The following is a 275,867-nucleotide window of genomic DNA, read 5'->3' as shown; positions in this document are numbered from 1 at the left end:
CAGCACTTATATTTTTGAGTCTCATGGGACTGTAACAAATGCAGAGACAGTTCTTGGTTGGCTACCCCAAGGCATAGCACACAGCAGACTGAAACAAACCCCTAGTCTTTCTGTGAAAGAGGCCTATTTGATTGTCCTGGAGCTTCAGCAAGAGGGACAGACTTCAAGTTTGGACACATCTAGGGGACTACTCAGGCCAGTGGACACCATCTTTGCACTCTTCCTCTGCCTCACTCCAGGTCATTGGCGTCTCCCAGAAAGGTGCTTGACACTCATTTGGTGCCCTGATCTTTGTAACGACTGCTTGGGAGACACTTCTGGGTTGGCCAGCTCTGGTGGCCAGTGGAACAGACTCTTGTGGTCCCATAGCATTGTATATATTCACATATTTTAAAAGCTGCTGCCTGAAGATGTGGCTTCCAATCAGCCTAAATCCAGGTGTTGACTGGGATCCTCCCCTTCAGGACACTGACAAGTCTTGGAACACCCTCAACTACTGGGAGCCACTAAATACAAAATAGGCTGCTTGGACAATCACAAGAGCTAAGGCATGGTTGAATGATAAGGTTCATCTCCGAAACAACGCTGCTCCCTCAAGACTGGGAGAGGTGGCTCTTTCATCTAATGCATAGAAACCAACACAGAGAATCAAAGAAAATGAAGGATATGTGTTTCAAACGAGAAGGACAAGATAAAACCACAAAAAGCCCTTAATGAAATGGAGATAAATAATTTTCTTGACAAAAAGTTCAAAATAGCAGTCATAAAGATGCACACCAAACTTGGGAGAAGAATAGATGAACAATGAGAGAACTTCAACAAAGAAACAGAAAATATAAGAAAGTACCAAATAGGAGTCACAGAGCTAAAGAATACAATAACTGCACTGAAATATATACTAGTGGGATTCAACAGTATACTAGATGAAGCAGAAAAGGATCCATGAGCTCACAAAGAGGACAGCAGAACTCACCTAATCAATCAGCAAAAAGAAAAAAAAGTTTTTAAAAAGTGAAAATAGCTTAACGGACTTATGAAATATCAAGTGGGAGTAACATCAGAAACATGGTGGAGTGAGAGACATCCCCAGTTCTCTCCCCTTGAAACAACAATAAGCTGATCATCTAAAACGCAAAAAACACCCATCCTGCACACAAGCATGTCTGAGTAGGGGATCTGCGAATAAGCACTACCTTGGGTCAGAACCCCAGGAGTTGGGCGGTAGACTGGGAGAAACACAGAAGCTGCCTCTCGCAGCTGCAGCTGCAGGAGGAGGGGGAGGGAAAAAGGTGCAGCAGTTTCCCTGAACAGCCCTGCCTGAGAGAGCCAAGAGCTCCACTCAGCAGCAGTTCCGAGGAATCAGGACAGGAAGCAGATAAGTGGGGACGGCAGAGAAGCAACAGCTGATTATCACTAGCCATGGTTGCAAAACACAAGGCTGAGCTGCAGTCCCCATCCCCCAACCCAGAGGGCCTCTCTCCCCTGTCCTCCAAGACGAACACTGCATAGCCCCAGGAAAATCTCAGCAAATGCTATCAAAACTGCCACTAACACTGACAGGGACTGAGACTGAGGATAGCAAGTGTGGTTGAATATTTATAAGAAAAAAAGGCATTATGAAGACTTTATATAAAGCAGAGATCCAAGAGGCTTAGACGCCACCTACTAGAAACCAAAAGTAAATTGCCTTCTTAGTGACAGGCTAAAGACAGACATTTATATAATAAATCTTCCTGGAAAAAAGGCAGAAGACACTTCTTTTAATGTTCAGGTGGAGAAATAGGCCACTAAACACCATGAACAACCAAGGTGACAAGGCAGCTCTGAAAAAAAGAGAAAAATCTCCAGAAAATAAGTGTAAAGACATAGAAATATGCAACTTAAATGACAGAGAATTCAGGATAGTACTTCTGAAAAAACTCAATGAGATCCGAAACGAATCATATCAACAATTTCAGAAATTGAAAAAACACCTAGACCAGCAGAATGAATTTTTTAGCAAGGAAACTAAAAACTTAAAAAGAACCAAATAGAACTTCTGGAGATGAAGAACACACTGAAAGAGATGAAGAATGAAAAAGCAAGCTTGGGAAATAGAGTCGACCAAATGGAGAAAAGGATAAGTGATATCAAAGACAAAAATAAGTGATATAAAAGACAAAAATCTAGAAATATATCAGAAGAAAAAAGAAAAACTGAAGAATGAAAAATAATGAAAGAGAAATACAAGAACTAGCTGATACCATCAGGAAAGGAAACAAGAATAATGGGCATTCTTGAAGGAGAAGAAAAGCAGCAGGGATTAGAAAGCATTTTCAGACAAATAGTTGACGAGAATTTCCCAAATCTAAAGAATGAACTGGAAGTTGGAATTCAAGAAGTCAACAGAACACCCAATTATCTCAACCCAAAAAGGACTTCTCCAAGACATATTATATTAAAATTATCAAAAATCAATGACAGTATTCTCAGAGCAGCCAGGGAAAAGAAGACGGTGATTTATAAAGAAAAACCCATTAGATTATCGTCGGAATTCTCAGCACAAACCTTACAAGCCATAAAGGAGTGGAATCAAATATTCACACTATTAAATGAAAGGAACTACCAGCCAAGAGTAATGTATCCAGCAAAGCTCTCCTTTAGATCTGAAGGAGAAATAAAGACCTTTCCAGACATACGAAAGTTGAGGGAATTCTCCACTATGAGGCCTGCATTACAGGAAATACTGTAAGGGTTCAGCTCACCTAAAACAAAATGAAAAAATATATACATAACTATGTGTAAGGTGACAAGCAGGCAGACAGAAGCAGAGGAGTGCAACCCTCATTAAGAACAGGGCATTATCACCTGCAAAAGAATGAAACTAGACTGCTGTCTATCACCACACACAAAAATTAAGGACATGAATATAAGACCTGAAACAATAAAATGCATAGAAGAAAACATAGGAACTGAACTCAAGGACCTTGGACTTAAAGAGAATTTTATGAATTTGACCTCAAAGGCAAGGGGAGTAAAACAAAAATAAATGAATGGGACTACATCAAACTCAAAAGCTTCTACTCAGCAAAAGAAATTGTCAACAAGGTAAAGAGACAACCATCTGGGAAAATATATTTGCAAGCAATGCCTCCGGTAAGGGCCTAATATCTCAAATATACAAAGAACTCATACAACTCGATGACAACAACAACAACAAAAAAAATCATCCAATCAAAAAACAGGCAGAGGACCTTAACAGATACTTCTCCCTAGAGGACATACAAATGGCCAACAAATATATGAAAAGATGTTGAACATCGCTCGCTATTAGGGAAATGCAAATCAAAACCACAATGAGATACCATCTCACACCTGTTAGAATGGCTATAATCAACAGGACAAGTAATAACAAATGTTGGAGAGGATGTGGAGAAATAGGAACCCTCATACGCTGCTGGTGGGACTGCAAATTGGTACAGCCACTATGGAAACAGTATGGAGGTTCCTCAAAAAACTAAGAATTGATCTACCGTATGATCCAGCAATCTCTCTACTGGGTATTTACCCCCAAATACTTGAAAACCCATATCTGAAAAGATATTTACATACCTATGTTCATAGCAGCATTATTCACAGTGGCCAGGACATGGAAGCAATCAAAGTGTCCTACAGTAGATGACTGGATTAAGAAGCTGTGGTACAGATATACAATGGAATATTACTCAGTCATAAGAAAAGATGAAATACTGCCATTTGCGACAACATGGATGGACCTCGAGATAATCTTGCTAAGCGAAATAAGCCAGACAGAAAAAGTTGGAAACCACATGATATCACTTATATGTGGGATATAAACCTAAAAGCAACAAACAAACAGTACAAACAAATAGAGACTTATGGACATGGACAATAGACTAGTGGTTACCTAGGGGAGGGCGAGAGGGGATGGGACAGGGGGAAAGTAGACAGGGTAAAGGGGGTCAAATATGTGGTGACAGAAAGAAATCTAACTATGGGAGGTGAACACACAGTGTAAACATATATACCAAGAAGGCAAAAGACCTGTACACTGATGAAAAATTGAAGAAAATACAAATAAACTGCAAGATATTCCATGTTAATAGATTGGAAGAATTAATATTATTAAAATGCCCATACAAACCAGAGCAATCTATAGATTCAGTGCAATTCTTATCAAAATTCTAATGGCATTTTTCACAGAAATACTACAAACAATCCTAAAATTTGTATAAAACCACAAAGACCTCAAGTAGCTAAAGCAATCTTGTGAAAAAACAAAGCTGGAGCCACCACGCTTCCTGATTCCAGACTATATTATGAAGCTATAGTAATCAAAACAGTATAGTGTTGGCATAAAAACAGACAATAGGCCAATGAAACAGAATAGAGTACCCAGAAATAAACCCATGCATATATGGCCAATTAATTTATGACAGAGGAGCCAAGAATATACAATGGGGAAAGATCTTTCAATAGGTGGTACTGGGAAAACTGAACAGCCATATGCAAAACAATGAAATTGGACCACTATCTTACACCACAGACAAAAATTAACTCAAAGTGGATTAAAGACTTGAATGTAAGGCCTGAAACCATAAAACTCCTACAGGAAAACAGGCAGTAAACTCCGTGACATCAGTCTTGGCAATGATATTCTGGATTTTACACCAAAAAAAATAAAAATAAAAATAAGCAACAAAAGCAAAAATAAACAAATAGAACTACATCAAACCAAAAAGCTTCTGCATAGCAAAGGAAACCATCAACAAAATGGAAAGGCAGCCTACTGAATGGGAGAAAACTTTGCATATAGATCTGACTGGGGACTAATATCCAAAATACATAAAAAACTCATACTACTAGCAAAAAAATCTGATTTTAAAATGGGCAAGTGATCTAAAAAATCACTTTTCCAAAGACATACAGATTGCCAACAAGTACATTAAAAGATGTTGAACATCAGTAATTGTCAGGGAAATGCAAATCAAGACCACAATGGGACATCACCTCACACCTGTTAGAACGGTCATTATAAAAAGAAAAGAAATAACAAGTGTTGAAGATGTGGAGAAAAAGGAACTCTTGTGTACTTCTGGGGAAATGTAAATTGATTCAGCCACTATAGAGAAAAGTATGCAGATTACTCAAGAAATTAAAGATAGAACTTTAACCACATGATCCAACAATTCCATTTCCAGGTATTTATCTAAAGAAAATGAAAACACTAACTCAAAAAGATATATGCGCCCCCATTATTTACAATAGCCAAGACATGAAAACAATGGAAGTATCCATCGATAGATGAATGGATAAAGAAAATATGTGTATACAAACACACACAAAGGAATATTATTCAGCCATAAAAAGAAGGAAATCTTACATTTGTGACATGAATGGACCTTGAAGTCATTATGCCAAGTAAAAAAAGTCACACAGAAAAAAGACAAATATGGTATGATCTCGTATGCAAAACCTAAAAAAAAAAATTGAAACTCATAGATACAGAGAACAGATAGGTGATTGCCAGAGGTGGGGAGTGGTGGGGTGAGCAAAATGGGTGAAGTGAGTCAAAAGATACAAACTTCTAGTTATGAAATAAATAAGTCCATAGGGATGTAAAGTACAGTATGGTGCTGATAGTTGATAATACTATATTGTATATTTGATAATTGCTAAAAGAGTAAATCTTAGAAGTTCTCATCACAAGAAAAAGTTTTTTTTTTAACTATGTGTAGTAATGGACATTAACTAAACTTATCGTGGTGATCATTTTGCAATACAGATGACCCTTGAACAACACTGTTTTGAACTGCATGGGTCCACTTATACGCAGATATTTTTCAATAAATATATAATCAGCTCTCTGTATCCCTAGGCTTCACAGTCGCAGTTTCAGCTAACCACAGATTGAAAACTGTATTTGTATGGAAAATAGTGTTTTCAGTCTGTAGTTGGGAATCTGCAAATGCATTGTTCTATGCCATTTTATATTAGGAACCTGAGCCTCTGTAGATTTTGGTATCTACAGGGGGTCCTGGAACCAATTCCCTGCAGATACAAAGGGACAACTGAAGTTTTGGGAGAGTCAAAAGTTATATGTAGATTTCTGATACGTGAAGGTTCAGCACCTCTAACCCCCACATTAGTCAACTGTATATACAAATATCAAATCATGTTTTTTACATCTGAAAGTAATATAATATTACATGTCAATTATATCTCAATATTTATTAAAGTTGGTGGTGAATAGAAACTTCAAATATATTTTGCCAAATTTATTTTGGGTAGTAACTGGGGGTACAAATTTTCCATATATCCACTGAATACATATATTGAATACCTTTGGTGTGTCAGGCATTGGTCTAAGTGCTAGGTGTCTCAAAAAGCATAAAGAACTTCCAGCGTGGTCGGTTGCAGGGGAGAAACACAAATATCTAACGAGATTACAGTAGAAGGTAACAGGTTACCCAGATTTGTCATTTGCTTACCTTGTTCAGCCATTTGAGATTTGAGTTGGGACCAAGTTTCTCCAGAATAGGCTCCTTCAAAATGAAACCTATCTTTTACTTAATCTGAGTAAGAACTTCTAGACATTTCTTTGAAAAAGATTAATATTATTGAGTGATGTATTTTGGAATCTTTCCTATAAAAAAAATGCTTCTTTTTTGAATTGTACATTAACATTTAAAAAAAAATTAACACCCATCCTTTTTCCTCTCTTTTAGTATTATCATCTGCATTATAATGGACTGTGATGTAATAACAAGCAAATTTTCAGATGGTTCTCAAAGGCAAAGGATACTTCTGACTGCATCACTTTTTCACCAGATTGAAAAAAAGCACTGAAAACCAATTACTGAGATAATTGAAAGCTAATGATCTTTACCATCTGTCACTACTCAAGGACTTTGGAACTAAAATGTTCCCCCAGTATAAGAGATTGATTTTCAGTATGCGAGTGGACTGAATCACATAGATTTTTTTCAGCCAGTAACTGTACAGTTATACAAATCATATCTTCCACAGTATGCAATGCTCCGATCATAAAAAGATTATCTTTGGTTGTTGAGCTTCAGGAAGAACTTAAACATATACTGTGTAAACAGTACTTTACATTTCTAAAATCCCAAATGTAGGAAAAATATGCAGACATAGAGAATATATAGGCCAACTCTTAATTATATGAAATATACTTAAAGAGCTTTTAAAACTGTATTTTTGTATAAAATATTTGCCTTTTTACATTTTTTTTTGTTGTTATTTTACCAATATAATACATGGAGCCAAAGAAAACGATAATGGTACTAATAAAAACTCATAGGGTTTCTTGTCAGATTTAATTCTACCTAATGGCAAAAAATTTTATTCAGTTCTGGTTAAAAAAAATAATTAAATATATGTGTGTACATATATATTTTTAATGTATCATTTCCTCAGAGGAGTCAATCACTTGAAATGTCTAGAAACACCCTTGCAGATATTGCCAGTGTAGGTCAAGCTTGAGCATATACATAGCTCAGTCAAGTGGGCTCTACACTAAGCTCAACACCAACCAATACCCCTGCTGTGTTCCTGGCCAGTCCCAGAGGAAGTGGTTATCTCAGGATGTGCATCTCCTTCTTTTTGGTGGATTCAGGGGCGGTGGAGAGGCATCTGTTGGGAAAGGGAGAGGACCCGAATCTGGCTATCTAGAAGGCCCTGTTTTATGGCTGAGGTATGAATATACTGGGTATCAGAACCATACTAGAGCTGACATTGACTGTCATGAAAGTATGGCGTCACATCAGCCAAAGGCAGAAATGCTAGAAAGATGGAAACAGCTATGTGCTACCAGGAAAGTTTGTGTTAAGTCAGGTTCTAAAAAACATAATTCCAAGGCACATGCATGATGAAATACAAGAATAAACTTTTAGCCATTATGCTGAACTCATGCAAAGAACGTTTCCTCTTAGCCCATCTTTCTTCTACTCCTTGATTTGCCATTGGAAAGTCTAACATGAAATGTGCTGCAAATAAGCACTAGATATAACTGAAGCTCAAAAGTAAGATTTCCATCCAACAGATTCCCTCTCCTCCCTTCCTAAGTTCCCCAGGCAGTGCTGCTACCCATCCCAAATACAATGGTAAAAAAATAAAGACAGGGTTTTACTTTCATACCTGCAGCTGTGTGGATTGTGTTTTGCCCTTGGTCACCATTCATGCCATCTCTGCAGTGCTGGAACAACCCTCTCAGCACCTTTATGCCCTGCCATCCTGTCCATGTGGTCAGGCTGGCAGGACTAACCAACATCTGGAACCTGCAACACAAAGCAGGCACTGGACTCTGGTAGCACTTCAGACTCAAGACCTTTTATAGACTAAGCTCAATCCTCTTTTTCATCCTGTTCCTGGTTCTTAAGTGTCAGTTAAGATTCATGTTCAGAAGCAACTTGAAATTAAATGTCTGATGCCATCATCAGAAGAGAATAGTGCTAGCTCTGCAGCTGGGGTGGTGCCTCTCCCAGCCCTAATAATAACTTATCAAGTGCTCATCATTGGTCAAGTACTGTATGAAGGGCCTTAATCAGATGATCTCAGGTCATCCAGCAGCCCTATGATATCGGCCTTAATATGCTCCCCATTTTATCAGTAAGGAGGGGCTCAGGGAGGTGACATGATTTGCCAGGTCACACCATCACCAAAGAGTGCTGCATGATTCAGACTCGAGCTTTTTTTTTTTAAGAATCAGGGTTCTTAATATCACACTGAATAAAATCAGATGAATATCACATAAGATGCCTCATCTACTCCTTCGTATATTTAGCTGTTTACATACCAGGTTTCTATTTACCTACTCACAGCTGATGCTCCTCTGGGAGGAGAGTTTTGGTAAGTATGATGAGGTCTTCAGGCACCTGACTTGCTACATGCTATGAGAAGGTAGAAAATGTTTTTCTTTTTCAATGGCTCTTCAAAGAATGAATACACAACCAAGGTGGGGGGAAAAACTTTTTTTTCCTCTTTGATAATCAATGTTCATCAACTCTCCCCCATCCTTCCAATTTGTAGCAGTCGAAGCTAAAGCTGACAACAAATATTAATAGCTGCTCTCATTTAAAAAAAGTTTAAGCGAAAAGCTATAGAAACCAGTAACAATACCAAGCACGTATATTTTGCCTCAGATTACAAAGTGAGCATATTAACTCATTTATGAATCAAATCACACAATTTTAATAGTTTAAATATATTTAGCACGTTCACATATATTGTTTTCTAATCTTGGTGCAAAACCTATCGTCCCTACTCTAGAAATGAGGGAATGGAGGCTAATAGTGAGACTTGCCTATTGCCCACATTGCTGTCACAGTCTCAAAAATGCAAATCCAATCAGGTTCCTTGTTCTTACATCCACAAATCCAAGTCCATCTTACTCCCTACCCCCAGTTTACAATCTTCCAAAGGATCTGAGTTACCAGCAGGACATACATGCAGGGGCCATTAGGCCCTTGGTGACCAGGTTCCAAGCCACACACCTCCAGCCTTTCCCTGAGCTGCAACCCTACCTGTCCTCACCACTCACCAGAACAGCTTACAAGCCACCTGCACTTTCCTCCATGCTCTTTTTAGCCTCATACTCTACCTGGATTTCCTTCCCTATGTTTTTTACCTGGAAAGTACCTCCTTGCAGACTGAGCTCAAGCACCACTTCTTGTCTGAACCCTTTCCTAATGAACACACCCTGAAGGTAGAGCTGATTCCTCCTTCCAGGCCAAATGCTACGCACAAGTGCTCTGGGTAGTACACAAGAAAACTCTTCACTGCATTAGATGATCTACAGAATAGTTGAGAGGCCTAAAATTTGCTGAATTAAGAAGAGAGAAAGGTCTATGTGGCCAGTCAGATATGAAATCTTGAAAGAACTGAAGAATGAAAAAAAGCAGAAGTATAAAGGAATTCATGTTGATAGTAACTGATTATTATACACACCATACGCTGGATAGATGTATCATATACATATTATTCCACCAAAATGAAAGGTAGATTGAGTGAAAAGGATCAGATGGTAAAACAGATTCATTCTATTTACCAAAATATAGACTTGAGTCCGGAAAAGCTTTAGAAACTTTTCTAAATGGCAGTGGAATGGAGTATCTCTTTTCTCACAGTTATACACAACAGTGTTAAGTACAAACTTTGCAATCTTTTTAAGATGTTTTTACAATAGTTACATTTTCCTGAGAAGAATCCCTCAATGGCATAGCATCCTATCTATGTTATAAATCACAAAGCAGATGTTGAAAAGATTTTGCTCTACCTGTTTATCCTTTTCCTCTCCCATCCTTGTTCAAATAAGTACATAGCATGCCTGGGTTCCACCACATAACCGAAAGTCCAGAGAAAACGAGTTGAAGAAAACCAATGTTAATTCTCCAGAGGCAGAGCCCTTGGTTTTCAAATTTTTCAATGAATCGAGTCTATGAATGAACTATCTCAGTCCAGCCCTGTCTGCCATAGCCAGGATTGTATCCCAGTTTCCAGCTTTCCTCTAAGGATTTATTAGCCCTGAGTTTGTAAAGCAGGGATAACCAGTACAACTTGGGCAGGAGTCAGCTGCCAGGGCAGAGATTCCTGCCAACAGCTCATCCAGACAGGTCATTAAGTGGGCTTAACCAAAGGGTCTCCATTAGTCCTCTTGGCCAAGGATGGAGAATTGTCCCTTGGCCATTATTCCAGCCTTTGGTGCCAGAGTTTGCTGTATTCTTTAATAACCTTTCATTGTGACGGCCCATGAAATCGTGCCTGAAAGCGGCAGGGAATTAAAAGATTCTTAAAATCAATTCCTGCTGGGCCTTGGAGCAAAGGAGCTCAGAGCAGGCCCAATGTAAACAATCACAAAGTGCTGGCTCTGTAGTAGCTATGAGAGCACCTACTGTGGGTTAGAAACTTGACATATACTATCTCCAACCCCTATGTAAAGAAACTAAAGATCAGACAAGTTATGTAATTTTCCCAAGACCTGTGATTTGATTCCATTGCCTCCTAGCTCCCACCTCGCCATGTTGTCTCCTACGCTCCAACAGTGACCTTTTTGAGAGCCCGAGATTTTTGCATTGTATTTTGCTCTGCCCCAAGAAATCAGTCAAGCCACCAAGATTAACTCTGTCTTTCTAACAGAACCAGAGAGATAATGGAAGAATCCCGATTGGCATACTTCAGATAAAAGTACTAGACCAATCCCTTCATTGTCAATGAGCAGAGGCCAAGTCGACTTGGTGTCCACTGCCATGGAGGTCTAAAGAGGTCTAGTTTGTAGAAACCACCCTAGATTCTAGAGTAGCTGGACCTCTCACAGAGTTCTCTGATATAATTAGTCAAAAGAGAGGAGATTGGCTTTGGAGCCAAACAGGCCCAGGTTTGAATCCTGCTCAGTTCTTCTTAGTTGTGAGACATGTTCAAATAAAGTGGTAAAAAACTCTCTCCCTTCATGTCTCTTCTCTTCCCACCAGGCCCTCTGCTCTGGCATTGTTTGTCGTGATATTAGGGAGACTTTGCATTGATAATTAGCTCACTGATAATGCTTCCTTTAAAAAACTGGATGGGAGTGACATGGCAAAAAACTAAAATTGGGATAGCTCTTGTCCCTTAGACTAATAAATAATGAAAAAAAAAATTAATTTGTACCCCTTTGTGTCATCACTTCTATTAGGTATCAGAATAGAGGTTCCTATCAATTTATATTAATTACAGGTTTGGCTGCTGAAATAAAGACCCCAAATAATGGCAGCAAATAAGATGGAGATTTCTTTTCCTTGCACCTACTGTGTGCATAAGCAGCTCTATTGTCTCCTTGCCCTGCCATCCCGAAGCTATCACCCTCATTAGCAAGAAGACTCAGCACCACACTCACAGGCTAGCAAGCAAGCATGAGAGAGAGGTAAAGAAAAAAAATTAATCCCTTTAAGAGCAGAAATTGCATACATCATTTCCATTCACATCTCTTTAGCCAGAACTTAGACAAATAGCCTCACTTAATTGCAAGGGAGGCTGGGAAATAGTCTTTAGCTGGGAAATAAAGTCACATGCCAAACAAATAGTTCTATTATAATAAAGGAGAAACTGGATATGGGTGGGAGGGAGTGCAAATAGTAATTGCACCCAGAGCCACCCACACTAACTCCCCTGCTATACAACATATTTTACACCTTGCTCTCTGGTGGAATCTTTGATGAATTGAAACACCAGGGATGGGTTATATCTCTCTAGCAAAGGCCACATCTCCTATTAGGTGGTCTAGCTCTCTCTTTCTGGTTCCAAGGGCGGAAATTTCCCGTTGCCCCTAGTAATGGCTATCAGCTGTCACTAGCCCCAAGATTCTGCATTATCCCTTATTATTTTCCCTAAATCCTGCTCACATCTTTGTCAATTGCCCTTTTATTTTCTCTTCAATTAGCCAGCATAAGGGTGCCATCTTTTTCTGGCTGGATCCTGCCTGCCTCCGATCTCCACCTCCAGGGCCTTTGCTCGTCCTATCTCTGGCCTCTACCCTGCCACAATGTGTGTCCTCCTCCTCTTCATGTGTCCATACGTGAATCTCCTTTCAAGGCACACCTCTTTTCAAGACACTTCCTCAAAAGTCTCCAGCCCCCAGTGAGCTCTCCCTTCCCTTAATTATCCCAAGATCACATCATCAATACTTTATTTCATACCAATGCACAACAGTCTGTATACTGTGTTCTGGGGAGCCCAGGGACCCTGTGAAGGTGCCACAGTGGTTGGGAAGACAGCAGGGGAACTCCAGATGGCTACATATTTATCTCATATATGAGATTTCACTTGAGGTTCACTGTTTTTCGAAAACTTTGATGCAGTAAACTAGTCTTAAATTTTTATGCATATAACTGTTATCCACCAAAAATGAACAAAATGAATTTAAATATGTACAAAATCAAGAAACTTGTATTCTCCCTTTATTATAGGGGCATTTGAAAGATGGACAGATGGTAGGATGACCATATGGCTAGACGGATGGACAGATGCATGGATAGATGCATGGATGGATGCATAGAAAGGTGGGTGGGTGGATGGGTAGATGGATGGATGGATGGATGGATGGATGGATGGATGGATGGATGGATGGAAGGACGGATGGATGAACAGGCTCCGGCCCATCATAAACGGTCTCTTCACAGGTTCTGCTCTTCATGAACTATAAGAAACCATCTTTTTACTCCTACACAAATCCCACTGGAAGCATCTCTCCTAGAACTTCAACCAAACTCCAAAAGTCCAACTAAAGGGGAACTGAAGGCCAGAAGGGAGGTGGGAGAAGCTGTCTGGACTTAGCCATGCTAGGCAGCTCCAGGTCTGACTTACTGAGACCTGAGAAGAAAGTGACACTAGAAGAAGGGCACAGAAACCTCAAGCTGCGGGAGATGCTGCTCAAATCCACAAAAAGTGAGAAAGGGTCCCCAGTGAACTTGCAAACATGTTTTTAAAAATCTATAATCCTACCCCCCAAAAAAGATTTCCTAGCTCCAACCTTCTATCATGATGTTAATATAGTAAAATGAATAAAATAATCATTTTCTCCTGCTTAATCAGCACATACATGGTTATACGTGCTGTAGCACACACACTACCTTGTTTTTGATAGTAATAATAACTTGTTTCTAAATAACTATTTGCTATGCCTTCATATGATACTGTGTGAAAAGAAGCTGTTTTTTCTCCAAAGGTATAGTTTGGGGCCCATTTTATAAAGTAGTCTGGATTTGAGGTCCTCTAAGATGTCACTTACTTGACGCTTTGTAAAAAGATAATCATCTTATATCAGAACTTCACCTATTTAAACCTTATACCTACAACTTCACTGAGTAAAGTGTACCAAGGAAAAATGACCAGCACCTTCATATAGACCCTGGCTCTTCTCAAAATGGAGGGGGTAGGGAGCCTAGAAAAATTGATAGATGGATGAATGTATATAAAGAAAGGAAGGAAAGGTGAAGGGGAGAAGGGAAGGAGGGAGGGAGGAAGACATAGATAGGTACACAGATACATAGAATGGAAGAGAGAGATTGAAGATCACCTAGAAGAAAGTTTTTTTGTTTTTGTTTTGTTTTGTTTTGTTTTGTTTTGTTTTTTTAACCCAGAGTCCATTTGAAGGAGTTCTTTCCATGGAAAAAGCACTACTCTTAAAGTCCACTGAAGTCCTCCACCTGCCCCTGACATTCACTTTTCAACTCCAGCTATAGTTTAGAAATTATAGAGCCCCAGAAATTACATTTTCCTGTTTTCATTTTCCATCTCAGGCAACAGGATAACATGCTTTGATTGCATTTTCCACAGTCTGTAGTAATAATTGGCACTTTGGTCAACTGGCCCTGGCTTTTAGGGTTGCTGCTTTCTTCCTCCTGTGGGGACAATTTGTCTCTGTAATTCAGCTCACTGACATGCACCTTGGAACAACGGGCATCTAGTGAGACCAGGGCAGGGGGAGCCAGGAATCCAGCATGTTATCCAGATACAGGTTGGTAATGAACCTCCCCAGAAGCAGATCTGCCAGGGGCAGGCTGGTCCCGGCAACCTGAAACCTCCACAGAAAGGCACCTGACACCAGTGAAAAGCAGGCGAGGCTGATCTTCTGTTGGAACATTTGAATGAACTCTGGAGTCTTGGGCTTTCTGCTCCAGTTCTCTTGTTATTTCTGAGATATAATCTCATACTTCATGTTAGAGATTATGTAAAAAAAAAAAAAATACCACTTCTCATAAGAAAATGAATCAATCCTCAAGATTAGCACATGAAGGAAAATGATGTGTCCCCTAAGTCTCACATTCTCTTGGGGCTCCCTCTGATCCTCGCTGTTGTCACGGCGGGTAGGGGAACACTACTCCTTCAACACACCCAGGTATGGCCTAGATCCTTTACTTTCATTCCCTAGGTTAGAAGGTCTTTTGCACAACAAAAGGCAAATAGTCAGAAAGAATCCAATTGCTAGACAACCTAAGCTCACTGTCCATGGAAGATTTCAGGAAAAAGAGGTCTCACCTCAACTCCCTTCCTAGCTTCAGGTTGCCACCAGATACCACTGTTAAAACCTTCCATCCAGGAGCACCTCTTGGCATCCAGCCCCCGAAGTGCCCCTTTCCTACCTATGCAGGTACATGGGTCCACCCTTAGAGGTACCTGTCTCAGGTCACAAACTCAAAGATAGACCTCAGCCTTCAGGCAAGATTCTAGCCTCTCCCTACAAGAGTCTGCACCACAATAACCAAATCTCAATAAAACCACAAGCCATAATACAAGAGACCAAGGAAGGGAGGGAGAGGCAAAGCTTGGTAAAAAAGGCTGGGAAGGTGATACTTCACCTAAAGAAGCATGTCTCCAAAGGTGAATTCAGTTATTATGGGGAGAAATTTGAGGATAGGAAGTGAAAAGGGGCATGACATTTATATATGGATCATGATATTTTCCTTATTTTTATTGATGTTACTTTTTTTAGAGCAGTTTTAGATTTACAGAAAAATTGATCAGAAAGTATACAGCGAGTTCCCACATATCCCCTCTCACTCCCCACCCAACATACTCAATTTCTCATTATTTACATCCTGAATTGATGTGATACCTTTGGTTATAACTGATGAAACAACATGGATACATTATTACTAAGTAAGGCCCATAGTTTACTTTAGGGTTCACTCTTTTGTACACCCTATGGATTTTGACAAATACATCATGACGTGCCCATCATTATCGGATCATACAGAATTGTCTCACTGTCCTAAAAATTCCCTGTGCTCCACCTATAAGTAGACTATGTCTGATGAACAAAATACCAGAATACGAGATCTGACAAAAAGTCTATTGCTAAAATTTGTGACTATACATTGAAAAAAAAAAGCTTAAAAAGATCTCATCCTCCCACCCCACCCCACCCAAAAATCACCCAGGTAAATTGTGAGAGAAGAGGCCCCAAAGCAGTGCTGAGACAGACGCCGCCAGCCTCAAATTTCTCTCCGCCCATTATTTCTCTCCCTAAGCCAGGCAGGCCTCCAAAATCTTACCAGTAGAAACAAAAAAAAGAGTATAGTCAATAATATTGTGATAAATTTGCACAGTGACAAATGATTACTAGAATGGAGTAATCATATTGTAAAGCATAAAAATGTCAAATTTCTATATTGTATACCTGAAAATAATATAACTAATATAACATTGTATACTAACTATACCAAAATAAAAATAAATAAATAAAATTAAAATTAAAAATCCATTACAATAAAAAAATTAAAAAAACAAAACAATAACCTGGGAGATGTTACTGCCTAATTAAATCTCAAACAAGCCATTAGCTTTAAAGAGATACCAAACTGTGATTAAAAGCGACCCCCACTGTCTGATGAAGTTCACAACCATGTTAATTTGACCTCAAAATGTATGAGCATGGAATTGGAATTCTCCAGAGCCAAGTCAATAGTGGAGCTATTATTTTGTCCTCCCTATCTAAGACAAATAACCCTTGGTTTTTCGCACTTTGGCAGGACAAACAAGGAAGTAAAGTGGCTCAAGGACTCTGCAATGGCTTTGCCAAACTTTTCCTAGAGCTGCACTCAGTCTCAGAAGCTTCCATGCAACCCTACTTCTTTCCACAGGAGGTTAGACACACTTTGCAGCCTGATGATTCTCTCAGCCTCACTGGGCTCTCTTTCCATTTTCTGACAGGCTTTTCGCTAATAAATTTCTTGCATGTTTTTTAAAAAAAGAAAAAGAAACAAAAAAAATATTTTCTTATTATGTATTATCATGTGGTGGCTTTCTTTGAAGATCTGCCTTTAGAAATAAAAAGTTGAATATGAAGCTGGTGGAAATAAACAGAACAGACTAGAAGGAAGGACTGTGGCTGGGACCTAGGGGAGGGAAGAGATATTAAATACCTCCTCTTTTTTTGCATTTGAGCTAGGGATTTGGAGTCCTAGTATAATACTTTTCAGAGCTTTGGATTAATTGCTTATATCTGTGTAACACCACACAAATTTCTTAAATAAGCCATCTTCAGGTTACATACTATTGTGTTAATAAATACACAATCCACACACATGTACTCATACACAAAGCCAGGCTGGGTGGGTCCAATGCATATCCACAGTGTCTAAGCTTGCCGGCACACAAATCGCCATTCAGCAATCATTCCACCCTTGTTTTCACTCCCTATGGTATTCCCTGCATTGGCTGGGAAAAATTTCTCCTGCATGTCTCAAGGCTTCAGTTTTTCCCTGTATTAGATCGCAAGGGCTGCCATAACAATGTACCATGCAACGGGTGGCTTAAACAGCAGAAATCAAATTTCTCTCAATTCTGAAGGCTACATGTCTAAGATTGAGGTGTTGGCCAGTATGGCTTCCCTGAAACCCTCTCTCCTCAGCTTGTAGATGGCCATCTTCTTGCTGTGACCTCACAAAATCTTCCCTCTGTGTATCTGTGTCCTGATTTCCTCTTTTTATGAGGATACCAGTCCCACTGAATTAGAGTCCACATAATAACCTCATTTGAACTGAATTACCTCTTTGAAGATCCTATCTTCAAATACAATCACATTCTGAAGTCCTGGAGATTAGGACTTAAACATATAAATTCGGGAATGGGGGGACAATTCAGCCCATAACACTCCCCATGTCTCCTTCACTCTTAGTAAACAACTGTTTCTCTCACTTTATCAAAATATATATTGAGGCCAATCAAAGTGCACTCTTCAAACTTCCTCCAACCCATTTTAATATCTTTCTGTGCCTTCACCTATTCATTTTTTCTCTGTCTAAGAAGAAATCCCTTCTCACTGGGGCTTCAGCCCTTCCACCCCTGTGCCCTCTGATCCCACCCACATCTGTCCCCAGAACCAACTCACTGCACTACTGGGAGGCACCGTCACATTGCCTCTCCAAGAATATGCCACTTCAAGGAACCCTTCTCTTGCATCTTCGGCCTCTCCCCTGCTACTTGTTCTTTCATCTCCCCTCAGTTTATTTCATATCAGAAAAAAATAATAATAATAAAAGAAAAAACATAAAAAAAAGAACTTTGTGCCTCTCCCTTAAGCTGCTACTGAAAGAGATACTTCTTTCTCACTCCCTCACCCCTTGCAGACCTGGCTCCCACTGTCCTATGGAAAAAGTGCTCTCTAAGGTCATCAGTGACCGCTTCAGTTTTTGTAGGGATTAAGTTAGAAAATACAGGTAAGGCCTTTAGAACCCAGAATCTGGCCCATGCAAGTGCTCCTAGCTGTTCTTACTTGTCCACCACCCTGCCCGGATCTTGCTTTTCTCCTGCCACACTGACCATGCCTTGGTGCCTCCACCTGTGGCAAGACTCCCAGGGACAAGGCCACCTCCACTTGCACAAAAAGCCCAAAATCCAGGCCTGAGCATCTCAGGATTCGATGTATGTGCCACATGGCCTTTCCATACGAGCCCGCTGATTGATGAAACAGTTGCTAGGCCAAAACGTAAAAGTGCAGAGCTGTGAATACAGCTTTGCTTTGTTCCCTCAGATCCACTCTCTCCTGACACACGTCTGCAGCGCACATCCCCTCTTCTTTCTAACTTTGATTGTCCCTTTTTTATGGTCTACTGAAGCATCAAGAGGTCCTTATTCACCTACGTTGACTTGTCACTTCTTTCCTCTGCACGCAAAATCTGTTCGGCCCCCTCTGTCCTTCTAGGATCTATTTCTTATTCTTTTTTCAATGCTTTCCCAGGAAAGTATTTTTGGTCTATGTTCATATTCCAGGTGGCTGAGAACTTAATACAATAACTGACCCCTCAGGCAGCCATGGGGAAAAAAAGCAAAGGAACAAAGTGGCATCTGCTTCTAATACCATGTGGTCTGGAGTCCATAGAGGGGCAAAACATCCAGAATTTTGATATCCTTGGCTGGCTTCCCCAGGTGAAATACTTTTTAGCCATACCTGCACCCAATGAAAATGAGCCCTCCTTACAAATTCTGCCTCAAATGCTACATCCTCTGAGAAGACCCTAACCAGAAATAATTTTTTAACTCTCTTATGCTCCTTTCTTCCTCTCTTAAGGCACTGACCTTCCACTTGGTAGTAGAGTTACCTGAGTATTTGTCTACCCCCAATAAGGCAACTGGAGCTGGGACTTTCCCATTTCACATTTCTATTGCCACCTACCACAGTGCCTTATACTAGAAGGCATTCAATGCACAGGAGTCTAATTGAATTGAGGTATGAACATGGGAGGAGGGGGAAGTGGGAAGTTATTAATCAAAGAACATAAAGTTTCAGTTAGGCAAGATGAGTAAGTTCTAGAGATCTGCTGTATAACATTGGGCCGACAATCAACAATGCTGCATCATGCACTTAAATAATGTTAAGATGTGGTGATGGATGTTAACTAAACTTATTGTGGTAATCATTTTGCAGTATATACATATATCACCATTATTTTATACAACTAAAACAAATGCAATGTTATTTTTCAATTATATCTCAATAAAAAAAAATGTCAAGAGGGTAGATTTCATGTTGTGTTCTTCCCACAATACATTTTTTAATAAAAAGTTAAAAGAAACAAAAATGAACAGAATTTTAAAGTGATCTCTAGTTAATCTGAACCTAACCTTTTCATGTTTGTTTCTAGAAGAAATTAAACAAACAGCAAAGGGTTCGCCACAACAGTGGAAGCCAGCCTTCCCCCACCAGCGTCCTCTCCCCGCCAGGCGCATGCCATTCTCTCCCTCCCAGGCCTGTGTCCACTCCTTACATAGGATGACACCATAAAGCCAATTGAAACTGCACAGGTGGCGTGAAGCACATCGATGAGACCCTTGAGAGGACAGATCTCTGTGAAGCTTTCTGCCTTGGAAATTTGGCTGTCACAGGCATTTAGGAGGCAGTTCCAGAAAAAAAGAAAAGGAAAAAGAAAAATATCTGTCCTCCTAGACAAAGGCAGTGGCCAGCCCTCCCAGAGTAAGACAACAGACTCTGCATGCTAGCATACAGCCAGGGAGGGTTTGCAAACTGACACCACTTATTTAGAAAGTTTGCAAAAAGTAAAGTAAAAACAAACAAAAAAAATTCCTTCATGGATGACAATTGTTAGCCTGTCTTCAGAGCGTACAGTAGCCCTTTCATCCATGGCTCTTCTCTTTTGTGGGTACTTTTCACTATGGGAATTGGGGGCACCCTCACTCAATCCCTTTTATTCACTTATTTCAACACCTTCTTTTTCCTATTTTCTTCAAATTGGTACCTTCCTCTACCCAAATATCTTAAGTAATGTCAAGTAATATATCTCCTTGCTGACGTTCTAGTTTTTAGAACTAGATACTGGACACCCAGAATAAAATGCTTTAAGGACGCACTACTCCTCAGGGAGCTCTTCCAATCAGCAATACCACAGTGGTGCACGTGATCTCAGGATGAGGACTTCTGAGCCTCCGTCTTGTGCTAGTGGACAAAGGCTAGCATGGAGCAGAGCACAGCCCTATCAGAGGTACCTGTAGGCCCCTCATTTGAAAACTTTTGTCTTCATTCTTATCTTTCTGGGCCCCGTTGCAGCATTTGAAATTGCTAAAACGCCTTTCCACATCCCAGTTTTGAAGTCAGGCAGACTGGCTGTCAACCTAGCTAGAAGTCTTGAGTCCTCCACTATCTCCAGTGTGGTATTGAGTCAGCTGGTAGACCTCTCAGGGCCTCAGCTTCCTCATAAATGAGGATGCTTGGAGATGCTATCCACAGTTTCTCCTCCTGATTCCTGGAGCCCTTTCCCTTGCCTTTGTCATTTAGACAAAGAAATAGAATCTTGAACTGATCTATAGTAAATCTGATCTTAAGCTTTTCATAATGTTTATTTCGAAGGGGAAAAAAAATGAACAAACAAAATGAAAGCAGTTCTCCATACATACTGTTCTTAGGGGGATGGCAAATATGCTGATATCAAATAAATAATTGCAAACCTGTGAGTTCTGAATTAGACTTTTTAGAGCCTAGGGGAGAAATCATATATTGAAAATAAATCTTTTTTGCTGTAGCATGCATGAGGGATTGAAAGAGAAAAATGTTTGAGAGAAAATCTTAAATTCCTAAGATACTCAGATCCTGGAGCGTTCTGCAGAGTTTATACTGTGAGCTTAATTAATTAATTAATTTATTTATTTATTTATTTATTTTAAAAAACAGGAAAAAATAGGATGATACAAAAACATTTTTCTCTGCTTAAAAAAAAAAAATGAATTCAATGATTGTGGGAAGACGGGCCAGCAAAGCTATAGCCAATGTTTAGGTCCCTAAGAAGTGCCCTACACAATGGCCCCCTCCATGGATCAAAAACCTTGGACAGAAAGAGAGAGAGAAACTCCAGAAACACAGTCTCAGAGGGACAGCCTAACAATGGCTGAAGGAATTTACTAGTCAGGTGAACCTCAGGGCAGCCTCATACAACCATAAGGAAAAGGTTCCTGTGAGTTCCTGAATGAACAGGAAAGTGACTGGGCATGAACCACAGTCCTGAAGGAGCCAGAGTTTAAGATAAGGAGGAGGAGGAGTGTATGATCCTCACAGACATGACAAGAAATCATGAGCACTGTGAGGACTAGAAAAGACAAACTTCTTCTCAGGAGGATGCAGTAAGGACAGAGGCCAGCGTTGACCTCTTCCTCCAGGTCGGTATATAAGTCAACATCCCAGAAACTTAGCTCACCCCCAGGGACAAGGGGTGAAGGAGAGGAGCAGAAGGAAATTTGCATTGAGTTTAAAACTATACTAACTACATTTAAGTCCACCAGATATGACAGTATATATAGTCAGTGAAAAAGGGTTGCTGGCATGACTGTTTATAGCAGCTTTACTCATAATGCCAAAAACTGATAGCAACTAAGATGTCCTTTAGTAAGCGAATGATTAAACAAACTGTGGTATATCCATGGATGGAATATTATTCAGCAACAAAAAGAAATGAGCTATCAAGCCACGATAAGGCATAGAGGAAATTTAAATACATATTGATAAGTAAAAGTCTACATACTATATGATTCTACTTATATGACATTCTGGAGAAGGCAAAATTATAGAGATAGTAAAAAGATCAGTGGTTGCCAGGAAGGAGTGGAGAGAGGAGAGATAGATGAATAGGTGGAACGCAAGATTTGTAGGACAGAGAAACTGAAACTGTAATGATAGATACATGGCATTATAAATTTATCAGAACTCACAGAACCTTACAGCACAAAGAGTGAAACTTAATGTGTGCAAAATTTTAAAAAATCATTGAGGAGGTTGGGGGACCCCAGAAAGGAATATAAACTATAACATGAGAATCTATATTACGAATATATGAAATGACCTCACTGAAGAGGGAAGGGGGAAAGGTGCTGATCTAAGTAGCTTTAGAAATAAGTGGAGTCTGTAAGACTAAAGGCAAAAGGAGCTGGACATAAGCTCGTCACTCTGTGCAGGGGTCCCCAATCCCCAGGCCATGGATGGGTATCAGTCATGGCCTGTTAGGAACTGGGCTGCACAGCAGGAAGTGAGTGGCAGGCCAGTGAGTGAAGCTTCATCTCTATTTGCAGCCGCTCCCCAGCACTAGCATCACCACCTCAGCTCCATCTCAGATCAAACAGACATTAGATTCTCAAAGGAGCACTGGTCCCTGATGCCAGAAAGGTTGGGGACCACTGCTCTAGTGGATAACATGGTTCCCACTGGGGCATGGATTAACAGTTCTGATACTGCTGTATATATATATATCCTGGAACTAAGCAATTAAGTAAGTAGATGGTGGCTGGTGGGAGTCAGGCTTCTCACTCTTGAAGTGAGAATTTATAGGTAAGCAAGGGCAAGAAGCTAGAATAACCCATGTGGTTAGAGTTGGAGATATCAGTAAAAACTCATGTTTAGCTTAATATAGATACAGATGGTTACATGTAGAACTATTCATAGACATGTGTACCCACACAGAGGCTAATATATATGTACATATTTCCATGCTGTCAGCTGAGAGGGCCTAAGAGTAACAACACTCAGTTAGCAACAAGTACACCAAGGACCCAGTATCCGTGTGTCCATATTAGTATGATATAAATAAATGATTGAATAAGTGGGAGAGAAGAGACAAATCTCCCATGAAGAATTCCAAATAACTTATGTAGATCCTCTATCCTCAAGGAGGGGGAAAAAACTCCTTAGGAATGGACTGCACATGGTGACTTCCTTCCAAAGAGGACAGAGTGAAAGGGGGAAGGAAAAAGTAAGTCTGCAGTGGAGAAATCTGGCAAATGCTACCTCAGGTGATCAAGGCCAATATTAATAGGCATAAGTCATTGTGACAGTATGTCTACTTGATGTGATAAAATGAAAATGGCACTTCACCTCTGTGGTCTTTCTCCCAAAAGCCCATAAATCCAGTCTAATCATGTAGAAAACATCAGACACACTCCCGTAGAGGGACATTCTACAAAATATCTGATCAGTACTCCTCAAAACTGTCAGAGTCATCAAAAACAAAGACTGAGAAACTGCCAAAGCCAAGAGGAGCTTATGCAGACCAGACAATTACAGGTAATGTGGTATTATCCTGGATGGGATCCAAGGACAGAAAAAGGACATTAGGTCAAAACTAAGGGAATCGGAGTAAAGTATGGACTTTGGTTAACACTAATGTATCAATATTGATTCACTAACAAATGTACCACACTAATGTAAGATGTTAAAAATAAGGGAAACTAGGTGTAGGCTATACGGGAACCCTCTGTACTATCTTCTCTGCAAGTTTAAAACTATTCTAAAAAGTAAAGTATTAAAAAAATTAAAGTTGCCAAATTAGATACAAAACTACACTGCAGAGCAATAGGGACATAAACTTTGGAGCTATCTCTTCAGCCAGACAGAAATCATCTGCCCCTTTGCTGGACAAAAATCACTGGCAGCTTATCATTTACCTTTATTAACATCTAACTTGAGAAGAGTCGGAGCCATAATCAATATAAGTTGTCAAATTTTTATTCCCTTAGAGGTTCTGATGGCCCTTCGATGGGCTTGTTGGCTTCAATGCAACAGGATGACGTTTGCATAGATATACAGCATTCCTTTTATCTGATTTCCAAGTTTTAGATACTTTTAACAAATATGACTCATGACTTACATTGTTTTCTTCACAGAAATCATCACTACTGGCTAGAGCCATGGTTCTTAACTGGTAGGTCACATATAGGATGGTAGCACTCATGAAAACATCACTAACATGGCACTGAATATTGAGCAAGATACAAATTTCATTTTTGGCACAACTAGAATACTTATGTTAGAGAGATGTTCAAAAGATGAAACACAGAGGTGAGAAAAGCAATACAGAGCTAGCTATGTGCAACTTACTGTAAGAAGGTAAAATGTATATTTTTATCAGGCTAATATCAAGGCAAATTTTATGCTAATTTAAACATGTGAATGAAAGACCAGGGCAGTAAAAGATCTCCTCGAACAACAACGTGGGCCTGAAAAGCTGTTGTGTAAATGAGGCAATAGCCGTGTATGTTTTCATAGACACCACAAGAAAGTGTTAAACCCTAGCAGTGATCACATGATAATTTATTGCTTACTTTTTTAACTGTTTTGGGTATTTATAATTTCTTCAAGTATGCCACCAAAATTCTAGCATACAATGATGGACTAGAGTTGAGAGTCATTGAGAGTCACTGAGCCAGACTATCTATCAAAATGTCAAAACTAAGAGAAAGCAAAAAAAATGGAACAAAACAAGAGTGAAAGACTGACAGATTTCTGACCCTGACTGCAAAGCCGCTGCTTTTGCAATTAGGCACTAGGCAAAAACACTTCCGGGCCCATCCCAGCCCATGATTACATTTCAAAAAGAAAACTCTTAAGTTGGAGAATTTATCCCCCACCAGCTGATCCACAGAGAGAGAAATGAAGGGGTAGAGGGAAAGTCATTTTTCATCTAGCTGAGCCTTAAACCACTGTCAACGCTGTAATTATATTACGCTTGCTGTTTATTTTGGTAATTTATCAGGGTAAGGTACATGGGATAATTTAAAAACTAAATTCATTCGGTCACTTACAAAAACATTCAACTGGCTTATGTATGGAGCAATAAAGTGTGAAAGTCACACGGCATCCAAATTGTAGCCATGTGTGACTTGGCTTTTTTATTTGGGGGAAAGAAAATGGTTAAGCCTTAAGGGATTATATTTCTCTCTGTCGCTCTGACTCTGAGGGAATAATGAGTTCCTGCTGGTGACACAGTGGCTTGGGGAGGCAAGCACGAGGTGGTTTGGTGCATTTCCAAAGTTGTGTGTGAGCCTTCACCACAAGACCCTGGTTCTATGGGAGGGACAGCTAGTGAACATTGCTGAAACGGGCTGGGAGTGCCACGTGTTAACACACAGACTTTCCCCTGAGATCCCTAAGCCCTTCTCAAACATGAATTAACTTGAGCACCTTTACTCAGAGCACAAGCACAGCTCTTCATTCATATATCCATCAAAGATTCATACAGTCAACCACATAGGGCCTCCCTACTATGTTCCAGATCCTGAGCCAGGTACTAAAGATTTTTCTTGAGTTTCTTGGAAAGAAGATCCCAAGATAAAGGCTTCATTGCCCTCCTCCACCACCCATTCTAGATTTCATTCACTCTCGTCTGGTACTCCAGACAGCTGAGGCTGCCTGACCCAGAACCTCAACCCAGAGTCCTTAGCTGCCTTGGCCTCATCAAGCCATAGCTGTTGAAATTGCCCATGCATCATTATCCCTGGCATAAAGGCTCCAAGAGATGCCCAAGTAAACCCTCTGAGTTCCAGCCAACTCCTCCATGCTTTCATTATGTAGATCACCCCTACTCCTCATGGTAATTATGGTGAATTTTGCCCACCAACGTAGTTAATTCTTTTCTTTGCCAGTTCTTCCACTGACATGAGGGACCTAAAATGACCTGGCAGTAGTAACAGCTTCAAGTTCAATGACTGCCTGGTGTTTCCCTGTGGGAACCAGGACCTGTAATATAGCAGAGTCTAAAGTTGCAAGCTTGAGAAGCAGCAATTATGAGAGGATCCACACCAACTTCTACCCCTTGGTTCCTGATCCTATACCTATGTACTTGGGAACATAGCCACCTAGCTACTAATTCAGTGTATATACTGCACACTGGAGGAGAGCATCCTAAGACAACAGGTTTTTGCCCCAAGCCTCACATCCTACCTGAGTCCTCAGGAGTCTTTCCCCTGTCCCATTAAACTAGCTACTTCTGGTTGATCAGCAGTCTGGTAAGACCAGAGTCTCTCATCATCACATGCCCATTGCCACAGGGTTGTACAGGATGACATTTCAATCCATCAGGAATTCTGTGAGTCCGTGGATGGTGGTACTAACAGAAACATGTGTGCAAGGTGTATATCAATGCTGGTAAGGACAAACTGAAGTTAAAATAACTCTGCCACCAAGTGGGTGGTCTGGTATCCTCAAGGCTCATTATTAGTTGTCCACATCCATAAGATGAGACATCTTATCTACCTCACTGTTGAGTGCTACCTCTGAAGTGGGAGTTCTCAGGTGGGCAATAATGTAAGATGCACAGATACACAAACTTTATGCCTACAACAATAGGTTCATCATCACTCCTCTTCCCCAGGTTAACTTACCATGCCTTCCAATCTGCTTCCTTCTGGGCCCTGCCCAAGCAGCCAAGCCATTCACCCTTGTCCCAGAGTTCATATCGATCTGTATCTCAGGCCACTTTATAAAGTGAGCTACCAAGTATGCGGCTTGCATCTCTGCCCACTGGAAGAATTATCCTCACCACTTTCTGTTGAGGCCACCCTGACAGGGACTATAACATGGCAGCAGTCCCTTTCTAGCCAGCGCCAAAATCCCGCGATCTTTCTCTTCCACTGTGCTGATATGGATAGTAGGTGGCTCGTTAACTTCCCTGCTGTGGTTAAGTTCAGGGCAGAGATGTGATATGAGTGAGGCTCTTTGGCATTTAAGACTGTGCTTTTCCTTGGCAGGCCATCCTGCCAAACCAGAGGGTAGTGCTGGGCTGTGGAATGCCCAGTTTCTCCCGTAAGTTCTTTGCCCAGTGGTGGTGGGGGGAGGGTCACTACTATTCTAGCAACCAGCCAGAACATGACACCCTCTACAGAGCAAGTCAGAAAAATATCTGTGTGCCAGACCCCACTCTGCCCACTCTTTTCGGGCTATTATTACCAGTTCAAATGCTATTGCTATAGAAAAATGAAAAACCACAATTTGGTTAGAGCCAATCCTGGCTCACAAATTGTGTTCAAGCCCACTGAGAGATTGGCATTCCTAGGAGAATAGAAAAGTTAAATCTGCAAGAGGTCTGCCTCTTGTTGATTTTTTCAGGGATTTAGAAGTTGCTGGATGCTTCAAAGTATTGAGTGACTAATTTCCCTTCCTTTTTTCTAAAAGCTCACATGGTAAGCATTTATTTCCTGAAAACATGCCAAAAGGGTAATTTTTTCAGAGTTGGAATATTATTTTAAAATGTAAAATGAAATCCTGATAGCAAATATTATCAATGTAGAAGATTGATTCTACATACAGTAACTTAAGTATTGCCTTCTTTTGGTTTCAGCGTTTGGGAGTTAAAAAGACAGAAAGAATTTCCAAATGTTTCTGAAGTGCTTATTTTTCTCTGAGATTCAGGTTTGCTTACTAGATGAGAACGGTCAGTCCAGGACAGCTGGCAACTCCAGGTAAAAATGTGCCTACGATTTGTTTTTAGTTGTGTTATTGTATTTTTCAAGCCAAGGTTGTAGATTGGCAGTAGTACCCTGGAGAAGGGAGAGAACTGGATACCACCCACACCTCCCCTTTAGGGAGGCCTCCAGACAGAGCCTGGAGCAGCGCCACCCTACTACTGACCCAAAGTAGGCCTCCCTGTGTTACCCTGAGTCAGAGAAACACCCTCAGAGCCAATCTTCACTTGAGCCCACTCTGGATAGGCCTATTAGAGGTGCATAGAGATTTGTTACATGGGTATTTGTGTCCTAAAAAGTATCTCTGTCAAATCCATAATTTAGGTTAGAGAATGGTGATAAAACAGTATGGGAAACATGACTTGTTTTTGCCATTTAGTGAAGGTGTAGGCCTTTCATTCCAGATAAGTTCTGATTGAAAGTAAGGTATTCTGTCTCAAGAAGCAGATGTGTAGTTAATCTGAAATTTAAAAAATATTTTTCCAGAAGTAACAATAAACTGTTTTAAAAGAAACTGTTAAGGGCCTTGTGTATTATGAAATTCCTTTGATTAGTAAGTCTCATTATTTATGGACAGCTGGAAGACTAAACTCTCATTGTACAAGTTGCCAATGATCATTTGGGAAAAGAACCAAAGGGTCAGGAAGAGCTCTTTACCACGCTAATGCAAAAAGACACACAAAGCATGACCCAGATATAAAAAGGGGCCAGCATTTTAACAGATGCCATTCATGACTGAGCCAAGAAGGTTGCTGCCTGGGAGCCCTGATAACAAAGAAAATGGAGGAGAGGAGGGGGAAAACACTGCTCAAGGGAAACACAATATTAAGACATGGAGGATCTGAGAGGGCTCTGGTTTCAGCAAAAAAAAAAAAAGTAAAAGGATTCCATTTTTCTAGCTTCTTCCCCCACCCTCTTCTTCCTAAAAATTTGAATCCAACTAGACAACATAATGGATTGCAAAAATCTACCCTTTTGATGTGTTCCATCATGGTTATAGTTAACAGTATATTAATTTGGATAACACTAGCTGCTATAACAAACAACCCCTCAAAAAAGTATATAATGTCTCAAAGACCATAGAAGTTTATCTCTTCCCCATAATTTAGTGGAAAGGAGATATTCCTAGGTGTTCTCTTCCACATAGTGATTCAGAAACCTGCCTCCATCTGTTTTATGGTGTCACTTTCTAGAGCCTTGTCATCTTCTGCATTGAAACACTGCCTCTTAAAAACCCTGGCTCAAAAGTGACATGCAAAATTCTACTCACAAATCACTGGCTAGAACTTAGTTATGGTCTATGCCTACCTATAAGGGTGCAAGAAAGGTAATCTACCTGTGTGCAGGTAAAAAAAAAATGCTATTTTTGTGTATGGCTAGCCATCTGGTTAAGCAGATAAATGCTTTATTCATTTTTGTATGAGTGTCTCCTGATGTGCATTGCAAGGTTCGTGGTAAGTAAACATTAGTGATACAAATGAATGCTTGAATGACTACTGCGATCATAGTAATAATGGTAATCATCGTCATCATCATCATCATCATCATCATCACTTGAGAGCTTATTATGTACATCTTTCCAAGTTATTTACACATAATATCTTATTTAATCCTCAATGTATTGTGTACTTTCATGGATGAGGAAACTGAGGCACAGACACTAAGTAACTGAAAATCAAATAGCTGTTAGTGTCAAAGCTCGATTCTGAATCCAGATTCCTCATTCTTACTCACTATTATTTTTTTTTAAGTTTATTGGGGTAACACTGGTTAATACAATTATATAATTTTAGGGGTATATATTATAATTTGACATCTATATATTCTATTGTGTGATTATCACCCAGAGTCCAGTTTCCTTCAGCTACCATATATTTGATCCCCTTTACCCACTTCACTCTCCCCCAAACTCTCTATATTTGACCCCCTTACCCTGTCTACCTCTTCCCTCTTCCCCCATCCCCTACCCTCTGGTAACCACTAGTCCATTGTCCATGTCCCCCATCTGTCCTATTCATTTGTTGCTTTTAGGTTTATATCCCACATATAAGTGATATCGTGTGATTTTCAACTTTTTCAGTCTGGCTTATTTCGCTTAGCATGATTATTCAGAGTGTAACTTTTAATTACAATTTTTATTCTGCAATCAAGAAACCAGCTTTTAGAATTTTACAACCCAAAGTTTAGCATGACATAGTGTAGTGTATCTCAAATTGGATTCCTGGGTGGGTCTATGGAGTTCACCATGACAATTTTAAAGTTTTGAGTTTCCATTTTAATGATAACCTTTTAAAAAAATACCATGGAGGGTATGAATCTCAGTCTGCAAATTTATGTATGGAAAAAATATTACTTTATCCTCTGTAATTAAACTTAATTTCTAACTCTATATGCCACCAACAGGACAGACAACTTAACCTCAGATCTCCTTGCTCCCTCATCCCACATCTCCGGGGTTCTTTCACAACTCCATGACCTTACACAGGCTTAAACACCAAACCATGGCACCTCTGTGGGAGAAAGGACATCTATCCAAACAAAAAGCCATGGAGATGTGGCCTTCCAATCTCATGCCAGTAACTCCCACTAGCCAAATCCAAGCAGAAGCCAAAAGACATGAGGCCCAGTGATGCAATGCATAATATCAGCCTCTGAGGGCATATATCAAGATTGAGAGAATGAAGGGTGGATTTGGAGATATAAATAGAGGATAAGCAGAACACTGAAGAAGAGTGTAGTCAGAAATGGCTTTCATCTAGAGGCTTAGGGAATCCAAACCAAGAAAGCTTGCAATCGATCTCTGCTTTTCTGACCAATAAGATCTCTCCGATAAGGTCATAAGTCTAGAGCCCAAGTATCTGCTTGAATGGTCTGGGTAGGAAGAAAGGGAAGGGCTGGAGAGACAACATAGGGAGGAATCAATAAATAATTATCTGGAAATACTATCTCAAAAATATAAGCACATTTTTAATCATCTGGATAACCACCTTACAATCTGTTACTGCTACAAGATTTCAGGGCCTACATTTACATTTACAAATGTATTAACTGCAATTATTTCTTTGTTTATTAACTCTTACATTCCATAAACATTTATTGAGCACCTACTATGTGCCAGGCAGTGTTCTAGTCGCCAAGAATGCAACAATGAAAAAGGCACACAAACGAGTGGACATTCCAGTAATATAGTTCTTTTTTAGTTGTCATGGGTTAATGAAAGAGGTACAGAGGTGGCTTTCATAATGAAATAATCATTTGGGCCAGGCCAAGGCTAAATTGTATCATATGTACTGTAAAAAACTAGGATTTAACAGTAGTTCAAAGAGAAAACAATAATGTGAAAATGAAAAAATCACATAGCAGACAGAAATACCAAACTGAAAAGAATCTCCATCATGAGAATTAATATTGTATTTATATTGCAAAGCTCAAATTTATTTCAACAAAACCAAACTAATTGTCTATTATTGTTATTTGAAGTTTTATGTCCATTTAATTTGTATATTTGCTTTTATTTCTATAGTTATATTAATATCAGAAGCATGCTTATGTCATAAGGATAAAACATCTGGTTTCATGCTTGTTCTCTTAAGAAACATTAAAATAATTTTAGTCAACATAAGGGGTCTGCAAAAATGATTTCCTTTTAAAAAAAAGGGGGCGGGTGGTTATTCTTCATTCAAATTTGGGAGACCCTGGGGTAGTGGAATAAAACTTGATGCTTTTCAAATCTCAACTTCCCCATTTACCAGCCCGTTATTCATTTCTGCCTCTATGAAATGGGAATACTAACACATCATATGGCCTATGGAAATTAAATGAGATAATGCATGTGAAAGAGCTGTCTGGCACTTCGCGGATCCTCTGTAAATGATAATTCCCTTTCCTTTCTCGTAACGTTTTCAAGATGATGAAAAGAAAATACTTGAAGTGGGAAACTAATATGGTCATATCTTTAAAGAACTCCTTCCTCTCAAGAAAATAGAACCATAATTTAGCCTGGAAATTTCCAGTCTCATTAACTAGAAAACTGTTCAACATGCAAATAAAAAGAAAAAAAGAGGAAGAAGCCATAGCTAAATAAGAAAGGCAATGCTCATGCTATAAATGTAAGAGTCTAGCTCCCAATTTTTGAGAAATGAAAAGGAATGTTGAAGATATAATCCCTCAAAATTTCTGTTCCCATATAGCATGCTTAAACAGCAATAAGCTACCTTAAGAATTTCAAGAAAGGAGTGTTGCTTCTCTGGATTTATCCATTCTGAGGACCCAAATCGTCCCTATAGCAGTGTGTGTGGGAGTTATTGCTCCTTACTTTGAAGGCCCTTTTGGTCTCTACGTTTGCAAAGACCCAAAATTCATTTCAAGTCTCGCCTTTAATTTGATTTGTTAACCCAGGCGATGGATTTTCTGCTCCCTTGGCCCTGCAACTCCCTCTAACTTGGGAGCTCTGGCTTAAAACTTTAGTTACTGCTTCAATCAGTGCTCTCTCTTAGTGACTTATCCTAGGGTTAAAGGAGATGCACTTATTTCATTCCCTTTGGAAGGAAGAATCACTTCCTTGTTGAGGTTCAAGCTAACAATAGATTTCCACACTGCATAGAGCATAGTTCTTCCAGTGTAGCATCAGCAATTGTCTCCCCAATTTTCTGCTGCATTCCCACACAAACATTCCAAGAAAAATTACTCAGGATTTGACTCTGTAACTCAGCAGGGCAACAACACAGTTGAACAGATCAGGGAGTTGAACATAGCAGTTGATGACTAAGTTAAGTCTTAAACACAAAGAGGATCTGACCAGTTAGAGCAGGGGAGAAAGATATTTTAGAAGAAGCAAAAGTATATGCAAAAGTTATGACATAAAAGGAACTGAGAGTAGCTCAGTATGACTGCAGAGTGCATGGTTGCAACAAGCAAGATGAGAGAAGTGTAATATATAGCTACGACTTTGGAGTCAAATACACTAAAGTTCAAAGCCTAGTTGTGTGACCTTGGTTTTTAAGTTCTGAATCTTGGTTTTCTCATTTGCATATAATATCTCAAAAACCAAAGAATAAATGAAATCATGTATATAAAGTATGAAAGACTGATGACAAAAATGTGTGCTTTGCATATAGTAATTGATTTTAATAAGAATATGTTAATATACAAGGCTGACTGGTTAGGCAGGGCCACATTATGAATAGTTTTAAACGTGGAGCTATTTCAATTTGGTCTTAAAAGCTACTTGGAGCCACTGAAGGATTTTTAGCTGAGAATGGATTGATCAGTTTTCTATTTTCATTAAGGCAGACATTCAAGTACAAAGTAATGTGCTAAGCACTGTGGCGAAGGTGTTTGAATAAAAATGCTATCTTGGACTCCCAGTCTAAGGTTCATTGCCATCAACACTGACAATTTAGTGTAGGTCTGTTGCTGACTTCAAAACAGGAAACTCTTCACTACTTTCCATTTACAAAGTGGGTGGAAGGAAGCTGGAGTTGGGTAAAGAAACGCTGTAGTGGAAAGTTTAACCAGAACCAAGTGGCAGAGCCCTCTTCTAGCCCTGAGGGTAAACTGTTTCATTTTCCTCTAAGAGGTATTAAAAATAATACATGCTAGGGTGAGGGTCACAAAACCTCATGAAATAACTTATTATCCACTTATGTATCACTTATTTTTTAAACTGACATAAATAGCCATTAGAGGAACTCTTTGAAAGAAAAACACCATCAAAGACAAGCCTTCTTCCCTTGCAGCATGGAGCTGCTGTTACTCAGAACTAATAAAGTATTCTAACACAGCACTATACATACCATTTTGTGCAATAACTTACTTAAAATTTGCATTGACTAAAGCAGTTGAAGTTATCAGACTCCAAATCAGATAGGAATACATCCAAATACAGAAAGTTCACTTTTTGTCTTAGTTTTTCCACTATGCTACTTTAGAAGAAATATTTCCATGCAAATGCTGACCTCTTGCGGTAAGAACCAGTTACCTCAAAAAAGGTACCATTCCAATGGATTTTAAGGTAATTGTGTTAGTATACATAGAAAAGAGGCAAAGTATGTTAAAAGGTCACATTTTAATGGAAAAAACCTTAATCCACAAAATGCTTTTTTCTTGACAAACCCCAGAACTTTCTTCCACCAGATTTCTCATTTTTACTATTACATTGCTTTTGAAAATTATAAATCATGATCACTCCAACCACTGAAATTTATTCAAAGGTACTTAAACAAGTACATCTATCTAGTTCCTTAATTTTCACTGTCTTACATACACATCAATTGAAATTTTAAGATTTTATTCACCAATTAATTGACACTAGACATTTCCAATTCTGCAGCATTACCAATGGTACTGAAATAAACATTCTTGTGCACATCTCTCTATATATGTGTGTAAGAAATTCTCTTGTGTTTATAGAGTAGAATTGTTGGATTGAAGAGTATTATATCTTCAACCTTACTAGAATGCCAAATTCTTTTCCCAAATGGTTGCACCAGATTACATTTCCATCAGCTGAGTATAGAAACCCCACCTCCTCGTTAACTTCCATCAGGCTTTCTAACTCATGACAATCTGATAAATGAGAAAACAATATCTCAGTATTGTTTTATGCATTGCCTTGATTACTTGTGAGATGAGGCATCTTTTTGTGTTTCCTCTTCTGCATGAATTTCCTGTTTATGTATTTTGCCATTAACTTGAGTTTTCTGCCATTTTTTATTGATTTGTAAATATACTGATTTTTAATATATTTGACATTAATCACTGTTATGAGTTGCTCTAAGTCCTGTCTTTCCATTTTCATTATCATGTCTTTTGATGAGCTAAAGTTAATTTTAACGTAGCCAAAATTATCAATCTTTTCCTCTGTGTGTTCTGTTTGAGAAGTTCCTCCCTACTCCAAGGTAATTAAGAGATATTCGAAGTAATTTAGTTTGCATTTAATACTATTTAATCCACCTGGAATTTTTGATATGGTATGAGGGATCCATTTTTATTTTTTTCACATGTGGATAACCAATTGTCCCAGGATGATTGATCATACAATCTCCCATTTTCCTATTGACTGTTAGTCATAATGTCTTATAATATGACACAACAGAATATAAAGTTTTACAAATGTGTGGGTTTGTCTGGGGGCTCCTTATTCTCTTTCATTAGTCTATTTATCTTTCCCTTAACCATAATTATAATATCGTAATTGTCATTGTTATAAGTTTATATCTAGTAGGGTAAGTTTACATTTTTTCCAGTTTTATGTAAACGGAAGTTAAAAAGAAAAACTGGGGTAGCAATATTTATATCCATCAAAATAGACTTTAAAACAAAGGCTACAACAGAGACACGGAATACCCAGTAATTCCATTTTCTTTATCCAAAGAAACCCAAAACACTCATTCAAAAAGACATACACATCCCTATGTTCATTGCAGCACTATGTTCATTTGTCCAGCAATGGACAAATGGATAAAGAAGATATGGTACATACATACAACGAAATATTGCTCAGCAACAAGATTGAAGTCTTGCCATCTGCAACAACACAGATGGACCTAGAGTGTATTACGCTAAGGGAAATGTCAAAGACAAATACGTGATTTCACTTATATGTGGAATCTAAAAGACAAAATAAACGAACAAACAGAAACAAACTCATAGGTACAGAGAACATTTTGATAGTTGCCAGATGAGAGGGGAGTTGGGAAAATGAGTGAAAAAGGGGAAAGGATTTAGATGTGCATATTGGTAGTTACAAAACAGTCATGGGAATTTAAAGAACGGCATAGGGAATATAGTCAATCATATTGTAATAACTATTCATGGTTTCAGATGGGTACAAGACTTACCGGGGTGATCACTTCATAAGTTATATAAATGTCTAATCACTATTTTGTGCACCTGAAACTAATATTGTATGTCAACTGTAATTTAAAAATAATTGAAAAATCATTTTTAAAATAACAAGAAGTTTTAAGACTTGCTTTATGCTTGAACTATGGTCTACTCTGGTAAATGATCCTTGTGTACTTGAAAATTCCTTCTCATTTCTTGGGTGCAGTGTTTTATAAATTATCAATTATGTCAAGTTGAATAAGTGTTCAAATATTCGTTTTTTTCTTCATGTTCTATCAGTTACTGAAACATATTAAAGTTTCCAACTATGATTATGAATTTTACCATTTATCTGTTTATTTCTGCCAATTTCTACTTCATGTATTATGAGGTTTTGTTTTTAAGTGTACACACATTTAGGATTGTTGTTTTCTTAATGAGATTATCACTTAATTATTATGAAGTGAGCTTCTTTATCGTAATACTGTGTAGGGGGCTGTTTTTTTACAATATTAACATATTAATTCTGTTTTTCCCATCATTAGTGTTTCACTTTAAGTTTATCTGATCTTATTTTTAAAGTATATTCTTATAAATAACATATGAGTTGTTTTTTAATCTAGACAGACACTGTAAGATTTTTATTTTGGAATAACTTTAGATTCACAGAAAAGTTGCAAAGATACTGAGAGGTCCTGAATACCTCTCCACTCGTTTCCACTAATGTTAATATCTTACATAAGTATGACATCTATCAAAACTAAAAGACCAACATTGGCACATTAATATTACCTAAACTCCAGACCTTAATTGCATGTCACCAGTTTTTCCATTAATGTCCTTTTTCTGTTCCAGAATCCAATCCAGGATTCTATATTTGCACATTCTTAAAATTCTACCTATTTTATTACTATTCCACCATTCAATTTTAATGCAATTAATGATATGAATGGTTTTTAGTCTGTCAGCATGCTATTTGTTTCCTATTTGCCCATCTTTGTTCCTCTTTTCCTGACATCTTTTGGTTAACGAAGTATTTTTGGTACTCCCTTTTATCTAGAGAAGTACCAGTGCTACTGTGTCTTCTTGGCCCTCATTGACAACATCCCCCGGTATACCCCATTAAGCAGCCAGGACCCGCCAACCCCGCCAAAAAAAAAAAAGATATTTTTAAAAGATGTTGCTCTGCTCCCTACACAAAGTTCAACACTTAAGCTTCATGGCTACCTCTCCCCATCAAGGACTGGCTTACTGGGGGTAAAGGGGGTCAGGGGTACCTATGGCAAAGAGGACAAGGCTGGCTGGGGTAGCTCTGGCTAGCTGAGTTCTCAGAGCAAGAAACATCACCTGAGCAAGGAACTGCTGAGGAAGTCACAGATGTGACTTAAATAGTTGTGAAGCTGGAAAAAAAAAATAGCTTTTCTAAAATATCAATAAAAACAAATATCCACTATGCTAAGTAAAAAGCTAAATTATCTTTGTTTTAATAAAAATATCACATAATCACTGTCATATGATGAGGTGATCAAAGAATATGCAGTCAAAAATGTAGTAGAAAAGTATTATAGAGGGATATCAGGCAGTTAATGTTATTCTGAATTTTATGATGTTTGTGAAATCTGTAATGTATTGTCATTTATTTTCTCATTCCAAATAAAAATTCACTTTCATATCTAATTTCGTATTTGTAATTTTGTATTATTATTCTTAAAGATTACCCCTCCCAAACTGTATAAACTTCCGACTAGATACACCCCTGCTTTGATACATGTGTTTTTGTTTTTACCACTGTAATATTTACTTTAACATATACACATATTTGTTTATGTATTTATTTATACATTATGCCCCCTGCCTCTCTCCACCCAAAGAATGAGAGACAGAGAGCAGCAGAGAGCGATGGCAAGGGGGTGGGGAGTGGAGGTTGGCAGGGAGAGGTGGGGAGAGAGAGAAAGAGAGAGATTTTGCCATTTCCTTTGTTTTCTGAACTGTATGTTATATGAACTGTATGTTTTCTTATTTTCTCCAGTGGTCTTGGGAGTGTACGTATTATTTGATTCTATAAATGTAAATAGATTCCTTTATATTTTTAAATCTATATACTTGAATCTATTTTTTAAATTAGCTAAGACACAACTACAGAGTTTATTTTGTTCCCCCTTATATAAGATTAAGAATTTGGCATATTTTCCCCTTATATCGGACCTCTCTCGGCCCTGCCTCACATCCTTCGGATCCACTTTTACTCTAACCACTGTTATGACAGCCAGGTCCACAGAGGTGAAACCGAGAGCACTTCACTTCAGCTATATCATACGCCTTTTTTTGTTTTCTGCCCCAGGGCTTCTCTAATATTGTACTATTACACAGAACCCCCATGGGAGCCCTCATGTATTCACGCATGCACAACTGCAACATCCCATGAGTCAGCCTTTGATGAATGGGGATTAGAAGTCAAAGGATAAATGCTTTCTCTCCTTTCTTTGGACAAGCAATTCTGAGGCACATTATATACAGCTCCTCAAAAGATTCCAGCAAAACTGAGTTCTAGTCAACCCACAGCAGTGACCAATACTATAATGTACTGCAATAGCTTTTCCTCCTGTTTCATTCTCCCTGGTTCCACCACTTCCTTAGATTGCTGTTCAAATAAATTACCTGGACACAATAGTCTTTGACTATTTGGGGGGCTAACTCAGACTAAAACACTCCTCTTCCATCCTTCTCTAAAACTTCCCAAGCTTTATTGACATAATTTGAGGTCTTAAGAGTCATCATCACTCCAGAAAAGAAATTTCACTTACCAGATCGCTTCTGGTCATATAATGATAGGCTGATATTTATGTCTACAGCCACTCAAGGCACCCCCTCACCTTAAAGGAGGCATGCCTGCTACTTTCCTGTGCATCCAGAAAAAGACCTACCACCACTCAGAGGTAAAATCCAACTATAGACTGGCTCATAGGAGGTAACAGAGTTGTGTGCAACAGCTAGAGTACAATCTTCACAAGGGTTCATTTGAAAGTCAATCCACCTCATTCGGAACTTCAAAAGGGGAGCCCAGCCTCCTCTTTTTGCCACTGAGAAATGAAAACAACAAAAAAAATTAAACTAAACAATTATTCACACAATTGTAGATGAAACCTACCTCAGCTCCTACATTAATTGAGACTCTATAATGGCAAATGAAGTCTAACTCCAAATAGCATTAAACTATTGTAAAAGGGATTTAATAGTTCATGTAACTTAGATGAAAATGGAGCTGTCATCTGACATGAAAAAGCCCAGAGCTCAAAATAATTTGCAATTAATCTCTCTATCACTTTCCCACTCTCTTTCTCTCCCCCTACATCTCTCCTCCCCCATCTAACATCTTTCTCTTCCTCTCTTTCCTTTTCCTATAGCCCACCTTTCAGCTCTATTTCTCTTTCTCCAAGTCATAGGGAAGCCCCATTTTCTCTTTCTCCAAGTCATAGGGAAGATGGCAACATTAGCTCAATATTGATCATAGCCCCTGAGGTAACAGATAATTGTACATATCAACCAACTGATATTATCCTATTGGCTGCTCAGCATCAAATATCCTTTCCTGTGGGAGGAAAATCCCAAAATAGGGCTCTGCTGCTTACTACAGAAGCTGAAAGCGAGGAAGGACAGGCATAACTTCTCCTGTTCTCTGAAAGCTAGAGAACAAGCACAAGATCTGAGTGTAACTAATCAGATACTCCCAGCTATGACCTTGAATCTAGAGGGGAAAGTGCAAAGGTTTGAAAGCTGGAGATGATGCAAGATAGCTGCAGCAGCATGGTGTGATGGTGAGCATTCAGTGATATGGTGGCATATGTCCAGAGGCCACAGAATCTAGGAGAAGAGCCAAACCATTAGAAATGGTGTTAGCAGGAACATCTTAAAACTGAAACTATGCCTTGCTTCCACTGAGCCCAAGCTTTATCTACAGCCTTCCATTTGGTTGTATGAGCTTCCTGATATCCTCCCAATAGCTTACTTCTCAAAACACTAACCAAAGCAGGTTTCTATTGTTTATAAAAATAAAATAAAATAAAAAAGAATTCTGACAAGTACAGCAGCCATATTATCCAGCTGCAGAAAAAAATTTCAAAGACTTATTGTTGGCCAGGACTGGTCATATGCCCACAACTGTATTGTCTATTATAAGAATAGGGTGAAAGGGGGTAGGAATGGCAAGTGAGGAATGGGAAATGTGCTGAGCAACCCCTGAAATAGCTATTAGGATGAACAATCTTAACCTTAATTTATAAACATGAACACATAATGAAAAATCACCAGTCATATGAAGGAAATAAGATGTGCCATAGAGTGGAAGCAAGGTGACCAATGAAAGCAAATGACTCTCCTCTGAAACAGTTTATACAAAAAATAGAGAACTTTTAAAAATAAACTTTGTGTTCAGTGAGATTCCAGAAGACTATAGTGTGCAGGAGAAGAAAATAAAAACTCCAGAGAGGTGCAAGGTCATGAAGAATCTGGCCCTGTCCATTTCTCCAACCTCATTTTCCACTGCTCTCCATCTTGTCACTATGGCCTTTTGGTTCTCAAATGTGCTAACCTTTTCCCTAATACAAGCCACTGTACATGCTGTTCCTTCTACCCAGAATGTTCTTTCTTGCCTTCCCTGACAAATCCCACCCTTGCAAATATACAACTTAAATATTACCTCCTCAGACCTGAGATAGGTCTTGCCTGACAACTCTATTTAAATACTGCCTAAGCATTCTCTGCCTCAGTCTCTCATTCCTTTGATTTTGAGTGACCCTGATGCTAAGTTACTTAAGCACTTTTCACCTCAGGTTCTTCTCCTAAAAACTGGGAATAAAGTGTACCTACCTCGTAAGATTGCTGAGATTAAATGAGTTCATACATGTAAAGTGGTTAGAATTCAAGCACACGATAATACTCAACAGATAATAGCTATTATTTTCCTCATAGCATTTACTATGGTAAAATTCTTTTATGTTTTTATTTATTTTTTAATATAAGATCTGCTCTCCCACAAAATAAAAACTCCATGAGGGTAGTAACACTCTGTTTTGCTCACGGAGCTACGTTCATATACAATTATTGAGAATAAACAAATGGAAAAAATATTTCCTGAAAATGAAGGAATAAAATATTGTTATATCAATCCCATAGGACAGTGGGGTGGCCATGAAAATGCTCCACTTGGATCTTTTGCTGTGGGGAGAACAATGGACTGACAGTCTCAGCTACTGCCTTCTGGATCAACTACATTTCACAGAAGCCAGGCTTTCTAGGCTGCATTTAGTTAACCACTGAGCAAGACAGACAGCAGACCCATTCTGGCAAACTGCCAAACTCTTCCAACAAGGAAGTTTAACCTGAGGACTCTCCACTGATGAAAGTCAAACCTCCCTTGGAGCTGCGCTTCACTCAAACTGCCTACCTAAACCTCCCTCCTTCCAGAGGTGTCAGCCTACATAGTGGTCTGCCTGCCTGCTCCTGCTCCCTCCACAACAAACCTCTTGCACATCTAATCCTGTGTTGGTGTCTGCTTCTTGGTAGACTCAAACTAACACAATCAGGATCCCCAGAAGCAAACCCTGATGTGAGAATTTGTGAGCAAATGATTTATTAAGGTGCTCTCAGGAGAAACCAGTAAGGAGAAGAGAGAAACAGGACAGGAAAGGGGAACAAGCCAAGCAATGATACAATTTCAGGCCAAATCTCTGCCTAACCCTATAAGAAAGCTGGGCTTACCAGACAAGAAGTCATTCACTATTCTATTTCAGATCTTAAATTATGCTCATCTATGTGGTCCAACTAAGCTCACCAAAGAGGATTTTAGCATGTATACCTGATAATGATATACACAGTGCTTATAATTTAATAAAATAATAATGCTTCATATATAATGCAATATTGTACCTGTGACGGACAGATTATAAGTAATCAATATAAATGTGTTAAATAAACAAAATAATATAAAATGTTCAAAAATTGCTACCACTCAATAAAAATACAGCACTCAGTTTTCATGTAATTCTTTTTTCCACACACACACACAAAAAAATTTCACAAAGTGCCATCCCTCTTCCATTATTGTTCTGCCCAGTCCCATTCCTTTCCCAATGGAGTCTCATTCTTTTTGCTCAGCTTTGCCTCTCAAGCATCAGTTCCCTGTCAATATAATTCTCTCAATTCATTCAAATTACAGAGAGGAGAGAAAGGGAAAGATGGCTAAGGCCCAGAACCTGAACCAGCAAAAGCTGCAATCCAATATCATAATGGTGTTGACTGGTGAGCATGGAGCAAAGTTTCCTTTTGCCTGAGCTAGAAGATAAAGACTAGAATGAAAGCAGACTAAGCTGCCCCCTTTTCTACTAGATCTCATCACTCCAATGGCAACCTGAATCCAACTAAGATCACACTAAAGAAAAGAAGAGGAATAAAAATGTGAATGCTTAGAACTGATCTAAACCACCTAGCCTAGAACTTCCCGTGGAGGGTATTTCATAACAGAGAGGCAGTTCCTGGTCCATCTTATCTCATTAGCATAAAGGGAAAAACAAGTGGGCAATAAATCTAAGTGAAGAGGTTACATGTTGTTGGATATCTGCCCTTTGTTATTACCTACTTAAAAAAAAAACTCATAATGTGTTACTGATGACAATATGATCCTTATTCTTATGCAACTGAAGGAAATAATTTATGAAACATTAACTAGGCCCATGGGTTAGTAAAGATTCAAGAGTTAAGACCTGAGAAAAATACAGGCTTTGGGATTAAAGCCAGGCTCAAATCTCAAACTAGCTTGCTCTAGTCATGTGACCTAGGACGGATGAGCCTATTTCTTCACTGATATATAACTATGTACAATGTTGGTGTAAGGAGTAGAAATAATATAAGAAAAGTGTCTGGCTCATAGAAAGTGCTCAATAAAATAACATTATTTGCAACATAACACTGTAAAAAGCACAAAATTTGGAATCAAAATCCCTGGGTAGTCTCATTTTGCCAATTATCTCTATCAAGAATGCCGTCTCTTTGAGTTTGCTTCCTCGTGTGTAAAATGGGCATAACAGTTGCATTTACCTACCTCAAAATATCCTTTAGAGGATCAAATGAGGTACTATGTTAAGTGCATTGGGAGTTATAAAGCATTTATTAAAGTGATCTAAATGCTAAAATATTTTTTACAGTAGTGATTTTTAATAGATATCCTTTTTAAAATGCAATACCTACTACTTCCTGACGTTTTTTGAACAGAATCTTATCTTGAGGTCTCAAATCATACTGATATCTGTGATATCTTTGACCTTTTTAAGCTATCTAGGTCAGACTGCTGCTTTTTAAGTTTTTTTTTTTACTACAGTAAAATATACATAAAATTTAGCATTTTACCCTTTTTAAACCATTTTTAAGTGTACATCTCAGGAGTATTAAGTATATTCACATTGGTGTGCAACCATCACTACTATCCATTTCCAGAACTTTTCCATCATCCCAAGCCCAAATCTGTACCCATTAAAGGATAACTTCATTATCCTGTGAAGAGTACTACTTTTTTTCCTATTGTGTCTTTATCTGGTGTTTCTTCACTTAGCAGCAAAATAGTTCATTTCTCTCCAAATATACTGCCAGCTATATAACTTGGTAGAAACTGTAAAAGCCATTTTTAAACCCATAACATTCTTTGGCCTCAGACATTAATACAGTGTGGTTTCAGATTAACTGTTCAGACCTATTTCTGTTCAGAACCCAATGTTAAAGAAAACAGCTATCTTTCACTATACTTTCTCTCTTCCATACCTCTGCTCATACCATTCTCTCCATTGGGAATATCTTTCCTATTCACCCCTTCCCACTCCTACCTATGTCTATTAGCATCCTCCTGGGGCCAGCTCATATTCTATCTTTTCAATGAAGGCTCCTTGACCACCTCATGTGGTAGGGATTTCTCTCTCCTGATCTCTTACAGCAGCTATTACCTAAATTACTTAGGAAATTGTATACATACTGTAAATGTTTGTTCCTTTTATGTCAACCACACTAAGAGCTCTTCAAAATAGGAATTAAGCTTTATTACTTTGTTCATTTGTTCATATATTATTCTTTCAACAAATACCGTCCATTGTGTACAATGTATCCAACAAATGTTTGCTGAATAAACAAACAGAATTCTAAGTCACTGGGCTTTGATGGATGAGTCAATAAACTCCAGTTCTTCTTATGTTTGGATTTTTGCAAAAAATTGTATTTCTTTCTCTGGTCTTAGTTGCGCTCTAGTTAATAATCATCTGTAATATAATAATCCTATTACATCGGTTACCTATTAAATCAGTTAATAAGTTTATTTTGCCAATTTTGAGATTTGTTATACAATCAAACCTGAATGAGTCTGTTGATTCTAAAAAAGACTGCAATGCTCCAGGTAGCCATCATTGTTCACAATTCCCACTCACGGGCAACACTATAAACATATTTTTTTGTTGTTAGCTTCCTGTCTTCTCGTTGGATGTCAACGATGGGAACAAAGTAAAGCGCACCTAACTTTCTTCATTTAGGTACACGTGGAAGAGCTGGCAGGAAGTTCCTTCCGTTTGAGTCAATGCATAATTTCTCTCCCCACAGCATAATTCCAACTAAGAAAGTTACTGCTGCTTGACTTCTCATTTGGTCAAGCCTCTCCAGTAAGAGGAGACATGGAAGGAAATTGCTGAGAAGACATGGTTTTGAAAGGGGTGCCTCTACCCTAGGCGCAGGGCTATCCATTTTCCTATCAGCGCCGAATATTGCATTCCTCCTCGGTCCCTCTCTTTCTGTAGAGATCTATATAGGCCCGCAAGTTAATTGATTCCAAGATATTAATAATAATCATTATATTGCTATGCAAGTCACATTTGCATTATTTCATTCGCGCTTTTCAAGAGCCCTGTGACACAGGCATTATTTCTATTTCACAGAAGAATGAACTGCTGATGAGCTACAGGGCCCATGAACTACAGGGCTGATACGCAAATCCGGGGCTGAGACTATTCTTTTGGGAAGGACTGAGGTCCGGGTGCCCACGGCCACTGTCGACACTTGCCCATCTTGCTTTCCCAGATAACCCACTTGCCTTCGATTCTGGGGCAGCGGTTAGCTTCCCGTGCAGCCCCGTGAGCCGTACCTCGCTCGGCTTCTCCAAACCAGGAAAAGCACCGCGGTAATTGTCCCAGCCTGTTCCCCGCAGTTTACAGGGGCGCAGCTACCCATACGCCGTCGCCACAAAGGTTACCCACGAACCCGGACCAGGTAGTGTGTGGCGAACTAAGGCTTCCAATGCCCACCTGAATTCGGTCACCACAGAAGCTCCCAACTATCAGCCGGCCCTCCCCTTTGCTCACACGCCGCTCTAGCCGCGTACAAAGCGGGTAATCTCGCTGCTCGCGGCTTGACGTCATCGGCCTGCGCCGCAGCGCGGTGGCGGGCACGCGCAGCCGAGAAGATGTCTCCGACGCCGCCGCTCTTCAGTTTACCCGAAGCGCGGACGCGGTTTACCGTGAGTGTAAAGCGGGAGGGAGCGGCCTTGACCCAGCGCTACTCTTTACCCTCCTCTCGATGAAAGTACTGGAATTTTACCTTATGGTAAAGCGAAGACAGAGGTGTATACGCCGCAGCGTTGGCTCCCGGCCCCGTCTGGGGCTGGGAGGTGGGAAAAGCGCATTACCTGCCTTTTCCGCGCGTCCTTTGCTGTCCGTTTCCGCCATCCTGCCGGCTGGAGCCGGATCTCCGCGTTCTGGGCGCCCTGCATGAAGGGCTCATCCGTAGACGATCTCCCGTCTGGTTTAGCAACTCTGCAGCTCGCTTAGGGGGCAGGTGTCTCCAGAACTGGAAGGGAGTGGTTTTAGCCCAGAGAACCGGCTCCTGCTCCACCTCCTAACTGCCCGGTGATTGTTCCGGCTGCCTGTTCACCACACCTTTCACTCTCCATATCTCCTAAGAAATCGATTAAGAAATCCTAAGTGGGAAAAGGCAAACAGATCAGCTTGGGAAGAGTTGCCAGATATCATTTTATTCTTACACATTGGAGAACAGTAGTTTTAGCATCTGAGAACTAAACACCTTACAGAGCGTTTTCATGTTAGCTGTTTTATTATCCTTCGTAGATGACATGTACGAACTAAACACCTTACAGAGCGTTTTCATGTTAGCTGTTTTATTATCCTTCGTAGATGACATGAAACTGAGACACACACACACACACACACACACACACACACACACACACAAAGTTAAGTGATTTACTAAACTTTTTTCTGATTTTAAACCTCAGCATGAAGAATCTTGTTCTAAGTTGTTTGACTGTATTTGTCTTTAGCTTTTGCGCCAATATCTCGAGTCATGATTCAGCTACTAGGATGGTTAACTATGCATACTAAATGTTTAACTAGTTATAGTGGTGCCAGAATGAAAATTCTGTGAAAGAAAATTGATTCTTTGTAGTAAGTAGTTTTTTATGTACGCGGGGTTTTTTGTTTTTTTTCCAATACAGTGTGGGGTTTGTCTTTTATCGGATTATATCTTGTTTATGTTATCAGAATGATTTTCTTTCTCTGCATTTTGCTGTAATCTCTGGTGCTTTGAAATTCTGCTAAGAGTAATTGTTAGGAATATCTAAGATCATGTTAGTCCTGGAAGAGGCCATTTAATTAGAGATTATCGAGTACAGTGTTTCTCCAGCTTCTCTGTGTTGTGGGATCACCCGGGATCTTGTTAAACGTATATTCTCATTCAATAGCCTTACACTGGGGATCTAACAAGTTGCCAGGCAGTGCTGCTGCTGCTGGTAGTAAGGGTCTACAACAACCCCTTTGTTTAACTGGTGAGGAAAAGGTAGCATTAAGGGATTTGCCCAAGATGATAGGGCAGAGTCAGGAATGGACATTTCCATTATAAATCTAACTCCTGTGAGGTAATAAGATGACTTTCCAAGTGTACGTGAATTTTCACAGAATAAATGACTTTGCAATATTTTTGTCTTTCAATTGCGACTACTTTAAGATAACCGGCAGGTGGTATTTACTATGTGTGAGGGACTGTACTGAGCAAGCTACCTAGAGGAGGTAGTACTTGAGATGGGCCCTGAAAAATGGATAGAATTTGCATGAGCAGGTGGGAAGAACAACATGATTGTGTAAATACACTAGAATGAGCTTGATAGAAAATTATGAAAAATGGGTAAACCTTAGTGGAGAGTATGTGTTAGGGGGTAGTGGGAAATAAGATTGAATAGATTACGTGGAATAACCTTATCTAGACCTTGGGAAGAAGCTATGAAACTTTAAAACCAAAGCCTGTAAATAAGGAGCCATTTGGAGACTTTTTTAAAGAAAAAGCAGAATACTCTCATGAATGTAATATTTATAATAGGAGAGAAAACCTGGAATGAGAAAGCTTAGCTAGGAAGCTCTTGGCCAGGTTTAAAGTGATGAGTATGTATCAATAAGTGGCATTTGAATAAGAACTGCTGATAGAATGACTGATAGGTGATTTTTCCCGGTTATAAATATTTTTAAGTAAGAAATACTTATGAGTGATGTTTTTCAATAAATAATAAGCAAAAATTTTCTACTTATTTGCTATTTTTATTTTTCTAGAAGTCTACCAGAGAGGCCCTGAACAGCAAAAATATCAAGCCATTGTTGAATACCTTCAACCAGTTACCTGGCAGGTAAGACATTGATATCCGTGAATATGCTTGCTTGAATCTTTATACTTACCCTGAGCTGTTTGAAAAATGTAGCTGTCTTTTGTTTTTAATAGTGAAAATGAAAAAAAATGTACCCTTGACCAAGCTTTCAGAGGTGTTCTAGAAGAAGAAATTGTAAGTATGTTTTTTTTAATTTATCGTTATTGGCAAATTAATAAGTTCTGTTATTTTTTAAATTGCTTTTATTTGAATGAATATTTAAATATGATTATTTTTCCTAGAATGAGCTTGCTACTTTTCAAAAGCTGACTTGATCATATTATAGGATTTATGTAATAATTAAGGATTTTTGACAGCACAGGTACAAAATCCTTTGAAGAGTTTGGTTTACTAAATGAAGAGAACTCTCTCCAAGTGAATAGTATAAGAAAAGTTCATTTTAAGTCTTCCTGAGCAAGAACTAGAATTTGTAGTTGAGCCCTCTTGCTTTGTTGTATAGACAGGGGCACATCCTATAGTGGCACAAAAGATCAAGTAGGGACATTCAGCATGGGAAATTGGGATTCCATGCTCTCATTTTCTCATGGCATTCTTCTCATCAGCATCTAAAAAAAAATAACTAGAGCTTGTCTAACTTCAGTAGAGAAATTTAATCAAATGTGAAAAATCTGAATTTATTTACCATTAGTGGGGCACCTGAATGAAAGGAAAAGTTTCATCAGTTTATTCTTGTTTAGTAAAGGTTGCGTGCTGAGAAGCTAGAACTTTTTCTCATGGCCCTAATACAGTGTCCCTTTCTTTTGGACAATTCTGCATTAAAACTTATTTTTTCTTCTTCTTCAGACCTAGTCACTTACTTATTGTGAGGAATTAGACAAGTTATTTTATTCTTCTGAGCCTCACTTTTGTTTGCAAGAAGGGAAATAACCATTCTTTCAAAATTGTTCTGTAGAGTGATGGTTAACGAACACTCAATAAATGCTGGTTTTTATGATGTTATTGAACCTAGACACTACCGCCCTTCTATTAAAACCCTCTCGTACATATTGATGCACCAGTACAATTCATTCCCCTGGCCCTGCCTTCGCCCTGTGCCATTGATTGATTTATGGCCTCAGCTCTTTTGTACATGATTAGCTTACGGCCTTAATCATGCTAATATAACCGTTTTACTTGGTATACTTCTACAATTAGTGACTATTACTTGGTATACTTCTACAATTAGTGACTATTACTATTTATTTTTTGTATTTTCATCTTTAAAGCAATTTTATCTTCTGTGAGAAATCATCTTTATCCCATATTTGTGATAATTAATTTAATGTCTGAGGGTATATTTTTATTGTTATCAGATTAGTTGGAACTCTGGCCCCTAAATTAAATTGTTTTCTCCTCTGTTGGTAGATAAATCATTCATCATGTGAAAACGTTTTAGCTATTATTTCTCTTGCTATTGGGGGAGTAACTGAAGGTACGTATGGTTTTGTTTTGCTTTCAAGTAATCTTGAACATGACATCCTTTATTTAAAACATTCTCCCCATAATTCTCCACTGATCTGATTTTGTTCATTTTTCAAATTCTGCCTTTTCCAAGAAGTCCCAATTAAATTAGCTCACATTTATTTCTCATTCCTAGTATGCAGCGCACATTTTAGCACTTTCTTTGTTTTCAAGTTGTTTTGTTCATCCTGTAAATATTTATTGAGCATCTACTATGTGCCTGGTACAAAGCTAGGACTTGACGATTCAGTGGTAAATAAAACATTTTCTGCTCATAAGGAGTTTAGTGGCTAATGGGGGAAACAGACTTGTAACTGTTTCACTGTGGTTTAATTACTGTGGTTGAAGTGACTGTAAACTTCAGAGTCTAAAGGAATCAGGAAGGTCTTAGGAAGCTGCAGTGAGCTGAGATATGAGGGATGATGAATTTGTCAAGCAGAAATAGACGGGAATAGCTACGTATAGGCCACCTTTAGCATGGGTAAAGAACTACGTGGAGCAGAGGAGTAAAAGGATGATGAAAATGGTGAGGAAAGAAGCAGGAGGGATAGGTTAGTGTCATTTGTAAAGGGCTTTGAATGCCATATTAAAGAGGAGCTATGGAAATAGAATTGGATTAAGGGAGACTGCTGGCAGGAAAACTAGGTAGGGGACTATTAAAATGGAACAGTGGCAGTGGGAGATAGTTCCAAGAGATTTTTAAAAAGACATAAGTACACAATGCCTACTTAACACATAGTAGAAGCTCATTAAATATTTGCAGAAAGAAGCAATGAAAATGTTCATTATAACTCTTCTTTAACCAATTTGGTTAAAATACTCATTTGATTAATTCAGATAATTTATGCAAAAGGTGCCTTTTAATCTGTAAAGCATTATTCACATATTATTTTGATACTTATTCCTACAAAAACTAGAACATAAAAGATAAAAGTGGTCTTCCAGTGTAGCAGCAAGCTATTTTGTGAACTTAAGCATAATTCAGAAATTCTGACTTCTCATGTTAAACTTTTATATAAGATGTTTATTCTTTCATTCATTAAGCATACTTAAATGAGTTGTGCAATGGACTGTTCCTTGCCAAACAGTATGCAGTGTCTGCTTACTTCATTGATTACCTTGATATGTTACTCCTATACACTGGTAATGTTTTTAACACTTGAAGTTGTACAAAGTCAATGTTTAGAACTTTATTTGAAAAAGGTGAGGGCTTATGAACTTAGTTAAATTGTAAGTAAACACTTTAATTTGATGGGGAAAATTCCTTCTTGAGAGAGATTATAGTATTGTTTATGTGACACGTTTTCAAATCGTCCATAACTATATTTTATTAAATTCAACTTAGCAGATATTTATTGAGCTTCTATTCAGTGTCAGACACTTTACTGGTTAAAATATACAAAAAATGCCTGCCCTTAGAAAGCTGATAGTTTACATAACAAAGAAACAGGATATGATAAGTGCTATAATATATGTACAGTGTGCTTCAGAAGCATAGAAGCGGTGGCCTGCTCAAAGATATCAGGAGGTTTTTAGATGCACTGTGTGCTCTGTGCTTTAAAAGATTAAGTTAGGAACTTACCACGTGATAGGAGGAGGACTATTTAGGCAGAAAAAGCATCGTGAACAACCATGCAAATAGGAACATTGCAAGGTATTTAGTAACTTGGTATTTAGGAGAGAGTATATGTGGCTGAGGTTAAGGTGAAGCAAAGAGGATCATGTAGAGGTTGAGACACAGATTGTGAAAGTTGTGGGGGATCATGCTATAAACCAGCTCATTAGAATCACCAGTGAATCTCTATTTTTAAATGAAATCGCCAGGCTTTAGCTTAGTTTTAATCAGAATCTTTGAGAGTAGAATATAGATAATTTTCTTAAGTTCTGTAATTATCAAATGTGAGTTAGCTTAGGCCAGACTGTAGTGCAACTAATGGCAGGGAGTATGTCCTTCAAATCTCTTAGATGTCCAGGGCGTATAGTATCACAGAATCTGAGTCTTAAGGGACTTTAGAGGTCACCTGGTTCAGTCTCATCTCTGGCCTATCGTACCTTCCCTCTGTAACGTCCCTAGCAAGTGGTCATCCAGCCTATACACCCATTAATGGAGCTCACTATCTGATTTCTGTTAGATAGTTTTGATTATCAGATTGCCCTTGTATTGAGTTAAAATCTGCTGCCTTTTGCCACCCACTGGTTCTAGGCATTATCCCTCACATCACATTCCAGATATGATCTTAACAGTGCAGAGTAGAGCTGGCAACATTACTACCTTTTTTTGAATATACTGTATTAATGCAGTGTTTTGGGCTTACAATGCCCCCTAGATTTTTTTTTTTAACGTACCATGCCTAACTTTACTTAAACTAGTCTTAGTATCACCTTAAAGTAGAAGGAAGAACAAGCAGAGAGATAAAAGTATTTTTAACTAGTCTAAATGTCTTTTTCTTAAAATCTTTAATTTATTGCTTTATATTAATAACATTGAATTTAGGAATAAACAGCTTTTTATTATTCTTTCCCCTGAAACAGTACTGTTATTTTAAATGTTTAATAATAGTTGAAATCAGTATCAAACCTTTTCGTTATATTTTCAGAGATCATCTTTTCAAGTCACAGACACAATTCAGCAACACTAGAGAACATTTGGAAAAGAGAAAAAAGGAAACAATACTAGTCATAATTCCTCTACTTTAAAAAACTACCATTTATTTTAGTATATGGTTTTAGTTTCTCTAGTCTTTTAAAAAAAATTTATTGTTGTTACTAATATACATACAGTTTTGAATCCTGCCTCTTTCACTTAACTTTATATAATAAACATTTTCCAAGTTATTATAGTCATAATCATCGTTTTTAATTGGCTGCATTATATTCTTTTGAATAGCTTAGTGGTGAAGAAAACAGACTGTGGAGCCAGACTACCTGGGTTCGTATCCCAGCTCTGCCACTTACTGGCTCTATGATCATGGACGTTATTTAACTTCTCTGTGTCTCAGTTTTCCCATTCTTTAAACTGAAGATAGTATTATCTACCTCATAGGGTTATAAGGATTAAATGTATTAGCATATGTAAAACACTTAGGGTGCCTGACATATAGTAAATGCTCTAGAAGTGTTATCAAAAGTGATTATCATTATCATTATTACTGAGTGCGCATACCAAAACTTAAAAGTATGTCCTGTTTGGGGACTTTTAGGTTGCTACCATTTCTTGTCTTTTAAAGTCTTGTTAGGATTGACGAAGTGTACCTTTACAGTATTCTTCAGAATGATTTTGCATGGGCAATTTTACTGAACAGTATTTTAAACTTTTAAATTGGCTTGTGTTTCACCTGAAGGTATTTGTACTGCATCTACACCTTTTGTATTGTTGGGAGATGTTTTGGATTGTCTTCCTTTGGATCAGTGTGACACAATATTCACTTTTGTGGAAAAAAATGTTGCTACTTGGAAATCAGTAAGTTCTTCAGTTTCTTTTTCTACTAACATTATCTTTTTATTGATCTAAAATTGCAAGGGTAGGTTTTTGGCTTAAATTTCTGATATTGCTAATTGCCAAAACATTTGTTCTTGTGAACGAGTTACATATTCTGCTGTGGGCGGCAGGGCGGCGGGGGTTGGCAGTGGTAAGTAAGAATCATGTATGGAGAAAAAGTTGAAGTACAAATTTTGACTTAGTAACATTTTACTTGAAAATGCACACTTTCACATGTTTAAAACAGTGTAGTATCATGTTTTGTTATTTTACATATCAGAAAACTTTTATATTATTAAAAATATTATTTGCTTGAAAAAAGCGAAAGTGGCCTAGTAGACTCCCAGTGCATGTTACTATTCTTTAATATTTTACTTCCTGTGACTTATTATTGAAGGATGTACAACAACTTCTGAACTATAGTAATAATTTCTGTCTTAATTTCAGAATACATTCTATTCTGCTGGGAAAAATTATTTACTACGTATGTGCAATGGTAAGTAATTCATTGGTAAATGATTTTTTTTTTTTAAATATAAATATGGCCAGAAAAACAAGTGGTCGAATTAAATACAAGTAATAAAATTTTCTAAATAGATTTGTATCTTCATTTTTAAATAATAGTCTGATTTATTAAAACTGATCATTCACTTTAAACTGTTCCTGTTCTGGATGGAAACTTATCAAAAACCAGAAACAATTGGTAAAGCTTATCTTGCTTTTGCTAAACTTGTTTTATTCCTAATTTTGTAGGGGTTTTTCGTGGCATTAGTTTCTACCTCCATTTTAAGAACTACTGCTTTAGGAAGATACTCTTGGCAAACTGGTTAAGAAACTTGGGTATGGTTGTGATAAACAGAAAGATCTCCCTTCTGTGTAACCTTCATTTCCATATTATTAGATCTCCTTAGAAGATTATCCAAATCCCAGAATACAGTCTTCTGTGGACGAATTCAACTCTTTTTGGCCAGGCTTTTTCCTTTATCTGAGAAATCAGGTAAGCTTTTATACATTAAACAAATGCTTTACAGGAAAATCTTTTCCAGTTTTTAATGGCTTTGAATCTGTCATGATGACAACAAGAAAATGGTTATGAAGTTGAAAGATAGCATAGAAAATTGTCACTTTATTTTGTTTTACTAGTAAACAGTGATACTGGTCCTAGTGTATAACACAGGTAACCCTTAAATAAAGTTATGGTTCTTTCTTTAAGTTCAAAGCTTATTAATAATAATGTGCAGTTGAATCACACTAAAATATGTAGATTTGAACCATCATGTTTTTATTTCATTTCATAATGTATGCCTATTTTTCTGCTTCCATTTTCTCCCTCAGTCACTACTGTTTAGTCACATTTACTTCCCTTTATTTCTTTTACCATTTTTTAATTGTGAAATAATAACCCTCATATAGAAAAGTGCTTAAAATAAATGTATAGAATAATTATGAAGCAAACACTTGTGTAACCACTGTCCAGATCCAGAAATGTAACATTGCCAGTTCTCCAGGTCCCTCCACAATCTGTTCTAAATGCCAGGTTTTAATATCTCTTTGCCTCAGTCTTCTCTTCTTTAATATAAGGCTAATATACCACCTACTTCATATGTTGTAAAGGTTAAATGAATTAAAATATGTAAAGAGCTTACAACAGCCTACATGTGGGAAAGTCCTACAGTACATGTTAGCAGTGGTTTTTATGTGCTTTCTTTTTGTCATGCTAGATCTATTGTTTTTTTTTCTTATTTAATGTGGTCAGGATTAACCTAGTTTAACTAATATATTTACTACTTCTATTTCTGACCTAACTGTAATCATTTTTTCCTTTAGACTTTTCTTTAATGCAGATCTGTGTTTTGTCTGAAAATCTCTCCTTATTCTTGAGTGGTTTCAGTAGATATAAGATCCTAGGTTGGCACTAAATACAGGATTTCATTTTGTGGAAGATAATCATTACTTGGCTTTCTATCTTGCATTATTCTATAGACAAGTCAAATGTCAGTCTAACTCCTTTGAAAATAATCTAGATTTTTTTTCTCTATTTGCTCTTAAGATTTTTTTTCTTTCTTTCTTTTCTTTTTTTTTTCAGTTTTACTACGATGTACTCAGCCTGGATTTCTTTTTCTTTATCATGCTTTAGATTTGTGGATATCTTGAATCTGTGGATTGGGGTCCTTAATCCAGTTTGTAAAAGTTTTAGCCATTATCTCTTGAAATATTATATGCCTCTTTTTCTGGAACTCCAAGAAACATCCTTGTATCTTCTTACTTTGCTTCTTACACTTCCTATATTTTTCCTCTGTTTATCACATTCTGAATAATTTCTTCAGAACTGTTTCCCAATTCACTACTTCTCTCTTCAGCTATGAATAATCTGTTGCTAATCAAGTTCTTGATTTCAGTTGATGTATTTTTCATTTCTAGAAGGTCTTTTTAAAATCTGCTGTCACTTTTTAATTTCTTATTCTCTGCTCAAACTTATATTTTAGTTTTTATCCAGCATTGTTATTTTTACTTTTACTTTCTGTTTCTGATTATTTCAGTACTTTAGTCTTTGTGTATCTGTCTCTAGTGTCTCTTTCTACTGCTTCTCACTCAAGTTGTCTTATCTCTGTGTGTGTTGTTAGTGTTGGCTGTTATATTTAAGAAGATATTTAAAGAAATAATTTTGAGGTTTAGAATAGATATTTTTTTCCAGATAGAATTTTCATTACTTCTGCCACACACTTTTAGAAGGGGGCTACTACTCTTTAATCCAGCCCAGCTCAAGGCCTATGATTTCTTAGATCATCAAGAACACTTAGCACTGAACTGTGGTTTGGTTCATCCCTACCTGAGGATGTAGTCCTACAAGTTCTCAGCCTTTAAGATGATTGGGATAGAATTTATTAGATTCCCCACCTTCCTTGGGCCCAGAGATTTACTTTTATATCCTAGCTTCAGGAAGCTACTAACTTAGTTTTGCAACTGATTCTTCTTGTTTGGCAGATGTCCTCAAGACAAAAGTGGCTTTGAGTGCTAAATGATACATTGCTTATCTTCCTTTCCTTTTGGATTTTTGCCTGATATTCCTGACTATCTTGTCAACTTTGTTTTAAAGAAAACCATTTTTTTTAATTGCCCAGAACAGTGCTATGAATAAGGTTTTTGATCTGTAAATACTTATAGAATTAATGTAATTTATCCAAGTTTTTAGTTGTCTTTAGTGGGAAGGTTAATCTGAATTAATTGGCCTTCCATTACTGGAAACTTGCCCTTTTTTATTACTTTTTTTTAACAGCTTTATTGAGATGTGACTTCACATACCATACAATTCACCATTTAAAGTGTACAATTCATTGTTTTATAGTCTATTCATAGGGTTATGCCCATCACTACGGTCTAATTATAGAATATTTTCCTTCTAAAAGGAACCTGTATCCATTAACTGCCAGTCCCACTTACCTTCATACTTACCTTTCCCAAGCCCTAAGCAACCATTAATCTACTTATTAGTCTCTAGATTTTCCTATTCTGGACATTTGAAAAATGGAATAATACAATATGTGATCTTTGTGACTGGCTTTTTAAACAGCATAATATTTTCAAGGTTCATCTGCATTGTAGCATACATCACTCACTAATCCATTTCTTCTTATGGCCAAATAATATGCCCTGTATAGCTATACCACCTTTTGTTTATCCATTCATCAGTTGTTAGACATTTTGATGGTTTCCAATTTTTGGCTATTATGAATATTGCCCCTGTGAACATTTGTATACAGATTTTTGTATGGACGTATGTTTTCATTTCTCTTGGGCAAATACCTAGAGTGGAATTGCTGGGTCATATTTATATTCTTGAGGAACTACCAAACTGTTTTACCAAAGAGATTGTGCCATTTTACAATTCTTTCATCAATACACATGCGTTTCAGTTTCTCTGCATCTTTACTAACACTGTTGTCTGTCTTTTTTTTATATCCAATCTAGTGGATATAAAGTGGTATCTCACTGTGGTTTTGATTTTTATTTCCTAATGATTAAAGATGTTAAGCATAGGCTTCATGTGCTTACTGGTTATTTGTATGTCTTCCTTAAAAAATGTCAGTTCATATTTTTTGCTGGTTTTTAAAATTGGGTTGTCTTTTTGTCAATTAGTTATATGAGTTCTTTTAATATCTTAGATACTAGACTCATATCGAATATATAATTTGCAGATATTTTCTCACATTCTGTGGATTACCTTTTCATTTTGTCAGTAGTATCATTTGTTGCACAAAAGTTTTACATTTTGATGAAGCTTTATATCTATTTTTTTCTTTTGTTGCTTTTGCTCGTGGAGTCGTATCTAAGAAACCATTGCCTTACCCAGAGGTCCCCAATCTTTTTGGCACCAGGGACCAGTGCTCCCATGAGAATGTAATGCCTGATGATCTCAGGTGGAGCTGAGGCAGTGAAGCTAACGCTGGGGAGTGGCTTCAAATACAGACGAAGCTTCGCTCACCCACCGCTCACCTCCTGCTCTGCAACCCAGTTCCTAACAGGCCACAGACCAGTACAGTCTGCGGCCTGGGAGTTGGAGACCCATAGCCTAACTCAAGGTCATGAAGATTTACTCCTGTGTTTTCTTCCAAGAGTTTTAGCTCTTACAGTTAGGTCTGTGATCTGTTTTGAGTTAATTTTTGTATATGTGTGAGGTAGAGGTCCAGTTCCATTCTTTTATATACGGATACCCAGTCATCCCAACACCATTTGTAGAAAAAACTATTCTTTCCCCATCGAATTGGCAGCTCACCTTCTCTATGCCTTCAGAATATCAAGATCAATTGAACTTTGGGAAGTGTTCCCTCTATAATCCTTTTGTTCATTGCTGTCCCATTACTGACTTGCTGTCATTCAATACCATTTTAAATTTCACTTCTTCAGAGAGGCTCTTTTTGAGCATCTAATCTTAACCTGACACAGCAGTCACACATTATTACCACCCGATTATAAATCTCTTCTTAGCATTTAACACCATCTATCATTTTCAGTTTATGTCCTTCACCTCTATATTCTCTGTTCCTAAACAGTGCCAGACACCTAGTCACCATTTAAATGTGTGGTGAATGAAGGCTCTATCTCTTTGTGAAATGAAGTGTGCCCCTCACAAGTGATTTCTTTTGCTGGAATTTACAGAAGACGTAAGAACAGTGTTTCATTTCTCAGAAATTCTTTTGTCCTTTCTGGTTATCTCCAGCTTCCACTCTCTTCAATTTTTTAAAAACATTTTAAATAACTTTTTTAATGTACGACATCTCTAAATTGACAAGACATCAGCCACCTTTTTTCCTTTAATTAACTAGTTGAAAGACTGACAGCATATTGCTAACGGTAGCTTTAAACTATATCTTTTAATATACTATACTTTTAAATTGATTTTTTAAGTTACAACAGTAACACAATCTTATTTCAGAAAATTGGAAAGTGAAGTAAAAAACTTCATTATTCATAATCAATCTTTCTACCCTAGGTTGGCATTTTGGAATATTTTCTTTTTCTTTTTTACTTTTTTACTTTTTCTTTTTCTTTTCTTTTTTTTTAACATGTGTAGATACTTGAGATTCACTAGGATATATCCCAAGACCTTCAAAACGCCATTTTAGCATGTAATTTACCATTAAACGTACTGAAGTATGACTGAAATTTTTAAACTTAATGAGAGTTATAGCATGTGCTATATTGAGTAATAAATAGAGAATAGACGGGTTTTTTTTTTAAGTAGTCAGTGCTGAATGGTTAGCCAGGTTTGTTTACTAACTTCTTGATCTAGCATACTAGCCTTTCCTAAAAAACCTTTTGTTTTGAAGTAACTTTAGACTTGAAGACGAGTTGCAAAGATAGTATAGAGAATACCTAAATAATCTTCACCTAATGTTAACCTCTTACATAACCATGGTACTGTTATTCATACCAAGAAATCAACATTGGTACAGCACTGTTAACTACAGAGTTTATTTGGATTTTACCAATTTTATCACTATTTTTTTTCTATTTAAGGATCTAATCCAGGATCCCATATTGCATTTAGTTGTCATGTTACTTTAGTCTCCCCAGTCAGTCAGAGTTCTTGAGTCTTTGCTTTTTTTTTTCATGACCTTGATACTTTTGAAGAGCATTGGCCAGGTAGTTTATAGAATGTTCTTCGATTTAGATTTGTCTGATGATTTTTCATAATTGGATTAAAGTTATGGATTTTGGGGAAGAAGACAGAAATGATCTGTTTTTCTTAGTGCATCATTTCAACGTGATATTGATTCGTTTTATTACTGGTGATGTTATCCTTGATCACCGTATTTCTCTGCTGCAAAGTACTGTTTTTCCCTTTGTAATTAAATATTTGGAGGGAGATACTTTGAGGCTATGCAAATACTCTTTTTCTTCTTAGACCTTTGCCCACTGATTTCAGTAGTACATGTTCATCAGTGGGTCTTGCCTACAGTGATTGTTATTAGATTGTCCTCGTGTTGATTTTCTGTTTCTTTCATTCCTTTTACATTATTAATTGATATTCTTCTATAAGAAAGAGTGTTCTCTTTATTTACTTATTAATTTGATTATTTATTTCAGTATGAACTCATGGATATTTATTTTATCTTCTGGGTTATAATCCCATAGTATCATTTACTTTGTTACTCAAGTTCTTCTAGTTTTGCCCATTGGAAATTCTTTTAGGTTTTCCTGATACAAGAAGACAGTCAGGTTCATCTTGTATTTTTCCTGCCCGGACCTGGAATCACCTATTTCTCCAAGGAGCCTGATTTCTTTTATTTAAGAATGATATTTAGAAGCCAGAATCTGCTAATATGCTAATTGCTTCTAGAGTATCACTGCTTCTGGGCCCTCTCAGTGGACAGTACTAGGAAAGATTTGTATGTATACAACTTGGGTATACATATACATATGTATTTATTTCTGTATATCTGAAAGGGGTTCTTGGACACAATTCCAACATGGTGGGGGTGGGGGCGTGAGGATGGCTTCCCCATACCAACAAGCAATTGAATTCAACTCAATTCTGATACTCTCTGTGTACCCAGAGAGAGCATCAGATCCCACAGGTAAAGATCTCAGCCCACAAGACTATCTTACACTTCAAAGCCAGTCAGTCACAAGCCCAGGTTTTTACCTATTTCTGACCAACTGGCTATGAATCAGAGTTTCCCACACACCCCTCCTTTTGGGTTCAGTTAATTTCCTAGAATAGCTCACAGAATTTAGGAAACCCTGTTTACTTACTAGATTACTGATTTATTATAGAAGGTATTAAAGGGTACAAATCAATGGCCAGATGAAAAGGACAAAGGAGCTTCTGTCTCATGATGGCACATGGAAGCCTTCTGTTTCCCCAACTTGGAAGCTCTTTGATAAAGATAGCAATGACCTGTCCCTTTGGGTTTTTATGGAGGCTTCATTACATAATAATGATTGACTAAGTCATTAGCCATTGGCGATTGATTCAATGTCAAGCCCATCTCCCCTCCCCAGAAATCAAGGGATAGGACTGAAAGTTCTAATATTCTAACCACCTGGTTGCCTATACTGTCAAACACCCCCTTCTCCTTAGGTCGGGTCCAAAAATCACCCCTTTAATGTAATAAGAGATACTATTTTTGCCTTCATCACTTAGGGGGTTGGGAGCTGTGAGCCAGGAACTGTGGATGAAGCCCAAATATATCTGAGAAATATATTTCAGTCAGCTGAATGACAAAATATATATATTTCTTATAAATTGCAATATCACTTTCTGTTTTTAAATAACCAATAGCAAAAACCATGAGATTATACTAATACTTCTGAGTTTATCTTGCACCAGTATACCTGCTTATTTAGTTTCTTTCTCTGACAGTGAGAAACCTAGCTCTTATAACTACAATGTTTTTATCATAAATATTGTTATACACTCTCACTTTTTGATTAATAGTTTTTATCTGATTCAGCAAAATTATAAATTACTACATATTACATCATATATAAAATTGTCCTTAAATATTCATGAATAACAAGGATCAACTATATTTGTTATAATGTATGTAGAATTCTGTGTACTCTAAAGGCACCTTTAAGAAATGAATCTTAGGAAGGAATTGAAAATCAAAGTGTCATTATTTCTGACTTGATCTTTTCCTTAACTATGGGTTTATTTTGTACGTTTTGGTTGTATGAGAAAGTTATATTCTTAAACAAGTTTAGGCATTTGGTGGATTTGCTTTGAAATCTTTTTTTTTTTAAATAGGTCTTAACTTGCAGAGTCAGTTTAATCTGGAAAATGTCACTGTTTTCAATACCAATGAGCAGGAAAGCACCTTGGGTCAGAAGGTGAGGCTGATAAGAACTCTAACAGAACATGTTTATAAGTTTGTTATTGAGATAACTGATATGAATGGGTCTTCTAAGTCATCAAAAATTTTTAAGCCTTTATTTCCAATTTATAGAAATAATATGTATTTTGTGATAAAAATGCAAACAAAATAGAAATATTTAAAATACAAAGTACAGCTACCCCATAATCCAAGGCTCTAAAGATAACTACTCTTAACATTCTCTGTCTGTCGTTACAGGGCTTTTTGTGTATACGTGGTTTTATTCTGAAAACGAGATCTTATAGTATATACTATTCTGAAATTCACTTTCTTTTAGGATAAAATGATTGCATTTTTGCATCAGTATGTTTAGGTCTGTTTCAGGTTTATTGCTCATGATAAATCTTTGGATATATTATAATCCCCTGTCAGTGGGCATTTAGATAATCTCTAATAGTGAAAAATTAATAACATTATAGTGAATATTATTACGTATATCATTGCTATATTGTGCAGATGTCTCCTTAGGACAAATTTTGCTATGTCAAAATATATGCATATATCCAATTTTGATAGCTATTGCCTAGTAACTTCTCAAAAAGGTTGTACCCATTACTACAACCATTGGCACATAGAGAATGCCTGCCCCTTTTACCACAGGCTCACACTAACCCTGGGGATTATCCATTTTTAAAAGTCTTTGCTTAATTGATATGTACTTGAAAATTAAGTCATCTTTGCTTTAACTTTCATTGGTTATTAAGGAAGCTGAGGACTTTAGTGTATGTTTATTAGAATTTATTTTTCTTCTGTGCTAATTTGAAGCAATGAGGAAGAGAATTGCCTGCTCCTGCCATTTGCCCAATTTACTATTGTAATGTCTTTTTCTTACTGATATATAGAAACTCATTATATAGAATATTATTAATTCATTGCCTACCATATGTTGATATATTTTTTTCAGTTTATACTTTTTCTTGTTACTTATTTAAAATTTAAATTTGGATATGATATTAACATTTGTTGGACTTTTGTTTTATTGTTTCTGGTTTTATGTCATGCTTAAGGCTTTTTCTCCACAAGATTATATCACCTCCTTTGTTTGCTTCTGGTGCATTTATGATTTTTATTTTTTCTTTTAACTTTTTAACCCAGCAGAAATATTGAGTTTGGAATAAATTTAGTTATTTTTTCCGAACAGTAAGCTAATTATCGCAGAACCATTTGTTAAATAATCTGTTATTTGCCCACTGATTTTTAAAAGGACATCTGCTATAATCGACTTTCTTTTTAAAGATTATTTATGCTATAATCAGAAAGTCCAGAGTTGGCAAAGTTCTGGACATTCAGCACCTACTCTCCATGTAGGAGCAAGTTATAAAATTTCTAAATTATTAATTAGATATAATTAATATCTCACTGTAGATTAATCAGACTATGCAATTTATTCCTTAAAGTGTAATCATTAGCAGTTTGGAAATAATGTTGACTTTGCTTAAGATTTTTCAAAATCTTGTCCTTAACCCTTATGTATCTTTTAAGTACTTCTTGGACTATTAAACGTGAACTTATTTTAAATTTTTCAATATAGAGCTGGACATTCAGCGTATCCTAATGTGTTCCAAGATAACAAGTGTTCTATGTGGGGGTCGGGGTGGGTTTCCATGGTCAAATTAAAGTTAGGAATAAAAACTAATTAAATTCACTTTAAGAGTTATTTACTATAGTTCTTAAAGTCCTTAATATGCTAATGATCTTTCTCAGTTCTCTAAAAGGTCATTGTATATATTTCAATAATATATTTTGCCATAGACCCTTTATTCCAGAAATAATCTACTGACTATGTTTGGAGAAATACATTTAAAACTTTTGACTTTGTCTTCATGACTATTTTATAGCATTGTCATACTGCTGTTGAGTCTCCCCATCATATAGAATTTTGATTGCCTTAAAGATTAACTATAGGTCCAAATGGTTACTGTGATTAGATTTCTCTGCTAAAGCTTGTCTAGCAGTGTGTGAGTGATATTATTGCAGCATTTACCTTCTGCCTGACAATTGTTTCACAACAGGCTGTACATTTTTTTTAAATTTAGCACACTGAAGACAGAGAAGAAGGGATGGATGTAGAAGAAGGTGAGATGGGAGATGATGAAGCTCCAACAACTTGGTGAGTTTTAGGAAGTTCAGAGTTTCTTGATGTACAAAGATACTACCGTAATGACTTACTGAGTCATAGAGTGAGAATGTAGACAAAGAGAAAGGGAAACATGTTTATGGATTTCTTTTATTTAAAATTTTCATGTATATTACTTAAAATTATAAATCCTAAATTACTAATGGGTTGTATCAGTTGGTTTCTAAATTGCTTGCGGACAATTCATTGTTTACACAGCCTATTTTATATATATTCATAATATTTGAAAGGCCAACCATAAGCAACCTAGGCACTCCTTCCCTTCTCTCTTCCATTTAGCTTTGTGAACTCAATGCCTGTTGGTACTGAGCTGACTATTTAATAAAGTAGGAGAGATAAGAAACTTCTCTCTTCTCCCCTCCTATCCCCTATCACTGTTTCTTATCCTCTATAACCCTGTACTTTCTTTCCTAATAATTTCTTTCTAATGCTAGTTAGAAGCAATGAGGAAGAAAAAAGTGAAAGTATGAAGGAACACTTTTGTTAGCATTCTTCCAGGTGTCTGAGGTGACAAAATTATCATCATCAGTTGCAATTGAAGGAATTCCAGAAGATCAAGAGGTTTGTATATCTGCATAGGGAGACATATTCCTGCCATCCCAGATTTCTAATTCAAACACATATCCTCAAAGAAACTTTGACAGTACTGTGGCTCCAGACTTAATTCTAATATTTCCTAGTCATATAACCTTGAGCAAACTATTTAACCTTCCTGCAACTGAGTTTCAGAGTCTTTAAAATATAGTAATGCCACCTACCTGCTTCAGTTAGTGAGAGGATTAAATAAGATGCTAATCAGAAGTGGTCTATTAAGGAACTTGATAGTTATCCTTATTAAGACTGCAGTTGTTAATACTATATAGCATGATAAATGTAAAGCACTGAGAACAGTGTCCAGTAGCTATTACCTGTAGTTTTTTTGTTTTTAGACACCTATTTGTATGCATTATGGTTAGAGTAAGCTTTCAGAGTCTGGCCTGGGTAACATAAGGGCATTGGGCCAAGGTATTAGTCTCCAACATAACAGATCACCTGAGATGTAAACAAAGCCCTAAAGACAAACTCTGACCAAGGCAGTTTATTCTAGTTAGACTGCCTAAGCCTGTGTAGACAATTCAGCTCCATTGATTATGTTCATCAACTAGTCTCTGCTGCAGGAAAATCACTTGAACAGGACTCAGTACTCAGCTACCTCTCAGTCTGTCACAATTGCTATTTTTGAATGGAAGAAGAAATTGTATGAGCAATTACTTTGTGACCAGCTATATCACCAGAGTACCTTAGGCACTGCAGTTAATAAAGAACACATTATTCATTTATCTATAATGCGAAGTCCATTTCAAATTTGGCTGAAATACACCAATAAAAATTTTCGTATTAAAAAAACTTCATTGTGTAAAATTCTATAAAATTATCAGTTTAACATTTAAAAAATACAGTAGTCCCTGCTTATCCATGGGGAATATGTTCTACTACCCCCAGTGGATGCCGGAAACTGCAGATAGTACCGAACCCTACATATACTGTTTTTACCTACACATACATAACTATGATAAAATTTAATTTATAAATTAGTACAGTAAAGTTAACAATAATAATGAAATAGAACAGTTATTACTGTACAGTAATAAAAGTTATGTAAACCTGACTCCTGTCTTTCAAAATACCTTACTGTACTATTCTCACCTTTGTGATGATGTGAAATTATACTACTCATACATGATGAGATGAAGCAAGGTGATTAACATAGGCATTGTGACGTAGCATTAGGCTACTATTAACCTTCTGACGATAAGGATTACTTGAACACAAGCACTGCTGTTCCCCAACAGTCAATCTGATAACCAAGACGACTACTACGTGACTAATGAGCGGGTAGCGGATACAGTGTAGATGCACTAGATAAGGGACGGTTCACATCCTGGGCACGTCAGCACTCAATGGCGTGAGATTTCATCACACTACTCAGAACATTTTTTAACTTATGAATTGTTTCTGGAATTTTCTATTTAATATTTTCAGTCCATTGTTGATTGCAGATAACTGAAACCCTGGAAAGCAAAACCACTTTTTCAGTCCATTGTTGATTGCAGATAACTGAAACCCTGGAAAGCAAAACCAATAAGCGGAGACTACATATGTTTTTTTATAGAGGATCTTGGTTAAAATGGTTACAGAACATTCTATTTTAGATAATAACTCTCTAATTTGTTATTGTTTGCATATATAATCAGTAGTTATGTTTGCTTTGTGTGGATAAATATAAAATCCAAAAGTATCTGTGAAATGATCACGGTGGAAGGCAAATTGCAGTGGTTGAAACATGAAAGGAAGGTAAAGAAGTGGTGAACATTGAATGCAGACAACTCTTTTGAGAAGTTTGGCCATGAAGGGAAAGAGAGAAATAGAACCATCAAGGGGGAGGATTTTTTAAAAATATATTAGTCCTCAACTATAAAAGTTTCCTAGCAGTAATGTATTTATTCTGTGAGGCACCTCAGACACATACCAGGCCAACTAAAGATAAAAAGAGAAAGATCAGAAGCTGTTACAGGTAGAAAATGATAATTAGCAACTTAGAATAGATTGTTGTTCGTATCAAACATTAAATTAGATGTGAGCTTCCTGACAATGGAGACAAAAAAGGACATACAATGGTTACGTAATTCTCATTCTTTGATTAGAGGTAACTTTCCAGTTTTCTTAAAAGAAACTTTGCTGGTACTTGAAGAGATATTCTTATATGTGATAACTAATTATGTGTGTGTGTGTGTGTGATGTTTGTGTATGCATATAAATGTATACGTATATATACATTCTCTAAAAGCAGTTTTGTTTCAAAAACATACTTTTATTAAGTGTATGGAACTATACAAATATTGGTTATTGTATTATTTCATGAGTATAAATAATTTATATGTGGCTATTTCTTTTTCCATTTTACTTTGGCATTTTGGGAAATGTTGTTTCTGCAGCTTTTTTTTCTTTAATTTGATACAGAGAAAACTCAGACCTATAATTTATTATCGTAGATCACTGAAGTTGCTTTAATTATAGAAATAGGTTAATGTTTAGATAATTGTTTTCCTGTTTTCAGGGTTGTTTGTTACTAGGGAAGAGTTTAGAAAGAGCGAAAGTTAACATGCTCATTGCTGGTTCTTAAAACTTGTGTTGGGAGCTAGATTTTTGTCAGTTAAAAGTTTCCATTCTTCATTACTGAATGCTTGAGATACTAGCAGTTACTCTAGCAAAGTTAACATTCTTTTTATCAAAATAAGCCAAGCTTGCTAAATTATTTACTTGACTTTACATATAATCTAAAGCCATTTTAATCTGGGTGAGTACATAAGCATAGTTTCAAACGTCTTTTGTAAAATAAAATGTGCGAACTTTGGAACTGCTATTTTCTTGCAGACCTAGGGCTTTTTCAGTTATATCTAAGTTCACAGCTTTGTTCCAGGCAGTTATCAGAAGTGTGAATGTAAGATAAGTGATATTTTACTATGTGTTTAGATGTGTGTATGTTTTTCTTGAGTCGATATGCCATTTGATATAAATTTAAATAAAATTATTCTTTCAGTGGATTTTTCATGATAATGACTTGTAGTCTGTCCTCTGAACCATATGAATTAAATTCCTGTGGCGAGATTGTTTATCAAATGTGCCTCCATATGTTTTACTAAAACTCTTTTCCCTTTGTTCTTAGATTAGTGATATATATTTTCAGACTTCTTGTAGAAGACTGAATTTTACACTAGAAAATCATTTTATACTTTTTTACTCTACCTTTTTAATTTTATATACAATGAAACAAAGAGATTTTTCAGTCTTTTAAATATTAGTTCTCCCTCCAAAAAAAAACAAAAATCAAAATATGTAGTAAAAATTATACTCCCTTTATTTTACTATATTCTTTTAAAAGCATTATAGTACTGTCCCTGATAATCCCTCATCATCAAAAAAGTAATTTTCAGCATGTCCATCCCAAAGATTAAGAGAAATTAACTTACTTCCTATTATTGGCAGGACTCTTAAGATAATGGTACTGCGTAGATCACTAAATCTATCTCCTGTTTCTCATATAAAATTAGTCTTACTTGGAATATCTGTATGGGTATGAAGCTAACTTTAAACTATAGGTTTGGCTTATTAAGGTTTATTTAGAAAGAACAAATATTAAGACAAAATTAATTTTATAGTGGTGATGTTGAAAATTGTGGATATTTGAGGATATGAAATATTCAATATCTCAAGCATTTTTGACATGTAGGTAGTACTAAAAGACTTCATTGGCTGTTTTGAATGATGTAGAAGAACAATCTCATGGATTAAAAAAGTCAAATGTTTTAACATTAAAAATTAAAACATTTTTTATTGATTACTTGTAAATATGAAACTTAAAAGAATTTATATTGATGCTAGATTTGTAACATAGCCAAATCAGAAGTTGAATTAGTAATACTATAATAAAGGCACTAAAGAAAGGGCTTATTTTTGTAATACTAAGTTGATATATACCTAATATGTTTGTCCCATACTAGGACTTCTTAACTTAGTGTGTCGCTTAGAATATAATGCCTATTGCTTTTAACATTGATTTGAATTAACATTATTTAAACAACATAGAAGTTGATTTCTTTCTCATCTAAAAGTCTGGAGACAGGCAATTCAGGGAAATTGTCTAGGGACCCATGTTCCTTTTAATTTTTTGTTCCACCATCTTTGGTGTTTTTTCTTTTTCCTGTAGTCCAGGATGGCTCATCATCACATCTACATTCTAGCCAGCAGAAAGGGAAACAGGAAAATGGTAAACTGTGGCCCAAATAGGTCACATGTGACTTCCATTCTCAACAGGCCAGAATTTAATCACATGACCATGCTAGCTCAAGAAGGGTTGGGAAACATAGTCTTTAATTCTGAATAATCATGTATCCAGCCAAAATTTAGGGTTTCCATCACTATAGATAAACAGGGATAGGGTCTATTTATTAATTTCCCCTTCATTATTTATTAAAGTTTATATAAATATTTATGGATATGTACTTTCGTAGGGTAAAAGGCCATAGCTTTCATCAACTTCTTAAAAGGGTTTGTGACCCAAGAAAAGTTAAAAAGCACTTAGATATTTCTAGAATAACTTAAATGATTTATTTAATATACCATTTCTTTTACTAGCTCCATTCCAATAGATTACAACCTGTATCGAAAATTCTGGTCACTTCAGGATTATTTCAGGAACCCTGTGCAATGCTATGAGAAGATTTCATGGAAAACTTTTCTCAAGGTAAATTGCCAATCTCAGACTACCAAAAGCCCGATATTTTAGAGCTAATGGCAGAGCCAAAATTTGAATCTTGTCCAGTATTCTTTTCACCATCTAATTCTACCTCTTATGTTTTTATTCCTATTTCATAATGTACAGAAGCTAAATTGTAAGTTAATATTTAAACAACTGATATTTTGAAGTACTTTATAAATGACAAGGTTTTAAAAGTTAACATAATGGTTTTTTTTTTGACATAATGAGTATTTTCAGTGTGAATTGATGAATTTTTATGGAATACATTCTATCTTTACTTTGCACAAAATTATTTTAGCTTTCCTGTTAGAACAGGAGTCTGCAAACTATGGCAATGGACCAGATCCAATAAACTTACTGTTTTTGTAAACAAAGTTGTATTGGCACACAATCACACCCATTCATTTACATATTATCTGTGGTTGTTTCTGTGCTAAAATAGCAGACTTGAATACTTAGACTGAGACCCTATGAACTATATAACCTAAAACACTTTCTGTCCCTTTACAGAAAAAAGTTTGCTAAGCCCTTTTTTATAAGACTTCTCTATATTTCTTTTTCGTGGCTAAAGATCAGTTATCCTTTCTTGTTGTAATCAAAATTGAGGTTAATAGATAGCTCTTAAAAGTAGGATAGTGTATGTTTTGTGTTATTTTTAACAGTTTTTATTTTATATGCAATATCTTTTTTTGGACACCATCCAAATCCAGATTAAGTGGTGAGTGAGAAATCATCTGGAATTGTCCCTCGACTGGATAAGATTTGACATCATTTTATTTGGTCATAGTCTTTAGCACAAGAAATGTTTAACCATTTCCAGAGCTGTCTAAACATCTATTTTCACTTGTAAATTTCTGTATAGTCACAAAGATCTCTTTTCTCTGTTTGCCCCTTACACAGACTGCATAAGAAATCATATTTCTTTGGGAGTAGAGAGTTTATTCCTATTTCTACGATACCACAAAATCTCATACAAAATAGTCGTGCCCTCATTTTGCTATCATAAATTTCTTGTTTAATGTGCCTTGCAATATGCATATATTGTTAACTGGGAATAAATTTGAGGCATTTGGATACGGAAAAGCACTAAACAAATTATTGGGCAACAATGCCAAATAAAACTAATTGATATTTTTGCTTCACAGTATTCTGAAGAAGTTCTAGCTGTTTTTAAGAGTTATAAATTAGATGATACTCAGGCCTCAAGGAAAAAGATGGAGGAATTGAAAACAGGAGGGGAGCATGTATATTTTGCAAAATTTCTAACAAGTGAAAAGGTATAAATCTTTCTTTTTCATGAATCATAATAAAAAATGGTCTTTTTTTTTGTTTAATTGATATACTTTATAAGTTAAGTCTAAAAGAAATGTTTCTTACTTTACTTTTGGTTAAAGCTGATAAATGTTAGTTTGAGGGTCCTATTTCTTCCTTGCACAAAAAAGACTGATTTGATTTTAAAGGTGAAAGAGGTTGTTCTGCATTAAGTCTGTCTTATTTTAAAGTAAATAAAGTTTAATTACTTTCAAGTATATATGTTTTGAACCTCAAGTTAGTATATAATTTGAATTTATAAAAATATTTTGTAGTTAGTTTGCCATTTAGGTACAAATAAGGGTTTTAGTAATTCCCTATCAGTTTTATTTATACAGTTAAATAAGTAAACTTTTCTAATAGAATGCCAAGAGATTTTGTAAGTTTGATCAACATGGCACATTGAGTTTATGTTTCAATTCACTCCCTTTGCTCCAAACACATAGCCATGACAGGCAAAATATAAAAAGAAAAACCAAAAAGACAAAGCTGGGTTTCCAGAAACAAGATAATGCCACAGGACCAGAAATGCCGAATAGCAAAACTGAAGCCTCAGGCCTGCTGAACTCTTATCTTAAGCAGGTGGTGGCACCTAGGAGTTTAACTACAAGCGACAGAGACCCAGATGTGTTTTGTGTAGGGCCAGGGCCAGAGGCAGATTCACTGCTTGAAGCCAGAGACTGGCGTAGAACTTTACCCACTTTTGAAAAGAAGCTAAGAAAAATATTACCAATCTTCTGCCAAGGGCTATGGTTTCATAGGAAGTTGTGGTTCTAGGAATAACAAAGACACATCTTTGTGTCCATCTGCTTGTTCTGTGACCAGTTACATGATATCCCTAATATACTCAACTCATGAAACAGCTGCTCCAAAAAAGTCATCATAAAACTTTTTCCACACTTGGTCCAGGGGCCCTGGTGGAAGCAAATGCAGAATTTCTAGATAGGAAAGATTATACACAGAGAGAAAGGAGGGGAAGTAAATATCCCAAAACAAAAGCCCCTCATTCAAAACTCTGATAAATTAGAATTCCATAATCCCTAAAGAAATCCAGTGCTATGATCATCAGTAAGATCAACTGTTGGGATATACATGTATTTATTCCAGATACACACCCTGACCAAGACTTTAAAATATATATGTTTTGGATAATCAGATAATTGATAATAGAACATCCATTGCAAATAAGAAATTGTGAAACTGAAACATTTCTGTAGAAATGAAATAGGAGAGTTGAATATGACAACTAATTGGGAGTCTCAGAAATTAAAAATATGGTCATTGGTTTACCAAAGCACAGCATACAGAATTAAACTATAGATTGGACATGATATGAATGGATGATAGTGATGAGATATTCACCCAGAACATAGCACTGACAGATTTCTTTGGTTAATGTGAAAGAGCAGTTAAGAGCCATGGAGGATAGATTGAGAAATTCCAGCATATATCTAATAGGATTGCCAAAGAATGAAATGGAATGGTGGAGAAAAACTCTTTTGAAAAGGATTGAAGGAAGTACCAAGTTCTGAGATTAAAAATGTGCTACAGCTACCAAGCAGGATAAAGAAATATAAATCCATACTTTGATTGCATCATGCTGTAACTGCAAGGATAAAGGGAAAACCTTAAAAGCCACCAAAGGGGGAAAAAGACATATACTGAGAAGGAACCATTCTTTGATTGTTAGCAGACTTCTAACAGATATCAGCAATAGATTCCAAAAGCCAGTAGGGGAGTATTTAACTGCTGAGGAAAAAAATAACTATCTAGAATTTCATACATAGCTAAATGCACTCAAGTCTATGGATGAAATAACATTTTCATTCAAAGACCAAGGAAACATAACACTCTAAGACCCTCATTTTGAAAAACTACTAAAAGACCTCTGTTTACTTTGTGAAAAGGCCATCTCACTTAAACATATGCCAGTCCAATGGTTCTTCTCAACTTTTCTTCTGGCTGTAGATTTGATAAAAAAAAAAACAAACAAATGCTTGGATTTTTCAGAGATACGGGTACCTTATTCCTTGCCGGTGAAAACTGGCTAAAGTAAAATCTAAAGCTGTATGATTATTTGGAGCATAATTCCTTAGCCTATCATTTCAGTGGTGAGGAGGTTTAGAAAAGCACTCTTGTCATTATAAGGTTAGGTCTTTCATCATTCTAACAGAGCATATAACCCCAGGAATGTTATTGCCTAGCATTGTGCTTTGCTTACATGAATGTGGTTAAACTTTTCCTTAGGAGAGTCAGGAGATGAGGCAAAGATGATACAACTTTTGTAGTTAGAGACAAGCCAATCAGATGGCAGCTACAGGTAGGCACAGGTCCTACAAATAAAATAGATGTTTTTCTAAGGTATCATACCTTCTTTCTTAAAGATGAAAGTTTCCCCTAGAAATGAAGTGGCATTGTAATTTTCAAGGGCCACTTTTTTGTGTTGCATAGGCTATGATTGCAAACACTAATTTCTAATACATTTCTCTTTTTAGATAGCAAGATAATCCAGGAATGTCAGATGCTAAACATAGTACTGAGATATCTCTGGTATTTTTTAGTCAAAGAAGTTATTAAATAATTAATGTTAAAATTGGTACATTATCAGAAATTATTAGGTAAACTAGAGATTATACAAGAGCACTTTTATTCCAAAGGGGGAAAAAATACCATTCTAAACCAGCTCAGATAAGGCAAGAAGTCTCCTTCACCAAAAGCTCAAGAGTAAAACATAGATTTACATTTGCAAAAGTGTTCTCAGCTTCTCATGTACTAAGTAGTCATTGGTGTATTTGTCTTCCAGGTAGCAGCAGTTTCCTTTTAAAGAGCTTTGCATATTAGAATATTACTCTTCCTAGTTCACTTACCATGCATAGCTGAGCTTTGTAATTCCATTAGTTTGCATTACGAATGAAGAAAAATAGACCTAAGAAGCCTAAAACATATGTGGAAAAGAACACAAGAACAGTTTCAATAATATATTAGATAACAAATGTTGAACAAGTGAAAATGTTAGGATTTGATATGTAACTGTATAGTGGGATATGTATGTTCTATTAACTATACCTTTTGAACATTTAAAAAATTTCATGATTTGAAAATTGGGTAATTTATCTCAGCTGATAATGTTATTGATGAAAAATCAGTAAGATTTTAATTAATGATGATGCTTTGTTTCCTAGCACAGGTTTTTCAAGTATTTTGGGTTAAAGTGATAGAAATGGAAGATTTCACACTTCAATTAATTTTACCAGTAATATTGTTTACATGTGCAATTTATTGACAGAAGGCATAAGGGTAACTGAAAAGAATAGCATAAGCCTTTTTAGGTTTAGAATAATATCAGGAAGGCTCAGACCTGACCAAAGATGTGCAATAAAAGCTAAGGATAATAAAAGCCCCTTTATTCAAGAAACAAAGATGACAAGTATTTGACCCATTGATGTAAATGATGTAATTTTTAAAATAACCAAAGAAAAGTAAAACTAGAGGATGTATATTACAGAAGAAACACAATTAAGTATGTCGGTTTTAGTCTCAGTTCTGTCACTAAATAGCTGTATAATCTTGCAGAGGTCACTTTATCTTCTCAGGGTGTAGTTAAGATCTTAAGGATAATGTGAAGCAGTTACCTTGAATGATCACACTACCTTCTCACCTCTGAGTCTTGTCAACTCCTGTTTTCAATCCATTGTTTCTATCGAGAAAAATTATCTTCCAAAGTAAATGTATGTGGTAAAGGGGATTTAAAGCCCCAAAAAGATGAAGAGTTACTAACAGCGCCCAGTCACCTTAGTTCATCTCTTCAGGCCAGTAGTTCCTGTCTTCACTCCAGACTGAACTACTTATGGTCTTCTAACAGACTACTTATGGTCTTCTAACAGGCTAGTCTCTTACTTGGCTCAGTCATTGTACCCCCTGTTTCTTTCTTCCCACATACTCTCCAAGTTTAGGTTTGCTCCTATAGTTTATAGTTAGTTGCTGCTTTTTTCCAGGAAGTCTTCCTAGAGTTTCTTAGGCAAATAGATGGTAGAACCTTTCACTGAATTAGCCAGCACTGAAGAACAGGCTTTGTGGGGAAAATTGGTGGATTTTATTTTGGACATGAAATCTGATTAAACATTCAAATAGAGATATGTAGTTGCTTCTTGAGTGTACAAATCTGGAGATTAGAAATGAGAGCCAAATGGAAAGTACAGATTTGGATGTTATCACCTTGTACCTGGTAATCAAAGAAAGAGTGTAGACTGGAAAGAGAAGAAAACATAAAACTGAATCCTGTAGAAAACCAGCATTTAAAGGAAAAGAGGAGTGAGGAAGAAGATTGAAGAATAGGTGGTGAGTGGAGAAAAACTAAAAAAGTATGGCCTCATGGAAGCCAGATATATTAAGTTGGATGGGAACTATGAAAAGGGTGTTCATTGAATTTGACGACAATAAGTCATTGTTGATCTTGACAAAACTACTTTCAGTGGGTTGGTGAGCCAGAAAGCAGGTTGAAGGGTGAATTAGAAACAGTGAATGTATCCAATTCTTTCACAATCTTTTCTGTTTTAGGGAGGATAAGGTAGGGCTATAAGATCTCCTTGAGAGAAGTTATTTAATGCTAATTGAAAGGAGCTTGGATGGAAAGGGTTGAAGATACAGGCACCAAGCCGTTAATTAATGGAACTCAATTAACTTCGGAAGATTGGGATGTCCAGATGGAAGGGTTACCTTTAGCAATGAAGATGTGACAGAAAATGAGGAAAACAAGTATGTGAGTGGAACTGAAACTTCTAGTTTAATGAGTTTTTCTCCTTATTGAAGGTGGAGGTTGTTATCTATTGAGCAAGAGAGAAGTAGTAAGTAGTATTTTTGGTAAATGGAAAAGTTTTGAAATAGTTACTGTAGAGAATAGGAGAGAGAATAATAGTCTTGGGGAATAAAGAAAGATTGCTGATTAGAGGTGAGAGTTTTAAGTTGGAGACAGTAATGTAGCAGTAGTACCATCTGCATAGCTGTGTGATTAGTATTTTCTTTCAAGCAGCTCCACTTGCAGCATAGATTGGAAGCCTTAGTATTGGTATAGAGAAGGGGAATAACAGTTGGTTTGATCTGAGGTTGCCATTTTGCCCAGTAGATGTGACAAGTGTGAATCAAGAGTTTCGAAGAAGTTGGTAAGAAAATGAAGAGAAACAAGGAAGTCTAGACCAGGGGTCAGCCAATTACAGCCCATAGGCCTACATAATATCCATAATATGCCTCTTGGCTCACATAGCCTAAAATATTTACTCTGGTCCACTAATAAAAAGTTTGCTGTTTGCTGATCCCTTATCTAGACTAAAATAGGATTATGGTAAAAACATGTAAGACTAGTATGCGGAAAATGGAGGGTTCAAGGTATATAGGTCTCAATAAGGTCCAAGTATTAGGTAAATTGGGACAACTGAATGAGAGACTTGGCAAAATAGGAAGTAGTAGTGAGAGGATTGTAAATTAAATATTTCAGAGCTGAGGCAGCTGTGATAAGCAGATCCAGCTTGTGGCCATGGTAGTGGGGGACCAAATTAGAGGGACTATGTCTGTCAGTGGAGTTGGGGTCAGGAACTGAGAGCCCTGGTGGAAAGTAAACTCAGGAGTTAGAGGAAAGAAGACTGGGACCATGGGATGGGATAGTTAATAATCAAATATTCAGTCTCTAAAGGTGAGGAAAACCTGACTGGAAGACCAGTCATATGTTTAAAAAGAAAAAAAAGCCATGAGGTTTGCTTAAACAAGAGCCAGCTGCGTGAAAGAAGTGGCTAGTGAATGTTAGGCTGCATTAGTAGGTAGAAGCATAGCATGTGGAACATGGCCAAAGGAACTTGGAACCTTGAACTGGAAACCAATTCCTAGGACTTTAAGTTACCTTAGTGGTTATTCATTTAGAGGAAGCCAGCTTCCCGCTGTTTCTTTAGGTCCGGAAGGCAAAAACAGCATAAATTGGTAGATATAGACTTCAGCTTTCCTTCAGCACTCTGTGGACATAATAGACTGATTGCCTTCATCACTGGAGGTCATCCTTAATGGGAAGACCAGCTAGGTGGCAGGCTGAAGAACTTCCTCATAATCTGTGTCCTTTCTAATGTCTGATAATACAATTATGATAGTTTTCTCTAAAATATAAAAAAAGTCTTCTGAGACTTTCCAGAAAAGAAAGAAAGAAAGAAAGAAAGAAAGAAAGAAAGAAAGAAAGAAAGAAAGAAAGAAAGAAAAGAAAGAAGAGAGAGAGAAAGAAAAAGAAAGAAAGAAAGTGTTTTAAAAGTCCATTTAATTCACAGATGACTCTTTACCTCTAATTTCTTCTCAGTTATTACTGATTCTCAACTGTACTACAGGAACTTTGGAGGGCTACATAAATGAGCAACACTCTTGTGTGTATCCATTTGGACCTTTCCTTTAGACATTATTTCTTTGTATGTTGGAAAGTAGCCTTTTACTTTTTTATATTTCTGCCTTCAGAACCATAGATATAACATTGCTATCCACTGACACATATCTCATGAAATAAAATGGTTAAGAAATCTAAATAAAGCTTTTGCTGCTCTCTCGAGGCTTGTACAGTAATGCCTTGCATACAGTATGCTCTTAGCAAATGTTTTTTGAATTGAAATCTTCCATTTCTGTAATAGCATAACCTGTACCTTTAGGCAGAACTTGAATTTAATGTGTTGTTTTGTTTGTGTGTTTGTTTTTTGAGTAGTTGATGGATTTACAATTGAGCGACAGTAACTTTCGTCGACACATCTTATTGCAGTACCTCATTTTATTCCAATATCTCAAGGGACAGGTCAAATTCAAAAGGTAAGTGAAATGAGTATTAAACAATTTATAAATCGCAAAGAGAAGGACTTGTTATTGATGTATTTTTCTTTTGTATTGTACTCATTCTTTGTATAAGGGTCACATCCCTGAAACATTTATTTTGCAGCAACATTAGATAAGTTGGGGCTTTCGTTAGACAAGTAGACGTTAGTATATTTGTTTTAGAGAAAAGGCGTTGACTGTGTCCATTTTCCATATGATTCTTTCCTGCTAAGCACAGAGGCTTCCTGGGAGTTTGCAGTTGTATTGGTAGATGGAGGTCTTTGCTCCAGACTTCCATTATCCTCATCTTACCTCGCTCATACTTTCTCTAAACCTGATTTGCAAACTAAGCCAATAATACTTCTTTCACGAGATATAAAGTAATCTGAAATAATAAAAGTAAATTTTGGAAGCACAGAGGAGTTCCAGTTTTTTTGAGGTTTCAGAACAACACCTAATCAGGACCTTTACTCTCTGTCTGCATACCTCCACCTGTAGCACAGATCATTTCTTCTTGTCCTGTTTGTAATTGAAATAGAGTTCACTGTTACTTAGTGGTATTTTTGTTAAGTTTGGAAAGCATTATTGTGTAACAAACATGACTTTACTACCTGCGGGTTTCAAATCCCACTTTGATCACTCACTAGCTGCAGTTCAGCTCTTTCAGAATTGTAGTTTTAAGATATCACATAGCGAGCACTCAAAAATGTTATTTCTTAGTGCTCTGTTGTAGAGGTTCGGTATAGCATAGTAGAAAGATCAAGGACTTTGGAGCCAGACCTGTGTTTGAATTCAGGCTTAATAGCCTCGGGAAAATCATTGAACCTCTATGGTTTCTGTTTAACATAAGAATTAAGTGAATAATGCATGTAAAGTACTCAGATTTTGGTACATCATAGCCTGTTAATATTTATTGGTTGGCTATAAAGCACCTAGTACATAGTGAGAGCTGAATTAATAGCAGCTATTAATAATTCGAGTCTGCCTTCAGCTTCTCTAGGGTTTTTATTCATTATATTTTGAATGGATTTTAAAGGAGTGTAGCATGCCTTGTCTAAATTTGGATCATGTTCTACTACTGTTGGCACAAGTTTTCATCATATATTAAACTTATTTTAGGAAACACTCATTGTTCTGTTCATAGTTAACCGGATTAATCGAATGTTTTATTATCCTTTGTATACTTTCATGTCTTCAATTCTTACCATCTTGAAGATGAAGTGTAAGAAGACTTTCTTAAAATCCTTTCATTTATGATTGTTCTTGTCTTTGTAATTTTTGACACTGTTTACAGTATGGTTAACTTACCTGTTATATGTCTTGTGTTTTTTCATGACAGTATATAAACCTTAAAATTGAAAATACATTGGTGTTAACTCAAGCATGCTTTTATTGCTTTGTTCCCTAGTTCAAACTATGTTTTAACTGATGAGCAATCACTCTGGATTGAAGATACTACAAAATCAGTTTATCAAGTAAGTTCAACACGCAACAAACTCATGATTGAACAAAATGGAAATTTAGAATTTTCTTTGTTTCAGCCCCAAATAGGAAAATAAGGATAAAGTTAAGCTCAGGTACAAGACCACAAACACATCTTGGTTCTCTGCCTACAAACCACTCCTATGATGCAGAAAGTTGTTGAAAGCTTAGTATATTCTTTCTAATCACAGCTACTATCTGAAAACCCACCCGATGGAGAAAGATTTTCAAAGATGGTAGAGGTATGTGTTTTATATTTACATAGTCTTCTTAGCACCAAATAGAATCTATGCAAAAATAATTTCTTTGTTTTTCCCAGCATATATTAAACACTGAAGAAAACTGGAACTCATGGAAAAATGAAGGCTGCCCAAGTTTTGTGAAAGAAAGGTAAATATATACTCGAACAATATGAGAAAGGCATTTCAAAATATAATTTGCCATGATTATATTATGTGCAGATATATGTATTTCACGTAAAAAAATGTAAGTTGAGCTCTATAAGAGTACAACCACTTTGACGTACTTCTATTTGAAATCTTTACCTCAAATTTCTTGTGATTAAGTTCCCAGAATAAATTGGTCTAGTACTAATTATTGAAAAAAATGTTGTATACCCATTTCTTGTATGTACTCTAATGTGGCATTTTTGTCTTTTATCTAATGAGTGTTCTATAATAATATGAAGCTTTCAATTTTTTTGGAAGAAAACAAAATTTACATTAAAGACTCTTCCATTTCTGCTGTCCATTTATAATTCCAGTATGCTTTGTTCACCACAGGGCATCAGATACCAAGCCAACAAGAGTAGTACGGAAGAGAACAGCACCAGAGGACTTCCTAGGAAAAGGACCCAACAAAAAGATTCTGATGGGAAAGTAGGTTAACCTGTCTCCGTATGTGGGATGTTATGATTTTTATATTTTGAAGATGTTACTATAAGAACTCTCCAGTTTTTGTGTTTTTCCAGTTATTGTGCTTGATACGTACATAGATGACTAAAGCAAAACACCCCCTGTCAATCTATAGGGTTCCTTATGTGGGTTTATGCAACTAGACAAAATTCCATTTTTGTCTCCTCCTTCCAAAACCCATGGCTCTAGGCTATGCCATTCTTTTCACATCACATCACAATTGCTGTTAGATTGATCAGCTGATTTTTAGTTTTCACAAGATACCATAATCCTTGGTTTTTTGTTAGCTTCTACTTAACTATTCATTGCTTTATACCAGGGGTCCCTAAGCTCCGGGCCCACAGACCAATATCAGTCTGTGGTCTTTTAGGAGTTGGGCCACACAGCAGGAGGTGAGCAGCGGGCAGGCAGGCAAACAAGTGAGAAAAGGTTCATATGTATTTGCAGCTGCTCCCCAGCACTAGCATCACCACCTCAGCTCCACCTCAGATCAATCAGACATTAGATTCTCGTAGAAGCACCAGTCCCTGGTACCAGAAAGTTTGGAAACTGCTGCTTTGAACTATGCTCGTTCTTAGAAAAATATGATTATTGATTATCATTCAGTATGTGCTCACATAAAAAAATTGCTAAATACCAAAATTTAATGAAGAAAATTAAAACTCCACTATTTGTTTTAACCCATTTCCCATTTGCCCCAAGAATACTTGCCAGCAGCGCTTGCAGCTGCATTTACCCCAGGGTAACACGCAGATTACATTCCTAACTTTACCCCCAAAGTTTGCCACTAAATATCTCACTTTTGCATTATTACTTTCACATCACTCTGGTATATCAAGTCTTTGGAAACAAATGACATTCTATTTATAGCATTCTGTTTTTAGTAGTGGTATTTCTATTTACAAATTATAGTAATTCTCAATCCCTGAAAACGTCAAATCCTAGAAAACATAGCATTCCTACATGTGATATTAACACTGGCAGTGGGCTACACTTTTTTTTCCTAAACGGGAAAAGGGTGTTTTTTTTTTTATAGTTTTAATGCATACGAAGATGTTGTCCATTAAAAATGTATTTGTTTATGTGCATATTTTGTAGTGAGGAGTTAACAAGGCTTTGGAATCTCTGCCCTGATAATATGGAAGCCTGTAAATCAGAAACAAGGCAAGTTTCAAATGTTTCATATGAAGTATTGCTTTTCTCAAAAGTTATAGAGTAGAATGGAGCCTTTTTTCAGCTATCAAGAGAGCTCAAAAGAAACATAATAGTTTATTGTGGTTGCCTTTGGCACAGCAGAATATGACTTTAACCACAAAACACCTATATGTGCTAATACAATAATTTTAGAAATCACAAGAAAGTAAAGTTTCACAAAAGAAGAGGGAACTAAAAACCAAGGTATGAACTAATGTAATTGCTTCTAGCTGGGGAGAAATACAAATGATTCCTACTTTTGGGAACCAAGAAACTTGTTTTAACAACCATAAAAGGACAGAGGTGAGACATTAGGCCTGCATGAATTTGTAACTGAGTTTCCCCTTGACAACGTACTACATAACGTGTGAAAGAAGAGCAGAGTGGGAGACGGAGGGACTTGCCCACTGGCACAGGAAACAAGGAAGCTTGTTCATATCTACCTGGGGTGTGGGTGAAAAGGAAAATGTATTCCCTGAGAAACTATAACCATAATCCTGCTGTCATGCAGCCTTACAGTTTAAATCTCTGCTACCAGCAGTGTAAAGGAACCTTTTAGGGAGTAAATTTAAAAGTCTCAGGCTGATGATATAAAGCTTTCCAGAGGTCACATCTTCAACCTAAGCCACACAAGGATCCTACGATAAAAATATGAAGATAAGTTCATCATCCAGACTTAACAGAACATTCAAGATGATAATCTACCATGAATAAGAATCAGAACAAGCAACAAAAGTTAGCCACTTTGAATATTAAAACCATCAGAATAAAGGCTTAAAATAAGTATATTTAAGATAAAGACATAAAAGAAGGAATTGAAAGTAAAAGAAGGGAACATGACATTCTCAAAAAGAACCAAGGAAATTTGAAAAAAAAAAAAAATACTTATAGCAATAAGAAATATAGTCATTGAAATTATAAAACTTAATAGGCAGGTTAAATAGCAGACTAGCCATGGGTGAAATAAGAATGATATAAAAATTACCCAGAAAGCAAGTATCAAAGGATCAAGAGTTAGAAAATATGTAAGTGTAAAAGTCAGAAACCACAGGATGATGAAGTCCAACAAACATATAATAGAAGGAGGAAATAGAGAATGGGAAACAGACAATAATTAAGGACATAATGACATAATTTTTCAGAACTAAGAGTAGGCATAAATTCTTAGGTTCAGGAAGTACAGGTTTTAAGTAGGATAAACATAATCCTAGTCTCTACACATTATAATAAAGTCACCAGAGAGAAAAACCAGACCACCTGCAAAAGGGCAAAATTAGACTGATAACAGACTTCAAGAACAAAAGGAACCAGGAGTAATAGCTTCAAAGTGTTGAGGGAAAGTATGAACACCAAATTCTATAATAAAGAGTAGATGTCAGTCAAAAGTGTGAAATAGTTACTTTCAAACTAAAACTGCTAGAATCTGTCATCAGCAGTCCTTTAAAAAGCTGTCAGAAATTAAACCCAGAAATAATATGTAAGTTGCGAGAAGGATTGCTATGCAAAGACATTGGTAAATATGACTAAATCTCATCAAGAATTCCTTGTGTAAAACAGTAATATTACTAATTGGGGGTTGTTTAAAAAAGTAAAACTAACATACTTGATAAAAGTGACATAATACAAGGAGTGATCAGAATTAAAGAATGTTACAGATGAAGATAGAGATAATGAATAACTAGACTTTAAGCATGCTTGCTAAGTATGTAAAAGCAATAGAATATATAACTTTCAATGAGTTGAGGAAAAGTAAATATAGAAAAGTAAAGCAATCAAATAAAAGATAAATCACAGTTTTAGAAGGATACAGCAGAATTCCATTAATAAAAAGTTTGAAAGATTCAAAACTATTTAAAATTTTTTAGAGTACATGAATGATAAATACCAAATTCTGAAGAGTAGCTACTGCTGGGGAGGAAAGAGATGAGGGAGGAGTACACTAAACTCCTTAAAAATCAACTATATTTGTAGTGTTTGTAAGTCTGAAGCAGTTATGGCAAAAGCCTGGGATGTTCATTATATTAGTCCTGATTATTCACACTATATAGTCATTTTAAAAACTAGCAACAATTCCAAACATTTATGAATGATAGTCTGATGTGAGCCTTTTTTTGTCTAGCGTTAACAGGTAGAAGAAAAGAGTGGTGGTAAACTCATCAGAAGTCTTACAGGTCTATAAAGTTCATCAGTTAGAGAGTATTATTGTAATGGAAGGTGTAAGAGTTGATGCTTGATTTTTCTTTAGAGAGCCCGTTTTTCTCCTTTTAGTCAAAGATATCTTCTGATCAGATCTTAGATCTTATTTATCAAAATTTTATTTCTAAAAACAAATTCAAGAAGATGCAATTAAAACCAATCATGCTACCATGGTAACAATCTAAAATAAGTTCAAAGTTAAACTCTTGAAATATCAGTGTGTCTGGTTGTCCGTTTTGGTTTAATTCTGGTTTATAGAAAAAATATCTATGAACGTGGACATGTAACTTTCCTGCTTGCTGGTGAAATTTAAATGCTAGTAAACCCGACTGCCCTCCGTGTGTGACCAGTAGCATCGCGAACATTACACCGCAGTGCGTTACATCACACTGTATATAGTAGATAATGTGGTGCAGTACCACACTGCCCCCTTTATATTCCCCTTTGAGAAGTTGAGTCATTTATTTACCTCTAAAAATCTGAGTTCCTAGGTTGCCTAACTGTAACTCAGGTGTTGGTAACATTATAATCTTTGCCAACATTTTATATTTATTATTAAGAACTCACGTGATCCTCACTAGTTATTTTTTAACACCCAGAGAATACATGCCAACTTTGGAGGAATTCTTTGAAGAAGCCATTGAACAAGCAGACCCTGAAAACATGGTTGAAAATGAATATAAGTAAGTAATGTTTCTCATGAGCTAATTTTTTCCAGTATTTTTTCCTTAAGAATTGTATGTATACTTGAATAATTAGTAAGGGGAGACAGTTGACAGTGTAGTACTTTTCCTCTTAGGTGAGTTTATGTACCAAGTTCACATTACACATCCTGATTTCAATGACCGTTGCTATTGACTAACAAGCACGACTTAAAATCATGCATGTCTCAAAAAATAAGAAAACCTCCCCCTTGAGCCTACATCTCCCTCCAACTATCACCTCTGTTCCCCTTCAAATCACAGTACAGGAATGCCGTTTCATTGTGCTTTGCTTTATTGCGCTTTCATAAATGTCACGTTTTTGCAAGTTGAAGGCAAAACCCTCCACCAGCAAACAGAATTACAGCTCACTTTATTGCAGCACTTTTTTTTTGACCTCTTAGCATTATTCCCCAGTTGATCTCTCCCTTCTTAGCTAACATTTTCCTCTCGACATCCGATGAACTACACTCTTCCTGCTTTTCCTTTTGTCTCATTGCTTCTCAGTCACCATTGCTGGCTCCCCAGCCCTCTACCTAATGCTCAAATTTTAGAGTAACTTCAGGACTCAGTCTCCACTGTTGCTTCTTCCTCTGAATCTTCTAGGTGATGCCACACAGCCCATGGTTTCGAATAGGCGTGATGGTGCGATTTAAGGGCAAGGGCCCTCTTCCTCTTGTCAGACTGCCTAGGTCCCAGTGCCAGAACTCTCTGCCACTTACTGGCTAGACTACTGGGGCTAATTTGACCCCGCTCTGCTGTTTCTTCATCTATTAAATAGGAATGGTACTCATGTCACAGCATTATCCTGAGGATTAAATAAGATTCACTTGAAGCATGCATGTCGTGTAGTTAGCATTCAGTGAAGAGTGCTGTGACCACTGAGTTAGAATTACTGTGACCTCTTATCTAGGGACTCTGGTCAATTTTCTATGCATCCGCCAGTGATCTTTAAATTCACAAGATCTCCTGTGTAAAATCTTCCAGTAACTATTAAGATGAAATCCAACCTTCCTGGGGTCTAAAAGACCTCCTTAATCTGGTTCACACTGGCTCTTCCAACCATGTCTCCTCTTTGCTTTTCTCTCCACTATAACCCTGTTTCTGTTCAAGTCAAAAGGTCTTCCATTTCAGGACCTTTGCACTTGCTGATATTCCTTTTGCTTAAAACTTCCCTTGTGGTATGCCCATGGCTTGCCCTCTCGCTTCACCTCTCATCTCAAATACTGGGAGTTTTCCTTGACCAAAAGCTCCTCCCCTTTCTCTCTGTAATACACTCCTATTGTATTTTTCATAGCACATATCACCATCTGAAATTCTCATTTCTCATGTTTTTCTCATCTTTATCACTGAAATTGTCTTATACTTTATCGATAATGATACTTGGCAACGGATTCCTGTGTCAGGCACTTCCTAAGCTCTTACCTTATACCTCTAATGTAGAAACTGTTCTTGTCTCCATTTTACAGTTGAGGAGTTAAGGCAAAGGGTAAATAATTTACTGAAGTTCTCATTCTCAGCTAGTTAAATGGCAGAGCCAGGAAAATCACTCTGGCTTCAGGTGTTCAAGGGTGCACCTACAATCTCCACAACTCCTGAGTGCCCAGCCCAACAAGTATTTGAATGAACGAATGATTTATTAGGTAAGACTAGTTAGATTTTTCTTTAAAGTTAAGTTCTCTTAAGATTGGTTTAGGAACTTAGATGGTATAGATCTCTGGAGAATGAGAAGTTTGTATGTATAATTGACAGGGAATTTTGAAAATGCTTAAAAGATTCAAATTAAACAGAAATGTGTCAGAAAGGCTCATAACTGTGTATGCAAATCCTTGTAGCATGGTGTTAGTTTGTAAGGGCCCTCACAGTCTAGGGATAGTTTTGTAGGTGTCATCACGTCTCAGAGGTAGTGAGGCTCATGTATGAGAGATGACTAAACCAGGCTGCTACTCTAACGACTTGGGGGATAGGGGAACTACTGACTTGTAGACTCATAAATAGAAAAAAATTGTGCTCTGGATTCTTCTGCAGCTTGCCTGTTAAAGGAACATTATGTTTAGAATTTTCCTGAGGTTTCCATTTCTTACTGAGTACCACCTATTATTGCTTTGCTTTATTAGAGAGAACAGTTCATGGATTCTGTTCTTGGCATTCTTACTGTGTTGGCTATTAGATGTTTCCCATTTAATTTTGGACTCATTTTTATTCCTAAAGGTTGGTACGGAGCAAATTAAAGTTTAGATATTACATAAATAGAAAAAAAAATCCAAATATTGATTAAATTAACATGATCAAAACTGTTGAATTTACAAAATATTCTGGAACTCAACACTTGTACATGACATTGCCAATATGGTTAAATGCACTGAACCTAGCGAACCTATTACGAATTTTTTTTCTAAATAACTAGGTAGATTTCTGTCTTGCACATACAGCATCTAACCAGTACTGGACACATAGTAATTGACTCTTAAGTAAAATGTGTATAAATCTTTAAAATGTGCTCACCACATATGAACCTGCCTCTTTAGGCTCTTGGTTTCTATTATTTATAAGTAAACTGCATACTGAAAGGTTCTTTAGGAATACAATCAGAATGAAAATAATGGTGCCTTCAGCTACTTACCTTAGAGTACAGAATTTCACATGAATTAAAGTAACTAGAAGGGAATATAGGAATAAACTATAACTTAAAAGTCTCATGTCTCTTCTTATAGAGCTGTGAATAATTCAAATTATGGTTGGAGAGCCCTGAGACTATTAGCACGGAGAAGCCCTCACTTCTTCCAGCCAACCAACCAGCAATTTAAAAGTTTGCCAGAATATCTTGAAAACATGGTAATAAAGCTAGCCAAGGAATTACCAGTAAGTACAATAGATCAATTTTTTCATATCCTTTAGTTGATGGTATTTTCATTAAAACTGCTATTGCTATTTGAGCAAAAAGCTGAATTTAAGCATTTATCATGTGAAAAAAAAAGCCACATACTCCATTTTAGAATGATGACAAAAATGCATGAGTATGCATTTTATAGGAAATAGATAAACTGATAAGTTTTTATACAGCATGTTAATTTAATGTAAGTCTGCAATACTTTGGGTAAACTGTTATGGTTTTTCCTGTTTGTCATTCGATGCATTATATTGTCTTTTATTGAAGACAGGGTAGCAGTAAGCAACTTGCCCTATCTACTCTTCCAATACAATTTTCTCATTGTATTACTCTAATATGGTACTGTGTGCATAAAACCTAATTACTCAAAAAGTTTTCAGGACATAGTTGTTTCCCCATAGTCTTTTCTTCACCATTGTTACTACTAGGCATTTGAAGGTCATTTTACCATGCTTTTTACTGACTCCCTTCTTCCCTGATCAGGAGACAAGGGGAGTCTTTCCAACTTTCAGGTCATTTCCGTCCACTCCTCCAGGTTAACACTGTCCCACTTTTGTGACACTTAACCTGACATTCACATTTAATACTCTCGGGTAAATTTCTGGGTCCTGTACTTGGACTGTCACAACCACTCTTATCTAAACAAAATGTACCCCAGTTATCTTTAGAAGTTGGCATTCTTTTAAATATTCTTCTTACTCGTTTTAGCCTCCTTCTGAAGAAATAAAAACAGGTGAGGATGAAGATGAGGAAGATAATGATGCTTTACTGAAGGAAAATGAAAGTAAGAATTGAATTTTCTTGGCTATTTTACAAAATTGGAAAAGATTGGGGTTCTTTGTTGAGAGGTACGTTGATCTACTTCTCAACTTTTACCATGTAGCTCAGCTGTTTCTGTAGTGAGGAATTTAAAACATTGCTTGATAATAATTTAAAATATTACATTTTATTTGGAAGTGACAGGAAAGAAGGTATTTACATTTGAAGGTGACTCATACCTCTGTTAATTCTTGAGGGGTTCAGAAAGGGGCAACTGATTTCAGGGGAAACTTTGATAATTATAATAGAGGCAACACCTTTAGCTTTATTGATTTCCTAATGATCATGACTGTTAACAGTATTCAACCCATGGGAAATATAAAAAGGAATTATTTTACTTCAAAATAATGCCTCAGTGGCATCATCCCAGTTGTATGCTTTGAATTGTGCATGTCCTTATACTTTGTACATAATTTACATTTCCTGTGTTTTCTAGGTCCTGATGTTCGGCGAGACAAACCTGTAACAGGGGAACAAATAGAGGTATTTGCCAACAAACTAGGCGAACAATGGAAGATTCTGGCTCCCTACTTGGAAATGAAAGACTCAGAAATTAGACAGATCGAGTGCGACAGCGAAGACATGAAGATGAGAGCTAAGCAGCTACTAGTCGCCTGGCAAGATCAAGAGGGAGTACATGCAACACCTGAGAACCTGATTAATGCACTCAATAAGTCTGGATTAAGTGACCTTGCAGAAAGTCTAACTAATGACAATGAGACAAATAGTTAGCTTTTTTTTTTTATTAAAACTGTGATAAGATTTTGTTACCAAGCAGCATTTGATAAGAGGTCCACTGGTTTTGGTAAACAATAAACATTTTTATAACAGTTGTACAGTTGGCTGGTGCTCCAAGAACAACAACACATATTGGCTCTTGATAACTGACCTAAGAGTTTGGGAGAAAGGAGGGAATGGGTTTAAATGATCAAAATAAAGTGACCTCAAGGTCACATAATATATTTTTGTTAAATGGATAATGAAGTCAATACGTGATATTCAGGGACATGGTGTTTCTATAAAATACACTATGCCCAATTAGTTTCCTGCATGCTGTTAGTAGTTACAAAATTTAACTTACTATTCTGAAAATCCCACAATATGACTTTCTGAAACTAAGTGCTCTAGTCAGGCTTATGTTTTAAAGCACAAAATCAGCAAACAATGGTCCTTTCACCACCTGGTTTTATTAAGTAAAACTTCACTGGCACACAGCCATGCTGATTTAAGTACTGTCTATGGCTTCTTTCATGCTACAACAGCCAAGTAATTGCAGCAAAGATCTTATGGCCTGCAAAGCTTAAAATATTTACTATCTGGCCCACTAAAGAAAATGTTTGCCAACCCCCAACTTTAAAAGAAATGGGGGTAAAGTCTAAAACCTAGTTCTTTTAACCTTAAAAAAATCATTTAGCCTCTCAAGTCGTTAAAATAGGGATGCATACTTCAGGGATTGTTGTGAAGTGCAAATGAGATGTATATGAAAGCACCCTATAAACAGCAAATCACTACGTAGTAACAGCTGGAGATAGTACCATGTACTTTTCCAGTTTCCACATAAGCATTACCCTTTAGAGGTCTAAGTTTAGGTTATCGTTTTGAATCCCAAAGCACAGCTACTAAATGCCTATTACACTATAAATGTTCTGGCTTGGCCTTAACTTCACTAGCCACTTGAAGCACAGCTCTAATATGGAAAGGGCTTCAGTGCTAGCGGCACAGCATATAAGGCAAGCTCAGGAGACAAGACATTTTCTTGCCTACTCTCAAAGACCTTATGTACAAGGCTGAATTCTATAACAGCCTTATTTAAAATAACACTGATAGAAGTCCAATTTCTTATACTTAAAAAATCTTTGGAATAATGCTTTTTTTTGGATCAAATAAAATGAAATCAAGTTTTTAATGGTGACAAAGAATTACAATTTTAAAATTTTAGTTCCACACAAGTCTTACCTACTTTGTTCTAAACCCACCTGACCTGATGTAGCATCCTGCAATTCAGAAAATCTAAATTTTGATTGCTAAATTTATGTCCTCTAAATTGTTCAGACCAAATAAAACAATAAACTGCAAAGTTACAAGCATCACACCAATATAAAAGAAACATTATAATTCTTAGTTTCATCCTCCAGGGTCTATTCTGCACCCTCCCCCAAAGCAAATGGACTACTGATTGCCAATAAAGTTTCACTGAAGAAGCTATTTACAAATAAGTTTCCCTGAAATGCTTATTTCATATCCTCTAGTGTTCTCAGATTATACACAATTTTCAAACTCAAGAGGAAAATGGCCATTATTCTCTAAGAATCTGAGTTACCAGTGCTGTGCTCTGCAGAGCAGTAAAACAGCATAAACAAAGATGAGATTTCATGATAACCTCCAAAACTTTATTATAAATATTTAACTCAAAATCAGAGACGAATTATGTAATACTTTATATTTTCTCTAGCAATCAAGTTCCTGAAATGAACTGACTAATTATGATGTACTAAAGAAACCTACCATATTGAAATACCTCATACTCGGTATTTCTACTATCACTTTAAAAATCACTGATACTGAATTCTGAGGGACATTAAGATTTGACAAAAGAGTGAAAAACACCAACCGAGCACTGAGCTAAGGAACAGATCTAACTTGATAATATCATTGTGTTCAGCATCCAAAGAACTCCATTACTTTTACTACTTTGTTTTTTAAATAGAATATAAATGTTAGCACACAGAAGATAACATGTTTAAATGGATGCTTAACTAACCATCTGCAGAAACTATAAGATTAAACATATCTGAACTTCAGCCAAGCTCTAACACTCAATAGACAAAAGACTTGAGGTCAAAACTATTAATCCCTCTTTTTTTTATTATTAAATATCCTCATTTTCTAAAAATAAGCAACCAGAGCTTGTCAACATTTTTTAAGGCTGATTACTACAAAACCATGACAAAGTTAAATGTACAAACCATAGTACATCAGAGACACAATAATAAATGTAAAATCAAATGTACTATTGATCACTATTTATTTTAAAGTCATGAAAAGCCAGCAACGATCAGGCTGGACAAATACTTGATTGTACCCATGTTTCCATGGGATGTGGACAGCAGCACTGAGAACACAATGAGAGCAACACTTACTTCCTTTCCATCTTCCTGGCAAAATTTGTTAGATAAGGCAAAGGATGGACAGCTAGTGAATCACTTGTGGTTTGACCATGCAAGAACAACAACAAATAACAGTAATAGGTGTGCAATAAACATCTCATCGCTGAATATTGGGCAGAAAATGGCAAGGAAGAAAATTATCACAGAAGGTAATAGTTGAAAAGCATTTCAACTCAATTTTTAAAAATTAATGTAAGAAATAAGCTCTTTAAAAATGTCTTCCTGCTACCTTTTTACAGGGCAGCACAGTCCAAAGGCAATTTTTCTCTTCTGTAATTTTTTAGGTTGATACATAGAGTGGTCTGCTTCTGCCCTCTTTTGTTCCACATGAAGAGAAACAAAAAGCCACTTATGTATCTTCCTCTAAAGCTCTGGATTATAGAAATGATCAACAAATAACATTTATTTCACACCTAAGCATAAATAGCTAAAATGGAGATTACTGTTCACTTTCCTCTTCCATTATTTCAACTCTGCGAGGCCCATAGAGTAAAACATAAGCTATATGCCAGTCTCCACCGCCAGAAAGCCGCAAGATATCCTCTGGTGTCACAATGCTGACCTTATCATCATCGAATTTAATCCATTCATCTAAAGAACGAGAGAGGAAAATGAAGTTAATATACATGATTTTTTTCAGAGCTCCATTTCAAACAAATACTAAGTAATTTTATGCAAAGCAGCATTCCATCTGCCACATCAATAGTTCTCAAAGTGTGGTCCAGGGACCACTAAGGTTCAAGACCATTTCAGAAGTTCCATGAAGGTTACAACTAATTTCGTAACACCATTAAAGCATAAACTGCCTTTTCCCTTCATTCTCTCAAGTGTGCTCTAGAATTTTCCAGAGACTACACGATGTGTGATAAAGCAACAGACAGAATGCAAACATTTAGGAGCATCTAGCTGTCTCCTATTGAGCCAAACAAAAAAGACTTATAAAAATGTGAATCAATACCATTTCTTGCTAAATTTTTTTTAAAATACTTCTATTTTGAAAATGTTATTTATGTTAATATGTAATGGGTTTATTACTGTTGGTTTTAAATGAATTAACTTCTCAGTTTTAATTTCTATTATAGCAAATAAGATATAATTCTCATAAACAAAAGCTCTTTGGAAAGGTCCTCAATAATTAACGTATAGTGGTTCCGAGACCAAAACATTTGAGAACGACTGTGCTATAAAATGTATGCTAAGACAAACTTTTAAAAGGGTAAGTAACAATTGAAAAAAAATAACAGAATCTTTACCTTGTTTCCTTTTCACCCATGATACATAATGACCTGACGAGCTAGATCGTCCCTGATGTGTTAGCACTGCTTGCAAATCATAGTATCCACAATTATTGGAGCCAATGTCTAATGAAAGATATAAATACAGTAATAATAGACAATGAATAATAACATGTACTTTCACAAGCTAGGTAATAAGCAAGAATAACTCTAAAGTTTAGCCTAGAGAAGTATTATTATTAGAATCCAGTAAGAAACTACTGTTCAAAGTTAAGGCTTCATGAAAGATGTTTTAAGAAGTATGATATCATTCATGAAAAAGTGACTTTTACTGTATGTCATATTAATGTAAATTATACTTCAAGATACATAACTTTAAAAAAAAATGATATCTTTAAAAACAGATATGTGGCAAGACAGTAATTTTACCTTAAAAGAAATCGCACACACTACACCTCAATTGAAATGAAGATTTCACTTACCATCAGCAAAAGAAAAGGGCTCATACTGAACTTCTTTCTGGGGACTACTCTTTTTGTCAGTCTAAAAAAGAAAAATACTTAATTCTAAATCATGATATTGGAAATAAAATTTGCAATCTCAAAGAATACAAGTTTCCCCACTATCTGAAAGTAGAGCATTCCTATGAAAACATCATAAGCCAAATTGGCATAAAGCAAAGAGTATCCCCTTTTTGAAAATTCATGTTAACAGTATTGCGATTTTATGAAAAGAGAAAGACCTACATTAGTATGATAATTACTTTTCACGTAAAAGCAAAAATCCTCTTCAGATTTCTTTCAGTTAGCAAAAACAGGTACGTGTTTCATAAAAGCAAGGTGGCATACGTGGGCTTTCGAAAAGCAGGGGATACCTATATTCATTTCCACAAATGTTTACTGTCTACAATGCAAAGCACCAAGGCAAAAGACAAAATATGGTCTGCCTTACAAATTACTAAAATGATATAGCTATAGAGAACATAAAACTGTAAACCCAAAAGGCCCACACTTTAACAGTACGCAATCTTGTATGTATAGTCACTGACCCTCTGACTATAGTACCAACATTAAACCACTAAAGCTAGAGCATACCAGTGAATATAATAGTATGGATAAACAGTGTTCTAGGGGTAGAATAGGAAAATCCAATTCTATAATTTTACCAAAATACTACCAAAACACACAAGTGAAAACAACAACAACAAAAAAGAGCTGCCTCAAAAAAAGAGAAGCTGAATTACTGCAACTAATATTAAATCTGTTAAGCCATGGCCACCTACCACTTCAGCCCAAATAAACTGAAATATTTAATTCAGCAAACATTTACATATATTAAAAGAGGCATGATTTACTACTTTAGATAAGGCTCTTTAGTGGAAACTCCTCGCATCAACCCATTTCAGTGTGCAATATAAAAAAATTAAACAACTTATCTAGGTATATCGGCAAAGTTCTTGAAAACTACAATGGTAACAAAGACATGCAAGCAGTTTAATGATAGCTAAAGTGACAAGTCAAAGGATCCCACAACAAAAAATGACAATTAGGTCAACCATTCCCTTTCATATACAATTGGCCCTTGAACAATGCAGGTTTGAACTGTGTGAGTCCACTTACCAGTTTTTTTCAACTGACCCACAAAGTTCAAACCCATGTTACTCAGTCAACTTGTGGTTGGGAATCCATGTATGTAGAGGACCAACATATAACATTTGGATTTTTGACTGCATGGACAGTCAGCACCCCAAAACCCAAAACCCAAAATCCCTGCACTGTTCGAGTCAACTGTATATAATGTAATAGCTATAGCAACCACCAAAAAAAGCTATACAAGGAAATATATTCAAATACAGTATAGATGAATCAAACTAGAATTCTAGAAAATGTTCAAGTAACCTACAAGAAGGCAAAAATGAGAAACAAAACAAAAAATACAATAGATTTAAACACTAACATATCAATAATTACATTAAATGTAAATGATCTAAATATACCAGTAAAAAGACAGAAGTTAACAGAGTGGATTAAAGAACATGACAAAACTATACACTGTCTATAAGAAACTCTCTTCGAATATAACAGTATGAGAAATTAAAAATAAAAGGATGAAAATATATCATGGAAACATTAACAAAAAGAAAGCAGCAGTGGCAAATTAATATCAGATAAAGTAGACTTCAGAGCAAAGAAATTTACCAAGAACAGGAATACTGAATAAAAGGGTCAGTCCGCCATGAAGACAAAGCAATCCTAAATGTGTATGCATCAAATAAAAGAGCTACAAAACATGCAAAGCAAAAGCTGACAGAACTAAACAGAAACATACAGGTACACAATTTTAGTTGAAGACTTCACTCCTCTTCAACAAAGAACTAGACAGAAAAACAGCAAGATTATAGAATAATGCAACATCATCATTAATCAACTGGATCTAATCAATATCTATAGAACATTCGACAACAGAACACACATTCTTTTCAAGTGCCCATGAAACATACACCGAGATAGATCACATCCTGAGCCATAAAGCAAACCTCAACAAATTTAAAGGAATATAACATAAGTATATTTTTTCACCACAATGGAATCAAACTAGAATCAGTAACAGAAAAAATAGAAAAACTTCCAAACATTTGGAAACTAAACAAGATACTTCTAAATAATACAAGGTCAGAGAAGCCTCAAGGGAAATTTTTTTTAAAAATACAAGGAACAGAATCAAAACGAAAACACAGTATAACAAAATTTATAGGATGGTGAAAGTACTGAGAAATTTACAGCCCTATATGCAAACACATAAAATTGATAAGCTAGATGAAATGGATCCATGAAAAAACTACCAAAATAAACCCAATGAACTACACATTTGAATAGCTCGTAAGTATAAAGTTGAATTTGTAATTTAAAAACTCCTGAAAAATAAATCTCCATGCCCTGATTGTTTCCCCAGACAATTCTATCAAGTCTGAAGAAAATTAACACCAATTCTACATAATCTCTTTCAAAAGAGAAAAGACGAAAAAAAAAAGAAACACCTAACAAACCAGTTCAGGAAAGTAAAAGATACAAGATCAATACAAAAATCAACTGCAACAAATTATCCAAAACTGAAATTAAGAAACGTCTTTTACAAAAAAAACAAAAAAGAATAAGATACTCAAGAATAAATTTAACCAAAGTACAAGACTTGTACACTGAAAACTATAAAACACTGTTGAAAAATTAAAGACCTAAATAAATAAAAAGACCTAACGAGTTCATGGATTTCAAGACTTAATACTATTAAAATGGCAATACTCCCCAAATTGACCTATAGATTGAATGCAATCCCTATCAAAATTCCAATTGTTTTTGAAAAAATGACAAATTGATCCTAAAATAAATACAGAAATACAAGGGACTCAGAAGAGCTGAAAAAAGAACAAAGTCGGAAGGCTCACACTTTGCTACTCTTCTGACTACTAAACGACACTAATCAAGACTGTGGTACTGGCTAAGGATAAATATTGATCAATGGAATAAAAATAGAGTCCAGAAATATAAGTCTATGATCAACTAACTGTCTACAAGAGTACCAAGACCATTCAACAGGCAAAGAATAGTGCTAGGACAACTAGATATTCGTATGTAATAGAATGAATTTAGACCTGTACACCTCATTCCATATACAAGCGTTAACTCAGAATGGATCAAAGACCTGAATGGAAGAAATAAAACTATAAAATTTGTAGGAAAAAACGTAGGCATAAATCTTCACAGGCTTTGACTAGGCAATGGTTTCTTAAGATAGGACACCAAAGGCAATCAAAAAGGGGAAAAACGGCCAAATTACATCAAAATTAAAAACTTTCCCTCTGAAAAATACCCTGTTAAGAAGATGAAAAGACAAAGTTACAGGCTGGGATAAACTATCTGGCAACCATACATCTGACAAAGGACTAGTATCTAGAATATTAAAGAACTCTCAAAATTCAAGATCAGAAAAAGAGCACAATCAGAAAATGGGCAGAAGACATGAAGAGACATTTCACCAAAGAGGATACACAAATGACAAATATACACATGTGTTCAACATCATTAGCCATTAGGGAAATGCGAATTAAAACCACAATGAGGCATCACTGCAAACCTATCCAAATGGCTAAAATAATCGTTAGTCACATTCTGAGGATGAGAACCTAAAATGGTACTGCCACTATGGAAAACATCTGACAGTTCTTTAAAAAGCTAACTATACAACTACCATGCAATCTGGCAATTTACATGCCTGCATATTTATTCCAGAGAAATAAATATTTATGTTTACACTAAAACTGGTATGTGAATGATAACAGCAGCTTTATAAGACAAAACTGAAAACTATCCGTCCTTTAATGGGTGAATGGTTAAACAAACTGTGGTATATCCACGTGGAATACTATTCAACAATAAAAACAGAAGGAACTACTGCTATATGAAACAACCTGAATTAATCTCCAGAGAATTATGCTGGGGAGAAAAGTCAATCCCAAAAGGTTACATAATATATGATTCCATTTATATAACTTTCTTGAAATGAAAAAATTATAGAAATGGAGAATAGTGATTGCTAGGAATTAAGGAGAAGATAGGGGCAAAAAGAAAGTGGGTTTGGCTACAAAGGGGCAATATGAGCGATCTTTGTAGTGACGGAAATATACTATATCTAGATTGCATCAATGTCAGTATCCTGGTTTTGATACTGTATTATAGTTCTGCAAGATGTTACCACTAGAGAAAACTAGGTAAAAGGTACTAGGAATATCTTTCTATTATTTCTTATAACTGCATGTGAATTGAAAATTATCTCAAAATAGTTTAATTTTTAAAAAATTGCTTTATCTCTCATACACACACATGAACAGTAATCTGCAGAACTTAATTTTAAAACTCGATAGATTATATTACATGGAAAATCCTTCTAGTTACCAAGAAATATCTTTTTTCATTTTGAAGAAAAAATTCAACATATAATTCAACTGTACTTTATCTTAAGCTAAAATAATACAATTTGTTAAACATAGTTGCTACAGTTGTAATTTGGCAGTTATAAGTATACCAGCAGCACTTATTAAAAGATACAACTCGGTTGTCACAGTGAGCACAAATAAATCAATATTCTCTACCACCAATTCCACCTAAAAATGGAGAAAACTCCATGGCTTACAAAGAAAAAAATATAATATGCAGAAAATAGTAGGCAAGATTTTTACATGAAGTGCTTTGAGGAGATAAATACAAAAGGAAAATAAGCTGGAAATTACAGAAGAAAAGAAAATACAAATACGAAGCTATTCTACTATAAAGGACCCATTTATCATAACCAGAGTTCTTTTTTTAACACTAAAATACACCTAAAACTTCAAAGCTTTGCACCAGTATATGTGGGATTTGTATATGTGCTAAATAAATTACAGGTCCATCTATTTTTACTAATAAATTACCAATAGAAAGCAATTGTTAAAAACCGATTAGATATTAAAATTTTAAGATTAGAAAATCAGTAATTAAGAACCTACTGTCTTTGTCTGCTGATTCACTTTTTTATCTTCAAGATCCTTGAATTTTGATCGAAAAGACACCATTTTCTCCTGAAGTTCTGGTGTACATAGTTCATACACATCCAACATAAGAGGAAATTTAACATCCTATATACAAACCAAAAAGAAAAATAAACGTGTTAACAGGTTTATAAAGGCAGTTATTTAAAACATCCATCCCACATTATTCAAATAAAGTTGAAAATAAAATCTGTAAAAATCACTTGGAAATTTATACAGTTGAAAACATCATAGTGTTTACTTTTAATCTAACTAATCCTAACTTTAAGGTAAAAAAAGGGTTTTTTTTTTAACTTTTTTCCATTAAACATTTTAACCCATGAAACTAACCACAGAGGAGTTACCAAAATTTATACAACAAAAGAAGCATTTCAGAAACAGTAGACCAGTTGTTGTTAAAATAATGGATACCTAAAACCAGTAGTAAAGTTAATTCAGAAATGGGATCGCTTATGATTCTTTTAAATTTTAAATACAATTTTACATAAAAATAAGTGATATAATTTAATAACTAATATTAATATATAAAGTTAACACTAGTAGATACTTCAACTACAGTTAACCTCATTTAACACTAATTATATTTGAAAATGTATTATGAATTTCAGCTTAAAAAGCTAGAATGATATATGCCTCCCCCAAGGATCACAGACTCTGGCTATGGATTGGAGCTACAGTACAATAAAAACAGCTATATCACAAGGCTAACACACCGAGAGATTACAATTTAAGTACTCTTTGGACACCAGAAAATTAACACTGTCTCCTTTCACCAAAAGAAGGGAACCACCTAGAAACCACTGCATTGTGTTATACGGCACCCTAGCCCACCCCTATCTCCAAACCTACTAGAGATCAGCATCTGGAGTTGAGGATCTGTCTAGGGCAGTGTTTCCCGGGGAATGGAAGGCATCCATCAAAACTATCTGCAAATCTTTTACGAAGTGTAAAACCTCAGGCCCCATTTAAATCAGATGCTGGGAGCTGGGGAGAAGCTAGGCATGTGTATGATTTAAAATAAAAAGGACAACATATAATTCCAATACACACCTTCGTTAAGAACCACTTTTATAACATTAATAACTTCCCTATTTTCAACATATCAAAGAAAGTTTATCCCTAAAGGAATAAAGAAACCTACTCTAAATTAAGGATTGCCTTCAAAGAATAATGTTTTATTACACTGAAGAGTTCATTACTAACCTTAAGAACTTTAGCATTCACAGATTCCTTCTCTTTATAAAAAAATCGAACCATCTGAATAGTCAAGTAAGCAGGTAGCCGACTGATCTTGGACTACAGAGAGAAAATGGAAGAAAGAAATTCTATTACATGCAAATACCAAGTTCTTAATTCCTTGGTTTGGTAAAAACAAAGATGGCGCAACATTAACTAACTTGAAAACTTAACAAAATGGAATTCAATTTCAAAAGGAAAGCACAACTTACCGATTTGATGTACAAGGCATTTCTCTGCAATGTTGGAGACTGTTTGGTGATTTCTTCCTGAAGTCGCTAAAAAAACAGAAGACCAAATATCATTTAAAAAAATTTATTTTCTGCAATATAAATATGAATCACGCCTTTTAAAAATTAACACTACTTAATAGATAATGTACAGTATATCAGTGGAGTTATATCAGTGAGAAATAATTTGAATGAAACAATGTTAGGTATTGAAATATTGTTCAGTCCTTAAAAATAAGCCATCAAAATTTTGTTTGAAGTTTTTAAATTATGACCCAAATGTTACTCAGATTCTGAGTTTATACTGCAGTTTATATAACATAAGAAAACCTTTTATGGCATTTCTCTACTTATGTTTTATTAGAATATTCATAGAGGAAAACTAAGAAAATGTAGGAAATCCTTGTTCTTTATTCTTTATGTATAAAAGACTTTCAGAACCAATCAAGTGTTAAATTTCAGAAAAGTCATAACAAAGAAAACCTGTTAATCTAACGCATGTGGGAAAGCCTTTGGCCATTTTACACATCTTAATGATCATGTCGGCCTTTCTCCTTCTTACAGTCTGTGTGACATTGGGCAAGACAGTTATCCCCTCGGGGCATCATCTGTAAATGGTGATAATAATACCTGTATTATAATGCTGTTGTTAGAATTACATGAATTAGTACATGCAGAAAACTTGGGAAACTATTTAGCATATATTCTATGTTCAATAAAGATTAGCTACTATTGCTAGTATCAAAAAAATTAGCACTACTGTGTTCTGCTTTGAGAACACATACAAGAAATCAGAATTAAAACAATTTACTGTTAATGGTTACTCTAAGCCTGTTACGCTTGTGTGAAATTTTTTTTTAATTTGATTTTTTAAAATTACTAATCACATTACAAAAGGAATCACTGTGGAGCTTTTAACACTTAATGAAGCTAATTCAGCAGCAAAGAGGTAAAGAAACGTGAAGCCAAACTACTTAATAATAATCAGAACAAATGTTGATAAAGTATGTAAAAAATTTACCAGGACAATAAATAAAAAATCTCATGAATACGTGTTTTTCAAGAAAGCATACCTGGTGCAATGTTATTCATCAGGTAAGCTATACCTATGTACTATCACCAATCCACAATTATCTAGAAGTTGCAAGTATAGTTTTCCTGAAATTTTATAAAATTATGACAAAAAGATCATCCTGGAGAGTCCCTGCCAAACATTCCATTCCACACTCTCCAATTAACACTTATACTTCATGTTTTGATTTGGTACATGATTCTTGGTGGTTAGCTAGTATTTGTAATGCTTTTAAAATGAACTTCTCTCAAAAGCCATTATGCCTTACCACAACTCTCCTTGCAGTGTCACAGAGGAAAGAATATCACTATTTATTTTTCTGCTTAGTATATCTACATTTACTAACCCTTCCCCTAACCATCTTATCCCAAACTGTAGATGCAAGATCCCTGACAACAAATTATCTTGTTTATCAATGTAATCCCTGCCCCAATTCACTGCCTACCCTTCAAGAGATGTGCATATTAAATGAACAAATTAACAATTATCAAATTAACAAATTAGCCAACAAAACCATTATATTTTACCAATCTGCTCATTAAAGTGCATTCTTTAGTATGGCATGGGAAAAAACAGTACTAACTGAATATGAGAGAAGTTCTGAATCTGGCTCTGCCACAAATCAAGTCAATTTAAACTCTAGGATCTCAACTGCAATACTAGGACAATGGCTAGAATGACCACATATGGCCTGACTGGCACAATACAATCCCAGTTTATATCTTATAATTACTAATGTACCCTCATTATAATACCCTGAGAGGCATTCCATAAGCCTCTGGACACATTTCAGTCAACCAATCAATATACAACCTTGTTTCATGTGTTTCTGTATAATGACACTTCACTTAACATACAGTGTTGATTTAACATGGAACTCACACACAACTACAATAAAACTCATCCCTGAATAAAGCTTATCTAAGAAATTTTATTTTCCCCGCAAGGTATATCAGAGCCCTCTTCTGTTTAAAACACTAGGCAGCACTTCAGCACTATGACTAAAGGCCATTTTAAACAGCAAAATAATCAACAAGCAAAAAAAATGCAAAAAATGTAGCACTAGAATGACTGCAAAAAGACACTTGTTTATAGTATGAGCTGAGGCACCACCTTTCTGGACCTCAGGTGGGACAGTGTGTGCCAGGAGACTCAAATTTTTTGCCACTCTGGGCATGTCTTTAAATGACCATGAAAACACCACGAATACTGATGCTGGGGTTACAAATAAATTTTAGCAAGTGCAAATATGGAATCTGCAAATAATGAAGATCAACTCTAATTGTTCTTACCAATTTAAGTCCTGTAAAAAGATACTTGACTTCTTGATTGATAAAACAGCTAAGCTGAAGTTGATTTTCCTTCCCTTTAGTGACTTCTTCTTCTTCAGATTCTGTACATTTCATGCTTTGCAAAATAAGGAATATGCTAACAGGCACTCAATTTATTACATCATCTTGAATAAGTTGTCCTAATGCTAAAAGAATTAGTAGCTTCATGCAATAGTATTTAAAACATGTTGGTCTCCTAATATTTATTTCAACATACTTAAAAATGCTTATTCACTTAACAATACTTAGCAATGAAATGGATGTAAAAGAATAAACTCTAAGTTGTTATTTATACAGCCTTAAAATGGTGTTAATAACCCATAGATACATAAACAGGAATCTTTTCTAAATTTCTACTGATCACCTAGAAAATAGTACTCCCCTAAATCCTGGTTTGATGAACTGGTTCAATCTCATGAATAGAACTGATATATTGAATTTCATACAATTTAAAATTAATTCTCTATGAGGCAAATTAATGAGGTAGACTCTCCTAAAGATGTTCACAGGAAAAAATAATGAATACCCTTAAAGTGTACATTTACCTAAACTTCACGATCACTCCAATGGGTACGTTTTTCCAAATTTCTAATTTCCATGATATTTTTTTAGACATAAAAACTTCTGAAGAATTTTTCTTCATACCCCAATATACAACCATACCCTTCATACTCCAATCAGTCAAGGCTCTTTATACCAATACATTTGTAATAAGTTATGAGTTTATATAAATCTTGGCTCATAAGGATACGTAGTTTCAAACTCAACCCCGAAGAACTGATCAATTAAACTTTTCTTTTTAGAAGGCGTCACTGCTGATGCAGATGAAGAATCTGTCTGCAAAAATTAAAACAAAAACTCAAATTTTACTTTACATAGATAATAATGTATATTTCTTCCAAACAATCCAGTTTAGCAATACATATTTAAGCTTTCTAAAATGTAATCCCTTTCTGTATAATTCTTCTACTGTTCAAAAATCATTACCAAAAGACTATAAATGTTCAATAACATCATTTGAGTTTAATAAAAATACATTGAATCCAAGTGTGAAATGCAAGCTTTCAAATCAGAACTATGGATTAAGCATCTAAAGTATTTAAGTATATGTCCATCTACTAAGATGAATTAATTTCAAGCTTTTGGGGTGGTGTGAATCAAGGTAAAATGAAAATCTATAATCACAAATATATTTCAGTTACCTCTTTAACAGCATCATCCTCGATGGCTTCCAATTTCTGTTGCAAAACTCGCATCATTTGTATCCAACATTCATTAGCATCCTATTAATTTTAAAATGACATGGTAAGTACTCCTGGCTGTGACTGTTTGGTTTATAGAATCCTTCCAAAATAATTCATTTCCTGAGGAAAGGGGAAGGGTTTCCCCTGCCCCCCTTTAAAATATTAAGCCAAATTAGATATCTTCCAAACAATAAAAAATTTCAAAATAATTTATTCAAGAGATGTTTACTGAGCTTCTAATTATGCTAAACATTTACTGTTCTGGACACTAGGAATACATAGCAGTAAACAAAACAGAAAAAGTCCTAATGGAGAACACAGATAAATGAAATATAAATTCAAGAGAAGGATTATAAAGAAAAAAAGGCAATCTGGGAGTGGAAAGTGATTAGGGGAAGGAAAGTGTGTTATCTCAATAGGAAAGCCTCTCTGATGCCTTGACATCAGAGCCATGAGACCTGAACGAGGTGAAGAGAAAAGCCACACATTTATCTGAGAGCTAAAGGAATAAGAGCAAAGGCCCTATAGAAAAAGGATACATGGAAAGTTTAAAAAATAGCAAGGAAGCCAGTGTATCTGGAGATAAGTGAGCAAGCAGGAGAGTGGCATATGATGAGTTCACAGATAGCCAGAGACTAGATTATTTAGGATTATTCAGGAGATTATTTAAGGATAGAAAATTACTAGGAAGCACTGAACAAGGGATCGACAGAATCTTATTTACATTTTAAAAAGGACTCTGGGGGCTGTATATAGAATCTGCAGAGGGACAAGAGCAGAAGCAAGATGGTCAGGCAAGAGGTAATAGTGGTATGAATGAGAATGGACTGATATTTATTATTGCGAAATATACTCCAGTAAGTGTGGTAAGTTTAGGAAACCTAAGTTTTACATTTACAAAATGAAAACCATGAACTTTGCCCTGATTACCTGTTGAAGATATTGTCCTTGTTCACCCTTCTCTGCAAACTGTGGAAAAGCCATGTGCAAAAACTGCAGTAGAATAATAGGTGGAATACTAGAAGAAGTTTTATCCATGGACTCAAACAAATCTCTAAGGGCTTAAAAACAAAACAAACTACTTCAGTAAAATAGTGCCATATTTAATACATGCTACTGTAAATTAAATCTCAATTAATATAAACAAAAAACTACTTATAACAATTTTTAAGTATATCGATTCCTTTTGCAATTGTTGAATTCCTAATAAGAAACAGATTTGTTTTTAAATCTTGAAGAACTCACCAGAAGATTTTACAACGCAATCTCTAGCTATAAACAACTTCTGAGCCCTGACCCTCTCTTTCCTTCCCAGCCTTTGTCTTCCCAAACAAATCAGTGTATATTCATCAAAACTGAGAACACAAAACCTCTGTCTAGGGGTCAAATGGCGTGTTACTGTTCTGCCACCATGCCATTCTGAAGCCATCAGGTCACCACTCTCAGCTCACCTCCTTTAAGCTCATACTTGGTTCCCATCTAATGAACTCCTAAATATTGAAATCTGGTTCCTGATTCTACTTGAACAGCCAAGAACCAAAAGTAATTTGCCTTCTTCAAAATCTTTCCTCTGCTTTTCCTCTCTCAATATCATAATCCATAGTCATGGACTCAGCCCTGCTCTTGGGAGTTCAGAATACTTTTCCTCTGCTGACTGTCTAGTTATCACACCTTGCCCTTACTGCATAAACAGCAAAACTCTAATTTAGTTTATCTTGACTTGTTTTGTTAACTAAGATGTAAAATGTTATCTATCATTTTTCTACAAAATTAAACCCAGCAAATACTCCAAGATCTCAGCAAAGCAAGTACTAAAATAAAACCTATATTAAAAAAATAATAAAATAAAATATTGGAGGAAGGGCTGAACTTTAAGCACTACCACCAAGATAATTATTTTTAAATGAAAAAAAAATAAGCCTAAACTGTAATAACACTTTATAAAGTACATGCTACCCAAAAGGAAAAGATGATTTAAGATTTAATATATACCACGAACAAAGGATCTCGAAGTATTTCATTAGTTTGAAAAAAGGTCAAAAACACACTACACATTAAAAGAGACCCATGAGACATAACAACTAAATGCAATGTGATCCTAAACTGACCCTGATGCAAAAAAGAAAAACAACTTTACAATGAGCAACATTGGCAAAATTTATATAAAATCTGTATTTTAGAGTAGTATGTCAGTGTTAAACTCCCACATTTTGAAAAATGATAACTGTCCTGTGGTTACAAATGTCCTCCCTCTTAAGAAATACTGAAGAATTCTGCAGTAAAAAGACATGTCTGCAACTTACTCTCAAGTGGTTCATAAAAAAAGAACACGCATTATAGAGGATGAACCAAAATATAGATGTGACCCAAAATTAGTAATTGCTGAATTCTTGTAACTTTTCTGTAAATTTAAATTTAGTTCACAATAAAAAAGTTTAAAAAGTCAAGAACAGTATGTTTCATCCCCTCAATACTACAAGCCTTCTATGACACTGAAGTCGTTAAAATTCTCAGTTACTACAGATGTAGGTGATCACATTTCCTCATTAAAAACTTCAACAAAAAAGTTTACTCTTAGGAAAAAAGGTTACAGGAAAATCTACCTCTGAATGACACAAAGAAACCTACTATTTACAATATCAAAAATTAATGGTCAACCACAATGAGATACTTCACATCCCTAGAATGGCTATAATCAAAGACAAATAATACCAAGTGTTAGCAAGAATATGGAGAAATTGGAACCCTCATATTTGCTGGGAAGAATGTAGAAGTATGCAGGTGCTTTTGGAAAACAGGCTGGCAGTTCCTCAAAAAGTTAAATATAGTTACCACATAACCCAGCAATTCCACTCCTAGATATTTACCCAAGAGAAATGGCGACATATGTCCATGCAAAGCCTTATATACAAACATTTAGCTAAATTTATAATAATTAAAAAGTGGAAACCACCCAAATGTCTTTCAATGTTGAAAGGATAAACAAAATATTACATCCATACAATGGAGTCTTATTCAGCTATAAATGGAATGAAGTACTAATACATGCTATAATGCAGATGAACCTTGAAAACATTCTAAGTGAAAGAAGCCAGTCAAAAGAGACCACATATTGTATAATTCCATTTACATCAAAAATCCAGAATGGGCAAATCTATAGAGGCTACAGGGAAAATGGGATGACTGCTAAATGTTAAGAGTTTCTTTTCTGAGTGTTGAAAATGCTCTAAAATTGATTGTGGTGATGGTTGTACAACTCTGAATATACTAAAAAACAATGGACTGTCCACTTTAAACAGGTGAACTGTATGGTGTGTGAATTAAATCTCGAAAAAAGCTGTTACCAAAAAAAAAAAACCCCCCAACTATAAAAACCTATCAACTTAGCCCAATGATTTAAGAGAGTGCACATTTGTAAAACTGTCCCAAAATGAGGTAAGGGATACATGGTCTCATGTAATGAAGAAATAAGTTATTTCTCTCCTTTAAGAATTCCTACTTCTCCTCATTCTTCATACACTACTTCCTTACACTAAGACTCTCTTTTGTAAGGGTCATATCAACTATAACGAAACCTACCTCTGGATATCCCCAAGAATATACTTTACAAATAGATCCTAAAGCCAAAATTATAATTTAATCCAAAACATCCAAACACTTTTTCAAAATGATAGACATCACTAGTTTATAATTTGGGTAATAAAATATGTCCCAAGTTGTTTAAGTATTCCAATTTTAATGAGATAATATTTTACAAAACACATTTTGTAAACTGAAAAGTACTAAACAAACTGTGAGTGAAAATAACATTTATTAAATACTATACTCCTTCTCAAAAAGTAGTAAGCATATTTAAGATACCGACCTGCAGTAATATACTGCGCTGAAGCCATTTCCCCTGAAGCTCTCAAGGCACCGGCATACCTAGGGACAGTAAGGCAGAATTAAATAGGATCCAAGTCATTCTGAAACTCAGATGAGAAGAAATCAGTTAAAAGGACTTAATTATGACACTCTCAACTGCAAGTTTCTCAAAGGTGTTCCCACCTTTCTATTTTCTTACATTCTGGTCTTGTTCCTGTAAGCATCATATGGGCAAAAAAGGAGTGCTTAGAAAAAAGGGAATTTAAATGAATGAAACCTACTTTAAATTCCTTCCCTTTGTCTAACTCATCTATACCAAACATTTTCTGAAAATAATGTAAAACACAAAAGTACACATTATTACAAAGAAAACAAAATATAAATATATAAAGAATACTTACAACTGAATTAAAAAAAAGACAAACCATTTAAAACATAGGCAAAGGATTTGATCAGACATTTCTCCAAAGATATACAAATGCCCAATAAATACATGAAAAAATGCTCAATATCACTAGTTATTAGGTAAATGCAAATGAGAACAATGAGATACCATTTCACCCTCAAGATGGCTGTAATCAAAGACATATAATAATAAAATCTGCATAGATATGGAGAAATTGAAACTCACATTGCTGGTGAGAATGTAAAAATGGTGTAAAATGTAAAACCACTTTGGAAAAGTTTGACAGTTCCTCAAAATGTTGTTTAACAGAGTTATATATCCAAGCAATCCACTCATAAGAGAAATGAAAACTCATTTGCACAACTTACGCTTGAATGTTCAGCATTATTTGTAATAGCTAAAAAATGGAAACAATCCAAATAACCATCAGATGATGAATGGATAAACAAAATGTGGTATAGCCATATAATGGAATTTTATTCAGCCATTAAAGGAATAAAGTACTGATACATGGCATAACATGAATGAATCTACAAAGTAATATGCTGAGTAAAAAAAGCCAGTCACCAGAAAAACCACATTATTATATGACTCCATTTATATGAAATGTCCAGAACAGGCAAAGCTATAAGACAAACAGTAGATTAATAGTTGCCTAGAGCTGCAGGCAGGAAGAGTGACTGCTAATGAGTAGAGATTTCTCTTGGGGGGGCAATATTCTAAAATTAGATTTGGTGATGGTTCCACAATCTTGTGAATATAATAAAGAACATTTAATTGAACACGTTAAAAGAATGAATTGTACGATAAACGAACTATAGCTCAAAAAGCTGCTAAAAACATATGTATACAAAACAACACTGCTCAACCAAATGTGAAATTCCCTTATCCAAAGAAGACTTTTATCTCATTTGTCTTACCTTTTAAGGGCATCTTTGAGTTCAGGCACAGAACGAATACACTGAACTGTAGCATTCATGTAACAAGTGTTACCGAGGTTTGTCAATCCACATGGTAATTCCATCTAAGAAGGAAAAGAATTAAATCGTTTTTACAAAAGACGTAGCATATATAAATCACTAAAGTTTACCCATTGAAACGAGTATAATTTATCAACTCATACCAATTTTTATTCCACCTTCACCCTAAAGTAACGTCTTTTATTTCTCCAACAAAAATTTTTACTTGCTTCTTACTGTCAATCATTGTTTTAATTCCTTTCTTGCCCCCTTTCTGATACAGTCAGTCTTGTCCCTTTCGCAGGCTTATCATTAGAACACGGCAACAAAATATACACAGGAAGACTTCAAAAAAATGAATGGTACTATATAAATACTGGGTGGTAAAAATAACATTTAGAAACCAACGCTGCATTTAAATTAAGGATAAACAGTATGTATTTTCAACATGAAAGGTTTTAAAAATATAAATATCCCAGCATTTAAACTAGTTAACTACTTTGAGCCTATTTTACCATAAAAATAATAAACATTTAAATGTGCTGACTATCTAAGACATACTACAGCTATTAATTGACTTTATAATGAATTATCCAATCTGAGGACTCCTTAAGCCAATCTCAAACTGCCTAAAACATACATCTTGATGCCTAAAACATAAACTATTAAATCTTCAAAAACATTCAGATGCTACTTTCTGAAAGACACCTTAGTAACTGTACTTCTGAAAAATAGTGATCAAATATATAAAATGCAGTGTGTCTTACAGCAGATGCTAACTGCTCTTCTGTCATATCTTCTACGAAGACAGTTTTAGCTGAGGGTTCCTCAGGAAGAGCATCTGCTGATCCCATCATTAGTAGAGTCATTCCCTGTTTAAAAAAATTTAATTTCATGAAAATGCTCAAAAGTTGACCATTTTAATGTGTGATGAAAGAAGTCAGACATAGAAAACACATATTGCATGCTTCTATTTTCCAGAAAAGGTAAACCCATAGAGACACAAAATAGATTAGCAGTTGCTAGGGCTAAAGGTGTGAAGGAGTGACTTTAAACTGACATGTTTCTTTCAGGGTAATAGAAATGTTCCAAAATTAGATTGTGGTGAAGGTTTTGCAACTCCGTAACTATATTAAAAATCATTGAATTGTTTTTTAAAAAAAGTATTAAAATGGCTACTTCAGGCCAGAAGTAACCTGCTTATCTGCAAAGTGGCTGGAGTAACTTTTTAAAGTGGTGGCAGGTCTATATCTTCATTGTGGTAATTACATGACTATACAAAAAATTAACCTAATTCGTCAAACTATAAACTAAAAAAGGTAAATTTTAAATTACATAAATTACACAGCAATAAAGCTAAGGGGAAAAAACAAATATTGCCATAATATAAAGTTGAGAATGTTTACAATATTGGAGAGGAGGGGATTCTTCAAATGATCATTAACATTTAGTGGCATAATTTATTCCCATAATAAACTAGCACTGATAAGAATCTTTCTGTGAATGTCTAGTATGTAACTAACAATGATTTACATTTGAATAGAAATATTTTGAGAATACTGAAATCTTCATTATTAGAAAACATGAAACTGGACAAAAATAAGTTCAAAATATCCAATTTTATAATTCTATTCAACACTAACCTAAGGGAATATTTATATTCAATACATAGGTAACATTCCATACAACAGAAGAATAAGGAAGATACTGTCACCCTAAATCTCATAATCCTGAAATGTGAACATTTTACTCAATGTCTTAACTGGAAGACATAAACACATGAAACAAACAAAAAAGGCAGGGAGGTTTAAAAAAAAAAAAAAAACCTAGAGTAGAGGTTTTAAAAAAAAGAGAAGATAAAAATATCTAGATGAGGATTAAAATTAGGAAATTAATAAGGTTAACGAATTCATATCTTAGAGAACCTATGTTGCAATCCAGTAACCTTCATTCTATCTCCTGTTATTTTTACATAAACTTTCTATAAGATAATGGCAAAGCCAAGCCATCACTAAAGAATCTTTTTCCAAAGACAATTGTCTCAGGAAAACTGAATATTTCAAAAAATATACTAGCAATAATCACTTAGAAAATATAAAAGAAAGAATACCAATAAATATCTGTGAGTAAACATAATAAAATAGGTAATGAGAAAATTATAAAGTTTTACTAAGGAATATTAAAAAAACACCTAAATAAATTGAAGGACGTAACAGGTTTCTTAACTGAAAAAATTACTGTAAAGATGTGATTCCAAATTATTATGTAAATTTAATAAAGTTCCTTTTTAAAACTTTACAAAATGATTCATTCATGTAATAAATTCATACCCATGAAAATAGCTAAGAAATTTCTGAAAAAGAATAAAGATCAAAACAATGCCATTTATAATTAAGAAAATAGATTTTACAATGAAGAATGTTGAGGTAAAGCAGATAATTTAGAAAAAAAATACTATAAGTTCTCCACCTCATGGCATGTCATACCCAAAATGAATTACAAATTGAAGATTCACATGTAAAAATATGAAACAACTACAAAACATGTAAGCGAATCAAAAAATGCTTGCCATGTTAGAATGTTTTCTTAAACTGACATAAAAGATCAAAGGATTGATGTCACTAACTATATAAATCTTTAAAACTTCCATAAAACATTACCATAAGGGACAAACTAGAAAATAGAATTACACTATATAAGCACCTAAAAAACATCAATAAGGCAAATACACAATAGAAAAATGGGGGAAAAAAATGGGCAAAAGAGATAACTAGAAAACAAAAAAAGTTTTTTAAAATTAAGCAAGCTTCTACTTTCAGAAACTAGAACATGTATACATTAAAACCAAAGTAAAAGGAGGAAATTAAAGCAGAGAGGAAATCAATAAAATAATAAATGAACAAGCAAAACTTATTCTTTGGGGGGGTAAAAATCGATGAAATTAACGAACCTCAGAAATCGCAATTTGCTAACAGGAGGGAAAAAAAGAGCAAGAGAAAACACCACTACAGATTCTAGAATTAAAGAGTATGTTATGCCATCAAATGAACTATCTAAATGGACCAAGTCTTTAAAAGATGCAAATTACCAAAACTGATGCAAAAGCAAATATAATATCTGAATGGTCCTACATTTACTAAAGACGCTAAATTCTTAATTAAAAGTCTTCCTCCACAAAGAAAGCTCCAAGCCTAGGGGGCTTCACTGGAGAATTATACAAAACATTTAAAGGAAAAAAAAAACAACAACACAAACTCTTTCAGAAAAGAGGGATGGTGAGGATGCTTTCTAACACACTTTACAAGGCTAGCGTTACAGTGATAGCAAAATCAGACAAAGACAATTCAAGAAAACTACAAACCAGCATCTCTCATGAAAAGAGACATAAATATCCTTAACAAAATACTACCAAATGGAATCTGGCAATATAAAAAAAGGAAGATGCATAACGACAAAGTAGGGTTCACTCCAAGAATATAAAGTTGGTTTACTATTCAAAAAAGTCACTGTAGTTCACACTGATGAAAGGATTAAAAACAAATGATCATTTCAATAGATAAACCTCCAGCTAAGACTGGAGACTTTCCTAAGATCAAAAAAATGCAATGTTTACTATCAACCACTTCACTCAAAATTGTACTAAAAATCCTAACCAGTGCAATATAGCAAGGAAAAAAGAGAAAGAAAAAGCATAGAAGTTGAAAAATAAAAAATAAAACCATTCTTAAATGTAGAAGACATAATTGTATACCTATATTATACTACGACATTAATAAGTAAAATCAGCAAAGGCACAGGCAACAAGGTCAATATATGATAATTCTACTTTCATATGCCAGTAAAGTAAGGCAATAAAAAGAAATAGAAGCCATAAAGGTTAGAAAAGAATTAAAACCGCCTCTATTTGCAGATAACATACTTATAAACATAGAAAACCAAATGGAATCTGGAAAAAAGAAAAAAAAAAAAAACTACTGCAACTATTAAGTGAATTTAGTAAGGTCACAAAATGAAAATAAACTATTTTTATAATCTGGCCATAAACACTGGAAAACAATTTTTTTAATATTTTCAACAGCCAAGAAACATTAAATTCCACAAACCTAACAATAACCATACAAGATCTCTAAACAGAACTGAAAAACTATAAAACTATAAAAAACTCTGCTAAGAAACTATAAAGAACTAAATAAATGGAGAGGTACACCATATCTAAGGATTTTAATATTCAATAGTGTTAAGATGTTCATTCTCCCCAAACTGAACTAGAGTCAAAGCAATCTCAAAAAAATTTCCAGGAGTGTACTTATTGAAACTGAAAGACTTATTCTAAAATGATATGGAAATGCAGAAGACCTAAAATAGCCTTGAAGAAGAAAAAGTTGGAGAACTCTACACTATCTTATGTCAAGACTTATTATAAAGCTTTAGTAATCATGACCATGTAGTACTAGTATAAGTTTAAACAAATATATCAATGAAACGAAAATCCAAAAATACACCTATAATCAATTTTCAAGAAAGACTGCAACACAAGTCAATGGGAAAAGGAAAGTATTTTCAACAGATGGTGTTGGAACAACTGGATATACATATGAAAGAAAAGCACCTGGAATATATTTTGGTGTATTAGGAAACTGCATTATAATAAGTGTTCTTAGGATAATACTTACATTTTTTATTTTGATGTTTCCCCAATCATCATCCTGTTTTAAAGACAAATAAAGAAAAACATTTTAACCACCCTGTATAATCCATGAATAATCTAATAACTAATCTTAAGCTACTTCAAAATAACTTTGTCATATTTAAAATTATAATCAAAGTATTTAAAAAACAAAAAGCACACGCAGTCCTATAGACAGTAAATCTAACAATTGTTTAACACATAAAATGACAATCTAAAAGACAGTAAACTTGGCAGCACCAAAAATACTATAAAAAACGATTGATAACAACAGACTGATGCTAATTTTTTGCATGCTTATTGCTTGTTTGGAACCAGCAGAGTTAATAACTAGCTTATGTGACAAGAATGAAGAGTAACTTATGAAATAAGGTCTACATAATTAGGATAATTACATAATTTATCACCCAAATTTATCATTCCAAATCAGGAATCTTAAGAAAGTATTATTAAAAAGTATACCAGGAGAGTAAACAGTACTACCTGAAGCAAACTAACCCTTAATAATACTTGCCCTGTCCACAAATGTTTCTCAAGTACTAAATTTCACATCTATGAAGCAATTAATAAGTAGTTTTACTTCAATATGTTCAATTAAATCAAGATTTTTTTTAATGCCATGATTGGTCCACAGATATTTTGGCCTACTGAAGCTAAGCCCCTCCTTTCACCGAATAAAGTCAATTCCATATTACTCCTTTCTTTTTGCTGAAGGTACTAGGCACTCAATATGCTTCCTTTTGGTGGTGCCACTAATTATCTCTCTGGACACCCTGTTTCAAAGTAGAACTTCATAAAGACTCTTCTCAGTATAAGGGCTATTACTACTAACAATAAGTAATGATAACTATATACATCCCCTCAGAGACTTACTTATCCGAGGTCACAATAACTGGGAAATGAACCCAGATCTGCTTGACAAGTAAATCACATGCTCTTCTGCTGTCTTACTGTATGTTACCTAAATCTCTCTGCTGCTCAGTTTTCTGATTTATAAAATATATAAAATACATTTATTTTCATCATTTTTACATACAGTTGAGAATTAAATATTTTCATCATTTTTACATACAGTTGAGAATTAAAGAAAAAAAAGAAAAGCCTGGCACAAAATATGTATTCAATAAGTGGTAGCCATTAGTAGTAATTTCATTTAATTAGTATTTTTCTATAATTCTCCACAGTACACTATCAACATAGGCATACTTCGTTTTGTGCTTTGCTTTATTGAGTTTTGCACGTTTAACGTTATTTTTATAAGACGTTCCACCAGCAAAAAGATGACTCGCTAAAGTATCAGATAATGGTTAGCAATTTTTGGCAATAAGGAATTTTTTAATTAAGGTACGTACATTGTTTCTTAGACATACTGGTATTGCACTTTCTATAGTATATTATAAACATAACTTCTATATACACTGGAAAAACAAAATACCTATGTGACTTGCTTCATTGCGATATTTGCTTTAGATCTGCTTTATTGAGGTGGTGTGGAACAGAATCTGCCATATCTTTGAGGTATGCCCATACACAGCTCAGCACAAGTTCACTAATGAACAAAAGATCATACAACAACTTGGAGGGAAAACAATGTTTCTTCACCAACATCTGTTGTACTGCCTAGCTGACCAGGCGTAGCCAGCCCTTTAGCATTTCACATCTAACTCTTCAAGAAAGTAGTTTTTAAAAAGTAGACATATAATATTGCAAACAAGAATAAATATAATACCTTCACATCTTTTTTGTGGCCCTTCATCAATGATGCTGGTAAAGCTTGGACTCTTAACTGTAGTCAAAGGGGTCATCCCAAGGGAACTAAAGGAAAAATTAAGTTCCCTGTCTTTTTAAACAAAAAAAAATTTTTTTCTCCCATCTACAGATAGGTGTTAGATAGTGATTACTCTTAAGAGAGATGGGCTCTTTTTTAATGCGTAGATTGCAAGAAAAGCCAAAGGAAAAAATTAACAGTTTTCCAGTATTCCAGAACCGGGCTTTGGTAAAGATGTTGAAATACTTTGAATTTCAACATTCAAATGCATGTACAAAAATACATTTTGTAGATCTTGTTTGAAAAAAACATATCTACCATATTGTTCCATATTTTTAACAAAAATAAAATTTTCCACCCCATAAGGAATTACTAAGAAAATACAAATAGAATTTTATAGCCTAAACGAAATACTTTTAACATACTCATAGGAAAAAAATTCAAACAACACAAATAAAGAGAAGTACCCCACTCCCTTGACCACCAGAGGTAGTCACTGATAACAGTGCATTTTATTATTATTATTTTTGAGACGGTGCATTTTAAAATAAAAAATTTAATGATGGTTTTATAAAGGTGTTTGAAATAGCTACATACTCCTCCTTACACTAACATGAATAAAACATTTTAATTTCATAACTATGTACTTTCACCAAATAAAAAATACCTCAAATGCTACATTTTCTGGTGTTAATTATTTTCACTAATTACATAATAACAGTATAATGAAAATACGGACTAAGTTTTACCTTCAGTGTTCCTCCTTTGACCATAACTTTCTGTCTGGCCGGCTGCACTCCAGTCAATGCAAAAAGCTGAGCCTTGAACACCATTGGAGGTTCATCAGTATTCAATTCTACACCTTCAAATTTCTCTTTTCCCCACTTCACAGTAACTGCAAACAAAATCATAATTTTTCTTTTCATTTACAAAAGAACAAGACTTATTCAGAAGATCCTTAGGGGACCTATCAGGCTAGTTCTTGAAAGCCAAACCATGCCATTCATCTTTTAATGTTCATAATGCCTACACCTAATCAGGAGTACTTGAATACAGTAGGTCCTGTATAAAATTTAACTGGATTTAATCCAAATTCTCATTTGATAAGTAAGGAAACTGACATTTAAGAGAAGTTGGTTGATTTAATAATGTCGAAGAACTAGTTAGTAAATATTTAAGTCTTCTTAATCCAACTCTAATAACCTGCAAAATATCATGACACTGAAATATTTCCCAGAATAAGGTTCATAGACTTCAAAGTTGTTTACTTAAGTAATCATTAAAATCAATACATACTGCTGGAATAAAAAGGAGAAAGTTTTTAGACAGGTAATTTGAGAGGAAAAAATTATTGAGAGACTAAAGCATATTTAAAACAGGTTAAGGAATACAGATTCTGGATTATAAGATTTGAAAGGTGTGGTTCCTGCACAAGAGGTGATCAAATACCAGGAAGAATCCAAAGATATAACTAAATCAGTAAAAAATATAGAAATCCTACTTCACAGACATTCAAATAGCTATTACAAAAAGAAAGAAAAAAAAAGTTAAATGTTGGCGAGGATGTGGTGAAATTGGAACTCTTGTGTATTGCTAATGGGAACCTAAAATGGTTCAGCCGCTGTAGAAAAAAGTATGGCAGATCTTCCAAAAATTAAACAGAATTACCACATGATCCAGCAACTCTACTTCTAAGTATACACCCAAAAGCATGGAAAGCAAGGACTCAAACTGGTAATTGTATACCTATGTTCATAACAGCATTATTCATAATAGCCTAAAGATGGGAGCAACCCAAGTGTCAACAGATGAATGAGTAAACAAAAAGTGGCACATATACAATGGATATTATTCACCCTTAAAAAGTAATGAAATACTTACACATGCTACAACATGGATGCACCTTGGAGACATACTAAGCAAAATGAGCCAGATACAAAAGGACAAATTTGTATGATCCCACTTCTAAGAGGTACCTAGAGTAGTCAAATTCATGGAGGCAGAAAGTAGAATGGTGGTTGCCAGGAGGCTGGGGGGAAGTGGAAATGGGGAGTTACTGTTCTATGGGAACAGAGTTTCAGTTTAGAAACATGAAAAAGTTTGGGAGGTGGATGGTGATAATGGCTGCACGACAATGTAAATGTACTGAATGTCAAAACTGTACACTTAAAAATGATTAAAGCAGTACATTTTGTTACATATACTTTACCACAATAAAAAATTTCGATGAGCCAATAAAAAATTTTCAATCAACCTCATAGCTAATTTTTGAAATAGAAAATAATAAACTCAAGAATATAGTTTCCACTAAAAATTTTATACCTACTCAAAATGAGAATTTTACTACTAATAGTTGTCTGGTTTCCAACTAGTAAAATGTGAATATAAAAACTTGACACCAAATCCCAATTCTTTCATTAGTTCAATTAATATGTTCACTATTCATTCAATGATAAGCCCAGTAACAAGCATTAGGGAGACTATAACTCAATAGTCTAATAAGGGAGAAACAGGGAGCAAAAAAGCTTAAAATGACAATACAATATAAATATTATAAATGCTACAGGAGCACAGAAGAATGCTTCACAAGTAAGGAAAGATTCCCTGGAGGAAGTGATATCTTTGCATTATCACTATTAACTCTGAGTTGAGTCTCTATGAAAAATTAGATGTTAGCCAGAGTAAGAAAGAGTAAAAGCATTCCTGGAAAAGACAAGGAAAATACTGAAAAACATAAAGTAGCATGGGCTGTTCTGAGATATAAATAATTCCAAGTGAAGAGGAAGCAGGGGAAACTGGAAGCTGGTCAAGGACCAAGTAAAGGAAGATAACATAACTCATACTAAAAAATACAGACTTTATGTTATAGGAAATGTGCAATCTCAGAAAGATTTTCATAAAGGCCACTTTGGTCTGGTTTGAACATTAGATCATTCTAGCAGCAGCAGAGAAAATGGATTTTAAGGGGGCACAACTGTAATCATCGAGATAAGCTAGAAACATATAACAGTATAAGCAAAAGATGAGATAAGACTAAACCAAAACAGTATTATAAATCATGAAGAGTAACCTATCTAAAATGTATTTAGCTGCATCATCATGAGCAAGTTTTCTTGCTTAAACTTTCTGCTTACCCATAAAGGAGAATTATACCAGTATCACAGGATTATTCTGAAGATTAAAACAAAGCAACATGTATAAAAACACTAGCTTTGTGTCAAGCACACAGGTGTTCATTAAATTTTATGGCACTTACCTTAACCATGTAAGAATCCGCATAATTAATTTTCTACTAAAACTTATGAAACAGTACTTTAAATGTTCTTGTTTTAATATAGGGCTTTTTGCAGAACCTGAAAATACAGATTCTCAATGCAGAAACATCAAAGGAAGAAACCTTAGGAATCTACTTCAATTCCCTCATTTTAGAACTGAGGAAAAGATGTGATTAAATACTTAAGATAGAACACAATTTTTAAGATAGAAAATTTGGTGACTTTAGACATTTTTTGAAGGGAATAAAGAGAGGGGTTGGTTTTGCTGTGAGTCTGTGAATATTAGCATCCACTGTGCTTTATCGCCATTATTTAATGCCCCCTCAATTCTATATTGCGTAAGTGGAACATTTCAAGTACCAGTCTACTGTTAATTACTGTGTAATTAGTCTACTGTTAATAATTATAGAAAAAAGATGAGCAATCACTATTAAAGCATTCAATTCCAGAACATTAAGAACCCACCTGGTGGATAAGCATTACTCGTTTCCTATCATTCATTCTCTGAAAATGGTGAATCTTCAATAAAAGAATTATGATAAAGATGGCCCACAAATCACATCTACGGCCAACTGGTGCCACCACATACATTTTAGGTGCCATTTTGAATCAGGCTAAGAAACAGCAAGTTTCGTTAACTAAAAATGTGATCCCTGGCCAATATCTTGGGCTGTCACCATGCAAAAAAACTCTGTCGAACGCCAGTCAAAAGGAAATATTCATCTGTCTCTCAAAGCTAACACTGCTTCGGACACAGGAACACAATACAATGTTTGATGAAATGAAAACGAAGCAAAAAAATAAGTTCACTATCTGCCTTGGGATAAAACAGTAATTGGTACAAAAGAGGGGTTGAGCCAAAGGCAGCAAGGGGTAAGCAAAGGGAAGCTATAGAGGGAAACCCCATGAATGAAGAAGGCTAATCTTACATCCCAGGTCCTTCCATCCCTCCCTTACTTCATTCAGACTTCCTCGTGCTGCTCTATTTCCTTCCACAGCTACCACTGATGAACCCGAGGAAATCCCAATACACCGCCAGCCTGGTCCCCGATGCCCTAGCACACACCCTCACTTTCCCCAGCATACTAGGGCAGCAACAGAAACTGTTCTGCAGAGTCACCACTCCCAGAGGCCGACGCTCGCTGCTTCCCCATCTGCAGTCTCGCTCCCACAGCACCCACGCGGAGGCCCAGGAGAGGCCGCGCTCGCTCGCGTTGCAAGGCTCGGAACTGGCCGGAAGGAAGGGGCCAGGGTCGACTCCAATCCGCAGTCGCCCAAGCCTCCCGGTCCCCTCCCCCGCCCCATGCACCGACGGGCTCCCACCCCACAGGCCAGGCCTACTCCGAGGCCTAGCGCTGGGCAGCATCGCGGCACACGAGGAGGGAGCTCACCGGAGTAGAGCGGCATGGCGAGGAGAGAGGGGAGAAGGTGGCGCAGGAAGGCTGGGCCTGGCAAGGGCGGCGAAGGGAAAGGGACGCGAAGAAGCTGTGGCAACAGCCGAGGCGGAGGCGCGGTGGTGGCGGCAGCTCGGGTGCGACAAGAACCTCATTCAAACCGGCCACTAGCGATGACGCAGCAACACGCAGTTCGCCCGCGGGACCACTGGGGGACTGCAGGGAGGAGGAGCGGCTAGGCGGAGCCTGGAGGATGGAGAGGGAGGTGGGAGGGAAGCCGGGAGAAGCGGGGGCGCGCGAGACGGCGGCCGCGGCGCGTGGGCGCGCGGCCCCTGCGGCGCTACAGGCGCGCGCCTGCGCACTGCACGGGGCCGCCCCGCGCCCACCGGCCACGTGGGCCAGGCCCCACCCGCCCCCCGCTTGGCCTCAGGTGGAGTGGGAACCAGGTGTTCCTGCTGTTGACTTTTAAAAAATGTGTTCGACCCGTTTTTCGAAACGATGGTCAGTACAAGCCGAGGATCTTTTCTTGTAGTCAATAAAGAACTGAGAGAGGCCCTCGATCCGGTCTACTAATTAATGAAAATGGTTAGCCCTCCATTTCAGGATGTTTATAATAAAAATAAATGTGACCAAGTTTGTTTTCAGGACACCCCTCCCCACTTTAGTGCAACGAACTTATAGCCTCATTGCAGGTCCTGGGGATCTGAATTTAAGATACATGGGATGTGATACAGTGCAGGTAACTGGAAGGAAGCATAAAAGAAATTTTACATAGTTGGCCTTCCTCAATGTCAGCAGAGTTGTAAATGGTAGCAACCTTGCACCTAAATCTGTTGCTAAGCCCTGGTCTGCATGTGTCTAATGGGTAAAATCATCTGCTTAAGGTTGATGTCTTTAAATAACTAATATATTGGTGATATCTTAACCTTCATGTTTATAAATAAAGTATAAAAATGTGCGTATCCAACTTTAAAGTCTCCATTTAATGTTTTTTCATACATACTAAAGTCTACTCCTACAATTACTCTTTTCTGTCAAGTAGCATTACATTGTAGCTCTTTGCTCCTCTTATTCAACGAGAATATATTATGTGCAAGATACTCAATACAGAAGTTGTGGATACAGAAATGAATCAAACAAAAGTCCTGCCTTCATAAGAAGGAGAATCTACTAAGAATATTGAAATATGCGCACATTAACTACTTGGCTCTCTGAATTAGTCAGAGCTCTTGGCTGTAAACAGAAAGCAGAGAAGGAATTAATAGAATACACGGTAAGCTAACCGAATAGGAAAACCAGCAAACCAGGCATAGATAATGGAGAGGGGCCAATGCTTGTGGGTTACAGGGAACTGTGGGCAAGTCTTGCCACAGGAACAATCAGGCCATCTGCCACCATCTCCATGAGTAATTTCTACCTCACTCCCCCAAGATTTCATGTCTTGACCAAGAATGTATAATTGGCCAGTGATGAGGAAAAGAATGTTTGGCTCTGCTTCCCACTCAAACAAATTGGGGTAAGAGGCATGGGCTGCGCAAAATTGAAGAGCTATGTATTTGTTCCCATTGCTGCTATTAACAAGTTACCACAAATTCATCGTCTTACAATTCCGGCAGACCTAAGTCCAAGAATGGTCTTAACCTTAAGGCATTGGCAAGACTGCACTTTTTCTGGAGGCTATAGAGAGAATTTATTTCTTACCTTTTCCAAATCTCGAAGGCTTCCCACATTTCTTGTCGCATGGCCCCATTCCAGGAGTGACACTACTCCAACCTCTGCTTCCATCCTGACAGCTTCTGCTCTGACTCTGATTCTCTGCCTCTCTCTTGTGATTACATTGACCCTACCTGGATAATCCAGGATAATCATTTTACCTTAAAATCCTTATCTTGATCATATCTGCAAAGGCCCTTTGCACAGAAGGTAACATATTCACAGGTTCAAGATATTAGGACATGGACATCTTTGAGGAAACATTATTCTTTCACAGGTATCAAAAACATAAAAACAAACCAGCAAATATTCACTCTACTTTCTTATATTACCTATAATTTTAATATTCTTCTGTATTTTTCCCTCTACTAATTATAAATTCTTAGGGGGAAAAAGCCCAGCCTTGAATAATTTGGGGATATATATTCCCAAATTATTTTATCTAATATCCAAATTATTTATGTATGTATAAATACATATAACATTTTATGTGTAATATATTCTCAAATTATGTATTATGGATATATGTGTATGTATGTATATAAATAACCTGGAACAGTACCTATAAAATGTGTTCAATAACAAATAGATGCATAACCTAGTTTTGGATCAACAAATTATATTAGGGCAAATGCTATGCTGCTATAATAAAGTGGCCTCAAAATTCAATTGCTAACAGATTATGGAGGAATGGGGGAGAGCAATGGCTTTGCTTCATGAGTTCATTTAAAGGCCAACATTCCATCCCTAAAAATTATCCCCTAAAGCAGTGCTTCTCAAGTTTAATGTGAATATGAATCACTTGGGACCTTGTTAAAAATGCACATTCTGAATCAGTAGATTTGGGATGACATCTAAGATACTAAACAGCTTTCAGGAAATCACTCTTGAGTAACAAGACATTAAGGGACTTGGTTGAAGATGAGTTGCTGGAATACCTGGGTTTCAGCCCACAGAAAGAAGAAATAGAAGGGTGAAAATTATAGGGCAGCAATTTCCTTCTAAGCAAGAGAAATAAGAAGGATGTGCATGAATCACTTTCGTTCACATTTCATTGGTGAAGATAGTACCAGCCTCGCTGGATAGAAGTCTGAGAAATGTGGTCTCTAATGGAGAACAGGTATCCAAGCTTAAACTCTACTGTTATGCAAGAGGGAGACAATGGTTTTTGGTGGAAAACCAGATGTTTCTGCCAACCGAATGTTGGATTTTTTTGCAAGTAATATTGAAACTTATAAAGTTTTCCTAAAATATCAAGTGACAAAATTTCTGGTTATTTAGTTTTCTCGCCTGTAAAAGGAAAATTATAATATCTGTCCCTGGATACTCTGAATATTCTAAGATTTAAATAGCCAATTGAGTGTGTATATATCAGGAATAATGACCAAATAGAGCTGATCTAGAACAGAACAAATACCAGGTGTACTCATTTGTTTATAAATCTACTAGGCTAAGTTCAATTCCAGAAGTTTTTACTAATGAACACAGAAGTTTTTACTAATGAGGACTTGTAACCCTCACCCTCAAAACGTTTCTTTTAGAAACAAAAACCTCCACAACTGGACACAAATAAAGTGTTTTGGCCTAATATTTCCCTACCTATACTACCATCTGCTTCAATTAAAATCAATAATGCTCGAACATACTGTGCATCCTCGCCTTCCATTTTTGCCCCTCACTTCTACCTTAGAATCAATTTCTCCCCATTTATTCACATCTCACCGCCATTATACATTTTTAAACCTTACAAACTACAAAGTTTTCTTTACGCAATTGCTTTTTTCCATCATTCATTTAATAATATTGTCTTTGTTGCATATGTATATAGCAGATACAGTTTCTATTTCCATCTAGACTGTGAAAACTTCTTTGCACCTCCTTCGAAATATTTGATGGTTAATTCTATTAGAGAATTCAGGATCATATCGTAGTTGGAAGCACTTCAATAATTTTAATTAGGTCACTTTCTGTGTATTAGCTGCCTCATGTCTGGACAACAACAACATCTATTTTGTTCATTTCTGTATCCTCTAGGCCTGCACAGACCCAGCACGAAGTAGGCATTCTATATATTAGCTGAATAATGGATTGTTCATGATAGGAATTCAAAGAAAAAGAAATTGAAGCAAGTGGGAGGCAGTTGGGAGCAGGAGGGTTCTAGAGGGACAGAAAAAGCAAAACCTCATAGTAATCAAATTCATTAATTCAACAATTATTGATTGATTGTCTGTTCATGGACACTGCACTGCAGGAGCTCATAGTCTATCAGAAAATGTAGAAAAATTATTAAAATAAGTAATAATGATGTACTTGAATGATAGGAAGACAACTAGCTAGAATAGAGCAGAGGTCATATGTGCAGGCTGTGGCAACAGATAATGTAGGGTGAGTAATATGGGACATGATTACAGAGAGCCTGAGTATCAGGATAAAAAGTTTTGTCTTACTTAAGTGAGATATTTTATCTTCTTAAAGTCACTAGTCATCACAAACAAGAAAAGTAATATTGAAATTTCCATGTGCTACAATTTTCTAGTTGATCTCTCATTCCAAAGCAAAGATCTAACCCAAGTCAAGAATTCTTTTATAGAGATCCCTGGCAAAGAGGCCACTTTAAACTTCTCTACTTTTAAAATTAGTAAGGTAATACATGCACAACACTTAAAATTCAAACAGTAACAGGAAAATATTTAAGGAAAAATTAAAGTCTACATCTCCCTATCCCCAATACCACTTCTCATAGACAACTAATTTCCCTTTGTGGTTTTAGGGCTCCTAGTGTTCACCTCCATAATTCTAAATAATATTCTTATAAACTTATTTGTTAATTTATCAAATTTACACAATATCTATTGAGCCTCTATTGTAAAATATGAGGATGTAGCTTATTATAAGATACCTATCTCCCCTTCCCCTCCTTCCTCCTCCTAATTTTTAAAATGGTAAGTTTTAGCGATTTAACTGGTTACTATAAAATTTTTAATACACTTAAACCTATAGTTAAACATTTCTTGTTCCATGAGGCATTAGACTGTTTCTTGAGTGCAGCCACATAAGATAAGGAAAGTAGAACTTTTAGTTTTCCCTTCCTCTTGTTATCTCCTCTTTCACATTCCAATATCTTTCAGCTATACCAACACTCTTATATAGTGAAAAATTATCAACAATAGAAACTAAGAATATTACAACATCAACAAGAAATGGATAAATTAGGGTAGCCCCAGAAGGCTAAGGAATATGAATGACATAACGGCAATGACGGTCTGCTCAAGACAATGCTGCTCAGATGAATGAATTTTCATCATATTATTAATATTGACTATATTAATAATCCCTTTATTGTCTACTAAACTATATCATCTCCACTATCACTATATAGATGATGAACTCTTTTAAGTACTATATAACTTTAATATATTTTTTCAGTAAGTTTCTGAGAATGGTGAACTCCCTTATTCTATATTTGGCTGCATATATCTTTATTGTAATACTGTTCTTGATGATCACTTAGCTGAGTTGGGTTTAGTAAATTAAGAGTAATTTTCTCTTAGCACTTTCAAGATATTCTTTCATTGTCTTCTATCTTCTGGTATTGCTGACAAGGCTTTATTATTTAGTTTTGATTGTTGTTACTCTGTAGGTAATGTTTTTTTCTCTCTGGTAACTTAAAATTTTCTCTTGCTCTTAATATTATGCCATTTCCTTGTGATATGTCTGAGTGTGCATTTCTTTTCATTTATCCTTCCCAGTAAACTTTTTTACTACAGACTTACATTTTTCAATATTGCCTAATCTCTCTTTTGGACTTACAGTTGGGTTTTTGTTGAACATTCTCTATCCTTCATTTCTTTTATCTTGTCTTTCATATTTTTTAAATCCCTTTATCTCTCTGCGGTAAATTATGTTTGAATTCTCAATACTATCTTCTGAATCATTTACTCTCTCTTCATTTATGTGCAGTCTACAGTTTTTCCCATCTATTCTTTCACATTTTAATGATTTTTATTTTGCATTTCCAAGATTGCTTACTGGTTCTTTTTCATAACTTTTCTATCTTGACTTGTATAATATTTGTCTATTTTGTTTATACAATTTATTGGTCTTTAAAAGAAAATATCATTCCTTTATTCATACTAATTTTTTGTCATTACTATTTTTAACTTATTATTTTGAAGTAATTTCAAATTTACTGTAAATTTGCAAGCATAATACAAACAACTCCTGTTTACTCTTCACTCAGATTCACCAATTGTAAACATTTTGCCACATGGATTTATTATCTATTTATCTATCTATTATCTATCTATCTATCTATCTACCTATCTTTCTAAATTCACTCTCATGATTTTATCTGAATCATTTGAAAGAAAGTTGCAGATATGATGTCCCTTTAGCCCTAAATACTTTAGTGTGTATTCCCTAAGAACAAGGACATTCACTTAAATAACCATAGCACAATTATCAAAGTCAGGATATTCAAAGTAATACAATAATACTATTACCTAATCTATAGACCTTATTCAAACTGTGCAAAATGTCCTTTATAGCAATGTTTTTTTCTAGTCTGAGATCTAATTCCAGATAATTCATTGCAGTTAGTTATGCTCTTTAATCTTCTTTAATCTCAAACAATTCCTCAGACTTTACATAAAAGTAAATTCACCTAGAATAAAATCGTATCAGTTATGTAGAGGCTAGTAAAGTGAAAGTCTGTATTACGTGTCCAGATTTAATAAAAATTCAAATTTTGTCTAATTGCCTCATTTGCCTTTTTCCCTCTTTCTTTCTTTGCTTAAGAGCCTTGTTAATAATCTCTAAAAATATATGGATTATTTTCTCATGTAACCACAATGTCATTATCACACCTAACAAAATAATAATAAAATAATAATGTTGCAGAAAAGATCCAAAATTAGACCAGCGAGAAACCAAGCAGTACTCGGAGAGTTGGAGAACTCAGGTTTATTATGCCAGTGGTCCCAGAGGAGATAGGGCTCTGAAGATCTGGGCCTGGAGCTCAGTTGCAACATTCCTTATATAGACCCTTTTTTGGCATGGGCTGATTGGTTAATTTGTCCCTAGCCGGTTACAAAGAGGCGGGAGTTGCTATGGTTGCAGATAGTTACATTGCATTACAAAGGGTGGGAGTTGCTATGGGTTACCGGCAGTTATGAAGTATTATAAAGCGTAAGAGTTGCTAGGGGGTACAAACAGTTACATTAGTTGCTTAGATCAAACAAAAGGGAAGGTGGGTCTTTAGTCAATTTTGAATACAGCCCATGCAGCAATCATATTTACAGAAGCAGAACAGAGAGCTGATTAGCCTTTTGAATGAAAATTCCTCTTCGATCCCCCCCTTTTGATGCCCTATAAGAATTTAAATGTTTAAATTTAAACCTCTTGATCTCCCTGGGAAAGAGGCTGGTAATTCCACAGCATAAGGATCTTTGCTGCAGTCTTTCTCTATACTAAAGCCCCCAAAGGTAGAGAACCATCCTCCAAAGAGGTTATTAGGGTGCCACCCTATCCAATTCTGGATGGGTACATGAGCTATTTTTCTAATATTAGTAGCTATATCAGTTACAGCCTGGCCATTGTCATCTATTTGGAGACAGCAATTGGATCGGTTAAACTTTCTGCATACTCCCCATTCTTCCTCTAGCAAGTAATCTAAAGCTAAACGGTTTTGATATATTGCTGCATGCATCTGAGACTGTTGTGTGGCCAGGAGTTCTAGGGCTGAGGCTGTCTGGTTAATAATGATCTCTAGCATGGCTTGTAACCTGAAAATTCGATTAAATATGTATATGGGAGTTTGGTAACCCCAGCTTCCATCTTGGGCCCAAGTTGCGGAGCCATAGTATTGGATGATATGGTGGGGTGACCATTCATCCTCTCCCCACGTTTGCTATCTCCCTACTTCAAATGACCTCTTAGTCCTGGCTTTAAAGTCTTGATATAAGGGAACACCTAGCTCATTTCCTCCTTTGTCCAGCAGGAGGAAGAAGCCAGGTTAAATGGTCCCAATGTTGCAACTTCCCTTCCAGTTTTCTGGGAGCTGGGTATAAACTCTCTTCCCACAAATCCAAAAGAGCCTATCTGGCGCTTTCCAACTTCTGGGACTAGTGGAGTTGAGGATTTCCCAGAATGTGCCTATAGCTAGGATGGCATGGAAGGGGTTAGAGACCGTGCCTTCCTTTATAGTACAGTTTGTAACAAATGAGCTTTGGTCAAAAGAGTGGCATGAGGAGGCTCCTCCTTCACTTGAAGCCCATTGTTCTTTTTCCTTAGTATATTTTGGGGATAGAGGCAATTTTGGTGGCAAGAGAAACTTGGAGGTTGGCTTAGGACCCGTTGCGGCACTTGGTTGGTGGGCAGCCTCCTTAGCTGCTTAGTTTGCTAGTCAGTTTCCCCTACTGACAGAGTCATTTCTTCTCTGGTGGCCTTTGCAGTGAATGACTGACACTTTAAAAGGCTTCCAAACTGCCTCTAATAGCTGGAGGATTTCTTCTTTGTTCTTGATTTCTTTTCCTCCCGCCATCAGTAATCCCCTCTCTTTATAAATGGCCCCATGCATGTGCAAGGTAGCAAAGGTGTACCTTGAGTTAGTATAAATATTAGCCCATTTCCCTTCAGCCTGTTGCAGCACCTGGATGAGTATCCATAACTCAGCCCGCTGTGCCAACCAGCCCTGTGGCAGAGCCTCAGCTCTGACTACCTCATCGGTAGCTGTTATTGCGTAGCCGGCTTTGCGCTGTCCTTTATGGATGAAGCTGCTCCCATCAGTGAACAATACCAGTTCTGGGTCCTGAAGAGGAACATGTCAGATCTGGCCTGCTTGAGTAAACTTCATCTATGACCTCCTTACAATCTTGGTCGGAAGGCCCCTCCTCAGTGGGCAGAAACGTAGCAGAGTACTATGTACGTACAGTTTCGAGGCAGGCTCGTGGATTTTTGCAAAGCAGTCCCTGATAATAAGTTATTCTGGCATTGGTCAGCCACTTATGTCCTTGATTATTCATTAATGCAGTTACAGCATGGGGGAGACCTTTACATTTATATTTTGTCCCAGCGTAAGCTTGTCCACTTCTCTGATCAGAATTACCATGGCAGCTAAGGCCCGGAGACACAGTGGCCATCCCGCAGCCATCGGATCTAGCTGTTTGGACAAATATGCAATTGGGCGTTGCCACGGCCTGACTGTTTGTGTGAGGACTCCCAGTGCAGTGTGATTCTTCTCATGTACGAAGAAGTTAAAGTCCCGTGTCACATCCGGTAGTCCTAATGCTGGGGCGCTGGTTAAGAGTCTATTTCTCTGAAAGCTTTTTCTTGTTTGGAGCCCCATTCCAGGAGGTCTTTACTAGACCCAGCTGTGGCCTTATACAGTGGCTTGGCAATCTCAGAGAAACCTGGTATCCAGATCCATCAGAATCCAGCAGCCCTTCGGAATTCATGGACCCCTTGCTTGGTGTTTGGCTGAGGTATTGAGCAGATGGCCAGTTTCTTTTCATGTCCAAGTGCCCAACGTCCTTCTGAGATGATGAACCCAAGGTATCTGACCTCCTGTTTGCAAATTCGAGCCTTCTTCCATGACACCTTGTATCCCGTGGTAGAGAGTAGGGCCCATAAGGCTCTAGTACCTTTCCAACAGTCTCCGTGGGTGGGGTGGGGGGGCTGGCCAACAGCAGGTCATCTATGTACTGGAGTAGAGTATAGTTTAAAGTCTTTCCAATGAAGGCAGCCAGATCTGCAGCCAGTGTTTTGCCAAACAGCGTGAGTGAGTTCTTGAAGCCCTGTGGCAGTTGAGTCCAGGTCAGTTGCATTTTTCTCCTGGTGTGTGGGTCTTCCTACTCAAAGGCGAACAAAGGCTGGCTGGCCGGTGATAACCGGAGAATGAAGAAAGCATCTTTGAGGTCAAGGCAGGTGAACCAGCTTGCGTGGGCAGGTAAGAGACTCAGGAGGGTATATGGGTTCAGGACCAATGGATGGACGGTGACCACTATATTGTTGACGGCGCGGAGGTCCTGGACGAGGCAGTAATCATTCCCTCCAGGCTTCTTGATCAGTAAAAGCTGAGTGTTCCAAGGTGACTGACACTCAACTAGAATCCCAGTATCACACAAACGCTGGATGTGATCTTGAATTCCTAGATGTGCTTCTCACGGCACTGGATATTGCCTTTGGGTGACAGGGGAGGCTTCTGGTCTCAAGTCTACCACAATGAGTGTGTAATTTGCGGCTGGACCTGGGGCCCCCTTTTCTGCCCAGACAGCAGAGAACTCTTCTAGCAAACTGGTTGGATTTATTTGTTTTCCTTCCGGAGAATAAAGACGCCATTCATCTTCCCTGGACACAGTCACAACCATCATTAGAGCAGGTTGGCTCCCTAGCACGAGACTGGTGATCTGTGCTCCAAGCTTTGTTAATAAGTCTCTACCCAAAAGGGAGATTGGGCACTCTGGTAGGTACAGGAACTCATGAGTCACTAGGTGGCCCCCTAACCGACGTGAGTGGGCTTTGCAGAACAAGCGGGTGACTCGGATCCCCATGGCCCGGATGACAGTTGCTGGAGAGCCACAATGTGGACACCACAGAGTGTTCAGCCCCAGTGTCCACCATAAAAGTCATTGATTGGCCCCCACTTCTATTGCGACCGTAGGCTCCTGGGGGCCTAGGATCAGGGAGCCCAGTCGTTCCTAGTCTGATTGTTCTTCGGCTCAGCTGATAAGCTCTTAGTTGACTGGCTCAGGCTGGTACTTTCCTTTATGAGGTCGATTGACCTTCTTTGGCTGTTCAGGCATTTTTCTACGATGAGGGCACTCGTTTCTCCAACAGCCGCTCTCTTTCCAGTAGGTACATTGGTCATAGCGACGTGGGGGGTCTCCTTTTGATTTCTCTCTTCTGTAGGGGAGCAGCAGTCTGTTGTACTGGACCCGGGTTCCCTAATGCAGCTGCCAGCAGGGACACCTTCTGTTTCATCTGTTTGTCAGCTACTTTTTGGGCCTCCTGGTTGCTGTTTACAAACACCTTGTTTGCGATCTCCAATAGCTGGGTGGCCTTCATCCCAGCAAAGCCCTCTAATTTTTGAAGCTTGCGGCGGATGTCAGTGAAGGACTGAGCCACAAATTCTGCATTGACTATGCACTGGTTCTCTCGTGCTTTGGGGTCAGAAGGGGTATACACCTGGAACGCCTTGCACAGTCTCTCATAGAACCCTGTGGGCGACTCATCCGGCTTCTGGAGTACCTCTGCCATATTTGACATGTTTGTAGGTTCCTATCCCCAGCTTTCACCCCCTGCAGTGTGACCTGCCGGTACCTGTCGAGAGACTCTCTTCCATGTGGGACATTGAAGTCCCAGTTGGACCTGGCATCTGGCACAGCCCCTGAGGCCCAGGCTGCGGGGTCTAGTGCACTGTCCGGTGCTTGTCCTTGGAGCCATCCCCATGCTTCTGACAGAATTCGGCGTCATTCTTTGGTGTTGAAGAGAGTCAGGAGGAGATGGTGACAGTCATCCCAGATAGGCTGATGAGTTTGGAAGATGGACTTGAGCAGATCAATCATCGCCTGGGGTTTCTCCGAACAGGATGGGGTGTGCTGCTTCCAGTTGAGGAGGTCGGTTGTGCTGAATGGCTGATAGTAGAGGACAGGGCAGCTCGGCTGGAGTGTGCCATCCTCTCCAATCTCAAAGGGACCTCGCACCTCTCGGAGGGGCATCTGAAGGGCCGTAGACTGCTGAGCTGGTTGCGGGATGAGCGAAGGCACTGTGGACTCGGGCTTGGTGGTTGCTTGGGCTATAGGGACAGCGAAGACACCAATGGTGGACGGCTGTCCGGTAATTGCGGGTAGAGTGGCTGTGCAGGGACTGGCAGAGCTGCTGGGATGTACGGCGGTGGGAAGATAGGTTCTTCCTTGGGGTCCCCTTGGTGGATGATTTTTGCTGGCTCTTCCTTGTCCTTTCCCCGAGTCCGCCACAAGTACCTTACTCTGTCCCTGCATATTTGCACAGAACTAGACCCAAGGGGGCACTATCGTAGTGATTTGTAACCATGAGTCTATGTATGGAAACTGGTCTGGATGTCCAGGGGTTCCTGTCACTACCCAGTACACACACAGCTCTCACAGTGGGGAGGTCTAGGGTCCATTACGAGGGCCGTCCTACCCCGAAGACGGGCCATTCAAGCTCACAAAGAGTACGAAGCTTTCCCTGGGTCAGCTTGACCCCATAATCCTCTGAGAAACCTTTCTTAAAATTTTTCAACATACAATTTAAGACAGTTGGCTTAGAAACCTCCCCCCCATATTTGCCTTAGGGAGCTTCCTAATGAAGGGGGAAGTAGACCTTAAAATTTCAAGAAAATAATTTGACAGAGGGCCCCTATACAGAGTTTCTGTAGGGTGAGTTTAACTCCATAATTTCCTGAATGACCCTTTTCTTGAAGTTCTTGACCATCATGGCCAGGGGAATAGGCTTTCCTTGTGTACTCCCATGCCTCCCATGACAGACATCACGCCACATGGAGGGTTGGGGAATAGGGTCGGAGAAACTTCAGAGGGGACGTCACTCACTTCGCCCATCTCTGTCCACACCCCTTACAGGGATATTTCAGGCGCCTCTTAGCATCAATGGGTCAGTATAAACCCCCGACCCAGATCACTGGAGTAGACCCCTCATGGAGATCCAGTGACACCACCTTAAACCATCTGAGGTTCGCCACAGAACCACGGATTGGGGCTCAACTCTCGCTCCATGGCAAGGCCACGTCTCAATCATTCAGCACTCACTCTCTTGCATGCAACCTCCCACCATTCCTTAACCTGTCCTGTGGAGAGTAAGCAGCCACTCCTCTTAACCTGTGGAGGACACTTGGTTACTCCGTTTGCCCAGTGTTAACCAAACACATTCCATCCTGTGACGGTGACACAAAGACAAACAAGGGTGGGTGCCCCCTCCAAAGAGGAGACTATTCAGATGCTCATCTGGCCGTGTCCTGAAGGAGCTTAGGTGACGCTTAGCCATAGCGAATTCAGCTTTGTGACTTACTATCGGATACTACTCCAATGCCGCCCTGGACAGTATGCCGTATACCACAGAACCGCAGAATGAGCCCAAATGAACTCCATAGCCTTTAGGAGACCTTAAGGGTGCCCAGCTGTGGAGCCATAAACTCGTACCTGACTGATCAAACCAGCCAAGCCACTCATTCATTCACTCATTCAAACATCAGGTTAAAACATTGCCTCCCCACTTTTGAAAGGCCCTAACCTGACATTTACCCTACTGGGGAGACCCTGATGTCTCCTCTCCGCTTTTGGAGACCCTGATGTCTTCCCCACTGGGAAGACCTTGGCCAATGTCTTCTAATTGAAGACTAGGAGGTGATCAAGCTCCTCTTCTGTCTGGAGACGGGACCTGACTAGGGGCTGATCCCAGGACCTTACCTTATCCTGTGGCTATTCCTGGTGAGTTGGTCCATCCCTCCTATGAGTCCGGTTGGGGGCTCAGCCACCCGGGGAATCAGGGTGCCGGTCTGAAAGAGATCCCAGAATACTCATCAGGTGGCGCGCCTCCTCATTCGTCTCAGAGCCTCTCTGTCCTGGCCTAGCCAAGCCACCGGTCCAGTGGCTCAAAGGGCCAGCATGGTTGGAATCTCGCTGGGGCCTCCGGAGATGTTGCAGAAAAGATCCAAAATTAGACTGGAGAAAAACTAAGCAGCACTTGGAGAGTTGGAGAATTTAGGTTTATTACTCCTGCGGTCCCAGAGGAGCTAGCGTTCATAACATCTGGGCCCAGAGCTCAGTTGCAACATTCCTTATATAGATTCTTTTTTGGCATGAGCTGATTGCTTAATTTGTCCTCAGACCTGTTACAAAGCGGTGGGAGTTGCTATGGTTGCAGGTAGTTACATTGCATTACAAAGGGCTGGAATTGCTATGGCTTACTAGCAGTTACAAAGTGTTACAAAGTATAGGAGTTGCTAGGGGGTACAAACAGTTACATTTGTTGCTTAGATCAAACAAAAGGGAAGGTGAGTCTTTAGTCAATTTTGAGTACAGCCCATGCAGCAAGCATATTTATAGAAGCAGAACAGAGAGCTGATCAGCCTTTTGAATGAAAATTCCTCTTCAGAATCACCTAATATGGGGACCATAATCAAACTTTCATAATTATCTTTAAAATATTTTTCATTGATGTTGTTTTTTTTTCCTAGAATCAAGATCCAGATGAGATCCATATATTATATTGGGTTATTATGCCTAAGTCTTTTAAAATAAAGCAGCTCCCTCTTTCCCCTCCCTCTCTTCACTTTCATGACATTGCGTTTTAGAAAATCCAGGTAACTTGTTCCATACTATAAAATGTCCTATATTCTGGAGTTGTTGGTTTGCTTCTTTACAGCACCATTTAAATTGTTTTCCTCTATTCCCCATATTTCTTTTAAGAGAAATTAGTTCATGCAATTATGGAGGCTGAGAAGTTCCAATATTTGCATTTAGCAAATTGGAGATCTAGAAAGGTGATGGCTTAATTTTCAGTCCCAAAGTTGGCAGTCTTGTGAACCAAGAAGAGCCCATATTTCTCTCTGAGTCTAAAGGCCAGAAAAGACCAATGTCCCAGCTCATCTAATCAGGCAAGAGGAATTCTCTCTTACTCAGCCTTTTTGTTCTATGCAGTCTTTCAATTGATTACATGAAGCCCACCCACATCAGAGAGGGCAACCTACTTTACTCTGTCTACTGATTCAAATGTTGATCTCTTCATCACAGAATAATGTTTGGCCAAATATCTGGGTATCCTGTGACCCAGTCAACCTGACACATAAAATTAATCATCACAGTTGGTATACCAAAAATCATGACATTGCTTAATTAGAGTAGTCACCTTGACTAGCAGTCAAAACAGAACACAATAGCAGAAGGGAAGTTCCTCCCACCTCATCCCCCCAAATTGGAATGCTGAACAGGAAAAAAAATGGATGTTAGAAGACAAAACCATAAACAACCCCTATAGTGAGTCTTTGGTCTTGCTATCAAAAGAGACTAAAAAGACCTCAAAGCTTCACCAATACTATGTACAAAAGCGTGTAAAACCAGTCAAAAACATGTTACATTCAAGGATATTGATATTAGGCAAATATAATGGTATCATTCATTACTGTAAAATAGACAAGACATCCTTCAATCATTTTCCCACCTCAATCCCAGCTCCTGCTCCTTCATTACTTACCTTTAATTATGTAAACAAAATTTAAGTATCATATTCCTGGTGCTAAAGTAATAAGCAAACTATTTTGATAAGGTTTAATTGAATAATAATTATTTAATTATCCTTTTAAATTATTTAAAACTGGTGTCCATGTATATTTACTTATATTAACATCTTTAAGTTTTAGGCTATACGGATCATCTTGATTTTTAAATGTTAAAAGGTATCTACTAAATTTCCAAAATTGACACTTTCACAGCTCTTACATTGAAGTGGAGGCCATTTACTTAGTTCTGGAATTCAGGCGACTGTGGAAGAAACATTTCATTATCCTAGTACAGAAATGTCTGTGCTTCTAGACTAGTTTGAAATGAAAGGCTAAGATTGTTACCAACCTCTAAGGCGTCAGTATCCTCAAGGTGCAAGATGTAAGCTACTTTTATTTCATTCATTTTTTTCTGTTTTAAATTCCAGCACACATCCCTAATTCATTTTATGATTGAGTGGTGCATCTAAAGGTATAAATTTTTATCTTATTCCCTTTAACAAATCTACAATGAGATAAATGGTTTGCATATCATGTAATTTGGAGCAAGATTTTTGAAATTCTGAGCAGAAATTTAAAAGAGAGAACTGAGCGGCAATAACAGAAATATTAATTTAAAATCTGCTCATGTGCTCTCAAATTATTTCTTAGTGTGACAGGATGCTCTGTCAAAAAGTAATAGTGATGTTCTTTTTTTCCTATTAGCAATTCACCTGGGAACCACAGCAACAAAACTAGAAATTTCTCTCCTCCTAGAAACCTGCACACATTTTAACAAAGACTGGTGGTGAGCAGTGTCTTTGAAAGGGAAACAGGAGAAAAATATGTAGATACTTCCCAAAGAAAAGCAGACTTTAAATCACATATATTTTCATTAGCAATTTACTTTTGATCCTCACATTCATATTTCTTTGATTTCACAGAAAATTTCATCATATTTATGCTAAAATTTCTTATAGTAATTATTCCCATATATTATTTTACACCGTCCACCTATCTATCAAATCAACTTTATGGGTTTTACTTAGACAATTTTTTAAAATATAAAATTTGCCAAAATTTTCTGGTTTTCCCCATACAGAACCAGAGCAACTAGTAGCTATGAGAAACATTTGTTGCTTTTGCCTCTTGCTTTTTTGGGAAAGAGCAGCCTGATTTTTCCTTTGCAAACCAATCCTTCCTCTTCTCTCAGTGCAGGTGGTTTGTGTGGGTCCGATCTCACATGACCCTGGTGTAACCAATCAGAACATTGCTTCCCTCTGCTTGTAGTGATGGTTTTAAGGAGAGAAATGTGACTCAAGCAATGAGAGAATTTCCCCGCGTTTCTGGAATGTTAAGGCTTTTGGCTGGGATTGCTACACTTCAAGAATGTAACCTTAATGCTTCACTGACTTGAGAAGGTGGTGTGAGAAGGCCAACCCAGAGGAGAAAACAGACACAAGTATCCTGACATCATCTGAACCCTGAATTCATGCTTAAAGCCAACTTTTCCTCTAAATTTTTTAATTACACGAGTCAATAAATTTCCTATTTTTTAGCCAGGTCTGGTTGGGTTATCTAATTGCAACCAAAGGATTTCTTATAAAAGCATAGGTTGTAAAAATGATATTTTAACATGAGTTCCACCTTTACATTTTTTCCCACACATATTTAAATGTTTTCTGTAATCACGTTTTATATAGTAAATAATAACACACACTCTAATTTATTGAAAAGCACATTATTTTAATAACTCAATTTTAGAAACAAAGCTATATGTAATAGAAGAAGCATTCAATTGTGAGTTGGGAGACCTGGGTTACATCCTGTTTTGTGTCTAATTGCAATTAGAACATGGAGATGTTGCAATTTCCTCCCGGAGTATTGATACAATAGGTAGCTTGAGTTGGATTATCTCTAAGGTCACTTCCAATATTAAAATTCTGTGACTCTAAGAAATATAGATAGATTGGAGGGTAAAAAATAGAAAAGATTACACTAAATAGGAGAAAATAGAGAAAAAATCAAATTCAGTAAAACTTGGATATTTGGGATGCTCATATATAAAAACTTTGATTTGTGGGCCAAAGAAAAAGAAAATAGTTGTGGTAGGTTACATTTTTGTTTTCCAATATTTCCTGTCCCTCCCTATCAGAGTATTATATATTCTCAGTTTTTGATGGCACGCTCAGCCTTATGACTTGCTTTGGCTGTGAAGTGTGAATGGAAGTGACACGTGTTACGTCTTAGCAGAAGCACCGAGTTAACTCCTGTTCTCATCCATGTTCTCTTTTCCTTTGCCATGATGGTCAGCGATATTCCAGACAAAGGCTGTGCCATCAGCCAAGGTCCCAGAGTGAGTAGGATGTGAAGCAAAGCCATAGCCGACCCACAGTGGACATGTAGTTTGAGGGAGAAATAAACCTTTGTTTTCATAAGCCACTGAGATTTAGGGGATTGTTTGATACCACAGCATAATCAGCCTCTCTTGACTCATACTGTAATAGTGACTAAGCAAAACTATAGTAAGGTGGTTATGCAGACACTGAAGATTTAAACCACATTCATAGTGGCTTGATTTGTTCTATGTATATAACACACTGTCAAGGTAATAATAATGAAATAATGACTAAGATTGAGGCTAGCACTATATTAATGCAAAAAAAAAAATCCATAAAATAATTGCTTTTTCTCCAAATTTTTTTAAAACTGTTTGATTAGGTGTCAGCTATATTACTTAATAGTAGAAAAACATGACATAATAAAAGAGCCACATCTAGGAAAGTTCAGTAACAGGAAACTACTTCAAGACTGAAGAGATTTTATGTGAAAAGAAGTTATAGTTGAAAGAAGAAGTAATAATTTTTAAAAGTGAGGCTGATACTTAGGTGGAAGCTGTGAAATCCTGAGATTTAAAAAATAAGTGGTTATATAAATTCCACCAGAAATTGGAAAAGAGGTTAAAAATACTCTTTAGACAGAAGTGACACCCGAAGCAATTATAATAAATTTTGTTTGTAATTGTGTGTGAAATCTAACTGTAATTATACTTTAGATTCTAAAAGAACATATTGAGACATGTAATTAATATACCTGAGATTAATAAAGATAGAGATAACTATTTCAAGGGACATTAAAAAAATGAATTACTGATTACGGGCAATTTTATGTGTCATACTCTGAAGTAGGAACTAGACAATACTGAAAAAAAGACTGAGTGAGCTTACAAAGAAAGATGCTTTGAAGACAATAATGGAGACTATCCTATAATCAAGGCGTTTTTGCACAATTAGCGTCTGGCAATCTTGAAAATAATCTCCTTGAAAATGTATTACATGAGTATTGAAATACAATTAATAGTTGGCTAGGAGTTCTAAATTAGAGTCCTAAAAGCAGTAATAATGCAGATAAGCCACTCTAAATGTAAAGATCTTCAAAAAGTAATGTCTTATGCATTACTTCCACATTCCAAATCTCATGTAAATTTCTCTTTTGGGCAACTCTAGTCCAGTATCATACAGCTTACGAAAAAAATAGTTCCAGTATACCATCTGACCGTACTAAGCCACAGGGAATCTGTTATAATTTTATTATATTATAGTTATATTTCCACATCTGTACATATAAACCTATTTTAGTTTTTATCATGGTTACTGAGAATTTTATAATTCAGTTGTTAATAAATTATTTAAGATATTTTGGTTTTTAATTTTTTATTACTAGAAAGGTAATAAATAAATTTTTCCATGACACTCAAAATACAAGAAAAGTAACATTTGTTTTTCTATATACAATAGCATCTATGTATATATTCCCCTAGTCTCCTGTTTTCCAAAGTAGGTAAGACATTTATCATCAGAAGGGAGACCATAGGTCCCAGTTTATGCTGGTTGTCTTGGTATAACTAACTCCCTTTCTCTTTCAAAAATATCCCAGCTTGGGCAATATATATAATAACTCTAATATCAGTCATTATTTAGGGTTTTTTCCCTATCTCCTCTGGAATCCAGGAACTTATCTTCATTCAGGAAAATGAGAAGAATATGGAATTTAATCCATAGTGGTTGCCACTAATACTGCTAATCCTTCTGTTAGCCGGTTTGGATGGATGAAACCATCCTTAGAGTCTGCACTCTTAATGGCCAGTTCTCCTAGGTGCTCATGCATGCACCCTCATACAATCCTCATACAAGATCCGCATGGGGTTCCGGACCCTCTATAGTTTCCTTCTCACCCTCCCCACCTTCCTTCCCAATCTTGGATCTGTTTAGACCAATCCCAGTCTCCCTTAGACCAACTTTTTTTGCTTTCCTCTTTAGAACCATTCACATGAATTCTCCTTTAGGGACACAGATCACTCAAAATAAAACCTGGGTTGGAGTTATGTTCAGGGGGGTCCTGAAACATGAATATGATGATGAGAGGACACTAATGTTTTGGTAATGCATCCTTAGACTGTAATAAATTTCCCTACGCATATATATCTTGGTGAATATGTGTGAGCATTTTCACGGGATCAATTCATAGAGGTGAAATTCCTTATCAAAAAACGTATATATTTTAAACCACTTTCTTAAAGTATGGTTAACATAGAAAATTTGTATGTATTTAATATGTTCAACTTGATGAGTGTGGAGATAAGTATACACACCTGAAACCATCACCACAATCAGTGCCATGTCATAAATATACCTATCATCTTGAAAAGAATCTCCCTGCCCACTTTATTGTATATGTCATAAGAATATTTAATATAAGATTCACTGCCATAGCAAATTTTTGAACATGTAAGAGTATTATTAACCATAAGCCCTATGCTGTACAGTAGATCTCTAGGACTTATTTATCTTGAATAAGTGAAACTTTGTACCCTTTGACCAATACTTCCCCATTTTCTCCTCTCCCCAGGTCCTGGTAATCACCATTCTACTCTCTGCTTCCATGAGTTTGACTATTTTAGATCCCTCATATAAGTGGGATGATATAGTATTTGTTCTTCAGTGTCTGACTTATATCACCTTTTTTCCTTATTTAGCTTATTTTTCTGTATGATTTCTTCCTTCTTCCCTTCCTCCCTTCCACTCTCCTTCTCTCCCTTTGTTCCTTTTCTTGTTTTTAACTGCTGATTGGCAGACTTTTTAGAATTTTAAACTTTTGTCTCCTGTATTTTTCAAATATTTTCCCCAATGTCATTTATAGTTTAATTTTGTTTTTGGAGTCTTTTATCATATTTTACATTGCTCAAATGTAGAAATTTTACAACTTTATGTATCAAGTCTGTTAAATGTTACCTTTATGGCAGCGTTGAAAATTCAGATAATTTTAAACACCAGACAATTAACACAAATAAGTGGTCCAGGTAAGGACTGGGTGAACTTACTGGAAATCATGTTTTAATTGAAATATTCCTATTTTAAAAATTAGTAAGTAAACAAAGTTTAAAAACTTAGCATGAGTCTAACAAAACAATTTTGAAGGCTGAACATTACTAAGTTGTCTTGTCCTTATAATTTTTCAGTTATTTTGAATATTTTGGGGAAGTAATCATATAATTAGCAAATAATGACAGATTTACTTCTTCCTTTCAATATTTATAATATTTATTTTTCTTGTTGAATTTGTTAGGATCTTCAGAATAATGTTGTACAGTAGGAATCCTAGTCTTATTTCTGAGTCTGATGGCTCCTTGTTATGCTTTTTTCTAGGTCAATTTATTAGTTTCATAAAGATGAGTTATTATGTAAATAATTTATAAAAATTATGTAATTAAAATAATTGTTGATATGATAGTATGCTATTTTAACTTTCTGAGCATTTGTGGTACAAGTGCAGATTAATTTAATGGACTAATTTATGAAACAAGTCAGCTAATGAGAAATACAATCTCAATAAGTACATAATTATAAAAATGTTCCAATTTTTCTGATATCAGATGCACTTTATTGAAAGCCTGGTTGGAATGGATATGCCATTAAAATATAAAAGATTTTAATGTATAGTTTGTGTTTGACAATGCTATTTTTACATAAATATATTCTTAAAAAATAAAAAATAGTGAAGCTGACAAAACCAATTACAATGGATGTCTAAGCTTTACATAAACAAAATGTTTAAATTTTGGAGACAATTGTTATTATAGAAAGTTTTAATGCTATTTCTTGTAATGAAGTAAATACTTAGATTACAAATACCATAAATAGCAATGATAATGAAATAAACAAGTTACAGAATATTACACATGAAAAGTATAAAGCCATTTATATAAATGAGAAAGCCATATACAACTTTATATGAACATATGAGTATATGCATAATCAGTAAAGGGCTAGAATATGAATGAGAATAACGTATCAAATTAATGAAAGTTATTTTTTTGGGCAGGAAGGGAAGAGAATAGAAATGATATGGAGGTACAAAGAGAGCTTTTATTAAGTTTTTAATATTTTATTTTTGTAAAAGCAATTTGAGGCAAATATAAAAACAACACTTGCTAATTCTGTGGTAGGCATAAAATATATTTTGAATTTTTATTTTTTTCAGAATTAAAAAATATCATTGTAATGAATAAAATAAATGAGCCTTTAGATAGCAGTGTTTAATGAAGTACAGTTATATGGACAATTAGAATAACAATGTAGTATAATGGGCAGGCCTAGGAATCCTCAAATAGCAGTATAGATGTAAGCTGTAGTTGACAGAATAAAGTATATCTGATGGAAAAAGCAAATATTAGCTTCTTAGTATGAAATTGAACAATGTCTAGAGATGAATTTTAACAAATAGTTTCTTTTAAATGACATATCATAAAGGAGAAATGATCTCTAGGGCTTGTAAGGCTCATAATTCATTTACTATTTCCTTCATGAAGTATATTCAATAAACTAGAGGTTTTCAATTCAGTAAAAAAAAGACACCTGGTATTGTATTTGTGTTACTTTGCATTTGATGAAACGTTCTTTTATATCTTGGCCTACTAGAAAGTTTAGAAAACTAATAGGCATTTTTTTTTCATAATGTGACAGTGAAATCAAAGTCTTCCTTCCAAAATAATAGGCTACAATATGTGAAATATACTTAAGTCTGATAAGGGCAGAATCAGGATTTAACTCATTACTGATTTCCCCCAGAGGTTAACTTTCATATCCTAGATGGAAAATTGAGATTTCTAGCTGTGTGCCCGAGAATAGATGGTCAAAACTTTTAATTTGTTTCCTCATTTATAAATTAGGGATGGTAATACCTACTTCATAAAGTTGTAGTGAGAATTAAATAAGACACTTTTTTTATAAAGCTCAAAGTCATGTTTTGACTTTGAAACATTTCTTTGATGTTTTCAAGATCTTAAGGTATCTCATGGTAATAATGATTGCAGTAGAGGAAAAACAGTTGAATTTTCTTTTCTTTTGGTAGTTATACATTTGACCTCTTTGTCCCTAATCTCGAATGGTCTTTCTTGTGGTTAACTGACATATTTTGAATGAGAATGGGTTCTGAGTAAAATTAGCAAATGTGTTGCACATATAACAGGACTTACACAGAATCAATGACACCTTCACTGGGTGTAATGAGCAGCAGATCTAAGAAGTATCCATTCAGCCAAAGGAGAAGATCTAAAATATTTCCTTTCACTCAGTTGAACTGATATTACATTTTTGCTATATTCGTAAATTGTAGACTCTCTCAAACAATTAGTCTAAGTAAATGTTAGATCCACACTGATAGTGATGCAGGCAAATGAACCATTGTACTCAATTTAATGGCCAAATTATCCTATATAGTACCTTTTGTAAACCTACAAGGCACCATATGTATAGGATTAAACAACATATAAATATTCAAGAATTTTGAATTATACGATCTATTTCTAAACATTTTCATTTTTTTTCCCCCTTACATCTCCAATATCTCAATACTTTATGGGAAACAAGATAGCTCAGGAAAAATGTCATATTTTAGTTCTCATATGACAATTCATTAACATTTGACAAAACAGAGGAGATAATTCATCTCTTTGTACTTCAGGCTTTCTTTGTATGAAGTAGATTTAATATTAGTCTTTCCTCATCCTCATAAAAATCCAAGTTACATACTTTAAAGATAATCCATTAGCACACACTAAACTGTTAACATGGTTATTAAGGAATTGGTGGGGTGGTAGAGGAGGTTAAGAAGGGCAGACTTCGCTTATCATATGCACTTTGCAATTATTTAATTTATTGCGATGAGCACGGATTTTGCTCAAAAAAGAAAAACAGTAAAAGCATAAAAGAGTTGGGATAAAATATACCTAAAGCACTGAGTCCAGTTTTATGCACACGTATTATTCAACTAGTAACTGATTTGTGCAGTAAAAAGTATAAAGAATTGTGATTAACATTTACGAGTGTGGATTAAAAAGTCTAATAATCCTCAGAATAAGACCACTTTAGTAATTTTGTGTGAAAAGGCTCTACTTTAAAGAATTACTTACACTTAATTAGGTCTTCTTTAATTTTTCTGAATGTTTTATAATTTTCTTAGTGGATGTCTTAAACATCTTTTAGTGGATTTTGTTTGCTTTATTGTAAATGGTATAATTAAAAAATTTCACTTTCCAATTGTTACTGATATACAGAACAGTATCTTGTTTCTGTATATTGATTTTGTATTCAGTGGCCTTTGAAAATTCACTTAATTCCAACACTTTATTCTTTTAGACTTACGTACACAATTATGACATTTGCAAATGTCAGTTTTATTTCTGTGCAGTGGCTTATTGTACTCAGACTGTAAAACAAAATTGTAAAGATGTTAATACTCCCCAAGTTTATCTACAGGTTGAATGCAATCCTAATTAAAATCCTAGGTTTTTTTTTCTTTTTTTTGGTGAAAATTAATATGTTTTGAAAATGTATGTAGGAATGCAAAAAGCCAGGAATAGCCAAGTCAATCTGGAAGAACTATAAAGTTGGAGGACTTACACTACAGATATAAAATCCTATTATAAAGCTACAGTAATTAAAACAGTGTGATATTTGCAAGAATAAAGTAGATTGGTTACTTGATTTATAATTCAGGAAGCATAGTTTTTAGATAAATCCTGCAGGGCCAATTAGATACTTCTATGGAGAAAAAAAGCCCTTGACTCCTCTTCGCACATACGGATAAATTTTATATGTAAAACTAAATGTGAAGGTTAAAACAATAAATCTTCATGAAACCAACATAGAATTATCTTCAAGAAACGAACACAGGAGAATATTCCTGATGAATAGGCAGATTTCTTAAACAGAACACAAAAGTATTAACTATAAAGGAAAATATCAATTCTACTTAACTAAAATTAACAATTTTTGTTCATTAAATGATACCATAGAGTAAAAAAAGTTTAGTAGACATAAAATATGACATTCACAATTGACTAATTTTAAAATATTGTCTTTAATTATTCTTCCTAATAGCTGCTAGTACAGGCACACTTCATTATACTGTGCTTCGCAAATATTCTGATTTTCACAAATTAAAGGTGTGTGACAACCCAGAGTTGAGCAAGTCTATAGGCACCATTTTTCCAATAGCATTTGTTCACTTGTGTCTGTGTGTCACGTTTTGGTAATTCTCACAATATTTCAAACTTTTTCATTATTATTATATTTGTATGGTGATCTGTGCCAGTGACCTTTGATGTTACTATTATGATGGTTTCAGGGTGCCACAAATCGCACCCATAAAAGATGGCGAACTTAATCGAAAAATGTGTTAACTACTCCACCAACTGGTTGTCTTGTTAACTACTCCACCAACTTGGTTGTCTTCCTGTCCTTGGGCCTATTCCCTGAGACACAAAAACATTGAAATTAGGCCAATCGGGAACCTTACAATGGCCTCTAAGTGTTCAAGTGAAAGAGAGTTGCACATCTCTTACTTTAAATCAAAAGCTAGAAATGGTTAAGTTTAATGAGAAAGACATATTGAAAGCTGAGACAGGCCAAAAGGTAGGTCTCTTGCACCAGTTAGCCAAGTTGTGAATGCAAAGGAAAAGTTCTTGAAGGAAAAGAAAAGTGCTACTCCAGAGTACACACAAATGATAAGTGGAACAGCCTCATTGCTGATATAAAATTTTAGCAGTCTGGATAGATCAAACCAGCCACAACATTCTCTTAAGCCAATGTCTAATTCAGAGCAAAGGCCCAGCTCTTTTCAATTCCCTGAAGGCGGAGAGAGGTGAGGAAGCTACGAAGAAAAGTTGAAAGCTAGGAGAGTTATTTCATGCTGTTTAAGGAAAGAAGTCTTCAGAATATAAAAGTGCAAGGTGAAGCAGCAAGTGCTGATGTAGAAGCTCCAAGTTATCCAGAAAACATGGCTAAGATGGTGGCTAATCAGATTTCAATGTAGACAAAACAGCTTTATATTGGAAGAAGATGCCATCTAGGACTTTCCTAGAGAAATGTCAACGCCAGGCTTCCACGTTTCAAAAAAGAGGCTGACTCTCTTGTTAGGGGCTAGTACAGCTGGTGAAGTCAATGCTCATTTACCATTCCAAAAATCCTAGGGCCCTTAAGAATTATACTAAATCTGTCTGTGCTCTCTAAATGGAACAAAGCCTGGATGATGGCACATCTGTTTAGAGCACAGTTTACTGAATATTTTAAGCTCACCTTTGAGAATGATTGTTCAGAAAGATTCATTTCAAAATATCACTACTCATTGACAATTCACCTGCTCACACAAGAGCTCTGATGGAGATATACGAGATTAGTGTTTTCATGCCTGCTAACACAACATCAATTCTGCAGCCCATGGAACAAGGAGTAATTTTAACTTTCAAGTCTTATGATTTAAGAAATACATTTTGAAAGTCTGTAAGGTTATAGTTGCCAGATAGTGATCCCTCCCATGGATCTGGGCAAAATAGAATGAAAATCTAAAAATGATTCACCATTCTAGATGCCATTAAGAACATCTGTGATTCATGGGAAGAAGTCAAATATCAACATTAACAGGATTTTCAAAGTTGATTCCAACCCCGATGAATGACTTTGAGGGGGTCAAGTCTTCAGTGGAAGAAGTAATTGATGATGTAATGGAAATAGCAGGAGAAACAGCATTAGAAGTGGAGCCTAAAGATGTGACTGAATTGCTGTAATCTCATGCTAAAACTTGGAGTTGCTTTTTATGGATGAGCAAAGAAAGTGGTTTCTTGTGATGGCATCTCCTTCTGGTAAAGATGCTGAGAAGATTGTTTAAATGACAACAAAGGCTTTAGAATATGAAACTTAGTTGATAAAGTAGCTTCTGAGTTTGAGAGGAGTGATCCCAATTTGAAAGAAGTTCTACTGTGAGTAAAATGCTATCAAATAGTACAAGATATAGAAAAATCATTAGTCAAAGGAAGTCAATTGACTTATTTTAAGAAATTGCCACAGGCCCCAACCTTCAGCAACCACCATGATTGGTCAGCAGCCATCAACACTGAGGAAAGACTCTCTACCAGCAAAATAATTATGACTTGTTAAAGGCTCTGGTGATGGTTAACATTTTTTAGCAATAACATTTTTAAATTAAAGTATGTACAGTTTTAGACATAACACTACTGTACACTTAATCGACTACAGTATAGTATAAACATAACTTTTACATGCTCTGAGAAACCAAAAAAATTAATGATTTGCTTTATTGTGGTGGTCTGGAACTAAACCCACAACACCAAGGTAAGCCTGCTGTTGTGTCTTCTTTCTGAAAGAATTGTGGAAGTGTTAGAAAGTGAAAAATAAAAACTGGAAACTCAAACTAGCAACCCAGTAAAAACCAACAAACTGATCTATGTGATTATTAAATTTGTTATTATAAAATTTCTAGTGATATGAAAAGAAAATGAGAACATATTTTATCAAGTAGAATTTGATGGTCATGTTTAAATCCTTTCACTTTTTTTTTTTACTTTAAATGAAGAGTGGACAAGTTATTTTGTTTTAAGCTGAAGCCCCAATTAATGACAACCGATTCACAGTTGTTTTGAGTCTGTGAATATGACAGTGGCTGTTTTCTTTCTAGACCAGAGTCCCTGGTCTCAGCTCAAGCTTGCAGGTGTGGTGGGTGGGCAGGCTTGATGTTGAATCATGCTGAATCACCATTTCACATTCTTAGTTTTCCTGTAGTAAAGTGAATAGAAAGCTAAGAGCTACAATTTTCAGACTTCCTTGCAGCTAGAGCTCTGGACGTGATTTAGTTTCAGCCATAGAAGGCAGAAATGATGAAGACTATACTAATGCTTGCAAGCAGAATCATGAAAGTGATTTTTCTGAGGCAGTGATAAGAGATTTCAGTGTCCACACACAAGGTTTACAGATGGCAAGAATGGTAAAGTAGGGGTCCCCAATCCCTGGGCCATGGACTGGTACTAGTCTGTGGCCTGTTAAGAATTGTCCCGCATGGCAGGTGAGCAGCAATTAAGCAAGCGAAGCTTCATCTGTATTTGCAGCCGTTTCCCAGTGCTAGCATCTCTGCCTCAGCTCCACTTCAGATCATCAGGCATTAGATTCTCATAGGAGCACTGGTCTCTGGTGCCAAAAAGGTTGTGGACTGTTGGTACAAAGCATCTAACTTGCTGTAAACTATAGTGGGTATGGAAAAATATTGTAGAGAACCAGCAGTCATGTGGCTCCCTTAAGTGATCCTCACACCATATTGGTATACTTTGAGATTGAGTGGTTTCCTGAACTTAGAAGAGAAGCAGCTCCTTGGTTGACCTGGCTCTGCAGTGTGGCATCTGGAATCATATCTCAAAGATCTGTCAGTTCTCAACCATTCTATGCTCAGGTTAATATTTTGCTTAAGAAATAGTCCTTTTTTGCTTAAACTAACAAGAATTAACTGTTCCCTGCAGTTTATTAGACCTTAATACATTAATACATTAGGTAATGGTGACGATTCTGAGAAGAGGTTAAGGACATTGCCAAGAAGAGTGAAGAGTTTGAGATTTTATTCTACTTGCAAGCTACAGGTTAGCCTGTTGCAGTTTTGGATCCTGGAAAAAGACAAGACTCCTGGATCAGACCTAAATGACTTTACACTAACAGTATATATAGCAAGCAGCATGAGCTTTGTGTTCTTGTCAGTTCCCCTTGCGCCCCAAGTCCCACTGGGGCAATGGAGAGTGGCCCAGGTGGACACCTGAGCATACAGTGGGTCTGCATCATAACTGATGAACCTCAAAGTTTAGGGTACCTGAATCTTTTAAGAGTTCAAGTAAACCTACCCAACTTTTGCCCTGGCCGAGAGTATTATCTTCATTATACTGGACAGTAGATACACCTTCCTTCCTCTCAAGGGAGACACAGAATCTCCAAAGGCTGTTCACTATACAAATCTCCTTGGAAAAGAGTCTGGAAGAAAGGCTGTCAGAGCCTCTGCTCACAAAGCCTGAGAAAAATTGTTTCCCAATAGACATCAGTCAACTTTTCAACAGTATCCATTCTTCTTTTAAAGTCCAAACCAGGTTTTATCTTTTAAAAATTCACTTTAATCTAATCATGGAATTTAACAAACATTTGTACAGAATCAGAAACTAATTTATAGCACGGTTTCTATTCATTTCAGCCATGAGAAAACACCATAGCAGTCATAATTAAACATATCCATCCATAAATTACTTTTATTTCTCATTAAATGAGCACAAAGTCATTAGCATATTAGTAACAGATATGTTTATTATTACATATCCATCAGTGCGGCTTTCAATACCACTTGAAACATGCATATCATCCTAGAGACGAATCAGTTTTCCAGTGCTTTTTATTTGATACACATTACTGCAAAGCCATTATAAATTACTGAGGAGGTATTTGGTTAAAAAAATAAACAATAAATCATATTGCCTATATGAATCAACTCTTGTTATTAGACAAGAGTTTAACAGTATTTATCTGGTAATTCCTATGTTAACTGGAAAACATCACAGATGTATTGCCATAATTTTCTTTTATATTGGTATAATCTTTTACATGTTTTGCAGTTTTATAAAGTCATTCATTATTTTAGCAGACAGTTTGATGCAAAGACTGTATTCAATTTATGGAAGTCCAATAAACTTCTAAATATTTAAAATTAAACCAATTATCAATGAAAAACCCACTGACACACATAATTTTTTGAAAATATGTTTTTTTGAAACTTCTATATTTAATCATGGCAGTAAAATAATTCTCTCAAATTAAGGCACTAAAAGCTCAATGCAATGTCCATTGAAGTGTTCTAAGAATAATTTACATTTCAAACAGTGCATACATTTCTTATATGTTTGTTAACTTAATGTCTTTATCACTTAAAACCACAGAGAAATACATTATACAATTACAGAAATGATGTACCCCACAAAATGCTTTCAAACTTGGTTCTTTTGTACAGTTAGTTCCTAATGTCTCTAGTAGTAAATAACTCAATATGGCTTGGCAAAAATGCATAGATTAAATGAAAAATTTTTTTTTTTTGCCTTCTCCCATTCCCCAATCTACAAACTTGCTGAAACACATACAGTATTTTGTAAAGCATAATGTAAGAATTTATTCTCCATCAAGTCCACCACGGGCAATCAAACAGTAAGGCTTTTAAATTCTACAGTGAGGGCACTGAAGTCAAGTGATGTCATTGCTTTCTTAAAATAGTTTTGTATAGTCTTGCAAGAGCATAAAAACTGAAGTCATTAAAAAAAATTCAGTTGTCTCATTTTGAGATATCTTCTTTACTCCTTCCATGAGCTGATCTTGATAGTGATGGCCATTCCACTTCAAAGTGAAAGTCCCTTCCTCTCACTCACATGAGGAAACTGTGTTCTATCATGATTGACAGGCATTTTCTTAGAAATTCAAAAAGGCAGCACCTTTTTAAAAAATACATATCTAGCTAAGCTTTCCCCCAATTGTACTTGCATTACACAGTAATAATTAATCTAATCTACCTGTAGGCAAACCCGCAATAAAAAAACAAAAAACAAAAAACAAAAAAACAAAAAAAATCCCTTGGTGTGCTTTTGTGCCAAAGCAAAGACAGAATAACAGCAATCTTAACCCTGAAGCCTGTGATATCGTGTCAAAGGAACAGCCTGTCTCCTCTGCATGGTTAAAGAAGCCTGCTTTATCAGGTAGCATCCCACACGATTCCACAAGGTGCTAGGTCACATGGTTAACTGTTGAAGGGGAAAAAAAAGAAACTATAATTTAAGAAATGCACTCAGGTGGCGGGAAAGGTAAATTACATTACCTTTTTATCTAATAATTAACACAAAAGAAATAAGAAAATGGAAAAATACATTTATTATTATCTCCTTTTATCTTCACTCTACTTCGACTATATATTTTTTTACAGAGCTATAATAATCCAATTTTAAATAATTTTAGATACAGCCTTTATCCTATATAGGAAGGTATTGATATAAGATTCTACAGAAAAAAGTCATAAGTTAGGCAATAATACAGTGGGGTAGTATGGCTGCTGAAGAATACAGAAAGAAAAATGGGTATGAGTCTTCCAAGAATTAGACTTCGTTATTGACAAGAAATGGGATGAATTAAAGTTTTAAGCGTGCTTGAAGACTTGGGTGACATTAGCAGAGACGCAAATAAGTAATAGGTCTTAGCTTCTAGATTCACTGATTACACTCTAGGGAAAGTTGTTTTTTGGCACAGGAGAAAACACACAGATGAAAATGCGTTCTAATCCTGACTATGCCACTAATTAGCTGTGTGATCTTGTGCAAGTTGTTTAATTCCTTTGAGCCTCGTTTATTCATGTCAAAATGAGAACTTAATGAGATATCATAACCTCTCTTTTAGAAAGGGTTTAATTATGTCCTATAATTGTTTTTTTTTATAGCATATAAATATTTTTGAAAAAATTACATCAACATCAGTTAACCCCTTCCAAAAAAGAATACTTAACTGGGAAGTTTATTTGTAATACCATAGTCACTGATAACACCAAATAATTTTGATTAAAAAAAGAACTATGCCAACATAATTAAAAATAAAAGATGAACAAAGTTTTATATCAATTATTTACATTTAAAAACAGGTAAACTGCATTTTTTTTTAAACATTAAGAGCTAAATATGTGCCATGTATATCAACCAATGACAAAATATGACATGGACCTAAATAAATATATTTATAAATATTAAATTTTAACAGGAATCAGTTAAACTAATTTGTAAAGTCATTTCAAGTCATACATAAATGCTTAGTTACAAATGATGCCCTCTACAGGGAAAGAAATAATCAAATTTCACATTTTAATAGGTGTTATTTAATCACTTGCACATTGTTAAAAAGGTTAACATTTCAATACTTACCTAGTTTTTCCAGATGTATTTTTGACCACTTTCCGGAAAGACTGATTTGCAGTGGATCTTGTAGAAAGTGTTCGAGGGGATGCACGAACAAAACCAGATGGTGGATTTTTAGGTATCTTCTTTACTAAATGAGTTACCCATTTTTTTTGTTCATCCTGAGAACATGCTAACAACAGCATATCTCTTGCTGATGTTACATCATAACTTACTATATTAAGAAAAAAAGTACAATTAAAGTCATACATCTAAAATACATCTAAAAAAGATCTATTAAATGCATATTTTTATAAGTTCTTAAAATTTTAAAAGATTTACTATGCTTAATTAAGCTTAGACTTTATCCCTTCTAAATTTAACTAAGGCTGAAAATTTAAAAAGAAAACATTAGTCGTAAACTAATAAGAAAAATAAAGTACTACAAAAAATGTAGAAGTGAAACAAAGAACTATATTTTTAGAACACAGATTTCTTACCTTAAAATAGCTATAGCCTTTATTATTTCCCTCAAGCTACCTTTGCTAAACTAGAAGACATTTTGTCTACGATACAGCATGCTGGTTGAGGCAGTGAAAAACAGATAAAAGGAAAACAAGCTAGAGGTAAAAACTTAAGGGAGAATATAGTGGAACTTATCTATAGCTCTTCTCTCCAACTTAGAATACTTTCTCAGTGGTACATTTTTTATTTTATTTTTTTTTACAAGGGGGTGATTCTCTTTAAAAGCATTACTGCCATTTGTGACAACATGGATGGACCTCGAGATAATCATGCTAAGCGAAATAAGCCAGACAGAAAAAGTTGAAAATCACATGATATCACTTATATGTGGGATATAAACCTAAAAGCAACAAATGCACAGGACAAACAAACAGAGACTCATGGACATGGACTATAGACTAGCAGTTACCAGAGGGTAGGGGAGAGGGGCAGGAGGAGTCAAATATGTCATGATGAAAAAAAGTCTAACTATGGGTGGTGAACAGTGTAAATATATATTTGCTTTACTGTTAAAAAAAAAAAGGATTATGTTCGAAGCTAAAGCCGTAAATATAAAATGATAGCTGTATGTTGTTCTACCAATGTCAAATGTTATTTCCTCTAACCTCTTTTCAGCTCAGTATAGAAAATGCTACACTTGAAAAAGTTATTGTTATTTAATTCTCTAATTTGTTGTAAGTTGTAAAATTTTCATATCTTACCTTTACATGGGGAAATTAAGTCCTCTTTCTTATCTAAGTGATCTCTGTGGCACTTAACATGGCATCTTCGACATTCTAAGGCAGGAGGTGGCTTAAAAACATGCCAGAGAGGTTTGGCACAGGCCTCACAGTTGGCGGGAAAGTGGTAGAGTGTAGGAATGAACTCATGGCCTTTGTGATTTTGAAAATTCGTTTTTTCAGCTTGTTGTACTGGTTCCATCTCTACATCTTTTCTACTTTCACCTTCATTTGCATATAGTATCTACATTTAGGAATAGTAAAGAAGAAGATAATAAAGATTTGTATCTGCACATACAAATTTCGAATGTATAAAAGCATTGGTGTATATATATTTATTTCACAAAATATACTTAGTACTTCGGTAAAAGAGCTTCTGAAATTATAATTTTAGATTTTTACCTGGAATATTTTAGGAATTTCTTCAGTTTCAGCTCTGTATACATCTCCTTGGGTTACAGGTCGAACATGAAACAATTTACTAAAATGAAAATATGATATAGGCTATCATAAAAACTCATTTACAGTAAAAGACAAACAGACATTTCTTTGAAGATAAATTGGTCATTAGAGAAATGTAAATTAAAATCATAGTAAGTATCACTATACACCCATTAGAAAATAAAAAATAAAAATACTAATAAATCAAATGCAGGTGAGGATGAAGAGAAACTAGATCACCTATACAACTGTAGTAAAAATGTAAAATTGCAGAGCCACTCTGGAAAACTAAACATACGCTTACCAAATAACCCAGCAATTATATTCCTAGGTCTTTACTTCAGAGAAATAAAAATTTATATCTATGTGAAAACCTGTACATGAATATTCACAGAAGCTTCATTTATAATAGCCCCAAACTGGAAACAACTCAAATGAATGGTTAAACAAACTGTGATACATCCACACCATGGAATACTACTCGACAATGAAAAGAAACAAACTACATCTTGGATGGAAATCAGAGAAATTACACTGAGTGAAAAAAGTCAATCCCAAAGTTTACACAGTATTTGATTCTATTTATATAATATCCTTGCAAAGAAAAAATTATAGAGATGGAGAACAGATTAGTGGTTGACAAGAATTAGGGAGAGGTAGAGAAAAGGTGCTTCCTGCAGTTATAAAAAAGAGAGCCCTGTGATGGGACTGTTCTATATTCTGACTTTAGTGACAATCATATGAATCTATTAATGTGATAAGGGCATACAGCTTGAAAAGAAAGAATAAAGCTATTATTATTTAGAGATTACATGATTGTATACCTAGAAAATCCCTGTGTAATCCACACACAAAAAAAACCTATAAAACTGGTAAGTGAAGAAACAAGATTACAGGATTAAAGGTCAATATATAAAAACGGATATAGCCTTGGAACAACCAGATATTCACATGGAAAGAAAAAACTAACTTCCGAAGCTACCTTTTACCAAACACGAAAGTAAATTTGAGATCAATCATAATTTAATTATAAAACCTAAAATAAAAAGGTTCCTAAAAGAAAAGAGAACACTTTTAACAATATTTGGGTAGGCAAAAGTTTCTTAGACTACAAAAGGCAGCAGTTCTTTTTAAAAAATTGATAAACCAGTCTGTTAAAAGATCTCATAAAGAAAATGAATAGGCAAGCCACAGATTGGGAAATATTTGCACTACATATTTCTGACATCAGATTTGTATCCAGAATATATACAAAACTTTTACAAATCAGTCTTAAAAAGGTAAGCAATCCAACTAAAAAATGGGCGAGACTTGGAGACACTTAAGAGAAGATATACAAGTGGCCAATAAACACATGAAAAGATTCTTGGCATCATTAGTCCTGAGGAAAATACAAACTAAAACAATGAGATAGCAAGCATTTCATATCCAGTAGAAAAGCAAAAATCAGAAACTCATAACACCAAATGTTGGTGAGGATGTGGAACAACTGAAACTCATATTACTGGTGAGTATAATATAGTATAACCATTTTGAAAACTATTTAGTAGATTTTTTAAAGATTAAACACAGATTTACTCTATGACCCAGGATTCCACTCCTAGATATTTAGCTATGAGAAATAAAAACTTAAGTCAACAAAAGGAATGTTCATAGTGTTATTTTTAATAGCCCCAAACTGAAAACAGCTTAAATGTTTAACAGAAGTACAGAGGAACAAACTGAAATATATTTATTCAATGGAATATTACTCAGCAAAAAAACAAAACAACAAAAACAAAAAACACGGACAACTGATACACATAGCAAAACACGATGTTAAGTCAAAGCAGCCAGGCACACTGTGTAATTCCTTTACATAAAGTTCTACATTAGGCAAAACTAATCTCAGTGACAGAAATCAGATTTTCTTTTTATGAGAAAGGGCAAAAGTGAGCTTTCTAGGGTGATGGGAAAAATTTTGTTTTATCTTGTCTTGGGTAGTGATTACATGGGTGTTTAGAATTGTCAAAAGTCACTGAACAGAACACTTAAGATGTATTCATTTTATTGTATGAAAATTGTAATACCTCGATAAAAAGGTAAAATAACAACAATCTATCAATCTAAGTATTTAACTTAGTTGAAAGATGATGTCTCTCATATTAGTGTTTATGTATTATTATACTTAAGTGATCACTTAAATTTTCACAAATGCTTTTTAAAAATTTAAAAAAATATATCAGAACTCTCTGGCACTTGCTCAATTCTTTTTACATTCTAACCATAACTGGCTCTACAATTAATTTTGAAGCAATGGCAATACTTCATTTTAAGTTTGTATTTCTCTTGAATAGCATCCACTACACTTCACTTTGAATTTATATTTTGTTACATACGTTTTATCTTTTCTACTACTAGTCAGTAAGCTCCTTAAATACGAAACTGTCTTAATTATCTTTATACAATCTACAGCACCTATGATCATACAGGCAGCAGTGCTTCAGAAATGGTATTTATCAGGGTGATCACTTCGTAAGTTATATAAATGTCTAAACACTATGTTGTATACCTGAAACTAATATAATATTGTATGTGAACTATAATTGAAAAATAAAAAATATTAATATAATAAAGAAATGGTTTTAGAATGACTACAAAGGAAAAAAACCTGACCTATTAAAAAAAAGAGACATTTATATTTCTTTTTTTAAAATGACCACATAATCAAATACATATGAGATGATCTCTGAACTTAAAACCAATAAATACTTGTAATAAAAAATTTGTCTTTAGAATTCATGAATCGAGTATGGAAAAATTTTCCTCTCACACTTTGCTAAAGTAAGATTTAATATAGTTATTTAAATTTAAGAGAAAGAGAAAAGTAGATAACATTGTTTAAATAAAATATAAACTGAATTGAGTCTAAAAATAATTATTATAAGTTAACACTCAACTGACTTAAAATTCAATCAAAGGCAACTTACTCTATGTCCAATACCATAGATGGATTGGATTGCTCCTTATCTTGTTCATCGTTATAAAATAAAATTTTTTTGCTGCTTACCACAACATACTGAAATGAGAAAAAAAGGGGGAAGAGGTGTAAGAGCAATAGTAACTTGATTTAAAGTATAAGCATATTTGCCATTTATATCTAGATTATACTGCATTAATCTAAAATTGATACTAATAGAACAGTTAATACAAGTTCTAAGCTTTAAAAGTAAATATATAACAAAATATCAACTAAAAAAAGAGAGACATAGGGTACCTGTTTCTTCCAGCCATATCGTTTGATATTTCCTCTATTTGGTATTGAAAGCCAACCTTCAATTCTTGACTCTAGGAGAAAAATAACATATAGTATTCAGTCTTAAATTGTAACAAAAGAAAAAGCTATTACAAGTTGTCTGAAGCATGCAGCCAGCGACAGGCATTTGGAACACAGCTAAATGAATAAGTGCCATAATTTGTTCTTCCATGCTTTGAATCACACAAATCAACTTTAATGGCCATACAAATTTTGCAGAAAAAAAATCCAAGCCACTTTCCCATAAAATTAACATTTAGTATTCAATTATAAAAGTATGAAGTAACAATAATATCCTTAAGAGTCAGGCAAGACTGGAATGGACTGCAGCTAAAATGGAATATGGTACAGAAGACTTTAAATATCATTTAACATTCATATAAAAAATACTTAGCAAAAAAAAAATTATGCAGCAAGTGGAACAAATCAGAGCCATGATTTACACAAGAGCAAGCAGAAGAACAGAAGTGTCCTATTACTCACAGAAGAATAGAAGATAAATAAATAAGGAATGCAGGCAGAATCAACTAGATATAAAGAATAAGAGACAAGCATTTTATTTGTTTTCTCAGTACAATATTCTGATAAACTTTTTGGTAAAACATCCATAACAATTTCAATAAAACTGTCCCAATTTACTTGGTGGGATATTTAATTCTAGCGTTAAGTCCAATTACAATTCTTATCAAACTAAAGAGGTATAAAGCTTTTTAACTTTGTGGTACCAGAATTTAATAAACAGTAAAAGAACACAGAATTCAGCTGGTCAGCTGTTAATATTTTAGCCAGTTTGTACACATCAGAAATTCCTTGATTAATTTGATAAAGGCATTTTATAGTAATTATTACTACTGTTTAATATAATTAATATTTATTGAAAATATTCAAGGGAAAAGATGATTCCATTAGAAATTGGTTATTTTATATCAGGTTAGAGAACATTTATATCTATTTTATATTTGAAACACAAAAGAATAGAAGAGTAACCAACTTTTCTATTGTACAATGCTATAACATGACAGATGATTAGAATATATATTGCCCTTCTCCACATAACTTAAAAGCTGTAAAGCAGCTCAGTCTTACAGTAAAAGTAACAACAATGGATAACATTTACTGAATATTTATTATCTGCTAAGTGCTTTACAAGTAATATCTCACATATAAACTATATATAATCCCATGAATATAGGACATTATATTCTTAAGAATATAAGGTAGGATAGGTTCTTCTATCATCCTCCATTCACAAATGAAGAGACTGAGGCTTAGCAAGGGACCCTGATTTGCCTAAGGGTACTCTATCAGTAAGTGTCAAAGCCCAGGCAGTCTAATTTCTGAGTTCATGTTTCTAGAGCACAATGCTGTTCTGTCCTTTAACAAGCTTTGCAGTTAACTGAATCAGGAGTCATGTTCTTCTCGTTCCAACTTCTATGTACTTAATGTCCTTTACTTTTATTCTCTTTAATCTAAATTGCAGTTGTTAAAGTGAAAGAAATAATGAGAAACTTCAGCTCAAAATGATCACCCTTTTCTAGCTTTTTACTTAGTTGCTGTTATTTAGTTTATCAATAATTATTTTCTTTCCTTAGGTAGTTCCTTGGTAAGTTTTGAGAGTGTAGGGACCATATCCTAACATTTTTTGATACATACCACAGCATCTGACATGCAGAGAAGGTACCTGGATAAATATTTGTTGATTATTTTGCAATTTTGCTTTTTTTTGGAATCAGCCGATTAAAATCATCCTTTGTAAATAATGGTTATAATTTAAGAGCCAAAGGGCAATTTTATATTAAATTAAAATTCACAAATATTCGCTTACAAAAGCAAAGAAGTTATTGCCAGGAAAATCCCTGTAGCATGCCAAAAATTGCATCTCCTACTCCTAAGTCTTTTTAATACCAGTTTATTCCTCACTGAAAATAAAAGATGTGAAAGCCATTGAAATCTTGACATTTATACAAAATTGCATATGGCAAAATACCCCTTCCCTCTGTGTTATTTCTCTATGAGAATAAATGCCAAAAATATTTATGCTTTCTGGTTTTAAATTTGGATTCATCTGCCAGTGTTATCTTTAATATATTTTCAATGAATTCTTGTATGTTGTGACTTCATCTCTCATGTCAGTATTCCTGCGGAAATTTTATATATCGAAGGCATTTTATGAATCAAATAAGCCCAATTTTATATTTGCTATAATTTAAATTAAGAAATTTGCAACTCAAAAAAAGGTGTTGAGGATATACGCTTTTTGCCAATTTAAAACAATGTTATAGGAGAGAACTTTCATTTTTCCTTCTTGGTAAATTCTCTTCAGAGAAACAGCTGAACTAAGCTCAGCTATAACAAATAAAAAATACATACTAGCTTCTCTGTTCGCTTCACCTTGTCTTAGATGTGTTAACTTACCAGTCACACACACACACACACACACACACACACACACACACACACACACACACCTCCTTTAAAATCATGACCACTTGTGACCTAAGTGGCAATCTAAAAGTATAATGCAATAAATTCCTCCTTTTACATCACAAACACAGAAATCAGTTTCCCCAGATAAGTATAAGAAATGTTAAGGACTTCTAAGTTTAGATTATCATCAATAATATACTATAGAAGTACAAAAACAACTTGGCTCCATGCTTTCTAAATTTGTGGAGCAATTTTAAATTACAAAAGAATTAGATGTGTATTACTGTAATATTAGCACTTGACTCTTTTACCCAAATAAGAGACAAGCTATACATAAATCAATATTTGATACAGCTAATTTAAACAAAGCTAACCTTGGAAGACTACCAAAGTATACCTGGATAAACTACATATTGCTTAAGAAACAGAGCTAGAGAACCCAGTCCAAAATATTTTAATTATATTCAGAAGTGATAGAAAAAAAGAAAATAAAATCAATCAATCCTTAAGAATTACTTCTAAATCACTGATTAGATTTGGGCAAAGTCAGAAACATTTACATACTCAAATACTTGGAAACACATCAAGAAATCTATTTAAAGGTTTAAATTGTAAACCCTGAGATCAGGCTGGATGGAAAGAGAATGATGTAGATAATCTATAAGAGATAATGAACATTAAAGAACTGATGATACCAAGTATTTTTCCTAATGCTTCATTCACTTTTACATTCTTAGGTCACTAGTTACAAAAGAAGGAAAGAGAGAGAACAAGGAAGGCGAAACAGTTACATTATACATTAATCTTTTTGTCTGTTAAGACAATAGGTAAACCTTAACCTTAAGGGTAATCTTTGTATTTACACAGTGTAATAGGCCATAATCTGCCACAAAATCAAAAGGAAAATTAAAGACACAAAAGAATTAAAAGAATGAAAGTGATTTTAAGAACTTCAAATAGTTTTAAGTCAGAGAAGGAGGTACATTTTTTCTAAGCTTTTCAGGGTGGGAAACTTAGAGAAGAGATTTATCTAGTTAATGACAAGATACCCACCGAGCTCTAGATCTATAAGATAATTAAATGAGAATCGTTATATTAAATGACAAAATCTAAGAGAAATAATGAAAGTCATATTATCAGTTCATCTACCCAACCACTTAAAAAAGCCCACCTCACTGAACTAAAAATATGATCCAGATTTCAAAAGGCCTTTAACTGTTTAGTAAATACGTTCTATTTAAAGTCCTCCCCTTTTTAGTCTGTAGTTTAAATTCATTTACAAATTTTCTAAAATTAATTTTTTAAATTAACTCTAAAAGTAAAATTAATCATTAGTCATTGCCTCTGAAAAATCTTTCAGACACCTGAATGGTATGTAATGCTCTCATATTAAGAATAAATTAAAAAAAAATAATTCTTTAATAATTCTTTCTAGATATGACTGAAAACTTTAAACTTTATTTTCAGGGGATCATTTTTAAGCATCTAGTAAAATGGTGGGTTTAATACAGATTTTCGATTTACTAGCAAAATATCTGACACACAGAGAAGTAAAGTAACATTGATAAAGTTATTTATTAATTTCTACCTCCAATATGAAAATCAATCTACAACACTGTAGAGATCTTTATAAGTTTTAAGACTGAGAACATAGTAATAGAGAGATACCTTAACTGGTTTCCTTTTATAGCAATGGAAAATGGCTACCAGTACTTTTTATTTTTTCCCTCACTTGGTTTGGACTTTGAAAACTTTAAAAACAAAATCTCTGAACATACATAGCTATTTTAAGTAACATACTCAGAATAGAGCCAGTAGAAACATTAAAAAATCTCTTTGCTGACTCAGAGCTGGATTTATTAGATCAGGATTCTGATATCTAAGTGGATTCCTAACCTAAGCCTGCTAATCAAACTATCTGAAGATCCTTTGGGTTTAGCCTTCTTAAATATGCCAGGATGGATGATAAAACTCATCACTTTCTTCCTTTTAGAAGTCCCCCAAATTAATCTTTTAATTCAAATCTTCTAAAGAGCATTCACCAAAAACAGATTAGTCTCTGAAATGTTTACCTAATATAAGGAAAACCAAGGCACACATAATAATACACGATAAGAATTCCTTTACTAAACAACTGTAGAAATACCTTAGGGTAAATGAGGACGGAGTTTAAACTATAATTTCAGTTCAACAATTGAAAAAAAGTAGCCAAACACCCCTAAAAGGCATACTCTTACTGATGAATAAGTCTAACTTTAGAAAGATGTTCAAACAACAGTTGAATCTAGAGATTCCTATTAAATCCAAAGTGATCCTCTGATAAGAATATACACCTATAAGTTTTTCAAGAGGCAGGAAGTTTTTAGGGAGGCAAAAATGAGAAAAGAAATTCCTTGACTACTGGAATAGAAATATTCATTCCCTGCTTTATCCTTCCCTGATGACTTTGAGCTTGCAAAGCCACAAAAGAATGAGGGCAGTGGTTATATGGTATACAAATTAGGGTTGAATTCACTTCCCACTTTGAGTCCCACTTTCTTGGCTGAGAACAATTACATAAAATTTTTCTAAGTAGTCTATCAAATTTCTTATGTCAAGTAATATCTGTTAAAATAAAATCCTTATAATATCAAACACATTGATTCATAAATATTTTTATTCATGCATTATTCAGGAAATATAATTAAAATATATTTTCAAGTTTATGACCATGTAAATAAAAAGCTTCTAAAACCTTGGACTAAGAATGTGCATTAGTCAAAGGTATATATACATATATATGTATACATATGCTCTTAAAATTTGTAATGCAGGTTTTAATACATATATAACCTACTCGTTTGTAAAATTGAACCTGTGATATGTGTATTGCTCATCTCTATTAAAGACATAAATGTACTGTTTGCACTACAATTAACCCAAGAATGAAGCAGTGTTTATTTTTTAACTGATTCTCCACCGGAGAAAAGAATATATAGAAAAGAAGTCTGAAATTCTAGCTACTCATTTTTGTCTTTACTTGATTCTCCATCCCATCTGCATCTCCCACCCTTTTAATCTATTTCTTCAAAGTTAAAACTTAAAGCCTGATTAAAGTTTATGACTACTACCTTAGGTAGGTTTCTATGAAGAGCTGTTGTGGTTTTGATCACCAAGTCCAGTTTTTAGTTTTAGCACAAAAATATATAAAACACTGAAGAGCTGCTATTCATGAAACATGTAGAATTTCTTTTAAATAGTGAGAAGTGTTGCAGCAGCTTCAAATTTCATTATGGAATTAGGCTGCTCAAAACAAATTCAGAACCTTCTTCAGGTTTCTATTCAGGTAGAGCCTCTAAGATATGTTTTAATAGCCTAAGATTACTATGACTGCTTTTATTTTACAAAATGGACTAAGTATACAAACATCATAAGACTTTGGCTATCAGAAACATAAACAACTTCTTAAGAATCCATGGACAAAATGTTAAGAAGTAAAATACCAAAAGAAAGAAACATACATTAATTTCTATGATATTTAAGCAAACTTGAATGAAGAGAAATATTCCTACCTGGAAGGTTTCCATCAGTTTCATCAGCACTAGGAAAACTAGCGACACTTGTAGAATCCGAAAGGTCCAAAAGTTTAGCACGCAATTGCTCAATATCACTCTCTTTGCTAGCCAACTGCATCTGAAGCTCATTCCTATGTGTACATTCTTCTACCAATTGCTATTTTTGAAAAAAAAAAAACATAATGTAAGGAGTCAAGATCAAATTTCCAACATTAAGAAATTAAGAATTAGTGTTAACTGTAAATAAGTTATCTAAAATAGTGAAAACTAAAAATTTACTGAAAACTTCGTGTATGTTTACTACCACAGAAATGCAAGTTCTCTTCCTTAGGAGTACACTGCTTGGATATGCTCCTTTTCTCCAAATTTAAATGTTTTTGTTTGTTTGTTTTAATTACAGGGCACCAAAAAACAAAAAAAATAAACACTTGTTAAAACGATAGAAAATGTGTTTTCTGGTTCCAAATGAAATAGTTTAAAAGGTATGGAAAGCTCAGTCTGGTAAAATCATACTTGGATCTAAGTCTGTCTAAGATTAGAGAACATGTTCTCAATTTTGTGCTATTAACAACCAAGAAGTATCAAAAAATTAAGTTTGACATTTTGATTTCAGAAAAGTGAGTCCCAATTAGAGAAAAAAAATAAGCTCCAATATACCAAAAGCTCTATCCCAACTATAGTCACTATAATACCAGCTATATTTCAATTTCAGTATGAAAACAAAGAGGCAAAAATCTCTTGGTTATTCTTCTCAAAATAGCATCTTTAATCAAGCAGATGCTAATGGGTAAAAATTACTCAAGTTATAATGGTTAATAGGCAACAAAGAATCTTTCTAGATTTTTAAGATCATGGTTCATATTGGAGTAATGATCATATTATAGAGAGTATAAACCAAAACATGCACTTTTATATTTAAAAATCTAATCTAATCTAGATCAATACATAATAGGTATATATAGTATTAACAACTTAAGAAAATAACTCTACATGTGCATAAACACACAAACCTTACCGCTTGCATGTCATTCAGTTCCTTTTGATGTTTCACTACCATCTGGTTGAATTTCTCTCTTTCTTGGTTGAGTTCCAGTTGTAGCTTTCGATTTTCCTTTTCCTTCTTTCTCAAATCCTGTGTATTAGCTTTCTTTCTATCAATTTTAAAATCTTTTCGATTCATTATTTCTGCCAACTTGTTAACGGCCTATTCAAACATTAAATTATTGTTAATAAGACCTAGTGTAGCCATCCATTTTAAATCTCCATTAAAAATGTTTTTCCCCCCCTTCAAAATCAGGAAGTAGGGCTTTTTTGTGTGTATAAAATTAAGAGAATCTAATGAAGGTTGGAACATAACTGGCAACACAAGTAACAACCACTATTGACTTATCTCATTGTTCAAATGTAAAAACCAGACAAGCTTGCAAAAGCATTTATCATTCAAGAAGTATTCAGCATTTATTATGTTACATGTAGGTACTCTGATAGGCACTAGATATAAAGACTGTAAATACAGATATACACCCAAAGGCATTCTAGTTTGGTGGAGGAGCCAAACAAGGAAGCATTATGGTACTGAGTGCTAAGTAAGAAAAAAAGGCATACAAGGGTGTGATAGGAGCAGGACCTGAGACCTGGAGAAGTAAAGGCTTCCTGAATATGTGTCCACACATGTTTCTTAAAAGACAAATAGGAGCTGCATAAGCAAAAAAATGATGTGAAGGAGGGGAGACATTACAATCAGAGGAAACAGTATTCAAGCAAAAAGTCCCAAGATAATTTTTCACCTTTAGACAAGTGGGAAAGTAAGGGAACAGGAAATCTGACTAGGTCACACTGAGGTCCTTTTGAAAGTGAAAGGAAATGTAAATGTAGTTGAGGCTAACACCTTTTGCCAGAAGGAAAAAATATATTCAAAATGAGATAGCACTGCTAAAAGCATGTAAAATTAGCTACAGAAACTGTAAAACATGAGTCATGGTATATTTGTTCCATAGTGATGTTTAAAAATCAATTGTCCATTAAGACAGAAAAAAAGCCCTAACCACTATCATTTCCATGTAGATTAGTTCCCATCTAGGATGAGGTGCCCTTAAATAATTTTTTTCAATGCAATAAAAGCATAGTTCATTGAAGTCATAAATGCATATTTGTTTTTTTCTAATTGTAAATCTAACATACTTATTACAAGAAAAATCAAATACAGAGATATAAAAAAAGTGGAAAACCCTTATAATATCACCCCTTGAAGACTACTTCTGCTAAAGCCTTCAGTTTTCTTTCAATTTGCTGGGTGCATATAATAAGCAGATTACATATATATTTAAATTTAAAAATGGAATCATGCTGTACATTATGCTGCAACATACTTTTTTTGTTTAATACTATTTCATGTATCATGGAAATACTATTTTCCCATGTCATTACATGTTAATCTACTTCATTTATTTTTAATGGCTCCTTTGTATTCTACTGTATGGATGTATCGTGATTCATCAATAATACATTAATGAGTGGTTGGGTTATTTTTATTTTTTCACTGTTAAAAAATAAGGTTATAGTAATTATATATATTTGTATATATTTCTTTTGAGTAGTTAGGATAAATTCCTAAATGTGCAGTTACAGGGTCAAAGAATATGCATATTAAAATGCTTTATTTGGTTAAATTGTTCTTATAGTTTACTCACTCAAAAAGCATGACTAAACTTTCCCCATGTTCTTGCCAAAGCTGAGTATTATACCTCATTTAAATCTGCCCATTTAGCTGTGAAAAGATACCTCATTATTGTTTTAATTTCTATTTATTATTGTAGTTGAGCTTTTTAAAAATCTTTACTATTTTTTCCTTGAATGTCCCTTTTTTCTATTGAACTTCTTCTGATTTGCAGATGTTCTTTATATTTATCCACATTTGCTGTAAAGACTTCCTAATTTGTTTTCTTTCAACTTATGTTGCTTTGAGCTCCACAGACCTAAATTTTTATGTAATAAATGTCAATTTTTTTCTTCATGGTCTGTTTTGGTATAAAGGTAAGTAAAACCTTCTTTGAAAGATTTTCAACAGGTATTAAATGCATTTTGAAAAGGTTACTCTAGTTGCAACATGAAGGATTACTGGCAGGGAGAGTGGATTAATGTTAAGGAATCTAGTATAATCATTTAATAAAAAGTAGAAGATATTTATTTTACCATAAAACTCAACTGAGGTAAACAATAGTTTATGAAGAATTTAAACTACTGGATAACTTAGTAAAATGACAAGATATCAAGTTTTAGTGTAAAAATATTTGATCTAGTTGCATCATTAAATACAAAGCAAAATGATACATCCACTCCTATAGTTTCTTTCTTATTCTCGATTTATCTTTCTTGGCTTCAGTCAAGTGTTTTCTCTTCATTAAGTTTTCCTACTGTCAATTATAGGTTTTTTATATAATCTAAAACACATTCTAATCAGTCAAGTAACTAGACAAGCTAGTTTTCTTGACTCAATTGAAATCCTATTTCTTGAATATCTTCTATATTTAATGAAGACTACTACATTACTTGTTTCAATGAAAAGCTTGAATCTTCTAACTTCCGTTTTAAGAAAAAGTACATGAAGAGCAAATATTAATCTGACTATACGATATTCAAATATAAATATATGGAAAAGGCTGAGCACATGTATACCTGTATTTTAAGAGTTCGTTCTGTATTGATATTCTTTTCAAAGGCAGCCTTAAGATTATTGATCTCCTCCTCCTTCTTCAATTTATATTCTGTCAACAAATTACATAAAATATTATTGTATGACATTTCTGCATTCTAATGAGCAATGTCCTAATTCAAATTAGTTTACACTACAAAGTAACTTTCAGTAACTTTATCAAGATGATTTTTTCAGCTTTACTGAGGTATATTTAATAAGACTGTAAGATATTTAAAGCATTAACATAATGATTTGATATCTATACATTATGTAAGGACTCTCTTCTCGCCCATCGAGTTAACACACCCATCACCTCATATATTCACCTTACTTATTTAGTTTTGGTGGGGGGGTGAGAATATTTAAGTTATACAAAGATAATTCTTAAGGCTGCAAAAATTATTTAACATATGAAAACAAATATTTACAAAACGAATGCACAACATAAATAGCTAACAATTTACTCTGAACTGTTTAACATTATGATAAAAAAAACCTACATACCTTCCTCTGCCTTCCTCATTTTATCAGTTAGTTCTTCATTTTCTTTTCTTAATAATTCAATATCTTTGGTTAGCATGCTGTTTGTTTCTTCGAGCTAAACAAAGCACAAAAAAGTTTAAGCTATAGTCTCTTTGCTAGTTTCACATTTAAAGCAACAACCTTTAAAAAAAAATGCTCTGCTTCTTCCATAGATGAGGACAGGTCTGACACTGCCTAACTGTAAAAATGCCTGGTTTCTGATTTAAAATATGTGGCTATAATTAAATTAAAATATTTAAAAAACAATTGTTAGCTTCCAGAAATTGTATCAGTGTGTATGTGCGTGCATGTGCACACATACACACATATACATACATATATGTATACATATATACATGGAAGAAAAATGTAGAGAAGTAGACTAGAGACTATAAATGAAGAATCTGAGGCTTGAAGAGTTAAAGCAAACTGCCAAGACTGTGTAACTTCTTTAGGGACAAAGTTGGTTATTTGAACTAAGGCCTCCTTACACCAGAGCACTTGATGGTGGCTTCAAAAGAAAAGAAATCTAACTCCCTTTTCTAGCCCCATAATCTATTCAGATTATAGTACAAATTTCAGGAATAGGTAATTGTTTGTAGTACTGGCTTTTATATAATGGATTTGTAGATATCCACAAAGACTTTCTTATCCCAAAATAGTTTCTCTGAAGCTTACAGAATTCTGGCCATAAAATCAGTTGCAATGTATTAAGATAAAACAACAAATAAATTTAAACTAAACATTTCTTCTTATAAACTATATTAAGATTTACAGTCAGAAGGAGAAAAAAACCCAATATACTGACTAAAACTTCAATACTTAATCATTGTTTTTAGATTATATAAACTATTTTATACATGAGTACAGATTAACCACTGCATATCAGTAAATATGCATGTATATGCACTGATCCTAAACTTTAAGATGTAACCTATTCTGATTTAAATTAATTTTAGCCACATAACTTACCTGACTATCACACTTACCCGACTAACAGTGTGATCTTTATCTGTAATCTCTTGTCTATTTCTGGAAGCAGCTTTCTTGCTTTCTTGGGTCAATTCGAAGTACTGTTCTTCCAGAAGCCCTCGAGCCAACTGCTCAGACTCAGCTTTTGTTTCTGCTAGATCCAACTGAGTAGCAAGAGTTTCTCTGCAATGAGTTTATTACAGAAATGGATATAAATAAATTCAGTTAATTTTTCCAACTTAATCATATGCTTTAAAACACAATTATATTTAAATGATAAAAATAATTTTTTCTACTGCTTAACATAAAATTTGAATCCATTACCAACTTTCTATAAATATAAGCTCTCACTCTGAAAAACTATAAAAGAACTCTTTAATCTTTGTTCTGCTGTTGTGTTTAAGAAAGGTAATAAAGTAATGACAAGCAGTCTATTTTTGAAAAAGAATTTGTTACGGATTTGGAATGGAAAGTAGCAGGGCACAGGGGAAAAGTCATTGACTTGTAAATCAGGAGGCCAGACCTGAACCCTTATCCCTGTTCTATCACTAACTAATTGGGTAGGTACATTGGGCAAGTTCCTTATACTTTCTGGAGCTCAAATCAAATCTATAAAATGAGAGGTTTAAACTACATTATTTTTGAGGTCCCTTCCAATTCTGAAATTCAATGAGGTTACAAAGACTTATAAATAGATTTGCAAACCACTATAAACTATTCCAGGAATGCTCCTTGGGAATTTGTACTTTAAGGCTTTTCAGAATTGACATTCAGACCATGACCAGGTCACTCCAGTTTGCCTGCTTTTCTCCTCTCTTCGAGCTATCCTGGTCATGATTGTACCCCCTGTATATATTATATTAGGCTCAGTTAATGTCTGCCAAATGAATATCTTCCACCTATTTTCTACTACAGGAGTGATACAAATAGAATTTTCTGTCTTGGGCCTAAAAAGAGAGACATATAATAACTACCAAAAAAAATATATTCATTCATTTGTCCAATAAATATTTATTTGAATGCTATCATGTGCCAAACACTGTTCTAGGAATTAAGGCATGCAGCAGTAACAAAGTACCTGACCTCAGGAGGCATACATTAGTGGGGTGACACAGACAGTTTTAAAATAATGAAGTAATATGCAGTATGCCACAGAGAATAATAGAAGAAACTTATTAGCATGAACAATATACAGTATGCCATACAGAACAATAAGAAAAGAAAGAAGGAAGAATGTGGTCACTATACAGAATGTGGTCACTATTTTATATATGGTGAATCAAGGAGGCCTCTCTGCTAAGATGATATTTGAGAAGACATACGAAGGAAGTAAGGGAGTGATCATGTAGGTATCTGGGAATACATTGTTTAGGCAGAGGCATATCTAATAACGAATGCCCTAATGCTGATCTAAAGGAAGCTAATGTGAGCAGAGTGAGAGATAGGGAAAAGGTGTGAGAGACATAGTAAGATTGGGGGGAGGGCACAGAAGAAGAGACACTGCAACACTTTCTAAAACAATATGGGGACTTCGGCTTTTACTCTTTTGTATTCTGTTTTGAAAATTCTGGCTGCTGTATTAAGATCAGACAGTAGGGGGACAATGGAAGAAGCAGGGATACTGGATAGGAAAGTACTGAAATAATCAAGTTTGGAAATGATGACAGTTTCGGTCAGACTGGTAAATGGTAGAATTGGTGAGAACTAATCAGAGTTTGGATATATTTTTTAGTTATAGTTAGGATTGATAGATTGCATGCAGAATATACATATAAAAAAAAAGAGTCTAGGATGACTCCAAGTTTTTGACTTAAATAACTGGGAAAAAGAGAATTGCTAATACTAAAATGAGAAAGACAGGGTGAGAAAATTACAAATTTTTTCTGGACACATTACATATGAGATGCTTTTTTAAACATTCAAGTGGAGATGTCAAATAGTTAGCTGGATATACAAGTCTGAAATTCAGGGGAGAATATACTTGTACACTGATGCTATTTAAAGCTGTGAGGCTGAATGAGAACAAGTAGGAAGTGATCCCTTGGGCCCTCCAAACTTTAAAGGTCTCAGAGATGGGAAGGGACAAAGGAGCAAAGGAGGCTGAGAAAGAGTAGCCAGTTCAATAAGAGGAAAATATTGTGTGATGTCACAAAAGCCAAGTGAAGAAATTTTGTCAAGAGAGTAATCAACTACATCAGCTGCTGCTGTGAACTAAGATAAGGACAGAAAACTGACTATTGTCTTTAACTTTAGGAAATCACCAGTGACTTTGAGAAGGCTTATTTTAGTAGAGGATGAGTACAAATGTCTGAATGGAGTGAGCTCAAGAGAAAATGGGAGAAGGGAAATGGTATCTCACTTTTTAGGAAGTTTGCTACAAAAGGAAACAGAAAAATGGGACAGTACTGGAAGTGGATAGATATGTAGTTAAAAGAGGGTTATTTTTTAAGGAGATATTTACCTGTATGTTTATATAACAATAGGAATGACTATAGAAAAAAATTGATGTAGGAGAGATGAAAGAACTACTGGCATCATAGCCTTAAGTAGGCAACAAGGGATCAAAGGGCTGCCTTTAGATAAAGGCAGGAGTTACAGGTACAGATACAGACAAATTAGTAGCTATGGTGGTGGGAGAGAGTATATATTCTCTGATATCCAGGAAGCAAGGCCAGTTGCTGAGTGTGAGGATGGGGAGAGGCTGCTGGAGATTTGAGGAAGAGAGGAGAAAATATGAAATCGTTGTCTTAGAAGACCATAGGAGTTAGTGCATTAGGTAAAGATAGGAAATATTTCCACTGATAAGTCAATGAATACTAGGGGTTAGTTCTCTGCTATCATACAGGCTTCAGATGGATAACATGTTCTCATCTGGGGTTACTGCTTTCCATTAGATTCAGAATAAAATATTTGGGTCGTATTTTAAAATGCCAGAAAACCTACTTATCCCAAATTACATTTCTATCCCTGGCTATACAATTGTGCAAGACAAAGCAAAGAATGAGATGGTTCAGGATAAAATTATCTGTAACTATTTTCATCCAGATTTCCCTAACTCTACACTGTAAAAGACCTATCTTCAGTGATGTTTAAGGCCAATCTCGCGCCTTTCCCACTCCCCTATCTCCTTAAAGAAATCAATTTTTCAATAATTACAGATTCTTCTATAGAAGATTATAAGCAGGGGCTTTGTTCATATTCACTGCTGTATTTCAGTGCCCATAAAAGTCTCTGGCCCATACAAAGTGCTCAGAAATTTTGTCTGAATCAAAGAACACATGTGCAACTTTTCCCACTCTGATTTTCTTCTGGTGTCCCATTTAAATATGTCCAAATTTCTACTCTCTTTAAAAAGAAATAGCTCTCTTTTTCATTATCCTCTAGCTACTGCTGTATCTTCTTGCCTTAACAACCAAGTTTCTTGAATTTTTAACAAATATTTACTGAGCATTTACAATGTTCCAGGTACAATTCTAGGTGTTAGACATACAGCAACGAAGTAGTTAAGAACAAAACATTTGAAAATGCCGTCCTTTATTGAGCTTAAGTTTTGGCAGAAAGAAAAACAGTAAGTAAGCAAATTCTATAATATATTAGGAGGAGTATTTGTTACAGAGGAAAATAAAACAGGGAAGAAAGTATTGAACTGCGCAGCAATGTAGTAGGGTGGCATGGGGGATATTTACAATCTTAAAAAGGGTGTTCAGGGAAGACTTCTCTGAGATGACATTTAGACCTAGACCTGAAAAGGGTGAAGGAGAAAGTCATGTGGATATTCGAAGGAAACTGTTCCAGGCAGAGGGAAGAACAAGTCCAAAGGCCCTGAACAGGAGAGTAACTGGTTTGATAAATAATAGTAAGGAGGTCAATGTGGCCGTTGTCTATACTGTCTCTACATCTACTCTTCCTATTCATGTCTCAATCCACTTTAATCTAGTATCTATTCTCATCACTATTGAGGAATTGTTCTTAACAAGGTAACTAACAACCTTAAATGTAATAGACAACTTTTTCCCTTGACCTGTCCGAGTATTTCACACGTTAAATCCCTTTTTCTTTTTAAAAATATTTCATTCCTCTAGTGTTTGTGATAGTCTAACTGGTTTTCTCCTTGAATTATTGGTGACTTATTACTTTCCCTACCTTTGCCCATTCCTTAAGAGTATAGAAGCTAGTTGTCTGTGTTTGGCTTTTATGTCTTCTAATCCTATTAGGGGTTACGACTTATTGGATTGGGTGGCAGGGGGGCCAAATAAATGTCCCCATACCACCCTCCAGACACACACAAAATATATCTGGGCTAAACATTTTACATAAAAATTGAGATTCTTTGTTTCTCTTAAAAAACCAGAAGATCTTGAAATACTGGGTCAACATTACCATGGGGTAGCAATTAGTTAGAACTGAGGACATGAACTATTCCGTTTGTTATAATTGTTACCACTCACACAATGAATGCACCCATACTTAGATCCAACTGACTTCAACTCAGCTACATATATGGTATCGTAGGCTCATGAGTTTATAAACTCTGATATATGCCATCATCTTAACAAATCTCATCTATCTTAATGGTTTCAGTATGCAATCATTGTCGAATTAGCTTCAAATTATCTTTTCTCTGAGTTCTGAAGCAATAACCCAAATGCCTAGTATCCATTTCTTTTTGAACATCCCACAGGCACCTCAAACTCAACTGGTCTGAAATGGAAGTAATATTGTCTCCCTTCATTTCACAAATTTGGCATTCCCTAACTCAGAAACTAGCACTACCATCAATCCATCTGCTCTGGTCAGAAACTTGAGAGTCGATCTGAAATATTCCCAAACCAAAACCCCTAAGCCCCAAATGTAGAAGTCCAACTGCTTCTATTTCCTATTTTTTTCCCATGCACTTGTCTCTCCTTTTACTGCCAACTTCCAGTATAATTTTACATCTAATTATCCTAATGGATGTATAATTGGACTCCCTGTATCCACTCAGCTTTGCTTCACTCCAATCCATTCTCCATCCTAATGAGTGGAGCTTTCTGAAACATCACTTTGTCAGTCCCTAGCTTAGAATTTTCATTCACTCAATATTTATTGAATACATAATCTATAAGGCTCTGATCTAGGTGATCGTGAATACACAATAGAAAACACCAAAAATAAAACTCCACTCTTCAATATTTGATAATTCTAAACTCAACATGACACACAAGGTCCTTTGTAATCTGACTCAAGTTTACTCTCTAGCATTACCTGTCATCAACTATCTCCCTAACTAAATCATTTGCTGTTCTCCAAATCACAGACTGCTTTTGCTTATATTTCCCCCTTTCTCATATCCCATTCCCTGGAGAATTCTTCTTTTTCTTAGTTGTCACCTGGGAAATGTTTTCTGAATCTCACATGGTAAGCTGAGGTATATTGCTTCAATATGTTCCAATAGCACTTTGTAACAGCCGTCTACCTTAATTTTATTTGCCTCTGACCTAGATTCTGAAAACCTTAAAAGTTAAGAAACTTAACTTACTACTAATAATTATATCACTAGTATGAAGTAGTTTTTAGCACTATAGTAATGATCAATACATTTCTCTTAACTAGATCAAACAAGGGCAAACATATCAATCCTCTGAAACGATACAGGATGTAGTGCATTGGGTGCCTCTGTCACAGTGAATGCACACAACCTGGGATTGCATCTTACATCACGGATACCATATAAATGATAGGCCACAGACTAGGCTTAACAATAGTCTATCACTGTCATAGAGACTAACCAGGAAATGTATTTTTGTGCCTAATTTAGAGGCCACCTAATGTATTAAGCATCTAAGCACTGAGTGTCTATAGTTGCTAACAACACAAACAGGCTTCCGGACACCAACCGGACATTACAAAGTGATATATGAGGCAATCTTCTCTCTCCTAAAAATTAGATTTTAATCTGATTAAGCCTCCAGATTAGGGATGTCCAATTAACCTTTCTATAATAATGGAATGTTCTACACCTGTGCTGCCCAATATGGTAGACACTAACCACATGTGACTATCAAGCACCTGAAATGTGGCTAAGTATATCTAGTGAACTAAAGTTTTAATTTTATTTAAATGGATTAAATTTTAAATTTAAATGGCTACATGTGACTAGTGGCTACCATATTGGACAGTGCAGCTCTAGATTTAATCGCTGACTGCAGAAAACACAGGAGAATGAAAACGTTAACTACGGAAACAATAAAATCACAACCAAGGAAAATTATAAAAGACAAATGATTCAGTTCTTCCAACAAATGAGGATTGGGATAGTGATAACTCTTATGTTGGGGAGGGAAGAAGGTATAATCAGGAGAGGGTATATGGTAAAATTTTGAGGTGGAGAATAAAGTTCTATCTCTTTTATGGGTGATAGTTATAATGATATTTGTCATATGATTCATAAAACTGTACATGTTTTGTTATTTTATGTATTTGCTTTAATAACAAAAGTTAAAAATTTTAAATTTCTTTCCAAGGTGGTTATATGGAATGAGACTATACCAATGTCAGAAACTAGTTCCAGTGTCTTGTTCTGACACTATCTAACTATAAAAAGTTGTTACACTTAAGTAGCTTTATAAAGTCATCTCCTTCTAAGGCCGTAAGCACGCATGCAATGGAAATTAACCTGCATAATAATACTAAGAGGAAGATCTTAAATACCTTTACCTAAGATAATGACTTGTGAACACAGCATGAACTATTTATATACAAATAGATGTCTGAAAACAGTTTAGTGAATCTCTGTATAACTGCTATAGTGTTAACACATTAAATTATTTCTTCACCATAAAGGTAAACTTTAGCTTAAATCTAGTTTAATGTGTTCTGAATTAACCCAATTAAGTTTGCTGTACCACTGCCATCAAAATAACAACATATCTACTTTCTATCTTTAAACTTTAAGAATGCTTTGTTGTAGTACCGATCCTTGTTCTAAAATAAAATGAACATACTTCTCATTTTGTAGTTCCTGTATTTTCTTTAAATTTTCTCTGTTTTTTTCTTCAATTTCTTCCTTAAGTTCCTTTACCTGGGTTTTATAAAGTGTCTGCAAAACAATTGATAAGAAGAAATGTGTTTATGGTGGGTTAGTAGACAGTTCGGTAGTTTCTTATAAAGTTAACCAACTAACATATGATCCAATAACTCCACTCCCACGTATTTACCAAAGAAAAATGTAAATATCTATCCACACAAAATCTTAAACATGAATTTTTATTGCAGCTCTATTCATCATAGCTTCAAACTGGAAATGACCCAGATATCCATCAACAGATAAAAATTTTAAATTGTGGTGTATCCACACTACTCAGCAATACAAAGGAATGAAATGATGATACATACAACATAATAAAGCTAAAAAATATTATGCTGAGTAAAAGAAACCAGGCACTAAAGAGTATATTCTGCAGGATTCCATGTATATGAAATTCTAGAACAGGTGAATAATAGTGACAGAAAGCAAATCAGTGGTTGCCTGCAGATAGAGGAGGGTAGAGAAGACTGACTGCAAAGGGCCACAGGGAGTTTTTTATGGTGAAGGAAATGTTTTCTATGTTGATTGTGGTAGTGGTCATAGTGTACACACTTTTCAAAACTTATCAACCTTCACGCTTAAAACGGCACAATTAATTATATAGAAATTATACCTCAAAAGTATGTCAAAAACTGTGTTGATCTGGGAAAAATACCAAAAAGAAATTTAGCATGCACTACTTATTTAAAAGTTAGATCAATTCTTGCAATGAATAATGTTAGAGAAATCACTTCTCTTTTGGAAGGGTGGGATGGTTGACAGAGGTAGAAGAAACAGCCACAAAGATTTATCAAGTGTTCTGCTAACATATGAATAATATATATTTATTACAGAGCAATGATTCTTACAAGATTTACTAAGCTTCTGTCAACTTCATTGATAAATATTTAACAGGTGTTAGACCTACATTGTGTTAGGTGCTGGGGTTAGAGTAAACTTCTGGTTCTGAAATTTATTTTTTTTAATTAACTATCTTTTTTTGCTATAAAAGATAAGAATTTTAAAGACCAGTAAATAGTTGTGGAGAACTATTTTTATACTGTACACTTAATTATCTTTCTAAGAAATAGCACTTCTCTATGAGAAAAATACATACATTTCTATGGGAATGCAAATAAAAGAAGAGTGATGGCTTGCTCTAGTTTAAATGTTTACAATTTCTAAACTGAAATATTCCATTCTGCCTTTAGGAATCAGATTCTCGTCTCTTTTCTGACTTCAAATACTGAAATACACACACGCACACACACACACACACACACACACACACACACACGTAATCAGTGAAGATATAAGAAAAATAACCTGATTTAAAAGCTAAGATTAAAGAAAATATGAAATTTGGTTCATAATAACTTACCAAATTTAACAATATTTAACCAAAGCCTCACAAGCAATGGAATAAATCAGAACTAAGACACAGGGTCAGGTTTTGTATTGCTTTTGTAGAAGCAAAATGAAGAATCCATAGGAACCACCCCAAGTCATTGATGCCCATCCCGAAGTCTGAAGGTACTAGATAATTACTTTGTGGAAGCTTATGGATAAGACAGTGTGTGTGACATTATAGGACACTGTTAGAAGTGAAGGAGTACTACATACTTTGAACAAATAAGGTTGATCTACACTCAGGGAAGGGTTTTCAATAATATTGAACTTTTTTAAAATTTAAAAACATATTCCAGTAATGGTCTAATAAGCCAAGAAAGAAATAGATCAAAAAATAGAAAGTTGCCCTGTTTATTAGGAGATAAGAAAAGTAGAGCATGGAACTCTAAATCATGTGAAAATTCTATAGAGCTTTAAAGGTGTTCAGATTTTTTACTAGGGAAACCAATGCTTCCAATATTGTTCACACTTGATTTCTAGGGCATGTTCACCAGTGCAACCTGAACTCTATGCATTTAATTGCACTAAATAAGGTTTATAAGAAGGATGACTGCCAGTGTAGTAGTAATGGAGCGGCTAGAGAAATGTTAAGTTTAAACAGCAGAAAACAAGCTCGGCAAGCAAGAGAAACAAAAAATCCAGAGGCTTCAATAAAGTCTCAAAGCCTTAGCTATAAATGCTCATCAACAGCAGTAATGAATAACTTGGTCTACAACAAATAAGAATGATTTTTACAAGAAAAGTAAAACAGATGCATAAAATGTACATACAGCTAAAACAAGAAAAAGCCCTTGAATTAGTTATATCTATACCTATAGGTAGTTATATCTATGAATGTATGTATGTAGGCTATTATAATGTGCATTGGATGTGGTTCCATAGTGAAGCGGTTAGCACGTCTGCTTTACATGCAGAAGGGTCCTGGGTTCGCGCCCCAGTGGAGCCACGGTCCATGGTCTACAGCCATGCCACCTTGAAAAAGCCCAATGTCTATCTCAGAAGCTAAATAGGGTCAGGCCTGGTTAGTACGTGGATAGGAGACTACCTAGGAAGACCAGGTGCTGTAGGCATAAATAATAATAATAATAATAATAATAATAATAATAATAAAAAAATGTGCATATGTGAACCACATATGGTAATACTGACACTCTAAACGACCCGAGCTTGATACCAGGCAGACAGAACCCTTTTATTGTCTCATACGTAGCTCTGGGTTGATGGCAATTCTGGAAATATTTGCACGAAAATGGCCATTTCTTTACAATGTACCACACTACGAACTCAGATTCAGAAATAAAATGTAGAAATGTAGATATAAAAAGGAGAAAACCACTTCATAGTTATTTGAAAAGAATCGGAGTTTACATTAAAAATCTAAATACCTTGTTTTAAGTCAGGTTTTGAAACAGTCTATATGTTAAAAATAATTCTCACCGAGAAATATTGCTCAGCTTCAAGCTGATCTTGCAGTTCTCGCATCTGTCCTTCATTTCCTCTATATTGTCTTCAGAAAAAAAGAGAAAGTAGTAAACAAATGCTCCTATTTATAGTAGACTTTATATTATTCTTTGTTTCTTAAAGTTATAAAAATAAAAAACATTTACTACAGTGACCTTTTAAAAGAATCATACTTCATTATATGGTAACACTTTACTAAATATATTTGGCTAGGCCATACTGTCTGGTTCCATTTTGCTCCTTATAAAGTACCATGCAAAGCAGACGGAACCCTTTTCTACTGAAGGTCACTTTCAGGAGAATATTAATTGTGGATTAATCCAAATTGCAAAAATGAAAATGAATAATTTGGTAAATTTCTGTAGAGAAAGCATTCTTAGGGATACATTTTAAATGTCTTATATAGTAAGTAAACCATTAAAAACAGAGGACATGAAAATATTTAATACATAATAAGAATAATTCAGTACTACATATTATAGCCAATTAAGCAAAAGAGGTGTGTGGAAATGAATTATCAAGTAAAGAATAAGAAGGGAGGCAAGAACGATAACTGACAAAGGAGGAGGAACACAGACAACTACATGTATATAATACACACATGTATATAATAAGAACAACTCACATAGAGAAGAAGACACAAAAAGACAAACACAATAAAACGTACAAACACAGATTTTCAAAGATGAACAATTCCATATGCAGTTGCTAGGTTTTCATATTAGATATTAATAGCTTTGTATTTTCAGCATCTAAGGCATATGGTCAATGGACACAATAAATGTTCACTGAATACTGAGTTAGAGTTATTTTTTAGAGACAAAAACTATAAAACATATTACTGGGTGAAAATAGTGGCTCTAAAAGGGAAAAAGAATTTCATCAGTATAAAGCCAACAAAACCAAAACTGACAATTTTATCCAAGAATTACTGTATTGTAAAAAAAACTGACAAATGAAGCTATTATAACAAATTTGGAGGAAATAAAAACACATGACTTGGCATAAGATATACCCATCTTTGAAATTAAATTTTGAAGCATGTCCTTATACAAATTCTGAAAGCAATACTGACACCTTGCTTTGTCTCCATTTCATGTAAGTGGGCACTATGAGATGAATCAAAAGAACAAAACAAAACAAATAAACAAATTTAGGGTCATCATGTTTAATTCTAGTCTCTAACATAAACAAACCTTGAACATATCCTGTAAGGTACTGAATCCCTAATTTAAAAAAAAAAAAAAAAAAGGGGGGGGTTATCCTTCATTTCTGTAATTCTGCAGAGAAAAAAGATGACCTTTCTGGATATGAAAATCACATGAAGAAAATTGTGTTTTTTTCCCACCATAAACAGACTTACTGTAAAGTAGCCTTGAAAATCTAATCTTTTTCTTTCTTTAAATACCTGTATTTTTTTTAGTAAGCCTGTCCTTCCAAAGCTTGAATTCTCTTGTAAACTTTCATTGCAAGTAAATTCTTTTATTTCTAAATGCTTTTTGCTAACTCTACCTTTCACAAACTCTAAGTACATAAATCTACACACATATAAAATATCAAACACATAAGCAAGACTGAACACAAAAAGAAATCAAGAATGTTATTTCTGAGACTTACTTTGTAAGCTGAGCTAACTCAAATTCTAATAATCTCTTTGCTTCCAATAATGTATTTATTTCCTGTTTCATCTGCTTTTCTAGACCTTTTAAATTGTCTGCCTCAAATGCTTGAGTCTTCAATTCGTTTTGTAACAACAGTCGCTTATTTGATTCCTGCTCCAACTGCAGCGTGAGATTCTTAACCTATGAACGAGAAAAATAATTGGGATTTTAAATCTCTTTAAATTTATTAGATATTATTTGAAAAAAGACTAATCAAATCTCAATTCTAATGCCTTATACCAACAGAGAATATCAGTATTCTAAAAAGTCTCCATTGTTCTGTGTATTATTGCAGAATTTATTATTAAGTCAAAGTAATTCCCAAATTTCAGATATGAGCTCTTAGGGGGAAAATATCTGGTTTCTTTCTACTCCAACCTATATGGAAATTTAAAAGTAGAAGGTTAGTATAAAATGGAGAATATTAACTATGGATTTATTTAGATATGTTAGCTTTGGGGAAGACATTCCTAAGGGGTTTTTCAATTTACCTGTTCATTCGTAAGCGTTTGTGCTCTATCTGGTCTACAACCTTCCAGAGTTTAGTGACACCTTCCTTAAATCCCAGATATGACTAGTCATAATACTCCAATAGCACTCAGTACTTCCTCTTTTAAGAATGTTATGCTCATAATCACTATTTTAATATTTGTTTTTCCCCCTGGACTATAAGATACACAAAAGTCAAGACCATACCTATATTATTCAGTACCCCAACTACTAGTACAGAAACAGGCAGATAACAAGATGGTCAAAAATTATATTTTTTAAATGACTATTATCTTTCAAATTTTCAACACAAATTATTTCTACATGCTGGCTCTAATAGGTATCTCTCTCTTCTAGGCCATTTTATATACCACTATCAGATTAATTTCCCTAAGAGTGTTTTCACCTATAGCTCTCATTTTAAGTTTAAAATATTATTAATACCTTGGTCCCCAAGTTTCTCCCATTATTAATCAACAAGTCTCTTTTTCATTGGTCAGATCAAGTCCCTTTTGTCCCTTACTCACCTATCTTCTTAAGCACTCAGTAATCACTCTTTTATTGTTATCTTCAGTGATAATGGTCCCTCCACTAACTTTTGACTCTCAAACTATTAACTTTTAAGGTCTTCCTTAACCTTTAAAATAATGGTAACACTTCATTCCTCCTTTGTGAAGTCTTTCCTAATTATTCCAGTCTTCTCTTTCTCCCTTCTCTAATTTACGTATGTGGACTAATTATTTTAATCTTGTAAGTAATTTCTAAAACATATGATAACACAAGGATATAACATCATTTTGTCTTTTATTACTTTGTAAATTTGTATCCTGTGCTTTCTATCAATCCAAGCCAGTCAAAACTCTGCAATTTAAATCTTTTCTGAAATCTAACAGTAATGCTCTTCTTTGGGATTACAGGATATTTTACAATAAAGACAGGGTTTTTTTTGTTTGTTTTTTAAAAAAGCAGATGGTCAATTTCTCCGGGAAAGGAGCTATGACATTGCTACACAGTTGTCCTGTCACAGTGCAAAATGGTATAGATCCTATGATGTTGAGTGTCCAATAACTATTTGAAGATGAAAATTCTAGGAGTTAGGGATATAGTGGTGACCATATTGTAATGAACACAGATACACATAGGTTATTTTCTTCCGTGTTTAAATTATAATGACTTTTAGTCATAATATGATTGTTTCTCTTTCATAAGATGAACAAAATCAGTACTGTCTATTTTTCTTACTTCATCCTCCATCCTTTCTTTATTTTCAGTCAAATGCTCGAGCTTCTGCTGAGATTGTTTCAGATCAACATCTAGCATGGAACACTGTTTCTCAATCTGAACAACCCTATTTTCAGCCTTCTCTCGAGCTTCTCTCTCTTCCTTGAGCTTTTTTTCCATCTCTGTAAAAAAAAAAAAAAAAAAAAAAAAAGATTATGAACACACATTTAAAGAACAAGACTACTTTAATACTTTTCACTTTCATGGGCTGTGTAACACAAATTGGTGCCAAAAATCCCTCTTTAAGCTTCTAATATCATACTTTCTCAGATTTCCTGTTGCTCCTTTGGCTGCTCTTTCTTTTGTTGGCTCCCTTTGTTCGTTTCTCCTCTTCTACTTGACTTCTGAATGTCAGACTGCATAAAGGCTCCATTATGATTCTTCTTCTCTTCTGCTCTATTCTACCCTTATTCTTCCCTTTGCTGATTTCATCAGGTTCTGCATATGGCTGGCTCCATGTGTAAATTCCTGAATTGAAACTTCTCCCCATGAGCTTCAGACTTACATACCAATTCTATTTGATACTCCACCTAGATATCAAATATGCTTTTCAAAGTTAACATATCTAAAAGAGACATCTTTATTTCCTTCCCATACCAAATCACTCCTACCTCAGTCATCTCGATGTCAAAATATATTAACATCAATCCAGCTGTTAAAATTAAAGGCCTGAATCTTTCTTTCCATTCAATTTATCATCAACTCTTGTCCTTTGTAACTCCACTTCTTTTCAGCTCTACTCCATTGATACTTACAGAATATAGATTTTTAGGTGATCTCCCTTTTTAAATTCTTATCTCCCTCAAAAGCATTCACCATACAGCATCATGAGTGGTCTTTTAAAGACATAAATTATACATATCAGCACAACTTAAAACACTACAATGGTTTCCTATCATTCTTAGAATCACAATATTGAACTTATACTCAGTTCTGCCTAGAACATACTTACTCCCACTGTTTCTGGTGTCTGATTCATTTTGACTTTCAGTTCTTATCTCAAGTATTATTAGCTCTAGGTAGTACTACTTAGAACCTATCATGCTGTGTGTTTAGAAGTACTTTGTAAACAATGAGAAGCCACAAAGGGATTTTAAGAAAAACTAGCACAATAAGATTTGAATTTTAAAAAGATCATTCTGACCTAAGTGAGAAAAACAGATTGATGAATAGAACAACTCTTGGCAGAGTAAAAATTAAGAATCTATTGTAATAGATCAAACAAAGTAATGATGTCATCACAAACTAAAAGGGAATAGGAAAGGAGGACTAGGTTGTATAAATCATTTGGAAGTAGAAATCCTGAAAGATTCCCAAATTTGTGGCTTGGGCTCCTGGATACTGAAATCCACAACTCTCCTTAATCATAATAATATCTCTCATTTATTGAAAGCTTTCTATGTACAGGCACTTTACATACACTTTTATCATCTAATTTTTCTTTCATTAGTCATAGAATGGCTAAGAGGCAAAATAGTTTTGTCTGATTCCAAGCCTGGGCTCATAAAAACTATATAACCCTTTACTAGGATAGTAAGAATATGGGGTAAGAACAAGTTTGACAGATAATAAGTTTCCTGTTGAACAAACTGAATTTAAAGTGCCAAGCAACACTTTCAGATTGTAGTAGGTTAAGAAGTGAGTAGAAAGTCAAGAAAAGGAAGATTCCTCTTTTCAGAACTTGGGCTATAAAGGGATGAATAAAACAGTGGCAATTAGGAAAGATCACAGGTTGCTGCAACGGTTTGTCTTTTTTTAAGATGGGAGAGATTTGAACATGTTTACAACAATAAAGGATTCAGTAGAGGAGAAAGGTTAAGGATAAAGAAGAGCAAAAGAGATATAGTAGTCCCCCCAATCCACAGGGATACATTCCAAGACCCCTAGTGGATGCCTGAAACCACAGATAGTATTAAATCTTATATGCTATGTTTTTTCCTATATACACATACCACCTATAATAAAGTTTAATTTATAAATAAGGCACAGTAAGAAATTAAAAATAACTAATAATAAACTAGAACAATTATAACAATACACTGTAATAAATCATGTGAATGTGATTTCTCTCTCAAAATATCTTATTGTACTATACTTGCCCTTCTTGTGATGATGTAAAATGATAAAATGCCTATGTGATGAAATAAAGTGAGGTGAATGATGTAGGCATTGTGAAATAGTGCTAGGCTTTTGATGGGAGTGTCTATAGAATGGACGTGCTGGACAAAGGATGGTTCATGAGCTGGTGGAAAGATGGACGTCATGAGATTTCATCACACCACTCAAAACAGTATGTGATTTAAAATTATTTCTGGAATTTTATATTTAATATTTTTGGACCTCAGATGACCATGGGTAACTGAAACCACGGAAAGTGAAACCACAGATAAAGGGGGACTACTGTAATAAGATGAGTAAGAGACTGGATCTGAGTACAGCTAGAACATACCAGCCAGGACAGTAAGAGGATAGAGGGAAGATGTTGAAGATGGGTAAAGAATTAGAATAGACTGATTAAGTAAGAGAACTAGATTCTGAGGAGTTTATAACTATGCTTTCAGGATTGCTTTTTGAAACAGGAGAAAAGTTCACCTAAAAGTGTAGTAATAACAAAATGGCATAGGAAGTTCGAAAAAAAGAGAAATAAAAGTTTGGGGGAAGGAACTAGTGAGTTATATATAAAAAATTGAGAGCTCAACTGTGGTTGGAGATAATGCATTGGGCACACCATTTGAAGACCCATATGAAGTGAAGAAAGTGGCTGGCTGGTCTAGGGTGTGTTTAGAGGCCTAATATGGTAGAAATACAAAGGAATAAGAAAATTGAGGGTACAAAGCAAGAAAGCAGATGAGTTGACAGACAATAAGTTCCAGAATGGACTGGGATGAAAATAAAAAACTGAAAAACTGGGAGGGGAGAGGGGTAATGATTTCACTAATTTTTACAAGGAGTAGAGAGTAGCAGAGTGAAAGAACTAGGAGGTGAAATTGTGATTTTAAAAAAAGGAAGGTATCAAAAAAAAGAGGGAAGATATCCTCTTCTCAGATCATTATTTATAATTTTTAAGAATTTATACTACCATAAAGTGAAATTTTAATAAATCAAAAAATTGTGTAGGCATTATTTAAAAATTTATCATGTAGAAAATATTAAAACTGACACTTACCGTACATTGCAACAGACTTTGCCTCTTCAATAGATTGATGTTTGTCAGTTAAACGAGCTTTGGTTACTTTATGTTCATTTACCTCTTGTTCTAACCTTTGTTGTAATGATTTAAGCTTGTAGTTTAAATCTATCTCTAAATTATTCTTTTCCTGAAAAACGAGAATGAGAGTCATGTAATACAGTTCAAAAGACACATAATTAAATCTTATTTAATATCCCACAAGAAATAATATATGAATTAACTGGCTTGAAATGTGACACAACATTCCTTAAATATTTATATTCAGGATATGTTTATTTTTTATACTTATCTATTTCACATTATCTTCTTTCTAAAATCTTCTTCTTTTTAAAATCACAATAAGCACATGTAATTAAAAGCAAAATATCACCTTTTCTTTACCCCCCTTATCCCCACCCTTTCCCATCTGAATCATCAGCCACTGTTGATGGCAGGGCAAGGTTGCAGTGGTGGTTATGTTCAGGAGGGTTTACTGCTAGGATCAGAAATAGGACAATCCTTCTATTCATTAAAAAAAAATTTGCTACCACTTTTTTTAAACAAATTATCTCTACATTTTTAAACAAATTATCTCTATCTACATTTGCATCTATACCTAGATTTCTGTTGCTTTGATAAAAGAAAAAGTCAAATTGATTTCCATTTCTGTTTGGGTGCTTCTTCTAATCTTCCTTTTTTCATCTTATTTCTACATTTACAGTGGGCTTAAATATCAAAAAACTATTCTGATTGTTACAAAACAGGTACACAAAGGACAGATAACTGGTGGATTTTCTCACTATCTGAGGATCTAGTAAACCAGTAACATTTCAGGGAGACATCAAAAAGTGAGACCTAGATCTGCATATTATTTAATCTTTTTTTTAAGCAAGGTAGGGACAGAGGATAGCCAATGACATTTTTGATTGTTAAGAAAATTCTACATGTAAAAGCCAATCACTTTGCACATTTTCTATTTTGCTAACCCTTACCAACAAGATGGAAAAAACATGCATGTCTATATTCTAACTGTGTTTTTCTTCTTCATAAGGCTAGTAAGGTTCAGCACCTTCGTCTTACCCATGTACAAAAATAATGGTGAATGAAATCCATATGAAAAGGTATTTCCAAACCAAAAAAATTTGTGATCAAATAATATTCAACAGCTAATACCCTTCAAGGGTAAAAACAAAAATAACAATAAAAATCCCTAAGACATATACCCCTGCCCCCCACATTCAACTATACAACTATAAAAGCTTTAGAAATATAAATATATAAACATTAGGAGTGAATGCTATTTTATAAAACCACCTTATAATATCTGATAACTAGCAAATACTATCTCATAATTGATAATGTTAAATCACTTACCTTTTCTGAATGATTAAGCATGTCTTGAGCCTCTTTTCTTTCTCCTTCTACTCTTTCAATATTATGTTTGAGATGCTTCACCTCCTCTTGTAAAGAGGTAATTCGAGCTATCAAGTAAGGAAAAACATTCAAGTCACATAGTCATTTAAGCAAGTGTTTTTGTACAGCATGACCACTAAGATAAAAAAGTTTTAAATGTCCTGATCAGATAGAATTATTTTCTTGGTAGTATATACAATCACTACAATATATATATAGCAATACAAATGTTAATGTTAACTGGAAATCATCTTCATTTCACAAATGGTCCAAGAGATGGAGTCTGAGCTTGGTTCAGAAATCATTAGATCTGAGTCTTTACTCAGTGTTCTTTTCTACCATGTTAAGAGTAAGACCCTTTAGTTAATTAAGGCAAGTATTTAAGTTTGGCTTTTTATGTGCCAGACATTCTAAAAGTATTTAATTACTTTTAACCTAATGGAGCCAAACTTCATTTTTATAGAAAACTACATTTTTAAGAATCCAAGTGCTCTAACAAAGCTTAGTTTTAACCTACCTGAGGCTCACACCATGCAATAGTAGCAATTCATATTTAGTAACTATCATTAAAACATGCTTTACACCTTAAAGGTTTTTAATGCATAAGTATTTAACAAACACAAATTTAATACATGTAGAATTTAACATAAATGAATATAACTATATGGTCTAGTTCAAAAGTTAAGAATCGATTTTCTTTTTTATGATTCATACAGGCCCAGGATTTGGTAGGGAAATGGATAAAGCATCCAGATAGACCAAAAAAATTTTGTACTTCTTAAAGTTCAGTGTTTAACTTGCTATACTTGCCAAAGTCTTCACTCTATCTGCTTTCCATGTTTTAGTCTTTCCGAAGTAATTCTTTAATTAAATGAATATTAAACATTTGGCATCTGATAATGATTGTTTGTTAGACAGCAATGAAACAATTTTATATACACGCACACACGCACGCATGCACGACAATGGCATTATATTCATGAAGGAGAAACATCCGCCAGTTTCTTTTACATGATTGAGCAAAAATACAAAGTGTGTGTTTGTATGCAGAGAGATAAAGTAAATGTGGCAAGATGTTTAAATGTTAAAGTGCTACTGAAAAATGCTTTTCCTGTACTTATAATAGGTTTTAAAAATCTGTGCAAAGATAGTAAATTCTGAATTTTTCATGTAGAAGTTTACATATAACTTCTAACAAAGTAATGAAAATGAATTGAATCCATTACAGGTTCTTAATAATCATATGCAACACATGTTAAATAAAATAGTTTATTTTCTTCATTTATTCTATTTTAAAAAACATGTAAGGAAGAAACTAACTTGTCTGTGCAATACATGAAAGCATGGAAGCTTCATATACAAAAAGAAATATATAGTATATAGTGGAAGGAAAAAACACAAAATATCAGGTATCATAAACTAAATGGAATAAAACTTCTAGAAGAGGGAACAATATCTTCATTATCTAATCAAGGAATTTAACCGGCTACACTAAATATAGCACTAACCATAGAAGAAAAATAAATTGGACTATATTAAAAATAAGAAAAGTTAACACCACTTGTTCATCAGCAAACAACATTAGAGTGGCAAGGGAAACCACAGAGTGGGAGAAGACAATGATACATATATTTGACAAAGGACAAATATCTAGAAGTCATACAAACCAATAAGAAAAAGTCAAACAATCCAATAAAAATATGGGCAAAAGACTGGCACATCATAAATTGCCAGTAAACATGGCAAATTCCTCAATCTTAGACACCAGGGAAATACAAATTAACCTATAAGGAAATACCATCACATACCACCAGATTGGTTAAAACATCATGACTGACAAAACTCAGCTGGGATGAGTACTGTCCTTAATAAGAATGTGGAGCAACTGGAATTCTCATATGCTGCTGATGAATGTAAACTAGTACAGCTACTTTGAAATATGTAGAAGTACTCATTAAAGCCAAATATATATATACTCTCTGGCTCTGCTGTTATGAGGTATATACCAACAGGTAGCATGTAAATGATTACCAAAAAAAAAAAAAAAAAAAAAAGTATAAGAAAGTTCATGACAGTACTATTCATAATAGCCACCAAATGGAAATAGAACATCCATTTGCCACAGAAAGATTGGAAAGGAGAAGTAGAGGTATAAATGAAACAAGATTGGTGGCTAGATGAAGATTATTGTATCTAGATGACTAAAATTTTCCAAAATGAAAAGTTAAATAAGAAACCAAATGAACAACAGGACTTTAAGAAAACACTTTTAAAAATGGTAATTAAAAATATTTATCTTTTTGCATTTCAATCTGAAGAATCAAAGATAAATTTACTAGATGAAGAGCTTATCATTTCAGTTAAAATTTTCATTCCATGACATCTTAATCTTTGTCAATTCATTCTGTTTAAGCCTCTAAAGCCTGGACTTTTGAAAGCTAACTTTCAGTCTATAACAGCAGCCTTATCTATTCACTCGTCCAGGTGCTGGAGATCTTCAGGCCCATATCCTATTTCTCTACAAATATGAAGCTAAATTTTTTTTTTTCATTTTTAAAGAGTTGTAATAAGTAAAACAAGAATTATGTAACAGATCATATGTGGCCCACAAAGCCTAAAATATTTACTATCCAATTATATTTGGGAAGTCATTGCCCATACATATGAAGAAGCTTCTGCTCACTAGCGTACATGAAGGATATTCAACTAGGAAATAATCCTGACTCTGCCAGAAGCCCAGTGTCCTAAACTATGAGAAATTTATATCTGAGGGACCTGAAATTTCTTAAGGACTATAAAAGATCAATGTAAAAATAGTGTGTTGTATGTTTTTAACCACAGTGCATCTTTATATGTACAGTAAGGCTCATATAAATGATGTGCATTTTTTAATGTGTATGAGGTTTGATTCACATTTATATTAAAAATTAAATGTTAAAGGAAGCACTGAAAAAAGATAAATCTCAACAATAAATGATGCCATGAATTTTCCTTAACATCACTGATAATTAAAAAACAGATTCAATTAAAACCACTGTTGATGAATACATGGATGACAGTTTCTTTAACGCATGCACTTCAAAGCTCGGTTATATCTGGAAGATCATAGACTTAAACAACTTTAGAACTGGAAGGATTTATAGGAGGTCACCTACTCTACTCTCCTTGCTTTATAGATAAACAAGGCAGATGAACTGACTTTCACAGAGTTAATAAGCTGTATATAAAAAGGTCTAGAAAAGCAACTTAAGTATGAGGCTTTTCTAATACATATAATGAGGTTATTTTTTTGATTATAGTTAGATCTATTTTAAGCCTAGTGCCTGAGAAATAGAATTGCACAATGTTCCTCAGCTAAGAACCAACGAGAGATCTTAATTTCCGTTTCCACAGTCACAAAAACTGACCCTGACCTCTCTCCACAGAATTATAGCTAATCATCAAGCCTCATGAGACCCCAAACTATGTTCCCATCCTGTGAGTAAGGTTAAAATGGACTACCCCACCCCCATTTTTCCCTGAAAGATCTGGCAACTTCCATGCATATCTGTTTGATTAGGTAGTATAGATGCTGTTGCTAATAAGACTACAAAATAGAATATATGAGAAGTGGGTAAAACCAGGCATTTTTTTGAAAAAAAACAAAAAACGAAAAACAAAACTGAATTTTACTACCATTATACAAATTGTTCCTTTATTCATTATTAGTTATACTCAATCTTTTCTCTTTTAGACACACAAAGACTGCCGATATCTCTAGTCCTAATCTTCTCAGCACCCAATTCTTTATTTGTAATGAGATTCTATTTCTACAATTGATTTTCTATTTCTACCAACAATGAATGAGGAATTCCCAGGTTTTAATAGTAATAATCCTCTCTGCCCAGATTAGTCCCATTTTGAGTATGACTTTTGTGAACTAGGCATGTTTTAAAATTGAGTTTTCAGTAATCTGGCTGTAAAATTGGAAATATCCACATTACCTACCTCACAGGGGTGCCTGTGAGATTGAAATTACAATGTGATACAACTGTAGGCATTATATTGAAAGAGGAAAATGGCTAACCATTTCAGTTTTTTACCAAGGTCATTTTCTTTATGAGAGCAATATAAAAAATATATTATCTTACACTTAAAAATGTTAAAGATAGGAAGTTTTATGCTTTTAACCACAATTAAAAATAAAAAAAAAAAATTAAAAAATTACCTTCTATTGAAAAACAAAATGTGTTATATACATACATTGGAATATTATTCAGCCTTAAAAAGGAAGGAAATTCTAATACAAGCTACAACATGGATGAATCTTGAAGACGTTGTGCTAAGTGATATAAGACCTACACAAAAGCACAAATATTGTCTGATTCCACTTTTATGAGATAGCCAAATTCATAAACACATAAAGTAGAACAGCAGTTACCAGAAGCTGGGAGCTACCACATAAGGGGTATAAAGTTTTCGTGATGAAAAAAAAGTTCTAGAGGTGAATAGTAGGGATGGTCATACAACAATGTGAAAGTAGTTTATACCACTGAATTGTACACTTAAAAATGGCTAAAATGGTAAATTTATGTTATGTATATTTTACCACAGTAAGAAAAAATATTACCTTGAAGGTCTCCAATCATCTCAGAATCATGACCTCTGTCTCTTCGTTCAGCTTCTAACACAGCTTGCAGCTGGTAATATTCTTTGTCCGTTTGTGACTTGGAATTCTCTAAAATTCTATTTCTCTCCTGTAATTCTCTGTTCAGGGACTCGAGCTGACTAATTGACTTGCTCATCTCTGTGTGACTCTTCCTTAATCTTACAGCTGTGTCTGATTCTGTCCTAAGTAAGTCATTGGCTTCTTCTAGCTATTTAAAAAAGAGAGCAAGAAAATAGGTTTTTCACTAAATATACAATCAAACTTATTGATAATTAAAAAAAAAAAACCACATTCAAAAAACTTACCTGCTTTTGTAATTGTGCCAGCTTCTCATTAGCAAGCTGTGAATTCTGACTTACTTTCTTTAAGTCTTCCAACTGATCCTTTAATGTAGCAACTAGAAAAGAAATAAATAAAATGTAGAAAGTACAAAGTTTTCATGGAGAAAACATATAAATCTATTTAAAAAAATAAAATTTAGTCTTAGGCCAAAATAGTCAGCTACAGTAGGTCCACTCCCAAAGTGAAATTTCATCTTGGAAGTACTTATTTGTTTCTATGATTGTATTTCAAATTATTTATTCCTAAGGCCAATCTATTAGTGAAATATTATAAAGCTAGTTTTAATATTTATTTTTGAATAGTAAAAATCTTTGAACAGTTCAGTATTCTTAAAGTGGTTCAAAATTCAAAAGGTACCAAAAGGATATGGTGCAGAATGAGTCTTCCTGCCTCCACACATCATCTCCCAGTCCAATTTTTCTCCTCAGTCACAACTACTACTAATTTCTTTTATACCCTTCCTAATATAGTCTATGTACCCATATCTTAACACATAAAAACATACATATAATACATATATGTTTTCACATGCATATCTGTATATGTATACACAAATTAAGCTATATAGACAAGCACCCTTGTTTTAAATAACCTGTACTATTTTCCACTTAAAGATACAGCTTAGAGATTCTTTCATATCATGTACTAGGAGATACTTTTTATAAGATGCATAGTACTCTACCATATAGGTATACCAAAATTTATTATATCACTGATTACATTTATACTGTTTGTAATTTTTGACATTTAAAAAAATGCTACAATGAATACCCTTGTTTTTATATCAGTGTGCTTGTGCACAAGTTATCTATGTAATTCTTAGAAGTGAAATCACTGGATCGAAGGGTGTAGAAAGCTATTTTAAATGTATTTATAACACTAACATTAAAACACATGAAATTCTAGGTTAGTAGTTCTCTAATGCGGCTGCCTGTTAGAAGTGCCTAGAGGGCTTATTAAAAATACCGATGCTCAGGCCATATGTCTAGATCAGTTAGCATCTCTGGAGTTTAAGCATCAGTATTCTTCAAAGCTTTCCAAGAGATTTCAATATGCAAGTAAGGGTGAAAATCACTACTCTAGCTCATGAGATGTCTTAGCATTATGGCTTCAAAAATATTTCATAGGCACTAAATTTAAGATAACCTCATGACAAAGACATCAAAGATAGTGTTAGACAGAAATTCCAGCACTTTTCAAAAGAAGTAACAATTTACCTTCATTTTCTACATTTCTTCTCTTCTCATTTTCCTGTTCTGCTTTTCTTTGGTACTCATTAATTCTATGTTGTAGCAACATTTTCTCTTTCTCAATCTGAGACACTGTAGATTCTAGATTTCTTCTTTGATTCCCCTGAAATTATAATGACAAGGTGCCACTGCAATTAATACTTATTTGACAGAATACACTTCTTAAAAAAACACACAACACACAAAGACTTAAGATAGATTTCTTTGTTTCAAAATCAGATACTACCCCCTAATGACAACTTTCTAATAACAGAACCAGCTTGCCTTATAAGACAGTGAGAATTCCCTATTTGAACTAGGTATGTAAAATTTTCAGAGATATTTGAATCCATAAATATAAAAAACAACTCATCAGATTGAAAGTCACTTTACTAGTTTAAGAAGATCATAACAGATTATGCTATCAAAATGTTTATTTACAATACTATATTTAAGATATGAAATATGAAAGGATTAGACAATTGCATATTTGATAATTCAATGGTGCAAAGCTCAAATGGTACCAAATGCTACAATGTGTGCATTAAGTTCATTAGTCCCTGTGTGTCTCCCTTTATCCTCTCCCTGCCTCAGTAACATTTTATCTTTGCTAAGACGTTCTATGTATCTACCTACTAATGCATATTAAAATTATGAAGGAAATATATATTTTAGAAAATAAAACTGTAGGAAAGAGGAGGGTTAAAAAAGAAACTTCTATAACTTAAAATTTTATTTTCTGTTTCTGAGTTACCACTATCAGCATACTCTGCTTTTGATGCTTCATTTTTATCTTTAAGACTCCACACTGGTCATCCTGAAGTGCATGTTTTTTCTGAACTTTCCTATCTTTAAGCAAAAACTGTCTTTTAGGTAAGATGCTGCCAGAGAGATTTTGTACAGTTTGACAGAGATCACATAAAGTCTTTCCAATTCCGAGGTTTTATCATTTTTTTTTTCACTTTTTTATTTTGAAATAATTATAAATTTGGAAGAGTTGCAAAGATAGTATACAGAGGTCTCATGTATCCTTCCACTCATTTTCCTCTAATAATTACATTATGTGTAACAATAGTACAATAACAAAATCAGGAAAATGACACTGGTAATAAAGTACGTATGTAGTTCTACGTCATTTTATCTCTTATGTAGATTCATGTAACTACCACCACAATCAAGATACAGAACTGTTCTATGAGCACAATGATCTCCTTCCAACCACTAATTATAAACACACTTATTTCTGTTCTCCCACCACCATATTATTCCTGGCAACCAATAATGGGCCCTCCGTCTGTATAATTTTGTCACTTTGAGACTATCATATTAATGGAATCATATAGTATGGACTTTTTGAGATTGGCTTTTTACATTCAACATAATGCCCTTGAGATTTATCCAAGTAGTGGTGTTTATCAATAGTTCATTCTTTTTGTTGCTGAGTAAGTAGTCCATGATACATATATATCAAACTTTGTTTATCCACTGACCTACTGTAGGGAATTTTGGTTGTTTCTAGTTTTTAGCTATTACAAATAAAGCTACTATGAACAGTAGTGTACAGGTTTTTGTGAGGACATGAGTTTTCGTTTTTCTGGGATAAATGCCCAAAAATACAATTGCTGGGTCGCATGGTAGTTGCATGTTAGTATTTCAGGAAACTGCCAAGCTATATTCCAGAGCAATTGTACCATTTCACATTCCCATCTGCAATGTATAAGTGATCTAGTTTCTCCACATCCTTGTCAGTTTTGGTATTGACACTGTTTTTAATTTTACTTGTTCTAATAGTTATATAGTGTTATCTCATGGTGGTTCCAATCCACATTTCTCTAATGACTAATAATGTTAAGCATCTTTTCATGTGCTTGTAATCCACTTTGATGAAATATATGTTTCATCTCCTCTGCCAATTTTCAAACTTGATTATTTACTGTAGAGCTTTAGTTTTAAATATTCTAGACAGAGTCCTTTGTGAGATTTGTAGTTTGCAAATACTTTTTTCCAGGCGATAGCTTGTCATTTCATCCTCTTATCAGGGTCTTTCACAGAGCAAATGTTGTAAATTTTGGTGAAGTCCAATTTATTGAATTTTTTCCTTATATGGATCATTTTTTGTGGTGTCATATCTAAGAATTCTTCATTAAACTTTAAGTCCCAAGGATTTCTCCTATTTTTTTCTTTAAAATTTAATATTTTTTGTTCACATTTGAAAATATGATCTGTTTTGAGTTAATTTTTACGTAAGACGTGAGACTTAAGTTGAGGTTCATATCTTGGCCTATTGAATAGCTAATTGCTACAGCACTACTTGTTAACTGTCGTTATTAGATTTTGGTACCTGGGTAATTTTAGCATCAGAAAATTCATTGGGGAGTGTTCTCGCCTCTTATATTTTCTGGAAGAGATAGTATAGAATTGGTGTTAACTCTTAAAACACTTAGTAGAATTCTCTAATAAAACCATCTGATTCTGGAGTTTACTTTTTTGGGGAGCTTTTAAATTATGAATTCATTTTAATAGTTATATAGGGCATTCAAATAATCTATTTCACATTTTGAGTTGTGATACTTTATATTTTTGTAGAAATTAGTCTGTTCAAATTTCACACTTACATGTTTTGAATTCTTTATAGTATTCCCTTATGATCTTTTTGATATCTATAGAGTCTGTAGTAATACGCCTTATTATTCCTGATACAGAAAATTTGTGTCCTCTTTTTGTCAACCGTGCTACAGGTTTGTCAATTTTGTTGATCTTTCCAAATAGCTAGCTTTTGTTTTCATTGATTTTCTCTATTTTGTTTTCAGTTCCATTATCTCTGGTCTTATCTTTATTTTTCCTTCCTTTGGGTTTATTTTGCTCTTCTTTTTCTAGGTTCTTGAAATATGAGCTTAAGTGATTAAGACTTTTAATCTCTTCTAATACAAGAATTGAATGTACAAATTTCACTTAGAGCACTAGGGAAGCTGCATCCCACAAATTTGAAGGTTTTATTTTCACTTCCATTGCTCAAATATTTTTTAACAGATGACCAGCCATAACTTTTTAACTTAACTTTAACATATTATTTCATTTGCTTCAAGATTTCCTCTTTGACCTATGGATTACTTAGAACTGTGTTGTTTAGTTTCCATGTGTTTTCGCATTTGCCTCGTATCATTCTGCTATTCATTCTAATTTGATTACCTTCTGGTCAGAGAACACATTTTGTGTGATTTCAATACTTTTAATTTTATAGACATTTGCTCAGGATGTGATCTATCTTGATATGTATTCCTTGAATGTTGAAAAGAACGGGTATTTTGCTCTTGTTGGGTGGAGGGTTCTACAAATGTTGAATAGATCCTGTTGGTTGATGGTGCTGAATTCTCCTACATTTGCAGATTCTCTTGTGTATGAAGTGGTACTGAAGTTTCCAATAATAATTGTGAATTTGTCTATTTCTCCTTTCAGTTTTATTAGCTTTTGCTTCACATATTTTGTAGCTCTGTTGTTTGGTGAATACAAATTTCTTAGTGGACTGACCGTTTTATCATCATGTAATATAACCTCTCTGCCTCTAATAATTTTGTCTGCAGTCTACCTTAACTGATACTAATATTGCCATTGCTGCTTTCATTTTGCTAATGTTTGCATGATATATTTTTCCATTCTCTTACTTTCAATTTGCTTATATATTGTTACATTTGAAGAGAATTCTGGTAGATAGCATATAGTTAGAGTCATTTAAAAAAATCTACCCTGACATCTGTAATTGCTGCTACATTTAATTTACATTTAATGTAATAACTGGTATGTTAGAATTAAGTCTCCCATTTTTGTTTTTTGTTTGATCTTTTTTTCTCTTTCATGTCTTTCTGTGGGTTATTTAAACATTTTTTGGAAGTCATGATTTATCTACAGTGTTTTTCAGTGTATCAATTTTTATAACTTTTTAGTGGCTGCTCTAGGTATTAATTACATTTATATATACAGTACATAGTTAATCACAATATACTGCTGGCAACTTACCAGTTCAAGGTAAGTGTAAAACCTTTACCTCCCCTTATGTCTCTTTATCTTCTTATTCATAATTATCTTAACTATTTCATATATAGAGAACCTCATTAAATCTCAAGAAGGGAAATGTATTTACCCATATTTTTAGTCTCTGTTGTTCTTTCTTCTTTCCTGATATGTCAAGATCCTATCTTTTACCAATTCCTTTCTATTTAGAAAATTTCCTTTAGCAATTCTTTTTGGGAAGGTGTGCTGATGATAAATTCTCTTAAGTTCTCCTTCATCTGAGAATGCCAAGATTTTCATTTGGGCACACAGAATTCTGGCTTGACAGTTCCTTTTTTCAGCCCTTGAAAAACGCTGTGCCACTTCCTACTGTCTTCCATGGTTTCTGGTAAGAAATCTGCTGTCATATGTGTTATTCTTCCCTTCTAGATAAGTGTCTTTTGCTGTAAGATTTCTTCTTTGTCATTAGTTTTCACAAGTCTGACTATTGTATGTCCTGGTGTGGATATCTTTGGGTTAATTCTTTTTGTACTTTGCTCAGCTTCTTGTAGGTCTTTTTTTGTGTAGGTCCACGGCTTGTCAAATTGGTAGAATTTTCAGCCATTTCTTCCTGTCCCCACTTTTCTCCTCTCTTTCAACAATTCCAATGACAGAAGTGTTAGAACTTTAATTGCTATGGTCCCACAAGTCCCTGAGGCTCTGACACTTTTTTTCACTGTTTTTCAGACTGTGTAATTTCTATTGTTCTATCTTCAAGTTCTCTAATTCCTTCCTCTGTATCCTTCGCTCTGCTGTTGAGCCTATCCATTGACATTTTCATGTAGCTATTGTAATTTTTGATTCGTTCTACTTTATATCATCTACGTCCCTGTGAAGACTATTTCTTTGCTGATGCTTTCTAATTTAAAAATTTCATTTGTTTCAAGCATGTTTGTAGTTGCTCACCAAAACGTATTTGTGATGATTCTTTTACATTTATGTCAGATGTCAATGTTGGCATCTGTTTATTGCCTGTTTATTGTTTCAATGGAAACCTAGGCATTTTTGGTATTATGTTATGATACTGTGGGTCTTATTTAAGTCTTCTGTTTTAGCAGGTCTCTTCTGTTACTGTTCTGGTGGGATTATGCAGGTGCTGCCTCATTTCTGCCAGAAGGAGGTAGAAATCTAGGTTTCCACCTGATCTTTATTGACACAGAGCTTGAGAGTGTGTGGATCCTCATTACTGCTGGGTGCAAAGGAAAGTTCTGGTACCCCTCTAGTCCCCTGCTGATGAAATAATGGCTGGGAGGAGGTAGGGTTCTTTGTTAATACTGCCTACATGACTTCTACAGACATTGCTGTGAGGAGGTACGCTTGTTATTTCAGAGCTGAAGGTTCAAACTCTGTACCAAGCCTTTTCTGACACCAGCCCAGCAGGGAGAAGGAGGAGTGCCTTGTTGCTGCTGAGTGCAAGTGAAAACCTAGATTCCCCACATGGCTGCCAATGACATTGTCTGGAGAGGTGGAGAAAGGCTTGTCACTGCCCAGTAGAAATGATAAAGTCTTTCCACTGGACCTTCTCTGACACCACTGCGTCAGAGGATTGGAAGTCCAGGCCTTTGCTGGTGGGGGTGGGGTTACATTTTTTTATGTTGTGTTTGGCTGACTAGAGCAGTGATTGTGTAAAAGTTTTCTGACTTGTTAGCTTGCCCTTCTCCTGCTCTGTTGGCTAGAGAGATTGACTTTCTTGTCTGTGCTTGTTGGTGTTTCCAGATTGTTGGCTTCTCCAGCAACCAGTCTGGGATATATGCTGCAAAAAGAAAACCCATAGTATTCATTTCTGTGTTGTTTCTTGAGACCCAAGTACTCTAGCTGGTCGGCCTTCTCTTTACCATTCAGAATCTTTTTATATTTGTTTCATATGTCTACAGTTTTTAGCTGTTCTTTGTAAGACGAATAAGGGAAAGTACTTTTACTCCATCTTTCCAGAGCAGGACTATATTTGCACTTTCATTTTTCAAGGTTTTGATCAATTGTGATCCAAAAATATTAGATAGAAAATTTCAGAAATAAACAATTCATAAGTTTTCAATTGCACAGCATTCTAGACAGTGTGATGAAATCTCACGTTGTCTGCTCCATCCTACTCAGGATGTGAATCACCCCTTTGTCCGGCAGATCCACGCTATACATGCTCCCCACTTGTTACTCAGTATCCATCTTGATTATCAGACCTACTGTCACGGTAGTATCACAGTGGTATCATTGTGTCCAAATAATCCTATTTTACTTAATAATGGTCCAAAGTGCAAGAGTAGTGATGCTGGCAATTTGGATATGCCAAAGGAAGCTGTAAAGTGCTTCCTTTAAGTGAAAAGATATGTAGATAAAGGAAAAAACATAGTATACATAGAGTTCAATACTATCTGTGGTTTCAGGCATCCATTGGGAGTCTTGGAACGCATTCCCTGCAGGTAAAAAGGGACTACTGTATTCTAATATTATAATTAGGATCTCTCTTTCTACTCTGAATTTGGAAAGCTGAACAACTTGAACCTAGCACACGTGAACTTTCTGTCTTAGAAGTGAATTAAAAAGTAGAGGATATGCAAAATTATTTCTTAAGTACTTAGTCAAATAAATAGTGCTAAGTGCACAATGACCAATGGCAAGTTGGTAAAATATTACCTGAATCTTCTCAGATAACTACATGTATATCCAAAGCTACAAATGAGGGATTAAAAAAATACCACTGACAGATATTAACTATTCCTTAAGAGAAGAGAAAATTATGACAGCATAAAAACCATCAAAAAGATTAAATCTAAAAAGGACCAAGGAAGCAATCAATGAGAGGAAGACTAGAGAGAGTATATTTCTTTTCAGGGACTCTTCATAGAGTCAGTAGAAAGACACTTAGAAGTCAACCAAAAGGAATGAAAATGTATTACATATTTGCAAACAAACATTTGTATAATGAAATGTTTATGCTGTGTTTTCCTGATAAAAATTTCTTGCTAGGCGACCATGGTAAACATGAATAATTTAAAAATCAATATATTTCCCATTTGGTCACATGAAATTATGTTAATGTCAGTCTTTTTTAAGTATTCTTTCCTCTCTCTTATTTGTCTCTTTCTACTATAGTTGCAGATTCGATTTCTGATCTCTTGATTCTCTTGCTCCTTTTTCACCTTTCAATCATGAAGAACCATTGAAATGAAATTTTTGTACTAAAATTTCATCATGGTTTTAGAATAAAACTATATAAAAGAAACTAAAGTATAATCTAACCTGTATAACTTGAATCTGTAGCTCCAATGTAGCTTTCATCATAATTCTTTGTATTTCCACATATAAAGTTCAAATGTAATTTTCTCAGAAAGCAAAACAATACAAAAGAAAAGGAAAATAAAAAAGCCCCACTTCTGATTAGACAACAAAAAGTACCTCTTCGGGACTAATAGACATGGACTATAGACTAGTGGTTACCAGAGAAAGGGGAGAGGTAGACGGGGTAACAGGGGTCAAATATGTGGTGACAAAAAGAAATCTAACTATGAGAGGTAAACACACAGTGTACATATATATATGCCTTACTGTTAAGGTGAATAGCTGAAACTTATTGGATTTCGTTAACCAATGTCATCATAAAAAAAATAATTTTTAAAAAATCAGCAAATTAAAAAAAAGTACCTCTTCGTCCAATTCTTTCATTATCTTGTCTAGTTTTATGTTTGAAGTTCTGTAAAAACAAAAGCAATATAGATTAGAAATATGTTTATTTTTTATTGACCAGGATGGAATCCCCTATTTCTTACTTTTCCATTTAACTAAGATTTCTTCTTTTGTGCTATGGATCTCTTTCTCAGTCTGGTGAAGCCTATGGCCTTTTTTCAGAACATTTGTAGAAGCATAAAATAAATACATAGGATTAAAAGAAGCCAAAATTATATTGAAATGTAGTCATAAACTTAAAAAAAAAAAGTATGATTCAGTATTATGTGTGCTTCTTTGTTAATACAGTAAATCACAAGATCTTATGGCAGTAATTTCATAGTAGTGGTGAGCATAAATGATATTTAGGGACAACTAACAACTATGAGAAAATACTTGTAATTTCTATTATAAAAAATTCACAGCTACCACAAATAATTGGATTATAGCCTATGTTCATAATTAAAGGAAATGCTGAATTTCACTTTAAGTTAGAGAAAATATTAATTTTTTCCTCATCCAAGTTTAAAGACCTCAAATTCCATCCATGGACCCTTTGAGGGAGAGATCTATGGATTCCAGGTTAAGGATTTCTGAATACAATATACAGTACTTGCTACTAAGCAAAAATTAGCCATTTAACCTTTAATACAAAATTAAGTAAATGAAGAGAAAGGTGGCACATATAAATCAATAAATACATTCACTTGCAACTTGGGTAAAAATAAACAAAGTCCTCCAAGATCTAGACTCTACTGACCTTCCCAGACTCTTTTTAGGCTTCCCCCAAGTCACCCCACATTTTCATATGATTTTTGGCCATTTTAGCCATTCTTACTTTTTCCTCAAATTGATCCTCACTACCACCACTACCACCAGTTTATCATTTGCCTTCTAATTTCGACTGTAATATTTTTGGGATGTAGGAACTTCTCAACATTTATACAATAATATCTATCCATTTTCTCTCCTTATTTCCATATTTTATACTCAGAAATTCCTTCCAAATCCTGGCATCAATTAATTATTTGCTTATATTCAAGTGCTTTTATAAAAAATGTCTATATTATACACTTAACTATTTAATCTATCAGAAATGGTATGCAGTGAGAATCACAAAATTGCCAGTTTTTCCTATTCTGTTTGTTGTATACTTAATCTCCAGTATTACCTCCGTATTTCATTTATTCAAGACTATCCACTAAAAATATAATTATAAAAAGTTATTGTTTGTAATTAATAAGTAACTCACCATTATGCTAGGTTATTTAAAATAATCTTTCTATATTTTCATAAATATACAGACTTACTATATTTGGATTATAGGAAAAAGTTCTGATTTACTGCTCTAAAGAATCACAGAGGAAATTAGAATGTCTGCATCAAAAGTTTAGTGAATTTTAATCTTCAACATTTACATTTTAGAAAGCATCTTATTTAATGTAAATTAATTTGCTCTTTTAGCCAGCTAATTAAAATGAGAAAGAAAAGCAATAAATCAGGTACTAAGTGAATCGATTCTATAGTTTTTTAATAAAGAGTATGAGGAGCAAATGTACTTTAAATATTCTGAGGAAAGTATATCTAAAATTAATGCTGACATAAATATTACTGTAATTCTAGCTAAGATATTCTTCATTGACAGTATATCAGCGGCAACCTTTATACCCTCACCTTACTTATGTCTACTTATTAGTGTTTACAGAGTGAAAGCTTTAAAATAAGCTTTGCTATACACTTTTAACGTAAAAAACATATAAAGTATTCTCACCTGCACTTCTGTTCCATTTCATCTTTTAATTGCATTTCATTATGCAGCTGTTCTTCCAGCTTATAAATTGTTTTTTGCAAACTTTCCTGCTTTAATTGAAAACAAAACAAAACTCATTCTACTAAGAATACTCATAGAGAATTTAAAAATAGCAAGGTTATGTTACCATTTTACATCTGTTTAGGAGAGAATTATTTGGTTCGATCTTCCCCTATTTCTATCTGAAATTTTTATTTTTAATTTAACAAGAATTTTTTCCAACACCTACACATATATCAGGCACTGTGGTAGGCATCAGTAATACAAATTAAAAAGATTTGGTCCCTGTTCTCATGAAGCTAATAATTAAACAGTGGGGCATAGAGGAATGAGAGGGTGAAAAGAACCTACAATAACCCAAAGACATATACACAAATATTGTAATAAAATGTCATAAGTGATAATAAAATTACATACAAGATGTTATGGAGGAGAGAAGAGGCCAATCTAATTCTTCCAAGATTGTGTATAATGTTTGAGATGAGACCTACAAGATGAGAAATATTTACCAAAGAAGGTCGTAGAAGGAAGGCATTTTAGCCTTCCAAAAATAGAGAGGCAGAAGAAAATATATTAGGAAATGGAAAGAAATTAAGTATAGGCAGAGCATATAACAGGGAGAATGAGTCACACAAAATCTAAAAAGGTGAATGGGGTTATGATCCTTGAATATAAGAATAGGAGTTGAGAGCTTTGACACATAAGCATTTTAAAAAGGGAAATGACATAATACTGGCATTTTAGAAACATCAATTCAGTAATAAGGTGAATAGAGAGTAGAGAAATTCTCAACAAAGCAACCAGGTAACAGCTACTGAGATAGTTCGGGCAAAAGAGTATATAGGTCTGATAATAGGCAGAGGTGGTAGGAATGAAGAGGAGGAAACACACAGTGTGAAATATGTGGTGACAAAAAGAAACCTTGAGAAACATTTCATAATTCAAGGGGGAGGGAGGGAGGAAGAAAAGGGGATGAGGGGACAGAGAAGTGATACTGCAAAAAGGACTGAAAATAAATCCAAAGAGACAGGAAGAAAAAAAGAAAGAATGGGAACATGAAAGAGTTACAAAACCTTGAGGTTCCAAGGAGGGAATAGTCAGTGTCAAATGCAGCGAGAAAGAAAATATGGAAAGAAAATTATTCATCGTATTTGGAAACTGCAAAGTTGTTCATTAGCATCTTGGCTAGAAGGCTTTGAAGGAAGAGTTGAAAATTAAATTAGTTGACTTTTGTACTCAGTTCTAGGTTAACAGAGATAGTAGGCATGTTGATGCTTTCTACTTCCCGTGATCTTACCAAAGCCAAAGATAAAAATTAGCGAGCAGCCACTGAAAAAAACTTACGGCAATCACCACTGAACAAGTTCAGCCCCCAAAACATGATTCCATTGAATATTTTTTGATGTCCTAACGTATCACTAATCCTACAGTAAGAGCTGGGTTACAGAAACTCCTTACTGTCACCTTCCCTAGGTTAAAGGTGTTTAAATTTTAAAGATTTCTGAGCCCTTGTTAGCTATACGGCTTGGCAAATAGCTCTACTGGGATGAGAACTTAGGAGAGAAAGATGGCTAAAATAGCTAACAGGTACTAAAATAGTTCATTTACTTTTTTCTCACTTTCCCTTCCCATCAAATGTTCTCTTACATTCAAGGGTAAATATATCAAGGAGAAAAAGAAGAATTACATAAGCTTCTAAAAATCACTGCTACCTACTCCCTTCCTCAGTTAAACTTATGTAGGCTACAGAACACAAAGAATTTAAAAAAAATGCTCTAAGGATGGCCAAGTATTTACTTCTGATATTTATAAGGAAAGTCTGGTTAAATCAAAAGGATCTTCTCAAATGTAAGCAAGTAAGACTTGAACCTCTGTCTCATGAACATGAGTGATTTTAATAAGAGAAAGGACTCAAGTCTCTAATATTTACTTTCATTAATTTTCAGTGGACAAATAATGCAGTTATTATCCATTTGCCCTTTTTCCCTTCTAGCCTTGAAGATCCACTCTCTGCTCTTCTTTACCTAAAAATCTACAGACTATCTTACCTGAATTCCATTGCCCTATAATTCCAAGGCTGTTTTCAGCTTACGAATACTAGCAGGAAATCAGAAGGTGAGAGAAACAAAACACTATTCACTCTCCCCACACTCTTGTTGCATTACAGTGTTCTATGTTCTATGCCCCTCCTTTTATGATTCTAGACTTCCTTCGATAAGATTTGTCTCTTTGTCTTTTCAGACTAGAGGCAGTGGCTTCCCATTGTTGTTAATCTGTGGGTGCTTTAGCACCCATTATTTATTGCTTCCCTTGACCCTGATCATACCACTGCTAATAGTCCCTTCATTAAACTCTCTTCATTTAATGAATAAATGAAATACGGCATAAAAATACAACAGAATATATTTAGCCTTAAAAAGGAATAAAATTCTGATACATGCTACAACATGGATGAACCTTAAGGACATTATGCTAACTGAAATAAACCAATCAGAAAAAGTCAAATGCTGTATGATTCCACTTATACAAGGTACCTATAACAGTGAAATTCATAGAGAAAAAGCAGAATAATGGTTACTAGGCGCTGGGTAGAGGGAGCAATGGGGAATTTAATGAGTACAAAGTTTTAGTCTGGAATGAAGAAAAGGTTCTGGAGACAGATAGTGGTGATGGTTGCACAACAACATGAAGGTGCATAATGCCACCGAACTGTACACTTAAAAAATGATTAAAGTCATAAATGTTGTTATTTAATCACACACAAAACTCTCTTCATTTAAATCTTTTGAAAGTGCCATCTGTTTTCATGTTAAGACCCTGATTGATACATTGATTTATCATAAATTCCTAATTTCAAGGATCAGAAAAACTACCACTGCCTATCTGTATAGTAATTTATAGTTTACTAAATGCCTCTACATATACTATCCCATTTGATATGTAGGCAAAAAATCAACTGGAGAGAATATGGTAGGTGAAAAGTGCTATACAAATTTAAGTTCACTAACTACGTATTCAGAAGCAATACATGCTTATTTAATATCATGCACAGAAAATATATTATCCACAAGACAACTTTTAAAAAACAGTAAGAAAATGCTTACCAAGCTTTTATCCGCATTGGAGCTAGTTCTGTTATCATTAGGATTTGCTGAAGACAAGTATCTGGGGAGAAAATAGATTTTAAGAGTAAACAAAACAATAACAACCAATAACAAATACTACGTTTATTTTTTGTTCAGTATTGTAGTTGCTCTGCTTTTTAAAAACAGTACAGGTAAAGAGATACTACTGCTGCTGCCACTGCCTCTGCTAACTTCCTCCACTATGCTCCAGCTACTGCTATTAATACTTCTACTATCACCATTGCTACAGTCACTGCCTTGGTTAACCAAGAGAGCTCTCTCAAAAAGATACCAAATAGCTACAGTATACTTTATAGCTATTATGGGACGGATGTTAATGTACTAGATATTAATTAATAGAGGATAATCAAGTGTCCTTTAACTATCATTAAACACATATAACAATGCTCTATAAGTAACAGGAAAATATGTCACTTCTATGTTTCCTTGGAAAATTATTCAGATCAACTAGATAATCAAAAAATCAGGAGATGACAAGGTGCTACGTAGCAGATTTGTAGAAAAGAAGTTCCATGTAATAAATGACAAATCTAGATGAAGTACAATTTAATTCCACTATTAAGTAGCTCAGAAATTCAGTGTGAGATTCTGCATTATGTAAATAAAAGTATATAGTAATGCCAGAAGAATCTAAATTAGATCACACCACTTGATCTCTAAGATATCTTTGCAGCACTGGAAATGTAAGAAGAATACTACCTGTACACATTCATTCATTCTTCTACTTCTTGTTTTATTTTTTCTTTCAAAGTTCTTTTGCATATTATATTATTGCTTTTATATAGAATCTGTTCATTTAGGAAACTTTATGACAAAGATGTTAGATTATTAGGAATTTAGCTAAAAGTTTAAGACTGTTTTTAAAATTTTTAATTCAGCTATACTTTGGCAATAAAGAACTCTGCCCTTGATAATTGAAAGTATGTTTGGATTTCAGAAGTAAGAATTTCAGAAGTTTCCTATTTTATGCCAGTAATTCAAAATTATACTTACATATTACAGTAAGGCTAATTAATATTTTGCTCATTTTTTCTTTATTAAGCACAACCATACTTTCAATCATTTACATAATAAGCAATTACTAAACAACACTATATTACTCAATAAGACAGTGGTAATTAAGAACAGAGTACAATTTCTACTTTTAAGAAACTGAGTAGTTTGGGATATACAACATATGCATACGAAGAAAATCCAGACAACATAATCAAGTGCATGACAACGTAGTACAAATAATATATATGTTTATCTAATTCAAAATTACCTTTATATAGATAAACCTAAATAAAATAATTGACTCAACATCTTGAGTGTTTCAGAAACCAAGACAGAATAATTGATAAAAATACACAAAAAAGAGGATGCTTCAGCAAAAACCACTTTGAGGCTTCTCTGTATATGTATTTTAATATAAAATAGCTGCAGTATTATACTCATGAAGTGTTAGGGTGGAAATTATTAAAACATTGGACTTTTCTAAGGGTCAAAACTCAAGCGCTACCTACTTGGTTGGTGATGCAACAAAAAGTATTCAGTACTGTCTTAGATTTCGGTTACTGGAAAATTTTTCATAAGCCAGGACTAAACTGCCTTCTTGTTTTCTAAAGTTGACCTGAATCAGCTCTTATATAAAACTTTTGACTCAAATGGTAATGGTATAGCACTTTGTTCATATTTCTATAGTGTAGCACTCACCAACCTATACTGATTTATTTATTACAATTTATCTATTTCCTCACTAGGATATGAGCATCTCAAAAGAAGGTACTATATCTTATTTACCCTCTCCCTGTACCTTGTTGCTTAGTATATGCCTGACAAAGAGTAAGTTGTTAAACATGTCTGTTGAATGAATAAATGCTCAGCAAAGGGAAATAATGTTAAATGTTTAACTTATATGTCAAGTCCAACTGAAAAGACTAAAGCTAACATTAGCTCATACTAATAAGTTAAAATTAATTCAGTGCTTACTTATTCCATGCAAAGCATTGTTCTAAGTGCTTTACTGTGTTTTGATTTACTTAATTCTTATAACAACCCTATGAGACAAATATTATTATCATCCCTATTTTTGAGGAAACGGAGGTATAAAAGGTTTAAAGTTATTTGCCTAAGGTCACAAGGTCTTGCATGCTATAAGACATGGTGAATTCATTTAGTGGTTTTTGGAAGCAATCAATCTTTGAAGAACTAAAACTTACAGGCCTTTGGTAACATCAATATAGTGATGAAAATGCTAGAAAATTATGTTTCAAAATGTATTCTAAAACCAGAATCCTTTGGATAAGAAAATTAACCAAAATATCAGTATTAATAGAATCTTTTAACCCATTAATTTTTATAACTTAAGATATTTAGCCTATCATTCAACAAACAATTTCTGAAAAGCAATATCCTGAAAGAACTTAAATATAAAGTGCTAGCAATATCAATGGTATATTAAGATATACCATTAAATCTAATTTAAATGTTCTTAAAATGACAACAAAATTAGTATCTATTCTTAAAAATCAATGTTTAGCATACTTACCTACGATTGCTGTAATATGTAAATCCTACAAAAGGTAGTTGATTGCCAACAAAAGCTTTAGGTATGGGGAATGTTTCCTCATCTCCTTTATCTTCTTCCAAGTCATCAAAGTTACTTGTATCAATGTCACTACTTAAATCAGGTACAACTGGTGCTACAGCTAAAAATAATATTAGAAGTTCACTTTAAATTTAATATATAAATGAAGTGAAGCAAAGATTCTATACCACTACTAATGGTTTCTTACATACAAATAACTTACAAACCACAAATTACAAATGCAATGAATTCTACTATATTAATCTTTATTAGGATTATTAATCAGTTGATACTGATCTTGTATAATTCTATGAAATAATTAAAGTCACCTACAATTATCATCTATACCTCAAGTTTAATCTGAAAATTACAAGTCAAGTATTACTAAGGTTTTAGAATATACTATAGTATAAAATATGCAAAAATAGGATTACAGAAAAGACTTTTCAATAACTATAGCATAACAAACTGTACACAAAATTGATTAGGTTCCAAAACAATATTTTGTTTGTTAATATACTTTATAGCAAACTAGAAATCAACATTACTTCAGAGTAGTCCTGAATGTAATAGATAATTTGGTAAAGAATATTTTTACTTATCTAAAATCTAGATGATCAGTATCCCTCCAACATAATATCTCTATAAGATTAAGTCACAAAGAATAAGGTATTTTGAAATATATTTTCAGACTAGCTACCTTCCCTGAATCAAGTGATTAAGGAATAATTTAGTGAGGTACTTATGAAAAGTCTGTTAAAAAAAAAAAGGAGGGATACGAAACATGGACGTAGAATCAAGAGTTATCAATAGGGGAGCAAAGCTCATACATACTTAATAATATAAAACCATACATGGTTTAAATCTTCACAATACAAAAGAAAATACCAAAAGCAACTAATACTACTACTATCTTCTTTAGAACTTGCTATAGAGACTACATCTAAAAATAAATCTTAGGAAAAATGTCTTTTAGTTCAAAGATACAAAAGTATGATAAATATCACAGAAATATCATTGAAATATTAAATAATTATTTTAGATATAATCATCTCATGTTTCTTTAGAGAAAAAGATGAAGATGAGCAAAGAAAACAAAAAATAACTGATCTAGTTTCATGGTCCTAATCTTTTATATAAAGGAATCATTATTCTACTGAATCATCTAGGTATTTCAGGTAAGAACTACCTATTGTGCATCTTAGATACAGTGAACTATTTGATGAATTTGTGAATGAAACAACACATTTAACCCAAAGAAGCTGTAGTACTAATTAATAATAAATGAGAAAAGGCCTTTTCCACTATTCTCTTACCTTAATGGTCAAAAGAACTGCCTGACAATTCTGGCACCTTAATAATAATAACTGTATAATTTGTAAAATAAGAAAAAAAGGTGTCTTTCCTAATAATAAAGTACATAAGCCAATTATGTTCTTGGCATAAATCTTACTTTAAAACACTGGGTCTCAATTTTAAAACAATTTTGCCCACTGGGGGACATTTGGTAATGCGTGGGTACATTTTTGGTTGTCATGCTGAGGGAGACGTGCTACTGGCACCTAGTGGGTAGAGACAAGGGACAGTATCCTTACACCATAAACAAAAATAAATTCAAAAGATTGGAAAGCAATGACTCCAACATATATTTGTATACCAATGTTTAGAGAAACATTATTCACAATAGCTAAAAGGTACGAGCATTCCAAGTATCAACAAATGAATGAATAAAAAAATGGAATATATACACATGATGAAATATTATTGAGCCTTAAAATGGAATGAAATTCTGATAAATGCTCTAACGTGGATGAACCTTGAAGATGAACTAAGTGAAATAAGTCAATATCAAAAAAAAAAAAAAAAAAGATAAATATTGTATGGTTCCGCTTATTTGAGGTACCCAGACTAGTCAAATTCATAGAGACAGAAAGTAGCTACTGGGAGCTAGAGTTAGAGAAAAATGGAGAGTATTGTTTAATGTGTAGAGATTAAGCATGGGATGATAAAAAAAAAGTTCTGGAGATGATGGTCGTGATGGTTGCACGACAACGTGAAGGTGGTTAGTGCCACTGAGCTTTACACTAAAAAAAATAGTTAAAATGGAAAAAATTGTTATACATACTTTACCATGATAAATAGAGATAATTTTTCTTAAAGTTTTTTTTTTTTAAAGAGCCCAATATAATGGTGAGAAGGTCTAAACTCCTAAGCCCCTGAAACTTATTAGACTCTAAATTCTTTATCCATGAAGCCTACACTGATACTCTCTCTCTCCTATGAGAATGTAACTCTAAACAGAGGACACTAGACTCAATCTACAGAACCTAAAATAGTATATGTGTGCTTACAAACAATGAATTTTGTTTATTTTAAACTAAATTGAAAACTTACCTCATGAGCTGACAGTTACCACTGTTAACATCTCGTGTATTTAACACCAGCTATAGGTGGATTAAGTACCAGCAATATCTCAAAATGAGGTCATGAATGGCAAAGTGTTTTGCAAGTTACTACATATTATATTCAACATAGTATTATTAAAAATGTATTATTATACTATGGCCATGCCACCCTGAACACGCCCAATCTCATCTGATCTTGAAAGCTAAGCAGAGTCAGGCCTGGTTAGTACTTGGATAGGAGACCACCTAGGAAGACCAGGTGGTGGAGGCTTTAAAAAATATAAATTATTATACATAATAAATGTTAATATTTTCTTTTCCCAAAAATTTAACTACCATCTAGTACTGATTCCCTACATTTCTAGTCTGTATAATACTGAATAGTGAAAATCTTTAAGTGGGACATGGTATTCCAGAAGATTAAAAGGTTTTGGAGTCCAAAAGACTTAGATTTGGAATCCTGACATTTTCATTTGCTAACAGTGTCACCTGTAGCAAGTTACTCAGGTCTTTTTATTTCTTTTGTCTTCTATTTTTAATCTCGCTCCTGTCATTAAATTCTATCTCAAGTGAGTGATAAAAGTAATTTTACAATCTTAATACTTTATGCCTCTAAATTAAGACTGAATAAGATTGGGAAGCTCATGGAAATTCTACCAAAAATCAAGCTATTTTGTACCCTGCTCCCACACCACCAAGGAAGAGATGGTAAAGATTAATTGCCATTGGAATTGGTAGATATGTAAGTGGTAAAACTACCAAAAAAACCTATTATTTGCAAAAGGCAAGCAATTCTGCCAAAGAAAATTGGAGAGTCAAAAAAAAATTTAAAAAGAATTGGAACTATTATATAATTTTTAAAAACTTAGAAGGTCAGAGAGGTCAGGTCAGAATAAAAGTATTCTTAGTATTTCGGGGGTGGGAAGTGAAGAATGGGGAGGAAGAGGAAAAGAGAAGAGAATACGTTCTACGGACTTTAAATTTTTCTTTCTTTTTTACAATAATTATAAAATAGGAGCTATGAGGATTAGGAAAAGCTATCAAAATGTTTATTAGTATATTAAATCTAAGTATACTATAGCAAAACCATAGATGACAATATAGATCTTTAAATGCTATAGAAATGATAATACTAACAAAACTACTTATTATAGAAATTCTTTAAATATAAAGTTCTTTTCATTTAAATCAATGAAGTAATTCATTTTACATGTTTTTTTCCATAACTATAAACACTTATATTAAGGTGGTATAACAAAATCATAAAATGCCATCGATTTGGACTCTCCAATTCCACCAGACTATGAGCCCCACAGAGTTAAGAATATTTGTTGGCTTGATTATTGCTGTTTTGCTAGTGCCTGAAATAGAATAGGACTCTGCATATAGTAGGTTTTCAGTATTTGTTGACTAGGTTATCTCCCCTCCTACTAATCAATATCAGTTTTTTAATACACAAAAGGAAATATGTTCTCCCTACTTTTTAGAGTTATTTATTATGTGGTTATTCTATAGTTATTGATGTATTGATTCACTTTTAAATATAATTTAAAGTAATATAAAAGATACTTTGTATTTCTCCAGTCCCTTTTCAATTTTCTTCAGATTTATAAACATTTGTATGTTTTCAGCCTTCTCAAACTTTACTTAAAGCACAACTTGAATAAAAACACAAAGTTTTTCAATGCAACTATTCATCACCTTTCTACTCATCCTTCTGTCTCGCACCAGGTTCTCAAGCACCATGAAGACAACAATCATGTCACATGGGGTGGAGGAAGTTCCTTATTTCCCAGTGTATAACTGTTAATAAATTCCCCCAATGTCAAGCTGCTCCTGTTGCTTCCCAGATAGGAAATCATTTAATGTCATTCTTTGTAGCAGTGTAATTTCTTAATTTCCACAAGAATTTATTTCCCCTTTCCCCGTCTTAGTCAATTTTATAGCTTAGTTCAATGTACATACAGTACTCAAAGGCAATATAACTATTTCTTTTAAAATACTTAATAACTAGGATACTTCACTAATTTTGGCATAGCTACATCATCTATTTCTTCAAAATTAACAAGATTTTTCTCCCCTGAAAGAACTATCCCTCACAGTCTCAACTAGATAGGCAGTCCTTAAGACAAGTATCTAATTTATAACTGTTTCTACAACCACACAGCTGAGTACATTTCCATTATTACTGTTCATTGCTATTGCTACAGCAGGAAGTGAGGGGCTGGTATACATTATCCTTTCTCTGATAATGAAAAGGAAAAAAAATTCCTAAGAATCAACTGGGGAAAGATAAATTCTTGGCCTCCCAAATCCACAAAGATAATGGGATATTTGGTGCTATTATAACTTTGACTGAGCTACGTTGAACAAGGTTTTCTTGAAATCATATAATTTTAACTTTTTTTTGAAATAGAGAAATGTTCTAAACTGACTTAAAATGAACTTTTTGCAACTACATATTTTTATTTCCGAATTGCAAGCTGCAAGTCTGACGGAATCAAGTATACCATAATTTCCTGTATCTTCATACAAATTAATATTCTCCTAATGTTTATTAATAAAACTTTATATTTCATTTTAGATTTTAGTAAAAATAAGAAAATAACTTGTATTTTCACAAGAAATATATTTTAATTTCAATATTTATTGACTTTTACTTATTGACTCTTCCACACTGAGACACTAACGTATAAAACAAAGAACAATTTAACTTAAAAGCAAATATCAAATTACGACTCCTGAGCCCAACTCCATTACACGCACATAATTGGTATCTTGAGTGGGTTGTAAAAGAAGTAGCAGTACAATTTTCCCAATATTATCAAATATTATCTCTTTAACTAGGTTAAGACAATACCTATATTGCATCTATATACTTTAGATTTTCATCAGATATACACATATATTAGCAAGGCAATTTCAACAGACTATTTACCAAAACTACTTTCAACTATTCACTGTAAATGCAAGAATAACTTACTGTCTCGAAGTGTTTCCCAAGCCCACAGATCATTTTTGAAGAAGAGATGTCGTTTGATTTCTTCTACACCATTTCGCCCTAATCTCACCTCCCTGAACAGAGAGAGAAAAAGAAAAGTTATTAATCATTTAAGATATTATTATAACCTGTCCAGGTTTATTTGTAGGCTTAATGCTAAATCTGTGCAGGATGATTAATGTTCTAAGTCGCCCTAACATTACGTTGATTGCCAGTATAATTTTCAGCTTAAATAAAAGATGAAGACTGAGAATACAAAAAAAATATTTTTAAGAATATACACAAAACAGATTTGTTGATACTCCATGACTTTCAGTTGACAATTAAAATCCAGATGAACCATTCACCTTGCTTCATTAGCATAATGAGTAAAACAGTGAATTTTATTGATACCTTTTTTAAAATAGTGGTAGCTACACTTTTTTTGCCATCAATACCAGAAGCTAACAAAAACTCCGAAAGGCATTTTAAATTAAAAATTTCCTTTTTATATGTAATCTATTAAATATTTCTGACCAATTAAATTTGAGAGCTTTAATGGGACAAGTTACTAATTCCTGGTCTTCACAGTGAACATAGAGATAGTGTGTAAAAACGTGCCTTCAGCGAATTTCAAAAGAACTCAGCAACTTCTGTTCTCCCGTAGAGTGCTTATGAACAACAAGAATACCCTGAATTCCAATTTTTTTTCATTACTTAAAAGATAAATTGCATTAAATATATCATACTTTTTAAAGAAGCTTTTACTGACTCTCCAAGATTGGACTGGGGAATCTCTCCATGACTCCACGGCACAGACGACTTAACTCAGAGTACCTCTTTCTCTGTATGATAAGTACCTCATATGCTTAACTATTTACCCTAAAGGACTATGAGATAGTAGAGAACAGAGCTGTGTATCTTGTTCATTTCTATATCCCTAACACTTTACACACAGCACATATATTAAAATGTAAAAATTTGAAAAACTATATATTTCAGGTTCTAAGGGACATACTGAAGGAGGATAAATCCATTTTAATTAAAGTAAATCTGAAACTAAAACATATTTAAAAGTTCTAGGCCTCCTTACTATTTAAATTAACGACATACAACTATAATGTTAAATGTAATTTTAGTAAGTCATTTGGTTCATGTTTAAATTTAAAAATTAAACCACAAGGGTATGCATAACAAGCTATTTTTGTTTCTGAAACACATACATGCATATACATTTATAAAAATGCTTCTTAAATCTAGAAGACATCATACCAATGACTACCTCTAAAAGTAGGAAATTTTTACAGTTTTGCATCATTTACTTAATTTCAATAAGCATATACTATAAATAATTAAATCCTTTCCCCAGATCTATTGAGGTATAATTGACAACATTTTAAGATAGTTAAAGCACACAACATGATGATCTAATATATGTACACACTGTGAAAGAATTCTCCCATTGAATTAATTAACATAGCCATCACCTGTCATATTTACCTTTTTTGGGGGAGGGGGGAGCAGAACATTTAAGTTCTACTCTGCAAATTTCAATTATACAATACAGTGTTATTTTAAAATGGCATTGACTGGAAATGCATCATTTTTCCATCACCAGAAAAAAAATGTTCTCAATTAAATTAATACACACCACTGATTATAAGATGCATTCTATTTTTAGAAATCTTAACATGTTTTAAAAAATCTCAGACTCAATAAAATATACCATCATTTTCACACTTAACAAATTAAAAAGTTAACAATGAAATAAAAAGAATCATGTGGTCTAGCCTTCAGAAGAGAATATATTATATCCCAATTTCCTGGGTAAGGCAAGTGAGTTGACATCCAGAAAAGTTATCCAGAAAATCATAAAATTATATTAGGTCTCACTGTCATGAACGATTTTTGAATGGTAACATTTTTATTCCAATAGTTCAAACACAGTAAACTTTAAAAATGAGAATTTTCTTAGAAAAAATAAGAGTAAACTCATGTTAAGATTATTTACCTGTCAGTAAGGAAGGCACAAATAAGATTTTTGGCTTCTTTTGATATGTCATTATCATCAGGGAAGGTAAGTGAATTCTTATGGTTCATAATCTTACTATAAGTTCCAACCAGAGAATCAGCATAAAAAGGTGTATCACCTGAAAAATTGATAGGGAAGACAAAAGCAAAATAAGATAAATTTAAAAAATCAGTTTCAAAGGCAGAGTTCAAGGTTACGTGTTTAAAGATTACTAAATATACATAAACTTAAATCATAGTTGGGATGAACAACTATTTTAGAGGTACACAAATCCTCCTTTACTCACCTACAAGCATTTCATATAAAAATACCCCAACTGACCACCAGTCACATTCTCGTCCATAATAACCATCACCACCTTGAGATTTTAATACTTCAGGGGAAATATAATCAGGTGTTCCAACTGCTGTATCACATCGTACCATACCTTCCTACAAAGAGTGGCAGGTCAAATTTTGATTAGGATATAAAGTCTCAATTATTTAAAATAACTTTCTTAATATAATCTGTAGAACTCTAAATCTTTGGGCTATAAAATGTCAAAATGAAATGCAAACTTGACAAAAATAAATAGCTTAATCATAGATACATATTATATACACAGTATAATCATAATATGTGTATGTATACATCAGTGATTTTTATTTTGTAATTATACTCACTAGAAAGACACACTGCCAACATTTACTATTCCCCCAGTTGTGCCAATATAATGATCTCATCTTAAACATAGAAAGTATATAAACCAATGAAAATATATTGAGGGGCTAAGAGGATGAGTCATTTGATAACATCGATACATAAATGATTTAATTATTTTTACTAAAATAGATTTTCAATTTAACAATGTTTGAAACTGTGAAGAAAATATACAAGAACTGACTGTAAAAATATAAAATAGGGAAGCATGTGTATGGAAAAAAGAACATCATAGTGTTAAGCACATTGAATAACCTATCTAATATGCATTTTAACTATCTCTAAATCTCCCACCCAAAAAAGAAAGAAACCCCAAAACTGTACATACCTGTTACTTATTTTAGCTAGTATTAATGCAATAGAATTATAATTAAATGTTCACATAAAAGTTCTCATGTAGAGTTTCTTCTAACCAATAATTTTCCTTTTAAAATAATAAATACAACTTCCTGGCTATTGTTCTGTGATTAAATCTCAAAGAACATAAACTGTTTCAACTGAAAATAAAGCAACTGTAATTATTACTTCAGCTATTTATGTAAGTTACTTATTATATAAATAGTGAGAATGGGTATCTTTTAAGATTGACTCCCAAAATAAATCTTAAGATCTTTTACATGTTAATAGAAGGCTAAGTTAAACACTACAAAATACATACGTTACTGAAATCCGATATTATGAAAGACTAATTTTAACACTGGCATTAATATTTAGTAACTAATTCCATTTCTAGTTACCAGTAGTGTGTATTACAAAGTTATTATAAAGGATTTAGTAAATTAATTATTTTCTAACAAACATCCATTTCGAATTAGTAAAAACTAAATTAAAATCCAATTATTTAACCTTATTCATCTTCATACAAGTACCAAAATCTGCTAACTTCAAATGTCCAGATTTATCCAGCAGCATGTTATCTGGCTTCACATCTCTAAGGGGAGAAAGAAAACAGTTGAGCACTTCTGAAACAGATCGGGCACTGAAAAAAATTATATGAAGCAATTATTTTAGGCCATGTATCCTCACTCAATGTAGATAAGGCTACTTTTGATTTGTATGTGCTCTCTATCCACATCTATAAATTGAACTTCAGAACTATATGTAATGCCTCAGGAGAAGACATATAAATTCCCTTTTCTTTTAAGTACAGTTGGATTCTTCCAGGGAGAAAATCAAATCATTTGAGAGAGAATAACCATAAAAACATAATAGATTATAAAAAGTAACTGAAACACACTTTTAAATATAAGTACATAAACAACCCCAGGACAGGGTCTAAGTTACTTTTGTTTTTGTATCCCTGGAACTTAACACAACAACTGCACATTAGATTCAAGTGCTGTCTACAGAGCAAATGAAATTATTCTAATGAATAAATATGATCTATTCGCTAATCGAAAGCAAATTAATTCGTATTTTAAAAAATAAAAAGTATTTAACACTCTGGCACATACCTCAGAAAACCAGCTTACAATTTTTAGTTTTCAGAACACCATATAAAAGCTATATAACTAGATTAAGAGATACTAAAAAATTCATTTACATAAATATTAAGCTGAAATGTTAAAACTACAAATTTCAAAGTTTTAAATTCTGAAATACCACTCATCTCATATTGAAGAGAATAGGTGGATTTAGAGGGGGTAATGCTAACTGAATAAAGTTTAAGTACTTTTCAGCTTCTCTTCAACAGATGAGAAAATTTAAAGCATTTTTATCTTTACCTATGAATAAAACCCATTGAATGGATTGCATCCAATGCAAGAACTACTTCTGCAGTATAGAATCGTGCCCATTTTTCAGGCACATCATAGTTGCTCATTAAGTTTACAAGATCTCCACCAGGCATGTATTCCATCACCATGTAGAGGTAACGATCATCTTGGAATGCATAAAAAAGCTATACAAATACAAAAAAAGAATTAAGATGAAGCAAAATTATTTAAAAATTGGCAAAAATATTTATACAAAATTTAATTAAAATAATCAAATTGCAATAGTTGTAGCACTTTAAAAAAAAAAAAGAAACACTACAAAGACCCTTGCATAGGCAAAGGAATTATTAACTGGTTATTTCTGGGGAGTCATATGGAGACCTTTTTCTCTACATATTTCTATACTAATTGAATCTATACTGAGAATTAAAAAGTATAATATTTCAATAAAGAATATACAAGTCTTCCAAGCAAAGAAATATTTTAGTTCTAATTTAACTTGTGCTTTAGGGTTTATTGTTAAATTTATACCAACACCACAATTCTTAAGAAGTCTGAGAAATTGGGCTACAGTCTCAGCTGTCCCTTATTAGCTGTGTGCCTGGGCAATTTACTTAACCTCTCTGAGTCTCTGTCACTATAATCTCTTCTAGAAGAATGTAACAGACTATATCTTGTTTGACTTTTATACCTTCTGCTCTGTCAGCATCTGGATGCCTGGCAATTAGCAAGTGTTTAATAAATATCTAACGAATAAAAGCATAAATTAATCTCTAAAATTGGGGGTGTATCTATTAGGGACTAACTGCCTTTCAGAGTTGTTAAAAAATTAGCAAATATGGAAAGCACTTAGTACAACAGATGCTCAATAAATGATAGCAGACAATAGGAGTAGGAACAGTAACAACCAATAAAGAAGCAGGAAGAGGGCAGTAGCTAGACTCAAAGCAGGAAGATAAAGTCCATTGACATGAAATTGGCAAGAACACCTGGCATAATGTATTTATTACATGAGCAGGGCTGATGTTAAAAGGAGAGTGAATTTATAAAAGAATATTTTAAGTAACAAGATTAGAATCCAACTAAAATTAATAAAATTAGCCCTAGAGAAATTCTACCTAATTTACCCAACCATTTATATCTTAAAATCTTCCTTTTTTGTTTCATTTTTAATACTGTTTAATGATTTTACTTACAGATTTAGTTATTTTAATTAAAAAAATATTTGGGGGAAGGATAAGAAACTAAATGGCGTCTCATGGCTGTACCAAATTAAACTATACAACTGGGCACCATAATTAAAGAAACTGTTGATTTTGGTGCCAGTTTACCCTATTTATAAAAAATATATCAAGGAAAACAAAGCTTCAAATATATAAGTTGTAAATTAACCTTAAAAGAATCAGTTATATCAAATGTTTTTTAATTCTCTAAGGAACAAGGGGCATTTTCTATATCAGTGGTTCTCAACCAGACATGATAATTGTCTCTCTCCCATTCCCAACTGAAGGAGACATTCAACAATGTCTCGGCACATTTTTGGTTGTTCCAACTGTAGTATGGGGTGAGGAGGGCTGCTACTGACATCACCTGGATAGAAGCCAGGGATGCTGATAAAATACTGTAATGCACAGGATACCCCCAAACAACAAGGGATTACTTGGACCAAAATGTCAATAATACTGACCCCAAGAAACCCTGCTCTACACAGCTGATAAAAACTGGGCAAACATTTCAAGTATAAAAAGTCTCATGTTGTAAATCTTAAACATATTTTATATTCTTTTTCCCCAAATCACTAGTATGCTTAGTTAGTACATGCTTCATTATATACTGTAAGTAAATAAATCACAAAATACACGTTAGGAATTTAGAAATGATCTAGCTCATTTTTTTTAAACCTGAAGACTTTACTTCCTCCATATGAAATCTTATATAAGGATTCTATAAGACAGATTAAAAACATGGAGCTGTTCTAGCTGAGGCAGAAACAGAAAACCTAAAATGATAACCTACTCAAATTCCTGTTTGTACTTATGACTTCACCTGAGGTATCTCCACAGTTGAAAATAACTAATCCAAGTCAACATTCCCATTTTTGAGCAAGGAAATCAAGGCCCAGAGATGTAAATAACCTGGCCACAGCTTTACAGATAGGCCTGTGGCAGTAAAGACTAGGGCTTGCAACTATTGACTTCTAGTACTTTTTTCTTTCCACTGAAAAGTCTAAAGCTAATACAACATTTAGATGCCTAGCTTAACTCACTCTTCCCTTCATTTTCCCCTTCCTTCCTCTCTACAAAATAAGAGAGACAAATAGATGAATAGACAGTTACATAAGAAAATCTCATATTTGGGAAAAAACTTAAATTTCAATATTAAAGGTATCTACTTATAGAAATATATAACTTACCCCAAATCAAAGCAGATTGTTTGAATTTGTTCATATTTAAATTCTACAGAAACATAATTATTTTGCTTTGGCCTTACTTTCCTCCTAGAGATGATGCAATAAAACTAAATTTTATGACTTTAAAAACAATGGTGTATTAGACAATTCTATATTTGTCACTAAATTATGACTGTTCTTAATAAACTAAGTTTCTCAGATATGTTTATTTACAAACTAGTATAGTAATAATGAAACAGTAGCAAAATCATACCTGAACAACCCAAGGACTGTTAGCAAAAGCCATGATGTCTCTTTCTTCCCAGAAAAAAGCAGAATCGGATCTCTTAATCATTTCAAATTTGCTGAGAAGTTTCATAGCATATACCTTCCTGGTGGATTTATGCCTTACCTTTAAAATTGAAAATGGAAAATAATGACCTTGTGCTAACATTTAAATTTAAAGCTCAGAGTTTCTAAGAACAATTTACTAAATGATTTTAACAACTTGTTAAATAATTTAAAATTATTGTTGTAGCTATTCTTATTTTTTCTCTTCTGCTGAATTAACTCTAGAGAATGTCAAGGCTTTGATTACCAGAAGCAAGTAATGTTAGAAAAAATGTTTTGTTCCATTTATTACCACACACCCCCCCTCCTTCACCCTATGTATGCTGCTTCCTATTTATAAAACTTACTATTCCATAGCATTTTAGATAGTCTAATACTAGGAGTAAAGATTTCTCTTCTGATGCTGGAAACCTTTGGGTGGCCATGAATGCCTGGGGAAAATATTTCACACTTCTGAACTTGACTCTAGGCTTTCATATCCTTAGGCAAGAATGTCTACAGCAATTTAAAGAAACAATTTTATAAAAATGAGATTTTCCCGAATAACATATGTTAAACATACAAGTGGAATTTTTAATTTAAAAAAGTTATTGTTTTTTAATCTCATTAAAATAACCTACCAATTGAACTTCTCCAAATGCACCTCTACCAATCACCTTCACCACTTCATAATCTTCAGCTTTCATTCGTAAATCTCTAATTTTATTTATTGTGTCTTTATCTGTATGAAAAGAAAAGTTTATCATTTTAAATCACTGAAGCATTATAACGAACACTGCTTATTTTACATTCAGGTTCTTGAAAAATACAACGAAAACAAAAAAGTTTATTAAGAATTACTTTATAGTAAATTGTAAAGTTATAAAGAAATGTTCAATGTACTAAGAATTGTTTTAAATAAATTCTGGAATGACTTCACTCTAGTTATTAAAATGTTTTCATTGAAATCTGCCTTAAGAAAATGTTTTAGAAAAAAATATACTATAAACACACATTGAAGATAATTAGTTAATTAGTTCCTGGTATTTTAAACACACATCACATTTGAATTGAGAGATCGCGAGTAAATATTTTAAATCAATGAAATAAAAATTTCTTTTTATCAAGTCAGTTTTGATGGTCTTTTAAAAAAGATATAACAAATTTAAGACATTAAAGGCAAACATGGTAAAGAATCATATACTATTACATCTCTCTATTGAAACTTAGATTTTAACTTAAAACAGTGGGAATCATGGCAATTATTTATATAAACCTGTCACGCTATGGAACCACGATAATTTACAAATCCCAACTGGATAGATATTCTAATTCCTAATTTGGTCATAGATTAAAATAGGGCTATTTTAATCCACATGGGTCAACACTGGCATGAGATTACATGGAAAAGCTTCACATTTCAGAGTTGTACAAAATACAGAACAGCTATTAAAATTAGTTCTAGCCTTTAATGAAAGCTGTAGACAATATTCTTGTCTTTCTTTTTAAACATACATATAAACCCAAGTGTTTGCGTATATTAAAACCAATAAACATATGAAACAGAGAGCAAATTTTCATATAGGAATAACATAAACATAAGTACATTTAATTTTAGGTTACGTATCTATCTACTACAAGATGCACCAGAAATAGATGACAATCAATTAATTTACTGCCCAAATATTTGTGTCTATAATACAGGCTCTATAATAATCACTGTAGATACACAAAGATAACTTTAAAACACAATTCTTGCTCTTAAAGAGTTCAAACTCTAGCAAATAAAACAGAAAAAAATGAAAACAAACAAACAAAAAAAATAAGGAGCATAAGCACAAAGTTTGTGGAAAACTAAGAAAGACACCTAACCCAAGCTTGCCTGGGAGGGAGGTGGCCAGAAAATGCTTTCTGAAGATGATAACACTTGAAATGAGTCTAAAATGAAGAATAGCAGCCAGATAGGAAGAAGAGAATACTACAGGTGATGGGCAACATAAGCAAAAGGCACAGAGGAACTACATACAAGGATTTCTGTGTTGCTGGAGTATTAAGTTTGTGGTAAGGATTTGGAGGAGGCTGGAGAGCCCTAAACTGGTTAAGGAGCTTGAACTTTACCTGTAGGGCTGTAGTTATAGAATTATTAATTATCAAAAATATTTCACGATAAGGCTTAAAGCTATTGAATATGTAAAACGGATAAAAGAAAGGCCTGAACCAGGATAATATGTATTACATAATAGCCTGTGGGATTGAGAAAGGATCCTTGGCTCTGATAATATAAAGTTTAGAGCCATAAATACGCTATAACGTCTGTAGCTTGATCTCAGAAAATGTATCTGTTGCAAATTTGTGTGGGAATGGAGAACTTGCTTCCTTATTAAATTCGACAGCACAGGAAGTGTAGAAAAAAGCTTGACATTACTTGTGATTCAAACAATACTAGTTGTCAAAATGGTTTTATTACATTTAAGTTTTGCATAAAAGTGCTATTTTGCTTTTAATTTTAAGTTGAATTCATTAAAAAACATTAAGTCTGAAGCAAAAACTTATTCTCAAAGTCAATCAGTGTTCAATGATAATTCAATGACAACTGAGAGTAGTTCCTTTCATTCAGAAAAAACTTCATCTTGGCTCTTGTCTTAGCCCATACTGCCATACCAAATATCATAGACTGGGTAGCTTAAACAATAGACATTCATTTTCTTGCAGTTAAAAAGGTTCAAAGTCCAAGATCAGGGGGCCACCACAACTGGTTTCTGATGAGGCCTCTCTTCTTGGCTTGTTGACAGCCAGTGTCTTTGTGTGCACTTACATGGCTTCTTCCTTTTGTGTGTGCACAAGTAAGGACACCAACCCTATCTTATCAGAGCCTCACCCTTATGACCTCATTTAACCTTAATTGCCTCCTTACTGGCCCTATCTTCAAATATAGTCATATTAAGGGTCAGGGTTTTAACATATGAATTTTTGAGAGAGAGGGCCACAATTTAGTCCACAGTAGTCTTTAACACACACACACACACACACACACACACACACAAACACACACGAGTAAAAGCCATCAACTTTGCTGTATGCTAAGATAACTTGGGATGTTCAGCCTCAATTTCTGACCAAAATTTACAGGCTTGATGATGGTTAAATCCATACGAGTGAATGATGTCTACTATTGACACTGTGGTTCAACTGCACATGATAGATTCAAATATTTTCCACAAAGTAACCTGCTGATGTATAATACAATGAATAACTATAGGTTTTAAACACCTTGTTTTCACGAGCTTTGTTAGTTTGTCCAACTAAGCCTTTTCCTGCACCTTAACTAATGCCACTGGTAACACACCTTAGCATACTCCACTTCAAGCTGTACTTAGTGTTTTCTCAAGTTCTTTAAAGATATTCTTGCCTGTACTTGTTCCATGCAGACTATACATTGAGAATAATTCTTTAGTCACTTCAAACTTGGTACTGACTCTTCAACAATAAACAAGTGTTAAGGAAAACCAGTCAAAATTGTTTGTTTTGTTTTTTAATTGACTATTGATGCTGCTTCCAATGGCCTCAATTCTTTAAGCAACTGTTCTTGCCAAAAAGCTAATAGTCTTAAGCAAGTTTTTTTTCTCTGTATACATCTGTTTTGCTGCTGTAAGCACTCACCAGTGAACAGCTTTACCTTTGCTAACAATCAACCCGTAAACTTATTTAAGTTGCAGCCTCATTTTCCTTTTATATTTTTGTGAAGAAAATTCTGCTGTAATGAAATATTCCATTTTAAATATTCTATTTTTTCTGACTGTTGCTTTCTGTGAGTAGGAATATTATAGTGAGTGCTTACTCTGGTAAGGTCAATGTACAGTATATTGTATTCTTGTAGCATTGCTATAGTGTCACTATATAATAAACACATCTAACTTTACAAAATGGTCCATACTCCACTGTGCCTTAAAATGACATATAAAGTTCACTTTCTTTTTTGATTTGACACAACAAGTATGCATTGGCAATAAAACAATAAAGAAAATGTTGTGGTATGGTGATACACATGGAACACCATCAAGTTCTAACTGTACCACTGTGCTTTATGGTGTGCTGAATAGCAGTATGAAGCAAAGACACCACCATACATGATTTCTGTCACAACTACTTAACTCAGCCATTGCAGCATAAAAGTAGTTAGTCAATAAATTAAAGAATGAGCATAGCTATATCCCAAAATAAAACTTTATTTGTGGACAATGAAATCTGAATTTCACATGTCATGAATTAGTCTTCTTTTTGACTTTTTATCAATCATTTAAAAATATAAAAAACATTCTTCGTTCATAAACCATACAAAAACAAGTGGTAGGGCATATCTGGCCTGGGAGCTGTAGTTTGCCAACCCCTGCTTTCATGGAAACCCTGCTCCTCTAAGGCACCATTTCTACTGCAGCTCAAGTGGTACCCTTTATCATAACATATGCCTTATACCACTGGTCCTGAAAGTAGGATAGGTAAAATCCATTGCCATTTCTATACTCCCACCCTAAATCTTCAAGTTTTGGTTTTCATTTTATTTGAAGTAGTTAACAAGCTCCTTAACACTACTTCTCACTGTTGCTGTACATACGGACTCTTAGGTCATCATATCTCATTGCTAGATAATTTAAATTCCTGGTTTATTGATCTTCTCTTCAATATTCTTTTTAACTTAAGAATTTTAATATATTCATGATGATACTTCTAATAACCAGCCCTCTCAATACCTTTAACTTCTCTCCTTCAGTGATCTTGTCCCCCACATTACCTTAGCCACTCATTTCCACGGTCACATACTAGACATTGTCATTATCGGTAATTATAATCCTTCCATAATTTTGATTTCAAATCTTATACTCTCTAAGCATTCCCTTAGCTTCCCGGCTTACTCTTTTCAATAACTCAACTCCAAAAATCCCCAACCCCATCAAGACCTCCAATCTACTGATCTTATCCAATTTTTACTGTGTAATTCACTGCACTGATACCTTCTCTCTTTCTTACCTACCCAGCTTAAATTTCAATCACTGTAATCACTTGCTTGCATGCATTGTTAGTGCCCTGGTTCTCAGACTGTACTTAGTTTGGCAAAACTATAATCCTACTTAAATCCAACTCTCCAACTAACTCTATGTCAGCATCCAAGCAGTTGAATATACATGGATAAATACATAAAATCACGTTGACTGATCCCACTTTAAATTCATAATCACAAACATAAAGATGGCCCTTAATTTGGCTTGGGACTCATTTACTGCCCTAATCTATTCATTCTCTCACTCTGCTAGACTTTTCTTCTCTCTTCTAAAACCTCCCACAGTTCTCCTAGTGATCCTCATTTATAGCTAATGACCTTGTTGGCTACTACTCTGAAACAAATAAAATAATCAGCAGAAAACTGCCACAGAATTATTATAATATATACAGATATTTTCCAATTAGCAGCATTACATTCATATATTTGGTCTCTTCACCTTTTAATGTAGGAGAATACCACTATCTTACACCATCCCCTCCACCAATGACATCATCCTATTTCACTGGGTCAAGGATATTGCTCTAGCAATTCTCCCCTTTCCGTATCACCAAGCTTTCCCCTTCCTAACTGTATCCTAGCACGCTATTTTCATTCCGACTTAAACATCTTGATCCCATTTACCTCACAAGCTACAGCCTATTACTCAACTCCACTGCAACAAAATCCCTCAGAAAGATGTCTACATTATTGTCGTTTTCCACACGCCCTTCCCCAAATCTTTCCTATATTTGCTCTTAAATCCACTCTGGGTGGGCCTTGGCCATTGTCTTTCAACCAAAACTGCTTGTCAAAGTCACAAATGACCACCATGTTGCTAAATTCAATGACCAATTCTCAGTCCTAGGGGTCTATCAGCAGCTTTTGACACAGTTCGATCACTCTCTCCAAGTATACTTTCTTTACTGGACTTCCAGGATACCACATTTTCCAAAAACACTAAAAGTGTTTTTCAACCTCAATGGTTATTTCCCAGTAGCCTTTGCTTATTCCTTCTCTTCTTCCAGATTTCTTAACATTGAAGCATCTCAAGGCTCAGTCTTTCAAAGTGCTTTCTTCTATACCTACACTCACTGCTTTAGAGGGCTTTAAAAACCATCTACACATCAGTAACTCTCAAATACTTATCTTTAGCACAGATGTCTCAAACTTCAAATTTATATATTCAAGTACTTACAAAATATATCTACTTCAGTAACAGGCACCTCAAATTTAATGCGTGTGAAATTGAAGAGACGTTCTCACTCAAAACCTCTGTCTATGATCTCCATATTTCAGCTGCTGGCTCAATTTTGCTTGAAGCAAAAACATAGGGATTATTTTATTTTTTTCTTATACTTCACATCCTATCTTTCAGGGAAATATCCTGGCTCTACCTTTGAAATATATATGGAACCTGTAGAAGGTGAGAAGTTTCTCACCTTCTACACTACACCATGCTGGACTAAGTCATCATCATCTCTTCCTTGGATTATTGCTATCACTTCTTAACTGATTTCTCTGTGTCTATCCTTGCCTCTCCATAGTCTGTTCTTAACCCAGGGTGATATTTTTAAAACATAAGTTAGATCTTGTCACATCTCTGCTCAACTCTCTAATGTCTTGCCATCTCATTCAGAGTAAAAGTAAAATATTTTACAATGGCCTACAAGACTGTACATGACCTAGCCTCCCAATTTCCTTGCTTCTCTGACATCATCCTACTATTCTCTCCCTTGCTTAAACTGTCTTCAGCCTCAGTGGCTTCCTTGATGCTCCTCAAACACGTCAAGTACACTCCTCTCTTAAGGCCTCTGCACTAGCTATTCCTCTGTATGCCATTCTCTTCCCTCAAATACCTGCTAACTCTCTCAATTACTTCAATTCTTTTCTCAAGTGTCATCTTTTAGTGCATCCTACCCTCATCGCCCTACCTAAAACTGCAAAACTCTGAGAACTTCCCAATTTTCTTAGTGTTCCTTTTTTCCCGTAATAAACATTAACCTCTTTGTTAGTCATAAAGATTGTTTCATGCAAAATAAAACCTGCAAAATTATAAATCTGGGAAATCCTCATTAATTCTAAGACCAAAAAACAGGATTGTTTGACCATCAAACTCTTTGGCCAATTTCTGACTGTCAACTATTGAACCAGGTGATGCTGGCAGAAAGCTAAGATTCAGAGAAGTGAGATATTATTGCACAGCACAGTAAGCAAGGAATGAAATGGGAAAACTGAGTCACAAATAGATACCATGAGTTTTTACAGGCCGCTAATAAGCTAACTGGTCTCTAAATAATCGCAAGTTAGAAAAAGATGCTGTGCAGAAAAGATGAAAATTTATAGTTTTGGAGTTACCAAAAATTAAAAAAAGATTTCAATCACATACAGACTCATCAATCTAACTTCCCAGAAAGCAAACAGATGGTTATTCTTGTCTTTTTTTTTAAAATCACACTTTACACCCACTAAATTCTGCTTCTAGAAATTTATCCTAAAGAAATTAGATATGACATAGAATCAAGATTTCTACAATAAAATGCTTTTCAACTTATAAAAATTAAGCAATTTCATATACACGTAATAAAATATTAGGCAACATTTAAAATTTTGTTGAATAATTGCATAGAATGACATCCAGCAGGCAATGCTGAGCAAACAGAAGAGACTACATGTGGTTTACAAACTCAATTTTTTAAAAATAAAAAATATATATTGGTATGTAGATAGAAAAAAGGCCAGAAAAAAATATACCAAAATAATAACTGCAGTCAAATATTTCTGAGTGTGGTAGGATTATTTTATTCCTCACATTTTCTATATGTTTCAAGTTTTGCATAATTATTCTGTTGCTTTCTAATGAGAAAAAGATATATCTTGCCTAGCCTAAGATCCTATATTGTAAAATACACCATCATTTCAGATATCACTATAGCCTTTAAGACATATCCCAATTTTCTAAAAAAGTTTAAAATGTCAGAATAGATAAAATAGGGTAATAAAAGCTATGCACAATATACCTTTTGAACAAAATACTGCTAAACCTTCCTTAAAGAAACCTATAGAGTAGTCAAAGCAGCCCTAACAAGCTCTACAATTATCTAAAATTTATCTGGAAAACTTACAATGTGGTATTCCACTTCATAAAAATCTGACTATTTTATTTATTTGAGTGTTTTAATGTAAAAATTATTTTACGCCCAAACCGTCAAATAAAATTCAAGGTCCAGGAAGATATGTCTTGTTCTGCCAGTGTGTGCACACATGCGCGCAAGCACGCACACACACACAGTTTGAGAAACAGATTAGCCCAAAAAAATAAATAAATAAATAAAAATCTGAACTTCTCAACATAACATAAATCTTGTTATGTTAGATCTTATTACTGTCTGATTTCTCCTGTCTTTTATCTAGATATTCTCCCCCAAACAATGCTCTAGCAAAGCCCAGTTAGTTGCAATTGCCTATATGGCCATACTGCTTCATATCTCCATGCCTTTGCAGATGTTGATCACCAGCCTAAAATGACTTCCCCACTTTCTTTGACCAAGTTACTATCAAACAAGATCTAATCCTGTATCTCTTCCACAGCCATTCCTGATCCTCTCAAGCAGATGGGATTAATCCCTCCTCTGGGACATCACTATTTCCCTATTATTTCATCTATCGATCTGGACAGGAATTGTTTATATGTTTCTTCTACTATACTGTAATTCCCATTTCCTTAATGATAAAGACCACACTTCATTCACAGATATGTCTCTGATATATGTATATGCTCGATGATACCTATTAAAACATTAAAAACATGTAATGATATTATTTACAAATGGAGATAATTACATGCAGCTCTTATCCATTCAGGAACAAATAAGCAATCATACATTTACTCCAAAATAATAAAAATATATATTTAAAAATCTTAGGTTTCTCAAAATGCTAAACATAGCATTTCCATATGACCCAGCAATTCTACTTCTAGGTATCTACCTAAGAGAAATAAAAATGTATGTCCACACAAAGCCTTGTATAAAAATGTGCATAGCAGCATTATTCATAATAGCCAAAAAACAGAAACAATACAAACGTCTGTCGACTGATGAATGGTAAACAAAATGTTGGTATACCCACGCAATAGAATACTTTGCAATTAAAAAGAATGAAATATGTGCTACAATATGGATGAGCCTTGAACACATCATGCATGCTAAGTACAAAAAGCCAGTCACAAAAGACCACTTATTGTATGATTACATCTATAGGAAATGTCCATACTGGCAAATCTGTACAGACAAAATAAATTAGTCATTGCCTAGGGCTGAGAAGCTTGAGGAGAAATGAGGAATGACTGCTAATGGGTACGGGTCTTCTTTCTGAGGTGATGAGATGTTCTAAAAGTGACTGTGGTAATGGCTGCACAACTAAACACACGTAAAACAATGAGCTGTATACTTTAAATAAGTGAATTTTATAGTATGTCAAATAAAACTCAATAAAGCTATTTAAAAAAATCAATCTTGGGTTTGGCAATGAATTTTACATACAATATCAAAAGCACAATCCACAATGGAAATAACTGATAAATTAGACTTTATCAAAATAAAAAACTTTTGCTCTGTGAAAGACAATGTGCAGTGTTTTCAGTCTAGAGGTGGAGTTTATTGATCTCCATTCCCTTGAGTGTGGGCTAGACTAGGGACCAGATTCCAAAGAATACGGTAAGGAATGAAAAAGAGTAACATACTGGGAGAAAAGCCTGGCAGACCATTAATAAATCATGGTAATATCAAATAGCCCAGATAGAATGTGATGAGAAGCGTACTTCATCTCTATGGTACTCATTCCCAAAACCCATAACCCCTGTCTAATTATTAGAAAACATCAGACAAAACCAAATTAAGGGATGTTCTATAAAATATCTGATCAGTAATGTTCAAAACTGTCAAGATCGTAAAAAAACGAGGAAAGACTAAAAAACTCTAATAGATCGGAGGTGACTAAGGAGAAATGACAACTAAATACAATGTGGTATTCTAGACTGCATTCTGTAACCAAAAAAAAAGGGGAAGATTAATGGAAAAAATGATATCTGAGTAAAGTATGTAGTTAGTTACTAGTAATATAAAAATTTAAATTTCTTAGTCTTGTCAATGTACCATGGTTATGTAAGACATTAACATTAGGGAAAGCTGGGTGAAGGGCATACGATAATCTCTACTATTTCTGTAACTTTTCTGTACATGTAGAAATAACTTTGCAGTATTTCAGAAGGACTCCTAGAGTATCTCAAAAGATTTGAAACTGCATGAGCAGCATGGTAAGTGAGGAAAACTTCTAGGATATATTGTATGCATAAAAAATGGTTGTAAAGTGAATGAACAGTCAGGGCTATGGGAAACCCGAGACGGCTTGTTGGTTCTTCCCTAATCCCTGGCTCCTCATTTTTTGGTTTTTGCATTCCTCCATGTATCACAGTGCATTTAAGCTGGATTTAGATAAATGAACTTATGAGCTGACATTATTAACACATCTTATATTCCTGTCAAGATCTGACAGTCACTTTAAGAAAATGCCAAGCTGCTAACTGCTTCCTCTCACAGGGAGCTCCCAGAAGACAGAGAATTTAAAGATCACTGACTGCTACCTACAGATTTTTTGTTTTGTTTTGTTTTGGGAAAGGACATAAAATAAAAGGCATTCTCCAATCTTGTTGGAAGGGCCTTACCAGGCACCTAACTGCGAATGGACATCTACCTTTATCTGTGACACTCAACAATGGACATTAGAGATTCTTCTAGAATGAGAAGCTGCTGGCATCAGACGTAGACAGTTATCCCATGACACTGACAAGGCCTGTTTATCTATGGATTGGTTATCAAACTCAGAATCCAGTTTGTTTGACTGTCTTTACCTGTCTGCTAATGGTATTAATCATAATAATAGTTATACTTGTAAAAGAAAAATCTATCTGATTGAGTGATAGTTTATTTTTAATAACTTTAAACAACATTTTCTAACATCCTTGGTCATACTGAATAATATATTCAATTTTATGGCTCCAATTTAAAATTTAAAATATCTTGTTGTGGTATAAAACTGCATTTTGACAATATATATAAAAATGTAAACTGGATACAACTCTTGACTCAGCATTTCCTGGAATTCACTCCAAACTAAGGAAAAAAGCAAGTATATCAAATTGTATGTATAAGAATGTTCAGCACAGCCTTATTTATAATAGTGAAAAACTAGAAGGAACCTAAATATCCACTATTATAAAAACACCTTTTAAAATTATGATGTATATTCATTCAATGGGATATATGTATTTTTTAAAATGTGTTATCTATACATACTTATTGATGTACAAAGATATTTTGTGAATTGCTTTTCACTGAAAGCACTGGTTAGCTGACAGATTCTACTGATTTATATTTAGATTGTTCTAACTTTTTGCTCTGACAACATATATTTGCTATGACAAACATTCCTGTATATTTGCAGAGCTGTTTTTGCAGGATATATTTCTTTAAGTATTTATAGGATACATTATGCTCATGAATATTATTAGTTTTAAAATGTACTAACTGCTCTCTAAAATGACTGCACTAATTTTCACTCTCAATACTAAACTATCCTAAATATTCTTTTTTATCTTTCTCATTAGATTGAGGTGGAGATGGGGATGGAATCTTTTTCTTTTTTCAACCCATATTTCTTGAAATATTAATGCATTTGTTTGACTGGCACCTGCTCACTGGTCATTGGTGTTTTTTCTCCATTAAACTATACATTGTTACTTTGTCTGTTTTTTATTGTCATTGATTGGAAGAATCTCTTCATATATTAGGAATATAATTCTATCAAGTATGTTGTAATCTTTTCCAGTTTGTCAGTGTTCTTTACATTTTTCTTTATACACAGTTTTGATACACCAAAGTTTGTCAATATTTCCTTTACAGTTTCTAGCCCTGGTATCCTCTTTGGAAAAAAAAAGGCATTCCTTACTTGAAGACTATAAACATAACACCTATAATTTCATCTAGGACTTTATATCTTTACATTTGTATATATTGTGGAGACTCAATTTAATTTTTCTCCTCCCATCAATATCCAAGTGTCTCAATACAAATTACTGAATAATCTATCTTTCTCCAATGACTTAAGTGCTATATTAAGCTTATGCTAAATATTCATTTAATAAAAAAGTATGCTTCTAGACTCTCCCTGATGATCTATCAGTCTTATGTCCTTCAATAAAGTACTCTTTTTCTTATACTTCAGTATCGTTTGAAAAAATAATCCCAAAATATGACTACAATTCTGCCCCTGCCCCCTCAAATGGAAATACATTCACTATTGAAGTGCTAGAGTTACCAAACTATGCAAGTCATTTATATACTTAATAAGCAAAAAAATCAAACATACTAAAACCTTACATTTTAATGCCTCTGACTGGATATGTCCCATATTAACACATTCTTACATGTACCTTAATATTTAGTTGTGAAGGAAGTTTTTAATGCCACTACCAAATGGTAATATTACATTTTTTTAATCTGTTGAGAAGCTTGAAAATGGAATTTTATACTAATCGCAATATATGATCAACATAATCTATTTATACTTTCCTTCTCTCAAGAAACTTAACCCTTTCAAATGTAAAAGTAAACAGTGTATGAAAGACAATATATAAATTTTGCTGTTTTCTGAATTTTTGCTCCTTAAAATCCCTCAAACTGTAGACTTATAACTACATCTAAATTTATATTCAAAGTAGATAAAACCGTGTTTAATTTTCATACAGATAATGTGGTACTCATCTTCAAAATTACAGTAATGACTTTATAAATGTAATGAGACATCTTGAGAAGAAACTAGCCGCAAACATTAAAATGAAGACTCTTTTACAAGTCATAAAAACTTTTGCTGTTTTGTTTAAATATTTTTATACATTAACTTAAAATGAGAAAAGTTTCCCCTTTTCTACTGAGTAATATGTACCTTTTGTGCAATTCCACGAGGAGCTAAGGCAAACATATTGAAATTGTTTTTACTTCCTTGGATGAACAACAGATTCACTGACATCAGCAGAACATTTTAAACTGAAAATAATTTACTCCTCCATTGTATTAATAAAAAATAATTGTTATTGATTTTAACTACCAGCTAATGAATAGCTAATTTAAAAATAACACTAACATTCAACTATCGTAATAATAATTTAATAAGCAGAAAAGTATCATGATTTCACAAATTTAAACATTATGAAAAAGTATTTTATGTTTTGAAGCATGCCAGAATAATGATATATTAACACCTTGAGATGGGAGAAAAGAGGAATAAATTTTCTAATGATAATTACTACCTGTTTACATATAAATTAATATCTAATTAAATGTGTGTAATCCATGAAATCTTATTTTTGGAAGGAAGATAAGAAAGTAATCAGAGAAGAAGTTAAATTTCATTTTATGGAACATCGAAATATTATATGGCTGGTTACCAAACATAATTACTTAGAAAAATTCACAAAAAAATGTAGTTACAACCCTTTTACAATGATACATGCAATATGCCCTTTAATATGGTAACTAACCACTTTAATTAGTTTAATTGTGATGATGGGTACAGAGATATCTGTTATATTATCATCAATACATTTGAACTATGTGGCAATCAAAAGTAATTTTAAAAACCAATGATGTGTCTGAACTCTGCCAAGAAAAGAATACTTTATAGATCATCTCTAACAAGTCAGCATTTAACCTCAAATACAATTAACGAATATTTAATGAGTACTTAATATTCAGTCAGGTTTGGGAATAAAAATACAAATGTCCTGCTCAAATGACGCTTACAATCTAATGATGAGGGAAGGAGAAGAATGGGTACCAATCAAATAACCATATCAAAAAACACATAATCTAACTGTGATAAGTGCACAAGATGCCATGAAAGTACACACCCAGCAGCAGTAAATCTGACTGAGTTCAAGGGGTTGGATGGGGTTGGAGGAAATTCTGTAAAGAAAACAACATCTAAAAAGTCTTATGGAGAAGGTATCAAGGTACTTTCCAGGAAATAAATGTAAGCTATGTGACTGAGGTATAAGGAAACAAAAAGGAGAGTAGTATAGATAATAACGTAATTTGAAAGGTCATACAGCACCAGATTAAGAAAATCCTTTGAAAGGCCGGGAGTGAGATCTGACTTAATGAAATCTGCAATTAAAAAAGAATCTCTGGCCTAAATGTGGATAACTAACTGCACATGGGCAAAAGTAGATGCACTGAGACTAGACAGAAGATTTACTGTGATCATTCAAGTGGAGATGACGACTCTTGAACAAGAGTAAGTGCAGCAGTAAAGTTCAAACCTGCCTGAAGACTGTCACTGATCAGAAATCTACATTTATCAGTCTTTTTTTATTTTCTTATCTTTAATTTTCTAGCAGTTCCACTATTCTCTAAAGTTTTTCTAAAGATCCTCAATCACATCAGCATGTTAATTCAATATTCTAGAGTGTAATTTCCCTAGATCTGGGGGTGTAAACTAATTTAAAGTGCTCAAATTTCTTCTTTCCCTGAACTTCAATTCCTTTACCTACATTTTTTAAACTCTTGAGAATAATGAAAACAAAAACAAAACACAATGTAATCCTTTTTTATGCAATCCATTAACCCAAAGGCTCAACCTACCATTTCAGTCTCTTCTTTTGCCATCTGTTCTCCTTACTCCTGCTGGCTCACCAAAAACCAAGTTCTGTTTATACCAAACTTATCGTTCCTCAAAGATATCATACTTTCAAATAACTATAACTTAATGAATGCTGTTCCCCCTCTGCCTAAATTGTTCTTCCTCAGTTGAGAAATCTAGCCTATCCTCTAAGACTTTATTCAAATGTTACTTTCCAAAGCCTTTCTTTACTCCCTCACATCTATGCATCATTACCTTCTCTACAAACTTCCACTACTATAAAGGTATATACTATTTGTTTCTGTAGTTCCCTCCACGAGATGGTAAGTGCTATAGTTTTTAAGAAAAACAGTATTATATTCCTTATGTCTTTGGTGACTGGACATTCAAAAAATCATTTAAGAATAAGTGGTTCCATGTAGTGAATTTATCATTTTCTCATATCTTAAACCCATAACTCTAAAATGAGAAGGCTTAGAGGAAAGAAATTACTTTTGTTGCCTTAACTTTTCACAAGTCTTGGCTCATCACGGGCTTTAGGCCTAACACAACCGTTATAGATTTATGCTACTCTTTTGCATTTATCCCTGGATATGTACTCATACTTAACATGTTCATTCATACCCTTTCCCCTGAGCTAAGAACTCCCTGTGGAATAACCCTGGTTTCTTTGAGTGCAATCTTCTTATATTTACTCTTTTTGAAATACCATCCTTCACTTGGAATCACTATTTTTAAGATTTATCTTTTCAGTAAATTTGATTAAATTTCCTAGGCTTGGAGCACATGCCTGATTGTGCCCAGTATTTCTTTCCTTCAGTAACATAGAGTCTTAGGCAATGGTTCCCAATTGAGGGCATTTTTGACCCCCAGGGTACATTTGGCTAAGTCTTGAGACATTTTTGATTGTCACAACTGGGGGTAAGCTAGAGAGTATGTTACTGGCATCTAGAAGGTAGAGGCCAGGGATGCTGCTAAACATCCTATAGTTCAAAGAACAGCCCCTTCAACAGTTATCTGACCCAAAATGTCAACAGTGCCACTGATCTAAAGTGAATTGAATGCTTTCTCTCAAAGTCTGTCGCCTCCCAAATGCTAACCAATTCAGCCTTTTTGATCAAAAACTCAGAAGAGCAATTACTTTCATTACTTGCTGAATAATTACATTATTGGCAAAGCATATAAAGATTTTATCAATTGTTCTACATGCTTTTATAAGTAGATAGCTGCTACACTACCACTACCATAGCTATTATGCCACTTTTGTAATCTATATTAATATAGCTATATATAGTATGCTACCATAAAATATGATTTCTGGGTTTATCTTTTTTAGACAAACAAATGCTCTCTAGCACATTTTTACTCTCAGGTTCATGGATTTTCTTCATACAGTGCTCTTCCCTCCTCCATTACCTTCTATTAGACTATGGTAAATTTAGTTTAATGAACATTTATTTCTGTAAATACTAATAATAAATACTAATTTATTTGAAATTATTTTTTTAATACAATCAAACAAAACAGAAAGAGACTCACAGATACAGAGAACAATCTGATGATTGCCAGATGGGAGGGGGTTTGCAGGGCTGGGTTAAAAAGGTGAAGGAATTAAGGAGTACAAATTGGTAGTTACAAAATAGTCATGGCAATGTGAAGAACAGCATAGGGAATACAGTCAATAATACTGTAATAACTATGTATAGGTGGGTACTAATCTGGGGGATCATGTCATAAATTATAAAAATGTCTAACTGCTATGCTGTACGCCTAAAGCTAATATAAAATAATACTGAACATCAACTCTAATTGAAAAATAAAATAAAAAGTAATAAAAATAAACAAAATCCAATTATGAAGTTACATATCTTTGTAACCCACTGCCACTCTTAGAATAATTTCAGCTCTTAGAGGGAAAAGAATTGAGGCTGTGTTAAAATAAAAATTGCCTATGCAATGGGAATACACTGTTATTTCTATCTTGTTTTAGAAAGGGTACATGTTTATACAGAGTAAAATGTGTTGACGTTTTCTTTCTTTAGTAATCATATCGTTTTATTTATATAAAAGCAAAGAGGTAAAATAATTACACATTAAGTTTATGGCCCACAATCCTTTTCATTCTACCATCCTAGCTATGAAAAGGAATCATTATTTTTTAATGATTTATAAAGTTCATCCTAGGTTCTTCATAACAAAGCACTACTTATATTTCAAACAAGGCTATATAAATCACAGACAATAAACTGACTTAGTGTATAAAATTACACTTAGCATATCTCTACTTGTCTTATTAATGACTGACCTAAGATATATTTTTTCTTTACTTCTTAAAAAAATACTTTGCACATTAGGAGAAGCAAGAAGGAAAGAAAAGGATAAAGGAAGTACAACTATCAAACAAATTATTGTGTTAAATTATTTCCCTCTCTACACCAAACAAAAAATGTTGTCTATACTCCAGGCAAACCAGACATTGTACTTCAAAATTTGATTGGCACAGTTTATTGTGGAAACTCCCATGCTTAATATAGTCTTACTTTACATAATGGTCACCATTACCATTTAGGTTTCTTAAGTGCTTTAGGAGATGTATCCTGTGATAGCATGTATGAGGATCTGTTCCTGTCTGAATATAATTTGCATGAATTATAATTTTCATGAAACATTAAAAAAGACTTCTACTAACATAATTATGAATCTTTTACTCCAAAGTCTCAGTGACATTCAAAATGGTTCAAACATATAATCATAATCACTGTTCCCAAATTCTCCATCCCTCCCAATGACTCCCACCCAACATGTTTCTTCAAAAATGTGAGTAACTCCTATCAAGATAGCTTCATTTTATCTCTAACCCCTATCTAAAATTCACCTTAAAATTTTTATCAGTTATGTGAGGCTGATAAACATTTCCTTTGTAGTTCTCACTGTTTAGGTATCATACAGCAGAGTCCAGAAAAGCAAATCTTTATATTTAACTAAATATTCAGTCAAATGGTCAGAGACTGACTCTCTTTTCCCTTTCAGTCGCCAACCCAAAGAGATAAAAAAAAAAATAGCTTGTAAGATACTTAGGCCTGAAGTTTAAAATATTTCAAGCTGCTATAATTTAAAGCTGCTATATACTTTAGTGAGACAGTACATACTAAAGAGAAAGATTTTATCCTATATTCCAGGTGTAGTCTTAGATCACTACATCTGATACCTGTCGGCAAAAAGCAATTCAAAACAAAACATTTACCTTTAATAAAATAATTCTGATGTACTCACTAATGAAAGCTATATCTTCATAAATTAATCTCAGCAATATGTAAAATTCTATCCAACGAAAATCTATTACTCTGAAATAGTTCATAAAAGCAACTTCAGTAGTTGAAGGAAATGTTATATCACATAAAGAGAAACATACAGTATGTACTCTTTTTGTCTGGCTTTTTTTCACTTACCACAATGCTTTTGAGATTTATCAATGTTGTTGTACATATCAGTTACTCCTTTTCACTGTTGTGTATTCCATTACGTTTATCCATTTTGTTTATCTATTTACAAGCTGATGGACATTTGGGTTGCTTCCAGTTTTAGCAATTATACATAAAATGCCTTAAACATTCTCATACAGGTCTCTGTGTGGACACATACTTTCACTTTTCTTAGCTAAATACATAGGAGCAGGATTCCTGAGTCATGGTAAATGCATGCATAACTTCATAAGAAATATGCAAACTGTTTTCCAAAATCCCTCACTATTTTACAAACCAACCAGAAATGTGTCAGAGTTCAGCTGCTCCACATGTTCACATATATGTACTTCATTTTGTCAATTTTTAAATTTTTAGTTACTCTAATAATGTGTACTGGTATCTCATAGTGGCCACAATTTGCAACTTCCTAATAACCATGTTGAGCAGCTTTTCATGTGCTCACTTGCCACTTGTGTACCTTCTTTGGAGAAATGTCTATTCAAATCCTTTCCCCATTTTTAAATTGAGTTGTTTCTGTATTGTTGAGTTACATGTCTTTATATATTCCAGACACTAATCTTTTATCAGGTGTATTATATGCTAATATTTTCTCCTATTCTGTGGGTTGTCTTTTCACTTTCTTGATAGCGTCCTTTGAAGCACAAAAGTTTTTCATTTTGATGATGTCCAATTTATCTTTCTTTTGCTAATTGTACTTTAGGTATTATTTTGAAGAAACAACTGCTTAACCAAGGTCATAAAGATTTATGCCTGTTTTCTTCTAAGAGTTTTAAAGTTTTAGATCTTACTTGCTGAATTAATTTTGTATGTGGTGTGAGGAGTCTAACTTCATTTTTTTGCATGTGGATATCCAATTGTCTGAGTACTATTTGTTAAAAAGACTATTCTTTCCCTTTCATATGTTTTGTAACTATTTTCTCCCAGCCTATGGCTCACCTTTTCATTTTTCTTAGCAATGTCTCCTAAAGAGAAAAGGTTTTGAATTTTGATGAATTCTAACCGTTTTTTTTTCCAAAACAATGGTCTGTGCTATTTGTGTCCCACCTAAGAAACTCTTGCCTACCCAAAGTCACAATTGTTTTCTATGTTTTCTTTTAGCGGTATTGGTTTTAGCTCTTACATTTAAGTTTATGATCCATTTTGAGTTAAGTTTTTGTATATGGTGTGAAGTAAGGCTGAATATTCAATTACTTTGTTACTTTTGTTGAAAATCAATTGGCTGTATACTGGTCTATTTCTGGACTCTCTATTCTGTTCCATTTATCTATGAGTTTAGTTTTTCATTAATATTATACTGTCTTGATCTTGAAATCCAGTAATGTTAGTCCTCTAACTTTGTTCTTTCTTTCCAAAATTATTTGGCTATCCCAAATCCTTCAAATTTCCACATGAATTTAGAATTGCTGGTCATCTTATAAAAAAAAAGCGCCCACTTAGGTTTTGAGGACTCCTAACATTTTAATATTGAATTGTCCAACTGATGAACACTGAATATCCTTCTTTTTTTAGGTCTTCTTGAATTTATCTCAGTGATAGTATATAGTTTTCAGTATAAAACTTACACATATTTTGTCAAATTTATTCCTAAATTTGTCATGTTTTTGCTTCTATTATAAATGGTGCTATATTTGTTATAATGTCAATTTCGAATTGCTCCTTGCTAATTTATAGAAATATAATTTTTTTTTGTATATTAACCTTCTAACCTGCAACTATGTTAGTTCTTGAACTATTTTTGCAGAAAATCTTGCAAGATTTCTATATAAAAATTTCTGCAATATTTTGCAGAAAATCTTGAGGATTTTCTATATAAAAAAACATGGCATATAAATAAATAAAATTTCACTTCTTCCTTTTTAATCTATATGATTTTTCTTTATCTAATTGCACTAAAACTTTCAGGACAATGTTGTATGAAAGTGATGAGATGATTGCCTTTTCCCAATCTTAAAGGAAAAGCATTTAGTCACACACAATTAAATACAATCTGAACTGCAGGTTGTTTCATAGATTCTCTTAATCAGGGTAAGGGAGTTTCCCTCAATTCCTCGTTTGCAGAGGTATTTTTAAATCAAGAATGAATACTGTATTTTATCAAATGCTTTTTCTGCATCTACTGAGATAATTTATAGATTTTCTTTTCTAATTAGTATGTTGATAATGTAAATTATGCTAATTGACTTTTGACTCTTAAACTAACTTTGCAATCCTGGTATAAACTCTCCTTGGTCACAGTTTTTACCTTATGCTAGACATAATTTGTTAAAATTTTGTTATATTATTTTCTGTACTTTTCTCCAATTTATAAACTAAACTAAACTACACAGGTTTATCAGCTAAAATACTTCATCTTTATATTTTCATTTTATTTTAGTAATTTCTATTGTGGCTACTGATGTTTCTATTTATAAAATGTAATATAAAGACATACTTAATATTATGAAAACAGCAACACTGCATAGCAAAAGGAGTAACAGATTAAGAAAGCATGTGTTCCAATTCTTGCTACCCTAACTTTACAAGATTACATACTCCTCTTTGTACTAATGAGACTTATCCTTTGCCTCCCATCAAATAACTAGTGATGTTTCTCCATCTTTTTAGTTCTTTCGCTATACTGTTAAGTAGAGAGGTAAGCAAATGTAAACGATAATAAAATTTTGGGCAATTTCAGTAAGATGAGAGAAATTAAGAAAATTTTATACTTAAAAAGTTCCTAATTCAGATCTGGCATCCTATTTCAAAATTAAATTAAGGCTGAATAAATATTTTATGAAAAATGGAAAATTATAAAAACATAAAATTGGTAAGTGAAAACATTCGAATATTCAGAAAAATAAAACTTTTCTAACAAAACATATGTAACCAAAATTGAAAGACAACACTAAAACCAACACAACCTAAATATCAATATTAGGTTTAGGAACTGAAATAAAGAAATGGAATGGGTTTATTATCTAAACTTTATTATCAAGTCTTTAAGATTAAAAGTTTAAAACTGTTTTAATAAGTTCTTTAATCAAATTTTTAAATGATAATATTTAATATCAAAATCCAAAACAGAATTTTTAGAAAAGAATGTCTGTAAAACTTAAATATAAGCCAGCTTTCCTTAAGAAATTAGGACTTTTTATATGTAATCTATTCTTTCCCACAGATATTAAAATATAGCTAATTCACTTATAAAAGAAAAAGACAAATATAACATTATTGAAATTCAATGTGAATATATGTAAATGCTTGTTTTAACATATTTATTTTAACCATTTACTTTTCATTCCCTTTTCTGCAAAATGTTTTATAGATTCTCCTGATAGACATCTAAACTGGCTAATAAAGTTTCTGTCACTTCCTACTCATTTTATGTAGGAATTATTGATGAAATAACCAAAAAGTAGACAGAAAGATAAAAAGGGCTTGACTTGTCTATGTCAAAATTTCATTACATACAGTCTGTCATTAACCTCCACAAAAATTACTTACATCTGCTTAAAAAGTTGTCAATATTTTTGTTTTTTCTTAAGGCAGGAAAATCCAAATCATACACCAAAGCATCCAATCCATCCTAAACAAATAAACAAAGAGTTAGTTTTTTACACTATGAATACTTTCTTTTTTATAAGTAAAGAATAAAACACAACCTTTAACATTTAATTTGCCCTCTCACATACATCTTGTATTTAACACTTTCTAAAAGGTTACATGAGTACTGAGAGAAAATTTGTTTTTATTTCATATATAGATTTTCACCTTCTAACTCTCTAAGACAGAAGAGCAGCAGAATCACCACCAGTTAGCCACAACTGACTTCACCTAATGCCCTTTTCCCCTCATACGGGCATAAAATTTTACTTTTACTCCCTCTTACTACAGCATTTTATTTCACAGACACTCATTGAAAACAAATGGCCTATATTAGGACTACAAATTTTTAGTAACTAAATGTGGTAACTAAATAATAGATCCTAAAAATGTGTGTGAAATTTAGTATAAAATAAATTCTGCAGTTAGACACATTTTTAATGATAAAAACATACTAGATTTTCATAAAGGTTCTCTTTCTTAAAGTATCTTCTAGGGCAACTATCAGTAAAGAACAAACATAAGCTTTTGCTTTTAAATGGACATTTAAATATTATCTAAGCAAGTGCAGGGCAATGTGAAGGTATACCAATCAGTGCTGAAGTGGGAATGGATCTATATAGGATATATCCTGTCACATGGCAGGAACAGAAGGAACATTCACATAAATACAAGTAATCTTCATTTTATTTAGCTGGGGAAATCAAGTTTGCTCTGCAGAGCCCAAGAATAAAAACAGAAGCATCAAAAGAAGATGTACCTTCTGCAGACCCTATACAGTCATGCTTATAAAAGAAAAATTTAAGCTAAAGGATATACAGACTTTATACTTTGTATTAAGCCATGGGTGTGAATCACCCAGCTATTTAAGAATACTTAAAATATTCCCCTAAAAACCAAAAGGTAGAGTCAAATTTAAACAGGCTTTAAAATACATCATTGCATGAGTTGGAAACGGACCACAGAGAAAACAGCTAATAATCCCAATGTTGTTGACTGCTTTAAGAGATAAACCCATCCTATACTGGTGAGTTTTCAAAATTCAGAAGTCTGTGCAGATCTGAAGAAAAAGCTCCTCAACTAAAGGAAGTCCAACTCTCTTTGAGATACATTTCTTAGAGTCCTATAAGCCATCTAAGTATTAACTTCTTTTTATAGAAAAGAGAAGGGTCAGGCCTGGTTAGTACTTGGATGGGAAACCACCTAGGAAGACCAGGTGCTGTAGGCATAAAAAATAAAAAACAAAAAAATAAGGGGTTGTAAGTTGACAAGGTCCTTGCAATCTATGAGGTCAACCAAGGGTTGCCTCGTCTAAAAAAATAAAATAAAATAAAATATAGAAAAGAGATAAGAACCTTTACATGAGAATTTGATTTTTAGCTGATGCTTGACCTGTTCTAAATTGAAAAAACAACCAATAAATTATCTGAATTCACTGTTTTCTAGGAAAAGGTAAGTTAAATATAAATATATATTTTTAAATGTTTTACTAGATTTTAATTTTTTAAGGAAAAACCAGAGTTACTATTTCATTTTTCCCATAGTGCCTTGAAGAGTGACCTGAACAAGTAGGTATAAAATGTACAATAAACCAATGATTTGTATGCTCAATGGCAAAGGCATTACATTATTCAAGAAATAATATTTTTCTTAGACTAGATACTAAGTTTCACTCCAAAAGATTACACAGACTACAGGAAAGTGCAAGTACACTATTCTCCCCTTTATTCACAGTTTCAGTTACCCATGATCAATGGGTAACTGAAGTCCAAAAATACTAAATGGAAAATTTCAGAAATAAACAATTCATAAATTTTAAATTGTACACCATTCTGAGTTGCATGATAAAATTTTGCATCATCCTGCTGTCTTGCCTAGGACGTGAATCAGCCTTCTGTCCAACGTATCCACACTGTATATGCTACCCACACTTTAGACACTTAGTAATCATCTCGGTTATCAGATCAACTGTGTTCAAGTGCTTGTGTTCAAGTAACTCTTATTTTACTTAATCATGGCCCCAAAGTGCAAGAGTAGTGAAGCTGACAATTCAGACATGTCAAAGAAAAGCCATAAAGTATATGTATGTACAGGAAAATACACAGTATATATAGGGTTTGTGGTACTATCGGCAGTTTCGGGCATCCACTGGGGATCCTGGAACATACTCCTCTGCGGATAAGGGGGGACTACTTACTATACTATTAGCTACACAAGAAAATTTTTAGAGCAAAATTTGACACCCTGAAGTGGTCTAGGGAATGTGAGTAGATATGAGATAACCTCAAAATATTATACTATTATTTTATAATAACTATTTTTATTATTTTAAGAGTTTTTAAAATAATAAAATAATAAAATAATATTTTTATTATTTTAACACTTTTCAGTTTTAAAAGGTTCAGAACATCTACATTTATGTTAGGTTAAATTATTTTCAAATATTAAATAAAACTTTTAAAAGTTAGAAAAACGTATACTAAATTTTACTCACATGCCAACACTCTTACTCCAAATAAGTTTTTAGAAAAACTACTAAATGTTAGAAAAGAACCTCAAAAATTACCTTGTTTTACTACTTCATTTATTTTTCCAAGGCAAATAATCAGAAATATTAACTAACTTGTCCAATGCCACACAGCTAGCTAGTAAGCTGTGTAAGAATCAAAATACTTTGTCTAGTAATTAAAGATATAACATGACCATGATAAAAACATGATTTTAAAGATTCTCAGTCTCTTAAAAATAAAATTAAGAATTGAGAATAAGCATGTATTTTTAAACTGAAGATACATTATTCAAAAATCAGTAGAAAATCACAAGTCATTCTTCTAATTATAACTAGAAAGTACACTGGCTAGCACTCAAACCTAGTATTCTGGCTCAAAATCCTATGTTTTCTCTAATTTACCACTATACTCCCTCTTCTGTATGACCTTCTCTAAACTACCTATTAAAACTAACAGTTCTCTTTGTATTAGTTATTTTTTACTTCAATCTTTGCAGCTAGATTTTAAGCACCTTGAGTAAGCTAAACCTCAGAACTGAGCATCACATTTTACTCATAGCATAGCAGAGACTGTTAGCTTTCCTAACCCAATAATTATTTATACCTTCCTAATTTAACCTTGATTTTGTTGGGGCCACCCATCTTCCGCCATGAGACTAAGAGCTTCCAAGGAGGGAGAGACCTTCCCCAGCTCTGGTAGGGTGGTACTGATTAGTTTAAGACAAACATACCAGAGGCCTATTATTACTTTTGCCAGTGTTTGGCTTAAACACGGGAACATAGTAATCTGGTATGTGAGATACGAGGGGAAACCTACAAAAGGTTCCTGAGAAAAGTTTCTCATCTCTTGAAAAGATACATGTAAGACCTAGTTCCTCCTTTCATGAGAAATTATCCTATCTGTATGTGACACCTTAAATAGCACCAGCCATCTTGCAGCCTCAGAGAAAGTTAGCAGAGGATGACAAAGCCAACAGATGGAAGGAACCTGGTCCCTGATGATGCTGGTTGAACCACTGAATTAATCTATTCTGGAGCCACTCTACCCATGCTTTCTTCATACATACTCCTATGGATTAACTCTATTTGCACTGAATTTTCTATTTCTTGTTACTAGAAGCATCCTAACTGAAATACATAGTAAGAGCTCAACAAATGCCACTGGACTGAAATAGCACTAACCAATACATGAGCTATAAGACTTGTTGCAGTAAAAGGGCAAGAGAACTGCCCATTCAATAGTGAGGTCAGAAGCAAGATGGGGCTGACAAAAAGTGTTACTCTTTGGTAAATGTTGTTTGTATAAATGGACTGCACCATGGAGAAGAATGATTTTTGAGTCATACTTAATAATAAAATGAATTGCAGATGGCTCAAATAATCCAAACATGGAAAAATAAAGCAAAACCATCTTAAAGACAAAAAACATACTATATCTGCATGTTACTATTGGAAAGACAAATCACATAACCTTTCTAAGCTCAATTTTCTCTTTTGTAAGATGAGAGTAACTACCTATAACTCACAATTGGTTTGTGAAAATTAGAGTGAAGTACATGAAGTGTTTGGCCCTTAACAGTCCCATTTCTTTCTTTTCCTTTATTTCTCTAGCTGACATTTAAAAGTTCTACAAGTTAATCTCACTACTTATGACATAAATAGAAAGTAGACATTTTAGTGATGTGGTCATAAAAACTTCTTAGGTCACAATGTTAAACACTTGCCCACTGCAGTAATCCCATCTATGACTTTCTTTTTTTTACATAAGGGCAACTGACTTTTGCTTGACCACAGAATTTGATCACGTATTTGTTAATGGAAACTAGCTGCCTCCACTAATTGTCTATGGTCATGAGGTGTTTGGACCTATCATTATACACTCTAATTTTACAGTCATATGAGATGGTGTATGGCGTTTCAGTATCACCTGTAAGCAAAAATTATATGCATTTTATCAAAGAAATAAAATAGGCAAGAAAGTATTCTTCTAGCATTATCTAACACATATACCAACAGAGGCTAAGGGGAGTCAAGACACTAGGGTGAGGGAGAGGGACATAGGCTTCTACTTTAATGTAGTGGAAAAGCTACACAAGAAATATGTATATCCAACCATAAACTGGGGCAAGGAATCTTGACTTTTATTCGACACTCTGAAGTTCTTTAAAATAATGAATAAGACTTCTCCACTTCTTAGAGTCCACATTCCTATACCAGAACTCAGGACCTTAACAGAAATTAACATTCCTCCAAGAGGAAAAACAATTCATAAGGAATGACAGACATAGCATGTAGTCCTACTACTCTTTCACTTAATTTTATAATTTAGGCATGAACAAAAGCTATCCTCTACTTTCACAACATGTCCATCATATAACTTAACCATCAATTTAAGAAATGCAAGGGAGAGGATATATGAGAGGAGACAATGTCAAAGAACTAAAACAATGAATTTCTTTGCTATCCATAGTTGAACAACAATAGTACACCAGTTATAGCAGTATATTCTGAAAGAAGCTAATCACATTGGAGAAGTACTTTCATATAAACACACAAAGGCAGGTATAATTAATTCCAAGTATAACATTTTACAAGAATGGCTAAAAAATGAACATTTCATATTTCTTAAGACATGCTAGTATTAGGAGGGAAAAAAGCAACAGTTATCTAACAACAGAGCTTAAACAAAAGGAGAAACAGGAGAAATTATTCAACCAAACACTGCTGCAAACTTAAATTCTCTGGAGAGTTTTGAATTACAAAAATAAGAGTCCTGTGTAAATATCACTTAGGATTAGATCCATTAGTAATAATAATACATTTGTTATAAGAATATAAGCACTAGTAAAGGAAGTAATCCTACATGTAAAAAGCATCCATTTTAATTTAAGATTTAAAAATCTAAGTGTTTACTATTGTAAACATGGATATATTTTTTGAGAAACTACCAAAAAAACTCATTTAAACTACAGTAGTAAAACCAAAGCTTCTGAACATGAAGATATTTTTAAAATAAGCTAACCCTTGGTACTAAGAAACTTCTGGTAAACTTGTGACAGACGATGTACCATTTAAAGAAAATATTTGGATACCTATAAATCTCTTTGCTAAAGGGATAAAGAATTTCTCAAAATTAAACACTGATATAAAAATGAAAACAGAATTTTAACAACTTCTGATATTAAATACAATTAAAATCTGTTAAATAGGTGTGGCATTACCACATAGATGCTAATGCTCCCTAAGACTCATTTTCTCTACATGCATATATCTCTACAATAGCACTTTCCAATCAGTCTCCCTCAGTCACCAATGTATGTTTCACTAAATATTTAGAATTCTTAATTTTTTTTGCACTATAACTGTCCTAGAGAACATTGGCATGTATGTAGTAATATAAAAGAGGCCATGTTCACCCTATCCCACTGCCCTTGCACCAACTTTGTAGGCACTCAAGAAAACAATCAAAAGCTTAGAACAACCAAGCAAATGTTCAATTAAGTAAAAGCCATCTTCAAACGGTAGAAAAGTTTTGTGACAATTTTACTCATTCTTATCCTCCTCCCTCACAGAGTAGAGGCAGTCTTGGTTTTCAACAGGCAGCAGATTGGTTCCTACCTTGAACCAGAGGAAGCAGAGTAAGATCATATTTGTAAGACCAAATTTGTAAATTACTGTGTATGTCTGTTTTAACTGTCTGGGTAAAAATGCCTGAAGGACTAAGGCAAGGACCTCATTTCCTTTTCACATTACTCAGAACACAGGAAGAAAAAGCAGTGGGTACTGCTCATAAAAGGTACAACTACAAAACCCACAGACACTTGAGTTCACTATCAACTTTAAGAAGAAGGCTTCATCAGAGTAGAAGAAACATAAACCAGCTTACAGAGGGTAAAAATGTTAATGGAAAATGAAAAAATAAAATAATTGCCAAAAGAAATGAGATGTTAGAAACTTGTATGATTTAGAAGTTAAACTTGATGCAATACTTTTGGATAGAAGAGACATTTTTGTAGTAGATAAATTAATAAGTAAAGGCCCAAAAAAATGCAAGGAAGGACAGAAGAGATACAAAGTTAAGACATTAACCTTATAAAATTCAAAAACACTTCTATGTAAACAGTATCCTAAAATGCTTAATAGTCACATGACCTTGAGCAAATTATTTAACCCCTCATAGCCTCAATGTTCTCATCTGTAAAATAAGAATAACAACAGTAACTACTGCATAGGGCTGTTGTAAGAAATTGATAAATCTTATTAAGTAGTAGAAACATTCATGGATAATTTCAAAGAGGATTTTCCTATCATTTAAAGATTTATATGAACATACAAGCTAGATTTTCTCTTGATATGAATAACTGAAAAAGTCAGATGATTCAATTTTGTTTTGGGGGAGACTTGTTTTTCAAATCACTCTTTCAAGTGCCTATTCGTTTCCTTGGGGAAAAATAAACAGATATCATACATTTTTTTAGTTAGTATTAGTATAAAAACTAATACTAGTATTAGTATAAATAAAAACTTTATCTTCGTAAAGTTCCTATACAAATTTTCATAAGACCAAATCTCGATCGTGGAGGGAAAAAAGAACAGAGACTCACAGACCTGTGGAATCATAACAAAAGATTTAATATTTGTATCATGGAGGCCAATACGGAGAAAAGAAAGATAATGAGACTAAAAAAGATTAAAACAAATGAAGGCTAAAAATTTCCTAAATTTGGCAAAAGACATAAACTTTCAGACTGAAGACACAGAACATACCCAAAGAAATCCCAACTAACCAATCAATGAAAAAAAAATCACTGAGAACTAAGAGATTTGTTACCACCAGATCCATTCTAAAATAATGCTTAAAGGAAATTCTCTAAATAGAAAGAAAATGAAAAAAGAATAAATCTTGGTATAGTAAAAAGAAACAATAAATGAAAACAGTAAAAAGATTTTAAAATACAATAGATTTTCATTCTCTTGAAAGCCGAAGCAAAAATTATAGTATTGCCTGACTGGTTCTCAATGTATATAAGGAGATATTAAAGATATTATAAACAAGGAGGGTAAAGGAACATAAAGGAGGTAAGTCTTCTACCCTTCATTCAAACTACTAAAATGCTGACACCAATCAAATGTGATAAACTATATATGTCTAACTGAATACCTAGAGTAACTAATAAAAAAAACTATACAAAGAAATATACACAAAGCACTATAAGTAAATCAGAATAATAAATATTCAAGTAGTCCACAGGAAGGCAAAAAAAGGGAAACAAACAAACAAAAAAAACCAGAGCTATCAGAAAAAAAAAAAACCCCAGCAAATTTAAGCCCTAACATAACAATATTACATTAGAGGTAAATGGTCTGAGGCAACGATTCAAATGAAAAGACAAATTTACAGAATCAATAAACTAATTTAGAGAAAAGAAATTCACTTCAAATATAATAGTATAGGTTGGCTGGAATGAAAGGATGAGAAATGATGTATCACACAAAGAGTAATCAAAAGAAAGCTAGATTGGCTATATTATTATAAAATAGACTGTAAAACAAAAAAAGTTACCAGAAACAGAGTGGGAAATTACATAATAAGAGTCAATCCACCTGGAAGGCATAGAAATCTTATATGCATATATTGTAAACAATAGAGCTCCAAAAGATAAGCAAAAATGGATGAAAAGAGAAATACACAAATCCACAATTTTAATTGGCAACTTCGACACTGCTCTCTCAACAACTGAGAGAACTGGACAGATCATCAGCAAGGGTAGGAACTCAACAACACCATGAACCAACAGAATCAAATCAACATTTACAGAATATTACATCAAAAATGGCAAAATGCACATTCTTTTTAAGTGCTTGGAATATTTACAAGATAGACCATAGCTTATGCCATACCTCAATCCTTGACAAATTTCTAAGAATTAAAATGAGTGTGTTCTCTGACCAAAATGTAATCAAATTAATATAAATAACAGAGAGTAATGTCCAAACACTTGGACACTACATAACATATTTCTAAATAATCCATGGTCAAAGAGACAGTCTCAAGAGAAATTTAAAAAAATATTGAAATGAAAATGAAAAATTTCAAAATTTGTGGCTCACAGTTAAAGCAGTATTGAAAAGGAAATGTAATGATTTTTAATGAATAATCTAAGTTCCTTTCTCAAAATATTAGAAGAGCAAAATGAAGCAAGAGCAAACATGAGAAAGGAAGCAACAAAGAAAAACAAAAGTCAATAAAATTGAACACAGAAAAACATGCTAAAAACTCGATGAAACAAAAAGCTGGTTCTTTGACAAGTCAAATTAACAACCTGCTAACAAGATTGACAAAGAAAAAGAGAAAACATACAAATTACCAATACTAAAAATGAAATAGATGATATCATACAGATCCTGTAGCTATACAAAGGATAAGGAAATACTATGAACAACTCTACATATAAATTGAACAACTTCAAAGAAATGAAAAATTCCTTAAGTATAAACTATCACAAGTAACTCAATATAAATAAGATAATTTGAATAATACTATTAATTAATAACATAAAGCCCACAGAAAAATAAATCTCCAGGGCCAAATGGTTTCACTGGAGAATTCTACCAAGTGTTTAAAGAATCAACACTAATTCTACACAATCTCTTCCAGAAAACAAAAAAGAATAAAATACTTTCAAACTCATTTTACACAGCCAGTAGTACCCTGATACCAAAACCAAAGCCAGTACTAAAGAAGAAAACTATGAATAAGAATCTTTCAAAAATACTAAGCAAAAGTTCGTAAAATATTAGCAAACAGATTTCAGCAATATATAAAATTATACACCATAATCCACAATGGATTATTCCAAAGATTCAAGACATTTAATATTCAAAAATCAACCAGTGTTATTTACAATAGCCAAGACATGGAAGCAACCTAAGTGAAAATGTGATACGCACACAGACACAGACACACACACACACACACACACACACACACAAAATGTAATGTTATCTGGACATTAAAAAAAAAAAAGGAAATCTTGCCATCTGTGACAACATGGATGGACATTAAGGGCATTATAATAACTGAAATAAGTCAGAAAGAGAAAGACCAATACTGTATGATCTCATTTACATGTAGAATCTAAAACAAATAAATAAGTTAATTAATTCAAAAAAATTTAAAACTCCCAAAACAAAAAATGAACTCATAGATACAGAGAATAGACTGGTGGTTTCCAGAGACAAGGGTTGGGAGAAAGGGTAAGCAAAATGCGTGAAGGAAATCAACAGGTACAAACTTCCTGTTATAACATAAATGAGTCATGGGAATGTAAAGTACAGCATGAGACTATAGTTAGTAATACTGTTCTGTATATAAAAAAAATGCTGAGAATAAATCTTAAAAGTTCTCTTCACAAGAAAAAAATTGTAACTGTGTGGTGATGGATGTTAACTAGACTTATTGTGGTGATTACTGCACAATATACACAAATATCAAAGCGTGATATTGTACATCTGAAACTAATATGTTATATCTTGATTATGTCTCAACTTTTAAAAAGTGAAAAAAATCAAGCAATATAATTCACTATATGAACAGGCTAATGAAAAATCACATAACAAATACAGAAAAAGTATTTGACAAAAGTCAACACTCATTCATAAGAAAAATTCTCAGACAACTAGAAACAGAGGTGAACTTCCTCAACTTATAAAGAACATCTACAAAAAACCTAAATCTAACATCATACTTAATGGTGAACTACTGTTTTCCCTCAAAAATCAAAAACAAGGCAAGGATGTCTTCTCTCGCCACTCTTATTCAATACAGAACTGGAATTCAGAGCCAGCTGAATAAAGCAAGGGAAATAAAAGGCATACGCATGAGAAAAGAGAAAATAAACTTGCCGTATCTATAGAGGATATAATTGTCTATGCAGAAAATCCTAAGGAAGCTACAAAACAAAAACAAATAAACAAAAAACACACAGAACTAATAATTTCACAGGTCTTAAGACCTAAGCTCACTGTGCAAAAATCAACTGTATTTCTATATATTAGCAATGAACGTGAAGAAACCAAATTTAAACATATAACGCCATTTACATATACTCTATTTACTCAAATAAAAAAAAAAGAATATTTAGGTATAAATCTAACAAAACATGTATAGGACTTGTGCTGAAAACTACAAAATACATAAAAGAAAAAATAAAGATCTAAATAAATGGAGAGATCTATGGTGTTCATGGACTGGAAGACGCAACATAGTAAAGACGTCAATTCTCCTAAAACTGATATCTAGGTTTAACACAATTCTTACAAAATTCCAGCAAGAGTTTTTGCAGAAAGAGGGAAGACTTTTCTAAAATTTATATGGAAAAGCAAAGGAACTAGAAGAACTAAAACAATTTTGAGAAAGAATAATGTGGAGGAATAACTGTACCCAAATTTGACTTACATAGCTATAATAATCAAGACAGTGTGCTATTTTGGAAAAGAGAGATACACAGGTCAATGGAACACAATACGGAACCCAGAAATAGACCCATGATTTCTGACAAGGTACAAAAACAATGCAATGAAGTAAGATAGTCATTTCAACAAATGGTACTGTAGAATTAGACATCTATAGGAAAAAAATAAACCTCAACCTAAACTTCACATCTCATACAAAAATTAAATCAGATGACTGACTTACTTAATATTAAAGTTTTTAGGGGGAAAAAAGTGTAAAATCTTTAAACCTATGACTTAGTGAAGATTTCTGCAACATGACACAAAAAGCATGATTCATATAAGAAAAAAACTGATAAACTGGAATTCATCAAAATTAATAACTTTTCCTCTGCAAAAGATCCACATAAGAGGATGAAAAGACAAGTCAAATACTGGGGGAAATTGTTTGAAACCACAAACACTAGAATACTTAACTCTCAAAACTCAACAATAAAATACAATCTGACTTTTTTAAAATGGATAAAAGATATTAACGTATTTATATGTATTCCACTAAAGGTGATGCACTGATGGTAAATAAGCACATGAAAGACATTCAAAATCATTAGCCATTATATAAATGTAAACTTAAATCATTATGAGATATCACTAGACATCCATTAAAATAATATGAAGACATCTAGATTCTCATTTCTAATTCTGCAATCAATCAGTTTCAATATGTTGTTTTGGTTGAAACATATGAAGAAAATCTAGCTTCACGGAGTTGGGAAAGGGAGGAATATTATAGCTTTCAAGTAATTATAGATGTTTTTCTTTAATACTACACCAAAACTCAACACATGGTAATTTCTTAAAGGTTAGTTGCAATGTGGATTCTTAAATATCAATCAATTCCTACTCGGTTACACTAAAATCCACTAGTTTACCTTGCAATTTGAATAGGTTATGTAATATAATGCATTGGTCATTTGAAAAATATAGTCTCTGAGTTATACAGACCTTCCAAATATTAATACATTTCACTAAAAAAACTAATATGAAAAGTAGTTACAATACCAATGCTGATGAGGATGCAGAGAAACTAGATCTCTCATACACTGCACGTGGGCATATAAAATGGTAGAGCCACTTGGGAAAATAGTTTTGCACAAAGCATCAAATGATCTAGCATTTGCACTCACAGGCATTTAATTCATAGAAATAAAAGCACTGTCCATGCAAAAAGCTGCACAGGAAAGTTCAGAGTAGTTTTATCTCTTATTAGGAAAAAAATGGAAACTTAGAATCAAAAGAGACCAACAAAATGAATTTTTTGGAAAGGAGACTGAAACCCTAAAAAGGAACCAAATAGAACTCCTGGAGATGAATAACATTAAAAGAGATGAAGAATAAAATAGCAACGTTAGGAAATAGAGCTGACCAGATAGAAGAAAGAATTCATGATATTGAACACAGAAATCTGGAAATGACAGAGAAGGGAGAGACCTGAGAATGAAAACAAAAAAAAAAAATGAAAGAATGATACAAGAACTATTCGACACCATCAGGAAAAGCGACATAAGAATAATGGGTACACCAAAAGAAGAGGAGAAGGGAACAGAGAGCATATGCAAACAAATAATCGATGAGAAATTCCCAATTCTAAGGAATGAGCTGGATCTTTGAATTCAAGAAGCAATTAGAACACCCAATTATCCCAACCTGAAAAGGCCTTCTCCAAGACACACTATATTAAAATTGTCCAAATTTAATGACAAAGAAAGAATTATCAAGGCAGCAAAGAAAAGAAGACAGTAACCTATAAAGGAAAATCCATTAGACTATCTTTGGACTTCTAGGCACAATCCTTACAAGCAAGAAAGGAGTGGAACCAAATATTCTATTAAGTAAAAGGAATTACTAGCCAAGAATAATATATCAAGCAAAGCTCTCCATTAGAAATAAAGGAGAAATAAAGTCATTTACAGCCATACAAAAATTGAGGGACTTCTCCACTAAAAGAACTGCATTACACAAAATACTGAAGGGGGTCATCCCACCTGAGACAAAAGGACAAAAATACATAACTATGAGTAAGACAACCAACAGGTAGGCAGAAGCAGGATAGTGTAATCCTTATTAAGAACAAGGTATTTTAAGTTTAAACAAGATAACTGATATTGCAAGTTAGAAATGAACGTTCGGCATACAATGGAACAATTTGAGACAACAAAAACAGAAAGGGGGAGCAAAGAGCCAAATTCGCAAGGGGTAATAGAGGTAGGATGCAAAACAAAATGGACTACTGTATATATAAAACTACCCTTTATATAATCTTATTGGTAACAACACACCAAAAATCCAGAACTAAGATATAAAACATAAAACAAGAGCAACCAGAGAGAAAATCAAAAAACCTCCCCCAAATTAAAAGAAACACAAGGACAAAGAAACAATGGAAACCCTCAGTTATCAGAAAACAAAAGGTAAAATGGCTATAGGAAAATCTTATATTTCAATAATCACCCTAAATGTAAACAGACTGAAGTCACTAATAAAAAGGCACAGATCAAAAAACAAAACCCAAACATGCGGCCTTGAAGAGACACATCTCAGCTGCAAGGACAAATATGGACTCAAAGTGAAAGGGTGGAAATGATATTCCAAGATGTAGCTGTACTTATATCTGATGAAATAGACTTCAAGATAATAAAGGTAAAGAGAAATACAGATGGACACTTCATAATGATAAACGGAATCATATATCAAGAGGACATAACACTTATTAATATTTATGCTCCCAGTAAGGGAGCCCCAAAATACATAAAGCCATTACTAACAGAAATAAAGACAGAAACTTACCAAAACATAATCAGAGTAGGGGACCTAAATACTCTACTGTCAGATACAGAGATCATCCAAACAGAAAACCAATAAGGAGTTAACACCCTTAAATGATACATTAGACCAACTGGACATAATCAACATTTCCAGAGCCTTTCGCCCCAAAGCAGTTGCTTATACATTCTTCTCTAGTGCACATGGAACATTCTCAAGGATTGACCACATTCTGGGACACAAAGATAGCCTCAACAAATATAAGAGGACAGAAATCATACCAAACATATTCTCTGATCATAATGCTTTGAAGCTAGAGATCAATTGTAGTAAGAAAGTGGGAAGAACCACAAATAAGTGGAGATTAAATAACATGCTACTGAAGAATGACTGGGTCATAGAAGAAATAAAAAGAAAGACCAAGAGATACACAGAAATGAATGATAATGAAAATATATCATATCAAAAATTTGGGGACATGACAAAAGCGGTTAATAAGAGGTAAGTTCATACCATTACAGGCCTATCTCAAAAAACAAGAATGAGCCCAAATAAACCTAACACTACATCTTGAAAAGCTAGAAAAACAAATGAAGCTCAAAGTTAGAAGGAAAAAATTAATCAAAATTAGAGAATTAAATGAAATTGAGAAAAAATTGGAAAAAATAAATGCAACAAAGAGCTGATTCTCTGAGAAGTTTAATAAAATTGACAAACAACGGTTAAACTCACTAAAGAGAAAAGAGAAAGACACAAAATCAGGAATGAAAGAGAAGTTATGACAGATACTACTGAAATGCAAAGGATTATACAAGAATATTACGAAAAATTATATGACACCAAATTTAATAACCTAATAGAAATAAATAAGTTTTTTAGAAATATACAAACTTCCTAGACTGAATCAGAAGAACTGGAAAATCTAAAGAGACTGACCAGCAATATAAAAATTGAAACAATCATAAAAAACCTTCCAAAAACTAAAAGTCCAGAACCAAATGGCTTCACCAGTGAATTCTACCAAACATTCAAAGAGGATTTAATTCTTATTCTCAAATTATTCCAAAAAACTGAAGAAAAGGCAATACTTCCTAACTTATTTTATGAGGCCAACACTACCCTAATACCAAAATCCAGTAAGGATAATACCAAAAAACTACAGACCAGTATCTCTCATGAACACAGATGCAAACATCCTAAATAAGATACTAGTGAATCGAATACCACAACACATTAAAAATATCATACACCATGATCAAGTAGACTTTATCCCAGGGCCACAGGGATGGTTTAATATACACAAATCGATTAATGTGACATACCACATAAATAAAATAAAAAATAAGAATCATATGATATCAACAGATGCAGAAAAAGCCTATGACAAGATACAGCATCCATTTATAATTTAAAAAAAAACTTAATAAAACAGGTATATAAGGAAAGTACCTCGACATAATAAAGGCCATATAAGACAAACTCTCAGCTAACCTACTTAACGGTGAAAAACTAAAAAGCTTTCCTCTAAGATCAGCAACAAGACAAGGCTGTCTGCTATCGCCACTTTTATTCAATATAACACTGGAGGTCCTAGCAAGTGCAATCAGGCAAGAGAAAGAAAAGGCATTCAAATAGGAAATGAAGAATTCAAACTGTCACTATTTGCAGATGACATGATTCTCTACATAGAAAACCCTAAAGACTCCACAATAACACTATTAGAAATAATAAACAAAGTTTCAGGATACAAAATCAATGTTCGAAAATCCACAGCATTCCTATACTCTAATAATGAATTGTCAGAAAAAGAAATGAATAAAAATCTCTTTTGCAATTGCAACAAAAAGAATACCTAGGAGTAAACCTAACAAAACATGTGAACGACCTACACAGCGAAAACTATAAGACCCTATTAAATGAAACAGAAGACACAAAGAAATGGAAAGATATTCTGTGTTCTTTGACTGGAAGAATCAACAGTTAAAATGACCTTATTACCTAAAGCATTATACAGATTTAATGCAATCCCCATCAAAATCCCATCAGCATTTTTTAAATAGAACAAAAAGTCATCAGATTTGTATGGAAGAATAAAAGACCTCAAGGAGTCGAAGCAATCCTGAGAAAAATGAACAAGGCTAGAAGTATCACTCTGCCCAACTTCAAATTATATTACAAAGAGAAAATAATCAAAATGGCATGGTATTGGCAGAAAAAGACACAGACCAGTGGAACAGAACTGAGAGTCTAGAAGTAAACCCCCATTTATATGGGCAAATAATTTTCAACAAAGGAGCCAAAAACATACAATGGAGAAAGGAAAGCCTCTTCAATAAATGGTGCTGGGAAAACTTGAAAGCCACATGGAAAAGAATGAAACGACTACTGTCTATCACCAAACACCAAAATTAACTCAAAATGGATCAAGGACCTGAATATAAGACTTGAAACAATAAATTCCATAGAAGAAAACATAGATATAAACCTTGGTCTTAGGGAAGATTTTTATGAATTTGACCTTAGAGGCAAGGGAAGTAAAAACAAAAATAAATGAATGGGATTACATCAAACTAAAATGCTTCTGCACAGCAAAAGAAACCATCAACAAGGCAAAGAGGCAACTATCCGAATGGGAGAATAATTTGCAAACAACACCTTTGATAAGGGCCTAATATCCAAAATTACGAAGAATTCGTACAACTGAATAACAAAAAACAAACAATTCAATTAAAAATGGTCAGAGGACCTGAATAAACCCTTCTCCCAAGAAGACATACAAATGGTCAACAGACATATGAAAAGATGCTCAACTTCACTAGCTATAGGAAAATGCAAATCAAAACCACAATGACATATCACCTCACACCTGTCAGAAAGGCTATCATCAACATAACAAGTAAAAACAAGTGTTGGAGAGGATGTGGGGGAAAAGGAACTCTCATACACTGCTCGTGGGACTGCAAATTGGTACAACCACCATGGAAAACAGCATGGAACCTCCTTAAAAAACTACATTAAATTATCATATGATCCAGCAATCCCTCCTCTGGATATTTACCCAAGAAACCTGAAAACATTTATACACAAAGATATATGCACCCCGATGCTCATAGTGGCATTATACATGGTGGCCAGAACATAGAAGCAATGCAAGTGTCCTTCAATAGATGGCTGGATAAAGAAGATGTGGTACATATACACGATGGAATACTACTCAGCTATAAGAAAAGATGAAATATTGCCATTTGCAACAACATGGATGGATCCTGAAATAATCCTGCTAAGCAAAATAAGTCAAACAGAAAAACCATATGAGGCAAATGGACAGTGGATTAGTGGTTACCAGAGAGAAGGGGAGAAGGTGGGAGATAGATACAGGTAAAAAAGATCAAATATTTGGTGACAGAAGGAAATTTAACTATAGGTGGTAGCCACACAATGCAATATATATATGACATACTGCTCAATTATACTCTTGAAATTCACTGGATTTTGTTGATCAATGTTACCCCAATAATTTTTAATTAAAAATAAAAATAAAACAGTATCTTCAATGGTGAACAGCTAAACAAACAGGAATATATCTATAACATGGAATAATACTGTGCTATAAAAAGGAATGAACTGATTTAAATGTATCTCAGGGGCATTATGATGAGTGAAAAAAAATCTAAAAAGGTTTCGTTGATTTCGTTCTTCAAATGATAAAATTATAGAGATGGAGAACAGATTAGTAGTTACTAGGGGTTAGGAATGTGACAGGTTGGAGGTTATTACTACAGAGGAGTAACACAAGGGAGATCTTTGCAGTGATAGAACAGTTCTGTAACTTGAGTGTAGTAGTGGCTATAGGAATTTACACATGTGGAAAAAATGGCATAAAACTATGCACTCATTGAATCAACTGCAATTTCCTGGTTTTGACTACAATTACATAAAATGTAACCATTGGGGGAAACTGGGTGAAGGCTACACTGAACCTCTCTGCACTGTATTTGCAACTTCCTGTGAATCTGTAATTTAAAACAGAAAATTTTTTAAAAAGACAAACAACAGATGCCAGTGCCAAAATGACACATAGATTGAAATTATGTGACAAAGGTTTTAAGCTATTATTAAAAAGCTCCAAAAAATAAGGGCCCTCTTGGATTTAATGGAAAAGACAGTGTAGGCAATAAAAAAAGAAATTTCTAATGGAGTAATAAAATAACCAAAATTAAAAAAAAAAATACATGCTTAAGAAGCTCAACAGCAGACAGGAGAAGACAGAGAAAAGTCTCAATATACTCAAAGATACATCAGTAGAAATTAATCTTAATAACAAAGAAAAAAGTTTTTGTTTTTAAATAAACAGAGCTCCAGGGGCCTGTGGGACAACACCAAACAGGGAATATTTGTGTCTTCAGAGTCCCAAAAGGACAGGAGAAAGAGTATGATACAGCAAAAATATTTGAAGAAATGGTTGAAAACATCTTATATTTGCTCAAAGACATAAACCTCCTGATTCAAGAAGCTCAGCAAACCCCAAAAGGATAAATCCAAAGGAATCCATTTCCAGACATACCATAATCAAACTGCTGAAAACTAAAGACAAAGACAATACGTTGAGGACAACCAGAGAAAAATGACACATTATTTACAGAGAAGACTGAAATGGATAATTGTAGAGTTGTCATCAGAAACTATCTGAAACCTCTGAAAGAAGTGGAACACCATCTTTAAAGTGTCGATCAAAAGAACTGTCAACCCAGAATCTTATAGCCATTGAAAATATCCTTTAAAAATGAAAATGAAATAAAAACCATTCCGACAGGAAGGAAAGCTATGAGAATTCATAGCCAGCTGACATACTGTAAAAAAAAAACTACTTAAAAACAAAGTTGAAAACAAAAAACTCCTAAAGGAAATTCTTCAGACAAAACGGATAGAAGGAAACAGAACGTGAGCAAAGAAAGAAGAGCAACAGACATAATAAATATGTTTGACAGCTGAAAGCAAAAATTATAACATTTTCTGATGGTATTTTCAATGTTTATAGTTGTAACTCATAAGACAACTATAACATAAAGTGGAGTAGAGGAGCCCATATGGTGGTAAGGTTTCTACATTCCATATGAAGTGGTAGCATAACGATTCTAGGTTGACTGTGAAAGGTTTATTATGTATACTGAAATCCCTAGAACAGTAGTCTCTAAAAAAACTACAAAAAATATAATCAAGAACGCAGTAAATGAATTAAATGGAATACTAAAATATTTATAACTAACCCAAAAGAAAGCAAGAAAGAAGAAATAGGAATAAAATCAAAGCAGCACAAAATAAAATGGGAGACTTAAACCCCAACATTTTAATTACATTAAATGTGAATGTCATAACATACTAATTAAAAGAGAAATCATCACAATGAAAATTTAAAAATAAATTCATTATGCGTTAATATAACTTTTTCATGAAAACAATTTTTTAATTGATAAGAAGAATGACATCATTGTACACTTTTACAAATTTTTGTCCGGTTTAATAGAAGACAGTTGGACTCTCATCTACTTCTGCATTCAATCTGTTGCAATACATTGTCTGTCTTAAGGTAAGAAAAATCTGACTTCATATAGATGCATAGTTGGAAAATGGAAGAGTATATTAACGGCATTTCAGATAATTGTGGAAATTGTTTGCTACTATGCCAAACTTACAAGAGGTATTTCTTAAAGGTTAGTTGCAATATGGAATCTGAAACTGTATCAATGAACTTTCTACAGTCAGTATTGGTCTATCGTGCACTTTGAGGGGATCTTTCACTCATGGATGATTTATAACATGAATCGGTCATTTAGAATATAATGGCTCACTGGTTTATGAACTCTTCTAAACACTGACGTATTTCATCATACAATATTGAAAAATAACATTTATTAATGTCACCAACAACCTCATGAGAAAAGTTTTTAGGCACTGGGAAGCTGTCAAGCTCAGATAGCAGACATTTTCCAAAATTCTAATTTTTACAGAAATTCTAATTCTAAAAAATCTCTAATTTTATCACTGGCCACAAATATTATCAGTTGTTTTCCAACAGTCATAGTTCAAAATTTAGTCAGCACAGGTCTTTCCCAAGTGACACATATGTACACATAAGTAAAGCCATACAAAAACATACCCTTCATATTCACAGGCCATATTACTGACAGTAACAAATAAATGTCCAGTTCTATCATTAGACCATTAATCTCTTCACCAAATAAGTATTTTTTTCTTTTTTTAAAAGTCAGGTTTATTGAAGTATAATTTACATAAAGTAAAATTCATCCTTTTTAGGTTTATAGTTATATGAATTTTAACAAACATACAGTTGTGTAACCACTATTCCCACAACTGATAAAGAACATTTTTATCACCCTATATGTTTCCTTGTACCTCTCTGTAGTCAATTTCCTATCCCACCCCTGCCCCTGATAAATGTTCAGTTGTTATAGGACAGTAATCCATTCACCAAATACAGGAATATTAATTTTTTTAACATTTTCCCAAAGTCATCCCATATCTTACTTCATATTAATTCAGTAAAATGTTACTATTGTCTACTGTTAAGTCATGTGCACGATGGTGTCATTAATCATCACCATCTTAATTGTTCATTTTGTTTTACTTCAGATCACCACGCTTCACAGCTTAGATTGCCTATGAACACTCCCTTTCCAGACAAGTCAAATCCAACAAAGATGTTTTAACAGGCAGCTATTTGAACCTTGTAATACACTGCAGGTTTGGTGAAAGAACTGGTTCCCATCCCTTATCCAGTCAAGTTCTAGACCACTGCCTCTAGGATAAAATATTGCAGGACTTACCATCTCCCTCCAACCCAGTCAATAAACACTAAGATCTTTTCCCTACTACTTCATATCTCATATTCCCCATTCCGTTCTTTACCAATCCCCATACTTTTCTGTCAGTTTAAATATTTTTCATTTAGTGCATTCTGTGTACAAAGCACTCTCCTAAGTGCTACAGAAACACTTCTCTTGGTGGCATGCTATCTACTACTGTGGTAGTCTTTCCATTATATTACAGACCAAGGATCAGAAAGTCTGACACTTACTGGCTACTTGTTGTTAGATAATTCATTTACTTTTTCTAAGGCTTAATTTCATTTACAAGGGAATAATACCTGCCTCACTCAGCCCACAGTTTGTTGTAAAGATTAAATTAAATGATGAATGTGCAAAGTCATATAAAATGACTACTACTGGTCCCTCATCCAAGATTCAGAAATTGGGTGGGTAGGGGAAAGAGGGCAGGTACGGAACTCAGTTATCTTTATACAGACAACTTGTAGTTTTAAAATGTTATCCCCCTAAAATAAATACAACATAGATTTAAATAAACTATTAATTTTACCATCTCTCTTAACATTATGTCAGCCATTCCTGGCTTTTGTCACAGACACAAACAAAAGACATTTTTCTAGTAATTCAAATATTTATTGAAAACTTTAAATATGCCATGCACTGCTCCGGGAACTAGCGAACACGTCAGTGAACAAAACAATCAGATACCTGCTCTCATGGAGTTCATATGTTGAGCATCTATATCTCAAAATATGATAGTTAGGAAGCCCAAAAGCTATTTAAATAATCAAGATGTATTTTCATTTAGAAAAAAAAATAATCTCATAGAAACAATAAATTTCCAATCTATTTTAAATTTGTAAAAAAATATTTTTCAATACAGTAAACTATTTTTATTATAACCTGTCCACATTAAAACTATTTCTTCCTAAATTCCTAAGAAAATAGCAGGTCTTTTCTACAGGCAAAGGAACAAGGTACTGGGGAGTTACGATGATGATTGATAGTAACACTTTTTTTAGATTCTTTATCAAATATGATTTCCCATCTCCCTCCCTCAAAAAATCAATGCAACCAAACAAAATAAAACCAGCTTTTTCAGAAAATGTTCATTCTTTCATGTGACCTGTTGTTCCTTAAATCATATTTTTAATAATAGGAAATGAATTTCTTAAATCAGAGGCAAGTTTTTTCCATCTGATCCTACTTCAATTTATTTTGTTTTCCTCACAGCAGCTTCCCAAATAAGGTATACACAGGAGGCATAATGTATAGCTACGGCAACTATTCGATCCTTCCCAAACCTGGCTATGTATGCAATCACCTAGGCCCTATTAAGAATACAAATGTCAATATCCTATATCTCGACTCCAATTCTCATATGGTAGGGGTATGATGGGGCCTACAGGAATCTGTATTTGGTTTTGATGTGATTGATCCACGAACAGATATTTGGAAATCCTTCACCGTTACCCAAAAGACGTATCATTAAAGTCAAGCAGCAAACAGGTGTCCTTCCATTAAAGGACTAAATGTTATTCCAGCTGTGGTCTTAAAATTAAATTGTCAGTCTTTGGCAACAAGTTGACAAAACTTGTTTAAATTCAAACATCAGGTAACTTAACTGAGTAAAAAGTCATTTCCAAAAGGGATAAAGAATAAACTATCATTACTTGGGTTTCCCTTGATGAGGAGTCTCTACATAATATAGCAAGTACTTGTTGTTTGGGAATGTCCAGGATGTCATTTCTCTTTCTCTTGGAAACTGACCTCCAACTTCTACCCCTCCCTCACACAACTCTTAATAAGCTGACTCACCCCCAGTTCTGAGCACATGATGAAAGCCTAAGCTTATTAGCATACCATTCTTCTGACCATTGTGATTGGTTCCGATATGGCACATGACCTGAGATGTCCGTCAGTTGGAAACTCCATTTGAATGTTAGAAGAAAAGATTTTTTCTTCCCACTGTACTGGAAGCTATTGGCCATCTTACAACCACAAGAAGTTGTGTCTCTGAGAAGGAAGACAATATTTAAAAAGCAGATCTGGAAAACCAGTTCCCAGTCACATATTTAAGCCCTGAAAAAAAGATATTCCTGAAACTAGAATCTACCTATGAAGTATGCAGGAGTAATAAATGTTCTTTATCGTTTAAGCTATTTTGGGTTGAGTTTTCAGTCCTTTACAATCAAAAAATTCCTAATATAGGTAAAAAGGAATAGAAATCTCTATAGGCCTTGACATTCAGTTCACTAAATTCAGTAGCTACTTTGCAACTACTGTAAAGAGAAGGGGCTGAGCTTGAATGCTACGATTACAAAACAGCCCATTGTTTTTACTTAGATTATGATTAAAATAAATACTCTGAGAAAAGCTAAGTGACATTAATAACTTCTTCCTCTCTACTCCAAACAATAATAGAAGCTATGGGGGATGGGACTGAGTAAGGTAATGCCAAAAGGCCATTTACCATCTTGGAATGTCAGGATAAGCTCTTAGAGGCAAAAAAGCTATGGGGCCAGGCCAGATGACCGCAAGGTTAGAGGGGAAAAGGAACCAAGGGGTTCATTTATCGTTAGCTTACACTACTGTTTTTGTGTTTTATCGTTAGCTTTACGCTATTGTTTTGTTTCAAACCCTGCTTTATATACTATCACATTTAATGCTGACCACCACCACCCTCTGAAATAAATTATTATTAACTCCATTTTACAAATTGAGGAAACATCTACTGAAGAGTTCAAGTGACTTACCAAAGGTCAAAGAAGGAAGGGAGAAAGGATGGTATAATGAACATCTATGTTATTGTCTACCCTGCCTCACTGTTCTCATTTTCCTGGAAACTGCCTCACCATTCTCATAGTACTCATGTAATCCTACCCTCCTTATTACTAGTGATTAGTTGAGGGTTGGGCACCTCACCCAAGCTGAACCAATGAATCTTTATCTCCAGAGCTCTGGATCTGAGACTCAAAGATTTGGCTAAGTTGGAGCTGTTAGATATAAAGTTCCAGTGCTCTGGGCAGCCATATTTTCCACAAGTGACTAAAACCAGTCTACAGAAAGAATGACAAGACAAAGAAAGAAAAAGGGAATAAAGAGAGAGTTTTGCTTGCATTTGAGAACCAAGGTCCAGTTTTTGTTGAAGTTCAAATGAATCTTACTCTTAATGAGATCAGGTTTCCCTGAATCTATAAATTACTTTTGCCTAGGAAAATTCAAATTGAGTTCTATCATATAAAACTGACAGAGTGTTAACTAATTCAGAAGGAAAAAGAATAAGGGATGGGTAAGGGGGATAATCATTCACAGCAATTGACAAGCATTAATGGGACAATGATGTCCAGAATTATGCTAAGCCCTCAAAGAATTATTACAGAGGTAAGACTAACACTCAAGACAGACTCATACAAGTTGGCTATGATCAAGTTCTAAACTACATGAGACAGATTATAAACACTACAGGAGATCAAAAAAGAAAACAGGTGTGACTTATGTGAAACGATAAAGATGAGAAATCTGATGAGGAGGACATAGGAGAGAACTCAAAGGGAGAGAAACACAGGGCCTGGAACTGTGAGAGCAAAGGTAAGAAAGAGCAGGAAATATACAATAAAAAATGAGACAATCCACCTACAGCTGACAGTCTATTTTGGACAATGTTAGGAATTAAGACTAAGGAAACAGGTAAGCTAAGACCACATGACAAAAAACACTAAAGTTAAGAAAAAGAAAGAAAGATACAGTATGGATTACACTGGCAAACTGCTAGGGTGTCTCATCAATCCAAGAATGTTGGGTTAAATTCTGGACTTGGGTAGGGTATCACTAACAGACAGTAAAGATCAGATTCAAGAACTATTTCGAATAAAGAATATCATTCTACTTTTCTCACAAGGTTCCAAGTACTATTTCTAAATACAGTAGAATTGTCATCGAATCTGAACTATAACAGGGTAAAGCAAGGAAAGGAGTAACTATTAACACCGAGATGAAACTATGGCACTTGCATATAAGTTATTTCATTGAATTCTCATAATTAAAATCTAAGATATAAGTATTATCTTATTTCTCATTTTGAAAATTAAATATATTCAGGCTCAAAGACATAAGATAACTTGTCCAAGATCACACAACTAAATAAAAAGCTGGCCTGAGGAGTGAGGAGGTGGATAATAATCTACTTGGTCAGCACAAAAGTCCTTTTCCTGGGACAAATTATAAGATATATATAATGATGACAATGATGATGATAATGATAGTTAACATTTACTAAATGCTGGGAAATATGCAAAGCACGCTACTTATATTACCACATTTAATATTCTTAACAGCTCTATAAAAGTCTATGGTTAATCTTATTTGAGGATGTGTTTGAGTCCTAAAAAAGTTAAGAACTTTGCCCAAAGTTACAAGGCTAATTAATAAGTGGCCGGTCTGGGTGGAATTAAAAATCACGCGGTCTGACTTCGGAGCCCATGTTCTTAACCACTACCCTATACTGTCTCCATGGCCAGAGTTTACTAGAAATAAGCAGAAGAAATAAATTAGAATGAGTAAATACTTTGAGTGGATGATAAAAATCAGAAAAACATATTCTTTGTCTACTTTTAAAGAAGTCGTAAAATTTAAGCAATCAATGAAAGAACAATAAAAGATATATATTTAAAAGAGACTTTCTTGATAAGGTTGGGACTTTAAACAAACTTGTATCTAAAGATAAATTTGAAGATAGTTTCAATTAGCAAATTTTTATTATACTCCTAAAGAAAACCAAGAGTTCAGAGAGTGGATATTACCTACCAAGGCCATATAATTTTTCAATTGCAATATACAGTCAGAGAGTAAAACTCAGAGTTTCAGACATTCCCGTCCCCCACTCGGTTTTTCTTTCACTCTATCAAACCCACATTCTTGGAAATCAAACAAATGTGTAATTGTTAGCGTTGTTAGAACTAAGGTTTTCATGTAAAAGAAAAAATACAAACTCAAAGTGATGATTAAACAGAAAGTGGAATGATCAGTATAAAGCATTTTTCTTCTTTTCAAAAATAAAATTTCATAGCTCTATTCCTCAAACAAGGACAAGAAGCAATTTCAACCCAGCTGCATTGAGTACTTCTGGCATCCAGATCGTGGTATCTGAATATAAACCTCCACGATGAAAGGAATGGCTGCTTTGGTTTGGGGCAAGAAATGTACAAGATGAGCCTGCACATCTTATTATACCAAAGGGGTTGGAGGGACAAGGAAGCTGTATCAAAGATTATTAGTCATATACAAATAACATGGGAGCCAATGTAAAGAGGACAAATCACAGATAGGACAAATCAAGCATGAGCAAGAATGACAAAAACTGACTGAAACACACCAAATATTTTTTTAAGTGGTTTCCAAAAAGATGCTGGCGGGGGAGGGGGAAGGAGAGGGAGGAAGAGATGCTGGGTATATCTTGTTTGCTGACCTTTATGGATGGGTTCGATGGGTTCTTTGCATACTAGCTTTTCAGGAGCTGAGAGACCATAGTAGGAGACTGTAGAGTGAGAGGCCAATAAGGGCACGGGAGATATATATGTATTCCTGTGGTTCCCTTTTATTCTCCAGTTCCCTTACTGCCAGATCAACACGCTTCTCTTTACTTAAAACCACAGCCTCTGTCGAATAGCCCTCTCCACAGAGCCACCCTCTCCAATGCTCTCTTCCCTTGTCCCTTCAGGTCTAGAGGTGGTAACAGCTCTCTACACCATTGTTACTAGTCCCAAGGTACTGCACTATCCCTACCAATTTCTTTAAATATTATCTACACCTTGTAAACAGTGTCTTTCTTAAACTTCCCTCCAACTATGTCATGCCTATCACACTAAGGCTCCAAAATACCCTATTCTGAAAAGCAGCAATTAAAGAGAAAGACTAAAGTATTAATCTTATATTTTATAGAGTGTATTCCATGGTAAGCAAACAGTCCTACAGATGAATGAAAGTTATTAAATTCTTAAGTCTTAATAAAAGAATTACAATTAATAATGTGAAAGGAATGACAGAATTAGAAAATCATTATTTTGCTATCTCTGATGAAATAAATGATTCAGCTAAAGATCATAAAATGGATGGAACCACTGGATGAAAGGATGATGGATTTTAGAAAGGAAGTTATTACAGGCTGTCACCATCTGAACACCCTAATCAACCTTAACATCACTAAGGGTGGGCTAACCAGATATTATGTGCTTCTTGATATGATGCAAAAGGAAAAAAAAACCTATGAAATACTCTTGACTAAAAATTCAAAAAACTGAATAAGGTTTTAGATCTAACTACCTATTAGCAAGAAATATGGAAGGTACAGCAGTAAGTTAAATGATATCATAAGAAAATGAAAAGAAGAATCTAGAATGTTAAACATTGGACAGTATCAACCACCCAGTTTTCTCAACAAAACAATGGGAGTGGGAGGGGGGTTAGAAGAGATGCAGGGAGAAGACTGCTCTATATTTTAAAAAGAAACTCAAAATAGCTAACAAACAAAAGCAACATGTAGACTTTGCCTGGATGCAGATCCTAATAAAGCAACCGTAAAAAAAGAGTATTAGACAACCAGAGAAATCTGAATATAAACTGGGAATTAATGGTACCAAGGAGCTTTTAGTTTTGTTAGATATAAAAGCCATTGTAATAAGAAAATGTTCTTTGTTTTTTTAAAGATGCTTATTGAAATATATAAGGATGAAATGACAATATCTGGGATTTACTTTTAAATATTTTGGCAAGTAAAATGGTGATTGATGAAAAGTATGACAAAATTTTGGAAATTGCAGAATCTGAGTAATGGGGATTCACTACACTATTTTCCTTACTTTAATGTATGTTTGAAAATTTTCATTTATAAAATTACCAAACCAAAAAAAAATCCATGTTCCTTCCACTATAACCATAATTTTCAAAGTTGAGTGTGTCTAAGAATCCACATCTTGTGCAGAATCCCAATATTCATCTCCCAAAATTCTGATTTTGTTTGTCTGGGCATGGGCCCAGATTCCGTTTTTACACAGTCCTCAAGTGAATCTGATACAATCTACAGACTCATATCTGAAAATTATACTTATACTACTGTACCACAAATCTTTAAATATACCCCAAACCTCAAAGGAAAAGCATTATCATATCTCATACCTCCCCTTCAAGCCTTACTCCATTCCTATCTGCTCATAAGTTATCCTTTTCCTGAGACTATAAATTCCATGAAAGCAGAGTCCGTGTTTGTTTTTTATTCAACATGGCGTTCCCAGTGCTTATGGGAGTGCATACAAAATAAAGTTTTGTTGAATGAATAAATGAATGAATAAGAGCAAAGAGAAAAAAGAAGAGCTAACTGCAGTCCACTATTTCAAAATTAATTCCAGGAAACTATCTGAGAGAAAATCTGTTTCTTGCCAAAAATCAATATAAGAAGTTTGGAATAAAAAATATAAATAAAGCATGGGAATAATAAAATAATAAAAATAAATAAACATAGGAATAAGGAGGGGGCATATATTAGCCTACCTTTTGAAATATGACACAAGTATAAGACAACCTCTCTCCTCTCTGAGACATCAAACTTTGGACATTAATTTGAACATCTAACTTCCTACTAATTGTTTAGAAACTATGATGAAAATATACTCTTATATTTCACAATCCTAAACAAGGGAGGCAGGTATATAAGAGAAATAAAATACATATACACATTTTAAAGGATATATAAATGAGTAACTCAATTATTACTTTTTCTGTTCAAAAACAAACCCCTAGTTATAAAAACAAGTCACAAATGCAAAAAAGAATAAATGCCAAATATAAAAATTAAAAATTAGTTTAGGATAATCTTCCAAGGCTATAAAGAACAAGTTCCAAAAATAGCACTTATATTTCTATCCCAACACAATCTCATTTAACTTTTAAATTTTATTTCTTAAATAATAAATCAATGACAGATGTTTTAAGTTTTTATGGAAGTATAATAAAAAAAAAACTCATAGCATTTTTAGACACAATGGACATCAGCAATTGCATGGCCCAACTCATTTTATAAATGGGGAAACCGAAGCCCATATAAGGAAAAAAACTTACTTGGTTACAGAGTTAATGGCAAAATAAGGTATATGCCAATGCTCTGAATTTCTAGTTCAGTGTTCCTGTCACTACATCACGCTAATAGCATTTTTAAAAAAATAAATATTATCCATTGTGAAATGCATTACTACTGTCTGTTCATCTTCTTGTACACATGTGCGTGTTATCCACCAGCTATGCTCTGGACTTACAAATGGATGTACCTTATTATAGTGGGGATTGGAATGGGGAAGTGGAATTAATGAACTCTATTCAGCAATAGAACTACATATGTAGTATTTCCTAATATGTGGGCTTTTCTGTCCTATATCATAATAGAATCTCTAGTTTTTACATATATACACAGTATCAAAACAATTATGAAAGAAAACTAAAGTTATGCAAAATCTAATCTAAAACTCAGAATTTACTCTTTGTTCATCATAAAATTTTATACATGGCTCCTTCTGGATTAAAAAACATTTCTGACTCAAAAGAGATTAATGAATGGCCCAATTCAGGTCTCAGCTGTTACTCTGAGCTACCTCTCTACACACCCACAGGGTGCCTGTACTGCAAGAGGACCTATTTACAGAACACATACTGAGAATATAAAAGATACACACAGAAAGAGAGCAAGATAAGAACTAAATCTCCACAAATCAGCTCCCAGCTGCCTTTCTTATCAATCTAAACCCTTGGCACAAAGTAGGTATGTTATAAACCATGACTAAATGAATAAACAGTCTCCAAAAGCCCCTCCCCATTCTACTGAACCCCATCTAAATATCTCCATTTTCAGTTACAATGGCTTAGCCACTTCAATAAAGTATAGCTGGATTATGAATGTATGGACATGGCTTCAGGTGCCAGATAAATTACTCTGCACTTAGAGAAGACAATAAATATCAACTTCCAGCCTAAGCCCAATGACTAACATAAAACAGATACACTATAAACATGACCAATTAACAAATGCTTACTAAATACCATACGCTGTAGTAATTGCTTTGTCTATATTTTTTAATCTTTAAAACAATCTAGTATTATTATCCCACCCCTTTCCTGAAGAAGAAACAAGCTTTGAGGGGTTAAAATAACTCACCCAATATCATCTAGTAGTATGTACACTGCAGAGACTACATTTGAATCTAAGTTTAGACCCTATACCAAGATTTGCTGAACTACATTTGAATCTAAGTTTAGACCCTATACTAAGATTAGCTGAATAAATTGAGTAATTTCTTTTTTTAATTCTTGCAACATATAACATCAAAACAGTCTGGTCCAACTAACCAGATATGCAACTGACACTGGTAACACCCATTAACTCATAAATTATGAACACTGGCAAGCATATACCTTTAAGATTCAAATTTTAATGACCCCAGGTCTTTTCATTCCGTCACCAGTACTATAACCCCAAATGTAATCAATTCAACTAATAGGATATACAGAGGGATTATATAACAACAATCTAGAATATGGAATGCTAGCAAAATTATTTCTTTTGAAATAATGTGACATGTGGCCTAGGACTGTTAAAGTTCACAACAAAAATTCCAATTGAGCAACAGGGAGAGTAGTAGTACTGATGATAAAATGGGTAAGTATATGGGAGAAAGTTTATTTTGAAATAGGAAGAATCTGAGTGATAATATCCAAGTAAAAATGCCTAGTAGGCAGTCAGATATTTAAGATTTAAAACCATAAAAAAGACTGAAAATAAAGATTTGGATAGCATGGACATAGAGATTGATAGTCGTTAAAGATGTAATAATGGATGAACTCAAGAGAGTGAAGAGAAAGTATTACAGGCCTAAGACTGAGGCTGAGAGAAAAAGAAATCGGCAAGGAAAAAACGAAAAGCATTGGGTTAGGAAGCCCAGGAAAAGAAAATAAAAGAGAAGAAAAACTAAAAAACGAACACCTGAAACTTCATTTAGATTTCCTTTCCAAATTCTTAAACAGTGAGTAAAAAAAGGTAGCAAAAAATATGTACAAAGGGGACATATGTGTTAGAACTCAGTATGCACTATTCAACTATTATTGGTTCCATTGCCTCCTTTCTACTCATCACCAGCTAAACAAAACTAGTAAAAAAGGTCATGCTCTTAACGGGCATCCTGAAAGAGTGTGCCAAACATGTGACAGGCAAGATAGCTGTACTTTCAAGAAATGTATGTCAAACTTCAAAGTAAATATATACCTATCCCTCCCACCCACCTACCTCTTTGTTCTTCCTTTTTAATTTACAAATTGTATGCATTTTTCCCACTGGAAAAATTAGACAATTAAACTCTATCCCTTACTGTTTTCGGAGGTACTCAGAACCATTAAGAAATTGTTAACAAATCCTAGACAAACTAACTATAAGGTTAAAAAAAAAAAAGGTTGTAGAAGGAAAACAGTTCTTGATAATCATTACAAATTATTACATGGACCATTAGGCAACAGAACCATTAGAACACTGGAAAGTATCTGACAAAAAACCAAGATTGAACAATTCGAATGCTCTAGGAAACAAGTGAATAGTTACCATATTATCTTAGCATCTGTAGACTATTTTAGCATTTATATTTGCAACATAAAAATGGACTTATCTAGTTCTTAAATTATGTGTTCAAGAAAAAGCTGGATAACCATTTATCAGGGCTCCTTCCAGCTACATTATTTTATAAGTACTAATACTCATCATTAGTATCTCAACCAAAAAAAGGACATCTGGTGGGTAAAGTGGTTTAAAAGACATTTGCCGGCAAACTCTTTTAAACCCAAAAGATTTGGGAACTTTAATTTCTGAAGAGTGGATCTAGTCAAGGAAGTGGAAAATAAACATAATTTAACAACTTTATTTTTGGAGATTACAAAAAACCCCTAGAACTCGAGTGCTGTACATGGTACATAATATATATTCAATAAGGATCTGTTAAATAAATCAACAAAGGCCAAAATAATAGAGAAAGGCAATTAATTTAAAAGGGGCATTGTCCCTACATTAGATGTCCAAAGTCTAGAGAGGGAAGAGTAAAAATAGACTCACTGAAAAAGGTAGTTACCTGACAGGTCATTCTAAATTGACAGAATGAATGAATGCTTAATGATAAACATAAAATATCATGCTAAGAAACTTCATGCTAGACACAATAAAACTGGAAAAAGGATTTTATCTCCAAAGAAAAACTGAATCTTTACCAAGTTCTGATGAGTATAATAAAATTTCAACAGCTATCAATAAACAATTATGAAACTAAACAAAAAAGGGCCAAGATTATAAGATTATGAAGGGGAAAAAAATCTGTTGACTATTTTCTCTTTCTAAATGTTCTATTTAGGAATCTTGGGCTCCCAGATACCTACCTAGCTATCCTTACTCTGAAAAGCCTTCATCATGTCTTGACTCTTTTGTTCAACTTTTCATCTTTTATTTACTCTTTTATCATTATATCAGTTTCAACTTGCAACTCTGTGCAAATAACTTCCAAATTGTTATCTTCAATTATGAGCTCAGTTTTATATCTCCAATAATCTACAGGTCATTTCTTTGTGGTTATCCCAGTGTCCCTCAAAAACAAACCTAAAACTGAATTTATCTGGGGCCTAATTTTCCCAACCTATTTCCAAACCTGACTTTGCTGTTGTCACCCATGTTTTCATCAGTCTCACTACAACCCAGGCTCAAAATTTTTAGAATCATCTAACTCTCTTTGGTTCCCCTTTCTCACCCCAACCCTGCCAATCAAGTTCTATCAAGAAGGAATTCCTTCTTCTCCATTCTAATATCCCAATTTTGGGCTTTAATCATTTCTGGACTATAATTTTTTTAAAATTCCCCAATCTCACCCCATCTCCAATCTCTTTCCACATAACCTATCCTGCACACAACTACCAGATTCGACTTCTTCATTCATCCTGGCAATCTTCTTTACAAATATTTAATAACCGCAACATACTGAAATCTAAACTCCTTAGCCAACAATCAAATCCTCCACACTCCAACCCCAAGCTATCATTCCAACTTTATCTTTTGTTCCCCTAAACATGGCCAATCATGTCTCCACCCTCTACATATTCATGCTATCCTCCACTCTCCCTCTGAATATCCTCTCTAAATCCTATCCATCCATCATAAAGCATACCCTAGCTCTCTCAACTCAGTGATTGTTTCCTTTCAATATCCAAGAGCATGTATCACCTATACCCATCAACTATTTGAAATTTATCATGTATTTTCTCAATCTGTGAAGTGTTTTGCCTTGTTTCTGTGTATGTAGGTGATATTAAGTCTTGTGTTCCTAAATCGAGTAGACTTTCAAGGAAAAAGTCCATGACTTAACATTTCCTGTATCCTCCACATTTCAATAAATCCCTAAGGTTCTCACCAAATGAATCTATGGCAAAAGGCTAGAAGACAACTTAAAAGAATTAAAAAGCTACTGTACTCTCCCTGTAATACTGCTTCATGGAATAAGATCAAAAAGCAAAGTAAAATCAAAAATACTATATGAATACTGGATAAATAGTAAAGGAAGAATTGGACTTCTTAAAAGTTACAGAAATCCTTACTAGAAAGATGTGTTCTAATTCCTTCTTCTCTCATCAATAAAATGTTTCAAATATTTGTTTCTCAACCTGAAGAGCTTCTACAATGTGGGTGAGACATTTCACAGAGCTCACAAGACTCATTTCATAGTCAAGGATGCTTAGAGTAATTTTGAAATCCTTGGGGTAAAACATTCTTGTAAAACCACACACATTTAAAAACATACATAGGTATATAGACTAACTAAAAGGCATGTTAATTTTAAATGATCTACATGATTTTCTTGATTCAAGAAGAGATTTTTAAATGGTATCATTTCTCTGAATGGCATTACAGTACCTTGCTCACTTAATCTTAATCCCAAATATTGTGTGCATCTAACATTTAATCTTAATCCCAAATATTGTGTACATCTAACATTAATTCTGAGAAAGCTGTAAATTACCATGCATAAACATACTCCGTGCAACTTTAGAGATTATGTGGTTTTGGCTGGACTAAAATAGAATTATTATATAACTTTAAGTTGATCAGTGCAGTAAAAGGAGAAACTCTCTTACACTTTCCAGCTATTAGTATTGGAGAAAACTGACAATACTTAAAAACTCCATTTACTTCAGATAAGTGTCTATGCTATCAAACACGAATTTTTAAAATAGGGTTTTTGCCTTTCATATCCAAAAAAAGCTTTCTTAGAATGTTTTAAAAGTGATTATGTTAACCATAACATCACCGAAAAAGGCAGTTATGATAAAATATCTGCATGGTACTTTTGTAATCAACAATATTGTAAAAGACGTTAATATTGTGATGACCTATCATCAGTTTCCTTGGGTTTTTACACTTAATAGTCCAGCAAAAAGTTCCTTCAAACTCAAATCATCTATGACATTTTGGCTCAAAAATCACTTCCTCAATATCGACTCTCCATTGTCACTTCCACGTCTAAAAACTAAACCCTTAGGAGCTAAATCGTTGTAAATGAAAAGTGGTCTTTCCAATAATACTGTCAAACCGATCGGAAAGATTATCACTACGATCAACATTCAGCAAACTATATATGCAGTAATAACTTTGACGTGGTAACTTTTTACATGATGTCTGCAATGGAGGTTTATAGGTATCTTTTGTGCAATAATGAACTGAGTCAGAGCTAAAAGTTCAGAATAGTTGAGTCAGTCCAATGATAAATAGGGCCACGGCATGAGATTTTAGTGGTACTCCAAGATTCTTCAGGGAAAAACACCAGGTTTTGGTGTTTTCCAAGATTATGCACACCTGAAAACTTGCTTTTGCAGACAACTAAACTAAAAGCAAGAGGAAGGAAAATACATACAGAACCCCAGATAAGCAAAAGAGAACAGCGCTTCTCACCAGCAAACAATCCGAATTCACTTCCGATTTGGGATCCCGCAGCAGGTTGTCGATTTTTTCAAACCGAGTCTCAAAACTGTCCCCAGTCGACATGTTGCAGCTACTGTGACAATACCCCCGTACCAGCAGCGGAAAGCAATTTCAACCAACTTCCTCCGGCGGTGGGTAAGCGTCCGCGGGGCGGAGGAGCCGGAACCTCAGGGTCACCAGGTGCGCCCGGTTCCCCCTCCTCCCCCTCACTGAGGGGATCTCCGTTTTCCAAACCCCGGGCCGGGGGCAACAGCGACCCAGAGCCGCTCGGACGCCCAAAGTCGCATCCCACCTGGCAGCCCCTCACGACAGCCGACAGCGCTGTTGCCACCAGCCTCGTCGCTCTGGCGTGGTGCTTCAGCCTAGCGGGCCCCAGCCGCCTTCGCCATGGAGAGTTCCCCGTCCTGAGACGGGCAGGAGGGGGGAGAGAAAGAGAAGCAGGGTGGAGACTCCTTCGGGCAGCAGGGAGGGAGAAGAGGAAAGGCGAAAGCGAAGGGCGGGTGCGGAGCTGTGCCAGCTGCCGCTGCTTGGACCACGGGCCCGGCCCGCTCCGCTCTGAAGCACTGTAGGCGATCTAGCCCCGCATCCCCGATTCTACTTGGCCGATCCGTCTCGGCCAAAAGCTGGTCTACGCAGGACAGCTTCACTTTCCCATTTTGTCCGGTCGCTGCTGGGGCTTCTGCCGCGGTGTCCGGCGGGGCAGGGCGAGGTCGGTGCCCGATGGAGATTTAGGAAAGGCTGGAGAGCGGGCGGCGAGGAAGACGAGGGGCGGGTCCGGGCGGCTCCTGATAGGGGAGCTTCTGTGAGGCGCTGCGGGCCCGGCTCGGGAAAGGGCGAGTCGCGACGGCGAATGCTTGGGGTGGGGCGGGCCGTGAGGGACTAATATGTCCGCCTTCCTGTTCAAACAAACGGAGACCGCCGGCACGGACTGCGCATGCGGGGCGCGGACGTTCGGAAGGGGCACCGGCCCGGCGGCGCGCGCACGCGCGCGCACGCCGGCGGCTCCACAGGGCGGGTCTCAGCCCAGCAGAAGGCGGGGCGCGGCCGTGGCCTCGCAGACGGAGGGGAAAAGGCTGGCAGCGGGGAGGAACCGGTAGGGTGCAGCGGGAGGCACAGCCCTTTCCCTGGCAGGCTTTGGAGGAGCCGCACACCGTCCCAGAGTTTCTGTGAAGGTCCAACGGGGTGGAGCTCTCGCTGCCTCTGGTTGTGACCTGCCAGCTTCCCCAGTTCTGCTTTCTCTGGGCTGAAGCAGTCTGAAGAATTCTGACAAGAAAGAATGGATGCTTGTTATTGTTATTTTGGAGATAGGGTTTTTTTGTTGGTTGATTGGTTGGTTGGTTGGTTGGCTGTTTTCAGTCAAGATCCCTTTTCTCCGGCAAGCACCAGCATTTTAGCACCAGCCAGGTTTGGTGTACCTCATCGTCGGCCCTCCGTGAATCCCACAACGTTTAACCGTCTACAATTCCATGGGAAAATTACAAGGCAATGCAGTAGTCAGCCCTTCTAAGACGAGCGTGTTTGTCGGGAGCATTAAAATTCTGACTCCGGAAGATACAGTCAATAGAAGTCAAGCTCAATTTAGATTTTTTTTTTTTAAGGAAAATCTCATAGAAAAAAATCATTTTAAAGTTATTCATACCAGTTCTCCCACACCATTAACACTCCCATTGTAGTTCTCGATGTGTAATCCTCTCGTTTCAATTTCAAAACGTTCGGTGAAACTTAGAATTGTTATTTTACCAGAACTAATGTAGAACATGAAAATAATAGCCATTTTCTCCTATTTCAATTGCTGCATTGAATGTGTGTGAAAGACTTGTTAATCTGCTGATAATGTTCTTCACTGCTTTCAATAGGAAATCTACCTTAATTTAGTTCTAATCAATCTTAATTTTGCTCATAGGTCAAATTAAGGATTGCTAGAAATAGAAAACGTGGATGATTTACTCTACATTGGAAAATGCTAAAGATGAACAATTTCTCATATAAAGAAAGCATCGTATAGCATCTCAACAGTCTACCTAACTCTGATGTGAGTCAGAGGTTAGGAAAACGTTACATTGTTTGAAAAATAACTTTTCTATTTTTATTTTATTATATACAAGGAATATTCAGATGTAAAACCAGTTGTATAAATCATGATTAGACGTTCACAAAAATGTCAAAGAAAACAGACAAAATTCAGGTATTTCATTAAATGTTTTTGCAGTGACTTTTCTTGGCTCCAGTATTTTAAACCGGTCATGT

General features: G+C 34.6%; 4 protein-coding genes and 1 pseudogene across 15 annotated transcripts in view; 2 read left to right on the top strand and 3 right to left on the bottom strand.

Annotated features, from left to right (window-relative positions):
* Nucleotides 1-45,521, bottom strand: part of LOC120587867 (uncharacterized) — a 62,467-nt gene extending 16,946 nt beyond the window's left edge. For 2 of the 8 annotated variants that reach the window (XM_039844946.1, XM_039844959.1), the window contains exons 1-2: nt 45,266-45,521; nt 38,481-38,636 (exon numbers count right to left, since the gene is read on the bottom strand). In XM_039844946.1, the coding sequence (XP_039700880.1) occupies nt 38,481-38,636; nt 45,266-45,305 (196 nt within the window). In that variant the 5' untranslated portion in view covers nt 45,306-45,521. Of the gene's footprint in view, nt 1-6,491; nt 6,546-8,160; nt 8,301-38,480; nt 38,637-44,674; nt 44,986-45,265 lie in introns of those variants that run through there. The other 6 variants (XM_039844948.1, XM_039844949.1, XM_039844947.1 and 3 more) reach the window with 5 other exon arrangements.
* Nucleotides 44,992-87,212, top strand: THOC1 (THO complex subunit 1). Of its 2 annotated transcripts, none has more exons than XM_039844939.1 (21): nt 44,992-45,097; nt 47,196-47,269; nt 47,362-47,422; nt 48,653-48,719; nt 52,090-52,208; nt 52,674-52,722; nt 53,128-53,223; nt 60,481-60,563; nt 62,644-62,717; nt 67,920-68,028; nt 69,189-69,320; nt 76,079-76,179; nt 77,591-77,657; nt 77,856-77,906; nt 77,984-78,054; nt 78,447-78,542; nt 79,677-79,742; nt 82,568-82,651; nt 85,384-85,531; nt 86,268-86,343; nt 86,815-87,211. In XM_039844939.1, the coding sequence occupies exons 1-21, from the start codon at nt 45,044-45,046 to the stop codon at nt 87,108-87,110; spliced, it is 1,974 nt and encodes a 657-aa protein (XP_039700873.1). In that variant the 5' UTR covers nt 44,992-45,043; the 3' UTR covers nt 87,111-87,211. The 2 variants fall into 2 exon arrangements, with proteins under 2 accessions (XP_039700873.1, XP_039700874.1); XM_039844940.1 differs by having other exon boundaries at nt 45,020-45,097; nt 47,199-47,269; nt 86,815-87,212.
* Nucleotides 87,107-118,065, bottom strand: USP14 (ubiquitin specific peptidase 14). 3 transcript variants are annotated; one of them, XM_039844943.1, is made up of 16 exons: nt 117,825-118,065; nt 113,908-114,053; nt 111,377-111,409; nt 107,471-107,575; nt 106,665-106,768; nt 105,340-105,398; nt 102,405-102,535; nt 101,433-101,513; nt 100,982-101,067; nt 100,192-100,306; nt 97,810-97,875; nt 97,565-97,657; nt 96,320-96,448; nt 91,263-91,323; nt 90,799-90,906; nt 87,107-90,136 (listed from the first exon to the last, which is right to left on the bottom strand). In XM_039844943.1, the coding sequence occupies exons 1-16, from the start codon at nt 117,838-117,840 to the stop codon at nt 89,985-89,987; spliced, it is 1,485 nt and encodes a 494-aa protein (XP_039700877.1). In that variant the 5' UTR covers nt 117,841-118,065; the 3' UTR covers nt 87,107-89,984. The 3 variants fall into 3 exon arrangements, with proteins under 3 accessions (XP_039700877.1, XP_039700876.1, XP_039700878.1); XM_039844944.1 differs by lacking the exon at nt 117,825-118,065 and adding an exon at nt 116,899-117,126 and having other exon boundaries at nt 89,985-90,136; XM_039844942.1 differs by lacking the exon at nt 117,825-118,065 and having other exon boundaries at nt 88,747-90,136; nt 113,908-114,084.
* A 28,184-nt stretch (nt 118,066-146,249) lies between these two features.
* On the bottom strand, nt 146,250-274,588 carry ROCK1 (Rho associated coiled-coil containing protein kinase 1). Of its 2 annotated transcripts, none has more exons than XM_039844936.1 (33): nt 273,591-274,588; nt 238,850-238,931; nt 217,789-217,889; nt 217,092-217,229; nt 214,438-214,613; nt 213,560-213,644; nt 212,301-212,445; nt 211,994-212,132; nt 209,986-210,077; nt 204,559-204,718; nt 201,987-202,047; nt 198,844-198,932; nt 197,052-197,100; nt 189,354-189,489; nt 188,100-188,191; nt 187,756-188,002; nt 183,108-183,214; nt 181,731-181,881; nt 178,526-178,686; nt 176,751-176,935; nt 175,110-175,179; nt 172,201-172,295; nt 165,235-165,400; nt 164,228-164,321; nt 163,705-163,793; nt 161,045-161,233; nt 160,027-160,186; nt 154,010-154,080; nt 153,723-153,811; nt 150,715-150,793; nt 150,295-150,556; nt 149,096-149,303; nt 146,250-147,934 (listed from the first exon to the last, which is right to left on the bottom strand). In XM_039844936.1, the coding sequence occupies exons 1-33, from the start codon at nt 273,681-273,683 to the stop codon at nt 147,931-147,933; spliced, it is 4,065 nt and encodes a 1,354-aa protein (XP_039700870.1). In that variant the 5' UTR covers nt 273,684-274,588; the 3' UTR covers nt 146,250-147,930. The 2 variants fall into 2 exon arrangements, with proteins under 2 accessions (XP_039700870.1, XP_039700871.1); XM_039844937.1 differs by having other exon boundaries at nt 198,844-198,929; nt 273,591-274,484.
* Nucleotides 207,155-207,273, top strand: LOC120590792 (uncharacterized; annotated as a pseudogene).
* Nucleotides 274,589-275,867: the final 1,279 nt, after the last annotated feature.

Source organism: Pteropus medius, unplaced genomic scaffold, assembly GCF_902729225.1.
Source record: "Pteropus medius unplaced genomic scaffold, Ma_sr-lr_union100, whole genome shotgun sequence".
NCBI classification, from domain to species: domain Eukaryota; kingdom Metazoa; phylum Chordata; class Mammalia; order Chiroptera; family Pteropodidae; genus Pteropus; species Pteropus medius.
This window is presented reverse-complemented; position numbering and strand designations above follow the sequence as displayed.

Bases quoted from the DNA above. Each gene is read 5' to 3' on its own strand.
- ROCK1 (XM_039844936.1), bottom strand. From the start codon at position 273,683: ATGTCGACTGGGGACAGTTTTGAGACTCGGTTTGAAAAAATCGACAAC. The intron at 183,215-187,755 runs GTAATATTTTTT...CTTACTTGATAG, and splicing joins GATGATTGGAGACCTTCAAG to CTCGAATTACCTCTTTACAA. The intron at 165,401-172,200 runs GTATGTTCATTT...AACTCATTGCAG, and splicing joins CAGGAACTACAAAATGAGAA to AGAAACTCTTGCTACTCAGT.
- THOC1 (XM_039844939.1), top strand. From the start codon at position 45,044: ATGTCTCCGACGCCGCCGCTCTTCAGTTTACCCGAAGCGCGGACGCGG. The intron at 48,720-52,089 runs GTACGTATGGTT...TTTCACCTGAAG, and splicing joins TATTGGGGGAGTAACTGAAG to GTATTTGTACTGCATCTACA. The intron at 78,055-78,446 runs GTAAATATATAC...TGTTCACCACAG, and splicing joins CCAAGTTTTGTGAAAGAAAG to GGCATCAGATACCAAGCCAA.
- USP14 (XM_039844942.1), bottom strand. From the start codon at position 114,084: ATGAAAAGAAAAATTATGATTTTGTTTGCAGTTACTGTGAAGTGGGGA. The intron at 101,068-101,432 runs GTAACTGAAATA...TAATTTTTGCAG, and splicing joins AGGATGATGCTGTTAAAGAG to ACAGATTCTTCATCTGCATC. The intron at 90,907-91,262 runs GTAAGTGAAATC...ATCTTTCATTAG, and splicing joins GCCCTTTTCTTTTGCTGATG to ACATTGGCTCCAATAATTGT.